The 288,358-nt window shown below is 46.6% G+C and overlaps 3 protein-coding genes and 1 long non-coding RNA gene across 10 annotated transcripts in view; 1 reads left to right on the forward strand and 3 right to left on the reverse strand.

Annotated features, from left to right (window-relative positions):
• Positions 1-1,419: 1,419 nt before the first annotated feature.
• LOC119977844 lies at positions 1,420-49,121 on the reverse strand. Of its 2 annotated transcripts, none has more exons than XR_005463294.1 (3): positions 49,049-49,121; positions 40,151-40,238; positions 1,420-1,849 (listed from the first exon to the last, which is right to left on the reverse strand). It is a non-coding gene; the product is annotated as an uncharacterized LOC119977844 (long non-coding RNA). The 2 variants fall into 2 exon arrangements; XR_005463293.1 differs by lacking the exon at positions 1,420-1,849 and adding an exon at positions 29,777-30,535.
• Positions 49,122-108,795: 59,674 nt separating this feature from the next.
• fam76b (family with sequence similarity 76 member B) lies at positions 108,796-156,181 on the reverse strand. Of its 3 annotated transcripts, none has more exons than XM_038818865.1 (10): positions 155,904-156,181; positions 149,713-149,777; positions 149,574-149,628; positions 144,496-144,651; positions 142,574-142,737; positions 141,490-141,537; positions 124,021-124,104; positions 119,142-119,277; positions 118,609-118,710; positions 108,796-112,215 (listed from the first exon to the last, which is right to left on the reverse strand). In XM_038818865.1, the coding sequence occupies exons 1-10, from the start codon at positions 155,982-155,984 to the stop codon at positions 112,126-112,128; spliced, it is 981 nt and encodes a 326-aa protein (XP_038674793.1). In that variant the 5' UTR covers positions 155,985-156,181; the 3' UTR covers positions 108,796-112,125. The 3 variants fall into 3 exon arrangements, with proteins under 3 accessions (XP_038674793.1, XP_038674792.1, XP_038674794.1); XM_038818864.1 differs by having other exon boundaries at positions 144,487-144,651; positions 155,904-156,180; XM_038818866.1 differs by having other exon boundaries at positions 119,142-119,274; positions 155,904-156,179.
• A 308-nt stretch (positions 156,182-156,489) lies between these two features.
• On the forward strand, positions 156,490-213,740 carry LOC119977684 (centrosomal protein of 57 kDa-like). 2 transcript variants are annotated; one of them, XM_038818861.1, is made up of 11 exons: positions 156,490-156,797; positions 163,304-163,466; positions 175,795-175,974; positions 177,011-177,132; positions 194,548-194,664; positions 196,309-196,386; positions 201,584-201,682; positions 206,475-206,552; positions 208,112-208,356; positions 211,077-211,221; positions 212,766-213,740. In XM_038818861.1, exons 1-11 carry the CDS (start codon positions 156,771-156,773, stop codon positions 213,003-213,005), a joined length of 1,494 nt encoding a protein of 497 aa, XP_038674789.1. In that variant the 5' UTR covers positions 156,490-156,770; the 3' UTR covers positions 213,006-213,740. The 2 variants fall into 2 exon arrangements, with proteins under 2 accessions (XP_038674789.1, XP_038674790.1); XM_038818862.1 differs by lacking the exon at positions 156,490-156,797 and adding an exon at positions 156,866-157,099.
• Positions 213,741-242,868: 29,128 nt separating this feature from the next.
• mtmr2 (myotubularin related protein 2) overlaps positions 242,869-288,358 on the reverse strand; it is a 95,305-nt gene continuing 49,815 nt past the window's right edge. For 2 of the 3 annotated variants that reach the window (XM_038817759.1, XM_038817760.1), the window contains exons 8-15: positions 287,804-287,953; positions 286,399-286,587; positions 279,629-279,814; positions 278,631-278,837; positions 271,813-271,905; positions 250,923-251,036; positions 248,251-248,427; positions 245,866-246,068 (exon numbers count right to left, since the gene is read on the reverse strand). In XM_038817759.1, coding sequence (XP_038673687.1) covers positions 245,907-246,068; positions 248,251-248,427; positions 250,923-251,036; positions 271,813-271,905; positions 278,631-278,837; positions 279,629-279,814; positions 286,399-286,587; positions 287,804-287,953 — 1,278 coding nt within the window. In that variant the 3' untranslated portion in view covers positions 245,866-245,906. Of the gene's footprint in view, positions 246,069-248,250; positions 248,428-250,922; positions 251,037-271,812; positions 271,906-278,630; positions 278,838-279,628; positions 279,815-286,398; positions 286,588-287,803; positions 287,954-288,358 lie in introns of all 3 variants that reach the window. The other variant, XM_038817761.1, reaches the window with a different exon arrangement.

Raw genomic sequence — 288,358 nt, forward strand, 5'->3', positions numbered from 1 at the left:
AGGGAAGTTTTCTATATTAAAAAGAGTTACAATTTATTAACAAGTGCTGTGTTATGCTGCTTCGGCCACCTCGCAGTGGCTGTCAAATTTGTCCAGGATGGCTTGGTACTTTGTTTTGTCTTGCCCTTCGGAAAAGTGAAAGGAGTTGAAGATCTCTATCGCATGGTCACCCGCAGTGATGAGTAGAAGAGCTATCTTCTGAGCATCGGTTGTGCCATTGAGTTTGGATGCTTCCACGTACAGTTGAAATTTCTGCTTGCATGATCGCCAGTTGGCACTAAGATTGCCGGTGGTCCTGAGCTGATGAAAGCCTGAATCTTGTCCATTGTGCCTGCATTCAGTAGCTGGTTGTCACGGATCTTGCTGAGTTGAACTGAATAGATTGAACAGTCACTCATGGTATCATGTTGTGTTATGCTGCTTCGGATAACACAGGCTGTTACTTGATGCAGTCTTAACTAAAGGATGCTCCAGACTCTGAAATGAGTTCAACGCGTTAATTGAACTATTGAGACAGTTCTCAAATGAGTTTGTCTCTCTGCTAATCTAACTGTAGTAACTCAGTCTAACTGTACCAGCTTGCTCTAAGCCACGTGCTGGGGTGTAATGCTGCTGATCAACCCTGTCTAACTCTCTAGATATCTGTCTGTGGAAAGAGGCAGGGTGTGAGTGGCTCATCCCTTTTATAGTGTTTATGTCATGCCTCCTTGTGGTGATGCCACATCTGAGTGTGCTGACTGCCCATTGGTTGTGTCCTATTCTGAGTGCTCATTGGTTGCATGCTTGCATATCATGACACTAGTCTCTTGGTTTCTTTAATTCTCTGGTTCCAAGTATCTAGGCTGAAAACCATTATGCTTCCATCTAAATCACATGGACCAAATCACTGTCCCCATCTCTCCCAAGACTGGCCCTCAGAAAGTCTCTTTGAGCACAAAGAACAGAATCCTGCCAGACAAATCCACATCACTGATCTTGGACTTAGGCTCATTGGACTTCACCTGATTGCAGTATTTTATCCTGCACTGGACTTTTTCTGGCACATTCTGTCATCGGTTGATTTTTTCCATCTCATTGCTCATTGGCCAGTGCCATATTTGCTCACCTCAAGGCATACAGGTCACAGTATTGACCATCTTTACTGTCATTCAGAGACAGGCAAGGCTTGGATTTCAATTCAGCCATTACAGGCGTGTCTTTATAGTTTCAAAAGTACTAAGGCTGTTAAGCAGTGAGTAATTTCTGTAGTTTCATGCCTTGCACCTTTGCATTCTGTGGGGTGAGGGCGGGAGGGTGTTATGCCACTGGGGGCAAGGTGTCACATCACTGGGGGGGGGGGGCAAGACATCATGGCAGGGGGCGCAGAAACAAAGGTGAGGGCGGGCTCCCCAAAGTGTAAGCCCACTTCTAACATATTGGGCTGGATTCTCCGCTGGCGCGTTTCTCCGTTTTGCCGTGCCCCGGGGGTTTCCCGATGGTGTGGGGCTGCCCCACAATGGAGAAACCCCATTGACCGGCCGGCGTAATGGATAATCCCGTCAGCGAGTCGAGGCATAAATGTGGCGTGGCGGGGTGGAGAATCCAGCCCATTGTTACAGACATCAGGGCATAGCTACAGTTCCTCTCATCTTCTCCCAGTGAATGACATTTCCATGATTTATCTCCTTATGCAAATATTCAGTAGTTATTGTTAGAGTTGACAATTTATTCCACAAAGGCGATTGGCAAAAGAGCAAAAGGCAACATAAGGAAAGACAATTTTCAGTGCAGCATGAGGTTTGGATCCAGAATGCCTTGCCTGAGAAGGTGGAGGAGGGAGATTCAATCACGGCTTTTAAAGGATAAGCACCTGAAGAGAAAAGAATTATTGGGTTACAGGAAACGAGCTGAGCAGTCGGACCAGCTGATTTGCTCTTGCAATGTGCTGGCAGAGACACAACAGGCCAAATGGCCATTCTATGCTATGATTTACTTCATCCTGGTCAAGGGAATGGGTAGAAAGCTATCTGTTCAAAGAGTCTCTCTGTGTAGCTCTGTTATTTACAGCAGGTAATGCATACAAACATGTGACCCAGGAGGTCTCACCATCCAACTCTGTCTCCATTCCTATGGTGAAAATGTTTTATCTCCGCCAACCTACTTTCCCAACTATAGCTTCTCATAAGTGAGATGCCAAACTTTGCAGATAATCCTATGGACAGCAACCCGACACCCACCCCTGGCTGTTCTCTCGGCACCCTGCCCATCGCACCCCTAGCCCCGTTCGCATCCATATGGACGGTGGCATTCTGTATGATCAGGCGATACAGAGGGTGGGTAGTGGGGTGTGCAGCAAGATGGTGGCCTTGAATGTCGCGGCAACGGTGGGCCATGGCTTGATGCCTGTTCCCAGGGCTGGGGGAAGGGGGGATGGGGTCAGCCAGACACTAGGGCTACCCCCTGGTCACACCCCCCACCCCCCCATCTCCCCCCACAGCCAGCCCTGACATGGTCGTGCCTCTGCATGTCTGACCTCCTCTCCTCTTATCTCTTCCTCATCAGTCACGGCGCCTGCTTCCCAATTTTTTAAACCAAATGTGAACCACGCTGTCGGGAATTCCCCTGGCTGAGGCGGGTCATCATGGAGGCCTCAGAGAATATTGGGTCAGGCCCGCTAATGGTATGCAAATAGTGTTTACTGTACGTGCAGAGTAGAATGCATTGATGCCGCTGTTCAGGCACCGGAGCATGGCAATCTGGCATCCACCCGGCACAAGCCACAATTTTGGCTTCGTGATTGATTGTCCGCCCAATCGCATTTCCCAATTTTGACATCGGCTAACGGAGAATCCCGTCCCACGGCTTTCCAAGCTCCAATAAAAATACACTAGCGCTGGTCATGTACTTTTATTTGGTCTTCCATTCTCCTTTACATGGAAGACGCAGAACAATGAGAATGTTTTTGACAGGGGTAAAACGCTTTGGAATGAGAATCACTGAAAAGTTTACCCACCTTCCTGGTTGATAAATGTGCAGGAGCAGAACATACATGTGGGGAAATAGGAACAAAAAATGGAGATCAAGGAACCTTCCAAAGAATGGAATAAAGCTTAGATGGAAGTTTTGCCTTTTGTTGAAAACTGCAGATGTACAAAACCATGTGAACATTGTTTGTGACTGTGTAGTATTTGTATCTTTATGCAAACAAGAATCTATAAATCTGCAGGTAATTATGACTATATCATAGTATGTATATCGCTAATTTTACACCTGCCATCATCCATTGTCTAACCTTGAAGTTGGATTCAGTACTGCCCGATATCAAGCTGTGCTTTATTGCTTCATTAGCTTATAAATAAACTGACACAATAAAGCAATCAATGAATGAATATCATACAGCGCATATTCCAATTGACCCAACAATTTCTGAAAAAGGCATTGATAAAAATGTGCATGTTTGCTCGTTTCGTTCCAAGGTCATGGCAGCACAGCTGAAGGCTTTGAGAGTTAAAGCATTGCGAGATGTATATTGATAAGGCAACTCTAGATCCATCATGTTCACCATGACTGAGAGGCTCCCAATCATGGTGACAATTGTAGCCATCTAAGATGGACACTGGGCTACAAAATGGAGAACTGCTAAGATTGCAGGGAAAAACAGTCTTAGTGAGGACAAACAGCTTGCAGAAGACTGTTTTGCATTCTGCACGTACAGAAACCAGTTTCTGGCCAGGTGCAGAGTTTCAGCCAAAGGTGCAAATGGGAAACAGATCTGCATAGTAATGAGGTGATCCAGATCCAGACCCCGGACAATAGAAACATTTAAGTATCAATGGATACTTTTCCATAGACGCCCAGACAGAATGGCGCCAAAGCAACCAACACAAAGAGCCGTAGGGACCGCCCCACCCATCGAGGAACGACCCTCAGATTGGGGAGTTTGAAAGATATCGATTGGGAAAGACCCAATCGATACCTAGCAGGTGAAAGAACCCGCCCCAAGGGGGCACGGACTTCTAGGACCTATAAGAGTAGGTCCCGCACATGGTTCGGTCTGTTTTGCTCCGGCCTAGATCTGTTTTGCTCCGGCCTAGATCTGTTTTGCTCCGGCCCAGATCTGCTGTTGCTTCCAGACTCCGGCCCAGATCTGTTACATCGCATCCTGACTCCAGTTTCATCACCGGCCATTGAGCATCAGCCATCGAACTGTAAGTGCCAACACAACGATCGCTACATGATCCAGACCTTGCTAGATCTTGACAACTTTGCCAATCAGAAAGTTACAGACCAAGAACGGGACGAAGGCCTTGCTCCCTGACCTTGCCTGTTCCTGTCTAGATAAGTATTTAGTTGTTTAGTATTAGAAGTAAGTTAGTCTCTTTAGCGTATGCATGTGTATTTATTATATTAAACACCAATCGTTTGGACTTACTAATCGGTGTACGGATTTATTACTTTGAACCTGACCTTGATATACTTGTGACGGTGTCTCAATACGGCACCTGGCGACTCCGAGCATAATTACACATACAGAGCCATAGTAGTGTTAAGCACACGGCCTTTAAACGGAGGCGTGTTAATCACACTCCAGTAAAACGAGCAACACAATAGTGGGATTTATTTTTTAAACTTAGAGAACCCAATTATTTTTTGACCTTTTAAGGGGTACTTTAGCGTGGCCAATCCAACTATCCTGCGCATCTTTCTGAGTTGTGGGGGTGAGGCCCACTTCGACACAGGGGGCGGGGGGTGGAATGTGCAAACTCCACACGGACAGTGACCCAGGGCCGGAATCAAACCCGTGTCCTCGGCGCTGTGAGGCATCAGTGCTAACCACCGTGCTGCCCATGAAAAGAATGTAAATGTCTGCAAATCGGAGCACCTGGTCCTAAACACGGTATTGCCTATTTTTGAGGGGGTGGGATGCATTTAACACATGAATGATTAATGGGGCCAGCTAACCATTTAAATTATCAACTCCTGCAGTTAAGCGAGATTTTGGTAGTCCAGGGGTTGGAAATCTGATTGGTACAGATTAAACAAGTTCTGAACTTAGTGAATTTGTGTGGATAGCTAGGGTATCCCTTTGGTTCCAGGATACCTTTCGGGGCACTCAGGTGCCCTTTGGAAGTATTAAATGTTGACATAAATGTGCATAAAAAGTGCATAAACACATTACTGTCAAGTTCTCTGGAACTGTCAATGGACTTGTCAAAAGCAATTGTCTAAATTGTCAGTAGCATCTGCCAAAAGGGCCCGTCAATGGGAGCTGTCATGGCTTTAAAAATCCAGCCCTTTAAATCTTTGAAAAATTGTCTGGTGTGTTTTTTTTTTAATGATTTCTTACATCATTTTCTCTGTTGACAGAAGCCTGAGGGCTTCCATAACTGGATTACCTTGCGTGACTAATTTCACAACCACCTATTGTCACAGTAGGATGTCTTCCATTTCTCAGTTTGATAGCGATAAATGATCATAGACTCTTGATGTGGGCTATGAATTGCAATGTTTTTTGTTGCAAGGGATTGTGCATTTAAGTGAAATGTTTCTTGTCATCAAGCTTGATTTAGTTGAAGGAATGCAAATGTAATAAATGTGTTTTTATGAATTAATTTTTTTAATATAAGGAAGTGTACAATAGACACTTAGAACATGTTTTTATAGAACTTTGTTTTAACTTGTCTTTGCTTGAGTCCTGAGGTTTGCCCATGATGTATACTAGGTGACTTAGCATGGTAGGTGTAAGGGAATAGTGGTGGATGCGGCTATGGGAAAGCATGAGTTGACACTAGGTTGGCAAAGGGTCATAGAGGACCATGGGTATAGGTGACATGGAGGGTATGACAAACCATGATGGTGAGTACGGGTATGAGGTGGCATGGGTTGGCATGGATGGGGCATGAAGAATGTGTAAGGAGGTGAGGGCTGAGGACTGGAGGGATGTTTTATGTTTTAATCTTCATTTTTGACACTGTGCCAGAGCCCCCGAGGTAGGCCTTCCACCTGCCACCCACTATTCCAGCCTGCAGCCTCCAGACCAAAAATCCAACAGCCAGGCAGCCATTTTTAAAAAAATATTTTTATTCTCCTCCTTTTTCACAATTTCTCTCCTGAATTTACACCCAACAACAATCAATAACCAACAACAAATATCTCAAAGCCCATAACAGTAACAATGATCCCATCCTCCCACCATGCCCAAACATCAGCCCCCATGTTAACATAAACAAATGACAAAGGAAAAAAGGAATGAGGGATTACCCATAGCCATCTTTAACAGACATAGCCCCCCTCCCACACCCCCCCCCCACCCATCCCCCCCACCCCACCCACCCATCCCCCCTAAACTAATGTTCGATGTTATCCAGATCTTGAAAGTGCATAATAAATAGTGCCCATGACTTGTAGAACCCCTCCAAGCTTCCCCTCAGTTTGAACTTAACCTTCTCAAAGGTCAAGTATTCCAACAGGTCCCCTTGCCACGCCAGGGCACAGGGTGGAGAGGCCGCTCTCCATCCCAGCAGGATGTGCCTTCGGGCGAAAAACGAGGCGAAGGTTCTGATATCTGCCTCCGCACCCGTTTCCAACCCTGGCAGGTCCTACACCCCGAATATGGCCTCCCGCGGTGACCCGGGTCCAGCTTCAAATGCACCACCTTGGAAATTACCTCCTTCCAGTACTCCCCTGGCTTTGGACATGACCAAAACAAATGAACCCCCCCCCCCCCCGCTACAAGCATCTTCTACTCCTTCAAAGAATCGGCTCATCCTCGCCCTCATGAGCTGTGCTCTGTATACCACCTTCAGCTTTCTCAGCCCCAACCTCGCACATGAGCTGGAGGCATTCACTCTCCGGAGCACCTCACACCAGACCCCCTCCTGTATAACCTATCCCAACTCTTCTTCCACTTCGCTTTGATCCCCTCCAGTGGCGTCATATCCTTTTCCAACATAGCTCCGTATACCGCTGACACTGTCCCCTTCTCCAGTCCCCTTGCTGCCAGCACCTCCTCCAACAACGTGGAGGCCGTTTCCTCCGGGAAGCTCTGTATCTCTTTCCTGGCAAAGTCCCGAACCTGCATATACCTAAACATTTCTCCCTGCTCCAGTCCATACTTCATACTCCAGCTCCTTCAATCCTGCAAATCGACCCCGTAGAAACAAATCTTTTAGAGTCTTAATCCCCTTCTCTTCCCATTTCCGAAAGCTTCCGTCCCACCTCCCTGGCTCAAATCTGTGGTTCTCCCGGATCGGCATTTTCCTCGACCCTGCCCCCAACCCGAAGTGTTGGCGAAACTGCCTCCAGATTTTCAATGAAGTTATTACTACAGGACTCCCTGAGTATTTCCCCGGAGCTATCGGGAGCGGGGATGTTGTTAGTGCCTTCAGCCCTGACCCCCTGCACAAACTCTCCTCCATTCTGACCCACTGGGAATCAACCCCTCTGACCCAGCTCCCCAGCTTCTCCACATTCGCCGCCCAGTAGTAGTACATCAGGTTCGGGAGACCCAAACCCCCTGCCTGCCTTCCCCTCTGTAGCAGCACCTTCCTCACTCTGGTCACCTTCCCTCCCCATATGAACGAGGTAATCCTTCCCTCAATCTCCCTGAAAAAAGACTTTGGCAGGAAAATTGGTAGGCATTGAAAAATAAACAGAAATCGCGGCAACACATTCATTTTAACCGCCTGCACCCGACCCGCCAGTGACAGAGGGAGACCATCCCACCTCACCAGGTCGGCTTTCACTCTCCCCACCAAACAAGTTCAGCTTGTACCCCGAGAAAGACCCAAATACCTGCAGCAACTCCAATATTCCTCCTATCGACGCACTCGGCTCTGACACATACAGCAGCAAGTCGTCGGCATACAAGGACACCCTATGCTCTACCCCCCCCCCCCCTCACTATTCCTTTCCATGCTCCTGAACTTCTTAATGCGATGGCCAACGGCTCAATCGCAAGCGCAAACAGCAGGGGGGACATAGGACATCCCTGCCTCATCCCACGGTGGAGAGAAAAGTCTCTCGAACCTGCTGACAATCTTAAACAATTGGCTCATAGGATTTCTGTACAAAAATTCCACTGGTGATTGACAACCTAAATTATGAAAAGCATTATTGTTCTTAATTAGAGAATAATCAACCTATGTTTATTCTTCGACTTATTCCAAAAGGATTCTTCTCATTTGTATTGACAGTTACCATCGGAATGTTCCCAGTGGATAAAGCAGGAAATTCTAAAATTAACAGCCACCAGTCTATGATTACAAGCGAGAAACCATTGCAACTAAAAATAGCACTTGTTTGGCTACCTTGAAGCAGATTCTAGAGGACAGAGAGGAGGCAATGTGGGAAAAGTCCAATATTAAAGTTCAAAGATCTATGGTGGGTTGAAATTGGTTTGTCCACATTTTGTAGCATCTGTGAGCCAGTGTCCAAGTTCAGAGGTAGTTGCGGAGAGGCTGTGGGCCCAGGAGTCATTTGAGGGACAGAGAATCAGTGCAATTGCTGCTCAGATTGTCAAGTAGATTCAGAGGCCTGAGGAGAAAATGATGAATCAACCATGAGTCAGCAGAGGTTATTCTCAGAGCCTCGGAAAGCTACCTAGTGAATAGAAGTGAAGTGTTAGCTGTGCAAGACATCAAAATTGGTGGACTCGTAAATTAAAGCAGAGGACCAAGAGCAATGAAGTCCAGGGAGTCGCATCCATGGGATCAGCGCAGATGAGGGAGGTAGTCTGAGGAACAGATGTAGGGAGGTGAAGGACACTCAAGATCAGAAGAAGCAAAGGAAATTGAGCAGCAAATCCAGCCCAACCCAGTGAAGGGTGATGGAAGAGTGCGTGTGGACAAATGAACAGAACTGAGACAAGAGCCATACTGTTACAATCTCAATGGAGGTCACGGGGTGTGGACCAGCCGGTTCCCCGTGACCTTCATGGAATATGAACTTCCCCTGTAATGGAGCGGAACTTCCCCTTTAACGAGGGGAGCCCTCATAGTATAAAAACCCTGATCTGTGTGCAGGTTGAGGACGGAGACCCTTCGGGGAGTGGAGGGTTACTGGGTACAGAGAATAAGAGTATTATTGAAACCAGCTGGCTTTCCATATATGTTCACTCTGCATGGATTGGACACACATGAAGCAAACTGCAGAAAAATAGAGATAGTTTAGCATCATGGTAGGGCAGCATGGTAGCACATTGGTTAGCACAGTTGCTCCACATCTCCAGGGTCCCAGGTTCAATTCCCGGCTTGGGTCACTGCCTATACATTCTCCCCGTTTCTGCGTGGGTTTCCTCCCACGGTCCAAAGATGTGCAGGTTTGGTGGATAGGCCATGCTAAATTGCCCTTAGAGTCCAAAAAGGATAGGTGGGGTTACTGGGTTACAGGGATAGCTTAGAAGTGTGGGCTTAAATGGAGTGCGCTTTCCAAGAGCCGGTGCAGACCCGATGGGTTGAATGGCCTCCTTCTGTACTGTAAATTCTATGATTATATGATCATGGGAGCAGAATCCAGAGCAGGGAAAGAACCAGCAGGAACAGATCAGAACTAGACAGTGTACCAGAAGAAAAGCCAAAAAATTGTATCCACAGCAGCAGACGAGGTAAAACATAAATTATTTTGCAAATTCCTTTGAATGATTACAAAACCCTGTGTATTTAAATGTTGCAGTGAAGGCTGAATTATCCTTTAATTAGCTGGGATGTTGATCATAATTTGTCTGAGTTGGCTGATATGCTGACCTGTAGCCATTGCCATTGAGAAAACATTCCTATCTACAAATAGTATGATGTTGTGAAGGTAATAGTGCACGAATGATATAAAGTCACTGTTACAAAAACAAAGTACTTCAGGTGCTGGAAATCTGAAATAAAATCAAAATATGCTGGAAATGTGATGCACTATCAATGACGAAGAGACGTGAGTAGAGAGTAATCGATGCTTTATTATGCAGAGTTGTGGAGACTCCCGCAGCTGCTGCCGAAATGGCTGCAGCTTGGAGAGCACACACATTTATACTCCGCCTACTGGGCGGAGCCAGCAGGCAGGATCTACCCCCGTACCTGTAGTACAGGGGCCTTACCGTAATACCCACGTATGCAGTATACACAATATAACAGTGGTGACTACGGTGTCTTGAGCAGTATGTGAGGTTGATGGAGCGGCGGGTGGGAGATTCCTCACTCTTCCATTGGGTGTGTTGTTGAAGTCCGAACAAATGGAAATCTTAGAAATCATTTAATTTAATGTGAATTTCCACATTTGCATATTAATCTCACCGTATGAACCCTTGAAAAAGTTATGCCTTGCTCAGCAAAGTGCGACTGAGTCTTTAACAGAGCAATAAGTTCATCATTATTGAAAACCAATTTCTCTGGCCTAACAAACAAATTTTATATTTGTGGAATGTTGCATTTTTTATTATTATAAATTAACAGATGTATTAAATAATAATTTCTTTCAAATTTGTTTGCGGTATCCAATCTGCTACTATAATTCTATATTTATGTCCCTGTCTTTGTTTTGCTGGCTGAAATAATGATTTAAAAAGTGAACAATGATCAGTTTTATTTTCCTTTTCTGTAGGTGAGAATTCTTTGATGTAGTCAGCTGTTCAGCCCACCTGATGACATCACTATTACTGGATGCCGGAGATTCCCTCCAACTGAGGTCGGAGTGGAATTAAGGTTGGGAAAGGTGAAACCCCCACCGTGGAATTGCGAGATCTTTGTGGAAGCTTTCGGCAAAATCAACAAACCACAAAATCCAGACCAATGTGTATCTGACACTGAAACTTAAACAGGTAAATCTCTAGAAAACAGAATGCCTTTAGTTATCAGAATCTCTGCCATCCAGTAATAGTGATATCATCAAGTGGGCTGAACAGCTGACTACATTAAAGAATTCTCACAGATAGCAAAGTAAAACACTCTGATCATTGTTCACTTTGCAATCATTTTTTCAGATAACAAGTCTCACTTTAGAGTAGAATCATAGAATAGTGGCATTACAGAAGGTGGCCTTACGCCTATCATGTCCAGTTGGCTCTCTGCTAGAGTAATTCAGCTGGTCCCACATTCCCACCCTTTCCCGATAGCAATGTCAAACTTTTCTCCAGATAAATATCCAATTCCTTTTTGAAGGCCATGAAGCCATTTACCTCCACCATACTCTCAGACAGTGCATCCTAACCACGTACTGTAAAAAACAGATATCCTCAACTTGCCCTTGTTTTTGCCATTTACCTCAAATTAGTGTCCTCTGGTTCTCAGCACTTCCACCAATAGCACCAATTAATCTCAACACGGTCCAGACCCTTCGTGATTTTAAAAAAGCTTTATCGAACCTCCTCTCCACCTTCTCTTCTCCAAGCCCTAACTTGCTCCCCATCCACCACCATTCAATCTCTGTACCACTGGCGCACAGTGGCGATAATGCATACCATCTACAAGGTGGATCATAGCAACCCACCAAGGCTCCTTCTGCGGTACCCTCCAAATCCATTAACCCTACAACCTAGAAGGACAAGGCGGGCTGATGCATGGAAACATCATCACCAGCAGGTTCTCCTCTAAGTCACACACCATCCTAAATAATAAAACTAGTAATAATAATCTTTATTGTCACAAGTCGGCTTACATTAACACTGCAATGAAGTTACTGTGAAAAGCCCCTAGTCGCCATACTGCAACGTCTGTTCGGGTACATGGAGGGCAAATTCAGAATGTCCAAATTACCTAACGGCACGTCTTTCGGGACTTGTAGGAGGAAACCCACGCAGACACAGGGAAAATGTGCAGACATCGCACAGACAGTGACCCAAGCCAGGAATCGAACCTGGGATCCTGGAGCTGTTAAGCAACTGGATCATTTGTAATGGGCGAGCGGCGATTCTCCGGCCCAGATGGGCCGAGCGACCTGCCCAATATGACGTGTTCACGCCGGTGCCGTCCACACCTGGTCGCTGCTGGCGTGAACAGCACGCGAACGCTGCGGGGGCGGCCGGTGGAGGGGGGATTGAGCATCGGGGAGGCGCTCAAAAGGGGTCTGGCCCACAATCAGTGCCCACCGATCGGCGGGTCGGCCTCTCTCCGCCGCCCTGCAAGATCATCCGACATTTCTTGCAAGGCGCCCGCGGGAGGACAGCAACCGCGCATGTGTGAGTTGGCTCCGGCCAACCTGCACATGTGCTGGTGACGTCATTTATGCCGCGCTGGCCGCGTAATTTAAGCGCCACCGCTTTTACGCGGTGCCAAGGCCCGTAAATGCCGCGGCGCCACTCCTAGCCCCCCGGGGTGGGAGAATAGGGGGCGAGGAGCGGCCTCCGACGCCGGAGTGAAACACTCCAGTTTTCACTCCGGCGTCTGCACTTTGTCTCCCGGCGGGAGAATCCCACACCATGTGTTTCTTAGGAATGGTATCGGCCTAAATAGGTATAGCTACATATTTGTTCACACTGACGTCGACTCACACAACTGCAACCCATTCCATTGGACAGTCTCCAGTTGACTGACCAATCAATCAAAATGAAATAAGTGTGTTGAAATATATATGACATGCAATAGAATCATAGTATGGAGGTCTTGTGATATAATGGCTGACACCCTTGCCTCTAAGCCAGGAGGCCTGGGTTTGAGTCCCACTCCAGGACTTGGTGGCCATAGAAAGTGTGTTTGTAACATGGACAAACAAGTTGATTATCAACCTGCCAATCCTTCCAACACACTTATGGTCGGTGGTAAAAGTGGGAGAATCTCCAATTTCTGCCATGCCTTGATGTCGAGTGGCACATCTCAAGCTATAGCCTCTGGCAACATGTTCCAGGAAAAATCAGTGATGGGAAACAGACAGTGATGGGAAACAGGCATGCTTTGTTTGCCTCATGCATCATTAAATGTAGGAAACCTCTAGGTCTAAGTAACTAATCAGGGAAGGATGCTGCTTTCTTCGAGTCCGAGGCGAGTGGATGAGAGAAACTACTTTTATTATGAAGTAATGACATGTACAATATTCTTCAGATCCCAGCCAGATCGGAGGCATCAGTTCCAAACCTGGCCGACCTTTATGTTACAGGTTATTAGAGCCTCATGAGCTCCCGCCCCTCAGCGGGGTAGCTTATACCCAATGAGACTCACAGAGAGGCTAATTGCTTCTACCCAGTTGGTCTTTGTGGGTTACAACAGCACAATGTATCCTTGGCTCAATACATAGAGTAAGAGCAAAAAACTTAAGCTGAAACTTTAAGAAGGAGTTAGGTCCCCACTAAAGTATAAGGCTGTACAATTCTAGGCACCATACTTTAGAAAGGATATCTCGGCCTCAGAAACGGTGCATGTGGAAATTTACTGGGATGGTACCAGGAATGGAAGGCTGATGTGAAATACTGGATAAACTGGATTGATCTCCTTCCAATAGAGAGGGATAAGGAAAAAAATGATAGGTGTGTTCAAAATTTTAAATGATTTTGATGGAGTAAATAAGCAAAAGGTGTTTCTCATGGCAGAAGAGCCAGTTGCCCGAGGACATAGATTTTAAGGAAATTGATAAAAGAACCAGAGATGAGATGGGTAAAATTTTTATAATTTAGAATACAATGCCTGAAAGGCTGGTTGCAGGAGATTCATTAATAACTTTCAGAAATCTATTGCTATTTGATGTGAAATATAGTGCAGGGTGGACCTCCAGTAATGGGGACATGCTGAGCGGATGCCCAAAAGGTGTCTCTCCTCCGTGAAACTCAAAATTAGGCAATTTTAACCCCAAATAGCCCACTAAACCCAGGGGAATAAACCCCACCCTCCTCCAACACCACCATAATGAAAGAAACATGCCAAGCAACAACAAACTGAGGAGCCGAAGAGATGGCCGAAGCAGTGAAAGCTGGGAAAGAAAGACTGAGGCAATGGCGAACACGCGGGGTGACGAGGTCCCGCCAAACCCGAACGGGATGGACGCCAGAACATATGCCGGGCTACCTCACAATGAATGAATGTAGGGAATTCCTAACACAGGAACTCCCAAGAGTTCAAAAACGGCATCAAATGTGAAATGATGGCGATGGTGAAAGTGGCGGTTATGGAGGTGTTGTTCCCACTTCAAGAAGCTAATGCGCGATCAATGAACACAGAAACGAAGGAGTAGTCCGAATCGAAGGCTTTAATCTACAAGAAGTGTGCCCAGCAGCAGGAGTACAGAAATGACCTGCCTGCTGGGAAACACGGGTTCTTATACTCCGCCTCGTAGGCGGAGCTACCTTCCTCTCGACCAATGAGAAGACAACACTTGGGCCAATGGGCAGCGAGCCTTCTACACCAATAGCAGCTTAAGCTCCCAGGTACCGTAATACCCCGAGTCATACTACCACATTTACCCTTTGTTGAGAAAGGAACCCGGGGGGGGGGGCCTTTGAGAAGCCAGGGAATGGGGGGGGGGGGGGGGGTGTCCCGTGCGAGTGGGATAAGAGCCTTGTAGTATGACTAGTGATGTGGGATCATACCTCTTCAACGGTGGCTGCCCACTGCCCGTAACTATATACAGGGGCGTGTTAGAACACAGTAACTATTTACAGAGTTGGAAAACGAGAACACAAACAAGAAAAAGTCCATTAACAGGTCATATTGACTCGATCAGCCGATCGGGGGCCTTGGACGTCCTCTGTGACCTGCGGAGCTTCACTGGAGATGTTGGAGAGGCGGGCGTCCGTGACTCCGGGAGCGATGATCCGGTCCTCGTGGCTGCGTCCGAACACCTATGCGGAGCTGGTGAGGGCCGGGCCATGTGGGGAGGCGTCTGGTCCTCTAGGTGGCGCGGGTGAGGGGGTTGGCGGGCCAGGGAGGGGAGCGCCTGCGGGAAGCAGTTGCGGCTGGAGGGGGGGGGGGGGGGGGCTGGCGCCGGGGGTGATGGCGGGGATCTGGCGGACGCCAGAGACCGTCTCCTGTCGGCCGTCGGGGTACTCAACATACACGTATTGCGGGTTCGCGTGGAGCAGTGGGACCCTCTCGGCCAATGGGTCCGACTTGTGCACCCGCACGTGTTTCCGGAGCAGGATGGGCCCAGGGGCAGCAAGCCGGGTCGGGAGCGGGGTCCCTGAGGAAGACTTCCTGGGGAAGACAAGAAGGCGTTCGTGAGGCGTTTGATTGGTAGATGTGCAAAGCAGTGACCGGATTGAGTGGAGGGCGTCAGGGAGGACCTCTTGCCAGCGGGAGACTGGGAGATTTATGGACCGTAGGGCCAGCAGGACGGTCTTCCAGACCGTCCCTGTATATAGTTACGGGCAGTGGGCAGCTCCATCAGGGGGCGCATGCGTTCCATGTCGGGGCCTATCACTCCATTTCGCACTACGTAGCCGAGGATGGCTAGACGGTCGGAGCTTTGCGGTTTGGAGGAATTTGCGGTGATTGGTGTTGTGGTCCTGCTGATCGTGGCCGCAGATGGTGACATTATCGAGATACAGGAAGGTTGCCCGTAAACCGTATTGGTCAACCATTCGGTCCATCTCCCTTTGGAATACCGAGACCCCGTTTGTGACACGGTAGAGCCGCCCGTCCGCTTCGAACGCAGTGTACATGCGATCGCTTGCGCGGATGGGGAGCTGGTGGTAGGTAGACCTGAGGTCCACCGTGGAGAAGACCTTGTACTGCGCGATCCTGTTGACCAGGTCGGATATACGGGGGAGAGGGTACGCATCCAGCTTCGTAAACCTGTTGATGGTCCGACTGTAGTCTATGACCATCCTATTCTTCTCTCTGGTCTTTACCACCAGAACGTGTGCTCGCCAGGGGCTGTTGCTAGCCTCGATGACCCCTTCCTTCAGAAGCCGTTGGACCTCGGACCTGATGAAAGTCTGGCCCTGGGCACTGTATCGTCGGCTCCTGGTGCCGACAGGTTTGCAATCTGGGGTGAGGTTTGCAAACAAGGATGGGGGATCGACCTTGAGGGACGTGAGGCTGCAGATAGTGAGGGGAGGCATAGGGCCGCCGAATTTAAATGTTAGGCTCTGGAGATTACATTGGAAGTCTAACCCCAGGATTGCGGCCGCGCAGAGGTGGGAGAGGACGTAGAGTCTGTAATTTTTAAACTCCCTTCCCTGGACCGTGAGGTCCGCTATACAACACCCCGTGATCTATACTGAATGGGAGCCAGAGGCCAGGGCGATATTTTGCTTGACCAGGTAGACAGGGAGAGCGCAGCGTCTTACCGTGGTGGGGTGGACAAAACTCTCCGTGCTCCCGGAGTCCAGCAGGCAGGTCGTCTCGTGCCCGTTGAGCAGTATCCTTGTTGTTGCCATAGAGAGGGTGCGGGGTCGAGACTGGTCCAGAGAGACTGAAGCGAGTCGTGGCAGATAGTCGGAGTCTTCATCGGGCAGTGAGTAGTCACCCGCGGGGTCCTCGGAGCCGATCCAAGATGGCGGCGCCCGTCAGTCGCACATGGTGGGGGTGGACAAAATGGCGGTGCCCATCCCCCGCACGTGGCGTCAGAGGCGTAAAATGGCGGCACCCGGAGGTAACACGTGGCGATGGGGGATGGGGGCTTCGAGGTCCGCGGGCCGCAGAGGGCCCCTGGAGAGAGAGAGATGGGGGAGTCCCGCGGTCGCTGCCCGGGACAGCAGGGACTGCCTTGGCCTGGAAGACAGCCACAAAGTGGCCTTTCTTCATGCAGCCCTTGCAGGTTGCAGAACATTCTGGGCAACATTGTTGGGGGTGCTTCGCCTGGCCGCAAAAATAGCAGCGGGGCCTTGCAGGTTTTGCAGGGCACCCTGCGGCACAAGCCCGGGGGGAGTCCGAGTCTGTGGGGGAGAGAGACACCGAGTTCCATGCTGCTCAGGGGGCCGCCCCGCAGTCGGGGGTGTATGAGCGTGCGTTTCTGTTCGCGACATCTGGGGAGGTAGCGAGGGATAATGCCTCTGTGAGGCTCAAGGTTTCTCTTTCGAATAGTCTCTGGCAGATCTGCGAGTACTGCATTCCTGCAACAAAGGCGTCTCGGATGAGGAGTTCCGTGTGCTCACTAGCCGACACTTGTGGGCAGCCGCAGTTCCTCCCCAGTACAAGGAGGGTGCGGTAAAAATCATCCAGTGACTCACCAGGGATCTGCTGCCTTGTGGCTATTAAGTGCCAAGCATAGACTTGATTTACCGACCATATGAAGTGTCCTTTGAGCAGGTCCATGGCCGCGTCGTAGTCGGTCATGTCCTCGATGAGCGTGTATATGGCGGTGCCAACGCACGAGTGGAGGACGTTCCTGCTCCTTCGTCTGGACGTTTTCCGCCGTACTAAGGTAGCTGTTGAAACAAGCCAGCCAGTGCTTAAATGTGGCTGCTGCATTCGCTGCGTGGGGGTTGAGTCGTAGACACTCCGGCTCGATGCGGAGCTTCATCCTTTAAAATTTTGTAGATTAAATTGATGCGATGCAATCAATGGACACAGAAACGAAAGAGTAGACCGAATCGAAGGCTTTAATCTACAAGAAGTGTACCCAGCAGCAGGAGTACAGAAATGACCTGGCTGCTGGGAAACACGGGTTTTTATACTCTGCCTCGTAGGCGGAGCTACCTTCATCTCAACCAATGAGAAGACAACACTTGGGCCAATGGGCAGCGAGCCTTCTACACCAGTAGCAGCTCACACTCCCAGGTACCGTAATACCCCTAGTCATACTACCACAGAAGCGTTGGAAAAGAAGGAACGGCGTCGAGAGGCGCAGGAGGCTGGTGGAGCTGATCCACTGCTTTCCCAGTGGAGAACAGGTCCAAGTCCATTTGTAGCTTCTACCTATCTGCCAGTAGCTCAATGGTGGGGGTCGAGGCGTATCGACAATCTACCTCCAGTATGGAGTCGACCAGCTCTTGCCTGGCCGCCCTCTCCTTCCTATCTTTGCGCGCCTTGTACGCAATAATTTCCCCCTTATCACTGCCCTTGGTGTTTCCCAGAACGTGAAGGATGAGACCTCCCCGCTCTAGTCCGTGACATACCCATCTATGGCCTGTGATAGCTGTTTACAGAATGCCTTCTCAGAAAGGAGGGCCATGTCCACCCTCCATGGGGGGTGTTGTGTCTGACCCGTCTCCAAACTCACATCCACGTAATGTAGACCATGGTCGGAAATTGCGATCGCAGAGTACTCCGCTCCTACTACCCTTGGAAGCACTGCTTTCCCCACTACAAAGAAGTTGATCCTAGTCCTGTGTATCAGCTCCACCAGACTCAGGGGAATGTTTACAAACATGGAGACAAAGTCAGCCGCCTGCTGGCCCACCAGCTCAGAAAGCAGGCAGCCACGAGAGAGAAAGCCCAGGTTAGGGACAGCAGCGATAGGCTGGTCGCTACGCCAGAAAGGGTCAACAAGGCCTTTGTGACATTTTACTGGGGGCTGTACACATCTGAGCCCCCCCCCCCCCCCCCAAGGGGAACACGGGGATGAAACAGTTCCTTGATGAACTGGACATGCCGGTTGTGGGGGAAGAGAACGGATGGGGCCTGGAAGCACCATTAGAACTGGGAGAAGTCATGGAGAATATCAACTCCATGCAGGCGGGGCCAGATGCATTCCCAACTGACCTCTGCAAAATATTCGTGCCAGGATTGGCCCTGAACCTGCAGGCGATGCTCACAGACTAATCAGTAAGGGGCACCCAGCCACCAACACTGGCACAAGCCTCAATATCGCTGATACCCAAAAAGGACAAAGAACCCAACTGAATGTGGGTCCTGCAGACCCACCTCACTGCTCAGCATAGATGCAAAGATCCTGACAAAGGCCCAGGCAAGGCGGCTGGAGAGCTGTGTGCCAGAGGTAGTCGCGGAACACCAGACGGGCTTTGTCATGGGCAGACAGTTGACAGAGAACATCAGGCGCCTGCTTGTGGTATTGTGTGAGGCAAATAATGGCATGATGGGAAAACTAGTCAAGTCTTCTTGGTACAATTGAATTTAAACTGATTTCATATAACCTAAGGCACAGATACAAAATACACAGATACAAACAGCCGAGGTCAACATGACCTGAGAACTGGGTGACTCTGAAATTCTAGATAAGGCGTGTTCGTCATGAGACTAGAAGCAGTCTCAATACATACCAAGCTGAAAAACTGTCTCTTCCTGTACGAAAACAAATTTGTCCATTTCTTAAAATAAAGACAAGATAATGATATGAGACTCCAGACCCCTAAAGGTCAGCAAGGTGACGCCATTGTAACGATTATTACTTATGTTTTACTTTCGATCAAATTCCTGACCAAGCTGTATTCATGTTATCTTGATCCTATAATGTATAAAAATCACCTTATTCTTCTGTAATATCGCAGACTTGGGACGGACTCAGCAGTTTGTACTTGACTGCTTTCCGACTTCTAGTCTCTGCCATTACTGCTAGCAGTTCTAATTTGTAAATAAAGTTCAGTTTTGCTTACCTAATGAATGCTGTTTGAATTTCTCTATCACAGACAGACGCGGGGAAAATATTGAATACGACATGCTGATCGTGATAATGATCGCATCCGGGGGGGGAGAACACTAGACGTGATCATCGCCCTGGAGGCCGAAAAGACCTTCAACAGAGTCAAGTGGAAGTACTTTGGGTTCGGCCCAGGGTTTACCTCCTGGGGTGAAACTAATGAACAGCGTTCCCATAGTGAGCATACAGACAAACACCACCAGCTCTGAATACTTCCAGCAGCACAGAGTCACGGGGCAGAAGTGTTCACTGTCCCCACTACTGTTTGCTCTGGCAATCGAGCCACTGGCGATTGCCCTCAGAGTGGCAAAGGGGTGGAGAGGTATCCAAAGTTGAGACAGAAAGCATAGAATCTCACTCTATGCAGATGATCTGCTCCTCTACATCTCGAACCCCGGGCCAGCATGGAAGGGATAATGAATTCCTAAAGGAACCTCCTCAGGTTACAAACATAACCTGAGCAAGAGTGAGTCTTCCCTGTGAACCCGCAGGAGGGGGGGACAGAGCTGGAGGGACTGTTGTTCAAACAAGCCCAGACCAAATTCCGCTACCTGGAGATCCAAATAGCCCACGACTGGACAAGGATCCACAAATGAAATCGGACAAGTCAGGCGGAGGAAGTCAAAAGGGATTTGCAGAGGTGGGACCCACTCCCACTCTACCTGGGAATGAACGTACTGCCCAGGTTCCTCTTCCTATTCAGATCCCTCCAATTCTACATCCCCAAGGCCTTTTTCAACACAGTAAGCAAACTAATCATGGTGTTTATATGTGTGTGGGGGCATTTGTGTGTGTGTGTGTGTTTGGGGGGGGGAGGATAACTCAAGGATCCAAAAGAAGGACCTACAAAATAAAAGACACATGGGAGGCCTGGCCCTCCCGAATCTACAGTTCTACCAGTGGCCGGTCACAGCAGAGTGAGGGGATTGGTGAAGGAACCGGGAGCAGAATGGGTGAAGATGGACGAGAGTTTCTGCATAGGGACGTGGTAACAACCGTAGTAACAACCGCTCTCCCATCCCCCCTGGCCAAGCACTTGAGAAGCCCAGTGGTAGTAGCCACGATCTGGATGTGGCAGCAAATGAGGCAACACTTTGGCCTAACCAGGATGTCCACCATGACCTCCATCTGCAACAACCACAGGATAACTCCCGCAATAATGGATGCCACCTTCAAAAGGTGGAGGTAGGTCGTGGATTCACTGACGGTTAGAGACATGTACACGGATGACAGAGTAGCGAACCTGGGGGTACTCACAGAGAGGTTCCAATTGCCAAAAGGAAACAAGCTAAGATAAATACAGGTCAAAAACTTCCTCCGCAAACAAACGGTGACGTACACTCAGATACCACGACATTTGTTAATCGAAAAACTGCTGGACATGGTGACCTAGGGAAGGGAAACTGTGGAGACTGTACAGGCAACTGTTGGAGGAGGTACGCTGCCCCCTAGACGAGAGAATGGAAAAATGGAAGGAGGAACTAGGCATAGAAATAAGTGGAGGACTCTGGACCGAAGCACTGCACAGGACAAACTTCACCTCCGCATGCACAGGGCTGAGCCTAACGCAGCTAAAGATGCACAGAGCGCACCTAACCAGAACCCAAATGAGTAGGTTCTTTCAGGAGGTGAAGACCAAATGGGAACGGTATAACTCAAAGATCCAAAAGAAGGACCTACAAAAAGGGGGGGGGGGGGGGGGGAGGGATGAGGTGGAGGAGAGAGAGAGAGAGAGAGAGAGAGAGAGAGACACAAGCGAGTCACGGGGTAAAGATGAAAAGGGAAGAATGGGAAGTGGGAGGGAGTAGGGAGATCGGTGGGGTGGGGGTTTTGGAGGACACACAAGGGAAGCAAGAGGGACAAGAGTCTAAAACTGTAGATAGACATCTGTAAATACTCACCCAGACCAAACTAGGAATTGCAGCAAAGGTACACCGACCAAATGGGGGATCACGGCACAGCAGGAGGGGAAGCAATTGTACGTAAATATCTGTAATGACCTCTGCCTGTCTTTTTATCTCCTTCTATTTCTTGCGCGTTTTTTTCTCTTCCTCATTTCGGCACATTTATGTAACATTATGTGACATATGAGTTGTGAAATATTGTGGTAGAATGACTAGGGGTAATACGGTACCTGGGAGTGTGACCTGCTATTGGTGCAGAAGGCTCGCTGCCCATTGGCCCAAGTGTTGTCTTCTCATTGTTCGAGAGGAAGGTTGCTCTGCCTACGACAACCTGTGTTTCCCAGCAGCCAGGTCATTTTTTCTGTACTCCTGCTGCTGGGCACACTTCTTGTAGATTAAAGCCTTCGATTCGGTCTACTCTTTCGTTTCTGTGTCCATTGATTGCATCGCATCAATTTAATCTACAAGATTTTAAAGGATGGAGCTCTGCATCAAGCTGGAGTGTCTACGACTCAGCCCCCACGCAGCGAATGCAGCAGCCACATTTAAGCACTGGCTGGCTTGTTTCAACAGCTACCTTAGTACAGCGTAAAACGTACCGACGAGGGAGCAGAAGCTTGTGCGTCAGCACTGCCATCTACGCGCTCATCGAGGACACGACCGACTATGACGCGGCCATGGACCTGCTCAAAGGACACTTCATACGGCCGGTAAATCAAGTCTACGCTCGGCACTTAATAGCCACAAGGCAGCAGATCCCTGGTGAGTAACTGGACGATTTTTACCGTGCCCTCCTTGTGCTGGTGAGGAACTGCGGCTTCCCACAAGTGTCGGCTAGTGAGCACACGGAACTCCTCATCCGAGATGCTTTTGTTGCAGGCATGCAGTCTCCACAGATTCGCCAGAGACTATTAGAAAGAGAAACCTTGAGCCTCACAGAGGCGGGGGTTCTCGCTACTTCCCTAGATGTCACAAACAGAAACACACGCTCATAAGCCCCCGTCCACGCGGCGCCCCCTGAGCAGCGTGGAACTCAGCGTCTCACTCACCCATGGACTCGGACTCCCCCTGGGCCTGCGCCGCAGGGCGCCCTGAAAAACCCGCGGGGCCCCGCTGCTATTTTTGCGGCCAGGCGAAGCACCCCCGACAACGTTGCCAGCCCATTCTGCAACCTGCAAGGGCTGCGGGAGGAAAGACCACTTTGTCGCCATCTGTCAGGCCAATGCGGTCGCTGCGTTCCCGGGCAGCGGCCGCGGGACACCCCCTTCTCTCTCTCCAAGGGTCCCATGCGGCCCACGAACCTCGCTGTCCCCAGCCCCTAACGCGATATGCGACCTCCGGGCGCCGCTGCCATTTTACGCCCCTGATGCCACATGTGACCCCTGGGCGCAGCCATTTTACGCCCCCGTGCGGAGGACGGGCACCGCCATTTTGTCCACCCCCACCATGTGCGACAGACGGGCGCCGCCATCTTGGATTGGCTCCGAGGACCCCGTGGGTGGCTACTCACTGCCCGATGAAGACTCCGACTATCTGCCACGACTCGCTTCAGTCACTCTTGACCAGTCTCGACCCCGCACCCTCTCTACGGCAACAACAAAGACACTGCTCAACGGGCACGAGACGACCTGCCTGCTGGACTCCGGGAGCACGGAGAGTTTCGTCCGCCCCACCACGGTAAGACACTGCGCTCTCCCCATCTACCCGGTCAAGCAAAAAATCACCCTGGCCTCTGACTCCCATTTAGTACAGATCACGGGGTGTTGTATAGCGGACCTCACGGTCCAGGGAAGGGAGTTTAAAAATTAGAGACTCTACGTCCTCCCCCACCTCTGCGCGGCCGCACTCCTGGGGTTAGACTTCCAGTGTAACCTCCAGAGTCTAACATTTAAATTCGGCGGCCCTATGCCCCCTCCTCACTGTCTGCAGCCTCACATCCCTCAAGGCCGATCCCCCGTCCTCGTTTGCAAATCTCACCACAGATTGCAAACCTGTCGCCACCAGGAGCCGACAGTAGAGTGCCTAGGACCGGGTCTTCAATAGGTCCGAGGTCCAGCGGCTTCTGAAGGAACGGGTCATCGAGGCTAGCAACAGCCCCTGGCGAGCACAAGTTCTGGTGGTAAAGACCGGGGAGAAGACTAGGATGGTCATAGACTACATTCAGACCATCAACAGGTTTACGCAGTTGAACACTTACCCTCTCCCCGGTATATCCAACCTGGTCAACAGGATCGCGCAGTACAAGGTCTTCTCCACGGTCGACCTCAAGTCTGTCTACCACCAGCTCCCCATCCGCGCAAGCGATCGCAAGCACACTGTATTCGAAGCGGATGGGCGGCTCTACCACTTTTTAAGGGTTCCCTTCGGTGTCACAAACGGGGTCTCGGTCTTCCTAAGGGAGATGGACCGAATGGTCGACCAATACGGTTTACGGGCAACCTTCCCGTATCTCAATAATGTCACCACCTGCGGCCACGATCAGCAGGACCACGACACCAATCTCCGCAAATTCCTCCAAACCGCAAAGCTCCTGAATCTGAATTACAACAAGGTCAAATGCATGTTCAGCACCGACCGCCTAGCCATCGTCGGCTATGTCGTGCGTAATGGAGTGATATGCGTTTCGGGTCGGGGCCTGCGCCCCCTGATGGAGCTCCCCCTCCCCCACTGCCCCAAAGCCCTCAAGCGCTGCCTCGGGTTTTTCCCATATTACGCCCAGTGAGTCCCCAATTACGCCGACAAAGCCCGTCCCCTCATTTAATCAGCCACGTTCCCACTGTCGATGGAGGCCTGCCAGGCAGTCAGCCGCATTAAAGCGGATATCGTAAAGGCCACGATGCGCGCTATCGATGAGTCCCTCTCCTTCCAGGTCGAGAGCGGCGTGTCCGATGTAGCTCTGGCAGCCATCCTCAACCAAGCAGGCAGACCCGTGGCCTTCTTCTCCCGTATCCTCCATGCTTCCAAAATCCGCCACTCCTCGGTCAAGAAGGAAGCACAGGCCATAGCAGAAGCTGTGCGACACTGGAGGCACTATCTGGCCGGCAGGAGGTTCACCCTCCTCACAGACCAACGGTCGGTGGCCTTCATGTTTGACAATGCACAAAGGGTTAGATAAAGAACGACAAGATCTTGCGGTGGAGGATCGAGCTGTCCACCTACAACTACGACATCTTGTATCATCCTGGGAAGCTGAACGAGCCTTCCGATGCCCTGTCCCGCGGCACCTGTGCCAATGCACAAGTGGGCCGCCTTCGATCCATCCAGGCGGAACTCTGCAATCCGGGGGTCACCCGCTTCTTTCACTTTATAAAGACCCGCAACCTGCCCTACTCCATCGAGGAGGTCAGGACAGTCACTAGGGACTGCCACATCTGCGCGGAGTGCAAGCCGCACTTCTACCGCCCCGAAAAAGCGCACCTGATAAAGGCTTCCCGCCCCTTTGAAGGCCTCAGCATGGATTTCAAAGGTCCCCTCCCCTCTACCAACCGCAACACGTACTTCCTCAACGTGATTGACGGGTACTCCGGCTTCCCGTTTGCCATCCCCTGCCTTGACATGACCACACCCACCATCATTAAAGCCCTTCACACCATTTTCTCCCTGTCTGGATTTCCCGTGTACATCCATAGCGATAGGGAGTCCTCCTTTATGAGTGACGAACTGCGTCAATTTCTGCTCAGCAAGGGCATTGCCTGAAGCAGGACGACCAGTTATAATCCCCGGGGTAACGGACAGGTCGAGAGGGAGAACGGTACGGTTTGGAAGACCGTCCTGCTGGCCCTACAGTCCAGAAATCTCCCAGTCTCCCACTGGCAAGAGGTCCTCCCAGACGCCCTCCACTCAATCCGGTCACTTCTTTGCACATCCACTAACCAAACGCCTCACGAACGCCTTCTTGTTTTCCCCAGGAAGCCTTCATCAGGGACCCCACTCCCGACCCGGCTGGCTGCCCCTGGGCCCATCCTGCTCCGGAAACACGTGCGGGTGCACAAGTCGGACCCGTTGGTCGAAAGGATCCAGCTGCTCCACGCGAACCCGCAGTAGGCGTATGTGGAGTATCCTGACGGCCGACAGGACACGATCTCCCTACGGGACCTGGCACCCGCCGGATCCCCGCCATCGCCCCCGACGCCAGCCCTCCCACCCCCCCTCCAGCCGCAACTGCTTCCGGCCGGCGCTCCCCTCCCTGGCCCGCCAACCCCCTCACCCGCGCCACCTAAAGGACCAGACGCACCCCCAAGGCCCGGCCCTCACCAGCTCCGCCTAGGTGTTCGGACGCAGGCACGAGGACCGGATCATCGCTCCCGGAGTCACGGACACCCGCATCTCCAACGTCTCCAGTTAAGCTCCGCAGGTCACAGAGGACATCCAAGGCCCCCGATCAGCTGATCGAGTCAATATGAACTGTTAATGGACATTTTTTTGTTTGTTCTCTTGTTTTCCAACTCTGTAAATAGTTACCGTGTTCTAACACGTCCCTGTACATAGTTTTTTTTAATAAATAATTTTCATTGAAGTTTTTACAAAATACAAAATATAAACATCATAACTCTATTAACGTACACCCGCGGTAACACCCCGTAAACAGTGCCCCCCAGCTGCAAGAGCAGCTTCAAACAAAAGGAAAAAAAAAACAAAAAAAACAAAAAAACAAAACAGAAACCAAAAGACAAAGAAAAGAGAAAAAATAAAGAAAACAAGGGAGAGAGATAGCACCCTCCACAAACCTATGTGTACAGTTCTCCCCCCCCCCCCCCCCCCCCCCCACGGGTTGCTGCTGCTGTCGGCCTATTTCCCTACCGTTCCACCAGGAAGTCCAGAAAGGGCTGCCACCGCCTGAAAAACCCTTGTACTGATCCCCTCAGGGCAAATTTCACGCTCTCCAATTTAATGAACCCCGCCATATCAGAGATCCAGGCCTCCACGCTTGGGGGCCTCGCATCTTTTCACTGGAGCAAGATCCTCCTCCAGGCTACTTGGGACGCAAAGGCCAGGACCCCGGCCTCTATCGCCTCCTGCACTCCCGGCTCCACTGCCACCCCAAAAATTGCGAGTCCCCAGCCTGGTTTGACCCTGGATCCCACCACCCTTGACACCGTCCTTGCTACCCCCTTCCAAAACTCCCCCAACGCTGGACACGCCCAAAACATATGGGCGTGGTTCGCTGGGCTCCCCGAGCACCTAGCACACCTGTCTTCGCCCCCGAAAAACCTACTCATCCTCGTCCCGGTCATGTGAGCCCTATGTAGCACCATGAACTGTATGAGGCTAAGCCTCGCACAGGAAGAGGAGGAATTCACTCTCTCCAGGGCATCCGCCCATGTCCCCTCCTCAATCTCCTCACCCAGCTCCTCTTCCCATTTACCCTTCAGTTCCTCCACCGAGGCCTCGTCTACCTCCTGCATCACCCGGTATATGTCCGAGATCCTCCCTCCTCCGACCCACACCCCCGAGAGCACCCTATCCCACACCCCCCGTGGAGGCAGCAAGGGGAACCCCTCCACCTGCTGCCTGGCAAACGCCCTCACCTGGATGTACCTAAACATGTTCCCCGGGGGGAGCCCGAACTTCCCCTCTAACTCCCCCAAGCTCGCGAACCTCCCCTCCACAAACAGGTCCCTCAACCTCCTAACCCCTGCCCTGTGCCAGCCCCGGAATCCGCCATCAATGCTCCCTGGGACGAACCGATGGTTCCCCCGTATCGGAGCCTCCATCGAGCCCCCCATTTCTCCTCTGTGCCATCTCCATTGCCCCCAGATTTTGAGGGTAGCCGCCACCACCAGGCTCGTGGTATACCTCGTTGGAGGGAGCGGCAACGGCGCCGTTACTAGCGCTTCCAGGCTCATGCCCACACAAGACGCCGCCTCCATCCTCTTCCATGCTGCCCCCTCCTCGCCCATTACCCACTTACGCACCATCGCTGCGTTGGCCGCCCAGTAGTACCCACAGAGGTTGGGCAACGCCAGCCCCCCCCCCTATCCCTGCCTCGTTCCAGGAACACTCTTCGAACCCTTGGAGTCCCATGCACCCACACAAATCCCGTGATACTGCTGTTGACCCTCCTGAAAAAGGCCTTTGGGATAAAGATGGGGAGGCACTGGAACAAGAACAAAAACCTCGGGAGCACCGTCATCTTGACGGACTGCACCCTCCCCGCCAGTGACAGCGGTAACATAGCCCACCTCTTAAACTCCTCCTCCATCTGCTCCACCAACCTTGTGAGGTTGAGCTTGTGCAGGGCCCCCCAACTCCCAGCCACCTGGACGCCTAGGTACCTGAAGCTCTTCCCTGCCTGCTTCAGTGGGAGCCTACCAATCCCCTCCTCTTGATCCCCCGGATGCACCACAAACACCTCGCTCTTGCCCAGGTTCAGCTTATACCCCGAGAAACCCCCAAATTCCCCAAGGATCCTCATCACCTCCGGCATCCCCCCCACCGGGTCCGCCACATACAACAACAGGTCGTCCGCATACAGTGACACTCGATGCTCCTCCCCCCCCCCCCCCCCGCACCATGCCCCTCCAGTTCCCTGACTCCCTCAATGCCATGGCCAGGGGCTCAATCGCCAACGCGAAGAGCAAGGGGGACAGGGGCACCCCTGTCTCGTCCCCCGATGCAGCCGAAAGTACTCCGACCTCCTCCTATTCGTGGCTACACTTGCCATCGGGGCCTCATAGAGCAGCCTCACCCACCGAATAAACCCCTCCCCAAACCCAAACCTCTCCAACACCTCCCACAAGTACTCCCACTCCACCCTATCGAAGGCCTTCTCCGCGTCCAACGCCACTACTATCTCCGCCTCCCCTTCCACCGCCGGCATCATAATGGCATTGAGGAGTCTTCGCACATTTGTGTTCAGTTGCCTTCCCTTCACAAACCCCGTCTGGTCCTCGTGTATGACCCCCGGCACACAATCCTCTATTCTAGTGGCCAGGATCTTTGCCAGCAGCTTAGCGTCGGCGTTCAGCAACGAAATCGGCCTATATGATCCATACTGCAGAGGGTCCTTGTCCCGCTTCAGGATCAAGGAAATCAGCGCCCGCGACATAGTTGGGGACAAAGCCCCCCCCTCCCATGCCTCGTTAAAGGTCAGGACCAACAGGGGGCCCAACAGGTCCAAATACTTTTTATAGAATTCTGCCGGAAACCCGTCCGGCCCCGGCGCCTTCCCCGACTGCATGCTCCCTATCCCTTTGACAACCTCCTCCAACTCGATCGGCGCCCCTAGTCCCTCCACCCGCTCCTCTTCCACCCTCGGGAAACGCAACCTGTCCAGGAAGCGCACCATTCCACCCTCCTCCACCGGGGGCTCAGACCGGTACAGTTCCCCATAAAAGTCCCTGAAGACCCCATTGACATCTACCCCCCTCCGCACCACCTTCCCGGCGCTATCCCTCACTCCCCCAATCTCCCTGGCCGCGTCTCGCTTCCGGAGCTGGTGCGCCAGCATCCTGCTCGCCTTCTCCCCGTGTTCATACACCGCCCCCTGTGCTTTCCTCCACTGGGCTTCCGCCTTTCTGGTCGTCAGTAGGTCAAATCTGGCCTGAAGGCTACGCCTCTCCCCCAGCAATCTCTCCTCTGGGGCCTCCACATATCTCCTATCCACCTGCACCATCTCCCCTATCAGTCTCTCCCTCTCCCTCTGCTCCCCCCTCTCCCTATGGGTTCGGATGGAGATCAATTCACACCTCATCACCGCCTTCAATGCCTCCCAGACCGTCCCCACCCGAACCTCCCCGTTATCATTGGCCTCGAGGTATCTCTCAATACACCCCCGGACCCTCCCGGCCACCTCCTCCTCTGCCAGCAGCCCCACCTCCATGCGCCAGAGCGGACGTTGGACCCTCTCTTCCCCCAGCCCGAGGTCCATCCAGTGCGGGGCATGATCCGAAATGGCAATGGCGGAGTATTCCACTTCCTCCACCCTCGACACCAGCCCCCTGCTCAGGACAAAAAAGTCAATCCTCGAGTAGGCCTTATGTACATGGGATCCCTGTACATAGTTACGGGCCAGTGGGCAGCCACAGTTGGAGTGGTATGATCCCACATCACTAGTCATACTACAAGTCTCTTATCCCACTCGCACGGGACAGCCCCCCTCCCCTCTCATTCCCCGGCTTCGCAAGAGGCACAGGCCCCCCCCCCCCCCCCCCCCCGGTTTCCTTTCTCAACAAGGGGTGAATGTGGTAGTATGACTAAGGGTATTACGGTACCTGGGAGTGTGAGCTGCTATTGGTGCAGAAGGCTCACTGCCCATTGGCCCTAGTGTTGTCTGCTCAAAGTCGAGAGGAAGGTAGCTCCACCTACGAGGCTGAGTATAAGAACCCGTGTTTCCCAGCAGCCAGGTCATTTCTGTACTTCTGCTGCTGGGTACACTTCTTGTCGATTAAAGCCTTTGATTCGGACTACTCCTTCGTTTCTGTGTCCATTGATCGCGCATCAAATATAAAATGTGAAAATCCAACAAAAACACTGATAAAATAATGCAGGGCTTTGGGAAAAGAGAACAGCAGTACTTAGCGTTTTCAAAGTATAGCACAAACAGGATGGGCTGCATTTCCTCCTTCTGTGCTTTATCATATGCAGGAGAGGGTGGCAGGGATGTCAAACTCCTTCCCTTAAGGACATAGCTTTTAATGTAAGATCCAGCTTTTAATGCAAGGTCCAGCAACTCCCGTGATATTTTCTTCTGCCATTGGCCCAGATGTACTAAATTCGATACGATTATATAATTTGCTGTGACAGGATTTTGCTTCATAACCACTGGATTACTAAACTGATGCCAAAATTATTACCCGACCATACTTCACATGCATAAAATTGAGGCACACCTATTTTCATCATAATTTGGCAGTGAGAAAATAAGGTTACATTTTAATGTTAAAGGATCATGCCATTTAAATAATCTGTCACCTTTTGAAATCAGCTCAATTCTTTTGATTATTTTAAATCGTGAACAAACATTACATTATTCTGGTGGATTAATAAATTACCACCAAGTTTACTGTGTTAAGAAGTTCGAAGAATCAGTCTAGAAAATGAAAGCTTGCTGTGGGTGGAGTCATACCAGTTTCATCCCAGACGGAATGGCAGCATAACTCTCCGGTTTGGAACTCGAATCCCTGCACATCAAATCTGACGGGTGCTCTATACTGGAACAAACTAATTATCATCCCACTTCTGGACACCTATCATTCATTTCCCTGCAATTAGAGAGGGAGGCCGGGTAACACATCCATTCTGTCAAAGGAACAGTTTCTAAAGTAACCAGAGAACATAGAACAGTACAGCAGTACAGGCCCTTTGGCCCACGATGTTGTGACGGCTATTTATCCTAATCTAAGATCAACCTTGTGTTGTTCCTCGTGTCTTAATAAAGCTCGCAGTCTCAAGTGTGGAGAAGATGCTTTATTGTGGGTTCGTTCAGTTTCCAGAGCTCGACCTAGAACTACCTTCCAGTGCTAACTACCAGCTTTGCTTGCTGTGTGTCCTGCTTGCCAGCCCCCCTGCTGTGAAGAGTGTGTCCTCACTTCCTGTCCTGATCTATTTATATGGCTCTCCCGTGCTCCCTCTAGTGGTCGCTCAGTTGTGTTGCATCTGGTTAACTTGTGATCACCACATCCCCCTTTTTCTCTTAACATATTTTCTGAACATCGTTAAAGAAAATTGTACATCCTGTCCCAGTGTATTTATAGCTCTCCCGCTCGTGTTTGCTCTGTTGTTTTTGTATCTGGTCAATCTACGATCACCACATCCCCCTCTTTCTCATTACATAGTTTCTGTACATCATTAAGGAAAATTATACAAAACAGTAACTTATGATATGCGTATCTATACAAGTGATGATGCTATTGCCTTGGTTAACAAAGCCAATGTATTTATATGTCCAAACTTAATAAACACATTTATGAGTCCAAACTTGATGAATTTGTTCAGAGCTTTTTTTTTTTTTTGTTGTTGATGACGTGGTGATATTGATATTGCAAGTCCGCTGTGAATGTTGTTGGTGTTCCTTGTTATCTTAAGTACCCAATGCGTCATCCCGAGGTGTTTGCATGGTCACATCACTGATGTTGACTGGCATGGACTTTTTTTTGTGCTTGTGGTGTTGATTTATTGTCTCATCCGCCTTGGATGCTGGTGTGCTTGCTTGTTCTGGAGCAGACGTGAGTTTGTGCGATTCGTTGTCATCCCATGACATGTTTGTAGTCTTGTTATCGTTTTGCAGTGTGCTGTGGCATCGTCCATCATGTGCCAAGTAGTGCCATTGTGTACAAGTCGTTGTTTCATTGCTGTTGTTTCTGTCGTTCCTGTTTTTGTTGTTTCCGTTGCCGTACTTGTCGCTGTTTTTGTCGTTTCCGTCTTTGTTGTTGTCGCTATCTTTGCTCCTGACTTTGTTGTGTTTGTTGCCATTCTTGTTGTTTCTGCCTCTGTCGTTGTCGCTATCTTTGTGCCTGACGTTGTTGTTTGTCTTGTTGCGCTTCATGTTGCTTTTATTCTTGCTGTTGTCGTTCTCGTTTCTGCTGTGCTTCTTGCTATTGTTGTTTGTCTTGTCACGCTTCATGTTGCTTTTCTTCTTGCTGTTGTCGTTCTCGTTTCTGCTGTGCTTCTTGCTATTGTTGTTGGTCTTGTCGCGCTTCATGTTGTTTTTGTTCTTGCTGTGTTTCTTTTGACTTTTGTTTTTCTTGTTATACTCTATGAGTGTCCCGAGTGGATAATTTGAGTCATTGAGCATTCCGTCTCGCGAGTGGTGCGAATGATCTGATGTTGCATCGGTGCAGGTGACATCAATCAGTTGTGGAGAATTGGATTCCGCATCTTTGCTTTCTTGGTGCTCGTCTTCCGGAGTCAAAGTCTTCTTGATTACATTTGACGCGGTGTCTGTGGACTCTCGGCGCTCCTCTTCTGGAGTCCAAATCTGCATGATTTCAGTTGACGTGGTTTCTCTAGACTCTTGGTGCTCCGCTTCTGGAGTTAAAATCTTCATGATTTCTGTTGATGTTATCTCACTGGACTCCAGGTGCTCCTCTTCTGGAGTCAAAATCTGCATGGTTTCTTTTTGTTTGATGTCTCTGGACTCCAGGTGCTCCTCTTCTGGAGTCAGAATCTGCACGGTTTCTTTTGGCGTTGTCTCTCTGGGCTCCAGGTGCTCCTCTTCTGGAGTCAAAATCTGCATGTTTTCTTTCGGCATCGTCTCTCTGGACTGTTGGGTGGCCCGACTCTGTGCTTCTGTACAGACAAGCTGAGAACTGTCAGTCTCACTGTGATCCTGTACGTCGAGTGTGAGCACCTTGTCACTGTTTTCGCTCTGTGCTTCGGTACAGACAAGCTGAGAACTGTCAGTCTCACTGTGATCCTGTACGTCGAGTGCGAGCACCTTGTCACTGTTTTCGCTCTGTGCTTCGGTACAGACAAGCTGAGAACTGTCAGTCTCACTGTGATCCTGTACGTTGAGTGTGATCACCTTGTCACTGTCTTCGCATGCAGTGGGCAGAGGTGCATTGTCTTCTTCTTGTTCCTGTGAGCGTGTTGGACTTTCATAGTCCGCTCTTTCTTCTTGTTCCTGTGAGCGTGTTGGACTTTCATAGTCTGCTCTTGCTTCTTGTTCCTGTGAGCGTGTTGGACTTTCATAGTCTGCTTTTTCTTCTTGTTCCTGTGAGCGTGTTGGACTTTCATAGTCCGCTCTTTCTTCTTGTTCCTGTGAGCTTGGTAGACTTTCATAGTCTGCTTGCGGTTGCTCAGGTACAGCGGGTTTACCTTCATGGTCTTGTTCATGCTTGGTGTCCGCCCGGGAGTGTTTGCTTGCATCCCTGTTGGCGTCTTTCATCACTCGCACTGTGGAGCCTGTCATCGCTCGCTCCGTGGAGTCTTCCTGTGCTCTCTGTGTGGCGTCGTCTTCGTCTTGGGTATTGCTGTCATCCAATGTATCGACGAGCTGCCATGGCACCATGGTGTTGGATTCATCCACCATGAGTAGAGTCGTGTTGAGCTTTGCAACGGTGTCGCTGATGCTGTGATCAGCATGTCCAAATAACTCCTCCATGTCTGAGTAGTATTCTTTGAAACCCATTTCATCTTCGTTGGCTTCTTCTACCACGAGTTGATTCGTGTTGAACTTTGCGACCGTGTCGCTGATGCTGTGATAAGCATATCCGACTGACTCAGCTGTGTCTGAGTAGTATTCTCCGAAAACCAAATCATCCTGGTTGGATTCTTCTACCACGAGTTGATTCGTGTTGAACTTTGCGACCGTGTCGCTGATGCTGTGATAAGCATATCCGACTGACTCAGCCATGTCTGAGTAGTATTCTTTGAAAACCAAATCATCTTGGTTGGATTCATCTACCACGAGTTGGTTCGTGTTGTGCTTTGCGACCGTGTCGCTGATGCTGTGATAAGCATATCCGACTGACCCAGTCAGGTCTGAGAGGTAATCGTCGAAAAACAAATCATCTTTTGTTGTTTCGGAATTCTTTTTGTTCGCTTCACTGTGTGTGGTGAAGGCAGCTTTTTCCAAGGTTTTGTGCAAGTTGTTTTTCACTGTTGGTTTAAGTTCAGGCGTTTTTCTGTGTTCTGAGGCAAGAAAATTTGGTTTTACCACTTTAAGTGTCTTGTTTTCAATTTTCGGGCATTTCCCTTTTAAGTGGGCGTGGTCAGGATTCTCAGACGTCATGACGTCACGCGTAGGAACGACTTGCACATGCGCAAATCGGCTTTCTTTCCTTGTGCGGTTCGGTGTCCATTGCGCATGCGCGGCTTGCGCATGCGCATGACGGTCCGCGACGAAGACTTTTTTTGACTGCGCATGCGCGCCTTGCGCATGCGCATAACGATCGGCGCCGCGATCTTTTGTAAACTGCGCATGCGCGACTTCCGGTTCCGGCGCATGTGCGACTTCCGGTTCCGGCGCATGCGCAACTTCCGGTTCCGGCGCATGCGCAGACGCGATTTGTAGTTCTTTGCTTACCAGAGACTGCAAAATGTGCCCCGACGCCATTTTATCGCGGATTTCAGCGTTTTTTTCTTTCTAAAAGTTGTAAGTTACCTTTTCTTTCCGATCTGGACTGGATTTCAGCGTTTTGGCTTTGTGAAAAATTCATGTTATTTCTTCTTTTTGATCTGTACTGTGCATTCGCGATTTCCTGATCTTTTTGTGATTTTTTAAGTCTTGCATCACTCAGTCTCTGTGCAGGTTGGACTGTGAGCATGCCTTGCTGTTCAAATTTCTCACAGTACTCTTCAAATTTGTTTAGTAACGTTTGTAAGCTGTTCCTGTCTTCACCTTTTGAGTGTTTAAATCCATTATACACTTTCCTATTGACAGGCCCTTCGATGAGAATTGCTATTTTAATTTTGTCTGAGGCGTCTGCTACATCATTAGCTATGAGATAAAAATCGAACATTTGTTTAAACCTTTTCCAGACATTTCTTACATTACCAGTCGTGTCCAGCTGAGGTGGGTATCCATGCCACATCCTCGAATTAGCGATGTCTTCCCCAGTCGAATGTCCAGTAGGAGATTTCCATGCCATTTTGTGCTTTCTGTATCTGCAGCTGAGTTGTCCTGTAGTAAGCGTCTGAAATCACTGCTGGTACCATGTGTTGTTCCTCGTGTCTTAATAAAGCTCGCAGTCTCAAGTGTGGAGAAGATGCTTTATTGTGGGTTCGTTCAGTTTCCAGAGCTCGACCTAGAACTACCTTCCAGTGCTAACTACCAGCTTTGCTTGCTGTGTGTCCTGCTTGCCAGCCCCCCTGCTGTGAAGAGTGTGTCCTCACTTCCTGTCCTGATCTATTTATATGGCTCTCCCGTGCTCCCTCTAGTGGTCGCTCAGTTGTGTTGCATCTGGTTAACTTGTGATCACCACAAACCTAACCTACACCCCTTAAATTTACTGCTGTCCATGAGTCACTTAAATGTCCCTAATGACTCTGACTCCACCAACCCCGGCTGGCAATGCATTCCACACACCCACCACTCTCTGTGTAAAGAACCTACCTCTGACATCTCCCCTATACCTTCCTCTAATCACTTTAAAATTATATCCCCTCGTGACAGCCATTTCCACCCTGGGGAAAAGTCTCTGGCAATCCACTCTATCCATGCCTCTCATCACCTTGTACATCTCTATCAAGTCACCTCTCTGCCTTCTTCGCTCCAGTGAGAAAAGCCCTAGCTCCCTCAACCTTTCTTCATAAGACATGCGCTCCAGTCCAGGCAGCATCCTGGTAAATCTTCTCTGTACCCTCTCCAAAGCATCCACATCCTCCCTATAATGAGGCGACCAGAACTGGACACAATACTCCAAGTGTGGTCTAACCAGGGTTTTATAAAGCTGCAGCAAAACCTGGTACCTCTTAAACTCAATCCCCCTGTTAATGAAAGCCAACTCACCACACGCCTTTTCAGAAGTTTCAGAAGAGCTCACTAGCCCTTGGAATTGCAGGCTGCAAGAACCAGACTGCAGATAACAGGTTGCAGATAACAGCAATGAACCTGAATGAGACACTGGGCCTCCTGAGGCAGTGGTGCTCGAACCTGCAAAGGAAGCTGATCCTGTGCCTGTAGGCCCTGCTTTGGCTGTTTCACCTCCTTCCAGTTGGACCACAGTGTCTACCCCCTCTGCCATGTGGAGGGGAAGAGGCTGGCTGATGAGAAGGCGGCTGGTGCTGCTGTTGGTGTTGTTCCTGCTATTGGTGGAGCTGTTGGTGGAGGTATCCCCTTTGCTCTTACCCCTCAGCGGTTCTGGGAAATGGAGCTGTATCATCTGTTCCCATGCCGTGGTGAAGGCTGGCAGCAGGGAAGTGCAGCTGAAGTGCTAGGCAGGTGAAGCACCTCCCAATAATCTGGCAATCACCTGTCAAGCTGTGAAAGCACTCTCTAAAAGAAGTACTTTGAACAGCAGTCTCTCAATGGCCATGGCTTAAACTCTTTAATTTCACTGATCAAAGCCTTCCCTGTTTTTCCTTCCCTGATCAGGTTCTTCCCAAGTTGCCATCACCTTGGTGACATGAGTCAGATGCTGGGAACGGCAAGGAAATCCAGGGTTAACATAACTCATCACTGGTTTCTTAACAACTTTACACACTCTTGATTACATACCTGACAGATCCAAGGGGGTGGCCCCAGGGAAAATTGGAAGAGGCAGGATCGTGCCCAGATCCCAACCCAACATCAATTTCCCATCTGTTTGCCTCAAATAAGCTGGGAAAAAGCTGCCCTCTATGTCCATTTTGGCCATTGAAATTGCTTGGTTGATGAACTATGCTAGTGTCAACACTGATTCTGAATATTATGTCTGAGATTGAATAGATCAGGTATTGCTGACTGTTCCACTCAAAATTCACCTCATTTCCCCTGCAATTGCAACTGTTGTTTCACTGTGACAGGCTTTGATTAAATGAATTTCTGCTCTATTTGTTTCTGTCAAAAGACTGGAGATTGATATTACACATATTTTCAGGGTCATTTACCTCACAGATGCCGTTACTAGGCAGAGTATAAGAAGAAGAATATCAATGATTAAGGCAACTGTGTTCCTTTGTGTTCTGTCTGAACTGCACAACCTGGTTAGCAAGTTACGTCATAATTTCCAGACAGCGTTTGATAAAGTTCCACATCAAAAGTAACTGTGGAAAATAAAAACTCGTGATTCTGTTATATTTGAGCATTGTCACTATTATGGTCTGAGACCAAGTCAAGCAGAAAGCAACTCTAGGGCTGAGTCGTACCTGATGACGTCCATCCAGAGGCCACTGATTGACGTGCAGACCTGCTACATCGACACTCATGCGCAACCTGGGGTGTGATCGAGCGGTGCCTCGGCATCCTGAAGGTGCAGATCATTGCCTGGACCGCTCTGCAGGGGCCCTACAGTATAGCACTGGGAGGGTTGTCCACATCGTGGTGGCCTGCCGCGTCCTCCGCAACATCGCGCAGCAGAAGGGTGACATGCTGGAGGAGGAGGATGAATGCCAATCTTCGTCTGACAAGGAGGATGCAGAGGGTGGCGAGGATGGGGTGTCCGGACAGGCACAGGGTTGGGGGTGGGGGGGGCACAATGTGTGTTCCTGGGCCAATGCATGCGGGACACGTTGTTCGACTAGGGGCTTTTCACAGTAAGTCCATTGCAGTGTTAATGTAAGCCTACTTGTTACAATAAACATTATTATTATTAGTGGTAGTATTATTATTAACTGGGGGGGGGGTGGGACTGGCCATGGGCACGAACTCCACATCCCACCTCCACACCCCCCCACCTGCAACCCCCTCTCCCCCACCCCGCTTGCAACCCCCTCCGTGCTTCCTACCTGCCTCACTATGAGGTGATGGCACTGGGTTGGCAGTAACAGCTGGTCTGCCCAATGGGATGGAGGATGATGGTAACCTGCTCTCCAATGAGCTCTTGCTCCGCATCATTTGACAACGTCTGACTCCTGCCACAGGAGCACTTTCCACCGTCCACCTGGGTAATCCCTGCATACGGGCTGACCATTTCATCACAAGGTCCCAACGAACCCATGGCGTGGCGGTGGTGGGGAGTGTGTATGAGGCGGGGGCAGGGGATGGGGCAGTGGGGCTGGGACACTGGAGGGGCGAGTGCTGGCAGGACCACGGTCCCCAGGCCCATCACATGCATAACATATGTCCATTTCCCCTTGCGTCCCTGCATCCCCTCTGCAGCCAGCCCAGACCCAGACAAATAAATAGAATAGTCTCACAACAAAGTTATGTTCCATCTGCTTCATCTGTAATGAAAGGATGTCACTTCATTGCAGTGTGCTATCTCCAACTGAATGATTTGTATCAAATGATATTGTTACAAAGAAAATATCAAAGTTGTCTCAAAAGCAAAATCTGTTCTCGCTTTACCCTGACTGGTATGTGGTATTGAAAATTAGATTCCAAAGTTTATAAGAAAACTAACTGTAAAAGTGGATCTTTACAACAGTCATAGTTTTTATTTACTCATTTCCCATCAAATTGCAAAATTAGCTCTAGAAATCTAAATTACAAAAAGACATGCTAGCAATACATAGTAAATTGATCAGCATCGAAGACTGAGAGCTAGAATAACATGTTACGAGCAAGCCTTATTTGATGAAGAGCCGCACATGAAACATCAGCTTATTTTTAGCTTTTTACTGCGCATTTTCAGTTTTCATTCCAGGAATACTTTAAATTGTATTCAAATAAACAAAACAGATGAGAATTAAGTCATTTCTGGTGAAAAAATGCACCTTGAATTGAAGGCAGTTAAACATGTTAGACTTATCTGCCTTACATTGTTGACTAGTCTGTTTATCTCTGGTATTCTGGGCCGACACGGTGGCACAGTGGTTAGCACTGCCAGGAACCAGGTTCAATTCCAGCCTCGGGTGGCTGTCTGTGCGGAATTTGCATGTTCTCCACATGTCTGCATGGGTGCTCCGGTTTCCTCCCACAGTCAAAAGATGTGTAGGTTAGGTGGATTGGCCATATTAAATTACCCCTTAATGTCCAACGGTTAGGTGCAGTTCCAAGATTGCAAGGGAGTGGTCCTAGGTGGCTCTTTCAGAGGGTCGGTGCAGACGCGATGGGCCGGATGGCCTCCTTCTGCACTGTAGGAATTCTTTAATTCTATGACTTCAACAGCCCCTAAGTCACTCGGGAGGAAGTCCTGCCTTGGAGAGCTGTTGGTCGATGCTCTCCAGTGCTTCAGGTTCAGCACTGGGGTGGCTGGAAGAGGCACTACAAGACGCTGCCTGGCTCTAAATACCAGAAACCTGAGGACAAGGTAAGTGACAAGGGTCCCAGGGCAGGGAGGGAGGAAACACCTGGGGGGGGGATGAGCTGGCATCAGATGGAGATGCCCGCCAACCTTCCTGCCCAAGATCCATTAATCTTTATTTCCGTGATTCCACCCCAGAGCTGTCATCAGCCAAAAAGTAAAGGCTGGGTTGGAAATGGTTCTTAAGTGGCCAGTAATTGGTCACTTTAGGCCCTTAATTGGGAAAAGGGTGGAATTGCTGTCTGAGCCCCTGCCCATCTCAGCATAAAATCACTACCAGGCTGGGATGGGTGCGAATCTGAAAGGAATCCTCTCCAAACAATTTCATGCAGCACGGTAGCACAAGTGGATCACACTGTGGCTTCACGGCGTCAGGGTCCCAGGTTCGATTCCCCGCTGGGTTGCTGTCTGTGCAGAGTCTGCACGTTCTCCCCGTGTCTGCGTGGGTTTCCTCTGAGTGCTCTAGTTTCCTCCCACAGTCCAAAGACGTGCAGGTTAGTTGGATTGGCCATGCTAAATTGCCCTCAGTGACCAAAAAGGTTAGGAGGGGTTATTGGGTTACGGGGATAGGGTGGAATGGAGGGTTTAAGTGGGTCGGTGCAGACTCGATGAGCCGAATGCCTTCCTTCTGCACTGTATGTTCTATGCTCCCCTCCACCATCTCAGAACTTGTGGGGAAGAGTGTAAATTATTGGCCCTGGGAGTTTGACTGCAGCATCCTAACATGCAAGACTGAGATTGCAAAACAGAATCATGTAATAATGCTGGACTGACTTGAAAGTTCATCTGTTTCGGATATTTTGTTCCTGACATCCAACAAAAATATGGTTAATCCATCCAGCTAGTTGCATTGTAACATTGATATGAGTAAATCTAATTTATACATTACCATGATCCCAATTGTACTGCTCAGTAAAAAGGAATTTGTCACCAATGACATAACTAACATTGCAATCGTTTTCAGTGGAAATATTTTCACCAGCCCTTCTGTCAAATTTAAATTTGGGCCTATTTATTTTATCAGTGCTTTATTTAAATAATTATTAATACCTTTAGAAATACAGACTTGCAGGTAGTGCCACCTCCAGGAGACTCCAGAAATTGAAGATCTATCTGCAGAACACTACTGTGCGCAATCCTGGAGAAAAATCATGGGGTCATTAAAAAGATTATTTTTAAAATTTGCTTTGAACATTTCACTTTACCAGATATAAAACTTGTTGGGCCCAGACAGAGCGACCACACGGAAGTGATGATGGAGGCAGAATAAAAATGTTTGCTCACACAATACAATTTACAGAGTCCACTCCCCGAAGGGTTCTCCAGGGCTGGCCCCATCGGGATGGGGTTTTCATATCCGACAGGCCTTCCTTGTTAAGGGGAAGCCCCGCTCGCTTAATGGAGAAACTTGTATTCCAATTAAGTCATGGGGTCTTAATACTCCACACCACGTGACCTCCGTGAGGGTTATAACACTCCTCCGCCCAATTCTTGAACAGCCTCAGCCGTGACGGATTGATGAGCAGGACCTCTAGCCCTTTTCGCCCTGACACCCGAGGGGGGGGTCGCTTTCTATCTGAGTGCCGGAGCGGCGCCACCACAGTTAGACCTGTTGCTGTGCCCAGGTGCTCGGCCACGGCAGACGGTTCTATCTCCGTCTCGGATTTGGAATCCGAGGTCGCTGCATCCAGCATCCTAGGGGTCCGGAAACTGGAGACGGCAATGGCGGTAGTGACGACAACAACAATGCCGGATCATCTAAATAAGGGTCGGCCAGGTCGGGTATGGCTGTGGATGTGATCCAAAAACCTATTTGATTCCCAGCCCAATGCCGTATCATATAGGACACCGGTCCCATCTATTTAGGTATGACTCCCGGGATCCACATGGCACCGTGACGACAGTTCCAGACGTGAACCATGTCCCTGGGCAAAAATCACCGTGTGTCTGATGGAGTCCAATTCAGACCACTTCTGCCTGCTGTGGACCTTCCCATCAATATCCGGCAACACAAGACTCAGGCACGTGTGAAGGAGCCAACCCATGAGCATTTCTGATGGTGCCACCCCTGTGGGTGTGCGGTGTCATTCTGTAGGAAAAGAGAAAATAGACCAGACCCATTTTGATAGAGCTTGTGGTCTTCTTCCATATCCTTGTATAAACGTTTGGACCGTTTGCTCAGCCAAACCGTTCAACACCAGGTGGTACGGTGCGGACGTGGAGAATTCAATTTGTTCACAAAAAGGCCTCCAAATTCCTTGCTAGTGAACGCCATCCCATTGTCAGGCGAGAACTTCCGGTATGCCTTGTATGCTGAGGTTTGGCGTAGCCGCTCGAGCGAGGACTTGGAGGTGGGCACTGAGCAGGATCAAGAACATCAAACCCTTCAATGGCCCATCGTAACTGACATGAAGGCATGACCAGGGTCATCCCGGCCACTCCCAAGGGTGGAGGGGCACTGCTAACGGAAGTTTCCGGTGCTCCTGGCACTCACAGCACTGCTGGGTGAGCTTTATAATGTTGGTGTTGATACCAGGTCACCACATGAAGCTGCGGGCCAGCATCTTAATTTTCGAGACCCTGGGATGGCCATTGTGGAGATCGCACAAAATGGGGCCATGACCTTTTGTCGGGACCACGCCGCATGTCCCCCATAGGGGGACCCCATCCTCTATGCTGAGTTCTGCAGCCTTCCTCGTGAAAGCTCTCCGGTCATCGGGAAAAGCATGATGTTGAGTCCTGTACAAAATGATGTGCCGGACATGGGCTGAGGATCCGTCTGGGTCCAGGCCTTGATTTAGGATGTGGTAATGGACAATGTATCCATAAAATGCAAAGCCACTATGACCGGTGCAAGCTGGCGCCAGTGGCCTGGTCGGTAGAGGAAGCCGGCTGAGAGCGTCTGGATGAGGGATCTTTGTCCCTGTGCGATGTTCCAATACATATTCAAATGCTGCCAACAGCAAAGCCCATTGCTGAATTTTTGGGGATGTGATGGGAAGGATTGCCATGTCCTCCTTGAACAACCCTAGTAAAGGCTGTGATCCGTCAGCTCCTTGAAAGTGTGGCCATAGACATATTGATGGAATTTCTTTACTGCAAACATGATGGCCAAACCCTCTATCTCAATCTGGGCGTAACTGCACTCAGCTGCTGCAAGAGTCTGAGAAGCAAAAGCAATGGGTCGCTCTGTGCCGTCATTCATCTGGTGGGCCAGGACCACTCCAATGCCATAAGGCAAGTCATTGTAGGTGAGTATCAGTGGCTTGGCGGGCCGAAGTGGGTGAGGAGCCCTGAGGACGAGTTATGTTTTCACCTCGGCAAAGGCTGCCTGTTGTGGTGGACCCCATGTCCATGCCTGCCCCATTTCAACAACCAGGTAAGGGGGCCAGCAGGGTCGCAAGTCCCATTATAGTTTATAAGGCCTAGAAACTCTCGGAGTTCCATGAGGCCCTCCGGAACGGAGGCCTGCTGGATTGCCCACCTTATCCTCGACCGGGTGAAGGCCGCTGCGTCCTCGCGGTAACTAAATACATAACTTCCCTGGGGTGGAACACACACTTCTCCTTGTGGAACCAAACACCAGCAGCTGAAAACGGTCACAGTACCTTATCAAGGTTCCTTAATTGTTCCTGGTCCAATGTCCCACTGATTAGGACAGAATCAAAGTAAACCGCGACGCACGGTAACCCCAGCTGAATATTTTTCATGACTCTCTGGAATATTGTGTATGCCGATATCCCAAAGGCTAGTCTGGTATACTCATACAGACCACGGTGCATATTTACCATCACAAACTTACTTGACCCCAGGTCCAAGATTAGCTGGAGATAAGCGTGGCTGATATCAAGTTTTGTGAAGGCGAGGCCTCTGCTGAGCCATGCATAAAGATCTTCTATCTCTGATGCAAGCTAACAGTCCAAATGGAAAACACGATTGACCGTCATTTTGTAGTCCCCACCAAGGCGCATGGTGCAATCGAGCCTCAGTGCAGCCACAACTGGCACCGCCCCATCCGTGAACTGCATGGGGCGGATGATGCACAAACTTTCCAAACAGTCAAGTTCAGTGTCTACCCTTCTGGAAAACCATGGGGAATTTTGCCAGCATGGCGTCCGGTCTATCTGGGCACATTTGGCAAATCCGCTGCCAGTCAAAGAAGGGAGGCGCTTCAACCAGTCGCATCGCAGCAAACTAGGGCCACCGCTCGTACCACGACCATGACAAACGGATGGATTGCAGCCCTTATTCAGCAGGACCACCAAGATACTAACAATTCTGGTTTAGCTCAGTGGGGTAGACAGCTGGTTTGTGATGCAGAACAAGGCCAGCAGCACGGTTTCAATTCCCATACCAGCTGAGAATCCTGAATTCTCCCTCTGTGTATCCGAACAGATGCCGGAATATGGCGACTAGTGGCTTTTCACAGTAACTTCATTGCAGTTTTAATGTCAGCTGATGCACTATCAATTACGATGAGACAAGAATAGAATGTAATCAAGGCTTTATTACACAGAGATGTGTGGTCTCCTACAGCAGCTGACGAAATGGCTGCTGTACAGAGAACACACATATTTATACTCCGCCTACTGGGGAGAGCCAGCAGGCAGGGATCTACCCCTGTACCTGTAGTACAGGGGCCTTACCGTAAAACCCATATGTACAATATAATACATCAGTGGTGACTACCACATAAGCCTACTTGTGATAGTAAAAAAAACAAAATTGCCAACGGCTCCCCAGTATATGTGGCCAAAAGAGCATCCATATCCTGCAAACCCAAAACCTTGATCCCGGAACTTATACGGTCGAATGTCTGTCGGTATCCCCGGTATCCAACTCCATCAAAATCGGATAGCCATTGATGCGGAGCGTGAGGTGCATCAGTGCTACCTTCAGCGCTGTGATGAAATGTAGTTGCTGGCAGTCATCAACCGTTTAGCCCAGAAAATGCGTCTGGCCCCGGGTGGAGTAGTCATGCCTGTGGGATGGTGGGAGGGTGGGCTTCCTCCCTGGCATCTCTCAGCCTGGTCCCGGTGGCCATGTGAATACCGGTCCCTCACATCCAGTTCTTCTGGGTTGGGAGAAAACACCCATTGGGAATCCTGACCCCGCCGACGCTGGCGTGGCTCTCGGTGGTTGCAATCATTGGTTCTAGAAGAGGGTACACTGCGGGAAGTTAGATGCCTCAAACGGAGGACCGCCATGCCCGGTAGCTCCTGTACTCTTTGTTCCACACTTTCGTGGGATAGAGCTATTTTGACAGCCTTTTTCAGGTCCAATTGTGGTTTGGTTGATAGTCTGGTTTGGTTCGCTGCATCGCGGATGCCGAAACAGGCCTGTGCCGAAAGGCTTCGGATAGTGGTGCCTCGAACTCGCAGAACTCCGTGAGCCTCCGATAATGGGCGGCTTGGGTTGAAGTGTTCACCCACCAGTGCTCCCAAGGCTGCGAAAACCGTGTATCCATCACTTTGGGGTACATTCGACTTTTGATTACGCTGTATGTGACGGCCCCACAAGCCATGTGGAGGATGGCCGTCTGGCGCTCATCACTGATAATGACATTGGTGCAAAAAAAGGTACTGCATTCGTTCCACATATTGGGCCCAGTCATGTGTACGTACATCAAAGGTTTCCAATTTCCCTCTGTGCATCATTTCTGCTGTTGGTAAAGCCTCCTCCTGAAGCCTTTGAAAAGTGGGCCGAGTCCTGTGAAGTTGGCGCTGTCGGCAGCTCCATTTTATCCTCATAAATCCAGTGTTGGATTCAGACAGAGCGTCCACACGGAAGTGATAATAGAAAAGATTTAATCACACAATACAATGTACAAACTTCACTCCCTAAAGGCTTCTCCCGGGGCAACCCCATCCAGGTCAGGAGATTTAAATCAGCCAAACCTCTCCTGTTAATGGGAAGCCCCGCCTCCTTAATGGGGAAGCTTGTACTCTGATGAGGTCATGGGATTCTAATCGTCCACACTCCACGACCTCCATGAGGGTTACAACAAAAATATTGAAAATGGGGGAGTGTAAAAGGCTGCTTGGCTGATAGCCAAGCATCGTTCAATTGGGAATGATTCTTTTTGCTTTCCAATTAGCTTAGACGGCCATGTGCCACAAGGAACAAGGGAGCAAGTAATGTGATGATACCTCCAGGAACACATTTAATCACAGTTGGCAACCCTGCTTGGAGGCCACAAATCAGGTCTCATTGCACCTGATTTATGAACGCAAAACAGATGGATCAAGTGATCATTCCTGGACTCAATATCCTGTGTGTAAGGATTCCTGTAAAGACATCCAACCTACTATTGGGCCAGGAGTTTTTCAGACATATGCGGCGGAATTCTCCCAAAGGGAGACAAACAGCCGACGCCGGAGTGAAACCCGGATTGTTTCACTCCGGCGTCGGGGGTCGAGGAGCGGCGGCGCGTGAATCTCGGGCTTGACCTTGATGCTTGCGTCGATGCGGCGCGCCAGGAATGACGCGGCCGGCAGCGCCTAAGTGATGTCAGCCGCGCATGCGCAGGTTGGCCGGCGCCAACCCGCGCGTGCGTGGTTGCCGTCTTCCCCTCCACTGCTCCGCAAGACATGGCAGCTTGATCTTGCGGGGCGGCGGAGGGAAAAGCGTGCGTCTTTTAGAGACGCCGGCCCGACGATCGGTGGGCATTGATCGCGGGCCAGACATCTCCTGAGCACGCCCGTGGTGTTCAATCCTCCCTCCGCCCCCCACAGGCCCCAAACACAGAGGTCGCGCGTTGTTCACGCCGGCAGCGACCAGGTGTGGTTGGCATGGCATGAACCGGTCGGGTTCGGCAGGCCACTCGGCCCAACCGGGCCGGAGAATCGGCAGTTGCCATGCTAAACGGCGAGCGGCGATTATCCGAGCGGCCTGTCGAAAAACGCGACACACCATTTTGGGGGGGTGGGAGAATCGCGGGGGTGCCAGGGCGGCGTGTCGTGATTTGCCCGGCCCTCCCGCGATTCTCCCCCCTCCCCCCCCCCCCCCCCCCCCCCCCAGCGTGGGGTGCGGAGAATCGCAACCATGGAGTTTAGTTCCCTTGGATAGGCCTGCTCCACTCAAGTGGCTACCAAAAATAATTTTGATGTGGAACCAGGAGACGCTGAACTTCTCCTAAGTGCCCGTGCCAGAGCCAGTGCCCTGCAAACAGGCGAGTGCTGACGGGGAGAGCAATCCGGACACCAGCCCTCCGTCCGAGACTCAGGACACCCCGGAGCTCGGATCGTAGGATGACACTGATTTTCCATCACAGATGTCTCCAACACCCTCCTTGTTTGTCTCCAACACTATCACCTTGGTTGGGCACTTTAATGAAGAGACTCCTGGGACACTATCTGGTGCGCACCATATAGCTGATCTGGTACAGCAGGTGGATGTAGGAGCCCCCAAGGAGGCAGACAGTTGGAGAGCAGGCCGACCCCAGGAACCAGCTGCCATCGAGAAGGGTCCCGGGCGTCTGGAACATCCTGTCCCAACCACGATGCAGTCAGAGAGCCAGGGATCACAAGAGGGGATGTCAGCAAGCATCCAGCACCAGCGGGTGCAGGAGGAGGAGCCCAACCGCATGCAGGAGCAGGGGTGGTGCTGACCATGCATGCCACCAAGGCCAACACTGTATGGGCGCCATCTGCGGTGGAGGCCTTGGGGACAATGGATTCTGCTATGGATCAGCGTCTCCAAGGCCTGGGGCATTCTGTGCAGACGGTAGCTGAGGCCCAGGACAGGCAGCCATGTGCCAGAACGACCTGGACATTGCAGCGGCACTGCTCAGCGTGGCCCAGACACAGCAGGCGATGGCTGGGAACATCGGAGGCATTGCCCAGCCACTGACCGGCGTGGCACAGTCACTGTGGAAGGTGGCCCAGTCCCAAAGGGAGGTAACCCAGTCCCAGAGGGAGATGGCTCAGTCACTGGCTGATGTGGTACAGACCCACAGGGTGGTGTCACAGTCGCAGCGTGATGTGGTGCAGTCCCAGACGGAGATGGTCCACTCCCTGTGCTCCATGGCTGCGAGCATGCAGATCCTGGTCAAGATCAGAGCGGGCCTCCAGGACTGGCAGCACTAGGTGCCGGGGGGCCCTCAGGGGGCTGGTGCACCCCAGGGATTCAGTGCGACCTTAAGATGGAATGGCCAGCCCGCATGCAGGGATCACCCAGGTGGACGGTGCAACCGTGGGCATGAGTCAGACATTGTCGTACGATGTGGAGTACCAGAGTTCATCACCGTGCGAGTTGTCACCATCTTCCATCCCATGGACCAGACCCACTGTTACTGCCAACCCAGGGCCCCCGCTTCATAACGCTGCAGGTATGTATAACGGAGGGGATGCAAGTGGAGGGTTTGGCGGGGTGGGAAGTGAGAGGGTGTTTGGGATGTGGTGTCCGTGCCCTGGCCAGACCCCTCCCCCCACCCTCTCCATCCTAGTCGGTGAACCTGGAGGAGACCAGGGTGTCCCGTGCGTGTTGGCCCTGGCACATATGTTTTGCGACCTCCCATGTCTCCCAGTTCCCATGTCCTGTCCATCCTCCCCCTACCCCACATCCTCCTCATCGGATGAGGGTTGCCCTTCCTCCTCCTCCAGCACATCACCCCTTTGCTGTGCAATGTTGTGGAGAATGCAGCAGACCGCCATGTTGTGGGCGACCCTCTCAGCCTCATACTGGAGGTCCCCTCCAGAGCAATCCAGGTACCTGAACCGCAACTTCAGGACCCCGAAGCACCACTCGATCACACCCCTGGTCGCTGAATGGCCATTATTGTAGCGGGTCTCCGCATCGGTCTGTGGCTTCTGGATAGGTGTCATCAGTCACAGCCGCAGCGGGTAACCCCTGTCACCCAGGAGCCAACCCCTCAGCCGGGGGAGTGCCCCCCAAACATGTCAGGAATCGCCAGGTGTGCCAGGATGAAGGAATCGTACACACTGTCCGGTATCGGGCACAGAGATGAATGATGCACAGCTGATGGTCACAGACCAGCTGGATGTTCATTGAATGGCACCCTTTCGGTTTGTGTAGAGCGGCCTGTTATCTGCAGATGCCCGTAGGGGGACGTGCATCCCGTTGATCACCCCCTGGACCCGGGGCATCCTGGCGATTGCGGTAAACCCCACTGCCCGGGCATCCTGGTCGGTTCAGTCCACATCCGGGGGTGGCGGCCTGGCTGGGGGACTTAAATGATTTTGTTCGGTTGGAAAAGATCAAGTATGAATTAAGGGGTTCAGCGGAGGGCTCCGAGTCAAGGCGGGGGAATGTTTGTGGCCGTGTTTGAGGAACTGTTTGTCGCCGAGGTGGGGGGAGGGTGGGAAAAGGGGAAAATTTGTACAAACTATAATTGTGTGTTGAGGAATTTGTTCCCCGAATTGTTTACGTTTTGTAACCTTTTACATACGTTTGGAATAAAGTACAATTTTTAAAAAAGGAACACCAAACACATTTAAGAAGTCTGACAACACCAGGTTAAAGTCCAACAGGTTTGTTTCAAATCACTAGCTTTCGGAACGCAGCTCTTCCCTCAGGTGAATGACAGGAAATAAATAGGTTTTTAATTAGTAGTAGGATGAATAGCTTCAGAGAGCGGACAGGAAGGTGGAGATGGGGTTGAGATGAGATCAGCCATGATCTCCTTGAATGGCGGAGCAGACCAAGAACTCCTAGTTCTTACATTCTTCTATGCCAGATGGTCCATCCAGTTCCTTTCCTTTGACATATTTTAGCGGTTTGATATAGCTGAGTGGCTTGCTGGGCCATTTTAGAGTCAACAGTGTTGTGGATCTGGAGACACGTGTAGGCCAGACCACTTACTTAATATCAAATTTCCCTTCTCCTTCCCTGACGGGGAAGAGAGACTTCCAGGCAGGCCTGAACAAGTTTCAAGAACTCTGCGAGGAAAACACAAGAGAGAATGGCAAAAGAGGCGCCAACACTCACCACTAGGCGAAGGTAGGCCCCTGCAAATGCAGAAAACGGCAGTTTTGATTTGCAGCCATCTTGGGAAAGGAGCTGCACATGCGCATTTGCGAAAACGGCGCCAAGTAAAGGACCAGCGATCTGCGCATGCGCACTCCATTCCAACACTCTACGTCACAAGCGTCATGACACCAGATGCCCCGGACCACGCCCACTTAAAGGGGCAATGTACCAAAACAGTGAAAAAAAATTTAAAGCCGTAAAACACCATTCCTTCACCTGGAACAACAGCACAATGCCTGAACTTCGACCAGTCGCTGAAAGTAACCTCCGCAGAACCCTGCAACATGCAGTTAGCACCAGCCAAAGCAATGATTTAGTCCTTGACAACTACAACTCAGACGAAGATTTCATCATTGCATGTGGCGACCTCAGTACCAAATCTGAACTGCAACTAGAGATGTTGTACATCCGACGACGAGTTCTTCAGATTGGGGAATCTTCAGCCCAGCACTTATGACATCCCGACTCGCGAGTGCAGGATTATGTTGCAGTCTGACACCAAGAGACAGAGAGCGGTAAAAGCCCACAGAGAGCGGCCCGACTCCACACAGAGAGTGGCCCACGCACCACGAAGAGTCCCCGACTCCACTCAGAGACTGGTCCATGCACCACGAAGGGTCCCAGCCTCCGTACAAGAAGTGATGACAGTCTCCACAGTGACACCAATGCATGATTCTACAGAGAACGCTGCAAGACTCCACAGAGGGAGTGACACAAGCCTCCACAGCGAGCTTGTGGACAGACACCACGATAGAAGCAACGCAAGACTTTAGAGCGCAGTCCTTGCATGAACAAGACCATGAAGGTCTAGCAACCTCATCTGAGCAACCAGCAGCAGACGACGCAAGTCTGCCACACTCAAGTGAATAGCAAGAAGACTATGACAGTCTACCACGCTCAAGTTTACAGCAACAAGACTATGACAGTCTACCATGCTCACGTGACAACAAAGTGACTATGACAGTCCACTCAGATTATTTGAGCCACGAGAAGAAGACTCTGACAGTCTACCCAGCCCAAGTGAACGACAAGAAGACACTGAGGCTCTACCCACTGTATGTGTGACAAGTGACGACGGCATCCCACTTCCCAGCTAGTGTGTACAGAGGCACTCGACAATCACAGTGAGACTACTGGTAACTCCGGTGACTCCACGTTAATTCAAACCTCATCCGCTCGAGCCTCTCCACAAGCAAATGCATTCCTGAACGTTTTGACTCCAGACGGGGAGCGTCACGAAACCTCAGAAGATTCCAGTGAACCTGAAATGACTCCGGACGGGAAACATCAAGAAATCTCAACTGACTCAAATGAATCTGAAATGATTCCGGACGGGGAGCATCAAGAAACCTCAGCTGACACAGGTGAACCAGAAAGGGCTCCAGACGGGGAGCATCGACAAGCCAAAGCTGATTCAAGTAAGCCGAATATAACTCCAGACGGGGAGCGCCGCGGACTCAGTGACGGAACGCTCAAGGAAACAGCAAATGCCACAAAGGACGCTGACATGGGTAACTGTGTGAAGGACTCGTATTATCCACAGAGGGTGGTCGCTGAGCGCAACAAACACAACAACAAAACCTACAAATCCAACAACAAAGCCAACATCACGAAGTGTACCAGAGGCAACAACGTCGACAACAAGCACGACAAAAACAACAACAATGGAACTACTTTTGGTACGACATGGTACAACTCTGCAAATGCGGAACACTGTTACTGCTCAGCTCAGTACAATGACATACCATGGCAGGACGACACAGATTACATACATCGCTACCACAAGCATCGAAAGAAAAAAAAAAGAGTCCAAATCAGACAACAAATTGATTTGACCACTTCTTGGTTCCTTAAGTACAGGGACACTGGCGTTCACAAGGACTTGCCACCATCAACATCACCACCTTACCAACAAAACAAGAAAGCCACTCGACTATATTAATTAATGAACTTTGGACTTACACATATGATTTGGACTTATTGTGTAATCATCATTCATCATGATTTGTACATGTCATCACTTATCTACCTATTTTGTTCAATTTTCTTTAACACTACAGAAAATATGTAACACGAAAAAAGGGGGGATGTGGTGATATGCATCACTGTAAATACACAAGGGGTTAATGTAAATACACTAGAACTAAATAAACACTAGAGGGAGCACCAGAGACATCATGACACACCGACATTCAACCAATAGGTCAGTGAGATAGGACACAACCAATGGGCAGTCAAGACACACACAGAGGTGACACTACCACAAGGGGGCTACCCATATAAAAGGACAGGGCACACATGCTCTTTCTCTTTCCATAGGCAACACTCAGAGACACAGGGGCAGATCAGGAAGCATCACACCCACCGCATGGATTAAAGCAGACTGGTTAGTTAGATCGAGTTGCTGTAGTTAGATTAGCAGGAGAGTCGAACCCAAGTAGGAGAATTGTTAACAGTTTAATAAATGTGTTAAACCTATCTCCAAGTCTGAACCTTCCTTTGTCAGAGTGCAAATCAAGGAAGCAGCTTATGCTACGTGAAGAAGCAAAACACATCAGGCAGAAAACCTGAGCTCCTTCAGGACAATGGCAAGGGTTTCCACACTCACACAGACAGGGTCCATGCTGATCTGGTGTGAGAATTCCACACCACCATCTTCCAACCTGCAGCAATGGCGCAGTACACAATTATACTGAGGAGAAGTAGTGCTCGGAGACCTCTGCAAGCAGATTGGAGGGAAGCTGCATGCACTGGGTTGGGGATTAAAGGGGCAGCTAACTGAACTCTGCTTTCCCAAATGAGGAGAGAGGCACAGCTAAGACATGTTGGGAGACTTTCAATGACAGTGCAGGGAATGAGAAAAGTGAAGCAATGATGCCCATTATTGTCAGACTAATCCCACAGAGTGACATTAATCGATAGATTTGTTTGAACCCTTTGTTCACAGTGTGGAAATTGCCCAGAGTAATAATGAACTCCAGAGCATTCCACACTGTCCATTGTTTCAAGGGGGGAGTACTCTCCGACACAGGAACAAAGCCCTTGAACCCACGGTCACTGTCGAGTCATTGAGGTTCATTGAGAGAAAGGGGGGGCTGGATTCTCTGATTTGGAGACTATGTCCCCATGCCGGCGTGGGAACGGCAGGAAAACTGGCACAGAACAGCCACTGATTCCCCATTTTGCTGGGTGTTAGCAGGAAGGCTTCATGGCGGATACCGCTCGTGGACCCGGCCCGCGAAATAGTCCCCCCCCCCGCCCCAATCCGCCAGCTCGCACGCTCCGGACCGCCCACCACAGTGCCCCCAGCCCCGAATATGTCCACCACTGCCCTGCCCCGACTGTGACGGTGCTGGACTGAGTCCGTAGCCACCATGCTGAGTTCCCGACGGGTGAGACCACACTTGGCCCGCATCGTCCGGAACTCCGATGGTCGGGGGCTGGGCATTAGGGGCGGGTCTCAAGCAATGGCCTGAGGCCGCGGATGAGTACTCTGTGAGTACTCTGCATTGGAGTGGGCAGAGCATCGTGGTAGCAGCGCCACCCCTGATTCAGTCGGGAATTTGGATTCTCCAGCCCGTTGCCGAATGCGATTTCGGCATCGGCGACCAGAGAATCCAGCCCAGGATCTTTGGAAGCTAATGCTGATTCTTGTCTCTTTCTCATTGATGCCACAGAGAGGAGGAAATTAGGAAGATGGAGGTTGGATTTATCGCTGCCTGCATTATAAGATAACGGCAGGAAAGAAGAAGAAGATTGAGACAGATACACCTGCATCATCAAAGGGAGGTGTGTGGGGGGTGTATAGTTTAGCACAGCTGCAGCTTGTCAGCCCTGCGAGTGTCCATCACAGACCTGGCCATTCCAGTTTTTCGTGTGTTCCATGTGGCGCCGGTGCTAGCCCCTCACCAGTAGCGGAATCGGTGCGGGTTTGGCGCCAATTTTTCTGAACTCCACGGATCCTCCGTTGGGGTCAGCATTTAGACTCAGGAAAGGAGAATCCAGCCCGTGTTGCTGATGCCTGGGCAGATGTGCTGATGTCTGGGCAGATGTGGTGATGCCTGGGCAGATGTGTTGATGCCTGGGCAGATGTGGTGGAGCTCTCCATTACAGTCTCTAAAGTGTCCCATCAATCATTGCAGTTTGCTGACTGCCACACAACCTGGTAAGGGGGGAGGACTTACCAGATGATGAGATGGAGGATCTGCATGTCTCCTCCGATGAGGAGGACCTTGAAGGGTATAACGGTGATGAGTTCAAGGAAGACGAGGTGGCAGGTGAAGAGGCTATAACACGGGTCAGATTTGGTTTGTGTGTGTGTGGCCCTCATTCCACCAGGAGGATGAGGAGTTTAGTGAGTACCCTCTCGGACAACAGGCCTCCAGCATGGGCCAACATGAGCACCAGTGTTATTATTCCTCTCATTTTGTCCATGGTCTTCAATATGAGAGTCAATAGTTACACATCAGGCTCACATTGTCATGACCCTTTGAAGGATGATGAACACTCAGTGCTAACTGGACGAGGACATCCCAACATCAGACATCAAGAGGTGTTGCAGACATTGTAGATGGGATTCCCTATTTCAGAAACAAAAGTGTTGATGCCGGGATTGAACCGTTAATAGACTAGCACCGGCGCCACGTTGAACACAATCGAGTCCAATGAAAAACGGTGTCAGATTCGTCAGGATTGACACTCGAGAGACTGATGAGTTGCAGCCCCATATCAGCACTCCGCTCCCCCACGCTCAGTCATCCCAGAAGGTGGCAGCACAGAGAGTGACACCCCGGTTCGCAGCTGCTGAGCTCGAGACCCGGCTAGACACCATAGAGGAGAGGCGGGCTACCCTGGGGGGGAAGGAGGTTGCTACCCACCGCCATACCCCGGGCCTAAGCGCAGGTGGCAGAGGTTGTGAGCGCCATGGGCTCCACTGCCAAGACCAGACAGCAGTGCCGGGGAAAACTGCACTATCTCCTCAGGGCAGCCAAAGAGAGTAGGCAGCACTGTTCCCCTGGCACTAACCCCCATCCCAGACACCCAGAACCCCTCACCCAGAGGGCAACCGAACACCCACCCTTCACCACGTGCCAGCACCCATACTGCCCACCATGTCCGGGTGTCAAGGGCACGAAGACCACTATCTACCCACCCCTTGTGCTGCATGTACCCGACTGTCTAACACTGTCTGGAATGTGGCATTCCAGAAGAAGCCGGCCCACAACTGCCGGGAGAGGGAAAAGACTGGATAGGGACTGCTGGACCTGAGGCCCCGTCATTACAGCAGAGCAGCGGACACAGGCCCTGGTTGATAGGCCCGGAGAGAGGGCAGTCACCAGGGCGGAGGTCGACATCGGGCAAGCAAGGGAGACCCCGCTGAGTTGCGGTTCCCATGACACGTGTGTCAGTACCCCACAACCCACCACACACCCCCTCCACCACCACCACTCACACAACACCTCCCCACACCCCCCTCAAACACCACCCCCACACCACCCCCACCACTCCACCTACCCCTCCTTCACCCCCTCCCCCCACCCACAACAATCCAGTGCCTGTAGGTGCGAAGGTACCTTTGGGAGCTAAGGTATCGGCCATGGGTCAAGATGTCCAAGGCCTGGTGCACTCTGTGAGGGTGGTGGCCGAGGCCCAAGACAGGGTTGCCCTGTCAGAGGCGCCCATGTGCGAGAGACACCTGGACATTTCAGCGGTGCTCCAGACCATGGCCCAGCCACAGCGGGCCATGGCTGAGGGTGTCGGCAGCATTGCCCGGGCACTGGCTGATGTGACACAGACCCGGAGGGAGATGGCGCAGCCACTGGCTGATGTGACACAGGCCCGGAGGGAGATGGCGCAGCCACTGGCTGATGTGACACAGGCCCGGAGGGAGATGGCGCAGCCACTGGCTGATGTGACACAGGCCCGGAAGGAGATGGCACAGTCACTGGCTGATGTTACACAGACCCAGAAGGTGGTACAGTTGCAAGGTAATGTGGCACTGTCTCAAAGGGAGGTGGTCCACTCCCTGTGCTCCATGGCCACAGCATTGAGACCCTGGTCGAGACAGGAGCGGATCTCCAGGATTGGCATCGCCAGGTGGCGGGAGAAATCAGGAGTTAGCTCCCCTCGCATCCCCGTCCCATTCAGTCGCCTAGGTGCCATCAGGCACTCTGAGGGAGGAGGAGGCGATGGGGGCCGTTCCGGTGACTCCCACAAGGAGCTGCCTGAACACCACATCACCTCGGACAACCCCTTGCTGCCCTTGTGCAACTGATGGGTGTCGGGCAGAACAGAGCAGCACTACGTCACCTGGGACACCCGAGCAGTAGTAGGGCCCATGTAGGCCCAGTTGCTCCGAACACGGCTGCCAAAGTGGACCAGGTTACAAGGCGGGAATCACAGCAGGCCGCCTCCAGTCCTGATGTACCACCTGGGGATCCACGTAGATGTAATGTTAGGACCTGGAAGCCCAGAAAGGTAGACACCAGTTAAGTTGGCACGGGTGCAGCACACAGTATACCATTAAGCGCCAGGGCACAAACCTGTATAGGTGTTTTAATTGCTGCACAATAAACACCTGTTCACGGTGTCAGACGGGTGTGAGGGATGGACTTGGCTGACTGCAGAGCGAACCCTGGGGGCGGGGGAAATGGCCTGTTAGTGAGGCTGGGGCTTGGGCAAGGGACCCCGGTTCAGCCAGCGCTCACCGCTCACTAAGACTAAAAATTGCAGTTGCTAATAATAACTGCTGAACATTTGACATGTTTCTATGACATTCCTTTATTAGCTCCCTTAGAGGCAGCAGCTCTGACTTATTTTAGCATTTGCCTTAAAAAAAGCAAATAAAGGAATGTCATGTAAACATGGATTAACAAAGGATTTATCAACTTTATTAAAATGAACAGTAATTTATAATGTATGGTTGCTTTGAAAAACTTTGCGTTTGAGATGCTCCCTCTCTATTGCTTCATACAATATGGTGACTCAACATTGGAACATTTATTTGCATATCACAGAAATCTGTAATAAAAACATGAAATGATGGAAATATATGTATCTCCCCCCTTCGCCCCCCCCCCTCCCTGTTACACTGTCATCCAACTATTCCCTCTCTACCACCCCCCTCCCCCCCCCCCCCACCACCCCCTCTACCACACACATAAGGGAAAGTCACCCCCAATACAGGGTCACCCCCTTGAAAGTGCCACCTTAGCACAGCCCATTTCAGTGTCCCCTTGACACTGTCTCCTGGCATTCCCCACTTGACGCTTCCAGGGGCCTCTGTCAGGCTGCGAGGTGGCAATGCTCAGCCTTCACCCTCAATCCCTGGGGCCTCCAGGCACCTCCTCACCCACCAAATGGTTATCACGATTGCTTTTCGCTTTTGGAAATCAGTAGTGATTCACGCCGGCGTAACGTCATGCCGCCGGGGTGGGGGGCACCCTCACCTTACCCACAGGGTGGCGGGCAGATCTTAAACCAAGACCCTGCCGCCACAAATCCCGCTTTGGCCCTCTCACGAGGTTTAGCGACCATAACGGGATTTGTCCCATGGCGATCGGGGCCGTTCAATCTCGTTAATGCTTTCTGAGCTCAACATCTGGTTCAACGATTTCAGACCATCATTTTTGCTCACCCATTTTGTTTCCTTGCAGAATCCGTGCGCTTTTACGACAGATAAAGTGACGCCGCACCTGCGCTGATTCCGCTACCGTTGAGGGGCTAGCAGTGGGCGCATGGAACACAATCGATTCCAATTAAAAGCGGTGCAGGATTCACTTGGGAAACTGACAAGCTGCAGCCCACATACACATTACACTCCCCACACACACTCATCCCAGCCAAAAAGATGGCACTGGTTATGCTGAATCACACCCATACAGCTGATGGATCGTCTGGGGCCAGAGGGCACCCAGGGGGGTGCCCTGGGGGGACACCTATATGACCCGTGGCACCCGTTTCAAAGTGGGCTGTTAGTGGTGTGCGCAGCTACACGGCTGCCTTGCCAGCTGTTGCAATGGTGTTCCATGCCCGTCCATCCCGACCCTAAAGCCCACCTCCTGGCCACCTCCCATTACTCTCCCCAGCCCTGGCAGAAGCCACCGGCCAGTGGCACAACTGTCAGCAAACGTTGGTGATGTTGGACACCTTCCAAACACTCTCTCTCTCCCTCAGCAGCCGCCATGCCGGTTTCATGATTTTTAAAAGCACAAGTAAACCATGCCATCGGGAATTTGGCCCATCGGAGGTGGAGAATTACAGAGGCCCTGGAGAGCACCGGGCACAATTTAATGCACAAGTCCTGTTTTGGATGTGTATAGCTCAGCTCATCAGTGAATGCCACCCTAATCTCTCGACCCACCTCGGGCACCACTCCTCCAGACTCCCCCACTGCCCCAACGTACCTCTTAGAGGATCCTTGTGCACCCCCCCCCCCCCCCCCCCACCCCATCTCTTAGGATGAGTAATCTGGCATCCCAGCATCCTGGCAGTGTCAGGGAGGCCAAGGTGCCAGGCTGGCAGTGCCAATGTGCCCAGGTGGTACTAGGAGAGCCAGAGTACCACCCTGCCCAGAGCCCAACTACCTGGGGTTCTCCAATGGCTTGGGAGATCCCCCCAACCCCCCCAGTGTCACTATGCTGGTCCATGTTTGTGTGGACCAGAGCTTAAACGTGCCGCCGTTTAAATGAGTATATGACTTAAATATGTAAATCCAGATCTTGCCCAGCAAGGATGAGATCCAGATCGTGACGTCTTGCGAGACCTCGTTAGACCTAACAAGGCATCTTCCAAGTGTTGCAAATCTTGTGAGAGTCTCTTGCATGTTTTAACGACCTCGTTGCATCACCGATTCGAGCACAATGAAGCCGTTCGATCATGGCCTCTCTTTTTATTGCCTTTTACTTCTTTGATCTAAGATCAAAGATTTCAGGGTAGTCCCCAGCTTTAAAGAGTTTCGATAGGAATATTATTCATGGGCTTGTATATTTGCAGCTGGAAGTTTTGAATTTGCACTCTTGATGTGAAGTTTCAGACGAGCGCATATTGATAAATTTGAGTTTAGAGGTTAGTGAGCACCATAGGATGTTCAGTCTGTAATTCAGTGTGGGGATTTAATATCTGCTGTTCACAGTACTCTTGTGTATTACATAGCAGTGCCATCTAGAGACAGAATCTTAACAAGAGTCCCACAGATCACAGGACTACTGTGCGAAGAAATTACAAAAATTTTAAACCACTAATTAAGTAGAATTTAAAATCATATTTGTGCTTTGACACAATGAACTCTCGCTCCCTACCACCACAGTTAATGTACAAGAACTTCCATTCCAGTCTCGAGATAATTGTGAAATATCCAGCTGGTTGTGAGCAATCTTCCAATACATTGTGCCATTGATCATCCGTAATGTTTAAAAAATGATGCACAGTGTAAAAGTGTTTAAAATTTATTTTTATCTTATAAACTACAATTTCTATTTTCAACTATTACAATAGCTTGCATTTATAAAGTGACTTTAACAATAAAATACCCCAATGTACTTTCCAGGAGTGTAATCAGGCAAAATAATTACCATTCTTTCTTTATATTATACTCTGTTCTAGTTGTCGTTATAACTGCAGGGGAAGATGGAATCCTGGCTCAAAAGACCCTAATGTTTATTTTGTTTTTATAAATCGTGGAGGAACTGTGTCACAGGACTGTTTATTACTTTGAACAACAAGAAACAAACAATTAAGCATGGAAGGATGGATTATTATACCATACTCCTTTATTCCTCTTATTTTAACAAATACTCACAGCTTTTAAGATTAACACGGATTACAAAGTACATTTTAATCAACAACGGTCCCTTTAACACAAAGTCCCTTTGAGCACACAAAAATTGGCTGTGGTCAAATATACACACCACTCTGAACCCAAGTTAGTGTCCATGGATTTGTCCTCAGAATCCCCCCAGATGATTGTCAAATGAAAGTTTCCAAACTACACATCCAAAAAAACACTTTAAAATCTTCTCTCAGAATAATGGCTGGAATTGTCCGCTGTTCGCTGACGGCGGGATTCTCTGATCCTGCCAGCAGTGGGCACTATCCCTGCCTATGGGTTTCCCATCAGCATGGGGCGGCTTCAATGGGAATTCACATTTACAGCACTGGGAGTGCAGAATCCAGCCACCAACAAGCGGCGTGCCACCTCTGGCTGGGAAATACATGGCTGGAAGGCAGGAGGATCCCGCCCAATAATGCTTTTCCTTATTGGTGTGCATTCCAAAATCCAGACCAGATTTTCCAAATAACACCTTTAAACAAAGCTTCCTGTCCACTTTTAACAGCAAATCCAGTACAATATTTTAAACCAATCTCTTTAGGATTCCTTTGTCGTGACTGCTGTGCAAACGGCTCACAATTACCTTAACTCTCAATTCCCAGACTGTAATAAACTGGCATCAGACATTTCATCGACCTCTGGAGTCTGCCATCTCACTTTCAATCTACTTACTGCAATTTTTTTCTTTAACTCAGGACACTTTGTTTACTCTTCCTTGAATTCTTCTGAACAATACCTTTGTCAATCTTCTCTTAACTTTGGGTGTCTTAAATGTTCTTTCTGTCCCAATTCCCTGGTTATCTGGATTGTAACTCATACTTTAGGATACGCGCCTCTTTGCAACTCCTACCATGCCCCACCTTCTGGCAGAGTTGAGAGATGTTCCATCCCCGAGGTCCTGTTTCCAACTGCCCACAAATTCAGCTTAAACTAAAACTTTAAATACTTTCTACTTGACAAGGCCCCAGTTACTAAGCTACACCCACATGTTTATGCCTTTTATTTAATCTTCACATCATAGCCCTCTCTAAATGCAATAGAAACACAGTTGGAACTTAAACAACCCCCACACATACAAACACCATGGCCGGGATTCTCCCCCAACCGGCGGGCGGGCCTTACCGGTGCCAAAGGGTGGCGTGAACCACTCCGACGCGGGCAGCCCGGAAGTTGCTGAATCCTCCGCACTTCCGGTGGCTAGGCTGGCGCTGGAGTGGTTGATGCCATGCCAATCGGTGCTGAAGGGCCTCCGCTGGCCGATGCATGTTGGCACATGAACGGGAGCACCAGCGTGTTCTGGCGCATGTGCAGAACCACTGCCCTGATCCCTGCACATGCGCAGGGGATTTCTTCTCCGCGCCAACCATGGCGGAGCTTTACTGAGGCCGGTGCGGAGGGAATGAGTGCCCCCGCGGCACATGCCCGCCCACAGATCAGTGGGCCCCGATCGCGGGCGAGGCCACTGTGGGCCCCTCCCACCAACCGGGCCTGATCCCCCTGATCCCCGCCCCCTCCCCCCCCCTCCCAAGGACTCCGCAGGCCGCCCTCAGAGCCAGGTCCCACCGGTATAGACCATGTCTATTTCACGCTGGCGGGGCCGGCCGAAAATGGGCGGCCGCTTGGCTCATCTGGGCCCGAAGAATCGCCGGGGGGGCTGCTGCTGACACCCGACCGGCGCGACGCGATCCACGCCCCTGCCAAAACACCGGCAACGGAGAATTCGGCAGCTGCCGTCGGAGCGGCAGGGCAGGATTCACGCCGCCCCCCGGCAATTCTCCGACCCATGAATCTATGTTTTACCCTTCCAAGGCACAGAAACATTAAATTAAAGACACATAAAATTATACTTTATTTCTAATGTTTACAAATACAAATGTGAATCCCTTAAAACCACCTTTGCCTTCCTAACAACTTCAGAATACATTCATCACAGTGTTATATAGGATTTAATACTTACATTTGAGAAATTTTAGACTGAATACAGATATAGAGCTTTCCTCTCCAATAATGAAGCACTGATTCTTCCGGCACTCCATTAGTCACAACCTGTCAACTTTAAAATGTGCCATTTAACCCTACTCTCTGCTTCCTGTCCATCATCCAATCTTCCAAGCTTGCAAATACATTAGCCACAGCTCAATAAGTTGGCAACAAACAGCGACTTGTCCCAAGAATAACTAGCAATGCAAACAGACAAAGGTGTTTAAGAGAAAGAAGAAGAGAACTCCACGAGTCCTTATCTTGTGCACTCATCATTTGTGTGGCACCTTGTTGAGTGCCGTTCGGAAATCCCAGTATACTGCATCTACTATGTCCCCTTTATTCACATTACTAACTACACCCTCAAATAATTCAAATCATTGTGTCAAAAAGGAACCAAAGGCCTGACATCAGTCACCTGGAAAGTTGTAGAATCTACCATAAAGCCGGTCTTAATAATGCACTTAAGAAAAGTATGTTTAGAACAAGTCAACATGGATTTAGGAAAGGGTACAACTCCCTCTTTTTTCAGTATTAGTGCCGGTGCCCATGAATTGAAACCCATTTCTCTCAAATCAATTTTTGAACCAATCATTCAATTCTGATCTTATTACCCTGTGCCCATGGCTCAGGTAGTAAAGCAAAGATTATTATCTTTGTGTTTCTGCTTTTTAATTTAGTCCCTGGATGTTAATACTCCCTCAGCACAATCTCTTTCTTAGTCCTATCTAAGTCAGTGTTCTTCAAGCTTTTTTTCCGGGGACCCATTTTTACCAACTGGCCAACCTTCCGGACCCAACCCGGCCGACCTTCGCGACCCACGCCAGCCGACCTTCGCGACCCATGCCGGCCGACCTGCGCAACCCACTATTTTCTCTTACCTTGTTTGCTACTGCTAAAAATGGAGGAAATGGTTTTGGGTCCCTTTGGCCCTCGTACACGCTCCTCCAATGGAACCTGTTGGATGAAGGTGAAGCCTTCCTGGGTCGGAAGTATGGAGTCTCCATCTGTCCAAAGTTCCGAATTTTTTTCCTGTAAAGTTTTATCAAATAAAGCCCCGACCCGAACTCATTCCCTCCGCACCGGCATTGAACCGAAAATAAAATGAATAAAATAAATGAAAGAAATGAATAAACCCCCCCCCCTGAACTTGTAAAAAAATAAAATTAATAAAATAAATGAATAAATGAGTAAAAACCACTACAGAACTTGTGAAACAAAAAGCTGCAACCGTTTTAAGAAAATAGCGGCCGCACTGCGCATGCGTGCCGATCATCATGCGCGCACGCGCAATGCGGCCAAAGTTTTTTTTTAACATGGTCGAGGCCGCTTGCAGCCGGCGTTATGGGGGCGCGACCCACCCGCGGGTTTGAAGAACACTGATCTAAGTTGTTGGTACCCCAAGTGGAATACAACAACTGGATCCTTCTCCAGCCTGGAGGAGTTGTCCTTAACCCTGGTACCAGGTGGGCTACACAGCTTTCAGGATTCATGGATTGGTTGCAGATAACAGATACTGTCCCCTATTAACCTTATATTCATTTTTACTGTGCCCCCCTTCAATTGTTCCCGGCACCACAGGCCACGGTCAGTTCGCTCATCATTCCTGTTCTTGTTCACAAAAGTGACAAGAACCTCAAACCTGTGAGTAATTTAAAAGGCTGAGTCACTGCCATTGATACCTTCTGGATCTTCAAACTTGCCTCATTCACAGTAACACCCACCTGTCCCTGACCATGGAGCATATCAGAAATACTTAGCTGAAGGGGTGTGACAGCCTCATGGGAAAAAAAACATCCAGATAACTTTGCCCCTCTTGACACATCACAGTGTCTGAAGCTCGGACTTCAGCTCATCAACTCAGAGCCAAGGTTCCTTGGGTTGTGTACACTTACTGCAGATATGGTTGCTGTGGATCATACTGGTGTCGTTCAGCTCTCACGTGCTACATGTTCATCACCCGACCTGCTATATTTGTGGGGCGGGATTCTCCCTTAACCGGCGGGCCGGGCCATAGGAGTGGTGTAAACCACTCCGGCGTCGGGCCACACGGTATGTGAGAAATCCTCCGCACCTTCAGGGGCCAGGCCGACAGCAGCGGGGTTGGCACCACGCCAACTGGCAGCAAAGGGCTTGGCGCTGCACCCACCAGTGCCGAAGGGCCTTCACCGACTGGCGCGAGTTGGCCCATGTGCAGGAGAGCCAGCGTGTACTGGCGTGATCCCAGCGCATGTGCAGGGGGGTTCTTCTCCGTGCCGGCCATGGTGGACTTTTACAGCAGCCGGTGTGGAGGGAAAGAGTGCCCCCACGGCACAGGCCAGCCCGTGGACCGGTGGGCCCTGATCGCCGGCCAGGACACCGTGCCCCCCCCCCGGGTCAATCCCCTCCGCGTTTCCCCAAGGACTCCGCAAGCCGCACGCAGAGCCAGGTCCCGCCGGTACGGACGATGTGTAATATACGCTGGCGGGACAGGCCAAAAACGGCCGGCCACTCGGCCCATCGCGGGGCAGAGAATTGCTGGGGGTCGCTGCCAACAGCCCCCGGCTGGCACGACGCGATTCCCGCCCCCGCCAATAAAACGGTGCCGGGACGGCAGGGCAGGATTCACCCCCCCCCCCCCCCCGCCGATTCTCCAGCCCGCCGAGGGGTCGGAGGATCCCGCCCCTGGTGTTTATTTAACACTTTAGGAAGTTTAGGAATATCGCTGAACTGTTATCTGTAGTTATTTTAAGCAGTTTAACTCAAGATGATATAAGTTCAATGCAATCCCCAGCTCTGATTTAAGCTACTGTCTCCATTTAGAGGAATAAAATCTTAAAACTCACACAATCTTCTAATTATGCCTTTTGTTGTAGAGTGTTATAGAAGCAGCTTCCTGTTTGGTTATCTGTATTGGTGTCTTTAACAAGTGTGAGCATGTATGTGCACCGTCACTGGTAGCACAGGCTTGTGCAGGTTTTCAGAATTGCCTCGAGGAGCTTATGTACAATTAACTGCAGCTGGTGTCTGAAGTCAAGCTGTACTATTTTTATTTCAATATTTTCGTAAGTAAAGAAGATTGAATATTTAAAACGTGTTTGACTACCTTTTTGTGGTCAAGTTACCACATTTCGGGCAGCACAGTGGCGCAGTGGTTAGCACTGCTGCCTCACGGCGCTGAGGTCCCGGGTTCGATCCCAGCTCTGGGTCACTGTCCGTGTGGAATTTACACATTCTCCCCGTGTTTGCGTAGGTTTTTCCCCCACGACCCAAAGATGTGCAGCGTAAGTGGATTGGCCTCGATAATTTGCCCCTTAATTGGAAAAATGAATTGATACTGTAAATGTTTTAAAAATGTTACCACATGTTTTGGCGACGAGAATTAAACAGGAAAGAAAGATTTGAGGAGCAGCACGGCAACATTAGGTTTTGTACAGTGAGTAGCTAGTTTGCCGAAAGAGTAGATATAGGCCGGGGGAGTTTTCATGAGTTTACCGACGAAAAGAAAAATTGAGTCGACGGCTCCATAGCTATGTTCAGACTATCAGTGAGTTCATGGTGGCCCCGATCGCGGGCCTGGCCATTGTGGAGGCCCCCCCGGGAGTCTGATTCCCCCTGCACCTCCCCCCCAACCAGGATGGCCACTGCGGCCGCGGGTCAGTGCTCCCACCAGGTGGAACCATGTTAGAACCATGCCGGCGGGAAGTCGGCCAGTCGACCGCGGAGAATCGCCGCGGGGGCCTTGTTCATCGGCCCCCGACTGGAGCCGCGTCGACTGTGCACGTGCGGCTGGCAGCGATTCTCCAGTTGTCGGAGAATCGCGTCCCAGCGTCGGACCGGCGTCGTGGGCTGTCTCGCCGTCATCTCTGATTCTCCAAGCTGACACGGGCTTGGAGAATCCCAGCCTATGTGTTCAATAATAAATACTTGTTCTAGCTGAGCATACATGTTCGATGCGTGTCTTCATGATCAGCAGAGCTATAGAAGACATCATGGTACTAGGAGTGCTGAATAACTGAAGGTAATAACAGACAAGACAATCGATGCTGAAGACTAGGCGAATCTGAACAAACAACTTCTCTGCCAACCTGGTGAACTACGGATTTGTGACTCAACGCAACACAAGAAGTGTGAGATGGATGGTTTGAAGGCACCCCACCAACTTCAAGTCTCGTAACGTGGACAAAAGCTGCTTCATTTTTAAATGCAGTCTGTACTGTATCTTCTGGCCTGTGGCCTCCAGGCACTGCCTAATGCAAGGCGCGTTGCTATTGATAGCAGGCCTTCAAGCACTTGACCTATATAATTCCTTTGTTTTTGATAACGAGGATGGAAGCAGGAGTTATGATGAGATGATTAAGTGATTAAGATCTTCATTGTTCTCCTCGAAAGAATGAAACTTTTGAAAGATACTTGTTCCGTTCCCGTGTCAAAAAAGATAAGGAATTGTTTGATAACTTTGTGAAGGATTTAATATTAAAAGCCCAGTTGTGCAATTTTGGACAGTTGCAGCCTTCAATGATCCATGACCAAATTGCTTTGGGGATTTCCGAAGTTAGGCTACGAGAACGATTGTTGAGGGAAGACAACCTCACGTTGGACACCGCCATCAGAATATACTAGGCAAGTAGGGCAGCACGGTGGCCTAGTGGTTAGCACAACCGCCTCACGGCGCTGAGGTCCCAGGTTCGATCCCGGCTCTGGGTCACTGTCCGTGTGGAGTTTGCACATTCTCCCAGTGTCTGCGTGGGTTTCGCCCCCACAACCCAAAAATGTGCAGAGTAGGTGGATTGGCCACGCTAAATTACCCCTTAATAGAAAAAATAATTGGGTAATCTAAATTTATTTTTAAAAAAAATATACTAGGCAAGTGAGCTATCTGCGCAGCAGATCAGCAACTTCAGTTCAGAAAATGTTGCTGCCAATCTTGGAGACGCTGCTGGCACCGTAAGTGCTGTGATGCATTTTGGAAAGAAACATGGTCTTTGTGCGGGTGGCCATTTTGAGCGCACCGCTACGCAGCCTCACAAAAAACATAGTCTCAGTGCGAGTAGCCATTTGAGTACACCGCTACGACGCATCACAAGAAACATGGTCTCGATGCGGGCAGCCATTTTGGACAACAAGCCCCATCTGTCATTTTCTGCCAATATGGCAACAGACACTTGCCACGGAGATGCCCTGCATTTAAAAAACATTGTCACAAGTGTGGCAGAACCAGTCACTTTGCCCATCGATGCACCATTTGTCAAAAATTGTCCAGACAGAAAAGAAGAGTCCGGACAAGGAAAAAAACAATAACAACTGTGCCGATGTGAATGTGGTTTTGAATAGTGACTCAAACAGCTCGACCGGCCAAAATATAGAAGTGCCTTTTCCAGTCTGTACAGTGAGGCGACTGCAGGAACTATTGAGGATAGATGGACAATCCCAATAATGATCAATGGAGTGCCCATCAGCTCCAAACTCGATACGGGAGCGAGGGCCAACCTGATCCTGTTCTCCATGGCGCAGCGGCTAAATGTCAGACCTCACATCACTCCAGGAAGACATGTATCTCACTTTACTCAGCTACCATTTAGCCTCACTGGTAAATGGCCTGTCACCAGCACAGCTGCCTATGAACAGGCAGCTGCGAACAACCCTGCCCTCCATGGTGGCACCCACGGTATTCAACGGCGCAAGAGGAAGATGATTCTTCTGAAACAAAACCAGAAAGAGATCTACGATAGGACTGCAAGGGCACTCCAGAAAGAATCGAGGACCCCAATGGCAAAGGATGGGTGAAGCTAGCAATGGTTGTTCAAAAAGCGGGTCCACACTCATATATGGTGTGTACCGAGGATGGCTCACTTCTGCACCGGAACCAACGAGCGTTCCTCAAAATACAATGACCTTTTGAGCTTAACCCTGTAGACGAGTCTGGGTGTAATCCCAAGCTGGAGGAAGACACAGACTGCCCAGCACAGCCTGGGTTTAATGATGCATCCACTGTGATGATGTGGGAAAGAAAGGCCAACAATTGATGAAGGTAGCTCACGCTCACCAACTCAGCCACTGCTCAGAAGGTTGACCAGAATAAGGTGCAAGCCTGATAGACTGAACATGTAATGGAATGTGCAGAAAATGTGTTTATAAATATTTTTATCACCAAAGGAAGGGGGTGTGGTAATATGCATATATGCATATTTGTATATAACTGTAGAAATGTATAACACTGGTCATCAGTACATGTATTGACAGTTATGACCTCCTGCCAGTAGGTGGAGCCAGATATACATCAGATACATGATGAGACTCAGCATTTGGTAGCAGGACAAATAGTAGGACGGCATTTTACAGTAGCTCTCAAGGACCTTAAATATCTTTGTCTGTACATAGGTCTGTTGGTTACCTGCCCATGTGTTTAATAATAAATACTTGTTCTAGTTGAACATACATGTTCTATGCGTGTCCTCATGAACAGGCGAGCCATGGAACACAACACAAGAGACACACATTGGAGGCCCAGAATTGTGGAGCGACACAAGCTACAGGTGTGTTGGTTACCTGCCCATGTGTTTAATAATAAATACTTTTTCTAGTTGAACATACATGTTCTATGCGTGTCCTCATGAACAGGCGAGCCATGGAACACAACACAAGAGACACACATTGGAGGCCCAGAATTGTGGAGCGACACAAGCTACAGGTAACTAATGATGGGAGCGGTTTTGCGGAAAGAGTGTCATGAGATGGGGATGTAGGGGTTTGGCAGCAAGGCAAGGTAGTGGCTGTCAGTCTAATTCCCCCTGCTCCACCCATTCCTGATGTCAGGACTTTTCATCATGCACTGATTACCTTTGATGAGATGACAAGCAGCCTGCAGAGATTTACTGGCTGACACACCACATGACCCACCTGCAGCCGGGTTAATCCAGAGCCCATTGTTTGGGATCCTTAAGTGGTCACCAATTGTCTGTTTAAGGGTCTCAATTGGGGATGGGTGGAAAGTCGCCCACCAACCTTCCTGCCTTGGAGTTTATGGGTGTGGAGGTGCGAAGGCAGCGGGGTGCTCACCCGCCATCCTTAAATATCCTTCCTGCTGCCAAACACACTATCAGTGAGGGTATGAGACGCCACCCATTAACTCTATTTCTTCCCTGTCTGCCCTACTGAGTGTTTTCAGCACTTTTTGTTTTTATGTCATATTTACAGCAATATTTTGCTTTTGCATTATTGTAACCAATAATCAACTGCAGGAAGAAATAATGTGATAAAATGGGGGTAATATATCAGATGAAGGAGGGAGGAAAACATATATATTACTTCTAGAATCACTCCTCAATAGAATTTGCAGGGAAATCCTAATTGGAATATGAATAATGCAAAGTGAGGTATAATTTAAACACTGGCCAATCAAAAATACTGCATATCACAGGCCTGGTTTACACTGAACGCATGCTAAACTTAGTTTATTTGCTCAAAATAATTTAATTACATCTTGGAGCAGAATTTCTTTTACATTTCATAATATAATCACTGTAAATTCAACCACATGAACCATTGAAGTAAAATGGACAACAGGAAGTGGTGATTCCCCCACCTGGTAATAAGTGGTAAGCATGATTTCAGGAAGAAAATATGTTTTTATCCTCCTCAGCAATAACAGCACAGGATGACCTGACATCAAGCTCCAGATAGAGTCGGCAGCTCTAACCCAGCACTAAGATTACACTCAAACTGACAAGTGAAATATCGGATAAATCCCATTTACAAGAGCAGTGAAATCGCAAAGTGGATACATTCATTTAGTGAAAATATATACATGTAAATATGAATCATAGTGCAAAGTTAGTATTGGACGCTGTATAGCAAAACTAAATAATGTGAAGGTTATATTCCAATGTTGTTTTTGCCTTACGCTGCCAGAATATCAAATCTATTTTTGCTCTTTACTATTGTTGTGGGAAAATCAACCACTTCGGGAGTCAGACTTGCTGTGTTCAATCAGTGCAGTTTATTGTTACACGAAGCTTTGGGAGAAAGCGTACGTACCCCGCGGTACGGTAGCCAACTGTTCTCGTGGTTTTAATGGCAGTCATTCATTTTATACTTTGAGTTCACAATGAACCCAGATACAAAACAATTATCACCTTGTTATCTTTAAACATTTTATGGATTGTACATCGCTATTTGTAAGCGTTTTGCCATTTACACATGGTTATAGTTAAAGAGGTCAAACAGGTTACAGGTAGCAGCAGGAAAGCAATATCGATTGTCCCTTTGTTTTAGGAAATGGCCCAAGAGATTCGTATTAGCATATCATTGTGTACACCTTGGCTGAAGTCAGCTTTATTCAAGTGGTGTCCTGCATTTATGTATTTCTTAATCTTCCTGTCTGGCTCCCTTTGTCCTGGATCTGTTCCTATCTGTCCCACTGGCACCCCGCTGGGCTCCAGGTATCAGTTATGTCTGCTTTATTCTCTGTGTCTCCATCTTGTGTGTCAGGCAACCATCTTCTGTGCCAGGTGCCCTTCTGAACCATTTCCCACTTCACTATCAAGTAGATTTATTTTAGATAATAGAACTGAATTAAAAAGCGTATTCCTGCCTACCTTTGCTATGAATGGTAGAAATCACCAATTCAGCAGCTCTATCGCCAACATTGAAGAAAATCACAGTGCAATTGCTGGGACTTGACAATTTATCTTTTTTGATGCAAAATAAAGTGCAAGCTAAAAATAAAATGCTCCTGTTCATTAGCCAAAACCAACATAGACTGTGCTTGGAAGTGGCAGTAGAATTACTCACTTGCACTTTACCCAGCTTTAACAGCCATCAGGGCAAGAAAGATTAAATGCATTGTGACAGGTCCAACAGCCAGCAAATAATTATTGGCTTTAAAGGCATATTATCAATCAGAAGTAGTTGTCAAATTAGTTTTTGATCATACAGTAAATAATGATATACTACTGTAAATTATATTAAACCACATTGTTCTATAAGACCAGTGTTCTTGTTACTTGAGAACAGTATCAATATTACCTTCAATTCTTCTGATTCTTTCAGTTTCTCTTTAAAAATTGTTACTTTCAAGATATGATATGCAGAATTCACATGATGACAAACAATAGCATAACCAGATTATTCCATACACAAACTGCACTTAATGTCTCATTTTTTCTTTAACTTCTGGTCATGGTTTACATTTATGTACACTTCACAGGGCAATTTGTATTTGTGTTGTTTATATATGTGTAACACTGATATTCACCATCACCAACAGTCTGTCCTGGTCCACTCACGTTGATATAATAGTCAAGAAAGCCCAACAACGTCTCTACTTCCTACAGAAGCTAAAGAAATTTGGGATGTCTGCATCAACTCTCACAAACTTCTACAGATAGAGATAGAGAGCATCCTATCCGTCTGCTTCACAGCCTGGTATGGCAACTGCTTGATTCAAGATCGTAAGAAACTGCAGAATGTGGTGAACTCAGCCCAATGCATCACACAAGCTTGCCACCCCCACATTGATCCCGCTGCCTCAGGAAGGCAGACAGCATTATCAGAGATCTGTCCAACCCAGGCATTGTCCTCTTCCAGACCCTTCCATCAGGCAGAAGGTACAGAAGTCTGAAGACCCGCACATACAGACATAGGAACATCTCCAGCATTGATGGGACCAGGGCCGGCCCAAGGCACCGGCAACTCGGGCAGTCGCCCGGGGCGCCATGTGCTAGGGGGCGCCAGAGACTCGGGTCCCGCGCATGCGCAGTTGGGCCGGTGCCAACCAGCGCATGCGCGGTGGCCGCCCTCCCCCAGGGCGGCCCCCTCCGCCCCCCTCCGTCCGCCCCCCCCTCCGTCCGCCCTCGGGCCCGCCCCCGCGCCTCGGGCCCCCCCCCTCCGCCTCGGCCCCCTTCGCCTCGGGCCCGCCGCCCCCCCCGCCTCGGCCCCCCCCCGCCTCAGGCTCGCCCCCCCCCCGCCTCGGGCTCGGCCCCCCGCCTCGGCCCCGCCTCCCCCCCCGGCCCCCCCCCGCTCCCGGCCCCCCGCCCCCGCCCGCGGCCCCCCCCCCCCGCCCCCGGCCCCGCCCCCCGGCCCCGCCCCCGAAGGGCGCCGAAGTTCAGCTTGCCCGGGGCGCCAGCAACCCTAGGGCCGGCGCTGGATGGGACCACCCATTCCAGAAGTCTGGACAGCAGCTCGACCCTGGGATCGGGCCACCAACTGACCATCCACCCCCTTGGGGGTTCCTATCTCCACCTGATGTACAACAGCATGTGTGTGGTGCACACCAGATAGTGCCCCAGGAGCTTCTTCACTAACATGCCTAACCGAGGTGAATGTGTCCGGGATGTGGAGAGTGTTGGTGACAGTAATGGCGTGAAGTCGGTGTAGTCCCTGGACATGTGCTGGTGTCACGAGGTTTGCGACTGGGGGCGTGGGTCACCAGCAGGTCCTGGAGAGAGCGGCGGATCCCAGATGTACCCACTGATCCTGCAGGACAAAAGACAGGATGCATGGTCAGATCACGGATAGGTGTGGTATGGGGGGAGGGAAGAGACATGTGCCACTGGGACATCGCAATGCATTGGGGGCTCACTTGGTTCTCCAATGCCAATCTCCGCCTTGGTGACTGCCCACTCTCCAGCCCCACCAACCAGGTCCAATGCCCTCTGCTCTGTGACGGTCTTTTCTTTCACCCTGCGGTTCTCAACCGCCTTCTCCTGGGGGGACAGATGTAGTGGCAACGTGAGACACTCGGACGCAGGAAACACAGGAGGTCTGCAACTAGTGGCCTGTGTACGCAGGGCACCTGGCTATGGCAGGTGGTATGGGTGTTAGCATGTGGTGCAGAGTGGGGTGCGCACAGACTGCCAACGGTGGGGTTCGATTACCCTTTAGTGAGGGGAGGGAGCAGGTGTGTCGGAGTTGGTGCCAGGGGCACCGTGGTGACTCACCCTGGGCTGGTCTGGGGGATTGCTAATCCTCACCAAGTATCGCCTATTATTATTATTATTATTATTACTGGTCTGCCTGGTGGGGGCCGGGTGGGGGAGCGGTGATGGGTGTGGGAAATGTGGGACATAGATGGTGCCAGGTGCACAGCAGTGGTGCCTCACCCTGGCTGTCTTGTGGGTTTGGCCTTCCTCATCCCGCACTGCCTACCATTCCGTTTGGTGGGGGCCGCATTGGTGTGGGGTGGGGGCTGATGGGTGTGGGGCAGGGGTGGTGCACAGGGCACGGTGGTGGTGGCGGTGTCACCCTGGCTGCTGTGAGGAGTTTGTACAACTTCTTTCTGCACTGCTTCCCGGTCCTGACAGTGGGGCCCACGCCACTCACTGCCTCAGCCGCCGATTGACATCAGCAGGTGGCAGCCTCCTTCCTACCCCAGGAAACAGGGTGTCCCGCCTCTCCTCCATGGCACCCGGCAGTGTCCCCAGCTCTGCTTCTGCGAATCGCAGGGCCGCTCTTCAGGGTAGCATCTTTGATGAACCATCAATCGAACGTGAGACGAGTTGCTGTACAAGAGTTAGGCTTTAATAAGCTAGAAGTTAGCCCTGCGGTCGACTACAGTAAATGGACGGCCGCCGGGCGTTCTGACTATTTATACCTTGGTATGGAGGCGTGGTTAACTCAGCCTCTCGCCCAATCGGACAGCCGTCACATGACTGGTCTCAACCAATTGGTCGAGAGGCACATGACCGACCAGGGCCAATGGCAAGCCGGTGTTCTGCACCAATGGCAGACAGCTATGCAAATCATACCACCACAATCTTCTTGGTTGGAATGAGAGTGTGTGGGAAGTGAAGTGCTTCTGTGCAGCTGCAGCTTGTCAGGCTCTTGGGTTCCAATCCCGACCCTGGTGAAATACACGCTGGCATGCATTGGAATCACACTAGTTCCAGATGGTGCCGGTGCTGGCCCATTAGCATATCCTGAATTTCTCCGGGACTAACACTGCTAACTGGGCCATAGAACTCCGGTGATACAGTCCCGGTGTCAGCACATAGTCTCTGAAACGCTGAATCCCACCCTTTGATTTTAGCACACCCTACTGGCAATTTCTATACAGCACTTTTGATAACTAAAATGTTCTTTTGCACAAGCATAAACTTTAGACACAAACATCACGATTCTCCCTCAGCGTGATCCCCTGCTTCACCAGTATCCCATTCACACCCATGGATTTCCCAAAAGCATGGGGGTTCTAATAGGAAACCCCATTGGCCGGCAGGCGGGAAGGAGGATCCCGCTGCCGGCGGAGGCGCGCCGCACCAGGCAAGGCGGAGAATCCCATCCCACATCTCCTGCCCATTGAGCTGGAAACTGTGGTGATATGCATCACTGTAAATACACAAGGGGTAAGTACACGTAGACTAGCTAGACACTAGAGGGAGCATCAGAGACATGACACACAGACATTCAACCAATAGGTCAGTAAGATAGGACATGACCAATGGGCATTCACAATACACAGAGGTGACACTACCACAGGAGGGCATTACACCAACCCACATATAACAACACAGCACACATGATCTTCCTCTTTCCAGTGGAGACTCTCAGTGAGTACACAGGGTTGATTTGAAACACATCACACCCACCACGTGGATTGTAGCAGACTGGTTTGTCAGTCTGAGTAGCTGTAGGAGGATTAACAGGAGAGTCGAATCCAAGTAGGAGAATTGTTAACAGTTTAATAAATGTGTTAAAGCTATCTCCAAGTCTGAACCTTCCTTTGTCAGAGTACACATCAAGGAAGCAGCTTATGCTACGTCAGGAGCATAACAAAACAGGAACAAATTGGTCAGATGGTTTGAAAATTCACTTTGATGTATTGGTTGAGGTATCTCAGTTTGTTTGCTTGGAAATGGAAGGTTCTACTGTTCCATTTGTTTCTGTTCAGATTCAACAGTTACAGGTGCTACAGGTTCATCAGTTGAATCAAGTCAGTTTACCAACTGGAGCAGCTGTTTCCCAGAAATCTTCCACTGTGACTGAAGAAGCCTGGAAATTTGTGTTTCTGGATTTGATTTCTCTAATCTGATGAAATGAAATGAAATGAAAATGAAATTAAATTAAATGAAATGAAAAATAAATGAAAATCGCTTATTGTCACGAGTAGGCTTCAATGAAGTTACTGTGAAAAGCCCCTAGTCGCCACATCCCGGCGCCTGTCCGGGGAGGCTGGTACGGAGATGAAGGTGTCCATTCCAGATTGGACTTGAAGTTTCAGCATCATAGGTCAGAGGTCCTCGACACTTGATATTTCTTCCCATGTGCCACTTTTGTGTTCCACAGTAATTTCTGACCCAAACAATCTAGATCAAACTCATCAGCTGGTTTACTTCTGTCATGTGACCTTTTTTGATCAGGGAAAACCAACAGGAATGACAAGAGTCCATTTTGTGTGAGTACATAAATCATGAAAATATGTCTGAGAAGTGGTCCGGCAAAGTCCACATGAAGTCTCTACCAAGGGCAGTCAGGCCACGTCCACGGGTGCAATGGGGTGCACACAAACCTTTCTGTATGTATACAGAATAGAATCTTTGTGTCTTTCAAGTCAAATTTGATCCGCTTTAACTGTTAACAGGCACGACCAATTGCCATGTTGCCCCTAAATGTCAGCTCACCACGGCACAGTGTGGTCGATAAAAGCTGGGGGATCCCGCTCCCGGGATCTACCCGGCTCATGGCGTCTCGCAAGATCGCATTACATCTGGCAAGGCGTTGCAATGTGAATCCTGCCCATTGTGGGCAGGGTCACCTTTTTTGGCAAATCTGCATATTAAAGCAAGACAGCTAGTCTCACTTTAATGTGCAGGTACCCGAGGCTTTGGGACCTACCTCCTTCGTCTTGAACCCTTGGGCGAGTGCCGTTTGGTACTGGTCTCCACAAATGATGACCAGATGGACTGGCAATCGTGGGGGTCTCACAGGAGATTGAAGGCCCCCAGCTGCATGCACTTTGGGAAAGGTGGTGCCCTGGCACTGCTGGTGCCACTTGAGCACCCTGGCAGTGCTACCTAGGTGCCAGCCTGTCACTGCCATGGTGGCATGGCCAGCTGGCATGGATGGTGCCAGGTTGGAACTGCCAAGGTGACAAGCTGGCATTTTGTGTGATCGGGCCAGGGTGCCCTGCGTGGGTTTTCAGGGTGTGCGGCCGGGGACCCTCCCATAGCGCGAGGAGGTATGACTGGGGATGCTGCCATAGTGCTTTCAATCTGGGGAGTTTGGGGTTGCTTCGGGGGCCTCGAAGATCAGGATCAGTCTGTTTGAGGAGTTCAAGTGAGCGGAGCTCCTCGGTGTACAAAACGTGGCTATGTGCCACCTCGGCCAGGTGTTCCTAGCTGAGGCCCCTTATGCATTGCAAGTCGCGTTGTATAGCCGTGTGGTTCCCAGCGCTCCGAGCGCTAGGAAACACACAGCTAAACACACTTGCTTTGGGATTTTGTTCCCAATTAGTTGAATCGCGCCCAACATGTCTATCTGGTTCACATTGAAAGCAGTGACTTCACTTTGGTTTGTGGAGCTGTGGTGTAACGAACATCTGGAAAGAGCATCTCCATTTCCATAGTTCTCAGTAGAATGAAATGTATTTTTTTACTGGTAAGTTGATAAGATCAGTACCCACCTTTGTAGGCATACAGCAGCAAGTGTCAGGGTTTGTGACTTGGGCTAAGCAACCTGGTCAAAGTGTGATGCACTATCAATTACGACGAGACGAGAGTTGAGTGTAATCGAGGCTTTATTAATCAGAGATGTGGAGCCTCCCGCAGCTGCTGCCAAATAGGCTGCAGCTCGGAGAGCCCACAGCAGGCAGGGATCTACCCCGTACCTGTAGTACAGGAGCCTTACCGTAATACACCTCATATGCGATATATATACAACAGTGGTGACTACCACAAAGTGGTGTTTAATTAATGTGAACTTGCCCCCATACAAATATTAGAACAAAGAACAAAGAAAAGTACAGCACTGGAACAGGCCCTTCGGCCCTCCAAGCCCATGCCGACCATGTTGCCCGACTAAAGTACAATCTTCTACACTTCCTGGGTCCGTATCCCACTATTCCCATCCTATTCATGTATTTGTCAAGATGCCCCTTAAATGTCACTATCGTCCATGCTTCCACCACCTCCTCCTGTAGCGAGTTCCAGGCACCCACTACCCTCTGTGTAAAAACCTTGCCTCATACATCTACTCTAAACCTTGCCCCTTGCACCTTAAACCTATGCCCCCTAGTAATTGACCCCTCTACGCTGGGGAAAAAGCCTCTTACTATCCACTCTGTCTATGCCCCTCATAATTTTGTAGACCTCTATCAGGTCGCCCCTCAACCTCCGCCGTTCCATTGAGAACAAACCGAGCTTATTCAACCATTCCTCATAGCTAATGCCATCCATACCAGGCAACATCCTGGTAAATCTCTTCTGTACCCTCTCTAAAGCCTCCACTTCCTTCTGGTAGTGTGGCGACCAGAATTGAACACTATGCTCCAAGTGTGGCCTAACTAAGGTTCTATACAGCTGCAACATGACTTGCCAATTCTTATACTCAATGCCCCGGCCAATGAAGGCAAGCATGCCGTATGCCTTCTTGACTACCTTCTCCACCTGTGTTGCCCCTTTCAGTGACCTGTGGACCTGTACACCTAGATCTCTCTGACTTTCAATACTCTTGAGGGTTCTACCATTCACTGTATATTCCCTACCTGCATTAGACCTTCCAAAATGCATTACCTCACATTTATCCAGATTAAACTCCATCTGCCATCTCTCCGCTCAAGTCTCCATATGATCTAAATCCTGCTGTATCCTCTGACAGTCCTCATCGCTATCCGCAATTCCACCAACCTGGTGGAACCTCTTAACTCCATAGATTGGTCCAAAAGCTTCCTTCTGAATTTGATAAGAATTATGATCTGCCTTGGACAATGTCTATGAAGCGTATGCAACGGAAGATGACAGCTCATATCCAGATCCACCACAAGCCAGGCTGACTGGCAACTTACTATTGAAATGTGTCAGGACCTTAGCAGAAATGAGCTCGAGGTTGGGTTTCATGAAAGTGTCCTGACAGGCCTACGACCAATCCCATTTTGCATTGTTCTTCAGATTATTCAGTGATGCTGCCTTGGTAGCCAAACTGGAAATGAACTTGCCGTAGTAATTTGCAAGTCCCAAAAACAAAGAAAGTTTTAAAAACATTTTTGGGCTGTGGTGCATTCACTAATTCCTCCATCTTTCTGGGTGAGGTTGAGGGGCCAGTTTCATCAATCACATGTCCCAGGTACTATACAGAGGGCTTCAGGAATGAACATTTGGATTTCTTACAATGGATGCCATATTTTTCAAGTCTACGCATGACCTTGTCCAGGTTCTCTAAATGAGTTTGGTGTTTTCTTCCAGTGATGAGCAGGTACTCTTGGAAGAAGATTACACCAGGGAGATCATAGAATCATAGAATTTACAGTGCAGAAGGAGGCCATTCGGCCCATCGAATCTGCACTGGCTCTTGGAAAGAGCACCCTACCCAAGCTCACACCCCCACCCTGTCCCCATAACCCAGTAACTCCATCCAACACTAAGGGCAATTTTGGACACTAAGGGGCAATTTATCATGGCCAATCCACCTAACTTGCACATCTTTGGACTGTGGGAGGAAACCGGAGCACCCGGAGGAAACCCACACACACGGGGGGAGGATGTGCAGACTCCGCACAGACAGTGACCCAAGCCAGGAAGCGAACCAAGGACCCTGGAGCTGTGAAGCAATTGTGCTAACCACTATGCTACCGTACTGCCCGCAAATCCTGCAGTATTTTTCTCATGGTTTGCTGGAATATGGCTGATGGTGCCTTGATTCCAAAAGGTAGTCATTTGTATTGATACAGACCTATGTGTGATAAAGGCAAATTACTGCGAATGCTGGAATCTGAAACCAAAGAGAAATTGCTGGAAAATCTCAGCAGGTCTGGCAGCATCTGTAGAGAGAGAAATCAGCAGGTCTGGCAGCATCTATAGGGAGAGGAAAGAGCTAACATTTTGAGTCCTGATGAACCTTTGCCAAAGCTTTGCCAAAGGGCCAATTGGACTTGAAACGTTAGCTCTTTTCTCTCTCTACAGATGCTGCCAGACCGGCTGAGATTTTCCAGACCTACGTGTGTGTTGATGATTGTATACTTCCTGGAATATTCACTCAGCTGCATTTGCAAAAATGCCTGCGATAGATCGAGTTTTGTGAATAGTTCACCTCCATTTAGAGCAGTAGTCCATATTGATGTAGTTCCAGGGAAGGATTAATGCAGATTTTATAGTCCCCACATATTCTGATAGACCAAATAGCCTTTAGTACTGGAACTATAGGAGCTGTCCACTCTGTTTAATTTCTCAATTATCTCAAAGTTTCAAATCATTGTAGTTCCTGCTTTATTTTTTTATTGCATTGAATAGGGAACTGAACATGATTTGAAGAACATTGGAGAATCATAGAATTGCTACAGTGCAGAAGGAGGCCATTCAGCCCATCGAGTCTGCACGGACCCTCTGAAAGAGTTTCCTACCTAGAATCACTCCCCGCCTTATTCCTGTAACCCCAAATCTTCGGCCTACACGTCTTCTCCACTCAGCACTCCCCACTTTTTGATACACTGAATTAAACAAAGTGGATCACCAAAAACTTTAGCCAGTTCTTTCCATCAGGCAGTCATTAAAGTTCAAGTTGCGTTTCAACTCATCATAACTACGGAGACTTCCGGTGATGTCATGTAAGAGCAAGACACACAAAAAGTGGCTCCCGGCTATGTCGTTGTTTTTGATCCCTTTTCCCTGATTATTTTTGGGGGGGGGGTGATGCAACAATCAATTCACACGAGACGGAGAGTTGAAGTGAACAGTGGTTTTAATGAGCTAGAACTGTGCCTGCCTGCGATTGCTCTGTACTGAGTGCCGACTACAGGCTGCAGATCTATATACCTCCCCCAAGGGGGCGGAGCCATAGGCGGAGCCCACAAGGGCATCAACATAATACAATACAATGTAATGTAATGTAATGGTGAATGGTCACAGTAATACATTCCCAACATTCACCCCCTGTTAAAAATTGAAGTCCAGCAGGGGTGAAGTGGGCTCATAGATCGAGTCTGTCCGGCGCCTTGATCGTTCGCTGCGATCGCCTGAGCTCTGGTTTCGCTGCTGGCACGGGTGTTGAACTCGTCACTGCAGGCACGGGTGTTGAGCTCGTTGACTCCGGGACCGTGTCTTCTGGAGCTTCACCCCTGTAGGTCGGCGATGGGGGGAGGGGGTGTGTAGGACATGTAGGGGCGGGGGCAGTGTTCGGTGGAGGGTGGGGGGTGTTAGGTGATGGTCGCAGGGGAACTGGCAGGTGCCAGGTCCCGGAGGGAGACTGTATCTTGTCGGCCGTCGTGGTGCACCATGTAGGCATACTGGAGGTTGGCGTGAAGAAGCAGGACCCTCTCGACCAGGGGGTTGGACGTATGGCTCCTCACATGCTTCATGAGGAGGACAGGCCCCGGTGTCGTCAGCCAGGCTAGAAGCGAGAACCCGGAGGTGGATTTCCTGGGGAAAACAAATAGACGGTCTCATTCGTGGCTGTGCAAAGGAGTGACCTAATGGGGTGGAGCGCGTCGGGGAGGACCTCCTGCCAGCGCGAAACTGGGAGACTCGTGGACCGTAGGGCCAGAAGGACGGCCTTCCATACTGTTGCGTTCTCCCTCTCCACCTGTCTGTTTCCCCTGGGGTTGTAACTGGTAGTCCTGCTCGAAGCAATGCCCTTAACGAGCATGTACTAACGCAGTTCGTCGCTCATAAACGAGGAGCCCGGTCACTGTGGACATAAGTGGGGAAACCGAACAGGGTGATGATACTATGCAGGGCCTTAATGACAATGGCTGCGATCATGTCGGGGCATAGTATGGCAAAGGGGAAACGGGAATACTCATCAACGACGTTAAGAAAATACGCGTTGCGGTCAGTGGAGGGGAGGGGACCTTTGAAGTCGATGCTGAGGCACTCAAAGGGCCAGGATGCCTTCACCAGGTGGGCCTTGTCTGGTCGATAGAAATGCAGCTTACACTCCGTGCCGACTTGGCAGTCCCTGGTCATAGCCCTGATCTCCTCGGTGGAGTAGGGCAGGTTGCGGGCCTTGATGAAGTGGAGAAGACGGGTGACCCCCGGGTGACAGAGGTCATTGTGGATGGCCCGGAGTCAGTCATCTTGCGCGCTGGCACATGTGCCGTGGGATAGGGCATCAGGGGGCTCGTTGAGCTTCCCGGGACGATACACAATATCGTAATTACAGGTTGAGAGTTCGATCCTCCACCTAAAGATTTTATCATTCTTGGTCTTGGCCCGCTGTGTATTGTTGAACATAAAGGCTACCGACTGTTGGTCGGTGATGACGGTGAACCTCCTACCAGCCAGGTAGTGCCTCCAATGCCTCACAGCTTCCACAATGGCTTCTTTTTCGACTGAGGAGTGTCGAATCTTGGAGGCGTTGAGGGTATGGGAAAAAAAGGCTACGGGCCTGCCAGGTTAAGGGTAGCGGCCAGGGCGACATCTGATGTGTCGCTCTCCACCTAGAAGGGGATGGACTCGTCCACCGCGTGCATCACGGCTTTGGTAATATCTGCCTTGAAGAGGTTGACAGCGCCGAGCTGCGGGTAGCCGGCATGGTCGGAAGTGGTGGGGTGTTCCCAAGATGGCGGCCCCTGTCGGTCGCACGTGTCGGGCGGCGTTGAAGATGGCATCCAAGATGGCGGCCCCCGTCAGTCGCACGTGTCAGGCGGCGTTGAAGATGGCTGCCCCTACAGACAGCACAAGGCTGATGACATGTCCGAAGGGGGTGGTACCGGCAGGCACACAGCCACGATGCGGGGTCTGTAGGCCTGTGAGTCTGAAAGTCGGGCCTGTGATTTAGGAGCTTTGGATCTGACCAGGCAGACTTTGGCAAAGTGTCCTTTCTTGCCGCAGTCGCTACAGGTCACGTTCCGAGTCGGGCAACGCTGCCTGGGGTTCTGGTTCTGGCCGCAGAAATAGCAGGACAGCCCCCCGGGTTGGGCGGGCAGCCGCACGGCACAGGCCTGGGACACCCTCTGGTCAGATGTCCACGAGGGGATCGCGTGGTCGGAGGGGAAAGCATTGAGGCTCTGAAAAGCTACTTATAAGGAGGTGGATAGTTTTACCGCCTCTTCTAGGTCGAGGGTGCCCTTTTCGAGCAAGCGCTGAATGACGTAGTTGGGCCGGACTCCAGCCACATAGGTGTCCCGGATGGCGAGTTCCATACGCTGTGAGGCCATGATTGCCTTGTAGTTGCAGTTTGAGCTAGTACCCTCAGGTCACATAGGTATTCCTCCAGCGATTCCCCGGGGCGTTGACGACAAGTGGTGAGGAGATGCTGCGTGAACACTTCATTGACCGGCCTCACGTACTGCATTTTCAGAATCGCAACCACGTCTGCGTACGTGGTCACTTCCTCGATCTGCACGGAGGTTCTATGGCTCACCCAGGCATGGAGGAGACTCAGTATCTGTTCCTCAGTGACGGTAGGCGAGGAGGAGTTGGCGAGGTAGGGCTCAAAACAGCAGAGCCAGTGCAAAAAAATTCCTTTGGCTTCAGCTGCCTGTGGGTCGAGTTCCAGTCGATCAGATTTGAGGGCTGCTTCCATAGCGATATTGTAGCTGATTAAATTGATGCCGACCATCAATTCACACGAGACGGAAAGTTGAAGTGAACAGTGGTTTTAATGAGCTAGAACTGTGCCTGCCTGCAATTACTCTGTACTGAGTGCCGCCTACAGGCTGCAGATCTATATACCTCCCCCGAGGGGGCGGAGCCATAGGCGGAGCCCACAAGGGCATCAACATAATACAATACAATGTAATGTAATACAATGGTGGATGGTAGCAGTAATACATTCACCACTGAATTAAACAAAGTGGATCACCAAACACTTTAGCCAGTTCTTTCTATCAGGCAGTCATTAAAGTTCAAGTTGCGTTTCAACTAATCATAACTACGGAGACTTCCAGTGATGTCGTGTAAGAGCAAGACACACAAAAAGTGGCTCCCGGCTAGGTCGTTGATTTTGATCCTTTTACCTGATTTTTCGGAGGGGGGTTTTGATGACCACACAGCATCTGTGGGTTTAGAGAACTATTCTTTGATCAGTCATATCGAAAGCATTGACAAAGAACCCCAACACAGAAAGTTCAGGAGGATAGCCCGATGAAGGAAGGTGAAGGAGGGGAAATGGCCACCGTGCCCATTACTTTAGACACGTTGGCTGTTGTGATGGCGCAGGAGCTGGAGAGATTTGGCAAACAAATGGATTGGCAGTTTGAACAGCAGGGCAAGGAGATAAAAGAATCCTTAAAAGCCATAGCCGAGGAGGCTCTGGGGCTGAATCGGGAGCAGTTGGTGAAGACTTCAAACATGGTCAAAGCTCAGGGATATTGAAAGGTGTGGAGGAGGCCCTGCTGTAGCATGAGGGTCAGCTTGCCTCACTGGAGGCTGAGATACTGATGGTGGCGGATAACAACAACGGCCTGAGGCTGGAAGATTTGGAGAACAGGTCAAGACAGTAAAATCTCAGTTTGATGGGGCTGCCGGAGGGATTGGAGGCCTCAAAACCCAGTATTTTTCGGAGATGTTTTCTAGATTGGTGGACAGGATGTTCCCCCTGCGGAATTGGACAGACCTCACCGGGATGCTCCGGCAAACGCCGAGGCCACATGAGCTGCTGCCGAAGAAGATTATCACTTTCATAATTACCAATGGAAGAAGAGGCTCTTGGAGTGGACGAAGACGATTCAGAATATCGACTGGGATAGGCACACAGTGAGGATATATCAGGACATTGGACCTGAGCTGACCAAGAGGCATGCGGCTTTAACAGTAGATAAATGATGTTTTCTGCAGTAAGGATATGCAATTTAGGGTGGTGTACCCGGCGACATAGATTCGAATGATCATTTTTTCGATACGCAGGAGCAGGCTTCATGATGGAGAAGAAGTTGGGGTTGCTGTGAGGAGGACTGTTTGGGAATCTGTGTATGAAGGGGGGATATTTGTGTACTGTTCTTATGCCTTTGTGCATTTGTGTTGGGTGTTTTTAGCTTTGTTTGGAGGGGGTGTTTTAATAAAAACAAAGGGATAGGTGTGTGGATTTTGGAGGGATCGAGGCTTGTGAATGATGGTGGAGGGGCGGATGTGTTGATGGGGGTGGGTATGAGATTGACGGGGTGGGGTGGATGTTGGGTTTGAGGGGATATTGGTGGAGGGTCCTGACTGGAGCCACTTTGTTAGCAATGGGCAGAGGGGAGGTTAGCAACCGGGAGTGAAATGCAGTCTGTTGGGCTTGATGGTGTGGGTTACAATGGGCATAGCTGATTGTCTGTTTGTGTAGTTTTGTTAGGGGGGGTGGTTGATGTGGCATCAGGTAGTTTGCGGGACTGGAGAGGGTGGGGAGATTATGGGTGGGGGGTGGGGAAGGGGAATTCTAGCAGAGTCTAATTTTTTTTATCAGGCCCACCTCAGAGGTGGGGCTGAGGGCCAACTTGGGTGGACTTGGGATCCGGGAATTTGGGAGGAACTTAAATCACAGGGCTGACCCGAGGAAGAGGGACCCCCTACAAGTTTGATCACGTGGAACGTGCGGGACATGGGGGGAGGCCGGGGGGGGGGGGGGGGGGGGGGGGGGGGGGGGGGGCATGAAGAAGGCAAGGTTTTTCCCATTTGAAAGATTTGGGCCGATGTGGTGTTCCTGCAGGAGACTCGCCTGTGGGTGCGAAACCAAATCAGGTTGCGGAAGGATAGGGTGAGCCCGGTCTTTCACCCAGGGTTCGACAATAGATCACGGGGGCTGGCAATTTTGGTTAACAAGAGGGTCCATTTCCAAGTGGGAATGGTGGTGGCCAATCATGATGGTCGTTATTTGATGGTTACAGGTACACTGGAGGGGAAAGCAGTGGTGTTGAAGAATGTATATGCCCCAAATTGGGACAATGTTAAGTTCATGGAACGACTGTGAGCTGCCATTCCGGAGTTGGATATGCACCAGCTGATTTGGGGGGGGGGGGGATTTTAACTGTGTTTGGGATCCAAGGTTAGATTGCTCGAGGCCAAGGTCACTGTCTCTTTCGGGTATGGCGAAGGTATTGGCTGCATTTATGGCCAAAATGGGAGGGGTGGTTCCATGGTGGTTTGTGAACCTGGGGGGGTAAGGAGTTTTCGTTTATTTCCACAGGTGCACAAAGTATCCTCAAGGATTGACTTGTTTGTTATGGGTAAGAATTTGCTCCCTGGGGTAAAAAGTGGAGAGTATTCAGCGGTGGTCATCTTGGACTGTGCCCTGCATTGGGTGGATTTGAAGCTGGAGGCGGGTCGTGCACAGCATACAGGGTGAAGGATGGACGTTGGTCTGCTGGCTGACCTTGGGTTTTCTGTTAAGATTTCTTGGACTATAAGCAACTGTGTAACATGGAATGCAAATGGGGCAGTGTCGCCCTCCATGGTGTGGGAGGCATTAAAGGCAGTGATCAGTGGGGAGGACATCTCCCATTAGGCTCATACGGATAGAGAAGCAAGGCAGGATTGCCAGGAGCTGGTGGATGAGATTTTGGTTGTGGATAGGGAGTATGCGAGTGGCCCCACGCTCGAGCTTTGGGTACACAGGAAGAAGCTGAAAATGCAGTTTGACCTGTTGCCCATGGGCCAGGTGGTGCGTCAGCTGCGGCAGCTCAAGGGAGTGGTGTACGAGTATGGGGAGAAGGCCAGTTGCCTTTTTGTCCTTCTGTTGAGGTAGCAAGAAGCTGCTAGAGAGATTGTGTAGGTGCGGGAGCCCAGAGGGGGGATTGTAGTCTGTCCCAGAAAAGATCAATGGGTGTTCTGGTCCTTCTATGAGGGGCTTTATGAGTCAGAGGCGCCAGAGGACGAGCAGGGGATGCTGAGGTTTTTAGAGGGGTTTGAGTTTCCTCAGGTGGAGGAGGAGTTGCGTGAGGAATTGCAGGCACTGTTGGGGTTGGAGGAGGTGCACGCGGCTCTGGGAAAGGTGCAAGTCGGAAAGGCGTTGGGGCTAGATGGGTTCCCGGTAGAATTTTATAGGAGGTTTGCGATCAATTGGCCCCATTGGTGATGGGATGTTTAATGATCAGTGGCACGAGGTTTCCTTCCAGAAATGTTGAAGCAAGCGTCTATTTCCCTCCTCCTAAAGAAAGATAAGGACCCCACGGAGTGTGGGTCGTACCAACCATTTCTCTGCTTAATGTGGATGTAAAATTCTAGGGAAGGTTTTAGTGTTAAGGTTGGAACCGTGTCTCCTGAGGGTTGTGGGGGAGGATCAGATGGGCCTTGTGAAGACAGGAAGCTGTAGTCTATCGTTAGGCGGTTACTTAATTTGGTTGTTGCACCGGTGGTGGGCCAAAGCCAGAGATCATTGTGTCTTTGGACACAGAAAAGGCCTTATTACAATAAAATAATAAGCATGACAAGGCTCAGCCTTATGCAGTTCAAAGTGGTGCACAGAACACACCGAATCAGAAGCTGAATAAACAGCTTCTTCCTGGAGGTGGAGGATAAATATGAGCGGTGCCAGAGGGGCCCAGCCAACCACTCACACCTTTTGGGCTTATCCCAAACTTGCACGTTTCTGGACAGTCTACTCCGAGGCATGGACAGCCTTCTCCGAGGCAATGTCTGAGGTTGTGGGGGTGAGAGTGAAGCCATGCCCAAATGTGGCAATCTTCAGGGTATCCGAACAGCCAGAGCTACACATGGGGAAGAGGGCCGACGCCCTAGCTTTCGCTTCACTTATCGCACGCCGGAGAATCCTGCTCGGCTGCCAATCGGCAGCACCACCCAAAGCTGCAGATTGGCTGGCAGACCTGGTGGAATTTCTCAACCTGGAGAAGATACACCATCCGAGGGTCTCAGGAAGGCTTCCTCGAAGCATGGGGACAATTCGTCGGCCTGTTCCAAGACGTGTTCAAAGCCAACAATGACTGGAGGAAAAAGTGAGAGATGGGAGGGGACAGACAGGAATACACAACTCTAGGGGAGAGAAAGAGAGGAAGAAACTCGGGGGAAATGAGGGGAGCAGCACAGAGGGAGGGGGCAGAAGACCCCCCTCCCCCAAACCCGCAAGGCAGACTCAACAGAAAGCACAAAGGAGAGAAGGAGCGTAAGGGGATATTAGAAGCCAGAGGACAGTACACCCTGAGTGATAAGGATACTGAGTGGGGTGGGGGGAGGCACACCAAGACAGACGATGCCAAGGTGTATATAAGAACCACACGCACTGTAAATATTAAACATAAAGTGTAACTGTGTAAAAATTTAAAATACCAGTAAGGATATTTTTTTAAATAATAAGCATGGCTATTATTACTAAATGCAATATAATTCATTCCCACAGGTAAAGCTGTACATTTGTTCCCCAGTTCCAAATATTATCACAATTAGTTTCTTTCATTTAATTTATGTTGGTTTTGATTACTTACTACTTGTGATATTTTCGGATATGTCATATGAGTATACTTAAGGCACTTTTTAATATTTCTTCAAATTTCTGACAACAGTTATATATTTGCCACATATTTTTCCCAATAATCCTTAAATTCAGATTTAATTTCTTCCATGACATTAATTCACTCTTGTTTTTGTTTATGAATATCAACTAATTCCATTTTACCAATTCTAGCCGACACCTGGGGTTTCCTGACATTTGTCCACCATAGTTCCCACTAATGTTCAGATCCTTATCTAGGGGGATGTGACAAACATATTATAATTTTCACACATTCCAAATTCCTCTGGATTATGCTTAAAATGTCACTTTTAACTGATCTTGTTGAATTCTCTCAAATTTGCAATTAAACCTTACACAAATTACATACACATAATCATAGATACAAAATTTGCCGGGCGATGTAGAACAAATCAGTTTTCTGCTGAATGTCTAATTTTCTTACAGAACCTAAATGGGCGGGGAGTGGACGGAGAAATTTGGCACCCCATTGCTTCCCTTTGTGTAATTAAAAATCTTATTTTGTGCTATTCCTTTAATTTTGCTTGAATTTCATCTCTTTTAGAACATAGAACAGTACAGCACAGAACAGGCCCTTCGGCCCTCGATGTTGTGCCGAGCAATGATCACCCTACTCAAACCCACGTATACACCCTATACCCATAACCCTACCCCCCCCCACCTTAACCTTACTTTTTTTTAGGACACTACGGGCAATTTAGCATGGCCAATCCACCTAACCCGCACATCTTTGGACTGTGGGAGGAAACCGGAGCACCCGGAGGAAACCCACGCACACACGGGGAGGACGTGCAGACTCCGCACAGACAGTGACCCAGCCGGGAACCGAACCTGGGACCCTGGAGCTGTGAAGCATTTATGCTAACCACCATGCTACCATGCTGCCCAAAAGTTTGTTTGAAAGTTACAAGAGATGGCAGTGATTCGGAGGGAGCTGATATCCATCCGGGCCCACAGGGATAGGACGGAGAGGAGGGAGAGGGAGAGACTGGTGGGGGAGCTCCTGGAGGTGGATAGGAGGTACGCGGAGGCACCAGAGGAGGGATTGCTGGGGGAGAGGCGTAGCCTAAAAGCTAGGTTTGATTTGTTAACCACCAGAAAGGCGGAGGCACAGTGGAGGAAGGCCCAGGGGGCGGTGTATGAGTATGGCGAAAAGGTGAGTAGGAAGCTGGCGCATCAGCTCCGCAAGCTGGATGCGGCTAGGGAAATTGCTGGAGTGAGAGATAAGAGTGGGAATGTGGTGCGGAAGGGGGCAGAGGTGAATGAGGTCTTCAAGGACTTTTATGGGGAACTGTACCGGTTGGAGCCACCGGTGGAGAGGAGGGGAATGGAGAGTTTTCTCGACGGGCTATCTTTCCCGAAGGTGCAGGAGGAGCAGGTGGAAGGGCTGGGGCGCCGATTGAGCTGGAGGAGCTGGTTAAGGGGATTGGGCAGATGCAGTCTGGGAAGGCGCCAGGGCCGGACGGGTTCCCGGTGGAGTTCTATAAAAAGTATGTGGACCTGGTGGGCCCCCTGTTGGTGCGGACGTTTAATAAGGCATGGGAGGGGGGGGCTTTGCCCCCGACGATGTCGCGGGTACTGATTTCCTTAATCCTAAAGAGGGATAAGGACCCCCAGCAGTTTGGTTCGTACAGTCCCATATCTCTCCTTAATGTAGACGCCAAGTTGCTGGCAAAGATCCTGGCCACCAGGATTGAGGACTGTGTGCCAGGGGTGATACACGAGGACCAGACAGGTTTTGTTAAGGGAAGGCAGCTGAACACGAATGTACGGAGGTTGCTAAATGTCATTATGATGCCGGCGATTGAGGGGGAGGTGGAGATAGTGGTGGCGCTGGATGCGGAGAAGGCATTCGATAGAGTGGAATGGGGGTACCTATGGGAGGTGCTGGAAAGGTTTGGATTTGGAGAAGGGTTTATTAAGTGGGTGAGGCTACTGTATGAGGCCCCGATGGCGAGTGTAGTTACTAATGGGAGGAGGTCGGATTACTTCCGGCTCTACCAAGGAACCAGGCAGGGGTGCCCCCTGTCCCCCTTGTTGTTTGCACTGGCAATCGAACCTTTGGCGATGGCGTTGAGGGAGTCAGGAAGGTGGAGGGGTTTGATGCGGGGTGGGGAGGAACATCGGGTGTCGTTGTATGCAGATGACCTGTTAATGTATGTGGTGGACCCAGTGGGAGGGATGCCGAGGGTGATGGAGCTGTTGGGTGTTGGAGCTGTTCGAGGCCTTTTCAGGCTATAAACTGAATCTGGGTAAGAGTGAGGTGTTTGTGGTGCACCTGGGGGACCAAGAGGAGGGAATTGGAGGCTCCCGTTTAAGAGGGCAGGGAAGAGTTTCAGGTACCTGGGGATGCAGGTGGCCAGGAGCTGGGGGACTCTTCACAAGCTCAATTTCACCAGGCTTGTGGAGCAGATGGAGGAGGAATTTAAAAGATGGCATATGCTGCCACTGTCGTTGGCGGGGAGGGTGCAGTCCGTCAAAATGACGGTGCTCCCGAGGTTCTTGTTCCTGTTTCAGTGCCTGCCCATCTTCATCCCCAGGGCCTTTTTCAGGAGGGTGACTAGTAGCATTTTGAGCTTTGTGTGGGCGCGTGGGACTCCGAGAGTGAAGAGGGTCTTTCTGGAGCGAGGTAGAGATGGGGGTGTGGCTGGCGCTGCCCAACCTTTCGAGTTATTATTGGGCGGCCAATGTGTCAATGGTGCGTAAATGGGTGATGATGGGGGGGGCGGCATGGAAAAGGATGGAGATGGCGTCCTGTGAAGGCACGAGCCTGGGGGCCCTGGTAACGGCGCCGTTGCCGCTCCCTCCCACGAGGTATACCACTAGCCCAGTGGTGGGGGCGACTCTAAAAATATGGGGGCAGTGGAGGCGGCACAGGGGGGAAGTGAAGGGCTCAGTGGAGGCTCCATTAAGGGGGAATCATCGGTTCGTCCCGGGGAACATCGACGGGGGATTTAGGGGGTGGTATAGGGTGGGCATTAGGAAGTTGGGGGACCTGTTTATGGGCGGGAGGTTTGCAAGCCTGGGGGAATTGGAAGAGAAATTTGGGCTCCCCCCAGGGAACACGTTCAGGTACTTGCAGGTAAAGGCGTTTGCTAGGCGGCAGGTGGAGGGATTTCCTTTGCTGCCCTCGCGGGGGGCAAGGGACAAGGTGCTTTCGGGGGTGTGGGTCGGGGATAGGAAGGTGTCTGACATTTATAAGGTAATGCAGGAGGGGGAGGAGGCGTCAGTGGAGGAGCTGAAGGCTAAGTGGGATGGGGAATTAGGGGAGCAGATAGAGGACGGGACTTGAGCGGATGCCTTGGAGAGGGTTAACTCTTCCTCTTCATGTGCGAGGCGTAGTCTCATTCAATTTAAGGTGCTGCATCGGGCTCACATGTCCGGGACTCGGATGAGTAGGTTCTTTGGGGGCGAAGATAGGTGTGTCAGGTGTTTGAGGATGTCCTGCGAACCATGCCCATATGTTCTGGGCATGCCCGGCACTGGAGGAATTTTGGAAGGGGGTGGCGAGGACGGTGTCGAGGGTGGTTGGATCCAGGGTCAAACTGGGCTGGGGACTCACGATCTTTGGGGTTGTGGCGGAGCTGGGAGTGCAGGAGGCGAAAGAGGCCGGTGTTTTGGCCTTTGCGTCCCTAGTAGCCCGACGGCGGATCTTGCTGCAGTGGAAGGATGCGAGGCCCCCAAGTGTGGAGACCTGGATCAGTACAAGGGTTCTACAAATGGTGGCAGCCTTTCTTGGACTTTCTGGCTCAGAGATAGGGAAATGGGTCAATAGCAGCAGCAACCCGGGGGTGGGGGGGGGGGGGGGGGGGGGGAGAGAGAGAGGGGGGGGGGGGAGAGAGAGAGGGGGGGGGGAGAGGGGGGTGGGTGTTATCTATTTGTTCTACGGTTATTCAATTTAATATGTTGTTAATTTAATTTGTTGTTAATTTATTTTGTTGGTCATTGGGGTTGGGGGGGTGGGGAGGGTTCGGTGTACAAGCTGTTACGGTTCTGGGGTGTTATGACTGTTATTGTTAGAGACCATTGCTATTTTCATTACTGTTTGTTGTTGTATAAATACAAAATTTTTCAATAAAAATTATTTTAAAAAAAAAGAAAGTTACAAGAGATATTTGATGAAACAGGTTATTAATTGACTCTAGACATTTTTTATACTTCAAATGTTTTGGAAGACTCAAATTGGATTGCCGCCAAATTCGTCTTATCTGTGTTTTGGAACAGGCTGCAACAATTTCCTTAAACATGGATTACATGTATTTGGTTTAAGGTTTGAAAAAATGCTTTCTTCCACAGACAAAATTTCTTTTGCGACACAAGCCAGTACTTGATTCCAGCCAAATTGTTTCATTTTGTCGATCAGTTTCCCTTGCAAACTAATTCTTTATTTATTTCTTCCAAATTTTCAAACTAATTCTTTATTAATTTCTTCCAAATTTTCCCTCAATTAATCTAGCATCCGATTTCCATAATTACTGCAAAGAATTTGATTATAATTCTGGTCTGAATCATTAGACTTTTGGCTTATTAACTGGTTAATAATTTTTGCATGTCCTTTCAATATTTGCACAATATCTAACCCTAATTTGTTTCATTTCCTTGGATACTTTAACGTTTTTGTTTAATTTCATACTTTTAAAAAACATAGTTTTAGAACTTGTCTTGTTAAAACTCCCAATTTTTCATCCAGATTTTGCAAATCTAAAGTGTTAACAGTAGTCATTCCTGCACTGTACCTGGTTGCTGCATCATATACCACTCCCCTCATTCTTCCCATCATTCCCTACTTCTTGGCCTAACAATATTTTAGTCTGTCGGTTATATATCTTGATAAGGACACCGATGGGAGTCCTATTTTTGCAATATTCAAAACCACGGGTACTAATTTATGGTGTACATTATCAGTATTTTTCCAATATTCCTCAAGACAATACAATTTTCCAATCTTGTTGCAGTTCTGTCTATTAATTTTTGTTGAAACTTCACCATTGGAAATTGTTCTGTGCTTTCATGGTTATCGCTTTGTGAGCCCCGGATATCATGGTGTAATTTTCTTAGATGTTTTTAAGGCATCACATAGATAATTTTAAGGCATCACAGAGACATGGCTGCAGGGGGTTCAGGACTGGCAGTTAAACATCCAAGGATATACAACCTATCGAAAAGATAGGAAGGTGGGCCGAGGGGGTGGGGTTGCCTTGTTAGTTAAGAACAAAATTAAATCTATGGCACTAAACGACATAGGGTCGGATGATGTGGAGTCTGTGTGGGTAGAATTGAGGAACCGCAAAGGCAAAAAAACCATAATGGGAGTTATGTACAGACCTCCTAACAGTGGTCAGGACCAGGGGCGCAACATATACCGGGAAATAGAAAAGGCATGTCAGAAAGGCAAGGTCACGGTGATCATGGGGGACTTCAATATGGATTGGGTAAATAACGTAGCCAGTGGATCCAAAGAAAAGGAATTAATGGAATGCTTACAAGATGGCTTTTTGGAACAGCTTGTCATGGAGCCCACAAGGGAGCAGGCTATTCAGGACCTAGTGCTATGTAATGAACCAGACTTTATAAAAGATCTTAAAGTAAGGGAACACTTAGGAAGCAGCGATCATAATATGGTTGAGTTCAGTCTGCAGTTTGAAAGAGAGAAGGCAAAATCGGATGTAATAGTGTTACAGTTAAATAAAGGTAATTACGAGGGCATGAGAGAGGAACTGGCGAAAATCGACTGGAAGCAGACCCTAGTGGGGAAGACAGCAGAGCAAAAATGGCAGGAGTTTGTATGCATAATTGAGGACACTGTACAGAGGTTCATCCCCAAGAAAAGAAAGATTATCCGGGGAGGGATTAGACAGCCATGGCTGACAAAGGAGGTCAGGAAATGTATCAAAGAAAAAGAGAGATCCTATAAAGTGGCCAAAAGCACTGGGAAATCAGAAGATTGGGAAGGCTACAAAAACAAACAGAGGTTAACAAAGAGACAAATAAGGAAGGAGAGGATCAAATATGAAGGCAGGCTAGCCAGTAATATAAGAAATGATAGTAAAAGTTTCTTTCAATACATAAGAAACAAACGACAGGCCAAAGTAGACATTGGGCCAATTCAAACTTATTCCGGAAGGCTAGTGATGGGAGACGAGGAAATGGCTGGAGAACTTAATAAGTACTTTGCATCTGTCTTCCCAGTGGAAGACGTGAGTAATATCCCAAAAATTATAGAGGGTCAGGGGGCTGAGTTGAGTATGGTTGCCATTACAAAAGAGATGGTGCTAAAAAAGCTAAAAGGTCTTAAAATTGACAAATCTCCTGGCCCCGATGGGCTACACCCTAGAGTTCTGAGAGAGGTGGCTGAAGAAATAGCGGAAGCGTTGGTTGAGATCTTTCAAAAATCACTGGAGTCAGGGAAAGTCCCGGACGATTGGAAGATTGCTGTTGTAACCCCCTTGTTCAAGAAAGGATCAAGACAAAACATGGAAAATTATAGGCCAATTAGCCTAACCTCGGTTGTTGGTAAAATTCTAGAATCGATCGTTAAGGATGAGATTTCTAAATTCTTGGAAGAGCAGGGTCGGATTAGAACAAGTCAACATGGATTTAGTAAGGGGAGGTCGTGCTTGACGAACCTGTTAGAATTCTTTGAGGAGGTGACAAGTAGGTTAGACCAGGGCAACCCAGTGGACGTGGTCTATCTGGATTTCCAAAAGGCCTTTGATAAGGTGCCACACAGGAGGCTGCTGAGTAAGGTGAGGGCCCATGGTGTTCGAGGTGAGCTACTGGCATGGGTTGAGGATTGGCTGTCTGACAGAAGGCAGAGAGTTGGGATAAAAGGTTCTTTTTCGGAATGGCAGCCGGTGACCAGCGGTGTCCCACAGGGTTCAGTGTTGGGGCCGCAGCTGTTCACCATATATATTAATGATCTAGATGAAGGGACTGGGGGCATTCTAGCGAAGTTTGCCGATGATACGAAGTTAGGTGGTCAGGCAGGTAGTGCTGAGGAAGTGGGGAGGCTGCAGAAGGATCTAGACAGTTTGGGAGAGTGGTGCAGGAAATGGCTGATGCAATTCAACGTGAGAAAATGTGAGGTCTTGCACTTTGGAAAAAAGAATCCAAGCATAGACTACTTTCTAAACGGTGAGAAAATTCATAATGCCAAAGTACAAAGGGATCTGGGAGTGCTAGTCGAGGATTCCCTAAAGGTAAACATGCAGGTTGAATCTGTGATTAAGAAAGCGAATGCAATGTTGTCATTTATCTCAAGAGGGCTGGAATATAAAAGCAGCGATGTGCTACTGAGCCTTTATAAGGCTCTGGTTAGGCCCCATTTGGAGTACTGTGTCCAGTTTTGGGCCCCACATCTCAGGAAGGACATACTGGCACTGGAGCGTGTCCAGCGTAGATTCACACGGATGATCCCTGGAATGGCGGGTCTAACATATGATGAACGGCTGAGGATCCTGGGATTGTATTCATTGGAGTTTAGAAGGTTAAGGGGAGATCTAATAGAAACTTACAAGATAATACATGGCTTAGAAAGGGTGGACGCAAATAAACTGTTTCCGTTAGGCGAGGAGACGAGGACCCGTGGGCACAGCCTTAGAATTAGAGGGGGTAAATTCAGAACAGAAATGCGGAGACATTTCTTCAGCCAGAGAGTGGTGGGCCTGTGGAATTCATTGCCGCGGAGTGCAGTGGAGGCCGGGACGCTAAATGGCTTCAAGGCAGAGATAGATAAATTCTTGATGTCGCGAGGAATTAAGGGCTACGGGGAGAATGCTGGTAGGTGGAGTTGAAATGCCCATCAGCCATGATTGAATGGCGGAGTGGACCCGATGGGCCGAATGGCCTTACTTCCACTCCTATGTCTTATGGTCTTATGGTCTTATGTTTATCTCTGTTAATGCTATGATTCCACCAATCCCGAGAGTCACCATACTCATAATCACCAAGTATGTTTCCCAGTCCATCTTTTCGTATCTATTATTGAGATCAAGTTACTGTACCCACCCTGTCATCATCAACGGGGCCAAGGTGGAGATGGTTAGCAGCTTCAAATTCCTAGGGGTACACATCTCCAAAAATCTGTCCTGGTCCACCCACACCGACGCTACCATTAAGAAAGCACAACAATGCCTACACTTCCTCAGGAAACGAAGGAAATCTGGCATGCCCTAATTAACTCTTACCAACTTTTACAGATGGACCATAGAAAGCATCCTATCTGGCTGCATCACCGCCTGGTATGGCAACTGCTCAGACCAAGACTGTAAGAAACTTCAGAGAGTCGTGGACACTGTCCAGTCCATCACACAAACCTACACCTCCCACTGCCTGGGGAAAGCGGGCAGCATAATCAAAGACCCCTCTCACCCGGCTTACTCACTCTTCCAACTTCTTCCATTGGGCAGAAGGTACAAAAGTCTGAGAACACTCATTAACAGACTCAAAAACAGCTTCTTCCCTGCTGCTACCAGACTCCTAAACGACCCTCTTATGGACTGACCTGATTAACACTACACCCCTGTATGCTTCATCCGATGCCGGTGTTTATGTAGTTACCTTGTGTTGCCCTATTATGTATTTTCTTTTCTTTTCATGTGCTTAATAATCTGTTGAGCTGCTCGCAGAAAAACACTTTTCACTGTAAATCAGTACACGAGACAATAAACAATTCCAAATATGCACTTATTTACAATTTTGATCTTGCCAGCCAATTGGCCAAAATTTCTTCTTCACTAGGATCTTATTGGATAAATCCTCTCCCATTTTCCTTTTTTCTCTCTCTCTCAACCTGGGGGAATCTCCTCCAGGCCTGATTAGATCTCGCGGCAGCACCTGCAGACATTCCATTCTCTACTAGTGGAGGAGCTGAAGGTGGAACTGTGTCTTCCTCACCCCCATCCAGTAACACATGGGGTTGATGATTGTCCTGAGGGTTGAATAGTTTTAATTGGCTTACATGGTACCAGCCGCTTTTACCAGTCTAAGAAGACTTTGTACACCGAGGGACTTGTTTTGTCTACTATAGAACATTGTCCACTATATTTATGGGGGGGAAAAAACTTTGCAGGTTGGTGAATTTGAAGCCTGACTTTTTTCTCAATCTCATACTGCACAGTCTTGACCTTCTCATTAAAATTTGTGTCAGTACCCTGTGGTAGTCGGTATTAGGGGTATTACGGTACCCAGGTTGATTCTGAAGACCATTGGTGTGGGAGGTACCTGAGACAGCAAGTTAATTGGTGAAGAATGCCTGCTGGTTCCACCCAGTAAGGCGGAGTATAAGAGCCTGTGTCTCCCTAGCAGCTGCATTCTGTACCTGCGCTGCTGGGGGAAACATCTAGTCCAATAAAGCCTTCAATTGTCATCCAATCTCGCTTCTGGAGTCATTGATCGAGCATCATATCCTTTTTTTTCTGTCCCACTTTAACTGAAGCTGCCAGGTGCACAACTTGGATATTATCCATCAATTGTTGTACAGCCTTTTCATGGCTCATAGGTTTTAATTCTGGCTCTGATATATACGATGCCAACATGGGTCCACTTCTCCCATGCAGCATCCTGTCATCAGGACATGGGGAATAAAACCTGCTGAATTGTATACGGTATTTCGTATTATCTTCAGGCCAAAATCATATTTTTCAAGATTAGTTTCATCCTTTCCACTATACCGCTAGACTGTGGAGAATAAGCTATGTGTAATTTTGGTTTATTCTGAATAGGGTCATTACATTCTGCATCACCTCAGCGGTGAAATGAGCTCCTTGGTCAGATTCAATGTTATGGCGGATTAACTATCTAGCGAACACCTGCTGTATCAGCACATTGGCTGCAACGCTTGTTGTGTTTGTCCTGGTAGGGAATGTTTCAATCCATTTACTGAAGGTATCGATGATGACCAGAATGTATTTGTAACCTCCCCCTCCTCTACATGGCAGTAAGGGGTGTACGTAGACCAGGGGTGGGCAAACTACGGCCCGCGGGCCGCATGCTGCCCGACAAAGGTTTTGATGCGGCCCACCAATGAGGTGCCCGGAATCATAACCGGCATTTTTGAAAAGCCGCCGGGGAAAAGCCTCTGAAGTAAATGCGCTTATTGAATAAGCGCATTTACTTCAGCGGCTTTTCCCCGGCGGCTTTTCAAAAATGCCGGTTATGATTCCGGGCACCTCATTGGTGGGCCGCATAAAAACGCGCGTAGTGGGGTGGATGAGTGGGGCTGTCTCATTGGTCGGTTTAGTTGGGTGTGCGACCAATAGGAGTCCAGGTTACAAACAATAAACCGACCAATAAGGCAGCCCCACTCATCCACCCCACTACGCGCGTTTTTATCGTTGACTCGGCTAGGCTGTGCTTCTGTCAGTGTTAAGGATCAGCACAAGCAACTTGACACCTGATTTCAACAAACTGGTAAATGACTGCAGTCAGATGCATCATTCTCATTGACATTGTTCTGTTACTTACTGAGTTACTTTGTTTTTCAAATAAATGTGCTTTTTTTTCTTTAAAGACCTTTTATTTTGGCTATTTAAAATATTAATTATTTTACTTAATATACTATGCGGCCCTTTAAAATTGTGAATTTCTGAATGTGGCCCTTGCAAGGAAAAGTTTGCCCACCCCTGATGTAGACTATTTGTAAATCTGTCCATAGCTCATTTACCAGTCTGGTGGGTCTAAGCTCTCCTTTCTTAACATAGCGATCTGGATTATTTTGGACACAAACTAGACAATTCTCCACACAATGCTTCACATCTCCATCTACTTTGATTGATGGACGCAATTAAAGAACTTGTGAGGATCTGCAGATGGTTTGTATACCAGGATCCTTTTTTGCTATTTCTGCTAACTGGGCCACTATATGTGGGATATCATACTCCATGCCCTCAGTCTGCGCTGTTATGATGGGGTTCCTGGGAATTGGTTGCAGAGCGATGGGGCTAGGATGTCAGACCAGGGAGGAGGGTCAGGCCTCTCGCTTTCCTCCTGATCACTGTATTTTTGTGTGGCTTCGCCCAGTTCACCCAATTTATCTCACCTTCCACCGTATTCTAATTTTACAGCTCCAAAACGTACACATCAGGGCCGGGATTCTACCCTACCCGGCGGGGCGGGGGGTCCCGGCGCAGCGGAGTGGCGCCAACCACTCCGGCGTCGGGCCTCCCCAAAGGTGCAGAATTCTCCGCACCTTTAGGGGGCTAGGCCCCCGCCGGAGTGGTTGGCGCCAACGGCCTTTAACGCCCGCCGCCCGATCGCGCATTGGTTCGCCGGTTCGCGCATGGGCCGGTGCGTCAGCGGCTGCTGACGTGACCACCGGCGCATGCGCGGTAGGGGAGTTCTCTTCCTACTCCGCCATGGTGGAGGCTGTGGCGGCGGCGGAAGAAAAAGAGTGACCCCACGGCACTGGCCCTCCGATTGGTGGGCCAGGCCCCGGTGTCCGATCGCCCCGCACCCCCCCCCCCCCCAGGACCCCGGGGGCCTGCTCGCGCCACCAATCCCGCCGCCACCAGGGGTCGTTGAAACCACGTCGGCGGGATTGGCCTCTCAGCGGCGGGACTTCAGCCCATCGCGGGCCGGAAAATCGCCGCGGGGGGCACGCCAATCGGCGTGCGGGGGGTCGGAGAATTCCGCCCATCAGATCCCAGATCTGGAGTTGTGACTTAAACTTACCTATCTCATGCTGACAACTTTGAATAGTGGTTTGATGTTGAAAGGTTTTACTTGTTTTATATAACACTTTTTTTAACAGTTGCTTGTAAATTAGCACACCTCTTATTCAACCTGCTAATTTCTTTCTGGGCTGAGCTTTGTTCACTAACCACTCGCTCCTTTTCTCGATAAGCTTTCACAGTTTTCATTTGGTGGCTCATACGCACCAAATTCATCTCATTCTTTTGCACCTGTGATTAAATCTAATTTTGCAGCTTTAAATTTTCTATCTCCATTTCTTTCAGCTCTCGCATGCAATTAGATATCGCTGTTTCATATTTAGACGCAGGTTTTCCTAACTCTGAGTTGGCTTCTTCCCACTGTCTTTACCTGACAGGTACCAGACCATTTAATTTTCTCCCAAAACTGTCTATCGACTTGGGTGATTTAGTTTATGTACTCCCTGGATACCGTTTTCCATTCTGGCTGAGCACACAATAATTGACCGTTTTGGGGGGGTGGGTGGGGGGGGGGGGGGGGGGGGGGGGGGGGTGGCGCCGATGATGAAGAGAAGTGTCTCTCCTTGATGCTTTTAAACCCCTTCACAGATGCCTTATCGCTAACCTCCTGTCCAGTCTTTCATCATCTACGCACTTGAGTTTGCGGAGCTCCTCAAGGCTGACTATTGGAACTTACTTTTGCTTTTAACCATTCGTCACTCTAGGTTTTTATGCAAACAGTTTCGTATGCAACATCAGAATTTAAGCACACCCTCCGAACAATCGACTACCCAGTACTTGGTTTATGCTCTCTCACCCATTTAATACTGCCCATCAAGTGGGGCCAATGCCCTCTTAATTCAAGTTCAGTCTGGCTGGTTGAGATAGTGATGTGACCATCAATTCACAAGACACATGGTTGGAAGTGAACAGTGGTTTTAATAATCTCACAACAGAGCCTGCCTGCGACGAGATGAACTGGCAGGCAGGCTCAGACTGCCAAGCTTTATACAACCAGTTGGTGGGAGGAGCCATGGGCAGAGCCAAGGCTCCGTACAAACTCCCATACACTCCCAGTACATCTCCCCCTAAGGGCAGAGCCGCGCAACTGCTCGTGTGCCGAGCTTACACAGACATAGTACATCATATGTAATAACAGTGTGAATTACACTACTGTGATTCACCACATTCACCCCTGTAAAATATTGAGTCCAGCGGGGGTGATGTGTCTACAATTTTACCGATTGCGGGTTACAGTTACAAGTTACAATTTACAGGTTAAGTCGATCTGGAGGCCGAGTCGTCCTCTGGGATCGAAGAAGCACCCGGGTTGCAGCCTCTTCTGGTGGCTGGGCGGTGGTGGTCGGCGAGGCAACCATGGCAGGCTCCGGGGGTGATTTGTCCAGAGCTTCGTATCCGACTGGTTCGGCTGGTGACGGGGAGCGCCGGAAACCCAATGGCGCGGGGGCGCAGAGCACGGGCAGCGGAACTGCAGGCGTGGGGGCGCCGGGCGCAGGGGGTATGGAGGGGTATAGTGCGAGAGGTATCTCAGTGGAGGTAGTGTCGGAGTTGTATCCTGCAGGGACCAGGTCCCGGAGAGAAAGTGTCCTGACGGCCGCCAGGGTACTCTATAAATGCGTAGTGTGGGTTCGAATGGAGCAGGAGCACTCTCTCTACGAGTGGATCAGTCTTGTGAGTCCGGACGTGCTTCCGGAGGAGAACTGGGCCCGGTGTCTTTAACCATGTTAGGAGCGAAACCCCCGTGGTAGTGCCCCTGGAGAAAACGAATAGCCGCTCGTGAGGGGTCTGGTTGGTGGCCGTACATAGGAGGGACCTATAGCATGGAGGACTTCCTGCCCATGGGACGTCGGGAGCTTCCTGGACTGGAGGGTCAGTAGGACAGTCTTCCAGACTGTCACGTTCACCCGCTCCACCTGCCCGTTCCCCTGGGGTTGTAGCTGGTAGTCCTGCTCTAGGCAATGCCCTTTTCGAGCAGGTACTGACGCAGCTCGTCGATCATAAAGGACGAATCCCTATCACTGTGTACGTAGCTGGGGAACCCGAACAGAGTCAAGATACTATGCAGGGCCCTAATGACTGTGTGGGAGGTCATGTCGGGGCACGGGCTAGCAAAGGAGAAGCGAGAAAACTCGTCGATGACATTCAGGAAGTACACATTCCTATTGGTCGAGGGGAGTGGCCCTTTGAAATCGATAGCGAGGCGTTCAAAGGGCCGGGAGGCCTTGACCAGGTGGGCCCTGTCTGGTCTATAGAAGTGTGGTTTGCACTCCACGCAGATCAGGCAATCCCTGGTGATGGCCTTTACCTCCTCGGTGGAGAAAGGCAGATTTCAGGCTTTGACATAGTGGGCAAGCCGGGTGACCCCCGGGTGGCAGAGGTCATCGTGGATAGCTTTCAGGTGGTCGTCTTGCGCGCGTGCTGCGGGATAGGGCATCTGGGGGCTCATTGAGCTTCCCCGGTCGGTACATAATATCGTACTTGTAGGTGGAGAGTTCGATCCTCTACCGTAGGATCTTATCATTTTTGATTTTGCCCCTTTGGGAGTTGTCGAACATAAAGGCTACCGATCTTTGGTCGGTGATGAGGGTGAACCTCCTACCTGTGAGGTAGTGCCTCCAGTGACGTTTTGCTTCCACAATGCCTTGTGCTTCCTTTTAGACCGAGGAGTGTCGAAGTTCCGAAGCAGATAGGGTTCGGGAGAAAAAGGCGACTGGTCTCCCTGCCTGATTAAATGTGGCTGAGAGAGCGACCTCTGAGGCATCGCTCTCTACCTGAAAGGGGACGGATTCATCCACCGCCCGCATGGCCGCTTTGGCGATGTCCTCCTTGATCCGAGTGAAGGCCTGATGAGCCTCATCTGATAGGGGGAAGAGTGTGGCCTTAAATAGTGGGCGGGCTTTGTCCGCATATTGAGGGACCCACTGGGCATAATACGAGAAGAATCTGTGTTGTTCCTCGTGTCTTAATAAAGCTCGTAGTCTCAAATGTGGAGAAGATGCTTTATTGTGAATTCGTTCTCTCTTCAGAGCTTAACATACGGCTACCTCAAGTGCTGCCTGCCTGCCTGCTTGTGTGTCTGTGTCCTGCTACAAGTTCTGCCTTCCATGAAGTGTGTCCTCACTTCCTGTCCCGGTCTATTTATATGGCTCTCCCGTGCTCCCTCTAGTGTTTGCTCAGTTGTATTGCATCTAGTTAACTTGTGATCACCACAGAATCCCAGGCACCTTTTGAGGGCCCTGGAACAATGAGGAAGAGGGAGTTCTAAGAGAGGGCGCATACGGTCCGGGTCGGGGCCCAGGACTCCGTTCTCCATGACATAGCCGAGGATGGCTAGCCTGGTCGTGCGGAAAACGCATTTCTCCGTGTTATATGTAAGGTTGAGTTTCTGGGCAATCCGGAGAAATCGATCGAGGTTAGCGTCGTGGTCCTGCTGGTCATGGCCGCAGATGGTGACGTTATCCAGGTACGGAAACGTGGCCCACAGCCTGTACTGGTCCACCATTCGGTCCATTGCTCGTTGGAACACCGAGACCCCATTAGTGACGCCAAAGGGAGCCCGGAGGAAGTGGAAGAGGTGGCCGACGGCCTCAAACGCCGTGAAGTGGCGATCCTCCGGGCGGATTGGGAGCTGATGGTATGCAGACTTCAGATCCACCGTGGAGTAGACTTTATAATGGGCGATCTGATTCACCATGTCTACAATTCTGGGGAGAGGATACGCATCGAGGAGCGTGAACCGATTAATGGTCTGGCTATAGTCCACTACCATTCGGAATTTTTCCCCGGTCTTGGCGACCACCACCTGAGCTCTCCAGGGACTGTTACTGGCCTCTATGATCCCCTCACGTAGGAGCCTATGGACCTCGGTTCTGATAAACACCCTGTCCTGCAGGCTGTATCGCCTGCTGCGAGTGGCTACGGGTTTGCAGTCCGGCTTGAGATTGGCAAAGAGTGGAGGGGGGTCGATTTTTAGAGTGGCAAGGCTGCAAATAGTGAGTGGGGGAAAGGGCCCGCCGAAGCTAAGTGTGAGGCTTTTCAGGTTGCACTGGAAATCGAGTCCCAGTAGGAGTGGGGCGCAGAGTTCAAGGAGCACGTACAGCTGGAAGTTTGAGTAGCTGGTGCCCTGGATCATTAGGGTCGCGACGGTGCGCCCTTGGAGGTGAACAGAGTGGGAGTCCGAAGCGAGGGAGATAGTTTACCGTTCAGGGAAAATAGGGAGCGAACAGCGTCTTACCAGTTCTGGGTGTATGAAGCTCTCGGTGCTCCCGGAGTCGAAGAGGCACGGTGTACTGTAGCCGTTGATCTGAACGGTCATCATAGAATTTCGGAGGTGCTTTGGACGCGATTGGTCCAGTGTCACTGCGCTTAGTTGCAGGTAGTCGGCGGCTCGATCAGCTGTACTGGAGTGGCCCCGTGATGACAGCCCTCTGAGTTTGGAATCTTCTAGTCGAATTTCTGAGTTGGAAGAGGATGGAGCCCAAGATGGCCGCCCCCATGAGTCGCACATGGCCAGCCGCATGGAGGAGGATTGCCAAGATGGCCGCCCCCATGGGTCGCACATGGCCGGCCGCATGGAGGAAGATTGCCAAGATGGCCGCCCCCATGAGTCGCACATGTCGGGTGGGGGCAGAGTCGGCATACAGGCTGCAGCATTTCGGGGCCTGCGGATTCTGGAAACGAGTGCTCTGGGCTGCGGGGGAGTTAGGAGAGGAGGCCTGGTTTGCCAGGCAGACTCAGGCATAGTGTCCCTTGCGACCCCAACTGCTGCAGGTTGCATTACGGGCCGGGCAGTACTGCCGTGGGTACTGGGGCTGCCCATAAAAGTGGCACACTGGAGCTGCGTGATGGCTGGGTGGCCGCGTGGCGCACGCCTGGGGCAGTCGCTGGTCGGGGGCTCAGGATGGGGTCGCTTGGTCCGCGTTGAACGAGGTGAGGCTGCGGAATGAGACCTCCATAGTGGTAGCTAGTTCTACCGTGTCCTCTAAGTTCTGGGCCCCTTTTTCTAACAACCACTGGCGCACATAGTTCGATCTGAGGCCTGCCACGTACACATCTCTAACGGCAAGTTTCATGTGCTGTTCGGCTGATACAGCCTGGTAATTACAGTCCCAAGCTAAAATCTTTAACTCCCGCAGGAATTCTTCTAACGACTCCGCGGGGCGTTGGGTCGTAAAAATATGGCACGCATAGACCTCGTTGATGGGCCTCACATACATTCGATCTAGCATGGCGAGGGCCCCCATATACGAGTTGGTACCATTTAGTTGAGAAGATATACGGTGGCTCACCCTTGCGTGCAGTAGACTGAGTTTCTGCTCCTCGGTAGTTTCAGCAGTACTTGATTCAGCCAGGTAGGCCTTGAAACATCTGAGCCAGTGTAGAAAGATTTCTCTTGCCTCTGCAGCCAGTGGGTCGAGTTCTAGTCGGTCAGGTTTGAGGGCTGATTCCATAGTTGTTTCTTCTATTTCTTCTTATAGATTTCTTCTTGTTTCCTGAGATTATTAAATTGATGTGACCATCAATTCACAAGACACATGGTTGGAAGTGAACAGTGGTTTTAATAATCTCACAACGGAGCCTGCCTGCGACGAGATGAACTCTAGATGAACTGGCAGGCAGGCTCAGACTGCCAAGCTTTATACAACCAGTTGACGGGAGGAGCCATGGGCGGAGCCAAGGGTGGAGCCCAGTACAAACTCCCGTACACTCCCAGTACATCTCCTCCTAGGAGCAGAGCCGTGCAACTGCTCGTGTGCCGAGATTACACAGACATAGTACATCATATGTAATAAGTGTGAATTACGCTACTGTAATTCACCACAGATGGTTGGGAATCAGTACTGACAGCTCCAAAATTCTAGATGTGCCCCATCTGGGGTGCAAAAATATTGGTGCCTCTGCATCAACCGATGAAAGCAAAAGCAGACAAATTGAATACTCACCACCAGTTTGACCTTTTTATTATTTCTCAAACTGTTAATTTACAGAAAACTTGAACGATATACTACCTGTATGGCGAGAACTTGGCCAGGCCCACTCTGGAAGGGAGTGCATTTAAACTCTGGATCGTGCGAATGTTGTTCCCGGGGTTATTGTTGATGAATCTCTGAAGTGCTTACTATTTTATAAGGTTTAAGATAAACGATCCGCTTCTAGGCATCATTTGACCTTGAGAGACAGAGAGCTTTGTTCGCGATGTTACAAAACAAGTGTCATCAGTGAAATATCCAGTTGCAAGTGGTTGGTCTCTGGTTCCCACGAAAGTCATTTTGCAGAGAGCTAGTCTTCTGTTTGCCTCTTTAACGTTTGCCATTGACCTCTTTTCCCATCATGCTTCATGGCACAATGTTAGCCACCTTTCCCACTCAGCACTTTGAAAGATCCCACCTGACACTAACCAATTGTTGTTGATTGCTGGGCAGAATTGGCCTATCATTGGCCACGAGTCAACAATCAAAATAAAGTCCTCCAATCTCTTGTGCCATAAAGTCTGGGTTCTTCTGCTCAAAATACAAAACTTTATAACAGTGCACTATTTTAAAAAATAATTTGAGTAACCAATTATTTTCTTTACCAATTAAGGGGCAATTTAGTGTGGCCAATCCAACTAGCCTGCTTACCTTTGGGCTGCGAGGGGTGAAACCCATGCAGATCCGGGGAGAACGTTCGAACTCCACATGGACAGCGACCCGGGGCCGGGATCAAATCCAGGTCCTCACATAGTGCACTATTTTGACACTTACTTTCTCAGCTTGTCTGAAAGGTACGTCTCCATTAAGATCCATGGTTCAAAAACAAGTGTCAAAATAAAAGAAATAGTAACTAAAGGAATCAACAGGAAGGGCCCTGAAAGTTGCCATATGCTTCACCTTATTCCAGTCCAGCCAAATATCTTTTAGTCAGCCCATAAGCAATGGGCAATTCCTTTCCACAATGATAAGTGATAATTTTGCTGTCTGATTTTCATATTTACCTTGAACTGGCATTTTCCAAGTATATATTCAAGCTGACCAATGACATAATCTGGCAGAGGTGTTTTCTCCAATGGGCATTTCTTTAAAATGTTCTCCCCATGTTTTCTCTGAATCAACAGAATCAGATGCTGCAGTATCAACCTTCATTTTAGGCAATTCAACTTTTAGCCCTTCAACTAGTTTCACATCAGACAGAATACAATACCGCTGCTCTTCTGCAGTGTCAGTTGCCTTCACTTTGTCTCATCTGGATTCACACTTTGTTTCCAACTGATGCACCATTTTAAACTGTTAATTTTCATGCACAACTTGTCTGTGTCGTCTTCATGATGCCTTTGGCCTGGTAATCCGGCATCGCTATGATCAATCTTTGATTTATATGCTGGAGGTGTCCTTTTTTCCAGTTTTGACAATCAGCAGTTTTCCACTTGCAGGCTACTGCATTATGCCCTTTTCTGTTACAGCAATAACATGTTTTGAAGCAAGTATTCCCTGACCTTACTACTTCAGCACCGTCAGAATGCGATTTGAAATCTCCAGTTTGTTTATCTGCCATTTGCTTTGTGCAATTTCAAGCGCTTTCTTCAGCGTCAGCTCTTGCTCTGCTAACAATCTAAGCGGAATAATTTCATTTAATTTTAGTCCACAAACCAAGCGATCTCAAAGCTTATTTCTGGTAAATGTTAAAAGTCACAATGTTAATTTTCTCAACTCAGCCGAAAACTGGGAAACTGACTGCGCCCTCATGCTGTTCCCTTTGATAGAACTCTCAGCCATAACTGCTGGTCTCAGATCAAAGCTTTATCAAAATGTCCAGAAGTTCTTTAAAGCTGTTATCTGTTGGCTAGTAAGGGGCAATGAGAGTTCTCAGTATGGTGAGGTTCTTCATTCCGATGACAAAGAAACACGGAGACCAGCAACGAAAATCTGTTCCATTGGAAGAACATAAACTACAAAGTTCATAGAAACAGGATCAAAAGCCTCTAAAGCAGTTAATAGCGATCCCATTCTCATTTGAAGTGTTTTGTCACTTATAAACAATTAAGAATACAAACACACACACACAACTGAATCTGTTTCCGAACTGAGCTTCCCATCAAAACCAGAAACTTCTTTTATTCTTTTCCTTATAAAAAAAAGGTACATGTGGAACTCTGTTTTTAGCACATCCTACTGGCAGTTTTTAAAATTATATAGCACTTCTTTTAAACTAACAAAGAACAATACAGCATAGGAACAGGCCCATCGTCCCTCCAAGCTTGTACCGGTCATGAGATCCACCTTGGCCAAAGCTCTCAGCACTTCCTTGTGCCGTATCCCTCTATACTCATCCTATCCATGTATTTGTTGAGTTGCCTTTTGAACACCGTTAATGTACCTGCTTCCACAACCTCCCCTGGCAACACATTCCAGGAATTCACCACCCCGTGTAAAAAAAAAAAACTGCCTTGCACATCTCCCCTAAGCTTTGCCCCACGGACTTAAACCTATGCCCCCTGGTGACTGACCCCTTCATCCTGGGAGAGAGTTTTCTCTGTTAGATTTACCAAAATGCATTACCTCACATTTGTCTGGATTAAACTCCATTTGCCATTTATCTGCCCAATTCTCCATCATTTGTCCTGCTGTACCCTCTGACAATCCTCAACACTATCTGCCACTCCATCAAATTTGGTGTCATCCGCAAACTTGCTATCAGATCAGCTACATTTTCCTCCAAATTGTTTAGGTATACTACAAACAAGAGGCCCGAGCATAGATCCCAATGGAACACTAGTCACACCCTTCCATTCAGAAAAACACCCTTCTACTGCTACCCTTGCCTTCTGTGACCGAACCAGTTCTGTATCCATCTTACCACCTCACCTCTGATCCTGTGTGACTTCACCTTTTCTACCAGTCTGCCATGAGGTACCTCGTCAAAGGCTTTACTGAAGTTCATTTAAACAAGTTCATCTTATCACCTCCTTGAAAACTCGATCAAGATAGTGAGGCAAGGCCCCAGCAATTTCCTCCTAAAATGTTCTTTTACAAAAGCATAAACTTCAAACACAAACATCACATTTGCCATTAAGAAACACCTTGCACATATCTCTTACGAAAGTAAATAATCTCACATTTCCACATTATATTCCATCTGCCATGTTCTTCCCAGTCATTAGGTCTGTCCAAATCCCCTTGGGGTAGTTAAGAGTCAACCACATTGCTGTGGGTCTGTAGTCACATGTAGGCCAGACCACGCAAGGACTGCAGATTTCCTTCCCCAAAAAGGATATTAGTGAACCAGATGGGTTTTTACGACAATCAACAATGGTTTCATGGTCATCATTAGACTTTTAATTTCACATTTTTATGGAACTCAATTACCATCTGCCGTGGGGGGATTTGAACCTGGATCCCACAGCAGTACTCTGGGCCTCTGGTTTACTAGTCCAGTGACAATACCACTATGCCACCGGCTCCCACAAGTGGCTGAGGGTTTGAAAAATGCTGTCAAAGGAGCCTTGTTGAATACCTGCAGTGCATCTTGTAGATGGTACATAGAGTTCCTACAGTGCAGGAGACCATTCGGCCCATCGAGTCTGCACCAACCCTCTGAAAGAGCACCATACTTAGGCCCACTTCCCCACCCTATTCTTGTAACCCCAACATATTTGGACACTAAGGGGCAATTTAGCATGCCCAATCCACCCAACCTGCACCTCTTTGGACTGTGGGAGGAAACTGGAGCATTTGGAGGAAGTTCAAACTCCAGTTACCCAAGGTCGGAATCGAACCCAGGTCCCTGGTGCTGAGAGGCAGCAGTGCTAACCACTGTGCCGCCCTTTCATTTTGGCAGGAGTATGTTTCCGTTTCATTTTCTCCAGGTATTTTCCCACAATGTTCACACTTCTAATAAATCAAAATCTATAGAAACCAAATAATTAATAAAAAAGGCACTTCCAAACAATTTTCACTTACTCTTCAGGCATTGACATAAATTGCACCACACCGGAGCACACTATTTTTGTAACTAGTCTGGCATGCTAATAGCCCAGTCCCCATTTGATCTATTGCTTTCCAATATTAGAATTTAAACTTGTGTAAGCTTAAGAAATGAATTTAACATTTTAACTAGCATTTTGGTATAAAAATTATATTCTATAAAGTTCAACTAAAAAGGATAGTTTGTGTGCCTATACACCAAATTCTTTTTTCTTGAAGGACTTTTATACAAGTCAAGTATCTTTTATCTGAAACCCTCAGGGCCTATGCATTTCAAATAATTTTGGATGCTACAGATAATCTTAGCTAGTCTAAAGTAAATAAAATAGCTGGAATTGTAAGATGCATCACTGAATAATACAGGGGACAAGTAATAGAATTTTTTTTTGACATGCTCATCACTAAAATGTCATGTTGTTGCAATTTACCCTCCAAAATCCAGGCTGTTACAGCCACCACTCATGTCGATACTAAAATCAGCTAATTCAGTAGACTTGGGATCAGACGTGGGACATTCCTAGTCTGTGAGATCCAGTTTCCTATTGGCTAAACTCATTTAGTCATCAGGATGTCTAATCATTCATTACAAACACAATTCAGAGCTCACAAGAACAATTTATCAAATTCATCTCAATTATCAGATTTAATTATGTTAAAAGTGACAGGCTCTGTCCACCACCCCAAATAGGGAAGGAAATTAAATAAAGCCTTAAAACAGCATTTGACATTAAAGGAGAATATTTTTAAACAAGATTTATTTCAAACTGTCAAGATTTAGAAAACAAGTATAAAATTTCAGTTGTTGACCAATGTCTGATTATAGAATTCAGTTTGTTCCTGTGTACAGTTACAAATTCTAAGGAACACATTCCAAGCATTTATGTATACAATTCCTCAAGGAGGAAACAGAGGAAATACAAGGTGAGTTGAGATTTTAAAATATACAACTGGCAGCTTTGACTTAAATCCTATTTCATTAGAAAGAACACAAGTTTAATGAACTTATGTCTATGGTTACATAAAAATGAAATACAGTACAATTTTACCTTGCAGTTTCACCACTTATACAGGAGACTTCTTTCCAAAATAAAATAAAAAGCATAAGTCTATGTCTATTGTTGCAAGGAAACATCCCAGACTATTTTACAACTTACAATTTTCAAGTAATAAATGGAGGTAAAAACAAATATAAACAATATTAAAATTTTAAAATTCAGTACATGATTAAAATCCACCATCCTGGTTTAAATACTGTGAAGTCTTTGAATTCTATGCACCCTGATTTACAAATTACATTGTATACATAGCTGATAAAAAGATTTATAGTCAGGAAGGATAATAATCCTCCATACACATAATGTAACTAGAATTAGTCTTGTTGAAAAAACATGGAATTACATGATTTAAATGTAGTTTAAAAGCTTAGAATCACCCTATAGCAAAGTAAATTACAGCATTTATAGATAAGCAAACTGGTACATTAGCAAAACACTATAATCAAATGGTAAATGCAATACCATCACTACAGAATGTATGCCAAATTTTAAAACTTGCAGAATGACAAGGCACTGTTACTGGCAGAGGTCAATGGCAATTTAAACGTGGTTATATCACATTCTGCTTTTGTGATGTGTAAGTATTCCTGTTTACACATAAAATACTGCAATCTGTTCTCACCAACTGGTTAGAAAATTAGTTTAATCAAGTATGCATCACTCTAGAGGAGGCCATTCATAGGCCCTAGGGTTACCCATGCTTGTCTTGGAGTAACAACATGCTTTCAAATATTTTCAGATTGCTATGAAACTAAGAAACTTTAAACAAAAACTTACTCTTGTATTTTTTATTATTCTGCAATAATTTTATAATGCCCCTTAAGAAGAGTTATCTGCTAAGAAATTTCAAACGCTTGTTCATAAAATTGAATGGTGAGAATATCAAGTATTAACTAAATCAGCCTGAGATTGGATAAGTATAACTTTTCTTTCTTTTTAGCTATCAAAAAATGACTGTTGATATTTTTCTCGTTTTTAAATGCATAGCTTTATATGGCCTATTAACTTCATGCTGGTAGAGAATAGTGGTCAAGAAAAGATGGACTGTACTGGAATTTCCAGAATACAAGGCTCAGGTAGATTTAAAAAAAAAAAAATGACAAGTTAATCAAAAACGTAGAGAAAGACTGTACATAAATGTTTTCTACATCCAGAGCTTAAAGGATTATTTATGCCAGTCTATTAACTGCCAAGTTGTTAGACGTACAATGGTATACATCTAATCGAACGCTATGAACATTTTTTCTGCGTTGGTTTATTTCTAGTTTGTTTTTTTAAACAAAGTTTTTATTGGGACCAATTTAACATTTATGGTACAAATCAATTTAGAAAACTGGAATTTTCTCAAAGAAATGTAATTAAAGCATGCCATAAGTCCAATAATTAAATGTTGACCATTTCCTGTAATTTAATAGCACCTTTATATGAAAAAATGAAATGAAATGAAAATCGCTTATTGTCACGAGTAGGCTTCAATGAAGTTACTGTGAAAAGCCCCTAGTCGCCACATTCCGGCGCCTGTCCGGGGAGGCTGGTACGGTATGATTCTAACTTTATCAAAAGGCTAAGTATTTAAAAATTGTACAAATTTATTTTGTATACACAATTTGCGTTTTGCTCTTTACAGTTTAGATAAACAAAGAATGGTTTTAAAGGAACAGCTTGCTCTACACTATAATAATTTTATGAAATGGATTCATGAACTGTGTATTTATAGCTTCATTGCTATAGAATTGTGCCAACAAGAGTTTTTTGGAGACACCCAAATAATTTAAACCATAGTTCATTTACAGCAATTTGTCTCTGCATTACTGTAAATGTGAACACTCTCCTTCAATGAGATTAGGCTAATTTCTCTAAGGCACAACTCCAACTATACCACATATGCCAATCAAGAGTCCCATCCATTTTCTAAACTTCATGGAACAGAAAAGAATTGATAACACACCAAAATTGAAAAGAACATATACATTTTACAACAGAATATTTATTCAGGAATCATTAGTTTGTATTTTGGTGCACATAAAAAAAAAAAGGAAGAAAGAAGGAAGTGATATGGTTTGAAACAGTAAGAATTGTGCAGTAGCTGGAGTTGTTCTTTCAAATGAAAAAGTAAACTAAATAGTTTGTGTATCCCCAAGCGCTCACTTGTCATCTTGAATCGAATGCTGCTTTTTTCCTCACATTAGTTTGCAATTGTATATCGTCATTCAATCAATTTAACAATGTTCATGCACATATATAGAAACACACATTCATTAATTAAGGTGAAACCAACATGAAACATTGCTGAAGAGGGAGCTTTCCACTCTAACCTTTCTAATGTTAGTTAATTCATCAGGAACATCAACTGTTCAAAATGTAAAAGAAAGACAGCTTGGGCCAATGACACTGTTTCCAGTATTCAAGTTTTACACATTTCTACAGATTTTAATTTGCATAAAACATATATACTAGTCATGTTATATTTTTCTACAGTTCAACTGGATAAAGGCATTCACAACACTAAATAAAAAATGCAATTTATATTTTACATTCAAACCTCCAATGATAGACAAATTCTTTTCCTGGTTCCCACTAAAACTCAGAGGAACTAGATTGACAGGAATATTTTGTCAGACCTCAGGTTTTTTTGTTTAAAAAAAATCTCTGTAAAACTAGCAATTGCCGTGTCAAAAATGACTCTTTATAATTTTATTACAAGGTAACTCCAAGCAATTTTCTGCAGAGTAACAAAAGATTGAAGCTCCATTATTACTTTTCACTCACTGAACCTTTTTAAAATTCTAACTTCAAATTGATAATAAAAGGATTCAATATCTTGTGACAGACAGGGTTTGTCTTTTGTGAACAGCCTACTGTTTCTTATTGCTAGTTAAAATAATATAAAAAAGATAAATCTATCCACTTTGAAACAATCAGGGTGCAAACATGTTTAAAGACTTCACAGTAGCCTTCTCTAACCACGGCAGTATTTGCTTTCATTTTCATGATGCACCTGTCAAATAACTCTTCAAGGAGACAGCAGAACATTTCCAGTCTTCTCCATCTTTTTACCCTTGGACAATGATGCAACTTGTTTCAGCAATTCTCGATTTTTGGCCTATGGAAAAATTGTAATATACAATAAACAAATTTAAAACACAGATACTGTACTACTAAATTATAAGAAATGTGTATCACAAAAAAATCAAAGTTGTTTTGAGACAAATTCAACGGCCATCGCCAGCTCAGAATTACTTCACGACACAAAGGTTGGTGGAGCTTGCGGATAGTGATGAGGATTGTCAGAGGATTGAGCATGATATAGATCGACTGGAGACTTGGGCGGAGAAATGGCAGATGGAGGTTAATCTGGACAAATGGGAGGTAATGCATTTTGAAAAGTCTAATACAGTTGGGAAGTATACAGTAAATGGCAGAACCCTTAGGAGTATTGACAGGCAGAGAGATCTGGGCGTACAGGTCCACAAATCACTGAAAGTGGCAACGTAGGTGGATAAGGTAGTCAAGAAGGCATACAGCATGCTTGCCTTCATTGGACGGGGCACTGAGTATAAAAATTGGCAGGTCATGCTCAGCTGTATAGAACTTTAGTTAGGCCATAATTGGAATATTGCGTACAATTCTGTTCGCCACACTACCAGAAGGATATGGAGGCTTTGGAGAGTACAGAAGAGGTTTACCAGGATGTTGGGTGAGGGTATTAGCTATGAGAGGTTGGATAAACTCTGTTTGTTTTCACTGAAATGACAGAGGTTGAGGGGTGACCTGACAGACGTTTACAAAATTATGAGTGGCATGGACAGAGTGGATAGTCAGAAGCTTTTGACCCAGGGTAGAAAAGCCAATTACTAGAGGACATCAGTTTAAGGTGCAACGGGCAAAGTTTAGAGAAGATGTGCGAGGCAACACAGAGGGTGGCAAGTGCCTGGACCCGGCTGCCGGGGAAGTTGGTGGAAGCATGTACAATAGCAACGTTTAAGAGACATCTTGACAAACACATGAATAGGATGGGATAGAGGGATATGGACCCCGGAAGTGCAGAAGGTTTTAGTTTAGACAGGCATCATGATCGGCGCAGGCTTGTAGGGCCGAAGGGCCTGTTCCTATGCCGCACTGTTTCTTGTTCTTTGTATTAGCCATAACAGATTTAAAAAGTTATCATCCACATTAGTCTATTTGAAACTTCATGTAATTACATTGGAGCTGTAATGTTGATAAATAATAATGCAGACATGAAGTAACACATTTAAGTTTGATATTTAAAAAGGGAAAGAAAAAAAAGCAGGAATAGTGATCATTGTCCAAGTACCAATAATAAAAGGGTAACATTTTCCATTTCCCACTGACACTGTTCACATCAGGTTTCTTTATTGCCACTAGGGTCCTCTCTGTAGTCTTTTAGGTATGCAATGGGAGCATTTAACTAACGGAGAAAATAATGTTTGCAGCAGCTAAAATGATCAAGCAGCTAATAAAACTAATGGCAATATTTTTTAAGTGCTCATGTGAAAAAAAGTAGCTTCCCACTTAGAACATACAGTGCAGAAGGAGGCCATTCAGCCCATCGAGTCTGCACCAACCCACTTAAGCCCTCACTTCCACCCTATCCCCATAACCCCATCTAACCTTTTTTTGGATACTAAGGGCAATTTAGTGGCCAATCCACCTAACCTGCACGTCTTTGGACTGTGGGAGGAAACCCATGCAGACATGGAGAGAACGTGCAGTAACCCAGCAGGGAATCGAACATGGGACCCTGGAGCTGTGAAGCCACAGTGCTAACCACTATGCTACCGCGCTGCCCTCAAACACTTGTTTGTTAATCACTGGATTTTCAAAGCTTTCCCATATATTTTCAGCATTTCATTGTTTATGCACATCTATCTGCATATCTTATGAATCTTGAGGAATACCCTATGCCTACAGCAACCTATGTAAAAGTTTCTCATTGTAATTCTCACTTGAAAATATAAACCGCTAATAGGTCTTCAACTTTACGATGCTCAAATTACGACGAACGGCACTTATACCGTCATGCCAGTCCATTTTCTATACCAAAAGAGAAAATGCTGGAAAATCTCAGCAGGTCTGGCAGCATCTGTAAGGAGGGAAAAGAGCTAACACTTTGAGTCCAGGTGACGCTTTGTCAAGCCTATTTTCTGCAGTTTTCTAAATAATATTTATAAATGTGATATGTTTTGCATAAGCTCATGGAAGTAGTGAAGCTTCCCTGCCAAAACATTCAAAGAATGCATGGGTGAACTGCAACAATTGTTCATTCCTGTCTGGGGCAAAGCCAAAAGTGGCTAAACCATGACGTACAAAATCAAATTAGAGATTGTATTAGATCCAAAGAAGATGCATACAAATTTGGCAGGACAAACAGCAGACCTGAGGATTGGGAGCAGTTTAGAATCCCAACTAAAAATTTCACCTGCCGTCACTCTTGACGTTAATTTTATTAGGATTCCTTCACTAGGACAAAGGGATTGATTAATGATTAAGATGGGGAAGATAGAGTAAGAGAGTCAGCTTGCAAGGAACATAAAATCTTCTATCGGTATGTGAAGAGAAAAAGATTAGTGAAGACAAATATAGGTCCTTTACTGTCAGAAACAGGGGAATTTATAAAGGGGGACAAAGAAATGGCTGAGCAACTAAATACATACTTTGGGTCTGTTTTCACAAATCAGGACACAAATAATATACCAGAAATGTTTGGGAACGTAGGGTTTAGAGAGAGGGAGGAACTGAAGGAGATCAATATTAGTATGGAAATGATGTTGGGGAAATTGATGGGATTGAAATCCTCATGGCCTGATAATCTACATCCCAGAGTACTTAAGTGTCTCTAGAAAGAGTGACTTCATCGGTAGTCAACATCCAAGCTTCTATAGACTGTGGAACAGATCCTACAGATTGGAGGATAGCTAATGTAACCCCACTATTTAAAAAAGGAGGTAGAGAAAACAGTGAATTATAGACCAGTCAGCTTGACTTTGGTAGTGTTGAAAATTCAAGAATCCATTATAAAAGAATAGCAGAGCACTTGGGAAACAGTGGCAGAATCGGACAGATTCGGCATGGATTTACCAAAGGGAAATCATGCTCGACAAATCTACTGGAATTCTTAGAGGATGTAACTAGCAGAGTTGATGAGGGGGGAAGCCAGTGGATGTGGTTTATTTGGACTTTCAGAAGGCTTTCAACGAGGTCTCACACAAGAATATGTAAAATCGCAGTGCATGGGAATGAGGGTAGAATATTGAGATGGACAGAATAAACGTGTATTTTTCCAAGTGACAGGCAGTAAATAGTGGGGTACCGCAAGGATTAGTGCTATGACTCCAGCTATTCATCTTTTTTTTAAAATTTAGAGTGCCCAATTATTTTTTTCCAATTAAGGGACAATTTAGCATGGCGAATCCACATAACCTGCACATCTTTGGGTTGTGGGAGTGAAACACATGCAGACATGGGGAGAATGTGCAAATTCCACACAGACAGTGACCCAGGGCCGGGATTCGAACCCGGGTCCTCAGCGCCACAGTCCCAGTGCTGAACACTGTGCCACATGCTATTCATAATGTATATAAATGATTAAGATGGGGGAACTAAAAGTAATATCTCCAAAGCTGCAGATGACACAAAACTTTTGGGGGTTGAACAGTGAGGACGATGTAAAGCTGTGAAGAGGATGTAGAGTATGATTTGGACAGGGTCAATGAGTGGGCAAATGCATGGATGTCTTGCTGCAGGGATGTCATACTGCAGTTATACAGGGACCTTGGTGAGACGACACCTGCAATATGGTGAGCAGTTATCAGAGGAAGGATGTTCTTGGTACAGAGGGAGTGCAACAAAGACTTGCCAGGCCGATACCTGGGGTGGAGGGAACTGGTTAGGATTATATTTGCTGGAGTTTAGAAGAATGAGGTGGGGAATTCTCATAGAAACCTACAAAATTCTAACAAGACAGAGTGGATGCAGGAAGATGTTCCCTATGGCAGGCAGGTCCAGGAGTCAGTCGGAGGATAGAGTGTAGACCATTTGTGACTGAGAGGAGATGACATTTCTTTACTAAGAGTGGGAAACCTGTGGAATTCTCTACCACAGAACGCAGTTGAGGGCAAAACATTATATGCTTTCAAGGTGTTACGATACAACTCTTGGGGCTAACTTCCGGTGGCGGCGATGGTGTGTGCACACAGGGCAGCTACTGCTTGAAAGGGTAGAAAAGAGCTCTTTTACTGGAAATCGGGTGTAACTTTGAAGTGAAAAGTGTAACTGAAGGTCGGAGAAGTTTCCTCCCCCCCCCCCCCCCCCCCCCCCCCCTCCCCGCCAGGAGTGGTATGTCTGCTGGTTATCAAACCCGGCAGAAGGACTTGGCCAAGGAGTTGGAAGGCAGCTGGCCAAAGAGTTGGCAAAGAAGCCAGTGGAAAGATGGCAGAGGGGGAAGGGTCAGTGCAAGTAGCAAAGCCCCAGATGGAACAGTTGATGGCCTTCATCAAGGAACAGTTCCGCCAGCAGAGAAAGGAGATGCAGGAGGATCGCTTGAAGGCCATCGAAGGGGCTGTGGCACTCCTGATAGGATCGATGGAGAGGTTGGAGAGATGCTTGGAGGCACAGGGGTCACAGCATCTGAGAGATTATTGCTGTGTTCCAACATCACCTCAGAGTGGTGGCACTGGAGGTAGATTCCTGAGGAGATCGTTGCAAGACATTGAGAGCAACGGGGGAGGAGCAGGAAAATAGATCAAGACGGCAGAATCTGCGAATAGTGGGCCTGCCTGAATGATTGGACGGTATGAGTGCCACAAGGTACATTTTGAGGATGCTGGCAGATGGGGTGCTGGTCAAGGCCCCTGAGGTGCATAGAGCGCACAGGTGTAAGGTAGAAACTTAGAGCAGGGGAATCGCCGCGGGTGATGATAGTGAGGCTCCACTAGTTCGTGGAGAAAGAGAAGGTTCTGCAGTGGGCCAGGGAGAAGTGCAACTGCGAATGGGAGGGGAACAAGGTCCGAATATATCTGGACACTGGAGCTGAGCTGGCAAAACGGTGTGCGGGGTTCAGCAGAGCCAAGGTGGTGCTGTATCGACAGCAGATCAGGTTCGAGGTACTCTACTGGGCAAAACTATGGGTGACTTTGAAGTAATTGAGAATAGGGATAGAGTGGGAGTTGGAGGGAGGGTTTTTCTTCTTCCGACGTGGAGGGTTTTTTCTTCTGGGTAGCAGGGGTGAAAAGATTTTAAGGGACGTCTGTCTCCCCCTCCTGCTGCCTGGGACTGTTTTTTCTTTTTGTTTGCCTTTGGGGGAGGTGATCTGTGTTTGGGGGGGGGGGGGTGATGCGACGTGGCAAAGTTGGAGAAGACACATGGTGAGGGGTGGAGAAAGTGGCCATCTTGGATGGGCCAGGTACAGGGTGAAATTAACGCAGGTAGGCTGAAAGATGAGAATGGTAGAGGGGAATGGGGGCATAAGCCCCCGGTAAGGCTGATAACATGGAACGCGTGAGGGCTCAATGTACCCGTGAAAAGATCTAGGGTCTTTGCATACCCAAGGAGTTTAAAAGTGGAGGTGGTCTTTCTGCAGGAGCTGCACCTCGTGTGAAGGACCAGGTTAGGCTAAGGAAGGGATGGGTGGGTCAGGTTTTCCACTCGGGGCTTGATTCAAAGTCACAGGGGGTGGCAATTTTGATGAGTAAGAAAACGGGGTTTGTGAGCGTGAAGGAAGCGAGGGACCCAGGTGGGAGATACGCGATGGTGTGTGGGGTATTAGAAGGGATGCCGACTGGGCGGCACAGTGGCAGTGATTAGCACTGCTGCCTACGGCGCTGAGGACCTAGGTCCGATCCCGGCCCCAGTTCTCCCCCTGTCTGCGTGGGCTTCACCCCCACAACCCTGAGATGTGCAGGTTAAGGTGGATTGACCATACTAAATTGCACCTTTATTGGAAAAAAAATCATTGGGTACTCTAAATTTATGAAAAAGTATATGTTGGAGTGACTGCTGCGTCCGGATGTTGAAGTGGAAGGGGAGGGCAGGATCGGAGACATATACAGGTGGCTGGGAGAGCAGAGTTGAGCAGATGGTGAAGATTGAGGAGAGGTGGGAAGGGGAAGCTGGGACGGGAGATAAACAGGAGAGTATGGAGTGAGGCGCTACAAAGGGTAAATGCAACCTCCTCGTGCGCAAGGATGAGCCCTATACAGTTCAAGGTGGTACACAGAATACACAAGACTAGAGTAAGAACTAGTGGGTTCTTCCAGGGGGTGCTTTAAGGCAGGAATACACAATAGAATTCAACTGACATGGGAACAATGCAGAGCGGGAGGGGTGCGTTGACCGGCTGGGCAATTCGATGAAGTTAGGTTCAAGTTATGTTAAATAAATATTGATGTATCAGTGTCTACAAATGGATACTATACTATTTAACTAAAATGTATTAGTGCAGGCAAGAGAAAAAAAAATATTGAAATTTGGTAAATACCTGTAGCTGTTCCACCACATCCTTGTGAGCTCTCTCCATGTTGTTCATTTTTGTTCTAAGGTTAGACTCCTGGTATTGAAAATCTGCCTTCAACTCAGTCAACTTTGATGAACAAAAGAAAAGCACTTTTAAAGTACAGAACACCAGTCTGTCCAAAAAATGTTTAATTGATATATTAAAAACTTTTATTTTTCCTAATTTCACTCCTTGAAGGATTCAACTGGTACCTTATTCAAGTAGGTATTCTTCACCAGTCAGCATTAGTAAGTAATTGATTATATCATATAGTATTACAAACCCAGTTATATGTCACCAGAGATTACACACATGCTTTCCAGCAAGAGGCACTATACAGCTATCAGAACATGAATCAGGGCTGGCTTTGGCTCCCCTTAGTCAGAGAACAAGGGCCAAACAATACATCCCAACTGCTGTCCCATCAATGATCAGTTACCTTAACATGGATTATGAACTGAACACAAGCCTTCTGGTTTATATCTCTTGCAGCAATAATGGCCATTACTGTTATCTACCTTTTTATCTCTTTCCAAGATAGTCTGTTCTTTCTGCTGCAGAAGTCTTTTCAGAGACATCACTTCTTCCTTTAATTGGTTGATTATAACAAAGTTGTCTGTCCCACCAGAGTCCATTGACTGGGTTAATGAGCTGCTAGTAAAAAAAATATAGTTTAACATAAAATCAAATCGCAAATTTTCAATATGTAATTTTGTTAAGATGCTAGCTTGGCTTAATTTGCAGCATGCTCAACTGAGTCAACGAGCTGTGGGCTAAAGCCTGTCTCTGAACACTTAAGCACTTTTGGGCGGCAGGGTAGCATAGTTGTTAGCACTGTTGCTTCACAGTGTGAGGGACCCAGGTTCCATACCCAGCTTGGGTCACTGTCTGTGCAGAGTCTGTACGTCCTCCCCATGTCTACACGGGTTTCCTCCCTCAAGTCCCAAAAGACGTGCTTGTTAGGTGAACTGGACATTCTGAATTCTCCCTCAGTGTACCTAAACACACTCCGTTGTGTGGCGACTAGGATAAGTTCACAGTAACTCCATTGCAGTGTTAACGTAAGCCTACTTGTGACAATAAAGATTATTATTAATAGAGGCCAATGATTCAATACGACAGTGAAATTTAATGTCTTAGAATACAGGCTTCAATCAAAACATTAAACAGAGCCTCAATCTGTCTGTACTGGTGCATGTTAATATATTTATAACAATACTCAAAAGTACGAGGTTCTCCTGGAGCTCTGTCCAACATTCCTCCTTCAGCTAACACTATAGAGTTTCATTCTTTTTGCTGCTTGCAGTTATCAAAATGGTTACATTTGGTGCATATAAGGACTGCATTTCAATGTAATTCATGTAAATGAAGTATTTCAACATTTGAAATGCCACAATGCATTTTCTTAACACGTTTTAATTTCCCGAAACAAATGCTAGAAACAAAAAAATGAGATAAGGACTCAATTTCTCTCTTTTTAAAATTAATTTATAGTACCCAATTATTGTTTTCCAATTAAGGGGCAATTTAGTGGCCAATCCACCTAACCTGCACATCTTTTGGTTGTGGGGGTGAAACCCACGCAGTCAATGACCCACAGGATTGAACCCGGGTCCTCAGCGCCATAGGCAGCAGTGCTAACCATTGCGCCACAGTGCCGCTCAACTCAATTTATCTCAATTAAATCTCATCTGTATTTAAATCTAAATTGAAAGTTTTGGTGGATTTTGAACACTTGGAAAGGGCGAGATAAAGGGAAGTGTGCCATTCTGCCACAAGACACGAGAACCCTGCAGGTGGAAAAATAAAGACAACCAAGCAGAGTTCAGATATATTTGATTATGCCAGTTTTAACTGTAGAAAATAAGCCATGTGTAAAAAATCAGTTTCTGTACCATAGACACTAAGTAACATGATATATAATCAAACAAGTACTTTTACCTAAATGTTTCCATTTCATTTGTGTGTTTTCAGAACCCGATTTCAAGGTAAGCAGCACAACAGTTGGCAAAATTTTAAGCACACTCTGCATTCGGTGCAACTGTGCTAGATTTAGAAACATTGAGCTAGAAGAGGGCCTATACAGAAAACTGATCACGTCCTCAAGGTGAAGTAATCACAACAGTGATCTCTACGAATTGTGCTCATTGGCAGATAATCAAGAAGTTTCCAAATATTAAGCAAGAACTTTATACACACGGACAAACCTTAATAAGTGTCGAAAAGACTTTTTTTCTTAATTTAAAGGAAGTTAACACTATATCCGCAAATGCCCATTTTTTCTTATTTTCAAGAAAGTAATTTAAATTTGCACGATTCATAGATGGTGGGTGGATTGACACTGACTTAAAATGCTTACTTAGTGTGACAAACCCACTTTGGCTTGATTAATGATCACATTTTACTAAGTTACCACAACATAAATATTTTTAAAGCACTGCCCAGGGCAGCACGGCGGCACAGTGGTTAGCACTGCTGCCTCACGGCACCGAGGCCCCCCATTCGATCCTGGCCCTGGGTCACAGTCCATGTGGAGTTTGCACATTCTCCCCGTGTCGGCATGGGTCTCACCCCAATCCAAAAAGATGCGCAGGGTAGGTGGATTGGCCATGCTAAATTGCTCCTTAATTCGGAAAAAAAAGAGAATAGCATACTCTAAATTTATTTTTAAAATAAACAAATAAAAACCACTGCCCAGTTGCACTGGTTCATGGTAGATTTTGAGTTTGGGGATAAGCAAATAGCTTTCAATGAGAACTCCAGGGAGGTTTTGGGATCTGGTGAGTTGTTCACTTCTCAATTATTGAAAATCTACCCCCTTTTGTTTGCCTGTTGTATGGAAATTCCAATATTGCAACTCAGCAAAACCATACTGTGTATTTTTTTCTGCAAAAGTACCTACAATTCAGGGATGTTTACTCAAATATTATTGAAATAATAGAAATGACATGCAACTTAAACTTCTCCAAGGCTAATAATTTTCAGCAAAAACTCTGCAACACAATCATGATCTATTCAAGGAGAAAACTAACAAGACCAGACAATGGATGATTATAAAGATTATTATAGAAGATGGGATGTTTTGTCTCTTCTATGTCTACTGATTCTGTCAAGTAATATATCATTTTAGAAAATGTTTTAGTGGATGATTTGCACTATGTAAACCATATAGTTTATACTGCAAACTATAGTGACATCATTATAAACTGGATAAATTAATAACAATTGACAATCCTTAACATAAACAAATATTAACTCATCTGAATTTAAATGATAGATTAGATTTTCATTGAGCAATGCTGCAGCAATGAGTGAAACAAAGTTTCCACATTACTGAAGAAAAAATACATTTTTATCAAAGCTGTTTAGCTCGCACTCATCAGGGCATTCTGCAAGAATACAAATCCAAGACATTTATACTGTACGAGAAGAGAGCGCTGATTGGTTAGCAGGTGGTCTCTGATTGGTAGAGATGTTGCCATGGAGAATGCTCCAGTTGGTGAGTTACCATCCAAGGCTTTTTAAAACTTTAAACCAGGCAGCTTGATCTTGATTCTTCAGCGCAATACCTTGACCAATGAACCAGCAAATGGCTACCACTTACTTTGTTTAGCTGAAACAGGTGGAATGTTTATGCATGTTCTTTCTGTCTGCAAAGAACAGGATCTTTTGTATACATATATGTGGCACAGGATGAATTGGCCAAATGGTTGGATGGATTGTTAAAAAGTTTTAAATAAGTTTCTAACATATACGGTGAAGGATTCCTTCATATTTACAAAGATAAAAAGACTTGCATGTTGATAACAATGTCATGTCCATGTACTCATTTGACATTGCTAACCTATTCACCTACGCTCCACTTGAGGAATCCATGGATATTTCTGCTGCAGCACGATATCGTGGTGATATATGGCTCAAGCCCTTTTAACGAGGTTGTCAAAGAGGCTAATCCTATATCACGTGAAACCTAAGAATCCAAATGCATATATTGACCAGACAGCCCCCCAATGTGAGAATCAATCGTCATGAGCTTATGAACTCTGCAAATCATGCAGATGAGTTCAGTTTTAACAACATTGTGTGTGACAAATAGATGCAGTTGCTATGAGATCCCTTCTAGGTCCAGCTTGCGTAAACATCTTTGTTGGATTCCATGATAAACATGCCTCAATGGAATGCATGCACATTTCTGATATGTGGACGATATATTTGTTATATTTAAATCTGCAGCTGCACGTCACAATTTCCTCAAGTTTTAATGGGCTCCATCCAAAATTCAAACTCACCGTTGAAATTGTCCTGTCAATTTAGCTCCCTTTCCTTGACAAACCAGTTGAGAAATCTGCCAGGTTTCGCTACTATGGTTAACCATGAGCCTACCTTCAATGGTCAATATATGCATTGGGATTATTCTTACAGTCCCACGTGAAATAGGATTAGCGTTTTTACTAGCCTCGTAGATAGGGTTTGAGCCATTTGATCACCATGCAAGCTTAATGCTGGAACAGAGCACACCAGAGGCATCTTGTGGGATACTGGCTATCCTGATCAGTTCATTTCACAATGCATACCATGCAAACTTATCAATGGGCCCAAGGTCAACACTTACGATCCTGAAAAACACCCAGTCTACCTCAGATTACTCTAGAAGGGCAAGGTATCTCAAAAATTTGAGCAACGGGCAAAGATAACTATTTCATGCTGCTACTATGCAGGAGCAACACAAATGGCACTCGCCAAAAACAGGATGCTGCTGTCAAGCCAAAAAGATGTTCTGCCTATCACACAAATGAGGAATATGTTATATGCTACTAGGGGCTTTTCACGGTAACTTCATTGCAGTGTTAATGTAAGCCTACTTGTGACAATAAAGATTATTATGATTTCAGTGCCAGTGTGATGTTGTCTGAACGACCCAAAGACTGGCAGATCGTATCAAACATGTCCCTTCCGCTGTCCGCAATGGGAAAGGTATAGGCCGTGCCCAACCAGACCTTGCTTGCAAAACTCAAAACAGTGTCCAACATTAAATGTGATTCCACGATTGGATAGTATTTGATAAATAATCTTCAATGTGCTAATAATTATGCTGACAACCAATTTAAGATGGTCAGTCGGGCTCGCAGTGTGGCGCATGTGCGTGCACTGTAAGCTACATATGTGATATACAAGGCTCTGTGCTTTGCAGATAAAAACAAAATGTACACACATTATGCCTGTTTCAGTTAAACAAAGTAAGTGACAGCCATTTGCTGGTTCACTCTTCAGGGCCATGTCGTACCAATCAGACTCAAGTTCCTATGGTTAAATTTCAACAATGCTTGGTAGTTAACTAATATAAAAACTCCCCCAATCCAAACAAAATAAGAGAAGTTTAATTCCTAATTGGTTTACCTGTCTCCATTGGAGGGCTTTGTTTCAAGTTTTGGCTTTTTCTTTGGAGCTTCATTTTGAATACTGGATGACGACGATTTATGGCTGTAAACAATAGCATATGTAGAATTTATTGACAACTTTTATATGGCTGACCTAAACAATAAAAAAAAGCAAAGTCAATAAAAACAATTGAGCTATCAATTCAACATGCTACAGCATACTGAATTCAAAATAAACCAATAAATCTTCATCAAAGTCCAATGACAATTAGAAGGGGCAAGAGGCCCCTAAGCAAGGAATCGTAATTAATTGAAGAATTGATTCAGCATTTCCACTTTATATCCCATTCACAGTGTAGCTGTAAATCTGTTTGAGTTGTTAAACATGGAGTTATCAATTCAGATTCTAATTGAGAGCAAAAAATCTCACTGATTGATGCCCATTTAAAGCAGATTATGAATCATGATCAGAGATTCAAGTCCTAGGTCAGTGTGTTCTGGGAAGAAAAAGTTAATTTACACACCTGTTAACCAATAGAGATAAGACCTCAAACAGCATGCTCATGCTGTGCAGCTAGGAAAAGGAGGATTTCCTACTAGCACATTGTAAGCTAAGATCTCCCCCTCCTCATGATGCCTCAAGCATAAAGATAAAGGTGAATAGGAGACTTTACTTTAGCTGCCTGAGGATTAAAATGTCATAGGTGTTGCCAACATCACAACAACCAAATGTATTTTATCATCTGTACCATGCGACAAATCAAGAGCATGAGCTCATTTACAGCCACTATCAAATTATAACTAAACTACGCATACATCATTTAACAAATAAGGATGCCAAGCACCTTTATTTTAAGGCTGCCAATATTTAGATGTCATTGTGTCCTTTAGTTTTAGCAGTACACAATGCTTGCTTAAGTTAATATTAAATGAATTAAATGAAGGGTCGTATTCCCTTCGTCAGCCAGTGATAAATCCTAGTATCACTTCTAGCCTATTTATATTCTAGACAAGTGGGAAAGGGAAAAGAACATTGTTGGTGTCCACTGCAACACTTTTCTCAAAGCAAATTTATTTTATTTCAACATGTATTAAAGCAAACAATATTTCTATACATTTATTACATTCCAGATAGTAACTCATCAATGTTGAGCTCGTAGTTGTAAACTACAGTACCAGTCAGAATGGTCAAATAAGTCATTCACTTCTATTGTTATTTAGTGACCAACGTCAGTCTACATGACCTATGCTAATGGATCTGAAGCGATATTCAGTGAGTCAGAGGATATTCCGTGTAGCAGAATAAATTGGGAAAAATTTGTTTGTGAAGCAACAACACACAAACCATACAGATTCCCTGGGAGCCTTCAATAATATTAATGGAGAACATAAAAGTGGACAAGCAGGAAGTGAGTGGAATTGATACAAATCTACTGGCACTGCTACTTAAACTAATTTCTCCCTCATGAAGCGCTGGTTGAAAAATGAGATTGAGTCATTACAAAGTATTTTCAGGCTCAGATTCATGATTATGGTGAAATCTATACCTATTTTGGTCATGAGGAAACTTTGGAAAAGCTGGGTTTATTTTCTTTGAAACAGAGGAGGCTGTGACGTGACTTGATGAGATGTAGGTGTAAAATTAAGAGGGTTTAGTTAAGGAGGATGATGTATTTACCCGAGCAGAGGGAGGAATAAATTTACAGCATTTGGTAGAGGGGGTATGAGGAAACAGTTGACGCAGAAAGTTGGTATGAACCCAGAACTCGGCATGAAGGGCAGGTAAAGGCAATAACTCAACATATTTAAAAAGTACTTAACTGTCTACTTGAAGAGCCGTGATATGCAAGGCTACAGACTAAATTCAGGAAGGTAGCATTAAGCTGGGTAGCTCCTTAGTTTTCTCTGATTTCAATATTCTGTTTTGCTAAAAATTGTGCATTGCAATTGATAATATATTATTGTGTTGGTATATTTTAAAATGTTGGCAATAAAGCAGTGGTCGTTAAACAAAAAGAAAAACAATAGAAACTCAAATAGAACATAATGAAATGCCAGATTGGAATCAACATAATAGAGGTTGTTGACAAATGTAAGCTAAAGAATCATGAAAATATTTACAGTATATGTTTGCGACTAACAATATATAGTGTGTGACTAACAACGGGAAAGGTAGGTAGTTGGAGTACAGGGGCATATTTCAAAATGTTGCACATGTGGCACAGAGAGGACTTCATTTAGAACAGCAAACATAGAATTTCACTTGGCCATTTTGTGACATGCCTGATTTTCCAACCTTCTATTTCAGTTGGTGAAAAAATGAACAAACCGTATAAGTTTTAAATTGCACCACAAAACCCAGTGCCACAAAATCCAGTGCAAGAACAGCACATCATTACATTTTTACAAGGCTACCTAAGGGGGAAGACTATTCGCATACAAGTTGAGTCTTGGGATGTGTTATGAGAGCATACAATTTTAAATGCTATTGTCAGTGAGGAAGTTGCATTGGATGGCGTGGAAATGCAAAACATTTGCAAAGAGCAAAAATGGATGCAGGTGTTGATATTGAACGGCAGAGATTTCTGGTATGACAGTGAAAAAAGGCAACATTGGGACGCATGATGCAGAGTACTGAAAAGCTGGAAAACTACAGTAGGAATTGCAGAGTTTGCTGCTGAGCAAGAAAGATTGGTGGGATATGGTGCAAATAATGGGATGGCAATGGTGAGAGAGGATTCCATGATCTGGAAGCAACAGTTGATGATAAGCTGCAATGTTGCAGATTTAGGTAAGAGGTCTTAGAAAATCATAGCTTAAAATGACTAATGTGATGGTATGGAAGAATCAGGTGGTGTGTCAAATTCTGGTACGAATTGGATAATTGATTAATTAGAAATTCCCAACAATGAAAATTACTTCAGCATCTCTCACAATAATCATATTAATCTTTTTCAGTCTTTTAAAAATTAATTGCTAATATATTAAAACCAAAGTATATTTACAGGTTTGTCACATTCATTCCAAATGTTAAATACTTAAGTTAATAAACCACTTGAAATAGACAGTTAGTTACTCAAAGGAAAAGAGGACGATCATTGCAGAAAGCATGTTTCCTTACAATACAGCAAGAGAAATAATGTGCTAGCAAGTTAACAAATTCTTAAAAACTGAATACTGCCAAATCTGCCTCTCCACCACCAATATCAGCCGCCCACCCTCCAAATGGGACTCCAGATTGAATACCTACCCTATACAAGTATTTCTGTTGCCCTTGTTATTGTGCTCCATGCTTTGGGAATATGAAGAAATTCCGGTATTTGGGCACTATGCTGACCGGAACCTACTCTTCTTATTGTCATGGTTGCGCCCAAGCCGTCTCTAACCAGCAGTTCTAAAGCATAAAACATTGAAACAAGGACCAACTCAGATATCAACACATGTACAGATATCTTCCTTTAGTCTGTAGAGATTATAGAGCAATTCTGTACATAATATTTAGTCTTACGTAGTTTTAATTCTTCCTGTTTTATTATTATACCAAACATCTTTAGTGCTGCTGTTTCATTTGGTGGAGTCAATTTTGCTACTTCACCCTTAGAGCTTCACAGCAATAGCTGTAAAAACAAACACATGTAACTTGTTGTCACAAATGCGCAAAGCTGAGGCAGTCATTAAGGATGTCAGAAATGAGCCCTACACTGGAAGAAGCTTGTACAAGCCACCCGATCAGATGTGAAACACAAGTGACTATTCTAAAGAATCAATTAAGAAAAATCTAAAACAAACATGTTCACAAAAATGATAAACAGAATTTTTTCAGAATTAAGGTGCTATCCTGTACATGGAAATCAAAACTTTACACAAGGAATCAAAAGGATCACCTCTTCAAAAAGTTAATCTTTGCTTGCCTCCCTTGTGAATTAAAACACGTCTAATGAACTAAGGGACAGTCAATTTTTGCTCAGTTCCATTCAAATGAAATACACTACACAAATAACTAGAAAAAAAGATGGATCCCACAGGAGTTAAGACTATAGTTCAAAAGGTTTTGATAACTGAATAATTTACAGAGTTTGGCAGAACCTTGCCAATACACACCATCTACAAAATCTGAAAATTTCCAGTAAAATCTGAGGTCCAAACACAGAACAGAGTTGAAAATCTGCAGTTCGTCATTTTAGTATATGAAGTAATGAGCCCATGATTCCTATTTTCAGCGATCAACTACACTGAAAATTAAAACAACAGGAATTTTACACAATCATGCTCAGCAATACTCAGCAAGATCTGAAGTTCAATAACTTATACTGCAACTGATTTCATTTATCAGCTTCCAGTCACAGCTCAATTGAGATTTTTTTTAAAAAAACATCCTCAGCTCAGCTTCCACATCTTCTCCATTAAATCACCCTTTTCTGTAGGTTTCGAATAATCTCTGCTGAAACCCCCAGTCAAACTTTGTTACCTCTCATCTCACTATTCCAAGCTCTCTTACTATTCCAATGCTCTCTTGATCAGCATCCCATCTAAGCTCATCCGAAGTTCTGTTGCTCATATCGAGAGTGTGAACCAAGGGTTAATAGCTAGAACAATCCAGAATTAATGGGACACATTAGTGGAAAGTTACTAATAAGGGAGTTATTATTGAATTTGTGAGCCGACTCATGACAGTAAGCCAAACAGCCTTGAGAAACAAGGAAGATGGCTGGATGACGGAATATGAAATGTGGGAGCCATTGATACTGTGGCTAACACCTGTTGTTTTGCTAAAATTGCTATATACTTATGTGCCAATAGATAACCTCAATGTCTGTAAATCATGTGTTGAAAATATGGCAATAACAAGTTAATCATGTATTAGATCTTTGGTAAAAACAAGCTATATTTTGTAATGGGGGCAAGCTCAAGTGAATGTAAGGGACAGCCCCTTAAAAAAAACATATAAAGACAGGATGTTTTGAGCAAAACTTTGGCACACTCAGAGGTGTTTCTTTGGAATACCTAGAGGGCTGCCCCGATCGCAATAAAGAATATTCTGAAGTACGATCGTGTTCGAGACTGTTTCTTCCGGACTGAGAGACAAGTGAATTAGAGACACATTCACATTTTGGTGGCAGCGGTGGGATTTCTAAGAGTCTCCGCTGGGACTGGCGGCATAAGCGACTGATCGAGTTCGGGAGCGAAGGAGGAATTGGGCCACCACTGTGAGTAAAACTTTTGCCACTTTGGTATTCCCCTCCGCTGTACCGTCCACGATTCAGCCCCGCTGTCAGCGCTCAGGGACGCTCCTACGAAATCCAGGTCAGTCCGGCGAACCCGTTTAAGGGAGGGAGTGTGACCCCTACAGTCAGCGCCGGCCCTAGGGTTACTGGCGCCCCGGGCAAGCTGAACTTCGGTGCCCTTCGGGGGGGGGGGGGGGGGGGGGGGGGCAGGGAGGTAGGGGGGGCGGGGCCGGGGGGGGGGGGTGGGCGGGGTCGAGGGGGGGGCAGGGTCGAGGGGCCGAGCCCAAGGGGGGGTGAGCCGAGCCCAGGGGGGGGGGGGGGGCGACGAGCCCAGAGGGGGGGGCGAGCCCGAGGCGGGGGGGGGGGGGGCGGCGGGCCCGAGGCGGGGCTGAGGCGGAGGGCCCAAGGCGAGGGGGGCGGGCCCGAGGCGCGGAGGGGGCCGCCCTGGGGGAGGGCGGCCACCGCGCATGCGCATTTGGCACCGGCCCAACTGCGCATGCGCGGGACCCGAGTCTCTGGTGCCCCCTAGCACATGGCGCCCCGGGCGACTGCCCGAGTTGCCGGTGCCTTGGGCCGGCCCTGCCTACAGTAATTGTCACTAGGCATAGTCAGGGACTAGTGCTTTAAGGGAGGGAGTGTAGCCCCTACAGTAATAGCTACAGGCACAGTCAGGGACTAGTGCTTTAAAGGGAGGGAGTGTAGCCCCTACAGTAATAGCTACAGGCACAGTCAGGGACTAGTGCTTTAAAGGGAGGGAGTGTAGCCCCTACAGTAATAGCTACAGAAGAGGTTTCGGCATCATCATGATCCTTGCTTTTGATTAAAAGTGCCCCCGTGATAAGAGGCTTTAGAAGGGTGCGTGATCAACCCTAAGTTAAAAATATAACAAGGACGTTATAACCTTGTAGTTAGATAGGCTTGCAGGCACGGATGAGCCTGCCTGAATTGGTCCAGGACCATTTCGCTAAATAAACAATAATCGCAAGGATCATTAACTGCCAATAGTGTTAGAGATGGGTAACACGTTAAATACAACCTCTGATAGTGGAAGCGCGCTTCAAACCTTGTGTGAACAATATCCGGAATATTCCAAGCAACTGAGACAATTGTCAGGAGAATTGCATAAAATTTAGAAGAAAAATGGCCACTGGGGGAAAACTAATGCATTAAAATTGGGTATAAAATTGACAGAGAAAGAAATAGTTAAAACAGCCACGGTCTTAAAAAAAAGGAAGGCACATATGGGAAAAGAACCAAGTCATTAGGCTATCCGCCTTGAATCTGTATATTAATCCATGTGAGTTTAAGCTTAAGTGGGATAAGGTGCTGTCAGGGACTGCGGAGTTCCCAAATCTTATCTCCCAGAATTCTGACATAATAAACTGCTTTGTTACTGATACTCAGGCCTTCGTGTGAATATTTTCACCCCTAACATTTAGTGCAAGTCTGGAAGGATTTGCTGAGCTGGACACCGCTCGAGCCGGTGGACAAGGCGAGTAGTCAAACCGTTGACCGCCAAAAATTAGAATCACTTGGCAAGGCGGACAGACGGTGAGGTAACATCAAATAAGTCTGGTATCAAGGCCAAATGAGTAAAAAAATCAGTTAAAAATTTTTTTTTGGTTTTTGAAGAGCAAAATACTCTGGTAAAAAAAACAATGATCAAAGATGGGTGTGATTTCTGTGGAACAGAGAAAAATGGTGAGATACACAGAAGTAAAGATAAGACAAATAAAGTTAGAAGCATAAATGACATAAATTCAACCTTCACACCATTTGGAAGATAGACTGGTTTAAAGGAATTGAGCTCTAACTCCTTTAAGCATGTCAATAAAGCGAGTAAACATAGCAGCAGTAGATTCTGCAAACTAGCAAAAGACATCACAAAACTGCCAACAATTACGGCTAACGACTGTCCCAGAATGTCTCAAGGAGAGAAAAAAAAATCAAATTAAGTGAAGTCCAAAAGATCAGAAATGGGCTAAAACACTCAATTAGTTTTGTTCAGGAATATCTGAGGATGACTAACCCCCCCCTCCAAAAATGAAAAAAATGGGGAGGAAAATCAATACAAGGTTACGGTTAGAAACTTAAGAATGGATACATGTCGAGAATAACTTCAGATAGATTCAAGCCGTCCAGATAAATTCAGCAGTAATTCAACTCATTTGAAATAAAAGAAAAATAAACATCCAGTAATGTCTCTTTCCAAAAACCGGTTAAATAACGAACATTGAAAATTGAAAGAAAGGATGGGTAATATCTAAGGTCGCATAGCGGACGGAGATGGCATCATGCCAAGTTCTCCACCACTTTTGATTTTGTACAAAAATTTAACCATTTCAGCAAGCAGGTCATCTGCACAAAGAAATATACATCTCTAAGAATAGCTAATGCCTCTAAAATTAATCAGTGGAAATTGACTTAAATGGAATAACACAGATAAAGTTTTCAAAGGAGAATGAAAAATTTTGTTCAGTATTTTAATTGAGCTCCATTTTAGAGAAAGAGTGAGAGGGTTAGAGAGAGAGAGAGACAGAGAAAGGGACTGATAGAGACAGCAAAAGTTGAGAGAGCAAAAGAGAGCGAGTCAGGGAGAGACAGAGAAGGGGAGGGGTAGTTAGATAAAGAGAAAGAGCGACAAGAGTTCCAGAGACAGACAGAGTTACGTAGAGAGACAGACAGAGAGAGTGAGTTTTAGGCATTTAAACTTTGTTCTGAACTATTCACTGTCTCTGTATGCAGACTTTGACTTCAGACCGTGACTTTTTACGAGCTGTGATTATTTGAAAGCTTCAAATTGTCTACGCATTGTCTTTAAAGATTATAGTTTGAGTGCAGTTAACAATTTTTCTTTTTCCAAAGGCTATCATTGGCATTTCCAGGGTAATTTTGATACACAAGGAATTTTAATCAGGGTGCAAAATCACGTATGTAAGAATAAGAAAATATTAGTTTTATGGTGTTCAGTGGAGGTTAGGATAGTTGAAATACATATGACAAATATGATCAAGCCGGTGTTTCATTAGTTCAGAGTTAAAACTTCCCTGACACAAATAATCATCAGTAGGGTGAAACTAACCTGTCTCACAATGCAGATGTTTTAATTATGAGATTGCAAAATTACTTATAAACAACAGATGGGTAAATGAAATATGTCCATGAGTTTCAATAACATATTGTGTTCCCTGAAAGACTTGATAACGGGAATTTGGCAGCACTCCAACTTTTACTCCCAGTCCATTTGAGTGAAAAATTTAAAAACAAGTTTCGAGATGCGAATGGCATCATTCCAATTTATCCACCCACTATACGCCCCTTTTTGTCTCTGCAAGACAATTAACCCTTTCAACAAGCTTTTGTGTGTAATCCAGAAGATGTCTTGACACTCCCATGCTGGTTTGCCTGAGCTCTGGTCCTTTTAATTCTGATAAAGTAATGAACAGTCCACACAGCTGAAGATGCATTTTAATTGGAATTTACAAATCTTAAGTTTTGAATTTTCACCCTCTTAACGACCCAGACCTGACCATGTTCACAGATGGAAGTGCTTCCATCGGTGAAAGGGGGGAGCAGTTATCAGGATATGCTATAATCAACCAGGGTGGGGAAGACAGTAGAATCAGCAGCATTTGAAACTCCGTTTTCAGCACAGCAAGCAGAATTGTTCGCACTAATACGCGCATGCACACTAGGAGCAGGCAAAAAGTAAATATTTATACAGACTCCAGATATGCCTTTGGAGTCGTACATGATTTTGGACAATTATGGAAGAACAGAGGATTCTTGTTCAGCTGCCTTCCCTTCACAAAACCTGTCTGGTCCTCATGCACAACCCCTGGCACACAGTCCTCTATCCTGGTGGCCAGGATTTTTGCCAGCACCTTAGCATCCACGTTGAGGAGAGATATGGGCCTGTATGACCCACACTGCTGGGGGTCCTTGTCCTTCTTTAAAATTAACGAGATCAGCGCCCGTGACATCGTCGGGGGCAAAGTCCCCCCTTCCCACGCTTCGTTGAGTGTCCGCACCAGCAAGGGGCCCACTAGGTCCACAAACTTTTTATAAAATTCCACCGGGAACCCATCCGGCCCCGGTGCCTTCCCTGACTGCATCTGCCCGATCCCCTTAACTAGCTCCTCCAGCTCAATCGGCGCACCCAGCCCCTCCACCTTCTCCTCCTGCACCTTCGGGAAAGAAAGCCTGTCAAGGAACCTCTCCATTCCCCTCCTCTCCCCCGTTGGCTCCGACTGGTACAGTTCCCCGTAAAAGTCCTTGAAGACCTCATTCACCTCTACCCCCCTTCCGCACCACATTCCCACTCTTGTCTCTCACTCCAGCATCTCTCACTAGCCGCATCCCGCTTACGGAGCTGATGAGCCAGCATCCTACTCGCCTTTTCACCATGTTTGTACACTGCCCCATGTGCCTTCCTCCACTGTGCCTCAGCCTTTCTAGTGGTCAGCAAATCAAATTTAGCCTGCAGGCTGCGCCTCTCCCCCAACAGTCCCTACTCTGGTGCCTCTGCATACCTCCTGTCCACCTCCAGCATCTTTCCCACCAGTCTATCTCTCTCACTCCTCTCCCTGTGTGCCCGGATGGATATCAGCTCCCCACGAATTACTGCCTTCAGGGCTTCCCAGACCATCCCCACCTGAACCTCCCCCGTATCATTCACCTCAAGGGACCCCTCAATACTTGCCCGGACCCTCCTACACACCTCCTCCTCCGCCAACAACCCCACATCCAACCGCCACAATGGACGTTGGTCTCGCACCTCCCCCATCTCCAACTCTATCCAATGCGGAGCGTGGTCAGAGATTGCAATGGCCGAATACTCGGCCTCCTCCACTCTCAGAATCAGTCCCCTACTCACCACGAAGAAATCTATCCGAGAGTAGACCCTATGTACGTGGGAGAAGAAAGAGTACTCACGTGCCCTCGGCCTCACAAACCTCCATGGATCCACTCCACCCATCTGATCCATAAACCCTCTCAGTACCTTGGCCGCCGCCGGCCTCCTACCCGTCCTAGAGCTGGACCGATCCAGTGAAGGATCCAACACCGTATTAAAGTCCCCCCCTATGATCAGACCTCCCGCCTCCAGATCCGGGATCCGTCCCAACATACGCCTCATAAAGCCCGCATCGTCCCAATTTGGGGCATACACACTAGCCAGTACCACCTTCTCTCCTTGTAGCCTGCCCCTAACCATCACATACCTACCCCCCTTATCCGCCACCACCTCCGATGCCTCAAACAACACATTTTTCCCCACCAGAATCGCCACTCCCCGGTTCCTCACATCCAACCCCGAGTGGAAAACCTGCCCCACCCATCCCTTCCTCAGGCGGACCTGGTCCGCCACCCTCAGGTGGGTCTCCTGAAGCATTGCCACATCCGCCTTTAGCCCCTTCAGGTGAGCCAATACCCTTGACCGCTTCACCGGCCCATTCAACCCTCTCACATTCCAGGTGACCAACCGGATCAGAGGGCGTCCCGCCCCCCTCCCCCGTCGGCTAGCCATAGCCGGTCGACTGCCCGCCCCAGGCCAGCATCCCCTGCTCGACCCCGTCCCCATAGCGACAACCCCTCACCTCTGTCCCCCCAGCCCCTTCTTGACCCTACCAGCAGCAACCCGGTATTCCCCTTTCCCCCCCTCCCTTCCCCCCCAGGCTAGGAACCCTCCCAGCCGCAAACCGTCCTCCATTGTACTTCTGTGGGTCAGCTAACTTCTGCTGACCCCGGAAACTCCCGCCAATAGCCCGACCCCTCCCGAAGTGGGATCATCCCCCAATCTATCCCTCCTCCTGGCACCGCTCCAGCGCGGGGAAGAACCAGTTAAGGCCCCACCTCCCCCGTCACCATCTCCGCCCCCCAGCCCCGCAGCGCGGGAAACCAGAGGAAAGCCTGCGCTTTCGCCCTGCCCCACCACACCCTTCTGACGCAGCTCCCAAATATCAGCCCCCCTCCATTCCCCTACTCCGACATAGAATACAACATACCCCCCCGACCCTCCCCGCAAGATACACAGCCCAAACAATGCCCCCCGACCCTCCCCGCAAGATACACAGCCCAAACAATGCCCCAAGCACAAAAACAAAAACATAGCAGAACAACCCCCCGTAAATAACCATATCAAAATTGCAAAAGTACTAAAACAAGAAGAAAAAAACAGAAGAAAAAGAGAACACAGCAACAGCCGAATCCAGCACTAATATCTTACAGCCGACCTCGCAACCCCCAACCCCTAGTTCAAGTCCAGTTTCTCCGTCCGCCCGAAGGCCCACGCCTCCTCCGGGGAATCGAAATAATGGTGCCGGTCCAAATAAGTTACCCACAGGCACGCGGGCTGCAACATTCCGAACTTTATCTTTTTTCTATAAAGCACCTCTTTCGTCCGATTAAATCCGGACCGCCGCTTAGCCACCTCCGCACTCCAGTCCTGGTAGATCCGCACTACCCCATTCTCCCAATTGCTGCTCTTCACCTTCTTGGCCCAGCGCAGCACGCAGTCCCGATCACTGAACCGGTGGAACCTCACCAGCACCGCACGCTGGGGTTCATTCTCCTTAGACCTCCTGGCCAGTACTCTGTGTGCTCCCTCCAGCTCCAGGGGCAGATGGAGAGACCCGGCCCCCACTAGCGAACCCAGCATTACAGCCACATAGGCTGTCAGGTCCGATCCCTCCAGCCCCTCCGCAAGGCCCAAGATCCGCAGGTTTTTCAGCCTCATGCGGTGATCCAGCTCCTCGAAGCGTTCCTGCCACTTCTTGTGGAGTGCTTCGTGCCCCTCCACCTTACTCACGAGGACCACGGCCTCCTCCTCTCGTTCAATGGCCTGCGTCTGCAACTTCTTGATGGCAGCACCCTGGGTGGACTGAATCTCTGACAGCCTTCTGTTTGTTTCCTGCAGAGAGCTCAGTACTTCATCCTTGAATTCTTTAAAGCAGCGCAGATCAGTTTGTTGTTTCTGGGCCCAGAGTCTCCACTCCTCTGGAGCTCTGTCGGTGGCCATCTTGGATCCCTTCCCCCGTTTTTTCTGAGGAGCTGCTGCTGTTTTTTCCACCTTTCCACTCCGAGTTCGAGGCATGGACTGCAGGGAAAGTCGTTCAGCACACCTTCCCCCACCGGGAGACGTCGAAAAATTTCCGTTTTGGGCTCTCAAAAGAGCCGAAAAATCTCTTTAAAACGGGAGCTCCCACATGTGTGGCTTATTGCTGCATCACTGCCACCGGAAGTCCCGAACAGAGGATTCTTAACATCTGCTGGCACCCCAATTTCCCATCAGCAGCTAGTAACCCAATTACTCCAAGCTCTTATGCTCCCAGAAAAGGTAGCAGTGATAAAGTGTACTGCCCATACGAAAGGAAAAACTCCAGTAGATGAAGGAAATAGGCAGGCCGACTACCAAGCTAAAGAAGCCTCTAAGTCAAAAGCCATGGTAGTGCCCAAAATGATGAGCCAGACTAAAAGCTCAAAGAGTAAGTCTCCCTCTGAAAAACCTATGCCGACCATTACTGACATAATCCAGCTACAGGAGGACGCTCCTGCTAGCGATAAAAAGTTATGGGAAGAATTGGGATGTACATATGATAAAGAAAGTAAGCTGTGGGTCACCCCAGCAGGGCAGACATGTATGCCCGATGCTTTGGCAGCCTGGGTGACCGAATGTGTACACTTTGCATCTCACTGTGGTGCTCGCGCTACAGGTGATATATTGTTAAAAACCTGGTGGCATCCCAGACTGCAGGAGATAGCCCAACGAATTAGCAGTCACTGCTTGATATGCCAGCAGTATAACCCTGGTAAGGCAGTGCCCTGTGAGCAGGGGAAAACACCATTGCTTGAGGGTCCCTTTGAGACCCTGCAACTGGACTACATTGAGTTGGAAAGATGCCAGTGTTATAAGCATGTATTAGTGATTGTTGATGTGTTTAGTAAATGGATAGAGGCCTATCCTACTGTAGATAATAAGGCTTCAACTGTAGTAAAAGTTCTTATGCATGAAATTGTACCAAGATTTGGAATTCCATATTGTTTAAGCTCTGATAATGGACCTCACTTTGTGGGACAGATTAATAAAGAATTCTGCACTCAACTGGGAATTAAACAGCAGTTACACTGCGCCTACAGACCCCAGGCAGCTGGGATAGTGGAAAGAGCTTACCAGACTTTAAAGACTAAGCTTTTTAAATTACAAGCAGAGACCGGAGCCACCTGGCTCAAACTATTACCTACAGCACTCCGCACTCCATGGGATTGTGAGATTCCCCAAGAGGTCCAGTTCCACCATTTGACTACAGAAATGGCTAATTACATAATAGCCTTGACTAAAGTATTAAAGAGTCTCCACTTACGAGTACGTGCCACGCAAGAGGAAGTGCCACCCTTAGCTAGCTCCGATATTGTACAACCACGAGATCATGTGATGATCCGCAATTGGACACGGAAGGGGTTGGAACCACGTTGGGAAGGACCGTTCCAAGTTCTCCTAATCACCCCCACGGCAGTCAAAGTTGAAGGACGCAATGCGTGGATTCACACCCACCACTGTAAGCTAGTGAAGTTTTCGTGATTATTAACTCTCGTTTTAAGTACATACGACCTTACTCGGACTAGGAGCAGGACCCCACGATGAAGCTGCTCTTTTTACTAGTGATCCTCGCCAGCGCCATCCAGTTTACATTTACTAGCGACCGGCGATGTAGACCGGCGGACGAATTCTGCACCTTTGTCGTGAGGACACCTTTAGCTGTGCCAACAGCACCACAGATGAGACCTTATGGACGGCAACTCCGGTGGATACCTGTACCACCATCATTCATCAAGACGAGCAGAAGCCTCGGTTCCTGACTATCCACAGATCCCTGACCTGCGATCGCTACGCTTGCCGGTGGGACTACCGGTGTACGAGGGAAAGGCATGCCACGAGTTCCTGAATGTAAGACTATCCATACTCACCCGCCTACCAGGAGGAAGCGGGCAACGCACCATGTGACTGTGAATTCATTCCTGTTTATGTCTTATACTTATGCAAAGAAATTGAATGTCTCCTATTGTTGGGCATGTACGCATGTTCCTAGCCATGCCCATGGGGGTATTCCTTTGGTCCCTCTTTCCTATTTGATCGAGGAGGTCGCAGAATGGGCTCTGCGACGTAATCGCACCGATCCTGATAATGATACACAAGATATGATAGATTGGCGATCGGCCGGGTTCAATATGAACAGGTTTAAAAGATGGCGGTGGCCGAAATTTACTGTAACCCGCCCTACCTGATCCTCCCCAAGTATGCTAAATTTCCAAAAGGTAGTATATGTTTTAAAAAGAATCATGCCAATGGGACCCACCCGGTAGATACCAGCCAATGTAACCAGACCTTGATTTGGCAACCACCCATAACTAATCTTACACAAAAAGGCTTGTTCACCTTCAATTGGTCAGCAATAGAAAACCATACAAGTGGCGGCCCCTGGAGGGGGGAGCCGACTAGAATCATGATGACGGATGCCAAGGGGAACTTGACCTCATACAATGATACCTATTTTATATGCGGACATAAAGCATATCCCTGGTTGCCGGAAAATTGGTCAGGTTCTTGCTATATGGGCTTTGTAGTCCTTGGCATCACCCATTATACAGATCTATCCAAACATCCCCATGCCCAAACCACTAGGTCCCTTGTACCTTGGGAGGTAATAGCTACTGTCCTTTGGCCACAGTTCGGCAGTATTAGATCTCTCCAAAAAGTCACCAAGCTCCGGGATATATTGGAGCAGGTGGCTAATGATACCGCGGAAGGACTCAGTGAGCTCAACACAGAGTTAGTAGCTGTTCGGACGGTTGCCTTACAGAACCGCATGGCTCTAGACTACCTCCTCGCCAGCGAGGGAGGTACATGTGCTGTAGTGGGTTCTGAGTGCTGTATATCCCTGATAGCTCGGAAAACATTACTCACCTAGTGGACCACATTAGGGATGGGGTAAAGAGACTCCGCCAGTTCTCCTCGGACGACTGGTGGGGAGGACTGTGGTCTAGTTCCTGGACCACCTATCTGTTTCATGGATTTATTATCTTTATCGTTATTTGCCTTTTGCTATGTATTATTGTAACCCGTGTTAAATGCTTTTGTAATCGTTTAGGCGCCTCTGTGATGCCACAGATGCTGCAGCGGCTTTCCCAGTTAGACAAGCAGGATTTAGTAGATGCCGGAAATGTGTATGAGGACATTGGACCAAAGGATGATTTCCTGGAGGAATTCCTCAGACTCTCAAGGATAAGTCCCTGAGGGCTGTGTGATCATGGAATGATCACAGGGGGGAATGAGAATGTGAACAAGGGTTAATAGCTAGAACAATCCAGAATTAATGGGACACATTAGTGGAAAGTTACTAATAAGGGAGTTATTATTGAATTCGTGAGCCGACTCATGACAGTAAGCCAAACAGCCTTGAGAAACAAGGAAGATGGCTGGATGACGGAATATGAAATGTGGGAGCCATTGATACTGTGGCTAACACCTGTTGTTTTGCTAAAATTGCTATATACTTATGTGCCAATAGATAACCTCAATGTCTGTAAAATCATGTATTGAAAATATGGCAATAACAAGTTAATCATGTATTAGATCTTTGGTAAAAACAAGCTATATTTTGTAATGGGGGCAAGCTCAAGTGAATGTAAGGGACAGCCCCTTAAAAAAACATATAAAGACAGGATGTTTTGAGCAAAACTTTGGCACACTCAGAGGTGTTTCTTTGGAATACCTAGAGGGCTGCCCCGATCGCAATAAAGAATATTCTAAAGTACGAACGTGTTCGAGACCGTTTCTTCCGGACTGAGAGACAAGTGAATTAGAGACACATTCACAATATCGAAATTAGCACCAAAACTGGTTCACCCATCACTACTGTACTTGCTTACTTGCTGACCTAATTTGGCTCTAAATCTAGAAATTCCTTTATTTAAAAGTTCTCTACTACTACTAATAATAATAATCTTTATTAGTGTCACAAGTAGGCTTACATTAACATTGCAATGAAGTTACTGTGAAAATCCCCTAGTTGCCACACTCCGACGCCTGTTTGGGTACACTGAGGGAGAATTCAGAATGTTCCCAACAAGCACATCTTTCGGGACTTGCAGGAGGAAACCGGAGCACTCGGAGGAAACCCACACAGACACAGGGAGAAAGTGCAGACGCCGCACAGACAGTGACCCAAGCTGGGAAACTAGCTCAGCTCCCTGATGCTGTGAAGCAATAGTGCTACCGTGCCACCCACCAAATCCCTCAATGGCTTCACCATCCTACCTCTAACCTTTTCCAGGCCTTCAATCCTACAAGATTTCTGCACATTCCCAATTCTGGTCTATTGCGCACTCTCAATTTTAGTCGCTCCATTACCTGCAACACTGCCTTTAGCTGTCCAAGCTCTGGCGCTCTCTCCCTAAATGTTCTAGATTCTAAACCTTTCTCCTCTCCTTGTCATGTGAACAAACATCTCCATATGCAGTTATATGTTAGATATTGTTTGGTAACACCACACCTTGCGACCACCTTCTACGTTAAAGATGCTACATAAATGAAAGTTAATAATTTTAATGTTGATTTCATCATGAGGAGGAACATAAACATTCCAAGTTGGATAGAGCACAAAGCTATCTCCTGAAGCACTTTTCTAATAAGGTATCTTAATTCCAATATCAGAAGAGCATCTAATACTTTAGGACAGCATCTTTCAAGTTCCTCATTGTAAGAGCAGATGTATGCAACAGTAGAACACTCGCTAAAATCAGTTAAGATCCTTAGATCTAGTAGAAAGGATAATTTGATCCCATTTATCTTAATCCCCACAATGTGCGACATCTCAAAGGTGGAAACACCATTTTTTAATGCTCGATGTTATCCCGTTTCCTAAATGGTCCAATCTAAGCAAATAGATTAATTCAATACCACCAGGAAGGTGCAATGTATTGGGAATAAAACAATTATCAGAATGAGAAAGTATGAAATAAAGTTTCTCTTTCTAGTACATTACTGGAAATCCAACATAATATTCTTTCATCAAGTTCTACAGTATGTAGATGGATAAAAATAACAATAGATGGATGAAGACACCAAAGCCAGTAGAACAATTAGTTCCATCATAAGGGAGGAAAGGATGTTAGGTAGAAGAAAATATGAAAATTAAACACGAAAATGAAGCTAACAAACACGATGGTAAAGAGAATTTTACATAATACAACAGCTAAACATTTACCTCATTTTCCACACGCCATGCTGCTGCTCTGGGCTTAGGCTGCCAATTCTGAAACATATATGATAGGTGGTCTTAAATTTTTCAAAAAGATTCTTCATTCAGAAAAAAAAAGTACAGATTCTGTTGGGGAGACTAGCCTACTGCAATATTTGGTATGCATCAGAGATAAGTGTGTCAAATTGTTGCAGATTATTTTTTGGGGTGGTTCTGCGATGAAGCAGAACATTAGTTTACCCCAGATATAGGTTGTTGGCCTCATCCCAAATTCTGGAGTCACGGCATTTATTTGCCCTACTGACACACTGGCACTACAAGCTGGGTGCTCAATTTTGAGGTCAGGAAGCAGGGACAGAGATGGGATGGAGGCGATGCAATAAATAGGAAAAAATAATTGAAAGGAAGTTTTAGTCTTAGGGCAAGTGGGATAACACTGGCAATCACAGATGTTGCAATAATCAAATATCTGAATGATTTCACTTAGGCCAATTTCCAGAAATTAATCAGCTCCTTTCAAAACAGACATTTCAACTTGCAATCTCCCTCCCCAATAGTCCCTGGCAATACCAGAAACAGGGATAATTAGAATCCAAAACTGCTAAGAGCTCAAATGACAGAAAATCATCAGATGACACATTTGCCTCATTTGAATGGCTAACTCAAACTGAAATTTTGACAAGTGGAATCCAAGCTGAATTGTGTTTCATCTCAATTGCAAAGATTTTCTTCCAATATGTCAGAAAGATAGGGCACCAAGAAATCTTTCACTTCACTAAGGATAATCATTTTAATATACCATTAAATGCCTGCAAAAGAAGGAATTGTCTGAAGTTTAACATTTCAATAGTACACTAAGAGTTCCATCAAAAAAATATAACTGCATACATAAGTGCAACTACACTTTAAAATGCAGATTGGGTTTTTGGTTAGGTATTTATATCAATCAAGTTGACAGTTGACGATTTAAAATCTCAAAACATCTTAAAAAGCAGAAATGTCTACAAAGACAATAACTGAAGGAAATAAATTACAACAAAGTCCATAATGTCCGTGCATTCATTACTTTAAAAATCACAACAACACTCACTTGTGACGACTGGTGCTATGGTGGTGTTTTGAGAGTTCTTTCTCCGGCAGTGAAGTTGAAGATGAGGAGGAGTGTGAGCCCAAGTTCTTTCTCTGTTCCTTTGTTTTCTGCAGAACGCGTTTATACGAAAGTGTACAGAGCCAACAGAGCAGTTTTCCATCAACCTACAAAACAAAAGCAAACAGAAGTTAAAACCTTGGCAAAAGGACTGAGAGAACTGTCTGTTTAATATGTTTATTCTGTTTCAGAATGCTGCTTACCTGCCCCTAAAGTCAAATCTTACCAGCACAATACATTGCTCCATAATTTCCTATACTTAAAATACATTTTTTCAAGCAGTTTTTAGATGACATGCAGATTTTTCTGTAATTTCCTACAGATGCTGGCTCTTTATCTGAATTTATAGATTTTTTTTGTTACCAAATTATCTCACCTTTGTAATTCTCCCACCCCAAAGAGAGGATGCCAATTTTTCCAGAGAGAAAAATAAAGGGAAAAAAAACAAATTTATTCTCGAGAATGAACAGATGCGTTAGGGGTTATTCACTGATTTTAAGATTCCATGTGTATGTAATGACCCTAAAGAAACCAATGGTCATACATATCTTAGTAATTAATTCAATTGTCCATTAAAATACTATAAGTAGCAGATACTAAACAGCTGGAAAAAAAAACATGAATTATGATAGTACCTGTCACAGGATGCGGTGTACTTTCAGGTTAATTGTCACAACCAGCTGCAATACCCTTCCTCAACCATCCTCCTAAGACATTTGGCAAAGATTTCAAACTTCAAGGTGAACCCAAATGGTGATGGTATTGGAAGGTAGGAACATGAATGAATGGCTAAACCAAAAATAAAAATCTATATTATGCAATATAAATATGTGGGGTGGAGAGGGGTATTAAAGGTAATCCAATCTTTGGATATAGCAAATTTACAAACTATCATTTTGATGGCATCAAATTCCCAGTGATTAAATTACAACTGTGCAATTTCCTCCCAGGCATGTGTCATGCTACAGATTTCTCAATTAAACCCGAATATTCTAATGACAATCAAGAAACAACAACTGCTGGATATTACTATCATTACCAGATGGAATATGAAATGATCTAAATTCACAAGCGATAATTGACATGAAAAGTGATTAACTGCAGTAATAATGCATTGTACAATGTGACAGCCTAGCTGCAATAACTTCAAAAACGTAAGAGCTACCGGATATAAAATTTAAACTGTACACCATTTACAATGGGGTTATTGGGATATTTCTTGAATAATGAAGTCATATATCCAACATGTATGTGAATATTTAGTACTGCTTGATCCACCATACTGTTATGTACATTTCTATGCAGCAGCCAACTAAAAGTAGAAATCACATTTTAATTATAGCTAACATTATGTGATCGTTCAGTCTCATCTTTGAATCATTTTGCTTATCCTGTTAAATGGCACGTTTAACTTAAATACAATAGAAGTCAGAAACTACCAAAATAACTGAATGTAACAGAGTAAAAACAGAATTACTTAGGGGCGGCATGTGTAACAGTGGTTAACACCTCTGCCTATGGCCGGTGTTCGAATCCCAGCCCTGGGTCACTGTCTGTGTGGAGTTTGCACATTCTCCCTGTGTCTGCGTGGGTTTCACCCCCACAACCCAAAGATGTGCAGGTTAGGTGGATCGGCCATGCTAAATTGCCCCTTAATTGGAAAAAAATAACTGGGTATTCTTAATTTAGAAAAAAAACCAGAATCACTTATTAATGAAGCAATGTACTGTATATCATTTGTGGTTTAACATTGTACGCCCCAATCATTTTCAAATACGAGATTGCAATTACAAAAAATACGTCAAAATTCTAAAACAGAAGTTGACTTCAATGCTGAATAAAGAATGTTTGCTCACTTCCGTTACCTTTCGCCGACTCTCGTCTTTTCGATCAAAGGCACACTGTTGTTTGCACTGCTCACATGTCTGAGGAGGTCCATACTTCTTTTCTGAATTTGTACAACGTTGACATTTGGTGCCAATGAAGGCTGCTATAATGTTGCAATATTGACAGGGTTTTGGCTGTAAGCATTAAAAAAATGAAACATTTACTCAAAATTGTATAACAGAGCACTGATCAATCCACCAAATGCCATACATTTATTTTAATGATGGGAATGCAATACTACATAGTAGTTCCAAAAGGTATTGATTTGACCCTTATAACCACAGCACAGCAAATGAAAGAAACCAATTTACCACCCTTATTTCACAAATGTGTTTTACCCTGAAGTGTTTTGTCAGATTCATAGTCACAGAAGAGACTAACTTTCCTATCAGATGATTTAAGATTTTCTTAATTATCCAATGTTGTTAGCGTCAAATAATTATCTACAATTACATATTTAATATATCAAGAATTAAAATTAATTTGTAAAATAATGCAAAGATTGTGCCTCTGTATATTTATTTTTTCAAATGTAAAATTGTGCATTAATTTTGAAGGTTGCTGAATTTAAAACATGTTCTTTTTAAGTTAATTAGAAAGATTAACAAAGGAACTGTAATGGTACAGGAAGTAAATTCAGTTCCTGCTGAACTAGTTAAACAAAATGAGACGGAGAAGTTCCATGTTGGATTCCCTGATTTATCCAGGCAACTGGTGGCCCCATAACAGGCCTTTCCATCACAGAAGGAAAACTCGGTCAAGATCGTAAATTATATGTGGGATCAATAGAGACAGGAAAGGAAACAAAAAGGCCCGTTTGTAAATACAAACTCCAAAACAGAATAGCCCAATAACTCTTGGGGCCTGGCAAGTTCTTAAATTTAGAACATGCAACTTAAACAAGGAGATAGCCCTCAAAAGTAGAAAAGTCACCCAATCAGGATGGGATGCATCCATGGAAGGGTGAAAATTGAGGGGCCTTGGCCACTATCTTCTAATCCTCCTTGGATATGAGGCAGTGCCACAGTACACAAAGGGGCAAGATTAAATCTGACAATCACAGGCTGGTATAATGTTAGTGCGGGGAAAATATTTTAAATACCATGATTTGGACAAAATTAATTGGCATTTGGAAAAGTATGAGCTAATAAATGAAAATCAGCATGAATTTGTTAAAGGCAAATAGTGTTTGACTAACTTGATTGAGTTCTTTGATGAAATAATGGAGGGTAACATGGCTGATGTAATTATAGACCAAGTTCTGAAACGCCTTCCCTAAACCTCAAAGCTTTGACAAAGAGTCATTGGACTCGAAATGTTAGCTCTTTTCTCACTCTGGAGTGATTCAATTATTGTCAAAAACGTTTGCAAATTAGATTGAATTTAGCAAGTTTCAGGATTTCACTATTAAGCTACAAAAATTTTCTTTTGTTCAATCACAAAATATTGACTTTGCAGACACATTGGTCCAGATTTTAAAGTCAGCAGCTAGCAAACAGCGCTTCCTATTCATTATACTTACAGCTGCCCAGGCTTAAGATGGGCAACTTTGTGTGAACAGTTGTCTGACATTAGGGGTAAGCATAGCGTTCTCTCTGGGAAATCTGAAACTGGTGTAACAAATCTTGGAGGGCAACTTCTGGTGGCGTTTGCGAACAGAGCATTCGCGTTGGAGAGGGGCTGTTTTCAGGGGTTTCCCTGTTGTTTCGCCGATCGGGATTTCTTCCGCCGTTGGGGCCTGAGGGACGGGCGCCAGGTCGGGCCGGTTTGGAGTCGTTGGGGAGCCCCGTGGCCGGAGATGCAGGGGGCATCGAGCCTGAAGTGAGCGGCGGGGAAGGAGCTTGGCACGAGGCGAGGCCCGAATCCAGGACGGATGTAGAGGGGGAGCAGCACACATTGGGTGGCCCCCGCTGAAAATGAATGTTTGGCATGTTTGAAGTCTGGTCCCAGAGGAAGCGATTTTTTTGAATTATGATTTCTTTTTTCTTTTTTTATTATTTATTTATTTTAAGATTGAAGAAGAGGAAGAATACCAAGTGGTTAAGGTATGCCAAAAAGAGCTGTGACAAAGTGAGGAAACGCGGGTTCGCCGTCGAATGAGAGAACCAGTAAAAGCGCTGACAAGATGGCGAATGCCGGACCACGTGGTGGGACCACAGCAAACCACAATGAAGACACAAGCCGGAGAATATTGAAGCCGCTTGCACTGGTCAATGATGGCCTTGGTAGATGCAAGGTTTTCATTTCACCACATCTCAACTGTTGCCGCAGATTTCTCACAAAATCCTGAGCCATCTCTTCAGTGGGTATCCAGTCTCCAGAAACCAACCCATCAATGACTCGGGTGGACAGGATATCTATAGCATTAAGTGCCCAGAGATGTAACAGTCATGGATATTGTCAGGATGGTGGGCACACACCTGCATACTCTTTTGAAAATGGTCACACACAGGTTGCACACTAATGGAATAAAAACCTTTCTGACTGAAGGGCGGATGGTGGTATAAAGCACTGCTGCCCCACAGCTCCAGGGACCCAGGTTTAATTCCAGCCTCGGGTGACTGCCTGTGTGGAGTTTGCACTTTCTCCCTGAGTCTGCATGGGGTTCCGTTGGGTGCTCCAGTTTCCTCCCACAGTCCAAAGATGTGCAGGTTAGGTTGATTGGCCATGCCAAATTGCCACTTAGTGTCAAAAAGCTTAGGTGGGGTTACTCGTTCATGGGGATAGGATGGAGGTGTGGGCTTAAGTAGGGTGATCTTTCCACGGGTCAGTGCAGACTCGATTGGCCTCCTTCTGCACTATGATGACCGGCAAATGCTTGGCTTATCCAACAGTTTTGATGGCACATGCATGAAATCTATCACACCTTGAACTTTGGGAAATCCAGCAATATATGCAAAGCCTCTGGCTCTCTCGGCCTGACAAAAGTTATCTGCAGTGAATGAAATTAAATTGTTTGCTCACTTAAACATTGCATCTATGACTACCTTTATGCAAGAGTAAGCTTAGATATGCCACAAAGGTCCCCAGCTGGTGCCTAGAGTGACTCAGACACAAAGGTTCAAGGCCACTGTCATTTTGGTGTAGTGGTATTGTCACTGGACCAGTAATCCAGAGTACTGCTCTGGGGGCCTGTGGTCCCAGGTTCGAACTCTGCCATCCTTACCTGGTCTGGCCTATATGTGACTCCAGACCCTTAGCCATGTGGTTGACTCCTAACTGCCTTGCAAGGACAATTAGGAATGGGCAGCAAATGCTGGTACAGCCTGCAATGCCCACATCCCATGAACAAATAAAACAAATGCAATCTGAACCGATTGCTCCGTCCTGTAATTCAACAGGAAGGTCATCGTCTCCCTGGAGAGATGTAGTTCGTCTGCACTTTAAAAGCAAAGTCAATTAATCTTTTGCCTCTAGATTGTCTGTGCAGGATAGTGTCTTGACTGACTGACTGGTGTTGTCTATTTTATGCTGCTCCTTGTGTTAGCAGGTCCTTCACTTTCCTGGCTGCAGGATGCACCTGTCCCAGGACAGGTGGCCTCCTCTCCTCATTTCCTGCTTACTGGAGAAGGCTTCTCCGGAGTGCACATTCCCCTTGGGGACAGCAAGTTCCGGTTCCTCTACTGGAGTCCTCACCCTCCATGATATCCCCAACTTTAGGCTCCCTTCCCTCTCACTCGTTCTCGATTTGTAAAGCCAGCTGATAAAAAACAAAGAAACAAACTCTACTAACAGCCAAATGCTACAACCTTCAGCAACAGATATTGCTGCTACATGTAGCCATGGTGCCATTTGCAGTCCTTTTTAATCTAACCATGTGCCATCTTCCCATATCTGGATAAACCATTCCCATGTTCCCCATGCGACTACTGAAAAATGAAGCCGACATCGTAAAATTTCAGCCAATTGCCTCTTTAACAAGGTCAATAACTTGCCATTGTCCTCCCCCTCCAAAAAAATGAAGCAGCGGTTTCAGGCTTTGGTGCCCACTCACCTTGCATAATTGAGAATTGTTGACCTGATGACATCAGGCTGTATTTTACATAAGCATTTAAGGGAATAGAGGAACAGGAGTAGGCCATTCAGCCCCTCAAACCTGTCCCACAATTCAATTAGATCATGGCTGATCTGTAACCTAACTCCATATACCTGCCATTGGCCCATATCCTTTAATATTTTTGCTTAACAGACATCTATTTCAGATTTAAAATTAACTGATCTAGCTTCAACTGCTGTTCGTGGGAAAGAGTTCCAAACTTCTACCACCCTGAGTGAAGATGTTCTTACTAATGTCTATCCTGAATGGTCTAGCCCTAATTTTTAAGAGGGGGGCAGTCTGCCCAATTTTCAGCAGTAAAATCCAGTCCATTGATTGTAATTGGGAGCTAATCCATCAATTAAATTTTAAAGAAATATTCTATACATGTTACCTGTACTTGGTTCTTGTTTCCTGGGGTTTACTTTGAAAAAGAAAACAAGCGGCAGTATAGAGGAAATCTATTTTGCAGTATCACCAGGCACACTCAACAATCCAACCATTAATTTAGTTTGCTTAAAAGATGTAGAAACATTATTCTGTAGAATATTTCCATCCCTCACTCCACTTTATCAAGGGAAGACAAAAGTAGCCTTCCAATACCCCCCCATTAGCTTTATGCTAACAGAGGTGAAATTTATCTAAATTCTCTAACTGGTAAAATTGTTCTATGATTATCACAGGCTCCTCGTGCTGGCCAGTATAATTAACTCTTTCATTTTATGCTAGCAGGTTGTGTACATGAAAGGGCGAGATAATTAAAGAAAAACAAAAATAAGAAAATGTGAAACAGAAGCTGGGCAAAAACAAGTAGCCACAGCCTGTTTAACCTGCTCAAACTCAAAAATTGGATTTTGGAATAGCAGCAGTACTGCACTATATCATCTACAAGGAAAGATTTCACTGATACTGAAATATTAACGAGTGTAATAGTAACATAATTTACTAGTGTACTAATTTACTAATATAACATTATTTAGTACCTATTAAAATATCACACAAAAGGCTGTATCAACTTACTGTTCCAAACTGCTTCACATTCTGTGCACATTTCTTGCATATTGTGTTGGTTTTGCTGCACAAAATAAGAAACCCATAATTCAGAGATAGTCAAGGCTTCAAAATAACATAGAACTAAATGAAAGCATTATGACTGTACCTTTCTTGTTGGAATTCAGTTCTGCAGTAGGTACACTTGACTACCGGATGTGCTATCCGACACTCCTGCTTGTAAGAAAACAAGACAGACAAATATAGTAGCGTAACATGTTTAAAAGCTCATTTCCCAAACACTTCTTGGCCACAGATGAACATACTATTTCATAAAGAAAACTGCCCCAAAATATCATTGTCAAAATTCAACGGCACTTAACATCAGAAAACAAAAAGTTTGTTACTAAGACACAAAGGAGATAGGAGGTTAGATGACCAAAAGCTTGGTTAAAGATATAGAAGACTGTTCCCAGGGAGAGGGATGGAGTCAGTAAGTAAAACAAAAGCATCAAGTGTTATTGCTTATAAAAGTGGACAAATGAATCCTAAATCAACTGGGCTATCCCTCACTGCCAGGTGTAGAGAGAAAAAAAGTTCCTGTCAAGTACCTTACTTCCAATTTGCCACATCAATATCGAAGAGTTTGAAAAAAAGTAACCTTGAGACAAACAGACTACCCAACAATAGGCTGAATGATAAGATACTATACTTCTGAATAATTCTAAGTTATTTTTGTGCTAAATAACATATGAATTATCTAGTAATTTTACTTAAGTACATAGGAAAGTAGCAATTTAAAAGAAAAAACAATTTAAAGTAACTTAGAATTGCAAATGGTCTACATTGAAAATACATGTTTTAATAGACCAACATTGTAATATAATTAAGTGGACAAACTAGTAGCACACTCAAGATATACAATAATCAAATAGACCAAAATATAGCTTGTCACCTTTCATAAAAGAACCGTACTTCAGTGAGCTATTACACTATTTCCTCTCCAAGCAAGAGCAATTAAACTGAGTCAATAAAATCATTTATCAATAGTCACTAAAACAGGGGTTTCCAAACTGCAGGTCACAACCCTCAATCATGAGCCCCCCATAAAGTACTACAAAACTCCAGATTTGCAGAGTTATGTGATATAGTATTAAATGTTGACCTGCAATATGCAACCTTTAAACTGAGTGTTACTATGCTGCTTTATTTCTATTATGTTTTAGTTGCACTGGAGGTCATGTTCATTTTCAAATGTTAAAATGCAATCACATTTGAAAATAGCTTGCCCCCCGCCTGCCCCCACTACATTCAAAACAAGGGAAGAAACATAAACCTGGGAACTACTGGACAATCTAACAGTGATGAGGAAACTACCAAACATTACTGTCAAGCACAAAATCAATTCTCACTTGAAAAACCATGGCTAATAACAGTATGGATAGGTTCAGGGTGGCACGGGGAGCGGAATCATGCCGGCCAATCTGATTTAAGTTCTTGGCTGAAATGACCTTGCTGAAGGTAGTGTTGGTATTGTGCATATGTACTTTTTAACGGCACTTGAGAAACTATCGAATTGGAAAATAGAAGCACAAGTGGTTACAGGCATAGTAACATCTTATGACGGTAATTGGTTAAGGGACAGGGGGCACAGAGTAATGAAGAGCTGTTTTCCTAACTAGACAGAAAAATGCGGTGGTGGCCCAAGAAATCAGCATTAGGGCTGCTGCTTTTCTTGTTTATAGATTACTTGGACTTGGGTATAATTAGTATAATTTCAAAATTTACAGATTATGCAAAATTTGGCAATTTTGTACAACAGCGAGGATAGTAGCAGACTTTACAAACACATGCTGACAGCCCAAGTTCAAAGCAATGATCTTTGGGAGGAACAATTTTCAGAGGCAGTGTAATCAAAATGATATTATTTTGAGTGGGATGCAATACAAGAGCACAGCACGCAAGTGCATATGTGCAATTTTTTGAAGACGGCAGGGAAGTTCGTATGGTGGCTAAGGAGATGCTCTGGCTGATTTTTCAATCCAGCTCTTGGTCTGTAGCATTGTAGTTTGTTATAAATTTTAGAGTAACCAATTATTTTTTTCCAATTAAGGGGCAATTTAGTGTGGCCAATCTACCTACCTGCACATCTTTGGGTTGTGGGGGGTGAAACACACGTGGACATGGGGAGAACGTGCAAACTCCACACGGCCAGTGACCCAGGGCCGGGATCCGAACCCGGGTCCTCAGTGCCGCAGTCCTAGTGCTAACCACTGCGCCACATGCCGCCCTAGCATTGTAGTTAACAGACAAGTAACATATCAGTCATGGTGCAATGGCGGAGCAGACTCGTTGGGCCAAATGGCCTAATTCTGCTCCTCTATTGTATGAGGTTGCTTTGTAAAAAGGGGCATTAAATACAAAAAACATGAAATTCATGCTAAACGCTCACAAATTACTATTAGACCGGGGCTCGAGAACGGTCAACAATTCCAGGATGTCAAGGCCATGGATAAGGTACAGAGGTGGTTTGCCTGGCTAATACGAGGGATGGGGGAAACTTTCTTATGTGCACAGTGGAGAAGCTGGGACTGTTCTCATTGGAGCAAAGAAGGTTATTGTAAGATGTAATAAAGGTATCCTGTATTCAAAATTATAAAGGGTTTTCACAGAGCAATTAAGAAGAAACGTTTCCTCTGTCAGACAAGACAGAGGTCACAAACATAAAATAATTAGCAAAAGAATTAGAGGTGCAATGAGGAGACATCCCCACCACTACACAATCCCCCCTCCAAATATAGTTAAGATCCGAAATACACTACCTGAAAGGTAGTCAAATTAAAACCATAGAAACTTGTAAAAGTTCACAGGGAAAAGGTTGCATGTGGGACTTTCAAATGCTGGCACAGGGAAGACAGCCAAATAGCTTCCTTATGTGTTGCAAGATGAGTCAATGGGCTGGATTTTATAGACAGCCGCGAACCAATGTAGCTTGCCAGTGATCTCAAAGAAAGCTCCCCACAAAGATCTAGCAGGCGATTTCAGAGGCACAGATTCTTTCCTGCCAAACAATAGTTAGATTATTGACGAGTATACTCTGCTTTGGCTTCCATTTACTCGGTTCGTATATACTCTCTTACTCACATTCATGAATACGCCTTAAACCTCACAAGTGGCTCCTCTGCTCCCATAGATCAATTAGTACCAACCATTTCCTTAAAATCTCCTCCCCTGCATGCTCCAAAGAATGTTACTGTCATCAGTTCATTAGTGCTATTGTAACCCACCTTTCCCACCAAGCCAACCTAACTACCACCACCCTGTCATAGCCCTGAATCCATATTTCTCTATTGTTGCTGTGTTTATCGACAAAATGAGTGACTAAACTTAGTGATTCAGTAGCTGGGATGTCTTGAGTATGCAAAAGAAATGGAACTCAAGTATTTTCTCACCTTTGTTTTCCTTTATTTCCATAACATCCTAACACATTTAGTGCGGAGACCTTTTTTGGTGAAGACAATTTTTATGTAAGAACTTTATGAATTATAAAGTGAAATTTTCTATTTGATCAAAGATATTGACTGCAATGACTCACTGTAACAGCATATTTGATTGCCAGTCAGAATGAAAATATAATGCTGTCAATGAAGGAAGTTACACCTAATTTAATTAATACAATTAGAAAATGTGTTTAAATATGACTACACATCTCAAATAAGATAGGTGTACTTAAATATCTCTGCTCTCTTTGGCTTTGATTTATGATGAAATCTGATCAGACACAACTGCACCTGAAGAATGCACCTATGCAAGACAAAAGTGCACCTGAGGAATAAATATCTTCATTAAAGCCACCAAGAGATTTTTTTGAGGGATTTTCAACCTAATATACAAAAGTAGAAATCAGTTTTGAGATATTATGAACTGGCATCCTGGAGGTTGAGATGTTTTACTCCAGTCACAATACTGGAGCTTGTATTGAATGTGAAATTCTCAATTTTTTGCAGGATGAATAAAAAATAAGTTTATTATTTAAATGGTGAGAGATTAGAGGTCTGAGATTCAGAGGGATCTGGGTGTACAAGTGCTTGAATCACAAAAAGCCAGTGTATGGGTACAGAAATTAATTAGGGAAGCTAACAGAATGTTATAATTTATTGTGAGCGAAATTGATTACAAAAGTAGGGGAGCTATTCTTCAGTTATACAAGGCAATGGTGAGACCACATCGGGTGTACTGTGAACAGTATTCATAGAATTTACAATGCAGGAGGTTATACGGTCCATTGAGTCTGCATCAGCCCTTAGAAAGAGCACCCCACTTAAGCTCACATCTCCACCCTATCCCCGTACCCCAATAACACCACCTAACTTTAACTAAAGGACAATTTAGCATGGCCAATCCACCTAACCTGCACATCGTTGGACTGTGGGAGGAAACAGCAGCACCTGACGAAACCCCACGCAGACACGGGGAGAAAGTGCAAACTCCTCACAGACAACGACCCAAGGCAGGAATTGAAGCCAGGTTGTTGGCATTGATGCAGTAGTGCTAACCACTGTGCCACCTCAGGGTGGATGTGGAGAGGATGATGTCTCTTGGGGGAGAATCTAAAACTGGGTGTCTCTGTTTAAAAATAAAGGCTAGCTCATTTAAGACAGAAATTAGAATTTTAGTCTCCGAGGGTTGACTGTCTTTGGAACTTTCTCAAAAAGCAGTGGAAGCAGTCTTTAAATATTCTTGAGGCAGAGTTAGATAGATTCTTGATTAACGAGGGATGAAAGGTTAGCAGGCAAGAATGTGGGGTTGAGCTTACAATTAAATCAGCCATGATCTAATTGAATGGCAGAGCAGACTTGAGGGGTCGAGTGGCCTACTCCTGTTCCTAATTCATTTGTTTGTATTCAGGACAAATACAAAGGGGCAGTGATAGGCAAATAATCATTTTCTGGTTTTGAGCCTTATGCTGTTAAAATATCTTGATAAAGCATTATATTTATTTGGAAAAGAATATGGAAGTTAGGGTATTATCTACCGTAGATCTACAAATCAGAACCATTTATCACACTCTCACAAACAATGTATCACGTGGTCTAATACAATGAAATTCAAAATTAAGAGCGACAAACACCAAGGATCAAAATATGTTGGAAGGTGGCAGCAAACATTGGTAAAGCTGTTAATTAAAATTTAAGATCTTTGAAGACTACAAAAGCCATGTTTTCTAAATCATTAGTTAGGCCTCAGTTGGGTACCACATTTTAGGAAAGGTGTAAGATTTTAAAGGGGATGCAGAGGAGGTTTACCAGAATTATGTCTGGGATGAGGGTCTTCAGTTAACCGAGAGAAATTAGAGATGCTGGGATTGTTTGCCTCAGAACAGAGAAAGTTAAGGGAAGTTTTAATAGAGACGTTCAAAATCACGAGGAACATGCTCTAGTAATGCTTCCACCAGCAGATGAGTTGGTAACTGGAGGACACAGATTAAAAAATAAATGACGAGAGGGCATTTGATTTTTTAAAAATATGGCACGTTATGATCTGAACACCTGCCTACCCACACTAAACACACAGCATAAACAAATGGGATATTGAATGTATGCTTGAAAAGGAAACATTTCCAGAGCTTTTTGAAAGAGCAGGAAAGTGAGATGAATTTAAGAGCCTACACCGGCACAATAGCCCAAATGGTTTCATCAGGATTCTGAACAGAGAGAATAGGAATGATTATTTAGATGTGATCTAGATATTTTAATTTGGACAAAATAAATAATTTTTTCTAATCTCATAATATTCTAGATTTTTCATAAGAAACTTGACTAATTTAGAATTAAAATTCAACGCCATTATTCTTTCGATCATTTGAAGAGTAATGCGAATCTTATTTCGGTCTGAGCAATTAGTTATATACAGTTCTGTTTTTAAAATGGGAGTTTTTCGCTGGAGGGAAGCAGCAAAATAGATATTCGGTTGGTTGGCTTGTCCATGTTTAATGTCAACGGGCGAAGTGACAACAGAACACGGGAGGGGAAAGAGAGCACCATTAAAACTTTTGAAGCCGGGTCGAACCACCTCCATATGCGGTTGCAGATGGACCTGTATTCACGGGAAATAAAAGTCAGCCGGAGGTGTCACAAGTCCAAAACACAACATCTCGCCGCTTGGTTGTTTCGCCAGCAGTTTATTATCCATCGGTCTTCCGTGTTGAGCAACGCCTGTTGGGTGAGAAACACCGAGCGGATTGGCGGCACCCAGCGCCCTCCTTGTCCTTTGCCGGATTGTTGGAGCTTATTAACCTGGGCACAAATCACAAAGAGTGTAACTGATTTCCGTCGGGAGGAGTTGATGTTTATTACGAACCTTACACAGCTGCTGGCCCTGAGAAAGGTCCTCGAACGGATATCGCTGGTGGCATTTCGTGCAAGCGTAAAGCGCGGCCATTATTTCAAATACCAATCACTAGCCGTCCGCCGTCAACACCTCGACTGACTTCTTCACACAGATGGGAAAGAAAATCCGAGGACTTTCGAGGGACAGAAGATTTGTGTGTTTTTTAAAAAACGATAGTCAAAAAGGATAATGTAAAGGATCTGACCTCCCGGCATCAAACCGCACGGACAGACGACATCAGAACCAGACGCAACCCGACCGCCCGGCCAATAGGAACACTCCATAGGGCGATGTGCCACAAGCCTCGCACTAATTCAGCCAATCTGAAGGCGGCTTCATCCGCGCGCGGCCGCCAATGGAAAGTGACGGTTAGAGGCGGTGGCGCGCGGACAAACCCGGATTTGAAAAGCCAGGCCGAGACCACGTGATGTTTGTATTTCCCGGCGCCGGGAATGCTGTTCAGCTCTCAACGTTGTAATCCCACTGGGTTGACAAGGGCACCTGAGCCAACCGGCATCTCTCTAAACTGACAAGAGCCAGAGGAAATTGAGGAACACGAGTAGCCTTCGTCTGTTCCGATTGGACAACTAACCGTTCCTTTGAGGTGACAGCTGTCAATCGGCCGGCTCCGCCAATGAGGTGACCCGGGTGCCGGCTGGCCGCCCCTCCCGTGGCCCCGCCCCGCCTGTTGTTGTGTCCGGCCCGCTCGAGCCGCCTCAAATGGGGCTGCTGTGGGTGCGGCCTTGGCTCTGATGGTTTTACTGCTCCCTCCGCTCTGTTCTTCAACCTGGCTCTGGCTGCTGCTCCCCAGATTGAATCGTATTCAGGCGTCCGGACATGGAAGCTGTTTCCAAGAATGGAAGGGTGAGGCTTTCGTTCATTGTACCAATGTGTGTGGGATGTGCCTGTCTCCAGAGCACGGAGGAAAGGGCTGGGATGAGGCACCTCACTGAGTGCGCGCCCAGTTTCTGGCAACGTGTAGTCATATTTTAATATTGCACATCTAAGGAACCTGACCGTGTAGGACTCCAATTCTGTTATAACTTTAATGGGTCACTCGGTCTGCTTTACAATTTCTGCAATGCTCCCTAAAGGCTGCACTTCCTACTTGAAGTCTGGACGACTTGAGATATTTCAATATACCAAAAACCTTGTACGATGCCCTTGTAAGTGTGAGATTCACCTTGATTTCAGTGCGAATGGAATGTTTTTGTTTTGATTTGCAATTTTAATGTTGGCTATGGTGTATATTCTTTATAATAATTCATACTCCCAAGTGCTGTAATGAAGTTCTTTGAGAGGTTGGTCATGAAGCATATCAATTCCATACTCCCAGAATGCCTGATCCACTGCAGTTTGCATACTGCCACAACCGGTCCACAGCTTATGCCATCTCCCTGGCCCCACACTCATTCCTGGAGCATCTTGACAACAAGGACTCCTACATCAGACTCCTAGTTATTGACTACAGCCCCGCCGCCTTCAACATCATAATCCCAGCCAAGCTCCTATCAAAGCTCCAAACCCTAGGACTTGGCTCCTCACTTGGCAACTGGATCTTCGACTTCCTGACCCATAGACCACAATCGGTAAGAATAAGCCACAACACCTTCTCCATGATAGTCCTCAATACCGGGACCCTGCAAGGCTGTGTACTTAGCCCCCCACTATACTCACTACACACACACACACAACAGTGTAGCAAAATTAAACTTCAACTCTATCTCCAAGTTTGCTGATGACATGACCGTAGTAGATCGGATCTCGAACAATGATGAATCAGAATACAATAGGGAGATAGAGAACCTAGTGGAGTGGTGTAATGACAACAATCTCTCCCTCAATGTCAGCAAAACTAAAGAGCTGGTCATTGACTTCAGGAAGTAAAGGATTGTACACATCCCTGTCTGCATCAACGGGGTCGAGGTTGAGATGGTTGACAGCTTCAAATTCCTATGTGTGCACATTACCAAAACTCTGTCCTGGTCCACGCACGTCGGTGCTATGAGCAACAAAACACAACATTGCCTATATTTCCTCTGTTTAAAAAAAATCAGCATGTTCACATTGACTCTCTTACCAACTTTTAAAGATGTACCATAGAAAGCATCCTATCTGGCTGCGTCACAGTCTGGTACGGCAACTGCTCGGCCCAAGACTGGAAGAAACTACAGAGTTGTGAACACCATCCAGTCCATCACACGACCCCCCCCCCCCCCCCCCCCCCCCCTTGAACCGATTCAAAAACAGCTTCTCTGCTGTTACCAGGCAGATGACCCTCCTATGGACTGATAGACTTATGAACTGATGTGATCTCTTCACCCAGCTTCTCTACTGAGTAGTACTGCATGCCTGGATGCCTGTGTCTATGTATTTACATTGTGTATTTTATGTTTGCCTTATTATGTATTTTCTTTTCATGTATGGAATGATCTGTTTGAGCTGTACGCAGAATAATACTTTTCACTACCTCTATACATAGAACAGTACAGCACAGAACAGGCCCTTCGGCCCTCGATGTTGTGCCGAGCAATGATCACCCTACTTAAACCCATATACCCGTAACCCAACAATCCCCCCATTAACCTTACACTACGGGCAATTTAGCATGGCCAATCCACCTAACCCGCACATCTTTGGACTGTGGGAGGAAACCGGAGCACCCGGAGAAAACCCACGCACACACGGGGAGAACGTGCAGACTCCACACAGACAGTGACCCAGCCGGGAACCGAACCTGGGACCCTGGAGCTGTGAAGCATTGATGCTAACCACCATGCTACCGTGAGGCCCACATGTGACAGTAATCCAATTCAACTATTGGAAAATGAGGGCATATGCACCTTGCGTGGTGCGAAGATTTTGGAAATAGTTCGGTTTTCCAGAGGGACAAGGCAGGGGTGCCCCTTGTCTCCCCTGCTCTTCGCGTTAGCAATTGAGCCCCTGGCCATGGCGCTGAGGGACTTTGAGAGTTGGAGGGGGATTGTGTTGGGTGGGGGGGGGGGGGGAGCACCGGTTGTCGCTGTATGCAGATGATCTGCTGTTGTATGTCGCGGACCTGCTGAGGGGATGCCAGAGGTGCTGAGGATACTTGAGGAGTTTGGGGACTTTTCGGGATATAAGCTCAATGTGGGGAAAAGCGAGCTGTTTGTCCTGCATCCGGGTGGGGGTGGGGCGGGGGGGGGGGGGGGGGGGGGGGTCAGGAGAGGGCTGAGAGGAGCTTTAGGTATCTTGGGGTCCACATGGCTAGGATCTGGGGGGCTATGCATAGGCTTAACCTCGCGGCTGGTGGGGCAGATGGAGGAGGAGTTCAGGAGGTGGGATGCGCTGCGGCTCTCGTTGGCGGGCAGGGTCCAGTCGGTTAAAATGACGGTGTTCCCGAGGTTTTTGTTTCTTTTCCAGTGCCTCCCCATATTGATCCCGAAGGCTTTTTTCAGAAGGGTGAATAAGTCGATTCTGGGGTTTGTGTGGGCGCGGAAGGCCCCGAGAGTAAGGAGGGTATTTTTGGAGCGAAGAAGGGACGTAGGGGGCCTGCCACTGCCCAACCTGTATGGGTATTATTGGGCGCTGAACGTGGCGATGATTCGCAGGTGGGTGACTGAAGGGGAGGGTGATGCATGGAAGAGATTGGAGGTAGCGTCCTGTGGGGGTACGAGCCTGGAGGCTTTGCTGACAGCCCCGCTTCCACTCCCCCCGGCAAAGTACTCCACGTGTCCGGTGGTGGTTGCGTCCCTTAAAATCTGGGGACAGTGGAGGCGGTATAGGGGGGAAGTGAAGGCCTCAGTTTGGGCCCCGATACGGGGTAATCACCGTTTTGCGCCGGGGAGAACGGGTGGGGGATTTGGGAGTTGGCACAGGGCAGGCATTAGACAGTTTGGGGACCTCTTCCTAGATGGGAAGTTCGCGACTCTGGAGGAGCTGGTGGGGAAGTGGAACCTACCCCCTGGGAACGCTTTTAGGTATCTGCAGGTCAGGGTCTTTGTTAAGAGGCAGGTGGCGGAGTTTCTGCGGCTGCCGCCAAGGGGGGTGCAGGAGAGGGTGCTTTCGGGGACGTGGGTCGGGGAAGGGAAGATCTCGGCTATCTACCAGCTGATGCAGGAGGAGGAGGCCTCGTTAGATGAGCTCAAAGCAAAATGGGAGGAAGAGCTTGGGGAAGATTGAGGATGGGACATGGTTGGACGCCCTGGAGAGGGTGAATTCTTCCTCCTCTTGCGCACGGCTCAGCCTAATTCAGCTGAAGGTGCTGCACAGGGCGCACATGACGGGAGCAAGGATGAGCCAGTTTTTCGGAGGGGAAGACAGCTGTGGGAGGTGTTCGGGTGGCCCGGCAAACCACACCCATATGTTTTGGGCATGTCCGGCCTTGGAGGGGTTTTGCAAGGGGGTGCGGGGATTTTGTCGGAAGTGGTTGGGTCTAGGGTCAGGCCGGGCTGGGGGCTCGCGATCTTTGGGGTAGCTTCGGAGCCGGGAGTGCAGGAGGCGAGAGAGGCCAGCATTCTGGCCTTTGCGTCTCTAGTAGCCCGGCGCAGGATTCTGTTACAGTGGAGGGATACGCGGCCCCCGAGTTCGGAGACCTGGGTCAACGACATGGCTGGGTTCCTCAAGTTGGAAAGGATGAAATTTGCCCTGAGTGGGTCGGTACAGGGGTTCTTTCGGCGGTGGCAGCCCTTTCTCGATTACCTGGCGAAGGGGTAGAGAGTGGTCGGTCTCTGCAGCAACCCGGGGGGGGGGGGGGGGGGGGGGTGGATGGTTTGTTTTTGCGGCGGTGGGTTTGTTATGTTATTTTCTTCTTTCTTGTATTGCTATTTGTTATTTATTTGGGGGGGAAAGAGTTCTTTTCTTGTTTTGGTGTAGAAACATGCCTTGTTTGTTTTAAATTGCGGGGAGAAAAATTTGTTATTGCTATTGTTATTAAAAAACTTGAATAAAAATGATTTAAAAAAAAAAAGATTTTGGAAATGGAATACTATAACTATGCCAATATGATTTAGTGGTAGTCCTCTTGAGAGCCATTGGTTTATGGGTTTAGGGCCCATTTCGTGACTTGAGCACATAATGTGGGATTGTATTCCAGTGCAGTTGTGAGGAAATTGCTACATTGTTTCCAGAAAACATTTTCAGTGTATTCGCCTGTTAAAGTGGATGTTTTCTGACAATTAATTGATCTTTGGACATGAATACGCTTTGTATGCTTTATCCAACGGGGCACATATCAAAATCGTTATATTTATTGTGTTGTGATTCCTGTGGAGCAGTTATGAATTATAATCAAAGCAGAGTACTGCAAATGCTCAAAATCTTAAATAACGGATGTTAGAATATTCAGAAGGTGTGGCAGCATTTGAGAATCCAAGGAGAAAAACAAATCTACCGTTTCAGTTCAATGACCTGGGAGACTTAAATGTTTTAAGCCAGTGCAGAATCGGTGAAAGAGGGGAAAGTGGAGAATAAAAGGCAAGTTCTGATAAGAGTGGCAGAAAGGAGAGATTAAAGACAGTGGTACAAGTTCACTCATTTGTTCATGCGTGCTCTACCCAAAGGCAAGAGGGGTGGCACGGTAGCACAGTGTTAGCACTGTTGCTTCACAGCACCAGGGTCCCAGGTTCGATTCCTGTCTTGGGTCACTGTGTGTGCGGAGTCGGCACGTTTTCCCCATGTCTGCGTGGGTTTCCTCTGGGTGCTCAGGTCTCCTCCCACAAGTCCCGAAAGACGTGCTGTTAGGTGAATTGGACATTCTGAATACTCCCTCTGTGTACCCGAACAGGTGCTGTGGTAACTCCGGGCTATTCACAGTAACTTGGTTTCAGAGTTAATGTAAGCCTACTTGTGACAATAAAAATTATTATTTATAACTTATTGTCTGCTGGTGCTTCATCCTGAACCCTTTTTCTTGGATGTTATCTTTGGTCACTGGTTATTCGCTATTGTCTTCCGCTCTCTGGGCAAGAAGGTAGATCTCCAGCCTTCCTCTACTGGAAGAATCAAACCTGTTCTGGTAATGTTCGGAACCATATGCTAGCCATCTGGCCAATTGAACTAAATCTGTCCCTTCCTGGCCCATGAGATTAGTACTGTAAAGAAACAACAGATGTCTGGAAGAGGTATAAATGGTAGAATTGTTCAAAAACAAAAAGAAAATGGAGGCAGAAGTTACAATCTGAAATCGAATGAATGCAAATGTTGAGTCAGCAAGTGTATGAAGCGCCTAATCAAAAGATGAGGTGCTCGGCTTCAAGTTTATGTTGTACTTTATTAGAATATTGTAGGAGGTTTAAGGACAGAAGTCAGTGGGAACAAGGTGAAGAATTTTAAATGACTGGTAATTGGAAGCATGGGCTCACGCTTGCGGACTGAACATGGGTATTCCACAAAGCAGTCACTCACTAAATCGTTGTGAGGAGCTAAAACAGTATGCTAAATTGGATGGTTTAAAATTAACTAGGAGTATTTGAGGCCTTGGGCAGCGAGTGGGAAGGAGGCAAAAAAAGGCTGGTCTAAGAAATCTCCTGTGCTTACAAGAAAGAGTAGGGTGCTATTGGGTGTGTGTGCTGAATGTGTTATGTCAATTCGCAGTGGCTTAAATTTTTCATTGATCTTTTCATTTCATCTGGACATTTTAGAAGGCTTGGGGGAGGGGAAGAGGTTTGGTGGTGGCATCAGGCTGAGGATAATGGAATGGCAGAGAATCGCTTATTGACTGACTGTAGAGGGTGAGAAGGGGGATGTCGTTTCGGGGAGGAAGAGTGATGGGTGAGGGCAGAAATATGTGAGGTAGAGCAGGCGTGTCTGAGGGCCTGCTAACTATGTTGGGGAGAATCATTGGCTGAGGAAAAGGGTGGACACATTGGAAGCGCTGGTGTAGAAGGCTGTGTCATCATGAAGGATGTGGCAGTGTAATCTATATTTTGCCTGTGGCTTTTTAATTGGTTGCATCAGCATCGTGTTACATAACTTCCATAATCCAGAAGGTAGATAGCAGCTAAAGCCTGTTGGATAAAGGTAAACAATGTAAGGTAATGTACAGGAGTTTTACATAGAAGGTAAAATATTAGTTTCTGCATTGCTATGAATTGAGTTTATGGTATTTCTAAAGTTACTTGCTGTGCACAACCGACAAGGGAGAATGATGGGTGTCTGTCACAGTGGAAGAATTAAGAAACTTCTTCGTTTACTGAAGATATTATGCATAAATTATCAAGTCACATAGTTCTGATTAACTGTCTGTACTGTACAGGGATATAGGATTACTCTACATAAAACACCCTCATGCTTTTGTATATAACTTGACTCCAGACATTTAAGCCACTGCCAGTTAATATTAAATTATTTCTGGGAAATGAGTATGTTTCAATCATGTTTTCATTCTACAGCTACAACCCTGTTTGGATGGAGGTTTTCAAGTATTACCAACATCAGACAGTCTGTCTGTGCCATCATTTACTGCATATCCAATGGACAAGCCCTTCATCAATGCTGATTTGCACAGGTCCCCAGATAAGCCTATTGTCGCATATCCAGAGAGCAACAGCAGAGGTATGTAATCAAAAGAACGTAAAAAAATTAATTTAAGCTGCAACCCATTTATCCTGTTATAATTTGCATCCTGTATATAATGTAACAATCTTAACTGTCTGCCTGCAGACGAACCATTTTAATTTTATCATCAGTTTGTGTAGATGAATTCTGATTAAATTATTCAAATGCTCTTGTTTTACACTAACCTGTATTGTACAAAGAAAAATCAAATTGTACCTTCATTGGTGGTTTGACTGGGTGTAGTTTCAAGCACCATTTCAGAATGTAAATACACTGTTTAGGCTCCAAGGTGGTGTTATTCTTGGAAGTGAAGTGTCATGGTTACAAATCTGGCGGTGGACTTCCGGTGGCGGCCATGGAGGAGTTGGTCGCACATTTGATAGCTCCCGCTTGTGATGGACTTTTGGACCGTTTTTCTCTCGTTTTTTTTTTTTTTTCGGATTTTATTGGATGAGATGGTGAGGAGAAATGCCCCTCCAGTGTATGGAGAATTGGGCCAGAAGTGGCCGTGTAAGAAGACTGAAGTTCTACAATAAAGACGCAAGCAGAGCTGGCAACGTGGGAAAGCGTGGTGGAGAAGCAGGGCCGTGGGGAGACGACACAGTGATCGATGGAGCAGCTGGTGAAGTTTGCTTCGCCAAGCTTAAGAAGGACACGCTGGACCCGATAAGGCTTCGATTGATCAGGTGGTGCAGAATCAGGAAATCCACAGACGTGCGTTCCAGGAGGTGGAGAAAAAGGTGTCTGAGCACGAGGAATACCTATCCATGCTGGAGACCAAGGTGGAGATGGTGAATGACCGCCAGGAAAGAATGCAGGAGAAACCGGTGGACTTGGAGAACAGGTCCAGGAGGCAGAATCTGAGAATTGTCAGCCTCCCTGAGGGCAGTGAGGGATCAGATGCGAGGGCCTATGTGACAAACATGTTGGAGACGTTGATGGGGGCTGAGGTGTTCCTTTGGCCCCTGGAAGTGGATAGAGCGCACAGAGCCCTTGCGAAGAAGCCCCGAGCCGCCGAGGACAATGGTGGTACATATGCTCCGATTCCTGGACAAGGAAAATGTTCTGCAGTGGGCCAAGAAAGAATGGAGCAGCAGGTGGGAGAATTGTGAGCTGCGCATTTATCAAGGCCTGGGCGGGGATTTGGCCAAGAGGCGAGCCAGGTTTAATTGTGCAAAATCTGCCCTCTTAAGAAGGGGGTGAAGTTCGGGATGTTGTACTCAGCGTGTCTGTGAGTCACGTATGAGGACCGGGAATTTTACTTCAAAACACCGGACGATGCATTGACTTTCATAAGGGGAGAAAAGACTGGATGTGAACTAAAGACACTGAATCCTTGGAGGGTACTGCAATGGTGATTTTTTTTTTGACAATCACTTTTGTGCAGGTTTGAATAAGTAGTGTTATGTGCAATAAGAGGCTGTTTCGATGGCTAAGTTAACTTTGCCTTACTGGGAGCTGGGGGGATGAGTTTCTGTGGTGGTTTTTTTTTGTGGTTTTTCCACTTTTTTCTGCTGTTTCTTTACTGGGGAAAGTGATGCTTTGAATATGTAGGTTCAAGTGGTGGGAGGGGTGAGAGAATAATGGGGAGATGGTCCGTTTAGTGCCATGGGTGTGAGCTATCAAGTCAGCTGACTCACGGAAGCACAGTGGGGGGGGGCAAGCAGGTGATAAACGAGCTTGATATGGGGGTGGGTTTCTGGTGCTGTTACGGGGTGGGGTGGAGGAGGAAGTCCCCTGACCGCGCTGATTACGTGGAACGTTGGAGGGCTGAACAGGCCGAAGGGTTCGTGTGTTTGTGCATTTGAGGGGACTGAAGGTGAACGTGGCAACGTTACAAGACACACCTAAAGGTTACAAACCGGCCTGGATTGAGAAAGGGGAGGGTTGCCCAAGTATTCCACTCGGGGCTGCACTCTTAAGACCAGGGGGCTAGCGATTTTGATTAATAAACGGGTGGCATTCGAGGCAGGTAGAATCTTGCCAGACACGGGAGGCAGGTACGTAATGGTGAGTGGGAAGTTGGAGGGGCTGTGGGACTCGTGAACGTATATGCTCCGAATTGGGACGATGTGGAATTTATGAGGTGGGTGTTGGGTAAGATCCCAGACTTAGAGTCACATAAATTTGATCATGGGGGGGGCGGGGGGGAAGATTTTAACAGTCATTGATCCGGAATTGGACCGGTCAAAATCCAGGACCGGGAGGGTGCCAGCCACGGCAAAGGAATTGAAGGGGTTTAAGGAACAAATGGGGGGAGTAGACCCATGGAGGTTTGCATGGCGAAGGGCAAAGGAGTTTTCTTTTTCTCACGTGTCCACAAGGTATACTCTCGGATCAACTTTTTTGTTCTGAGCAGGGCTCTAATACCGGGGGTAGTGGATACTGAGTACTCAGCAATCGCAGTGTCGGATCATGCCCCACATTGGGTGGATCTATGGGTTAGCTTGGAGAGAGGACAACGCCCGCTATGGAGGCTGGATGTGGGGTTGTTAGCAGACGAAGCGGTCTGTGGGCAGGTGAACACGCCCATCCAGAACTACCTGGAAACAAATGATACGGGGGAGATCTCTGCAGCAACGGTCTGAAGCTTTTGAAGGCAGTGGTCAGAGGGGAAATCATCTCATTACGGGCCCACCGAGAAAAGGTGGAACGAGCTGAGAGGGATAGGTTAGTTGAGGAGATACTCCAGGTGGAGTTGGGCTGTTGACAGGGAAGGTGGTGGAACAGCTGAGGAAGACAAGAGGGGTGATCCATGCATATGGGGAAAAGGCAAGCAGAATGTTAGTGCTCACAACCAGCTCAGAAAAAGGGAGGCGGTCAGGGAGATAGGGAGAGTAAAGGGTAGAGGTGGGATCACGGTCCTGGACCCAGTGGAGGTGAATGAGGTTTTTAAGGACTTTTACAGCAAATTATGGAGGGGATGAGGCAGGTTTTTGGGTCAGTTGAGGTTCCCGAGGATGGATGAGGAGCTGGTGGAAGAGCTGGGAACCCCAATCAAAATTGTGGAAATAACGGAGGGGCTGGAGGTCATGCAGTCTGGCAAGGCCTCGGGGCCAGAAGGCTACCCGGTGGAAGTTTTCGGAGATATTGAGCCCATTGCTTGGGAGAAGGATCCGGAGCAATGCAGGTTGTATAGGCCAGTTTCTCTAATGAATGTGGACGCCCAACTGTTGGCTAAGATATTGGCCACAAGGATAGAGGATTGTGTCCTGGGGGTGATGGGGGAAGACAAGACAGGATTTGTAAGGGCAGGCAACTCACCGGCTAATGTTCAAAGGCTTTTAAATATCATTATGATGCTCTCCAAAGGAGAGGAAATGGAAGAGGTGGTCGTGATGGATGCGGAGAAGGCTTTTGATCGGATGGAATGGGATTACCTGTGGGAGATGCTGGGAAGGTTTGGGTTTGGTGAGGGCTTCATTGACAGTGTGCGGTTGCTCTTATCAGGCACCAGTAGCTTGGTTGAGGTCGGGGTATTTTAAACTACACCGAGTGACGAGACAAGGGTGTCCCCTCTCCCCGCTGCAGTTTGCTCTGGCCATAGAGCCACAGGCCATGGTGTTAAGAGCCTGTAAAACTAGAAAGGGCTGGTGTAGGGGGGGGGTGGAGCACTGTGTCTTGCTTCATGCAGATGACCTACTCTTGTACATTCAGACCCATTGGAGGGGGTGGGGGAAGTTATGAGGATCCATGGGGAATTTGGTTATTTTTCGGGGTGTAAATTGAACATGGGGGGGGGGGAGAAAGCGTGATGTTCGGATACAGGCGAGAGGGCAGGAGAAGAGACTGGGAGAGCTGCCGTTTAGAATGGTAGGAAGAAGCTTTCAATATCTGGGAATCCAGGTGGCTCGGAAATGGGAGGCACCGCACAAGTTAACCTATCCTGGTTGGTAGAACAAATGGAAGGGGACTTTAAGCGATGGGACATGCTCCCGCTATCATGCTGGGGAGGGTACAGACCATGAAAATGACGGTTCTCCCCAGAGTTCTGTTTCTTTCAGTGCCTCCCCATCTTCATCCCGAGGGCCTTTTTTAAACGGGTAAATAAAGTTATTTCGGGCTTTGTGTGGTGGGTTCTGGAGATGGCCAAGGGCAGGAATTGGGATGATGGGGGATCTATTTATAGACTGGAGCTTCCCGAGCTTGAAAGCCTTGGAGGATAAATTTGAATTGCCAGCAGAGAATGGGTTTAGGTATCTGCAGGTACGAGACTTCTTAATAAGGCAGGTTCCTGCCTTCCCGCTGCTGCCGCCACGGGGAATACAGGACAGTGTGGTCTCCAGTACATGGGAGGGAGAGGGGAAAGGAGAGGGAAAGGTATCAGATATCTACCAAGAACTTTTGGAATTAGATGAAACTCCGGTGGAAGAATTCAAGGGAAAGTGGGAAGATGGGCTAGGGGGAGAGAGAGGCGGGTCTCTGGGCGGATGCTCTAAGCAGGGTTAATACATCCGCATCATGTGCCAGGCTTAGCCTGATACAGTTCAAGGTAGCCCACGGGGCACACATGACGGTGGCCCGGATGAGCAAGTTTTTGGGGCAGAGGACAGGCGTGTGGGAAGCCCAGCAAATTATGTCCACATGTTTTGTTCATGCCTGAAGCTTGAGGGTTTTGGCAGGGTTTCGCTAGGGTGATGTCCACGGTACTCAAAACACAGGTGGTGCCGAATCCAGCGGTAGTGACCTTTGGAGTGTTGGAAGAGCCGGGAGTCCAGGGGGCGAAAGATGCCGATGTCTTGGCCTTTGTCTCCCTGGTACTCCGGAGACAGATCTTATTAATGTGGAGGGACTCAAAGCCCCCGAGTGCAGAGACCTGGGTTAGTGACATTGCTGGGTTTCTCAGTCTCGAAAATAAAGTTTGCCTTAAGAGGGTCAATGTTAGGGTTCACCCGGAGGTGGCAGCATTTTTCGACTTTCTCGGGGAAAATTTTAAATGTCAGCAGAAGCAGAATGCCAAAGAAGGGGGGACAGATTGTTGTTTTATGGTTGGGGTGTGTGGAGATTGTGATAGGGGTGGAAATGTTTATTGTACCATGTTTATGTTGCTGTTATTATAAAAATTGCAAATACCCGAATAAAAATATATATTTTTTAAATATGGCAGTGAGCTAGAAGTCTGCCTGTCTCAGACAGATGTAAAAGGCATTATTTGTTTGTAGAAGAGCAACAAATTACATAGAATGTCCAGCAGAAATTAGGCTATTCAGCCTTGCCTAACTGGCCCTAGACATCTCATCTAACACTGTAAAACTTGTGTTGTGTTTATCTAGCTTTCTTTCAAATACATCTTTGTTTTGTATTGTCAATCTCCACATCCTAATGTTCTTTAAGTAAGAAACTCCTGCTTTCTTTGGGTCTCTAGTGGTTATTTTTATGGCTCCTTTGGTGTCTCCTACAAGTGGAAACACCGCTGCGCCTATGCTAACACCCCTTGTCAAAATTGAAGACTTTATCAAGTGACCCCTTTCTAGAGGAGAGCTCTAGTCTATTGAATCTTCCCCAAGTTGCAATGCTATCTGAACTGAGATGTTCTGCTAACCTTGCCCCTTTTTCCAGTACTTTTGATAGGGAGACCCAAGGCTGTCAGCAGTGCTCTAAATATGGTTTGACCAAGGTTCTATATGCATTTAGCCCAACGTGTACTTTTCTTTGTTTTTTATTTCTGCCTTTCAGTTCTATCCGTCCAGAAATGAACTCCCATGTCCTTTTTTTTTATAGGCCTTTAACTTGGGCTGATCATTTCTGATTTATGTATCTATGCCTCTTGCCTTTGCTCTTCTACCTTTATTTATGCACATCAATGCACAGTGGTTAGCACTGCTGCCTCTCAGACCTGGGTTTAATTCTGACCTCTGGTGACTGTCGTGTGTAGTTTTCACATTCTTCCCTTGTCTGCGTGGGTTTCCTCCAGTGCTTGGATTTCTTCCTACAATCCAAAGATGTGCAGGTTACGTGGATTGGCTGCTCTAAATTGCCTCTGGATGGGTCTATGGGGATAGGGTGGGGAGAGGGTCTGTATGGACTTGATGGGTCGAAAGGCCTCCTCCTGCACTGTAGGAATTCTATGATTTTGTTTTTCCCAGAAGATTGTGGCTCCTTTAGCCTTTTGACCAAAATGCATCATCTCTCTCCTACTTTGAAATTAATTTGCAAATTCCATACCCATTCCACAGGTATATCAATGTTGCCTTATATTTTATCACCTTCTCAGTATTAATTATATCCTAACTTTTGTATCCTCCACAAATTGTTATACTTAGTTCAGAGTTTAAATCGTTAAATAATGATAAACAATAGTGGTCCCAGCACTGGTCCTTTTTATCATAACACTTCCTACTTTTTGCTACCCCAGGTCCCTAGTTAGTAGCAAGAACAAAGAAAATTACAGCACAGGAACAGTCCCTTCGGCTCTCCCAGCCTTCGCCGATCCAGATCCTTTATCTAAACCTGTTGCCTATTTTCCAAGGATCTACTTCTCTCTGTTCCCCACCCGTTCATATATCTGTCCAGATGCATCTTAAATGATGCTATCGTGCCCGCCTCTACCACCTCTGCTGGCAAACCGTTCCAGGCACCCAACACCCTCTGCGTAAAAAAATTTTGACGCACATCTCCCTTAAACTTTCCCCCTCTCACCTTGAAATCGTGACCCCTTGTAATTGACACCCCCACTCTTGGAAAAAGCTTGTTGCTATCCACCCTGTCCATACCCCTCATAATTTTGTAGACCTCAATCAAGTCCCCCCTCAACCTCCGTCTTTCCAACGAAAACAATCCTAATCTACTCCACCTTTCTTCATAGCTAGCACCCTCCATACCAGGCAACATCATGGTGAACCTCCTCTGCACCCTCTCTAAAGCATCCACATCCTTCTGCTAATGTGGCGACCAGAACTGCATGCAGTATTCCAAATGTGGCCTAACCAAAGTCCTATACAACTGTAACATGACCTGCCGACTCTTGTACTCAATACCCCGTCCGACTGTTCTATAATTTGTCTACATATTTGTACCTCTACTTCACGCTCTCTTTTGGGAGGCCTGTAGTAAAGTCCCAACAATGTTACTGCACCCTTCCTATTTCTTAGCTCTATCCATATTGCCTCAGTGCTCGAATCCTCCGTTGTGACCTCCTTAATCAGCTGTGATATCAATCTCTGACCAGTAATGCAACTCCTCCACCCCTTTTACCTCCCTCTCTATCCCTCCTGGGATATTTAGTTGTCAGTCTTGCCCATCCCTCAACCAAGTTTCAATAATACCAATAACATCATATTCCCAGGTACTAATCCAAGCCCTAAATTCATCTGCCTTACCTGCTACACTTCTCGAATTAAAATAAATGCACCTCAGACCACCAGTCTCTTTGCGATCATCATCTCTACCCTGTCTACTCTTCCCCTTAGTCACATTGAGTTTATCATCTAGTACCTTACTGGCTTTAGTTGCTGCCTCTTTACTGACCTCTAATTCTTAATCTGGTTCCCAACCCCCTGCCACATTAGTTTAAAATCTCCCCAACAGTGTTAGCAAAAGCACCCCCTAGGACATTGGTTCCAGTCCTGCCCAGGTGTAGACCATCCGATTTGTAATGGTCCCACCGCCCCCAGAACCGGTTCCAAAGTCCCAAAAATCTGAACCCTTCCCTCCTGCACCATCTCTCAAGCCACGTATTCATTCTGACTATTTTCCTACTCTGACTGTCTCGTGGCACTGGTAGCAATCCTGAGATTACTACCTTTTGAGGTCCTACTTTTTAACTTATCGCCTAACTCCCTAAATTCTGATTGTAGGACCTCATCCCATTTTTTACCTATATCGTTGGTGCCTATATGCACCACAACAACTGGCTGTTCACCCTCCCCCCTCAGTATGTCTGGCAGCCAATCTGAGACATCCCTGACCCGTGCACCCGGGAGGCAACATACCATTCGGGAGTCTCGTTTTCGACCACAGAAACACCTGTCTACTCTCCTTACAATTGAATCCCCTATGACTTTAGCCCTGCCAGTCTTTTTCCCGCCCTTCTGGCAGCAGAAGGTGCCTTTTGGTCACCCATTCCCTGTCTCCTTCACCAATCCTAATATGCGGTGTGACCAACTCTCTGAACGTGCTATCCAAGACCTCCTCAGCATCGCGGATGCTCCAAAGTGAGTCCATCCGCAGCTCCAGAGCCGTCATGCGGTCTAACAGGAGCTGCAGCTGGGCACACTTCCTGCACACAAAGGAGTCAGGGGCATCGGCCGCGTCCCCGAACTCCCACATTGAGCACGAGGAGCATAACACGGGTCTGGGATCTCCTGCCATTTTCACACTTTACCTTACTTTATTTGTAATTAGTTTTGTAATTAATTATCAAATAATGAATAAATGAAAGGAATAAGGATTTTACTTACAATCACAATACTTACCAACACAGAGTTAAATTTCTCCCAGCTACTGCTAATTGGAGCACTTTCCTTACCAGCCAATCAGGTCACTGCTTTGCTGTGATGTCACTCTTCAAGGTAAGTTTTTAAAGAGGTAAACTTACCTTCCTGAGAACCGCGGTTGTTTTTTTTTGGTTAGAGGTGGTGGGCGGGAAATACTGAGGAAGTGTTTCGGGTCTAACTGTCACTTGACAATAGCCCTTCCACAAACCACCTTCAAATTACGTTGACCACACTGCACGTATGCAAATTTCCCTGGAACAGCCAATCAGTAACTCCGCTCTACTGCCCTCTGCTGGATGCTTGCCTTCAGTTGAACACCTGGGGTCTCTTGCACAAGTACACCTTCAAATTACGTTGACTGCTTTGCACGTATGCAAATTTCCCCGGAACAGCCAATCAGTAGCTCCGCACTTACTGCCCTCTGCTAGATTGCTGTCTATTCTATTCTGGCACAACTGCTTTTTCCTGTAAATATTAATGACTTGAATGAAGAAGAGTGTATTGTATACCTTAAGTTTGTAGGTAATCCTAATATAACACACCAAACTGTGCAGCTGGGATCAAGAAGTTACAAAGGGGCATCAACTAAGTCAGTAGGCAAAACTGACAGTTCAGTGTAGGGAAGTGAGAGTTTGTCCACTTTGAATTCAAAAATACAAATTTGAGTACTTCCAGTGGTGACAAACTAGGTATTGTGGAGCAAGTGATTTTAGCTGTCCGTGTACACAACTCCCAACTCTAGTGAAATGGTACAAGAATAATCTCACTGGCTAATGGCTTTATTGCAGGGGGTTTGGAATACTGTGAAGAAGTGGCCAGACTCACCACTCCAGTACTAGAGTTCAGTTTTTAAAAACCAAACCCCAGGAAGGAAATACTGGCCTGGGAGGAGGTAGAGTGCAGATTCATCACAACTATGATGAGGTTTAAGAGTTGCATTATCAGGATTGGTTGCATAAACATAGTGTTGAGGTTAGATGGGTAGGAGTGATCCATCCAATCAAAAAGTTTAAAATGACCGGGTTCAGTAGCATCAATACAGAAAGCCCCTGGCAGAGAGGTACAGTCTTTTTTTTTTAAAATTTAGATTACCCAATTATTTTTTCTATTAAGGGGCAATTTAGCGTGGCCAATCCACCTACTCTGCACATTTTTGGGTTGTGGGGGCGAAACCCACGCAGACACAGGGAGAATGTGCAAACTCCACACGGACAGTGACCCAGAGCCGGGATCGAACCTGGGACCTCAGCGCCGTGAGGCGGTTGTGCTAACCACTAGGCCACCGTGCTGCCCTTAGAGAGGTACAGTCTTAACGCTAGGCCATTCAGGAGTGAAATCAGAAAGCGCTTTATCACAGTCATGGAAATATGGAACTCTGTCCCTGAAGATTGTAGGTGCTGGATCGAGTGCGGTTTTCAAGACAAGCAATTAGGTAAGGATTATAGAGAAAAGATAGAAAATAATAATTGTAACTAAATGCAGGAATAGATTCAAGGGGTTAAATTGTCTCCTAAGTTTGTCTAATAATTAGTTAATCCAATTTAAAACCTATTCGATTCTAAAGTTCTTTGGAGCAAATATCTCTAACATTGAGAAATTGTTCCTTTCCTTACTTGCTGCCACTTTTCCCAGAAAGGGGTCTGTGGCATTGTGATCTTGAGGGAGACCGTTAATGTTTCTTTAAAACAAATGAACTCTGGTTCTTTAAAAGAGAATTGGATTTCATATTTCAAATAAACCTTTACTGTACAATAGTTAAACCAAGTACTAATAACCTAACACTATTTTTCATATACACTTATTCTTTTAAGCCTGGAATCTTAACAAGAAAATCCCTCTTCTACTTGATTTCCCAAGAGTTCCTCTACACTTTTACAGCATCCTGAGAGTTCCTTCACTTCCCCAGGGAGCCACAACTCTCAGGAATTCACTGATTTTCCTTTATGTTCCTGCTATGAAATGTCTATGGGTCTTTCCACTAGCATTTAGCTGGGTGACCCTCCATTCTCTTCAGGCACCTTGTGGATTGTGGACAAAAATAGCTGACCCCTTTGAGTTTCTTGGTGGAAAAGAGATAGTTGACAGTTGGATTCATTAGGGATTCGCTGCACTTGGGCCTCACTGCACTTTGCTTAGTGACTCCAGCTCAAAAGCACCTCCGATATCTGGTTGTCCATGGTTCCGTTACAATTTCTGGCAGACTACCCAGCCTGTTTCCAATTATTCAAGGTCCAGGCATAAAATGCCTGTTGCAAAGCTGCTTTCAAGCTGACTGACTCTTGAGAACTCACCTGGATAAACCTAAAATGAAAGGATAGCCCCTGCATAATCTATTTCCACAGCAGGATGGCGGCACCGCACCCAAGATCCAAGCTAATTAATTTTATCTTAACATTTCCATTCGATTATGGGGAGCACATGAATAATTTAAATCCCTAATGAAGCCAACTGTTGACATCTCTTTTCCACCAGGAAATTCGGGGGTCAGCTATTTTTAATGTTTTCCTCGGTGAAAAGGAAAGGAGACCTTGCTTTCCTTCTATGAGTTCTTTGCAGCGGGCTTTCCTCCGAGTACGCTGTTTGATTCAAGCCACTGGTGTACAGTTGATGATGGTGGTCTTGCAAAAACATTCAGTACTCACAGGCAGTAGGATTCCTTCTGAAGAGACACTTTAGTTATTAAACTGAGCCTTCGACTCAAAAGTCCACCTTTGAGTCTATGTCTCGCATCAAACCCAATTTCCAGTTTCCTGTCAGTTTCGAGAGAAGGAAGAGTTCTATACTGGATTTTTAGAGAGATTTCATCATATCTGAGAGAGAAAATCAGAGCTGCTCCTTCCAGCTTCAGAACCAAAGTTTTAAAAAAAACTAAACTAGAAACAAAACAACACAGCTTTATGACACTGAGAAGCATTCCAAAGAAAACACAACCAATCACCACTGGTTACCAGCAAAGTCCAGCATTTTGAGCCAGTTCATTGGCTGCCAGCCAAGTCAGTCAAACTGAGTCATCACTGATCCCACCTGCTTGAATTAACGGCAATGCCTGCATTAAAGTTACAGACCCATTCATCATCCGTGGATCAAAATTGTGAAAGTAAAAAATAAAAAAGGGGAAAACGGGGTTTAAAGCAGGTGGATCCTTTTAAATGTATGAGTTCACTGTAATTTTTCCTCAAGTCTATTGCTTGCCATCCTAGGAGCCTGGAATTTCATCACTGAGTGTAAGACAAAGTATAGCGTCAATTAAATGCAGAAGCCTGGCTTGTATTTCACATATAGGTCTTGCTATTAGTTTACACTTCCTGATATCATTTGCAATATTTAACTACATTATTTTAATAATAGATGTGAATTTTGTATGTTTAATTTTAACTGAAAGTATATGCTAAATGAAGTCTAATGAAACATCCCTGTGTAAGCAGCCCGGTAAAATTAGGAATGAGCAACCTGTGCAATTCATTGATTTTGGACAGTAGGGTGTAGCTCTCAGCAGGCCACAATGCACAAATATGCTTTGTGACCCAGAGCATGCAACCATGCACCATCCTAAGGGGGAATACAGTTACATACTTCACTCAGTCTCACCCATGCTGCACCCTACACACAGTCATGCAAGGTTGAGCCCTACTGTTTTTGTTTGTGCAACATGGGCATCAGGTGAAATGTTAGGAGCTTGGAGCAAGACAAATGATTTGACGTGCCCTTTTTTCCTTTTTTAAAAGTAAACCTATAAAATTGAACAAATATCATAATTTATAATGCAAAAGCTGATTTGCAGCTAGTTTTTTGTAGGCTTTTGTGCCTAGACATATTTCAATTACTGATGTGTTGTGGAATATTTCTATCAAGATTGACTTCCAGTGTTTTTGCTTCTGATTTTAATTTAGCGGTACTTTCAGCATTAAGAAATCTTCAAGACAAGATACGCAGGTTGGAGCTAGAGCGAGCACAGGCAGAGGAAAACTTGAAAAGAATCTCCAAGGGTGCAGTGAAGACCAAAAACCTTTTAGATAACAGCCATCAACGAATGGGAAATGCAGAGATTGAAATGGCACAACATAGTCAAGGTGTGTTGAAATGGTTTGGAACTTTAAAAAAAATGCCAACTTTTAACGATTGTCTAGAAATTGAGACATTTCGAGCCTTTCAATTTCTGCCGACATGGTTGAACTGTTGCGTACTGCTGATGAAGGACTGAGATGTTGAACCTCCCTATATCAATAGAGTTCTTGGGAAGTAAATAAAACAAATTTTACTTGTGTCAGAAACATCAGTAATCCTTGAGAATATTGACTTTTTTTTCCAAACTATTGGGTGGCAAGTCCTTCAGTATTTGATCCAAGTGGGCAGCACCATAGCACAGCGGTTAGCATAGTTGCTTCACAGCTCCAGGATCCCAGGTTTGATTCCCGGCTTGGGTCTGTCTGCGGAGTCTGCACGTTCTCCCCGTGTCTACGTGGGCTTCCTCCCACAGTCCAAAGATGTGCGGTTTAGGTGGACTAGCCATGCTAAATTGCCCTTCGTGTCCAAAAAGGTTAAGTTGGGTTACGGGGGTAGGGCGGAGGTGTGGGCTTGGGTAGGGTGCTCTTTCCAAGGGCAGGTGCAGACTCAATGGGCCGAATGGCCTCCTTCAGCACTGTAAATTCTCTGATAAATTCTGGAAAAATCCTGACCTGGTAATTTAACTTCCCATGCCAGTGATCTTTCTCTAAGAATGACAAGAGAAGTTACAAAGCCATTTCAGAATCAAAAATCTTGCAAATTATAGCAATGCATCTTTTATCAACTAAGTTGTATTTTCAATTGTTGTGTGGTTGTGGTGAGAGCGTTGAATATAGCACACGGACTTAATGTAATCTGATGGGGCAAGTATTTTACTACCTTTTTATTTAAATAGCATTTTATGCTTTAAAGCTGATTGTTGGAAGCTGCCTGGAAGCAGACGCATGCAGATTTGCTCTCTTTCAGTATATAGAAATTATGTTTTGGTTATGTGAATGGGAAATTGTGAAATTCTAAAATGGGTTTGCAATGGCGACCTACCAATTAAGGCTATTTTGTATTGGAGATATTTATAACTAATAATTTTTGTTTAATCTCCAGCATTGGCAACACAATTGTCAGCAGCAGAGTCTCGCTGCAACATTCTGGAAAAACAGCTGGAATACATGCGAAAAATGGTGCAGAATGCTGAAATGGGAAGAGAAATGGCATTGCAGAGACCGGTAATGGCAAGGTTATTGAGCAAATCTGAAATGCAAATAAATTTTTTACCGATCATGGAGCATGTAATTTCTAGGAACTGGTCATTGATTTATATATTGAACTGAAGAATTGTCCCCCCCCCCCACCCTGTCAAAAGTATTACGAGGCAGACATGGGAGCACTCTTTGATCAATCTTTATTGACATGTGTACATGGAGAGCAATGCAGTGAAGTTCACTGCATTACTCAATCCAGTAAAGCAGAAACATTTATAGCTTGATTAAACAATAGAATTACAGCTGCAGTCCAATCCTTCATTTGCGTGATGTGGAGATGCTGGTGTTGGACTGGGGTGAGCGCAGTAAGAAGTCTTATAACACCAGGTTCAAGTCCAGCAGGTTTGTTTCAAATCATTGCTCCTTCCTCGGGTGAATGAAGAGGTAGGTTCCAGAAACATATATTTAGACACAAAGTCAAGAAGATGCAAGACGATACTTTTAAATGCTAGCGTTTGCAGGTAATTAAGTCTTTAATGCCCTTGACTGCTAAAAGTGTTCCCCAACTGGAATGGAACATTCCTGCCTGGCGATTGTCACGCGATGTCCGTTCATCCGTTATCTCAGCATCTGCATGGTCTCTCCAATGTACCACGCTTCAGGAGATCCATTCCTGCAGCGTATGAACATAGAACATTACAGTGCCAGACAGGCCCTTCGGCCCACGATGTTGCACCGTCCTGTGAAACCCTTCTAAAGTCCCTCTACACTATTCCCTTTTTGTCCATATGCCTATCCAATGACCATTTGAATGCGTTTAGTGTTGGCGACTCCACTACTGTTGCAGGCAGGGCATTCCACGCCCTTACTACTTACTATGAGGTAGACAGCGTTGGCCGAGTCGCATGAATTTATACCACATACGTGGTGGGTGGTGTTCTCTCGTGTAATGGTGGTACCCATGTTGATGATCTGGCACGTCTTGCAGAAATTGCCATGGCAGGTTTGTGTGGTGTCATGGTCGCTGTTCTGAAGGCTGGGTAGTGTGCTGCAAACAATGATTTGTTTGAGGTTGCGTGGTGGTTTGTTTGAGGGTAAGTAGTGGGGATGACCTTGGCAAGATGTTTGCCTTCATCAATGACGTGTTGTAGACTGCGAAGAAGATGTTGTAGTTTCTCCGCTCTGGGGAAGTACTGGACTACGAAGGGTACTCTGTCAGTTGTGTCCTGTGTTTGTTTTCTGAGGAGGTCGGTGCATTATTTCTTTTTTTTTTGCTGCAATGCATTGGAACTGTCTAACGATGAGTCGAGCGCCATATCCCGTTCGTACGAGGGTATCTTTCAGCGTCTGTAGATGTCTGTTAAGCTCCTCCTTGTCTGAGCAGATCCTGTGTATACAGAGGGCTTGTCCATAGGAGATCAGTGTGTCCAAGAATGCAACTGATTTTGGAGAGTAGTCCATGGTGAGTCTGATGGTGGGATGGAACTTATTGATGTCATTGTGTAATCGTTTTCAGTGATTCTTCGCCATGGGTCCAAAGGAAAAAATTATCATCGATGTACCTGGTGCATAATGTCGGTTGAAGGTCCTGTGCGGTGAGGAGGTCTTGTTCAAACTTGTGCATGAAGATGTTGGCATATTGAGGTGCGAATTTGGTCCCCATGGCTGTTCCGTGTGTCTGGATAAAGAACATTTTCACAAAAAAGAAAACAATGACAGAAAATTCTAAGAACAAAAAAATAGAACCCCCCCCCACCGTAAATACAAAAGAGAAACAATAAATTAACGCCCATCATTGGCAGAACACAGATATTCAACACAAAACAAAGAGACCCCTCCCGGGGTTGCTGCTGCTGCTGACCTTTTGTTTTTACCGTTCTGCCAGAAGATCTAGGAATGCTTGCCATCTCCTGAAAAGCCCCTGCACTGACCCCCTTAGGGCAAATTTCACCCCCTCCCATTTAATAAACCCCACCATATCGTTGACCCAGGCCTCCACGCTTGGGGGCCTCGCATCCTTCCATTGAAGAAGAATCCTCCGCCGGGCTACTAGGGACGCAAAGGCCAGAACACCAGCCTCTTTCGCCTCCTGCAATCCCGGCTCCACTGCAACCCCAAATATTGCGAGTCCCCAGCCTGGATTAACCCTGGATCCTACCACCCTCGATACCGTCCTTGCTACACCCTTACAAAATTCCCCCAGCGCTGGGCATGCCCAGAACATGTGGACATGGTTTGAAGAAGAACATGTTATCTAAGGTGAAGACGTGATCCTGAATGAAGCAGATGAGTTGCAGAATTGCGGCTGGAGATTGGCAGTTGTCGGTATTGAGTACTGAGGCTGTTGCAGCAATGTCATCGTCATGAGGGATGTTGGTGTAGGATGCCAAGACGTCCATTGTGACGAGGAATGTTCCTGGTTCAACTGGTCCATGGGTTCTGAGTTTGTGTAAGAAGTCCATCGTATCACGACAGAAGCTGGGCGTTCCTTGTACAATGGGTTTCAAGATGCCCTCGATGTAGCCAGAGAGGTTCTCACACAGGGTCCCATTGCCTGATACGATAGGATGGGCTGGTGTATTGGCCTTGTGTATTTTCAGGAAGCATTAGATATCTCCTATGTGGAATGAGAGCACGTAGGGTGCTCACAAGGTCTGGATCCAAGGTCTTGATCAGTCTGCTGAGTTGGCGAGTGTGTTCCTTGGTCGGATCTGCGGGTAACTGTACAGTTATTGAGTTGTCGGTACACTTCTTTGCAGTAATCCGTTCTGTTCAGCATAACTGATGCCTTTGTTGGTTTGATGAAGATGTTGCGGTTGGTTTTGAGAGTGCGGGTTGCGTTGTGGTTGGGTGATGTTCGGGGCTGTCTTGTGAATGCGACTGATGAATCTGGCATTGACGTGATTCCTGACGGCTTGAGCATACACGTCGACTCTTTCCTCTTCGGTTGCTGCACCGCAGATCTCTCGGTCTGTTGTTCCGGTTCATTGGTTGTCTCATTAGGTTCGCTGTCGGCGTCTAGTGGTCTGTGGAAGAACTCCCGGAGCCTCCGGTTCGCTGTCGGCCTCTAGTGGTCTGTGGAAGAACTCCCGGAGCCTCATTCGCTTGATGAATTCCTCCGTGTCTGCCGCAAGACTGACCGGGTCCATTTTGGTGGTGGTGCCGTAATTGAGCCCTCTGCTCAATTTCGTCTGGTTGAAGGGTGTAGTCTGACTTGTTGGGTTTTTTTAAAAACTTGTTTTTATTCAAAATTTTACAGAATTTTTACAAACTTGGACACCCAGCCATGTCACTGACCCAAGTCTCCACACTTGGGCGTTTTGCATTCCTCCACATTAACAAGATCCATCTCCTGGCTACCAAGGAGGCAAAGGCCAGGATCCCGGCCTCTTTCGGCTCCTGTACTTCCAGATCTTCTGACACCCCAAATATCACTATCCTCAGACTCTGGCTTTACCCGAATGTCTAAGACCTTGGACATAGCTTTTGCAAAGCCTCGCCAGAATTCTTTAAGTGCCGGGCACGCCCAAAACATATGGACATGGTTTGCTGGGCTCCCTGAACACCTCACACACCTGTCCTCCACCCCAAAGAACTTGCTTATTCTTGCCGCTGTCATGTGGGCCCGGTGGACCACCTTAAACTGAATCAAGTAAGCCTGGCACAAGGTGAGGAGGACTTGACCCTGCCCAGGGTGTCCGCCCACAAGCCCTCATCCAGCTCCTCCTCCCACTTGCCCTTCAGCTCCTCTGCTGAGGCCTCCTCCGCGTCCTGCAGCTCCTAGTATATGTCTGATACCTTTCCGTCTCCTACCCACATTCCTGAGACCACCCTGTCCTGTATCCTGCGGGAAGGTAGCAGCGGAAATTCCACCACCTGCTTATTCAAGAAAGCGCGGACTTGCAGGTACCTAAAGGTATTCCCCGGGGGCAACCTGAATTTCTCCTCTAGTGCCTTCAGGCTAGCAAAAGTCCGATCTATAAACAAGTCCCCTGTGCCTTCTCCACTGACCCCGGATCTTCAGTGCCGCCATCACCACCGGGTTTGTGGTGTACCATGCCGGCAAGAGCGGCAGCAGTGCCGTTATCAGTGCCCCCAAGCTAGTATCCCTGCAAGATGCTGCTTCCGCGCACCCCCCCCCCCCCCCCCCCCCCCCCAACCTACTACCCATTTCCGTATCATGGATATGTTCACTGCCCAATAATAGCTGCAGAAGGTCGCCGTCCGCCCCCCCCCCCCCCCCCCTCCGACTGTGCTGTTTGCCCACACAAATCCCATGATAATCCTGTTCACCTGCTTGAAGAAGGACTTGGGGATGAGAATGGGAAGGCACTGGAAGACTAACAAGACCTGGGGAGGACCATCATCTTCACGGACTGCACCCTGCCCGCCAAGGAAAGCGGGAGCATGTCCCACCTCTTAAAGTCCCCCTCCATCTGATCCACAAGCCTTGTTAGGTTGAGCTTGTGCAGGGCATCCCAACTCTTAGCCACACGTATGCCCAAGTAACTAAAGCTCCTCTCCACCATCTTGAGCGGGAGCTCTCCCAATCTCTTTCCTGGCCACTCGCATGGATCACAAAAAGCTCGCTTTTCCCGACATTCAACTTATACCCCGAGAAATCCCCCAAATATATTAGGATCTGCATGGCCTCCCCCATCCCCTCCACCGGATCGGAAATATACAGGAGCAGGTCATCTGCGTACAGTGAAACACTATGCTCCTCCCGTCCCCGAACCAGCCCCCTCCAGTTTCTAGACATCCTCGGCGCCATGGCCAACGGCTCGATTGCCAGGGCAAACAGCAGCGAGGACTGGGAGTACCCCTGCCTCGTTCCTCGATGCAGCCTCAAGTACTCTGACCGCAGTCGCTTCGTGGACACACTCGCTACGGGGGCCTGATACAGTAATTTGACCCACCCTATGAATTACTCGCCAAATCCAAATCTGCCTAACACTTCCCACAGATGCTCCCACTCCACCCGATCGAAGGCTTTTTCCGCATCCACTGCAGCCACCACTTCTGCATCCCCTCCTTCCGAGGGCATCATTATCACGTTCATGAGCCTCCACACATTTGTGTTCAGCTGCCTGCCCTTGAAAAACCCTGTCTGGTCCTCATTAATCATCCCCGGGACACAGTCCTCAATTCTAGTGGTCGGGATCTTGGCCAACGGTTTGGGGTCTACATTGAGGAGCGATATCAACCTGGAGGAGCCACATTGCAACGGGTCCTTATCTCGTTTAAGGATGAGTGAAATCAAGGCCTGCGACATAGTCGGGGGAAGGGTCTCTAACCTCTCCTCCTCCTCCCCCCCCCCCCCCCCCCCCCCCCCCCTATTCCCGTGTGTCAAGAAAGAAATGCTCAAACAAACAAACTTCGGGTGCTATCCCCAACGATGAGCAACTTCCCCACCCTGCAAACTGTTCTCGCTGTCCGGCCCGTCCCCACTGCCTGTGACGCAGATCTATACAAACAGCAAACAGACCCAGAACCTCGAGGGCCCAGAACAAAGGGACAAAAAAATAGAAAACACGGGGGGGAAACCAACATAACACCGCCCCCACCGGGGTGCCCCAACAACATACAGCAGTCCATTAATTCAAGTCCAGCTTCTCGTTCTTTTTTTAAAAAATAATTTTTATTGAAAAATGTTGTATTTATATTAACAACAACGAACTGCAATACAATAACAATAATGATAACAGTCCTAAACATTCACCCATCCTCGATGAACAACAAAACATATTAACAACAACTTAAATTAACACAATATTAAGTTAAATAACCATAGAAAAAAAGAAGATAGAAACAATAAAGAACACCCCCACCCCCCCGGGTTGCTGCTGCTATTGACCACGATACCTATCTTTGAGCCAGAAAGTCCAGAAAGGGCTGCCACCGTTTATAGAACCCTTGTATTGATCCTCTCAGGGCAAATTTGACCCTCTCCAACTTTATAAATCTCGCCATGTCACTGATCTAGGTCTCCACACTTGGGGGCCTCGCATCTTTCCACTGCATCAAGATCCTCCGTCGGGCTACTAGGGACGCAAAGGCCAGAACACCGGCCTCTTTCGCCTCCTGCACTCCCGGCTCCGCCGCAACTCCAAAAATCGCGAGTCTCCAACCTGGTTTGACCCTGGATCCAACCACCCTCGACACCATCCCCGCCACCCCCTTCCAGAATTCTTCCAGTGCCGGGCATGCCCAGAACATATGGGCATGATTCGCTGGACTCCCCGAACACCTGGTGCACCTGTCCTTGCGCCCAAAGAGCCTACTCATCCGAGTCACAGGCATATGGGCCCGATGCAGCACCTTAAATTGGATGAGACTAAGCCTCGCACAGGAAGAGGAAGAGTTAACTCTCTCCGAGGCATCCGCCCAAGTCCCATCCTCTATCTGCTCCCCTAGTTCCCCCTCCCATTTAGCCTTAAGCTCCTCCACTGACGACTCCTCCACCTCCTGCATTACCTTATAAATGTCAGACACCTTCCCTTCTCCGACCCACACCCCTGAAAACACTCTGTCCATCGCCCCCCACGAGGGCAACAAAGGAAATTCCTCCACCTGTCGCCGAGCAAACGCCTTTACCTGCAAGTATCTGAACATGTTCCCTTGGGGGAGCCCAAATTTATCTTTCAGTTCCCCGAGGCTCGCAAACCTCCCGCCAATAAACAGGTCCCTCAATTTACTGATGCCCACCCTATACCACCCCCTAAATCCCCCCTCCGTGTTCCCCGGGATGAACTGATGGTTTCCACCTAATGGAGCCTCCATCGAGCCCCCTGTTTCCCTCCTGTGCCGTCTCCACTGTCCCCAGATTCTTAGGGTCGCCGCCACCACCAGGCTCGTGGTATACCTCTTAGGAGAGAGCGGCAACGGCACCGTTAACAAGGCACCCAGGCTCGTACCTCTACAAGACGCCATCTCCATTCTTTTCTGCGCCCCCCCCCCAAATCACCCATTTACGCACCATTGACACATTGGCCGCCCAATAGTACCCCAAAAGGTTGGGCAGCGCCAGCCCGCCTCTATCCCTCCCTCACTCCAGGAAAACCCTCTCACTCTCTGAGTCCAATGTGCCCACACAAAGCTCAAAATACTGCTGGTCACCCTCCTAAAGAAGGCCCTGGGGATGAAGATGGGCAGGCACTGAAAGAGGAACAAGAACCTCGGAAGCACCGTCATTTTGACGGACTGCACCCTCCCCACCAACGACAATGGCAGCATGTCCCACCTCTTGAACTCCTCCATCTGATCCACAAGCCTGGTGAAATTATGCTTGTGAAGAGTCTCCCTGGCCACCTGCACCCCCAGGTACCTAAAACTCTCCCCTGCCTACCAATTCCCTCCTCCTGGTCCCCAGGGTGCACCACAAACACCTCAATCTTGCCTAGATTTAGTTTATAGCCTGAAAAGGTCCCAAACTCAGATAGCAGCTCCATCACCCCCGGCGTTCCTCCCACCGGGTCCGCCACATACAGCAGCAGATCATCGCATACAACGACATCCTATGTTCCTCCCCACCCCGCACCAAACCCCTCCACCTTCCCGAATCCTTCAATGCCATCGCCAACGGTTCGATTGCCAATGCAAACAACAAGGGGGACAGGAGGCAACCCTGCCTGGTCCCTCGGTAAAGCCGGAAGTACTCCGACCTCCTCCCATTCGTGGCCACACACGCCATCGGGGCCTCATATAGCAGCCTCACCCATCTAATAAACCCTTCACCAAATCCAAACCTCCCCAACACCTCCCATAAGTACCCCCACTCCACTCCATCGAAGGCCTTCTCCGCATCCAGCGCCACCACTATCTCAGCCTCCCCCTCAATCGCCGGCATCATGATTACATTCAACAACCTCAGCACATTCGTGTTCAGGTGCCTTCCCTTCACAAAACCTGTCTGGTCCTCGTGTACAACCTCTGGCACACAGTCCTCTATCGTGGTGGCCAGGATCTTTGCCAGCACCTTGGCATCCACATTAAGGAGAGATATGGGCCTGCATGAACCACACTGCTGGGGGTCCTTGTCCCTCTTTAAGATTAGAGAAATCAGCGCCCGCGACATCGTCGGCGGCAAAGTCCCCCCTTCCCACGCCTCATTAAGTGTCCGCACCAGCAGGGGGCCCCCTAGGTCCACAAACTTTTTATAAAACTCCACCGGGACCCATCCGGCCCCGGCGCCTTCCCTGACTGCATCTGCCCAATCCCCTTAACCAGCTCCTCCAGCTCAATCGGCGCCCCCAACCCTTCCACCTGCTCCTCCTGCACCGTCAGGAAAGATAGCCTGTCGAGAAAACTCTCCATTCCCCTCCTCTCCACTGTTGGCTCCGACCGGTACAGTTCCCCGTAAAAGTCCTTGAAGACCTCATTCACCTCTACTGCCTTCCGCACCACATTCCCACTCTAATCTCTCACTCCAGCAATTTCCCTAGCCGCATCCTGCTTGCGGAACTGATGACCCAGCATCCTACTCGCCTTTTCACCATGTTCATACACTGCCCCTTGCGCCTTCCTCCACTGTGCCTCCGCCTTCCTAGTGGTCAACAAATCAAATTTTGCCTGTAGGCTGTGCCTCTCTCCCAACAATCTCTCTTCTGGTGCCTCCGCGTACCTCCTATCTACCTCCAGGATCTTCCCCACCAGTCTATCCCTCTCACTCCTCTCCCTGTGTGCCCGGGTGGATATCAGCTCCCCACGAATCACTGCCTTCAGGGTTTCCCAAACCATCCCCACCCGGACCTCCCCCGTATCATTCACCTCGAGGTACCCCTCAGTACTTGCCCAGACCCTCCTGCACACCTCCTCCTCCGCCAACAACCCCACATCCAACCGCCACAACGGGCGCTGGTCCCGCACCTCCCCCATCTCCAACTCCATCCAATGCGGAGCGTGGTCGGACATTGCAATGGCCGAATATTCGGCCGCCTCCACTCTCTGGATCAGTCCCCTACTCACCACGAAGAAGTCTATCCAAGAATAAACCCTATGTACATGGGAGAAGAAAGAGTACTCCCGTGCCCTCGGCTTCACAAACCTCCATGGGTCCACCCCTCCCATCTGGTCCATAAACTCCCTCAGCACCTTGGCCGCCGCCGGCCTCCTACCCGTCTTGAACTGGACCGATCCAGTGAAGGATCCAACACCGTATTGAAGTCCCCCGCCATAATCAGACCTCCCGCCTCTAGATCCGGGACATGTCCCAGCATACGCCTCAAAGCCCGCATCATCCCAATTTGGGGCATACACACTAACAAGTACCACCTTCTCTCCCTGTAGCCTGCCCCTTACCTTAACAAACCTACCCCCCCTTATCCGCCACCACCTCAGATGCCTCAAACGACACATTTTTCCCCACCAGTATCGCCACTCCCCGGTTCTTCACATCCAACCCGGAGTGGAAAACCTGCCCCACCCACCCTTTCCTCAGACAGACCTGGTCCGCCACCTTCAGGTGGGTCTCCTGAAGCATTGCCACATCTGCCTTTAGCCCCCTCAGATGAGCAAGTACCCGAGATCGCTTCACCGGCCCATTCGGTCCTCTCGCATTCCAGGAGACCAACCGGATCAGAGGGCGTCCCGCCCCTCTCCCCCGTCGACTAGCCATAGCCCGTCGACTGCCCGCCCCAGGCCAGCACCCCCCACCCGACCCAGTCCCCACGGCGACAACACCTCACCTCTGTCCCCCCGGCCCACACTAGCTCCTTCCTGACCCTGCCAGCAGCAACCCGGTATTCCCCTCTCTCGCGAATCGTCCTCCGTTGTACTTCCGTGGGTCAGCTAACGTCTGCTGACCCCGGAAACACCCGCCAAAAACCCGACCCCTCCCAAAGTGGGATCATCCCCCATCCTGTCACTCCTCAAGGCACCGCTCCAGCGCGGGGAGGAACCAGTTAAGGCCCCTCCGTCATCATCTCCACCCCCCAGCCCTGCAACGTGGGAAACCAGAGGAAAGCCCACGCTTTCGCACTGCCCCACCACACCCTTCTGACGTAGCTCCCAAATACCAGCCCTACTCCATACCCCCAACCCTATACAGATTACAACAAACCCCCCAACCCCCCCCCCCCCGCAAAATACAAAACTCAAACAATGCCCCCCAACAAAAAAGACACAACACCACCCCAATAAATAACCATATCAAAATTACAAATGTACAGAAAAAACACAGCAACAGCAGAAACCAGCAATAAAGCATTATAACCGACTCCGCAACCCCCAACCCCTAGTTCGAGTCCAGCTTCTCCGCCCGCACAAAGGCCCACGCCTCCTCCGGGGAATCAAAATAATAATGCCGCTCCATATAAGTTACCCACAGGCGCGCAGGCTGCAACATTCCAAACTTTATTTTCTTCTTATAGAGCACCTCCTTCGTCCGATTAAATCCGGACCGCCGCTTAGCCACCTCCGCACTCCAATCCTGGTAGATCCGTACTACCCCATTCTCCCAATTGCTGCTCTTCACCCTCTTGGCCCAGCGCAACACACACTCCCGATCACTGAACCGGTGGAACCTCACCAGCACCGCACGCGGGGGTTCATTCTCCTTAGGCCTCCTGGACAGTACTCTGTGGGCTCCCTCCAGCTCCAGGGGCAGATGGAATGACCCGGCCCCCACTAGCGAGTTCAGCATCGTGGCCACGCAGGTTGTCAGATCTGACCCCTCCAGCCCCTCCGCAAGGCCCACGATCCTCAGATTTTTCTGCCTCGTGCGGAGATCAAGCTCTTCGAAGAGGTCTTGCCACTTCTTATGGAGTGCCTCGTGCCCCTCCACCTTGCTCACGAGGACCACGGCCACCTCCTCTCATTCAGCGGCCTGCGCCTGCAAAGCCTGGATGGCAGCACCCTGGGTCGTCTGAATCTCCGAAAGCTTTTTATTCGTTTCCTGCAGAGAGCTCAGCACCTCAGCCTTAAAATCTGCAAAACAGCACAGGAGAGCAGCTTGCTGCTCCTGCGCCCACAGCCTCCACTCCTCTGGTGCTCCGCCGGATGCCATTTTGGAATCCTTCCCCGTTTTTTTCTGGGGAGCTGCTGCCGTTTTTTCCCGCTTTGCACTCCGAGTTCGAGGCATGAAATGTGGAGAAAGTTGACCACCACACCTTCTCTCACCGGGAGACGTCGAAAAAATTCCGTTTTGGGCTCTTAAAAAGAGCTGAAAAGTTGGTTTGAATCGGGAGCTTCCTACGTCATCGCTGCCACCGGAAGTCCAGCTTCTCGTTCTTAATAAAAGTCCACGCCTCATCCGGTGTGTCCACGCCTCATCCGGTGTATCAAAATAATGGTGCCGGTCTTGGTACGTGACCCACAGTCTTGCCGGTTGTAGCAGCCCGAACTTCACCCCTTTGCTGTGGAGGACTGCCTTGGCCCGGTTGAATCCCACACGTCTCTTAGCCAGCTCTGCAACCCAGTCCTGGTAGATGCAGATCTCGCAGTTTTCCCACTTACTGCTTTGCTCCTTCTTTGCCCATCGCAGGACACACTCTTTGTCGGTGAAGCGGTGGAACCTTACCACCATAGCTCTTGGCGGCTCGTTCGCCTTAGGCTTCCTTGCCAGGACTCTGTGCGCCGCGGGAAGGCCCCTGCACCTATCAGCGTTCCCAGCATCGTGGTCACAAACGCACTTGCATCCGACCCCTCCGCACCTTCAAAATTCGCAGGTTCTGCCTCCTCGACCTATTTTCAAGGTCTTCCAGCTTCTCCTGCCATCTTTTGTGCAGGGCCTCGTGTGCCTCCACTCTAACCGCCAGACCCAAAATTGCGTCCTCGTTGTCAGAGGCACCTCCTGAATCGCTGTCCCCTGCACCCTCTGGGCCTCCACGACCTTTCAACAGAAGCCTTTATAGGGGCCAGCATCTCCACTTTAACTCAAGTGAAGCAGCTCCTAAGAAACTCCTGCTTCTCCCGTGACCACTGGGCCCACGCTGCCTGATCCGCGCCGACGCCATCTTGCCTTTTCGCGCCTGTTCTCCTCTTCTCCAAAGCCGCTTTTTTGATCACTCCACTCCCTACAGCGCTGGAGGATCCTCACTGTTTCCTTCCCATGCCGGGAATCGTCGTCCAAGTGCCGCTGGAGCTCCGTACAAGGGCCCAAAAGTCTGTTGTCAGCGGGAGCTGCCGACTGTGCAACCTACCCGGGCATAGCCGCAACCCGAAGTTGACAATAAATTTCCCTGTATTGTTTTCTACTGTGGTACCGAGGGTGGCTTGGTTGCTGCTGGTGGTGATGCCGATTGCATGTGTCACACACCAGCAATATCATCGTTAAACTTCATTTTAGGCCAATGAAAGGACAGTAATTCTAGCCAATAGTAGACAGGGCAACTGACCAATAGAAGGGCAAGTCTTTCCACCTTCCTTTTACGTAATCCTCTCCCCTCCGCACTTGGAGGCTATGGGTGCAATCAGAAAAATGCATTCCTGAGAATGCGACCCCATGACCTGTCTCCACAGATTTGCGTCATTCACAAGCAGGATATTATGGATTTCATACTAACTCGTGTCTCTTGCTAAGGAACAGTATAACATGGATTCCACACCCCTGATTTTTAATTTTTATTGAGTACCAAAGTTTGTAAACATAGTAATTGGCTGCAGTACCAAACCACAGTTTGAATGTTAGCAGGCATTGATCTTGCTTTCATATTAAGTTTGATGTTGCAAGAAAGAAAGGTGGCTGCCAGTATTGCTGTCTGACAGTTACGAAAACTGCCTGAAATGGATATGCAACTTGCTAAAGCAGTGAATGGAATTAGTTTGGGAAAAATATTTGAAGCATATTGAATTGCTGCCAAGTACCACATAATGGAATAGAATTTAGATGTAGCTAATTTTTTTGTTTGGAAATTTCGTGATGTACCACAAAACTAGTAAATAATTAGTCTTCAAATTTTGTTTGAGTATGCATTTCTTTCCTACCTTTCTCAAAAGTTGTCATTGGCTCTTTTTAACTTATGAATAATTATAACTTCTTTTGAAAGAACAAAGAATTTGGATAATGAAAGGCAGTATTGACTTGTTAGCATGTGCAGTACCAAGCCAGGCACTAGCTTCCGCAGTGGCTAAATGGAGCTCTCTGAGGGAGCAGTCTTCAATGATATGAGACATTGATCGGAGTGTACCACCACTGCAATCTGGGTTCTTTGCTAAGGCCCCATTTGTGCCAATTTTCTGCACAAAGACCTTGGCCAGTGCTGAAACAGTTGGAGAGTGTACAGTGAAACTGTGGCAGGCTAAAGCTGGGTGGTTGGGCTGTGGGATCAGCGTTCAGGAAGTGATTTTTAATAGTCGTGTGCTGGTTATATTGATGCTGCCATTGGGCCTCTGCTGTTATTCCATTTGCATGGTGGTCTTGGCCATACAGGCTGGCGAGCAGCAGATGGAGTCTTTAGGTCCTTGTAATTGCAGGCTTTGGTTGATGAAAACGTTCTCCAGGAGCTTTTTTGTTGCAACTTCTCTCCTTTTATGGGAGGGGGTAGGATGTTGCTCTGGTCTGTGAGCCAGGGGAGTTGAATTGATTGGAGGGTACCTGCGGTGATGCACATTGTTGTGTTGAGCTGGGTATCTACAAGACTGAGAAGAGTTTTATTATACTTGTGCACAGGATAATTGGAGCGCATTCTGGGGAAGTTGGGACCTGTACAAGCAAGACCGGTTGCATCTGAACCAGAGGGGCACCAATATCCTGGGAGGGAGGTTTTCTAGTACTCTTCGGGAGGGTTTAAACTAATTTGGCAGGGGATTGGGAACCGGACTGGTAGTCCAGCAACTAAGGTAGCCGATGTTCAGGACGTCAAAGTGTGTAGTGAGGCAGGGGGGAAGGTAACACTGACAAAGGAGAGTACTTGCAGGCACGGAGATGGAAGTGCGTATACTTCAACGCAAGAAGCATCAGGAATAAGGTGGGTGAACTTAAAGGCATGGATCGGTACTTGGGACTACGATGTGGTGGCCATCACGGAAACTTGGATAGAAGAGGGGCAGAAATGGCTGTTGGAGGTTCCTGGTTATAGATGTTTCAATAAGATTAGGGCGGGTGGTAAAAGAGGTGGGGGGGGGTTGCATTATTAATTAGAGATAGTATAACAGCTGCAGAAAGGCAGTTCGAGGAGGATCTGTCTACTGGGGTAGTATAGGTTGAAGTCAGAAATAAGAAAGGAGCAGTCACCTTGTTGGGAGTTTTCTATAGGCCCCCCCAATAGCAGCAGAGATGTGGAGGAACAGATTGGGAAACAGATTTTAAAGAGGTGCAGAAGTCACAGGATGGTAGTCATGGGTGATTTCAACTTCCCAAATATTGAGTGGAAACTCTTTAGATCAAATAGTTTGGATGGGGTGGTGTTTGTGCAATGTGACCAGGAAGCTTTTCTGACACAGTATGTAGATTGTCCGACCAGAGGGGAGGCCATATTGGATTTGGTACTTGGTAATGAACCAGGGCAAGTGATAGATTTGTTAGTGGGGGAGCATTTTGGAGATGGTGACCACAATTCTATGACTTTCACTTTAGTAATGGAGAGGGATAGGTGCGTGCAATAGGGCAAGGTTTACAATTGGGAAGGGTAAATACGATGCTGTCAGACAAGAACTAAAGTGCATAAGTTGGGAACATAGGCTGTCAGGGAAGGACACAATTGAAATGTGGAACTTGTTCAAGGAAATTATACTACATGTCCTTGATATGTATGTCCCTGTCAGGCAGGGAAGGGATGGTCGAGTGACTGAACCGTAGTTGACAAGAGAGGAAGAAGGATACTTATGTAAGGCTGAGGAAACCAGGTTCAGACAGGGCACTTGAGGGATACAAGATAGCCAGGAGGGAACTGAAGAAAGGGATTAGGAGAGCTAAGAGAGGGCATGAAAAATCTTTGGCGGGTAGAATCAAGGAAAACCCCAAGGCCTTTTACACATATGTGAGAAATATGAGAATGACTAGAGCGAGGGTGGGTCCGATCAAGGACAGTAGCGGGAGATTGTGTATTGAGTCAGAAGAGATAGGAGAGGTCTTGAACGTGTACTTTTCTTCAGTATTCACGAATGAGAGGGGCCATATTATTGGAGAGGACAGTGTGAAACAGACTGGTAAGCTCAAAGAGATACTTGTTGGGAAGGAAGATGTGTTAGCCATTTTGAAAAACTTGAGGATAGACAAGTCCCCCGGGCCTGACCGGATATATCCAAAGATTCTATGGGAAGCAAGAGATGAAATTGCAGAGCCGTTGGCAATGATCTCTTAGTCCTCACTGTCAACAGGGGTGGTACCAGGGGATTGGAAAGTGGTGAATGTCGTGCCCCTGTTCAAAAAAGGGAATAGGGATAACCCTGGGAATTACAGGCCAGTTAGTCTTACTTCGGTGGTAGGCAAAGTAATGGAAAGGGTACTGAGGGATAGGATTTCTGAACATCTGGAAAGATACTGCTTGATTAGGGATAGTCGGCACGGATTTGTGAGGGGTAGATCTTGCCTCACAAGTCTTATTGAATTCTTTGAGGAGGTGACCAAGCACGTGGATGAAGGTAAAGCAGTGGATGTGGTGGAGTTGTAGATAGTGAGGAGGGCTGTTGTCGGCTGCAAAGAAACATAGATAGGATGCAGAGCTGGGCTGAGAAGTGGCAGATGGAGTTTAACCCTGAAAAGTATGAGGTTGTCCATTTTGGAAGGACAAATATGAATGCGGAATACAGGGTTAACGGTAGGGTTCTTGGCAATGTGGAGGAGCGGAGAAATTTTGGGGTCTATGTTCATAGATCTTTGAAAGTTGCCACTCGAGTGGATAGAGCTGTGAAGAAGGCCTATGGTGTGCTAGCGTTCATTAGCAGAGGGATTGAATTTAAGAACAGTGAGGTGATGATACAGCTGTACAAAACCTTGGTCACATTTGGAGTACTGTGTGCAGTTCTGGTCGCCTCATTTTAGCAAGGATGTGGAAGCTTTGGAAAAGGTGCAAAGGAGATTTACCAGGATGTTGCCTGGAATGGAGAGTAGGTCTTACGAGGAAAGGTTGAGGGTGCTAGGCCTTTTCTCATTAGAACGGAGAAGGGTGAGGGGCGACGTGATAGAGGTTTATAAGATGATCAGGGGAATAGATAGAGTAGACAGTCAGAGACTTTTTCCCTGGGTGGAACAAACCATTACAAGGGGACATAAATTTAAGGTGAATGGTGGAAGATATAGGGGGATGTCAGAGGTAGGTTCTTTACCCAGAGAGTAGTGGGGGCATGGAATGCACTGCCTGTGGAAGTAGTTGAGTCGGAAACATTAGGGACCTTCAAGAGGCTATTGGATAGGTACATGGATTACGGTAGAATGATGGGGTGTAGATTAATTTGTTCTTAATCTGGAACAAAAGTTCGGGACAACATTGTGGGCCGAAGCGCCTGTTCTGTGCTGTATTTTTCTATGTACTCTACAGTAGAGTAGACGGTGGCAAAAGCTGAGGATCGTTTTAAGGTTTGAGCATCTGTACCCCACGCCATTAAGTATGCTGATGTTGTTTTACATTTTGATTTTTGCTGTCTTGCTTTGACCTTTTTTTGTCAGTGTTCAGTCAAGCATAACACCAAGATAAATGGGGATGTTGGTTGTGATTCAGTCTCTTGGTACTTAACACGTTGAATTCCTTCTTAGCAACTGGCATTGTGAAGGTGGAATAAATATATTGGAGACTATTTTATTGCTGCTGGCTGAAGGAGCTAGGTTTGCAACATTGTTATTTAGTTGCCTTTAGTTTATAAAATGTTCAAGCCTGAGCGCCACAACATATAGTGTAGAATGATGAACGTCCAAGACTGGGTTAGAGGCAGATCATTGATTTAAAGATTTTAAAAGGGTTGGGGCTAGATCAGGTCCCTGGGGAAGTCTGTTGGACTGAAATGTTTCCTCCAGGTACTTGTCTCCTCGCCCAGATGTACCCTGAATCTGCTATTTCATTGTTTGATGGCATGAGTAACCTACAGAGGGAGGACTCTAGACATGAAACACTGTTCTAGTATTAGAAATACAGAATAGTAGTATGAACAGTGGAAATGCTATAGTTAGAATTGAACAGAAGAGTTTAAGTCTTTGGGAGTTATTTATAGACCTCTTCAAATCTAGTGGACAAGAATAAAAACTATTACATCGACTAATAAAACGTTGCCTTTTATCTGGGAAGATGGGATACAATAGATGAAAGTTGTATTGTATCCCAACTGGAATGCTACGTTCAGTTCTGGATATTATAAGTCAGAAGGATTTATTAGTATCACTATTGAGGGTTACAGAACCAAAGATGGTAGATCAGCCATGTTCTAATTAAATGGAGGAACAGGTTTAACCAGCTGAATGGCCTACTCCTATTCCTACATTCCTAGGGAATAATATACAAAATTGCACTTGTTCTGTAAATGCAAACATCAATTTAACATTTTCCCATTGAATTTTTGCTAATACAGGCACCTTTGGAAAATAAAAAATTAGTGGACCAATCAGATCTACAATCAAAGCTTGAAAAACTTGACCTGATCGAGCGGGAATATCATAGACTTACAGCAACGCAGACGTCAGCAGAGGTTTGTGAGTTCTCGAGCCTGCTCCACTGTATAAAATCATGGCCGATTGAGGCCTCGACTGATGTTCTGCAAATCCCTGATCAGCTTTGACTTTTTGTCAAGAATTCTATCTATCTCTGCCTTAGAAATATTCATTAACCCTGTCTCCACTGCTCTCTGGGGAAGGGAATTCCAAACTTTCATGATCCTCAAAAAATGTCTTCTCATCTCCATCTTAAATGGATGATCCCTTATTTTCAAACTGAATATCTCCCACCAGGGAAAGTATCCTATTCAGCGTCCAACCTGCCAAGTCCCCTCAGGATCTGAATTCAGAATGTCCAATTCACCCAACAAGCACATCTTTCGGGATTTGTGGTAGGAAACTGGAGCACCCGGAGGAAGCCCATGCAGACACGGGGAGACCATGCAGACTCCGCACAGACAGTGACTTAAGCCAGGAATCTAACCTGGGTCCCTTGTTACTGTGAAGCAATAGTGCTAGCAACTACTACGGTGGCATTTCGACCTGGATATCAGCTGTGCGGAATCTGCACGTTCTCCCCGTGTCTGCGTGGGTTTCCTCCCACAAGTCCAGTAAGACACGCGTGTTAGGTAAATTGGACATTCTGAGTTCTCCCTCGGTGTACGCGAACAGGTGCCAGAATGTGGTGACTCGGAGTAGGAGATTTTCACAGTCACTACCTTGCAGTGTTAAGGTAAGCCTACTTGTGACGCTATTAGTAAGATCCCCCTCTGTCTTCTAAATTCCAATGTTATAACAGACTCAACCTGTGTAACATTTCCTCAACCCCCCCCCCCAAATCCCAGGTAACAGTTGTGTAGATGGTTGTTTAAAAACCAAAATGGGACCACCAGTATGAAGGGGGCCTAGATTTTCCGTGTTTGCCATGTTGACCGCTGCCTTCAGACATTTTTGCAGGCTTCTGACTGGCAATGTGCTGTCATCAAACATTTGATCCAGTGCAGCGCCCTCAACCGGCAATCTGTGGTGTTGGTGTATGGGAGCAAAATGAGCAATGAAAGATTCTAAACCAGGAAGTATAAGGATACTTAATTTGATGTATAATCTTGTGTAGAAAGAAACAAAGATGGGATCAAGAGAGACAAATAAGAGACAGTGGAAAACATTTCAATTATTAAATCTCCAATATTAACTTCAGAAGAAATCCGACTCCATTTCTGTAAAATTAATTTTCAGTGTCTGATAAATTGTAACTAAACCACTACAAATGCACACAGACCTGAATGCACAAGCCCTTATTTTTCTGGTGTGCTTAGTGGGTATTGAACAGGTAAGTACAGCAACCTCTTGCTGTTCGTATGAATTTCAATGCAGAATCTCTTGACAAGGTACTGTTAAAACACAACCTGTGAAGGAGTACGGTAACTTGTTTCAACAGCTTCCGGTTTCTGCTTTTTAACTGAATATGTGTGTACATCAGTAAATACTGTCCAATTTTTTTTTCTTGTAGCGAGTGCTGATAATTACATCTTTTTATTCTTAATCCAAAATCCTGACCAATGACATTCTGAATCACTGCAATTGATTTTCTTGTTGCTGAGATAAAGTGGTAATAAACGTGATTTTGTTCTGTCAATTCTTATGCTTGCAAGAATCTGACTGCTATCTTTATCATATAGAAGAAAATTTGTGAATTGGAACAGAAGTTGCGAGAGGAAGAACATCAACGAAAACTGGTACAGGATAAAGCTGCACAGGTTTGAGCAAGCATTGTAACACTGCTCTTAAATTAGTTGGGCATTTTAAATTGGATTTAAAAAAAAAAAAAATTTAGAGTACCCAATTATTTTTTCCAATTAAGGGGCAATTTAACGTGGCCAATCCACCTAACGTGCGCATCTTTTTGGGTTGTGGGGGCGAATCCCACGCAGACACTGGGAGAATGTGCAAACTCCACACGGACAGTGACCCAGGGCCGGGATTCGAACCCAGGTCCTCAGCGCCGTAGGCAGCAATGCTAACCACTGTGCCACCGTGCTGCCATTAAATTGGATTTTGATGATTCTTGATAAATTTGTTTTTTTTAAAAATCACCTTTTATCTAATGCAATGATTGTGGATAATAGTTTCAAATTGCTGCTGCTAACATGACCAACAACGGTGGCTGATCTACAAGCACCAGTACTTCACCCTAATGTTGTGCAGCTCAAAATGTTCTTGCAGATGCAAACCAAATTTAAAGGAGCAACATGTACAATTATGGTGCTCAAATGTTTTTTTGAATATACTGTGAACATTTCATAATTCCAGCATTAAACATGACTGAAGTCCTGATGGTAACAGTGTTCTATAATTTTAAGTCGTGTCTTCGCAGTTTTTAGTAAAGAATCACGTTTCCAGAATACATGGAAGAAACACACAAACAAATCTAAAGTGATAAGGAAATGAATAGAGGAACAAGAAATTTAGCAATTCAGTTGAGATTTAATTAGAACATAGAACATAGAACGATACAGCGCAGTACAGGCCCTTCGGCCCTCAATGTTGCCCCGACATGGGAAGTCAAAAACTAAAGGCCATCTAACCTACACTATGCCCTTATCATCCATATGCTTATCCAATAAACTTTTAAATGCCCTCAATGTTGGCGAGTTCACTACTGTTGCAGGTAGGGCATTCCACGGCCTCACCACTCTTTGCGTAAAAAACCTACCTCTGACCTCTGTCCTATATCTATTACCCCTCAATTTAAGGCTATGTCCCCTCGTGCTAGCCACCTCCATCCGCGGGAGAAGGCTCTCGCTGTCCACCCTATCTAACCCTCTGATCATTTTGTATGCCTCTATTAAGTCACCTCTTAACCTTCTTCTCTCTAACGAAAACGACCTCAAGTCCATCAGCCTTTCCTCATAAGATTTTCCCTCCATACCAGGCAACATCCTGGTAAATCTCCTCTGCACCCGTTCCAAAGCTTCCACGTCCTTCCTATAATGAGGCGACCAGAACTGTACGCAATACTCCAAATGCGGCCGTACCAGAGTTTTGTACAGCTGCAACATGACCTCATGGCTCCGGAACTCAATCCCTCTACCAATAAAGGCCAACACACCATAGGCCTTCTTCACAACCCTATCAACCTGGATGGCAACTTTCAGGGATCTATGTACATGGACACCGAGATCCCTCTGCTCATCCACACTACCAAGAATTTTACCATTAGCCAAATATTCCGCATTCCTGTTATTCTTTCCAAAGTGAGTCACCTCACACTTCTCTACATTAAACTCCATTTGCCACCTCTCAGCCCAGCTCTGCAGCTTATCTATGTCCCTCTGTAACCTGCAACATCCTTCCACACTGTCTACAACTCCACCGACTTTAGTGTCGTCTGCAAATTTACTCACCCAACCTTCTGTGCCCTCTAGGTCATTTATAAAAATGACAAACAGCAACGGCCTCAGAACAGATCCTTGTGGTATGCCACTCGTAACTGAACTCCATTCTGAACATTTGCCATCAACCACCACCCTCTGTCTTCTTTCAACTAGCCAATTTCTGATCCACATCTCTAAATCACCCTCAATCCCCATCCTCCGTATTTTCTGCAATAGCCGACCGTGGGGAACCTTATCAAACGCTTTACTGAAATCCATATACACCACATCAACTGCTCTACCCTCGTCAACCTGTTCAGTCACCTTCTCAAAGAACTCGATAAGGTTTGTGAGGCATGACCTACCCTTCACAAAACCATGCTGACTATCCCTAATCATATTATTCCTATCTAGATGATTATAAATCGTATCTCTTCTAATCCTCTCCAAGACTTTACCCACAACAGACTTGAGGCTCACCGGCCTATAGTTGCCGGGGTTATCTCTACTCTCCTTGAACAAAGGGACCACATTTGCTATCCTCCAGTCCTCTGGCACTATTCCTGTAGCCAATGATGACATAAAAATCAAAGCCAAAGGCTCAGCAATCTCTTCCCTGGCTTCCCAGAGAATCCTAGGATAAATCCCATCAGGCCCCGGGGACTTATCTATTTTCACCTTGTCCAGAATTGCCAACACTTCTTCCCTACGCACCTCAATGCCATCTATTCTGATAGCCTGGGTCTCAGCATTCTCCTCCACAACATTATCTTTTTCCTGAGTGAATACTGACGAAAAGTATTCATTTAGTATCTCACTTATCTCCTCAGCCTCCACACACAACTTCCCACCACTGTCCTTGACTGGCCCTACCAATACTGGAATAACCCTAGTTCTTTTATTCCTGACATACCTATAGAAAGCTTTTGGGTTTTCCTTGATCCTACCTGCCAAAGACTTCTCATGTCCCCTCCTTGCTCGTCTTAGCTCTCTCTTTAGATCCTTCCTCGCTTCCTTGTAACTATCAAGCGCCCCAACTGAAACTTCACGCCTCATCTTCGCATAGTCGTCCTTCTTCTTCTTAACAAGAGATTCCACTCCTTTGGTAAACCACGGTTCCCTTGCTCTACCCCTTCCTCCCTGCCTGACTGGTACGTACTTATCAAGAACACGCAATAGCTGTTCCTTGAACAAGCTCCACATATCCAGTGTGCCCAACCCTTGCAGCCTACTTCTCCAACCTACACATCCTAAGTCCTGTCTAATGGCATCATAATTGCCTTTCCCCCAGCTATAACTCTTGTCCTGCGGGGTATACTTATCCCTTTCCATCACTAATGTAAAGGTCACCAAATTGTGGTCACTGTCTCCAAAGTGCTCACCTACCTCCAGAACTAACACCTGGCCTGGTTCATTACCCAAAACCAAATCCAATGTGGCCTCGCCTCTTGTTGGCCTGTCAACATATTGTGTCAGGAAACCCTCCTGCACACATTGTACAAAGAACGACCCATCTAATGTACTCGAACTATATCTTTTCCAGTCGATATTTGGAAAGTTAAAGTCTCCCATAGCAGCTACCCTGTTACTTTTGCGCTTTTCCAGAATCATCTTCGCCATCCTTTCCTCTACATCCCTAGAACTATTAGGTGGCCTATAGAAAACTCCCAACAGGGTGACCTCTCCTTTCCTGTTTCTAACCTCAGCCCATACTACCTCGGAAGAAGAGTCCCCATCTAGCATCCTTTCTGCCACCGTAATACTGTCCTTGACTAGCAGCGCCACACCTCCCCCTCTTTTGCCCCCTTCTCTGAGCTTACTAAAACACCTAAACCCTGGAACCTGCAACAACCATTCCTGTCCCTGCTCTATCCATGTCTCTGAAATGGCCACAACATCGAAGTCCCAGGTACCAACCCATGCTGCCAGTTCCCCTACCTTATTTTGTATACTCCTGGCATTGAAGTAGACACACTTCAAACCACCTACCTGAACACTGGTACCCTCCTGCGAAGTCAAATCTGTGCTCCTGATCTCTATACTCTCAATCTCCCGTACCCCAAAACTACAATCCAGGTTCCCATGCCCCTGCTGAATTAGTTTAAACCCCCCCAAAGAGCACTAACAAATCTCCCCCCCAGGATATTGGTGCCCCTCGGGTTCAGATGTAGACCATCCTGTCTATAGAGGTCCCACCTTCCCCAGAAAGAGCCCCAGTTATCCAGAAATCTGAATCCCTCCCGCCTGCACCATCCCTGTAGCCACGTGTTTAATTGCTCTCTCTCCCTATTCCTCGTCTCACTATCACGTGGCACGGGCAACAACCCAGAGATAACAACTCTGCTTGTTCTCGCTCTGAGCTTCCATCCTAGCTCCCTAAAGGCCTGCCTGACATCCTTGTCCCCTTTCCTACCTATGTCGTTAGTGCCAATGTGGACTACGACTTGGGGCTGCTCCCCCTCCCCCTTAAGGACCCGGAAAACACGATCCGAGACATCACGTACCCTTGCACCTGGGAGGCAACATACCAAACGTGAGTCTCTCTCGCTCCCACAAAATCTCCTATCTGTGCCCCTGACTATTGAGTCCCCAATTACTAATGTTCTACTCCTTTCCTCCCTTCCCTTCTGAGCAACAGGGACAGACTCCGTGCCAGAGGCCCGTACCCCATGGCTTACCCCTGGTAAGTCGTCCCCCCCCACAAGTTTCCAAAACGGTATACTTGTTACTCAGGGGAACGACCGCAGGGGGTCCCTGCACTGACTGCTTCTTCCCAGTCCCTCTTACAGTTACCCATCTATCTCCAGTCTTTGGTGTAACTACCTCCCTGAAGCTTCTATCTATGACCCCCTCTGCCTCCCAAATGATCCAAAGTTCATCCAGCTCAAGCTCCAGGTCCCTAACACGGTTTTTGAGGAGCTGGAGTTGGGTGCACTTCCCACAGATGAAATCAGCAGGGACACCAACGGTGTCCCTCACCTTAAACATTCTGCAGGAGGAGCATTGTACTGCCTTCCCTGACATCACCTCTAGATTTAAAAAAAAAACAAATAGAAAAAGAAAGGAAGAGCTTACCTGATATTCCCTCAAGCCCTGCTCAGAATGTTTTGTGGGAACACTTCTGAACTGGTTGCCTACCATCCACATGATACCAATTTGATTGTTTAAAAATTGTTAAATATTTCAAAGAATGTATTTAGTAATGTTTGAGGTATGTATATTGAGGTAGCACAGTGGTTCCTACTATTGCTTCACAGCACCAGGGACCCGGGTTTGATTCCCGGCCGGCCACTGTCTGTGCAGAGTCTGCACGTTCTCCCAGTGTCTGCGTGGGTTTTGTCCAGGTTTTGTTCCTCCCACAAGTCCCGAAAGACGTGCTTGTTGAGTGAATTGGACATTCTGAATTCTCCCTCTGGGTAGCCGAACAGACGCCGGAATGTGGCGACTGGGGATTTTCACAGTAACTTCACTGCAGTCTTAATGTAAGCCTACTTTGGACACTAATAAAAATTATTATTATTAAATTGGAATCCTTTGTTGTTCGTTGTGTTTGCATATTTGAAGACTTTTTTTTATATAGTTGCAGACTGGCCTGGAAAGAAATAGAATTCTGTTACAAGCTGTGTCGCCACCATCACCAAAGATGAGAGTAAGGAACAAGCGGAAGCAGCCAGTCAAGGTAGATTTAACAGTTGCTATTATAGATACAGAGAAGATTTATCTCCCCATAGCCTTTGATCTCATTCTCCCCAAGTGCTATATCCAGCTGCCTCTTGAATATATTCAATGTTTTCGCATCAACTACTTCCTGTGGTAATGAATTCCACAGGCTCACAACTCTTTGGGTGAAGAAATGTCTCCTTTTATATCTGTCTGAAACGGTTTACCTTGAACCCTCAAACTGTGACCCTGGTTCTGGACACACCCATCATTGGTAGCATCTACTCTGTCTAGTCCCATTAACATTTTGTAAGTCTCTGAGATTCTCTTCCCCCCCCCCCCCCCCTCTTTCATTTGAACTCCAGCGAGAACCATCCTAACCTAGTCAATCTCTCCTCGTATGACAGTCCCGTCATTCCTGGAATCAGCCTGGTAAACCTTTGCTGCACTCCCTCGAGAGCAAAATCATCCTTCCTCGGAGAAGGAGACCAAAACTGCACACAATACTCCAGGTGTGGCCTCACCAAGGCCCTGTGTAATTTCATCAACACATCCCTGCTTCTATACTCAAAACCCCTCGTAATGAAAGCCAGCATTCAATTAACCTTCTTCACTGCCTGCTGCACCTGCACCCTTACTTTCAGCGACTGATGGACAAGGAAATCGAGGTCCCGCTGCACAATCCCCTCTCCCAATTTACAACCAGTCAGGTAGTAATCTGCCTTCCTGTTTTTGCTTCCAAAGTGCATAACCTCACACTTATCCAAATTATACTGCATCTGCCATTGATTTGCCCACTCAGCCAACCTGTCCAGATCATGCTGTAGGATCCCTGCATTCTCGTCACAGTTCACCCTCCCACCTAACTTGTATCACCTGCAAACTTTGAGATGTTACATTTTGTTCCCTCATCCAAATGATTAATATATATATTGTGAATAGCTGGGGTCCCAGCACCGATCCCTTTAGTACCCCACTAGTTACTGCCTGCCAATGTGAAAAGGACCCATTAATCCCTTCTCTTTGTTTCCTCTCTGCCAACCAGTTTTCTATCCACCTCAGTACATTTCCCCCAATCCCATGTGCTTTAACTTTGCACAATAATCTCTTATGCGGGTCTTTGTCAAACGCTTTCTGAAAGTTCAAATATACCACATCGACTGGCTCCCCCTTGTCAACTGTACTGGTTAAATCTTCAAAGAATTCCAACAGATTTGTCAAGCATGTTTTTTCCCTTCATAAATCCACACTGACTCTGACTGATCCTGCCACTGCCTTCTAAATGTTCCATTTTAAAGTCCTTTATAATGGATTCAAGCATTTTCCCCACTACCGATGTTAGGCTTACTGGTCTATAATTCCCTGCTTTCTCTCTACCTCCCTTTTTGAATATTGGAGTGACGTGAGCCATCCTCCAATCTGCAGGGACAGTTCCAGAGTTTATATAGAATCCCGGAAGATGACCACCAATGCATCCACTATTTTCAGAGCCACCTCCTTGAGCACTCCGGGATGCAGATTCTCAGGCCCTGTGGATTTATCCACCTTCGATCCCATCAATTTTCCCAGCACCATTTCTCTACTAATGTTGATCTCCCTCAGTTCTTCCCCCTCACTAAACCTTTCATTCTCCAACATTTCTGGTATCTAATTTGTGTCCTCTTTTGTGACGACAGAACCAAAGTATGTATTCAATTGCTCAGCCATTTGTTTGTCCCTTATTATGCATTCCCCTGTTTCTGTCTGTAGTTGGCCTACATTTCTCTTTACCAATCTCTTTCTCTTCACATATCTAGAGAAACTCTTAGTCAGTCCTTATGTTTCCTGCAAGCTTTCTTTTATACTGTACTTTCCCCTTCCCCTTTGTCCTTTGCTGAATTCTAAACCGCTCCCAATCCTCAGACTATTATTTTTCTTGGCCTATCTGTATGTTTCTTCCTTGGATCGGGTACTATTTCTAATTTCCTTTCTAAGTCATTGATTGGCCCCCTTACCCATTTGTTTTTGTGCCAGACAGGAACGAACCATTGCTGTAGTTCCCTCTCATGCGATCCTTGAATGTTTGCCATTGCCTATCCACTGTCATCCCTAACTCCACTGTCATCCCTAACTCTCCCCAATCTATCAAGCGCCTCATATCTTCATAGTTCCCTTTATTAAGATTCAGCACCCTAGTCTCCGAATCAATTACTTCACACTCTATCTTGATTTTAAAAAATTCCATCATGTTATGGTCGTTCATCCCCAAGGGGTCTCGTACATCCAGATTGGCAATGATTTCCTCCTTATTACCCAGTCTAAGATGGCCTGCTCTCTAGTTGGTTTCTCCACATATTGGTGAAGAAAACCATCCCATACCCACTCCAGGTGTTCCTCCTCCTATGGCATTGTGGCTAATTTGATTTGCCCAATCTATGTGAACATTAAAATCACCCGTGATCACTGATATTGCCTAATTACATGCATCTCTAATTTTGTGTTTAATGCCATTCCCAGCCATTCCAAACCTCGTCACTGCAGCTTGGGGGGTCTATATATGACACCCAATAATGTTTTTTGCCCCATGGTATTTCTCACCTCTACCCATCCAGATTCCACATTGTCAGAGCTAATATCCTTTCTCACTACTGTGTTAATTTCCTCTTGAACCAGCAGTACCACGCCACCACCTTGTCCTTTATGCCTGTCCTTTCTAAATACTGAAAACCCTGGGACATTCCGTTTCCATCCCTGGTCACCCTGCAGCCATGTCTCCGCAATCCCAATTATATCAGACCCATTTGTATCTACCTGCACGATTAGTTCATTCCCTTTATTGCAAATGCTTTCTGCATTAAGGCACAGAGCCTTTAAGTTTGTCTTTTTCACATGGTTTGTTTTGCTGCCAATACTTTTCTCTATTGTCCTGTTTGAATTTTGCCCTTGGTTTCTCCACCTATCACTTTTCTTCACTTTTCAACCTTTTTTTGTTTTTGTCCTTGCTCCCACTTTCTTTGACTCCTTCCATAGGTTCCATCCCCCTGGATATTAGTTTAAACCCTCCCCAACTGCTCTAGCAAATAGCCCCCCACCCACCTCCCAGGACATCAGTTCCATTTCTGCCCTGGTGTAGCCCTTCCATTTTGTACAGGCCCCACCTGCCCCAGAACCGGTCCCAATGCCCCAGGAATCTGAAACCCTCCCCATGACACCGTCTCTTCAGCCACCTATTCATCCTATATATATATCCTGTCATTTCTACTCTGACTAGCACGTGGCACCGGTAGTAATCTTGAGATCACTACCATTGATGTCTGAATTCTTAACTTCCTTCCTAGCTGCCTGTATTCTGCTTTTAGGACCTCATCCCTTTTTTTACCTCATCCCTTTTTTTTATTTTAACCTATTTCGTTTTTACTGATGCGTACCACAACCACTGGCTGTTCACCGCCCTCCCCCCCCCCCCCCCCCCCCCCCCCCCACCCCCAGAATGTCATGTACCCACTCCGAGACATCCTTGACCCTAGCACAGGGAAGCAACATACCATCCTGGAGTCTCGTTTACGGCCACAGAAATGCCTGTCTATTCCCCTTACAATTGAATCCCTTATAACTATTACACAGGCACACTTATTACCCCTCCCCTCTGCAGCAGAACCAACCATGGTGCCACGAATTTGGCTGTTGCTGTTTTCCCCTGAGAGGCCATTCCCCTCAACAGTATCCAAAATGGTATATCTGTTCTGCAGGGGAATGGCCACAGGAGATTTCTGCCCTACCTTCCTAGCTCTCTTGCTCTGTCTGGTGGTCACCCATTCCCTTCATGCTTGCGGAGTCTGAGCCTGCGGTGTACCCACCTCTCTATACGTGCTATCCACGATGCTCTCCGACTCGCAGATGCTCCACAGTTTCTCCAGCTGCTGCTCCAGATCTGAAACCAAGCTTCCACTAGCTGTAACTGGAGACATGTCCTGCACACGTGCTGACCCCGGGGACTGGAACTGTCCCCAGTCTGCCACATGGAGTAAGAGGAGCAAACCATGGCTTGGAGCTGTCCTGCCATGATTTATTCCTTTAAATTAAACTTTTGAAAGATGTTTTTGTGTCAGATTGAATCCAACGTCTCCTACACTATTTAATTAGCTTTTTTTTAAAGAAAAACCTGGTAATTAGTAGTGTCTTGATTTTTAAAGTGCTCACAGCGTAGTGTTCTGAAATACTATTGGTTTAGAGCTACAGTTGGTAAATGTGTCGGATACTTGACACTTGGGAAAATCAGCAAGAAATACCGTTGATTTGGTAACTTTCTAATGATTCGAGCACTGGCTGCAAAATATTCACTCATGATCTGGCATCAGGAATGTCAAATTTTCAAAGGTCCATACATGTACCAACTGCACTGCCCTCCTCAACCCTCTCTATTACTTCATTAAAGAATGTTATAGATGCAGCAATATGATCGGGTTTCGTGATGTTGGTTTAGGGAAATATTGACCAGGGAACAGAGGCAAACTCTCCGATTTCTTAAATAGTTCCATGAATCTTTCACCCTCTTGAGCAGACAGCCTGGACCTTTTGTTTAACAACTGACCTGAATGATAGCATCTCCACCTCAAATAATGCTCCCTTAGTAATGTGCTGAAGTGTCCACCTTGATTTTGTGGTCCAGACCCTGGAAAGTGTCTTTAACCTGCTACCAACTGACCCATGGATGACACCAGACAGATTTCGACTTTAAAACTTGAGCATGCTTTGGTAGTCTAGGAGAATACTGATGAATGATTTGCAATTGAGAGTATATCTAACATGTCTGCCTAAACCTTTGTTTTCAGAAACCTTGTACAAACCATTTACATGCACAACCTCATTATCGCTTCAACCTGGGCGATATACCATTTGTTGCAGGAAAAGTGAGTAACAGTTACATCTATGTCCAATGCTACCATACCGGCATGTCTTTATTACCTTTGCTTGTCCAAATCCTCTACATGTTTTCCAATGTGGCTGGTACTGTTGTCTACTTAACTGAGATGTCTTGGGTTAATTTCTGGCCAAAGGAGTACAATGAACATTTACAGCCTTCAACAAAATGTAATGGTTAAAGATTTTCAATTTATTAAAAATGGGAGTCATTTTTACCAGTGATCATTTCGGAAATAAATGGCGATAAACACTATCTAAAGGATGTAGAGGGGAGAGTGCATTCATATTGTGTGGATTCTGTGATAGTACTGGCCTGGAGGTTAAAATTAAATGCCACACGCCATGAAAGCCAGATTATAAAGAATAATTGACTGATTTATTAGTGTCCTTGGGGAAGGAAACCTGCTACCGCTACCCTCTGACCTAAAAAACTACTGTCTCACACTGTTCCCTCGAGGGCCTAGCAGGCTTACTGAAGGTAGGCAATAAATTAGGCCTTGCCAACATCACCCACACCTGAGAATTTTTGAATTCAGATATGATTGGCACCTCATCCACCACCTTAAATTTATTTTCTGTCACCAACAAACAATGATACCAGTATGCACCATTCAAAAGATGCTCTACGGCAACTCACCAAGACTCCTCTATAGAACCTTCTAAACCCATGACCTCTGCCACCTAGAAAAATAAAGGCAACTGATGCATGAGAATGCCACCGGGAAGTTCCCCTCTTAAGCCACACGCCATCCTGACTTTATTGCCATTTCTTTAGTGTTGCCGGCAGTATGGTAGCATTGTGGATAGCACAATTGCTTCACAGCTCCAGGGTCCCAGGTTAGATTCCAGCTTGAGTCACTGTCTGTGCGGAGTCTGCACATCCTCCCCGTGTGTGTGTGGGTTTCCTCCGGGTGCTCCGGTTTCCTCCCACAGTCCAAAGATGTGCAGGTTAGATGGATTGGCCATGCTAAATTGCCCTTAGTGTCCAAAATTGCCATTAGTGTTGGGTGGGGTTACTGGGTTATGGGGATACGGTGGAGGTGTGGACCTTGGGTAGGGTGCTCTTTCCAAGAGCCAGTGCAGACTCGATGGGCCAAATGGCCTCCTGCACTGTAAATTCTATTACTTCTATGAAAGGCTGGAGCTCTATTCCTAAACAACACTGGTGTACCTACACCACATCGACTACAGCAACTAAATAAGGTAGTTCACTTTGCCTTGCATACACCTAGGCTTCTGGTTTGCTCACTTAACACTTTCAAATAGCTTGTTTAAGATTCTGCACAATAAACAGACGTCTATGGGGAATAATCCTTGCCAGTTACTCGTTCCAAAAAAAATTCATGAAATCATTCTGACAAGACATGAAAAAGGAGAAAGGCCAATGTCAATTGAATTTTGAATTGAAATGTCAAAATATTTTGAAGATCTGGTATTGCCGTGCAACGATGCTTGCATCAAGAACATTTAGTTTAAAATTTTGCTTCTTATTTTTACTCGGAACATTCTGTCAAATGCAATTTCTTAATGGCCTTTGGTTTTTCAGTCTGCTAGTCCAAGTCATTCAGTCCGTGCTAATGTTCAACACGTATTGCATCTGTTGAAGCAACACAACAAGATCTTGTGCAATGACAGAGTTGTCAGTGACCAGCCAATAGTCAGGAAGAAAACCTCAAAAGCTTGTAATATAATGCCTGAAAGTTCTTCTGGATCTACCATTTCCTCCACTTCCCAAGAGGTGCTATGTGAACTACTGTTGACGTTACAAGATGAGTTTGGACAAATGAGCTTGTAAGTATACTGTTCCTCTTAATATCTTCTGCATATTAATTGTCTACTGGGATTTTTAGAGTAGAACTTGAAGATGAGTCCAAAGATGTGCGGGTTAGGTGGATTGGCCATGCTAAATTGCCCGTAGTGTCCTAAAAAGTAAGGTTAAGGGGGGGGTTGTTGGGTTACGGGAATAGGGTGGATACGTGGGTTTGAGTAGGGTGATCATGGCTCGGCACAACATTGAGGGCCGAAGGGCCTGTTCTGTGCTGTACTGTTCTATGTTCTATGAGGGATATACTTATTAATGTTGTTCAGTTAGACTTTACAAAGGCAAGTTATAATCTCAATACCCCATAACACAAGACTTGTTAAAAGGGAGAGCAGGAGCTCCCAACACCGACAAGGAAGCTATCTGTCTTGGAATACTAGGGAGAGGGACCAGTATGGCATAATGTTGTGGAAGTCCCAAAAGACCTGCTTGTTGGGTGAATTGGACATTCTGAATTCTCCCTCAGTGTACCCGAACAGCACCATAGTGTGGTGACTAGCGGATTTTGCACAGTAACTTAATTGCGGTGTTAATGTAAGCCTACTTGTGACACTAATAAAGATTATTAAAAGATAGTGATTCAGGATCCATGCAACACTTCATAAACCCACAGTAAACATCTTAACAACTATCACCACTAATAAATCCCCCAAAGAATACAGTACGCTATAAGTAACTCTTAATTTTTCCTTGCAACATCCATAAGACAAAAAGAACCCTTTGTATAGAAAGACATCAGGTTTAACTTCACTACTGAACTTTACCACGTTGAAATCACCAAATAAACATTCATAAGCTTGTAGAGATTCATACTCATCCTGCTGTGACTGCAGCATCTCCAAAAACTAAAATGAAACTAAACACAGCCTGTAGCTGCAAGCCCAAAGCGAGTAAAAGCTGACACAGCCCAGCTCAACCCACACTCTGCCATCACTGCAGTAATAAACACCCCTTTCTTAAAGGTACTCTCCCATGACAACAGACATATGAGAAGGCGAGTACCTTAACCTGCCTCCAGTCTCTACCAGCCACCAGTTGGAATCCCTGTCTAAAACTGCAAAATTCACTGAATTATACTCCCATAGCATTCAATTAATCAGCATTTTTAAAGTGTTTTTCATATTTTAAAAACTTTTCGCTGAGGATTCTTGGATGGAATTCTCTGATAATGGGGCTCTGACCCCACGCCTGCAAGAAAACGGGCGCGAATCACTCTGGACATTTCTAGACTTTTTTCTAGAAAGTCCAGAGTGATTCTCTATTTTGAAAGGGTCGAGCAGAGTAGTCCATGCAGCTCCGGCTGGCGATACAGGGCCCTGCCGGCCTAGAGTCCGCGCCCACCCCCACCGGTGAAGGATTCCCCCCTACCATGGTGGTCATGCACTGTGTCCGCAGCCACCACTCCCAAGTGCCTGCCAGGTGGAACCATTAGTGAACCACACCGGCAGGAACCTCTGCCAGTTGCCGGCAGGGAGTCGCTGTGGGGGCCTCTTTCAATGGCCCCTGACTGGCGCCACGTCGATCGCGCACTCACGATTATCGGCGATTCTCCAGTCCCCGGAGAATCGTGGGAAGGCGGCGGACCCGATCACCTGTCTGGCGCCCCATTCTCTGCCCCCACGCCGAGCGTGATTTCGGCTTGGAGAATCCCGGCCCAGATGTCTGGATGTGGCTTCACATGAGGGCTGACAGGCAGCTCAGTGAAATGGTGTGGAATGAGGTGACTAAAAGCCATTCACTATTCAATGACTTGATAAGGACCAAACTGCAAGTACACCTTGAGGATCCCCCTATTGCTGCTGGTTTTGTCATATGAACATACGAATTAAGAGCCGGAGTAGACCACTCAGCCCCTCAAGCCTGCTCCGCCATTCAATAAGCTCCTGCCTGATCTGCTTGTAACTTCAACCCCACATGACTGCCTACTCCTGATAATATTTAAAGACTGCTTCTACTGCCTTTTTGAGGAGCGTTCCAGAGACTCGTGACCCTCTGAGAGAAAATACGCCTCGTCTGTCTTAAATGCGCGAAACCCCTTTTTAAAAAGAAAAAAAATTAGCCCCAGCTCTTGATCCTATTACAAGAAGAAACATCCTCTCTGCATCAACCCTGTCAATATCCCTCCAAATGATATTCACTGTTCTTTCATTCCTCTCTCCTATATTCTGTTTGCCAATACATGGAGGCGACTAATGGTGTCTCTTCTTCCCACCCCTGCCCAACCACCATTTCCTCTGAATTGTGTCTGGTGCCCAAGGAAAGGAACAGTACCAATCCTTCCACATTAGAGAAGGTGGTGACATAGTGGTATTGTCACAGGGCTAGTAATCCAGAGGTCCAGGATAATCTGGGCAATTTGCATCAAATCCCGTAATGTGGGATATAAATCTGGCATTAAAATTCTATTGATGATCGTGAATCTATTGTTGTAAAAACCCATCTAGTTCACTAATGTCCTTTCGGGAAGGAAATTTGCTCTGGCCAATGTGTGACTCCAGACCCACAACAATGTGGTGACTCTTAAATGTGATGTGAAATCGACTAACAAGCCACTCCTTTGAAGGGCAGTTACCAATGGGTAATAAATATTAGCCTAGCTGGTAACACCCATATTGCACGAATGAATAAAAATAAAGTTCTTGCTTACCTTGCAGATAATTCATTCTGTTATATATTTTGTTTAATCTAGTGAACATCAAGAGTTGGTCAAACAAATTCATGAAACAAATAGAAATTCAATGAGAGAGGACTTGGAACGAGAGTTAGAATCACTGGTGAAGAGAATGGAAGCAAAAGGAGACCAAATTGCTAAAGTCCGCAAGCATCAGGCATCGGTACGGTTTTAAAAACAATTCTATATAGTCGCTTGGGTGCAAAACTTGAATATTGTTGAAAAGAGAGACTTGTTGCCAAAGTTTTTTGTCTTGCACTCATCAGGACAAATACAAGAATGCCAAATTTCAAACATTACCAGTTTATCCCAGAGGAGAAACTGGTGCTGATTGGTTAGCAGAATGCAAAGTTTTTGACAATACTCTATAAAGTAGTTCTAATTCCCCAGGTGGCCCAGTGGATAAAGGGTAAACACCCCGCAGACCTGTCTAATCCCAACTGCTTTGCTCACCACAGCAAAGGTACTGATCAGAATTTAATGAAAGAATGACTTGCTGACACTCCATGTGGTTCCGAGCTGGAAATTCATTTTCATGTCAAGCTCCACCTTCAACCGTTTCCCTCTTGTTTCGGCATCACAATGTTAAAAATCCAATCTTACAGTTGTATGTTGTATCAGTAACACAAATCTTGCTTCTAAATCCACATTGCTATTATTCACACTTATGACACCTCATGCTGTGCGCATGGAAGCCAGTCTGGTTGTGTGACATAGGGTGAGTGATGGGGGCCTAAAGATAGTACTTGGCTAACCTGGAATAGTTAAATAAAGGACGCTAGCATCTTAACATGCAAAATTACTCATTGTTATTCCGAACTTCCAGGTTTTGTCTTTTTCTTCTAACATCCAAAATATATTAATTGCTACACTCCCCATATACTTTCCAGGATTGAATTGCCTTGATTGTGTTAACTGCAGAACATAAGATGTATCCATTAATAAAAGCATGTCATCATATGGTATGTTCCTTGAACTGTTGTTGTATTGGATCAATAAATGAGAACTGATGGTATTGGAGCAATTAATTCCACAGTAATTTTGTTTAATCATTTGTATTGGACTGGCTTCCACTTCAGGTTGTCTCTTGTACATTCTCTGCTTATACCATGTTATAAGAAATGTAATGCCATTATTATCTCACTTAAATGTGAGAAGAGGAGGTGGTGGCATAGTGGTATTGTCACTAGACCAGTAGTCCAGAGACTTCTGGATAATGCAATGGGGTGCCAAGTTTGAATCTCACCAGATAGTGAAATTTTAATTCAGTAAAAATCTGTAAATAAATTATGGATTGTCATTTAAAAAAAAAAAAATCTACCATCCTACACGTGGTTTACTCTTAAATGTCCTCTGAAATGGCAAACCACTCTGCTCAAAAGCAATTAGGGATGGGCAATAAATGCTGGCCTTGCATCCCATGGATGAATAAAAACAAATGTATAGAGCATTATGAATTAGTTGGTCAACCCAACCATGATTTGGAATATTATCTACTTGCTCTATGGATTTTTGTCATATTATATGTTTTGCATATGCTAGAACTTTTTCCTATAGATATTATATAGATGTGCCAGGAAATCTACTGTGCAAAATAAGTTAACCAATATGGTTCCAGATATCATTCCTCTACAAGATCAGAAATGAACAGTGCCGCCATTTTTTTCTCCAGTTAACACAGATCTTGCATATTAATTTTCTTTCAAGCTTAAAAAATACCAAGAAACGATAAGGAGAAGGCATCCTGTCAGTGGAGGAGCAAGCCAGAAAAAGACTCTTAAGAGTGCAAAAGAAGTGCAAGAGAGGACTGCAACGGCCAGAGGAAAGGATATTTCTTCTATTAAAGTACGACCAGGAGATAACAGCAAAAAAAATCTTTGTTTATTAAGAGACATGCAGACTCTACAAACCACTCTACGAAAAGACGATGTTAGTTGGAGCTACTGAAGTAATTTATTTTTTTAAACTTTGTGGTGTGAATTTCAGTCCCCAGCTGATTATTTATGCCTCCTTTTTATTTTTCATTATCTTTTCAAAGAAAGCATTGTGTATGGTTGTGAAGGTCAAATACCAGATTTCACAATGTTTTTGGAAACTCCTTCAAGCCGCAATGTTTTTGGAAACTCCTTCAAGCCTGACTTGTGGACTCTGCACAGCTTCTCAATTACAGGTGCTAAGCTTCACCCACATCCTTTGACTGGATAAATGAAAAAGACTTTGAATTTCACTTGTTCTGTGCTTGGAAAGTCTAGTCTCCTACAAATTTGCTCTTCTGATTCCGCTTTGTTTGATGCTGTAGTCATGGTGGCAATTAATGTGGCCTCAAATTCAGAAATGCTTTATTAATGAATCTATAAATGGATCTGAAGGCTTCATTGATGAATGACCTCCAGATTGCTAGAGTTACTCAGGGAAAATTATCCAACAATGTATTCAAAAGATAGAATCTCATTTAATATTTTACGGTGGCAATCCCATGTGTAAATATTTTTTATTTGTCAGCTCTGCAACTACAAATTATGGTTCTTGCACATTTTATACAGAACTGTTGGTCTAATTTTTAAATTAAATAGACCATGATGAGATTTTTATGGTTTGATCCTGGCATTCATGTCTGTCAAGAAAAAGAGAAATACTTAAATATTAATCTATTTTAAATAAATAAAGATTTTGCTTTTTTCATGTTGGGTGACTGGCAATCTGTTGCACCAGGACTTGAATGCTTAACCTTGCACTTTATTACAAGAATTTAAATAACCTTCATTTCAAATATTAGTGTTCATCATGAATAGTGCTGATTTCAATTCATGACATTTTTGGAAGGACTAATTTAACACTTCTAAAAGCCGCAGTGCATTTTGTAGATGCAGACACTGCTGACTTATAAGTGAGACAGGCTTTGTGGAGTCGGAAGACGAGTTCCGTGTCTCTGGGCTACCATGGAAGCAAAGGCCAGAACATCGGTCTCTTTCCCCCCCCCCCCCCCCCCCCGGCCTCCCGGATCCTCCGACACACCAAAGATCGCCACCTCTGACTCAGTACCACCCTCTTCTTTAATACTTCTGACATGCCTATCCTTCATCCCCTCAAGAACTTGCTCATCTGGGTCACTGTCATGTGTGCCCTGAGGACCACTTGTTAGGCTGAGCCTGGCACACCATGAGGATGCATTGATTCGCCTCGGGGCCTCCTCCTATAATCCAGCCTCCAACTCCCTACCCAGCTCTTTTTCCCACTTTCGCTTCACCTACCGTATCGGGGCTCCCTCCCACTCCATCAGTTTCTTGTAAATCTCTGAAACTTTCCCTTCCCCTACTCCTACTCTCGACATCACCTTATCCTGGGGCTGCAGGTGCTTGAAGGTCGAAACCTGCCTCTTCACAAAGTCCCTCGACTGCAGAAACCGGAATCCATTCCCACCTTGCAGCTCTAACTCCTCCAAGCTCGGGAATCCCTCATTGATTAAAAAGATGTCCAAATCTCTCGATTCCTGCCTGCTGCCACCTCCAGAGCTCCCGCCCCCCGGAGCGAACCGGTGGTTATCACGTATTGGTGCCCACAACACCCCCTCCAGCCCCATGTGCTGTTGCCACTGCCCCCATACCCTCTGGGCTGCCACCACCGGGCTTGTGGAGTACCTGGCCGGTGAGAATGACAGAGGTGCCGTTAACAGTGCCCCGACATGAGGCCGCCTCCACCTGCTCCCAAACTGACCCCTCTCCCACTACCCACTTCTTGACCATCACTGTTTGCCACCCAATAATTTATAGGAAGGGCCAGCGCCCTACACTCCTCAACCCCCCCCCCCCCCCCCCCCCCCTGCTCCAGCAACATCTTTACCTGCCCACACAAACTTGAAGATCACCATATTCTCTTTTTTAAAGAGCGCCTTGGGGATAAATATTGGGAGGATCTGAAAGACTAACAGGAACCTCCCAGAGCACCATCATCTTCAGTGCCCGCACCCTCCCTGCCAGTGACAGCAGGGGCACATCCCACCTCCAAAAGTCCCCCTCATCTATTCTACCAACTAACTCAGATTCAGCTTGTGCAGCTGCTCCCACACCTGTGCCACCTGGATGCCCAAATACCAAAAGCAGTGGGGAAAGTGGGCATCCTTCACTCCACTGCCTTTCCCGTAGATAGTAGCCCAAACTCCATCTGCAGCCTCTGCTGCTCCTTTAGCAGCCCCACTCTCCAGGCATCTACATACGTCCTATCTACCTGCAGGATTTCCACCACTAGCCTTTCTATCTCTACCCGCTCCGCCTTCTCCCTGTATGCCGGAATCGATATAAACTCCCCCCTGACCCACTGCCTTCAGTGCCTCCCAAACTACCCGCCGAGAACTCCCTTGTATCATTAATCGCCACATAACCCTGGATGGCCTTCCTCACCTGCTCGCACACCTCTTCCTCCGCCAGCAACCCCACATCCAACCTCCATTGCGGGTGCTGCCACCCCCTCCCCCTTTGCTCACCCACAGGTCCACCCACTGCGGGGCATGGTCCGACACCACTATTGTCGAATAGAACATATTCAACATCCATCACCCCCGCCAGCAACATCTTATTGAACACAAAAAAAATCTATTTGGGAGTACACTCTTGTGCACATGGGAGAAGAATGAAAATTCCTTCGCCCTCGGTCTCCCAAACTGTACTTCCCACTTCAAACACCACCCGCTTGTTGATCAAAATCGCCACCCTCTTCATTTTATAATTCAATCCCAAGTGAAATACATGCCCTACCCATCCCTTCCTCAGTCCAGTCTGGTCCGCCACCGAGTCTCCTGTAGCATAGCCACATCCGCCTTCAATCTTTTAAATATGCGAACACACGGCCCTTTGGAGGGCCCATTCAAGCCTCCCATGTTCCACGTGATCAGCCTGCTGATCAACTATAGCCCCTCTTAGGCCAGCCTCCAGCCTGTGACCCGCACCACCTCAGGCCCACCTTTGGGTGCCCACAGTCATCGATCCTCCTCCTACCACTTTTTTTTAGAAGCCTGTCAGTTCATCCAGCCATTAAGGCCCCATAACAACAATCCCGCCCCCATCTCCCCCTGCATCCCCCCCCCCCACTAATCACCTACTCACCCCTCCACTGATGCCCCTCTTCCCCCCCCCCCGGCCCAACCATCCTGTTGGTGCAAACAAAACAACCACACCCCAAGCCCGATCAAAGAGAACAGCCCCATCAGAGAACAGGAACAAACCCAGAGCAAAACCATGCGCCCAAACACAGTATAACAATGTCCCAACCCAACCCTAGAAACACAGTGCAAAAACATCTCCCCCAAAGTTCAATGTCCTCCTTCTGCCAGTCCATTGTCTCTGACAAACTCCATCGCCTCTTCCGGCGTCCCAAAGTACAGTTCCCGGTCTTCATAGGTCACCCACATGGGCGCCGCATACAGCATCCCAAACTTCACCCCCTTCTTGAAGAGGGCAGCCTTGATCTTATTGAAGCTCACTCTCCTCTTGGCCAGGCTGCACCCAGGTCCTGATACACGGGGATTTCACTGCCCTCCCAAGTGCAGCGCTGTTAACTGTTCAATAAATGTGTTCAATAAATGTGTTAAACCTATCTCCAAGTCTGAACCTTCCTTTGTCAGAGCATTCATCAAGGAAGCAGCTTATGCTACATGAAGAAGCATAACACAACATGGTACCAGTGAGTGCCTGTTGAATCTATATAGTTCAACTCAACATATCCGTGACTGCCAGCAACAGCATCCAGGCAAGATGATCGAGATTCCGGTTCCTCAGCAGCTCGGGTACCACGGCAATCTCGGTGCCAACTGGCGTGCATTCAAACAGATTTGAGATTTACATGGTAGCATCTGATGTAGATGGCGTGGCTGATGCTGAGAAGATAAAGCTCTTGCTCACCATTGCGGGTGAAAGTGCAACAGAAACCTTCAACTCCTTCAAGTACTCCAAAGGGCAAGACAAGAGAGACTTCCAGATAGTCCTGGACAGGTTTGAAAACTACTGCAAGGTGAACAAAACAGAAATCGGTAAAACTGGCACCAATACTCACTACGAGGCAAAGGTAGGCTTGCAACAGAGGCAAACGACAGTTTTGATTGGCAGCCATCTTGGAAAAGGAGCTGCACATGCGCAGTTCCTCAGAAGACTGGAACTGACAAAGAGCGCACAGTAAAGGACGGTCCGTTTGCGCATGCGCAGTTGCGCAAAGAGTGCACAGTGAAGGAAAAGTGATCTGCGTATGGGCAATCCATTCCTTCGCTCCATGTCACAAGCGACATGATGTCAGAGGCCTGGACCACACCCACCTAAAGGGGAAATGTCTGAAAATGGTGGAAAAAAATTTTAAAGCCAGAAAACACAATTCTTCCACCTGGAACGACAGCACAATGCCTGAACTTCGACCAGTAGCTGAAAGTAACCTCAACAGAACCCGCCAAGAAGCAGTTAGCACCGCTCTGAGAGATGATTTAATCCTTGAAGACTACGACTCAGACGTTGATTTCTTCCTTGGACAAGGCGAGCACAATGACCGCTCCGACACAAAAGGTGATGATATGGTCCTTGAAGTCTACGACTCGGAAGATGATTTCATCATTGGACGTGGCGACCTCAGTACCAAATCTGAACGGCAACGAGATGCGTTGTACAGTGAAGCCGACACAGTCATGGACGGGTTCTTCGGATTTGAGGAACCTCAGCCCAGCACAGACGACATCCCGACCCATGAGTACAGGATTCTGCTGCGGCCTGAAGCCAAGAGACCGAGAGCGATACAAGCCCACAGAGAGCGGCCTGACGCCACACCAGTGGTCCACGCACCACAAAGAGTCCCCGACTCCACGTAGAGAGGGGTCCACGTACCACGAAGAGTCCCCGACTCCGCACAGAAAGCGATGACAGACTCCACAGCAAGACCGCTGCACGTCTCCTCACAGAGAACACAGAAAGACTCCACAGCGAGACCACTGCACGACTCCGTTGAGAGCGCACAGATCGCCTCCACAGCGAGACCACTGCATGACTCCACGGAAGGCGATGGGCCCGGACGGGATCCCTGGTCGTGCACTCAGAGCCTGCGCATACCAGCTGGCAGAGGTATTCACAGACATCTTTAACCTATCCCTACTCCACTCCGAGGTTCCCACCTGCTTCAAGAAGACCACCATCATACCGGTACCAAAGAAGAACCAGGCAACATGCCTCAATGACTACCGCCTGGTGGCCCTGACGTCAGTTGTAATGAAGTGCTTCGAGAGGCTGATCATGAAGCACATCACCTCCATACTCCCGGAACGCCTTGACCCACTTCAATTCGCATACCGTTGCAACCGGTCCACATCAGACGCCACTTCCCTGGCCCTACACTCATCCCTAGAGCATCTCGAAAACAAGGACTCCTGCATCAGACTCCTATTTATTGACTACAGCTCCGCCTTCAACACCATAATCCCAGCCAAGCTCATATCAAAGCTCCAAAACCTAGGACTTGGCTCTCCACTCTGCAACTGGATCCTTGACTTTCTGACCAACAGACCACAGTCAGTAAAAATGAACACCAACACCTCCTCCACAATAGTCCTCAATACCGGTGCCCCGCAAGGCTGCGTACTTAGCCCCCTACTCTACTCCCTGTACACACACGACTGCGTTGCAAAACTTGGTTCCAACTCCATCTACAAGTTTGCTGACGATACGACCATAGTGGGCCGGATCTTGAATAACGATGATGAGTCCGAATACAGGAGGGAGATAGAGAACCTAGTGGAGTGGTGTAACGACAACAATCTCTCCCTCAATGCCAGCAAAACTAAAGAGCTGGTCATCGACTTCAGGAAGCAAAGTACTGTACACACCCCTGTCAGCATCAACGGAGCTGAGGTGGAGATGGTTAGCAGTTTCAAATTCCTAGGGGTGCACATCACCAAAAATCTATCCTGGTCCACTCGCGTCTACACTATCGCCAAGAAAGCACAACAGCGCCTATACTTCTTCAGGAAACTAAGGAAATTTGGCATGTCCACATTAACTCTTACCAACTTTTACAGATGCACTATAGAAAGCATCCTATTGGGCTGCATCACAGCCTGGTATGGCAACTGCTCGGCCCAGGACCGCAAGGAACTTCAGAGAGTCGTGAATACCGCCCAATCCATCACACGAACCTGCCTCCCATCCATTGATTCCATCTACACCTCCCGCTGCTGGGGGAAAGCGGGCAACATAATCAAGGATCCCTCCCACCCGGCTTACTCACTTTTCCAACTTCTTCCATCGGGCAGGAGATTCAGAAGTCTGAGAACACGCACGAACAGACTCAAAAACAGCTTCTTCCCCACTGTCACCAGACTCCTAAATGACCCTCTTATTGACAGACCTCATTAACACTACACCCTGTATGCTTCAACCGATGCCGATGCTTATGTAGTTACATGGTATATCTTGTGTTGCCCTATTATGTATTCTCATGTATTTTCTTGAATTTTGTTTAATTCCCTTTTCTTCCATGTACTGAATGATCTATTGAGCTGCTTGCAGAAAAATACTTTTCACTGTACCTCGGTACATGTGACAATAAACAAATCCAATCCAGGGAACAATGCCAGACTCCACAGAGAGAGCGAAACAAGCCTCCACAGCGAGCTCGTTGACATACTCCACGATGGAAGCAACGCAAGAGTACAGTCCTTGCATGAACAAGATCATGAAGGTCTAGCAACCTCATCTGAGCAACCAGCAGCAGACGATGCAAGCCTGCCACACTCGAGTGCACATCAGGCCCATAGTCTACCATGCTCACGTGAACAACAGAACGACTATGACAGTCTACCCAGATTATTTGAGCAACCAGAAGACTCTGACAGTCTACCCAGCTCATCTAACCGACAAGAAGACACTGAAGGTCTACCCACTGTATGTGAGACAAGTGACAAAAGTTTCACAATTCCCATACAAGATGTGCAACATGATAGCGAGACTAACCGTTCTCTGCTAGTATGTACAAAGGAACTCAACAATCAAAGTGAGACTACTAGTGACTTCAGTGACACCACGTTAATTCACACCTCATCCACTCGAGCCTCTCCACAAGAAAATGCATTCCTGAACGTTTTGGCTCCGGAGGGGGAGCATCAGGACACCTCAGATGATTCAAGTGAACCTGAAATGATTCCGGATGGGGAGTGTCAAGAAACCAAAGCTGATTCAGGTGAACCAGGCAGGACTCCAGACAAGGAGCATCGACAAGCCAAAGATGATTTAAGTGAACCGGACATGACTCCAGACGGGGAGCACTGAGGAATCAGAGACGGCACGCTCAATGAAACAGCAGATGCCACAAAGGACACTGACATGAGTAACTTTGTGACGGACTCGACTTATCCACTCGGTGTGGTCATTGAACGCAACAAACACAACAAAACCTACAAAGACAACAACAAGAAGCGTACCAGAGGCAACAAACACAACAAGCATATCTATAACAACAATGACAACAACAATAGAACAACAACTGGTACGACATGGTACAACTCTGCCCATGAAGCTCTATGTTACTGTTCAGCTCAGTACAATGACACCATGGCATGACAACGCATCTTGCCAATTCACGTTTGCTACACTATGGACAAGCAAACCTGCTTTCAGGAAAGATGTCATCAAGCATTGCTACCACAAGCATAAAGAAAAAGAGTCCACCTCAGACAACGAACTGATTTGACCATTTGAACACCTCCTGATGACTTCTTGGTTCCTTAAGCACAGGAACACTGACGGCGTTCACAAGGAAATGACAACATCAACATCGACACTTCCATAACAAAACAAGAAAGCCACTCGACCGTGTAAATTCATGAACTTTGGACTCATAACTATTATTTGGTATTGTATAATCCTCACCGTCATCATAACTATTATTTGGTATTGTATAATCATCACTGTCATCATGATTTATACATGTCATCACTTATCTATCTATTTTGTTCAATTTTCTTTAACATATTTTCTGTACAATGTAACATGTAAATAGGGGGGATGTGGTGATATGCATCACTGTAAATACACAAGGAGTTAATGTAAATACACTACAACTAAGTAAACACTAGAGGAAGGACCAGGGACATCATAACATGCAGACATACAGCTAATGAACACACACAATAGGACACAACAATGGGCAGTCAAGACACCCAGAGGTGACACTACCACAAGGGGGCATTACACAACCCATATATAAAAGGTTAGGGCACACATGCTCTCTCTCTCCACAGGCGACACGTAGAGAGAAGGACAGGGGCAGATCAGAAGCATCACACCCACCACATGGCTTCAAGCAGACTGGTTAGTTAGACTGAGTTACTATAGCAAGATTAGCAGGAGAGTTGAACCCAAGTAGGAGAATTGCTAATTGTTCAATAAATGTGTTAAACCTATCTCCAAGTCTGAACCTTCCTTTGTCAGAGCATACATCAAGGAAGCAGCTTATGCTACATGAATAAGCATAACACAACAAGTGCCTCGTCTGCCTGATCCTCAAGATCCGCTCCTTGTTCAGAAATAGGTGGAATCGTACCACCATTGCCCATGGCGGCTTGTTCCCCTGCAGCTTCCTCATTAGTGCCCTGTGCATGCGATCCACTTTCAGTGGTCGTGCGTATGCTCACTCTCCCAGCAGCTTCTCCAATATCCTCCTCATGCCGGCGTCTGCTCCCTCGTTTCCCTCCGGCAGGCCATTGAACCTTAGATTCTGTCTGTGTGACCAGTTCTCCGGTTCCTCAACTTTCTCTTGCAGCTGTCTCTGCTGATCCTGCATCAACCTCATCTCCACTGCCATCTGAGCGAGCTGCTCCTTGTGTTCCCCTGCCACTTCCCCCATCTTCTGCATTGTCTGTCCCTGGGCCCCCAGCCTCTTCTCCACACTGGCCAGGTCCTCCAGATGATTCTTTCGTTGCTGGGTGAACGTCCCTTTCAGGAAGCCCACCAGCTGCTCTGTTGACCACTGAGCTGGCAGGGCTGCTCCATGCCGCTCCACCATCTCCACGTGTGTCGCAGGCACCGCACCAGCTTTTGCAGTCTGTTCCCCTCTTTTGCGACCGCTCTCTCCTACCTTTTTCCTCCACCCGTTAACCGGGGAAAAGGTCCCAAAAAAACGCCACGAGCGGGAGCCACCAAATGTGCGACCACTCACACCATGGCCGCCACCGGAAGTCTGAATGTTGCTTTCTATTTATCAGTCCAATGTTGTCCTGGTCTTGCTGCACACAGGCACTGACTCTTTCAGTATACGCAGAGTCTCGGGTGGTACTGAACACTGAAATCATTAGCAAACCCCTGCACTTCTGATATTATCTTGGGAGGAAAGGTCATTGAGGTAGCTGAAGATGACTGGGCTGAGGATACTACGCTGATGTCCTGGGGCTGAGATGATTGCCTCCGACAACCACAACCATCTTCCAGTGGAACGTTTTCGCCCTGATGCTTCGTTGACTTCAATTTTGTATCACTGGTTCAAATGCTGCCTTGAAATCAAGGACAGTCATGTCTCTCTGGAATTTTGCTCTTTGTCCATGTCTGGACCAAGGCTGTAGTGAGGTTTGGAACTGAATGGCACCGGTAAAACAAACCAAGTGTTACTGAGCAGTTTATTGCAGCGTTAGTGGTGCTAAATATCACTATCAACCACACATTGTCTCTCTTTTCTGATGATTGGGAGTAAACTGATGAGCAGCAATTGGCAAGATTGGATTTGACTTGCTTTTTGTCGACGGGACATGCATGTCAATTTTCTACAAGCAGGTAGATGCCAATGTTGCACCTGATTTTAAAGCTGCTTGGTTAGGGATATGTCTTGTTGTGGAGTGGAAACTTTGTATATAATAATAATCTTTATTGTCACAAGTAGGCTTACATTAACACTGCAATGAAGTTGCTGTGAAAAGCTCCCAATCACCACATTCCGGCACCTGTTCAGGTACACAGAGGGAAAATTCAGAATGTCCAAATTATGTAACAGCATAATAGTCTTTCGGGACTTATGGGAGGAAACCAAAGCACCCGGAGGAAACCCACGCAGACACGGGGAGATCGTGCAGACTCCACGTAGACAGTGACCAAGCCGGGATTTGAACCTGGGACCCTGGAGCTGTGAAGCAACAGTGCTACCCACTGCACGCCGTCTGTTTCTTCGTATATGTAGTGAATAAAATTAGTTGAGGACTGGCACCTATGGTACCAGGCATCTCTGTAAGAGGCAGAGTTGAGTCAGAAAGTGCCTTGGCCTTGTCTTTTGCACTGATGTGCTGGCTGGAGGACTAACCCTGGTTCTTGGGTCAGGGTTATGTAAAGGAGATGCTGGCCATGAGGTTACAGATTGTTGTGCGATACGATTCTGCTGCGTGGCTTGCTAGCGCATTTATGGTCAACCACATTGATCTGGAGTCACATCAGATGGAGGCCAGACCTTTTAGGGACAGATTTTGATTTCCTTCCCTGAACTACATGACTGAGCAACTGAGTTTAATGACAATCCAGTAGTTGAATTATCAGCATTACTGAGGCGTGCTTTTTTTCTAGATTTACTAAATAACTGAATGTAAACTCCACAGCTGTCAAAATAGGATTTGAACTCGTGACCCAGAGCCCAGTAATCTAGGTCTATGGACTACGCCACTATGTTACATCCACCTCAAAATTTACATGAAAATATTAGTTAAGGCAATCATCATTTGGCTATAAATGCTATGGCTATTTAACTTCTAATATCTCCTCCATTGGTATGGACTTAAAATATTACATTTTCTGCATGTCATTTGGGATGGTAGCTGAATTCATAGGAAGTTTGAGCAAACTATCTGGGTTAGTTAACCTATTCCTTGATTAAACCAGATCTATTAAGTTGACATTTCAGATTTCTTTCCTCTATTTTGCCCTTTTGTAATGAGGATACATTCTTCACGTTTAAGATCCTGTATTAGTTTTTTCTTGATCTCACATCTAATTGGCTGAAGATTGGCAATGCCGCCATGGTGCTGGGGACCTCGGGAGGAGGCTGAGGTGGATTATCCACTTTGTACTACTGGCAGAAGATTGTAGTATATGCATCAGCCTTGTCTTTTGCATTGATGTGTTGGGCTTCCCCCATCATTGAGGGTGGGGATGTTTGTGGTTCTTCCATGGCTACCCTATCATTGAGGGTGGGATGTGTGTGAAACTTCCTCCTTCTGTTAGTTGTTTAATTGTCCACCACCATTCATGACTAGATGTGACAGGACTGCACAGCCTAGATCTGATCCGCTGGTTGTGGGGTCGTTTAGATCGGACTATTGCTGGTTGCTTATGCTGTTTGGCATGCAAGTAGTCCTGTGTTGTAGCTTCACTAGGTTGGCATCTTTATTTTTATGTATGCTTGATGCTGCTCCTGGCATAAGCTCCTGCATTCTTCTTTGATTCCTCGGACTTGATAATAGTAGAGTGGAGGAATGAGGTGATTACAGATTTTGGTTGCATGTAATTCTGATGACCCGTAGTGCATGGATGTTGCTAGATATATTTGAACATCGCATTTAACATGGTGGTAGTGCCACACAAGATGAATGGCTCCCTCAATGTGAAGATGGGGCTTTGTCTGCAAAAGTACTGTGTAGTGGTCACTCTTATCATTAATGTTATGGGACAGATGCATTTGTGACAGATCGGTGCAGATGATGTCAAGTAGTGTTTTCCTTGTTAGTTCCCTCACTACCTGCTGCAGACCCAGTATAAGAGTTATATCCTTTAGGGCTTGATCAGTAGTATTACTGAGCCACTCTTGGTGCCAGACATTGCAGTCCCACACACACCACTTTCTGTGCCCTTAATACTCTCTGTGCTCCCTCCAAGAGATGCTCAACATAGATGAGTACTGATTCACCAAGTGAGGTGGGCAGTACAGGGTAACCAGCAGGATGTTTCCTTGCCCATGTTTCTCCTGATACCTTGAGACTTCATGGGCTCTGGAGTCGATATTTGTGACTCCAAGGGCAACTCCCTTCTGACTGCATATCGCTGAGCTGTGATACCGAGGGAGGAGATGTCTGTGACATAGTACATACATATCTTTTAAATGGGAGCAGGAGGAGGCCCTTTGGCCTTCCTGCCCTGCCATTCAATAAGATCATAGCTGATCTGTTTGTGGTAACAGCTCCACATACCTGTCTGCTGAACATAACTCTTGGCTCCTTTGCCTAATAATCTGTCTAACTTTGCTTTGTCTAACTTTGCCTTGTCTTGAATACATTCAATGACCCAGCAGCCATTACTTTCTGGAGAAGATTATTCAACACACCCATGATCCTTGGGAATGGAAAAAATACTTCTCATCTGTCTTAAAGACCAGGGGCAAAATTCTCCGCTCCCGTGATAAATCGGGAAGGCCGTCGTGAACTCGGCCGAGTTTCACGACGGCCTCGGAGGCCGCTCCTCGCACCTAATTCACCCCCACCCGGGGGGCTAGGAGCGGCGCTCCGTAAATCTCGGCCGCCGGGCCTTGATGCTTGCGTCAAGGCGGCACGCCGAGAATGACGCGACGGCGGCACCTATGTGACGTCAGCCGCGCATGCGCAGGTTGGCCGGCTCCAACCCGCGCATGCACGTCTGGCGTCACGACGGCTGACGGCTCCAACCCGCGCATGCGCTGTTGCCGTCTTCCCCTCAGCTGCCCTGCAAGACGTGGCGGCTTGATCTTGCAGGGCGGCGGAGGGGAAAGAGTGCGTCGCTTTGAGACGCCGGCCCCATGATCGGTGGGCACCGATCGCGGGCCAGTCCCCTCCCGAGCACGGCCGTGGTGCTCACTCCCCTCTCCGCCCCTCAGAAGCTTCAAACCAGCATTTGGCGCCCATGTTCACGACAGCAGTGACCAGGTGTGGTTGCTGCCGTCATGAACCGGTCGGGAACGGCAGGCCACTCGGCCCATCCCGGCCGGTAGCACTGTGGTTAGCACTGTTGCTTCACAGCACCCAGGTTAATCTCCGGCTTGGGACGTTGTCTGCACGGAGTCTGCACGTTCTCCCGTGTCTGTGTGTGTTCCCTCCCACAAGACCCGAAAGACGTGCTTGTTAGGTGCCTTGGACATTTTGAATTCTCCCTCTGTGTACCTGAACAGGCGTCAGAGTGCGGCAACTAGGGGCTTTTCACAGTAACTTCATTGCAGTGTTAATGTAAGCCTACTTGTGACAATAAAGATTAAAATATTATTATTATTAGATACAACTGAGTAGCTTGCTAGGCTAGCATTGTAGAGTTAATCATGTAGCTGTGGAGCTGGGTTCACAGGTAGGCAGGACTAGTTAAGGGTGACAAATTTCCTTCCCCGAATGGCAATAGTGGGTTTTTAAACAACACTGGTTTTGTGGTCACCATTACCATGCCTCGCTTTTTAGTTCCAGATTTATGAATTAGTTTAAAATCTTCCATCTGGCCTGGTGGGATTTGAACACATGTCCCCAGACCATGAGCCTGGTCCTCTGAATTACATACGAACATTCAAATTAGGAGCACGAGTAGGCTAATCTGATTGTAACCTCAACTCCCCGTGCCAACCTACCCCCAGCAACCTTTCACCGCCTTGCTTATCAAAAATCTAGCTCTTCCCTTACAAATATTCAGATTCTGGAACTCTCACTAAAAAAGGTGGTGGAGGCAAAAGACTATAAAGATCCTTGTAGCAAAACAAATTCTCATCTGTCTTAAATGGGTAGCTCCTAATTAAACAGTGACCCCAGTTTTGGAAAAAGAGCAAAATACTGCAGATGTTGGAAATCTGAAATAAAACACAAAGTCCAGGATAAAGTCAGCAGGTCTGGCAGAATCTGTGGAGGGAAACAGGTAATATTTTGAGGCTACATGACTCTTCAAAGCTAAAGAGAGGGAGGAAAGTGATGGATACTGATTAGAAGGGGATGGTGCAGAGTAGAAGATCAGGAATAGGTGGGGACTAGTAGAGATTGGACAAAGATGGTTGTGCACAAGACAAAGTGAGTGTTAAGGACTAAAGAAGGTGCTGATACAGGCATAAAGGTAAGATAGCAGAATGTGTTACTAGCAAAGGTCAGCAATCTGTGGTTGTCCTTGAGGATCTATCTTTGGTCCCCTTCACTTTTACTCATTTACATGCTGTCCCTATGTGACGTCATCCAAAACACAATAGTTTTCACATTTGCACTAGCAATTCCTAACTCCATCTCATCATTATCTCTTCTAGCCCTAGGTAAAACCTTTGAATAAGTAAACTGGTCGAAAGTACCTGAGGTTTTACAGGTACAACACCATGCTTGGACTTGTAATGAATTTCTGATTTTCTATTTATGCAATCACTCAGAGTGCCTAATTCCACTGCCATAGATTTGTCCAGCTTCATATATCTGCCTCTCTGTTCATCAGCTGCTGAAACTCTTACTCACATCTTTGTTACCACTTGACAATTCAAATGCAGTCCTGGCTAGGTCATTTTTTCTGTTTTATAAAGCTCCTGTGAAGAGCCTTGGGACATATGTCAAAGGCAGTATACAAGTTGTTAGAATATAACTAATTAATCTCCCATATTGTGTATATGGTCAAAGAATATAATTGTCTTGTGTATCATGGAATTTACAGCGCAGAAGGAGGCTACTCGGCCACCGGGTCTGCACCAGCCCTTGGAAAAAGCACCCTACCTAAGTCCACACCTCCACCCCAACCCAGTAACCCCAGCTAACTATTTTGGACATTAAGGGCAATTTAGAATGGACAATCCACCCAACCTGCACATCTTTGGACTGTGGGAGGAAACCGGAGCACCTGGAGGAAACCCACACAGACACGGGGAGAACGTACAGACTCCGCACAGACAGTGGCCCAAGCCGGGAATCGAACCTGGGATCTTGGCGCTGTGAATTTACAGTGTAGAACGAAGCCATATGTAACATATATAGCAAAACTATTTATTAAGAAACTGGCAATGCATACACCAATGAAACTATTGAATTGTTCACCATAGTTTTTGTTGGTCAGTTTCCATATTTTGAAATTAGGTTAATCAAACTACGAGAGGATTAAATACTTACTAAAAATACTTATTTTACCAGGCTTGAGTATATTAGGAATACTTTTTTACTAGAAAGAGAACACTGCCCAACTAGATTTGTGATTATACTATGAATTTTGATGAAATATTGGAGCAAATTTGCAATTTCCAGCATAATTTCCCTATTTTACCCAAATCAGAAACTCCCTCTTAAACAACTATTGCATTACAGAGACTGCAGCTGTTTTTAATGTCCAAATGTTTAAGACATATTTAAATTATTTTAATTTTCATTGGTTATGATTTTACTATATTCTATAGCTTACTGCAGGTACTGCTGTGGAAAAATTCCAAGTATATATGTTGTAAGGGTCCTTCCTATTTATTCCCTTATTTCTCCTTTCATTCATTTTTGCCACTGTATTTTTGATCTATGGATGATTTGTGGACATAGAATCATAAAATTTACAGTGTAGAAGGAGGCCATTTGGCCATTGAGTCTATACCAGTCCTTGGAAAGAGCACCCTACTTAATCCCGCACCTTCACCCTATCCCAGTGACCCCCTAACATTTTGGACATTAAGGGGCTGGTTTAGCACACTGGGCTAAATTGCTGGCTTTTAAAGCAGACCAAGGCAGGCCAGCAGCTCGATTCAATTCCTGTACCAGCCTCCCCATACAGGCGCCGGAATGTGGCAATTAGGGGCTTTTCACAGTAACTTCATTGAAGCCTACTCGTGACAATAAGCGATTTTTCATTTCATTTTCATTTTACTATGGCCAATCCACCCAATCTGCACACCTTTAGACTGTGGGAGGAAACTGGAGCACCCGGAGGAAACCCACACAGATACAGGGAGAAAGTGCAAACTCTACGCAGAGAGTCATCCGAGGCCGGAATTGAACGCGGGTCCCTGGCACTGAGGCAGCAGTGCTAACCACTGTGCCGCCATACCACCCATGTCTTTAAGGCAGTCTGTAACTTTAATCCAAACAGAAGGGTACTGAAGTCTATGCTATTTTAGGCTGATGATTGCAGACTGAATTACATCAGTGATGACTCGGTTGATTTATTTGGCTGTTGGCCAATGAATTGGCCCAAAGGGCTGTACTCTGTCCAGTAACAGGTGATGATTGGAACTGATACCACTGGAATGTTTTCAAGAGTCATGAGGTTCCAGTTTGGCTTCACTTCTGATTCTACAACGTGGATGGAGGGTTCCAACTAACTCTCCCAAAAGATCCAGCTAAACTCTTTTCAGAAGGCCACTGTGATGACTGACTGTCTCTTCAGCAAGCCTGGGTGACATTCTCTTGAGACTGCAGAGGCTTGGAGTCAAACCACAAGCTGAAAGCAAGGTTTGATGTGAAATAATCTATGCAGAATGATTATTGGCCAGGATGTGAACCTCAAGCTTAAGGCCCAGTTTGTAAGTCTCCAGCAAGCCTGCTGCCAGTGAATACTAATTAACCTGAATGACTGACTTTGCAAAGATGACCATTACCAGCTGTAAACCAGAGAATTTAATCAGCAAGTGTGCTGCAAGGAAAGCATGCTAAGGGACCACCATTAGAAGCAAAGACTCTTATCTTTTGACCTACATCCTCATTAATTTCACTCCTCCACCCCCCCCCCCCTCTATGTTTGTCTGTCATGGGGGTAGAGGGTGGGATAGTTTTTTAAAAATAAATGTAGAGTGTCCAATTAATTTTTTCCACTTAAGGGGAAATTTAGCATGGCTAATCAACCTCCCCTGCACATCTTTGGGTTGTGGGGGTGAAACCTATGCAAACACGGGGACAATCTGCAAACTCCGCACAGACAGTGACCCAGAGCCGGGATCGAACCTGGGACCTTGGCACCGCGAGACAGCAGTGCTAACCACATCGCCGCCATGCTGGCTGAGAGGGTGGGATAGTTAAAGGGGGTAGTAGAATAGCTTGCTATCCTGTTGTATTTACTGCATGTTTTATTATCCCTATTATCCCATTGTCCTTCCTGTATATTTCATCATTATTCCTGTTGTAAATAAACAGTAATTGTGTTTCAACTTACAAACCTGGTGACTGTAATTATTGGGCAGCTAAGGGCCAAAGGCTTCGGGAACTTTCATACGAATTATTGGTTAATTCACTTGTCTGTCTCTGGGATGAGCGAGGATAGAATTGACCATGCACTTGCCCAGTGTGTCGTTCACAAGATATAGGAGCAGACTAGGCAGACTGGCCCATCCAGTCTCCTCCGTCATTCGATCATGGCTGATCTCAGCCTGGCCTTAACTCCACCATCCTGCCCGTTCTCCGTAACCCTTCACCAATTAAAAATCTGTCAAAATCCTCCTTAAATTTACTCATTGTCCCAGCATCTATCTCACTGGGGTGTCGTAATAATATTAAAAACAGCAATAAGTCACACACTTACTCCCTGCAAAAGCTTTAGGCCAATCATATGTTTGAAAGATACGAGGAATCCTATACATTTTAATTCATTTTCTTTTGAGGTCTTTTCATATTCAGACTTCACAGATAAACCTATTTGCTTTCAACACATTGATGTCTTGTTTTTATTCAACTAGTCTGCCAAAAATTGCACTTTTTCAAGTGACACAACCCATTGAAAGTCCTTTTTAAAAGGAAGTAAAACCTCCTTTGTTCACCAGTTGTTTATAACATCTGTATATACAATTAGTGCAAAGGCTGACAAAACATCAGTTTTTCTGTACTGTTAAAATTGGCCTCAAAAATAACAGTTGATGATTATACTGATGCTCAAAAAGATTACTTGGGGCATCTGAGTGTTTAGCAAACATAAGCAATTGGGAACAAAGGGGTAACTTCATGTAATATTGTGTTGTGTAGCCAACAGTGTTATTAAGTGTACTGTAATCCTTAAATTCCTCTTTTAAATTAATAAATATTCTTTATTAATTGATCACACAATGACTGGACTATTCCTCCCTTGTTTGCATATCTTTTCTCACAGTATATCACATTGAAAATGTACACCACTAAGAATTGGTGTTCAAAGTTACCCTCTGGGTTTTGAGATACTCTCGCTTTTAACTTAACTTCAACGGGGTTCTTAACAACACTTCATGAGAAGAGTGTTGTTTGGCTGGCAAGTGAGCACTGATTTGTAACAGCATTGCCATGGAGAGATGCGGCAGGTATTAATTACTATCAAACCTTCTATTAAATATTACAAATGTGGATTCATGTTCCTTTAGGAATTGATCGTTGAGGTTTTAAAAATGTACAATTTGAAATTACATTTTTGAAGTGTTTCCTTTGTGTTCTTTCAAAAAAAATTGCTTATGGGATGTGGGTGGCCCTGGCTAGGCCAGCATTTATTGCCCATCCCCTATTGCCCTTGAGGTGGTGTTTGTGAACCACCTGCTTCAAGCACTGCAGTCCCAATGTGCATCTTTGACTTTGTCTGTATATATGTTTCTGGAACCTACCTTTTCATTCACCTGAGGAAGGAGCAGTGCTCCGAAAGCTAGTGATTTGAAACAAACCTGTTGGACTTTAACCTAGTGTTGTGAGACTTCTTACTGTGCTCACCCCAGTCCAATGCCGGCATCTCCACATCATTTTCTCCTGTTGACTCAGACTCCAGATCCTATTTCCCTCATTGTGAAAAATGTTTTGGGCAGGGACAAGTCTTGTTGACATCCTGAACTGAAACAAAATGAGGACATTTTGCTTTTTGTTTGCATCAGGTTTCTGTTAACTAAAAACATAAAATCTAAAGAGAACTTAAGTGGTCACTGGGAAGGATCAATATCACTTAATATATAAATCAATGACCTCAAATGGAATCAATCAAAATCAAAAACAAAAGAAATTTATTATAGTCAGGTGCTTTGAATTACAATTTATACTAATGCAAGCCATATCAGCCACAAGAAAATAGAAGCAATCGAAGGGAAGAGTGCCTGCATTTGAAACTGAGATCTATGCACCAGTTCAGTGAAGAAAAAACAAAACTGGAAAGATGATAGGAGGGCTGCTGTTATCAGGATGAAATGTTCAGAGGAAGACCTTTATATACAACAAGAAAAACTACTTACCAGTCACTTACCAGGGTTAAAAAGAACCTCTGAAAAAGCACCTCCTCACACTCTGCACCGAATTACCTCACTGCACCAAATTATATAGGGACAGGAATATGAACTTTGTATCTATAAGATGAACTAATGAGAAAAGTTGTGTGTTATCCTTACATGGGATGTGGGTGCCACTGGCAAGGCCAGCATTTATTGTCCATTCCCAATTTCCCATAAGGATGTGGTGGTGAGCCACCTTCTTGATTCGCTGTGGTCCAAGAGGGGTATGTACATCCACAGTGTTGTTATGGAGTTCCAGAATCTTGATCTAGTGATACTGAAGGAATGGTGATATGGTTCTAAAGGGTGTATGGTTTGGAGGGGAACTTGCAGGTGATGGTATAGCCATGCATGTTGCCCTGGTCTTCATAAGTAAGAGAGGTCATGAATTTGGAAGGAGCTGTTGAACATGCCTTGGTGAGTTACTGCAGTGCGTTGTGTACATGGTGCACACTGCTGACACTGTGCATCAGCAGTACAGAGATTAAATGTTTATGGTTTGGATAGGGTACCAATCCAGGAGGTTGCTTTGTCCTGGATGATATTGAGCTTCTTGAGTGTTTTTGGAGCTGCACTCATCCAGGCATGTGGATAATATTCCATCAAACTTTGCACTTGTGCTTTACAGACAGTGGACCAACTTTCAGGACACAGGAGGGGAGTTACTCAGCATATAATTCCCACCTCTGAACCGGAGAAAGGCACTTGATGGTACTGCTGATGACATCTCCCATTATTTTTTGATGACTGAGAGTAGGCTGATGGAGCCGTAATTGGTCAGATTGGATTTGCTCTGCTTTCTGTGGATGGGAAATCCCTGGACATTTTCCCACATTATCCTTTGGTACTATCTTTTTTAGTCTTTGAATATAGTTCATCATTCATTTTGACTGCATTCCCACTGCTAATTTTTAGTTGTAAAATTCACAATGAGAGGACACTGAAGTGGAACTGACTATCCTCTGGGGGCTGATCAGGATTGCTACTGACTGCATGTCACATGACTAGATCTCTACAACCAAATCCATCACCCTGATTAACAAAGTTAAGGGGGGAGGGGCATGAAACCACAAATCATTACTTACTGCATTCACACTAAATAGGATATTTTGACCACGAAATCAAAACTTGCTTTATTATATCTATAAATATATTTATAAAAACACTTTCACAAGTACAAATGGCTTTTGTGTGTTACTAGGTGGAATTGTCAACTTGATCATAGATTTAGTTTATGATAGGACAGAACCTTTTAGTAGGTTTCAATTGGGGGTCAGATGGTTCAAAAGGGAAAGACACTGCAGATTGTCTACCACCTGCAAGTCTTCATTAGAATACCCAAGATGAGAAAATATTGTTTAAAAATACACAGTGCACATTTTAAAGTATCACCTGCTCAGATAACTCACTGACATCTTAAATAATCTTCAATAATGGTGTTTCACTTTATTGTCCTTACAGCTCTTGATTCAGGGAACATATGAAAGAAAGACTTGCATTTACATAGCACTTTTTGTGGCCAACACACACCTCAAAGTGCTTTAAAGTTAATGAAGTACTTTTGAGAGTAATTTCATCTGCACCCAGTGGAATTCCAATGCTATATACTCAAGAGTTAAGAAAGATGAGCAAACTAGAAAACTACACAGAAAAGGTGCTTTTTCCCTGCTGGAACAGTCATAAACAAGTGTGACCCAAGCTAAAAACATATGTTGCATACTCAATGGGATAAAAGAAAAGTTAATCCTGAGGTTTACTTCATTAAGCCATAACTAAACAACTAGGGAATATAAGGTACAAATTGAAAAAAAGATAAGTTTGAGACTGATGAGAAAAAAACCCATGTACATGTGAGATTAATACTGGATTAGATGTCCACTTACGACAATGGAGGATTTATTCAATAGACAGTTGGGCAGGATGATCATAGATTGCTATGGCAGGTTGAGCTAGATGGGTCAAGTGGCAACTTTCAAGAATACTTAAAATTATGATACTCAAGTAAACCCCATTTATATTTAGTTACAATACAATCAAAGGATTTTGGTTTTATCTTCACCTACAATAAATAATCTGTACACATCATGGCCTCAGCATAAAAATATTTTGGCACAAAGCATTTGGTTAGGATTCAATTGTACAACTAAAGACAAAATGAGTAAGCTTTACTATATGTCAGTACAAAAAATTAAGATAGAATTCAGATTTAATTCTTCAGCTTAATTTAGGCAATTAAGAGGCCAGCACAGTGAGTGAGTGATGAATCTGAACTTCAGTCTATACCAATGAAGGATTATTGTGGACAAATGTCTGGGCTAAGATCATCTCTTAAATGAGGCAACTTTTTCGCTCTTAATAAACCTGTATATTCAAGGAAAATTCAACAACAAATAGTTAAAAGAAAAACATTGCTCTACATTAATTTTAATTTGCTGACAATATTTTATATATAAACATTTGCATAGATGCTTATATTTCTTATTTAAATGCATAATTATCCAGGGCATTACTATGAATCACAGAAATCTTACACTACATTACAATGCAAGCAAAATCCAAGATTCCAGATTATGTTTATTTACCAGTTAATGGTAGATAGTGGTTTACAAATGAGATTTTCAAACCCCTTTCTTATGCAGCATTATTATTTTGACAGGGAGACTGGACGTGTTCTAAAATTATTTCTATAATTTACCAATATTCTTTGATATTTTGTTGATAAATAAACATGGATTTTATTGTTCTTGTTCAAAATTCAGCTTCTAAATTTTCTTCCATTCTCTACAACTTCCATGCCCCTGCGGAAGCTGTATAACCACCAGAAAACTTTCAACTGTGCTCTTCAAAAATAAATCCATGGAATGGGTACTATTTTATATACTAGCATATTGCAAACTCCAGAGATAGCTGCCGCATCCCCAACAATTATCTTGCCTCCATTGACAGATCCATAGGTCGAAATGACCCTTGGTCAGGAAGTCAGTATTCATCAGTGTTGGCAATTAGCGGGGCATCGCAGTCAAATGCAGGTTCTTACTCCGTTCTAGTATGGATCATTAGGTAGTGATTAGATGATCCTGGCTGATTTAACCATGTCCAAAGATAATTGCAATTACTTCAATGCTGAGTCAAATTAGCCAACTCGCCAAACAATAAGAGCAACGCCTGAGATAATTTTGGGTTATGTGGCTTAGCTACTCAAGAGTGAGCTTGCAGAGTGATCAGAGGATTTTTTTTTCATATAGCTAATGAATTAGAATTAACCAGTAATAAACAAGTACACTAAGATGACTTACTGCAGATTTCTTTCAGGATATAGTAGAATATTAGCAAATCTGCAGTAGTGCACTGTCCATTTATTTGAATCAAATCAGTAACTTATGAGTGTTTATATACATTTGTAATGGATACAAGTTTAGGAATATAAAATTAGATAGGTCTTGATACTTGTCATAGGTATTATATTATGTCACTATAGTGAGTAAGTATCAATTAAAATTAACCTTAAACTTGTACAACAGTAAAGCAAGGAAATTTGATTTCTTTAGTACTATTAGCAATGTTCAAGTTGATCCTTAATTAATACATCCAATGACAAAAACCACTAACAAATAGCAACTGTAAATTGAAATATGCCAATAAAAATACACAATATTCCTGCAGTCAGTGAGCTTCATTAATGTTTGTAACCACATAGAATCATAGGTGTAGTTTTAACCACCCCCCCAAAAAAATATCCTCAGCTTGCGTCAGCTGGAGTGTTAAAATGTAAAATAAAATCTCAAAACCTGAACCCAGGTCTCAAACTTTGCTCCTAGAAGGTAGGCTGCATCTTCCAATGTTTTAATGGGGTTCCATGTCTACTGACTACTTACGTTTCTTGGGTCTTAAGAAACATGGCAGCTGAAGGGTGGTGAAAGGTTGCTGCAGGCAGGAGGCAAGTGATTTTCTAGCACTGCCTGTGGGTCAAGATGATCAGGAGTGTTTCTTCCCGGCCCACCAAACAAACCTGTTCAATTGCAACACTTTGCGAGCTCATTCTTCTCCCCCATTTGCTCACTGCTCTTTTTCTGAACTCCCCATCATTACCGCAACTCTGACCTTCCAAACCACAATGTTCCCTACCTCTCCTCGTAATTGCCACCTAAACAGCAGGAAAGCTAGCTGTTCCTTGACTACAGTTACAGCCTCTTCTGGCCCAATACCTGCCCACCAGGGAGCCCAGCCTGTCATCAGGCTGGCTCTCAGCTGGGGAACCTATTTTAAAAAAAAACACCAGAATGTTATAGAATTAAACGTCTCCCGATCTCTTGGGAAACCTGTCCTTGTAAATATTGGGGTTGTACTCTCCAACACCAACTCAAACTTGTTGCCAGGATTCAAGTTTAATTTTGGTCTTTTCTCCCTCCATTCTCCTTCTTCCCATTATCTATGTAGAAACATGGTTTTCACTGGATAGAAATTTTGAAACATATTGACAAGAATGAATCTAAATAATAAAGTCTAACTTATTGGGAGTTGTGAATCTTGCAATATTTTGATCACACACTTAAATGCACAACACAGTGTATCTTTTAAAAAAAAGATATTTTATTCCAAATGAACAACCCCACATTCCAACAGAGTTAACAGGGTGCACTTCCAATTTAAATACCACCCTCCCCCGGCGAAGACCAGCTCCTCAAATAGCGTCATGAATGGCCTCCGCCATACCTCAAAGCCCTCTCACGATCCCCTCGAGGCAAACATAATCTTTTCCAACTGGAGAAACTCATACAGGTCCCCCAGCCAGGCTGCAACCCCCGGTGGCGTATCTGACCTCCAATTCAAAAGAATCCATCTCCAGCCAATTAGAGAGGCGAAGGCCATGACATCGGCCCCTTCCCCTCCAGCAACGCTGGCACCTCCAAAACCCAAAAGATTGCTACTATAGCATCCTGCTTCACTTTGGCCCCCACTATCCTCGATTGTGTCTCAAATACCACCTCCCAGAAACTCTCCAACTTCTCGCAACCCCAACATGTGAACATAATTCGCCAGTCCCCCTGTCCACACTTCTCACATCCATCCATTACTCTCTGGAAGAACTCACTCATCCAAGCTCGAACCATGTGCACCACAATTAACTGAATCAAACTCATTCTTGCACAGGAGGTTGAGTTCACTTGCCGCATCGCCTTACTTGCCCCCATCCAATTTCCCTCCCAAAAACCACCTCCCGCTTATTCCTTTCCACCAGCACCTTACCCTGCTCTCCCAACTACTTGGACATGTCCCTGATGCTGCCCTTTCACCATCTCATCTGGGGGCAGCAACTTCTCCAGCATCATGTACTCCGGCAGTTGGGGAACGTCGGTAACTCCTTTCGCACAAAGTCCCATATCTGCCAGTACCTAACCTCTCCCACAGCTCATCTAACCCATCAAATTTCCCCTCCGGGATCATACTCTTGACCCTCTTCAACCCTTCCTCTTTCCACTGCCTGTAGTGATCTCTGCATATCAAAATACATGATCAATTTATGTAATGCTAGTACAGTCAATTGACCACTAGATGTCTCACTGTCAGGACCTCTAAGAATAGCTTTCCCGCTCTTTCTTACAGGAGTGCAGAGAGAACATAGGAAAGCTAGAGAGAGATTATTAGTTATCAAAGTATTGTATTGCATAATTTATTTAGTTATATTTGATTGTTCATTTGTTTTACTAATTGAGTATTAAGTAAAAAGAACTCAATATTATTTATATTCCTCAACAAGTTAATCTTTACAAGAAGACTACGGCTCATTTCAACAACTCGGCTGGTTCAAAAGAGTAATATATATATTACACAAAGTAATATAACACTGCCTATATAACACTGCCTATGCATTTTCCCCACCCCAGCTTAAACCTGTGGTTCCCATAGTGGTGTCAGCACCGATATGTGGCCCAGTTTAAAGTGCCTCCTCAAGTGGCTCCACCACAGGACTCCCCCGTATACTTCCTCGGAGCCAGCAGCATCAGGGCCGTCCCCAGAACTCTCAAACCCAAGCCCATATTGAACTCCTCCTCAAACCTGATCCACTCGGCCCTCTCTCCCCCCATCAGGTTCGGGAGCACAAACTGACTTCCATGCTTCTGCCATTGCAGCAGGGCAATCCTCACCCTCAGCACCTTCCCTGCCCACACAAATTCGGAGACCAGTGCCTCCACCTTCTGAAAAAAGACCTATGGGAGAAAAATTGGGAGGGACTGAAAGACAACAGGAACCGCGGCAGCACATTCATCTTTCCCACCTGCACCCTTCCTGCCAATGTCAAGTGCAACATATCCCACCTTTTAAAGTCCCCCTTAACCTTTGTATAGTTCTACCTATGCATTGCGGCCCACTCATGCATTACCTGAATCCCCAGATACCTAAACTGCTCCCTTGTCATCTTAAATGGTAGCATGCCGAGGTTTGCTTCCACCCCAGTGTTCACTGGGAACACCTCACTCTTCCCTGCATTCAACATAGCTGGAAAATGCCCCGAATCTCTCCAAAAAGCCCATGACTTTGTTCATACTTTCCAGCAGTCTGACACAAACAACAGATCGCCCGCATACAAGGATACCCTGTGCTCCCTTACCCCCCTCCCCCACACAGCCGACATCCATCGCCAAGGGTTCTATCGCCAATGCAAACAACAGCGGGCACCTCTGCCTTGTCCCCCTATGCAACCCAAAATACCCCCCTATACGCGTCTCGTTGATTCGAACACTAGCCATAGGGCCACATATAACAATCAAACCCACGTCATGAATTTCAGTCCAAACACAAACCTTCCCAAAACCTCATATCTCCTCTCCACCCAGTCAAATGCCTTCTCTGTGGGTTCATGGACATGACCAGCTCTAGTTCCTGTCCCCCTGACTGAGTCATAATTACATTCAGCAACCTTTTAGTGTTACCGGAGAGCTGTCTCACCCTCACAAAAGCCATTTAGTCGTCAGAAACCACCTCCTGGACCACCCTCCAACCTATATGGCAACATCTTTGCCAGGACTTTCACATCAGTGTTTAGCAGCAAAATGGGCCTGTAGGACCCACACTCCACTGGTTCCTTCCCCCTTTTTGGGATCAAAAAGCCAGCAACGCAAGATAACGCAGCCAGCAACTCCCCGTTTTCCACTGCCTCACTAAACCAGTTGAGGAGCCAACTCCATCACAAACTGTAAAACTCCACCGGAAAGCCATCCGACCGTGGGGCCTTACCCGACTGCGCCCTACTATTGCACTCCATCACCTCCCTTAACCCCAATGCCTGCCTCTTCTCATCCTCCAACTCTGGGAGCTCCAACTGATCCAGAAACCACACCAAATCCTCCGCCTACCCCACCAGCTCAGCTCTATATAACCCCTCTTAGAAAGCCTTAAACACCTCATTTATCCTTTCCATGTCCGACACCATCTCCCCCTTCTCCATCTTCACCAGCAAAACCTCCCTGGACACGGCCTGCTGCTGCTATTGGTTGGCCAACGTACAATTCACCTTCTCCCCATACTCATACTACGCCCCCCTCATCCTTCATAGGTGCCCCACTGCCTTACCCACTGTCAACTGGTCAAACTACCTCTGCAACTTCTTCCTCTCTACCAACGGCTCCCTCGTGGGGGCTGAGTATCTCCTGTACACCTCAGCTATCTCGTCCAATAACCGCCGGTGCTCCTCCCTCCTCATCCTATTCCTGAGGACAATGAACAAAATAATTTCGCCTCAGACCACCGCTTTCAAGGCCTCCCAAAACATAGCTGCTGACACCTCAGCATTCTGGTTGAGCTCCACATAGTTCTTCCACACTCACCCTCCCACAGATCTAACCAGTGCGGTGCAAGATCTGAGATCACAATCCCTGCAGATTCTGCTCCTACCATCCCCATCAGCACCACCCAGCTCACCACGAAAAAAAAAATAAATCCTAGAATACACCCATATACATGCGAGAAAAAGGAGTACTCCCTTCTTCCCGGGCAAACTCCACGGATCCACCCATCCATTCCATGAACCTCCCAAGCTCTTTTGCCATCCTTGACTTTCCCATCGAATTAAGGATCGACTAATCCAACCTCGGCTCCATTACACAATTACAATCTCCCCCACCTCCCCAATGATCGCCTGGTGAGAGTCCAGGTCTGGAATCGCTGCCAGTAACCTCTTTATGAAACCAACATCTTCCTAATTAGGCACATATATGTTTACCAACACCACCGGTGACCCCTCTAACATCTCACCCACTATTACTTACCCCTCCCCCCACCCCGGCCCCACACCTCCCTGGCCCCCGTAAAACCCATTCTCTTGCTCAACCGAATGGCCACCCCTCTTGACTTTGAATCAAATTCCCATGAGGAAATAATTGTTCTACTCATGCGTTACTCAGCCTCATGTGATCTTTCACCTAGAGATGTGCTCCTGCAAGAAAATCACCTCCGCCCTCAACCACTTCAGGTCCGTGAACACCCGTGAACTCTTGACTGGCCCATTCAGCCCACGGATATTTCATGGCACAATTCTCACCAGGCTTATGCTTCCATCCCCCCTCCCTCTAGTGTCCACCATCACCACCCTTAGGCTCCGCCTCACCCATTCCCACTAAATCGGGCTCATCCAAGATGGCCCCCCACCCCGCCCATGACCACACATCCTCCATACCTGCCACATCTCATCTCCTTCCCCCCTCCTCCCATCCCCACTTACCCTCCCCTTACTGGCCAACCATCACAGCCTCCCCTCCTCCCCACTGCAGTGCCGTTCACTAGCATTGCGACACCTGCCCGAAGGGTCCGTCCCTCCAACACTTTCCCATCCCTCCTCCCACATGACCCCAAAAAAGTCCCAATACAACTCATACAAAAACAAAATGTCAAAATGCGAAACACCTCCCAAAAAGAGTAGTGGGAGGGGGGGGGGGGGGGGGGGGGGAGGGGAGGAATCGTGCCCCCCACCCCAGTACAAATTTACAACTTGCCTTCCCATCACATCCACAAACAAGAATAACAAAACCCAACTTTCACAGATATAACTCCTCCATCCCAAGTCACCATTCAGCTCTCTCCCACTTATGATGCCTGATAAAGTTATTTGCCTCCTCCGGCGTCCCAAAGTAATATTCCTGGCTATCATAGTTACCCAAAGTCTGACCGGGGACAACACCCCTAATCAAATCCGCCGCCAGTACAGCACTGCCTTGACCCAACTGAATTCCACTCTCAACCCGGCCAACTCCGCTCCAATATCCTGATAAATCCGGACTGGATTTCCCTCCCATTCACAGACCCGTTTTGCAATGGCCCAGCTCAGGGTCTTCCCTTTGTCCATAAACCTGTGCATCCACACAATCACTGCCTGTGGCAGCTCACCCGCCCTCGGCTTCTGCCTCTAGGAGCTATGGGCCCGGTCCGCTGCTGGGGCCTTGTTCAACAGCTTCTGCTCCACCACCCTCACAACGTAGTTCCCTCCACTCCTTCTGGCAGACCCACAATCCGCAGATTTTGCCGCCTGGACCTATTCTCCTGGTTCTCCTACTTGCACAGATCTCCCAGGATAATCACCTCCGCCTCCAAGAACACAATAAGGTCCATTGTGGTTGACACCACCTTCTCCACCTCCGGGATCATCGCCCCCTGTATTTGGAGGTACTTTTCCACCCGCTCCAGGGTGCCACTGCCCCTCAATCACCTTCGACCAGTTGCTCTGCACCTTCTTCCTTTGCTGCCAAAACCCCTCTTTAACGAAGTCCATCAATTGCTCCATCTTTTCCACCAACAACGACCCTTCCTCCACCTTCATTTCCACAAGTGGAACTGAGCCACGAGTCTCCTCCAACTTCTTTGCTAGGTCTTTCACGGTCTTCAGCCAGGTCTGATAGCTCGTAAACATGCCCATTCAGGGGAGGCACAACACGCTTTCCAGCACAGTAGCATAGTGGTTAGCATAGTTGCTGCACAGCTCCAGGGTCCCAGGTTCGATTCCCAGCTGAGTCCACTGACTGTGCGGCGTCTGCACATTCTCCCAGTGTCTGCGTGGGTTTCCTCCGGGTGCTCCGGTTTCCTCCCACCGTCCAAAGATGTGCAGGTTAGGTGGATTGGCCATGCTAAATCGCCCTCAGTGTCCAAAAAATGTTAAGTGGGGGTTACGGGGATAGGGTAGGAATGTGGGCTTCAGTAGGGTGATCTTTGTAAGGGAAGGTGCAGACTCAATGGGCCGAATGGCCTCCTTCTGCACTGTAAATTCTATGATTTCCGCTCCACTTTTCTGCCGAATCTACCTAATTTTCACAGGTGAAAAGGGCCAAAACCAACACCATCAAGCAGGAGCCGCCCTGTGTGCGACCACTCAGTCCATGGACACCATCAGAAGTCAAGACACAGTATATCTATGAGCATTAAGCTTGCTTAACTTTTTTTAAAAGTGTAAGAAATTAAGTTGAGGTGTTTCACATTTTTCAAATATGTAAGTGAACTACAATAATAATAAAAATATTTATAGGGTGGATGGGAAAAGGCAGCGGTGTGGGTCAACGAGTTGCTCTAGCAGAGAGCCAGCACAGATATGTGACATGCTATACAGCTTCCTTCCTTGCAGGAGCCATTCTATGCTTCTATATATTCTATAAGTAGTTTAGAACAAAACACAATTGAACTAAATTAGCACACTTCAGTTTTTTTTATATTCACAAAACATTCTCATTACAGTGTTTGAACCCGAGGCAGCCAAATAAGTCATTTGAAACGATAAGTGTAACACCTTAACAAAAAACCATAGAAAACTTTGATAATGTTTGGAAAAAGATAAATTATAAATGGAACAGATAAATTATGACTGTAAGCGTTTGTTAGTGCTTGCTCCTACGAAGTATAAATACAAAAGAACTCCAGCTTGGACAGTCTGTATTTTATGACAGTTTCTGACACCACAGGACACAATAGTAAATGTTGTGACATTTACCTGGAAGGATACTTACTCAAACACACCAATTGCCCAGAAATTAGTTTTTAATCTGAAAATGTTCAACACATTTCCCCATCACCAAGCAATTATCATGCATGTTGCATAGCCCGATCTTTATTGCACCTCACAAATTATACCTTGAATATTTCATTCTTTGAAAATAAAAGGTTGACCAAGCCAAATTAAGGAATATCAATTTTGTTTTCCCATTTTAAATATGCTTTAGCATCAATAAAAGGCAAAATAAAGGAAGTTTGAACTTGATCTATCTTACGTTATTTCTTTGCCACTAACAGGCACACTACTAAAGTTTTTATTAATCACTGAAATAACGACATTGAATTACATTATTTTTAACCATTTGGAATTTATTAGAAAACCATGTATCCCTAAATCATTAAGATCTCAAAGGAATGGATATTTAAAAGTTTTTCCGATCTAATTTAGATGAACAGCAATTATGATCCTTGCATCCACATTAATGAAGTAGAATTAATTTGGCTAAAATTTTGGATTGAATATTCAGTGAATTTAAACATTGTTATAGCAATTAAAATTATCCTAAAATGTAATTATTGGCTCTTTAGAGAGGGTGCAGATGGATATTAACATATATATTTATCTTGTGCCTTTGACCGAATAAAACATCCCCAGGTACTTCACAATGCCATTATAAAACAAAATTTAACATAGAGGCACATAAGCAGATATTATGGCAGGTGACCAAAAGCTTGGTCAAAGAGGTAGGTTTTAAGTAGCGTCTTAGAGGAAGAAAGGGGTGGAGAGACGGCAAGGTTTAAGGAGAGAACTCTAAAGCTTCCAGCTGCTGAACAACCTTCACTATACTGCTGATGTAGCAATAATTATTAACCTATAACATTGGCAACAAGTTGCACAACAGGCTCATACCAACAGACTTAAATGTGGATGGCAAAAAGTTGTTAATCAATCTTGCACTTAAAAAGTGAAATTAATGCTTTTCATAAAGTCAGCATCCAAAACTTGGTATCAATTTAACCTGGAACCTAAACATTTGGAGAAGGGATAGTCACTTAGTGAAGTTTTCAATTCTAACATAGACTGGTTTGATTTGAATAGTTCCAAAAACATTTGGATCACTCAACTATTCACCAGTGCCCTACTTTTTAGAAGGAACAGATGCAGACAAATTATAAAATATTGCATTGGATAGGTTACTAAACTTTGTTAATAATCCCTGAAAGTATGATTTCTATGTATGGTATTAATCTGCATAGAAGCTGCACTATGTTATGTTTGCTGTACCTGAAGAATGTTGTTCCTGAATTTCCGGTTTAACGTTATAATTTTGCAGGCAAATGATGAACCAGTTAGATAAAAAAGATGCAAGCAGTTTGCCTTCTCCAATGCAAGCTTTGTTTTTTTTTATAAATTTTACTTCACCATTTTCCAGTTTATTCAGGAAATACCAAATATTTTAACAACACGCAGCTGAACAATTTTCTAACTTCAATATGTATATATGCAAAACTACAATTTAAGAAAAAAGCACAAGTCCTCTTTTAAGTCTTGCTTTAAAAAACACTTCTGTTCAAGTATGTTAAAATGCTCAATGTTAGATTAAATAGAGGATTCAAGGAGACTGGCAGCTAATAGAAGTAAATTATGACACTAGCTGCACACATTGAGAATTGCAACCATGACAAGTAGTTTACTCTGAAAATCCAATCTGCATAATTTATATTTTATAATACATAAACACATACTATTGATTTGAAAAGTACTGTACTTGGGGCGATATCTTCCGGCTGTTCGCCGCGGCAGGATCTCCCGGTCCCGTCAATGGCGCACCTCCAGCCACGGGTTTCTCGGCGGCATGAGGTGGATTCAATGGGAAATACCAGTGACAGTGGCAGAACTGGAAGATCTCGCCGCCGGCCAACGGTGCGCCACCTCCAGCTGCCAGGAAACACGCTGCATGGAGGCCAGAGAACATCGTCCTTGGTCTTTCACCATTTTAGCTGGATTACCCTACCAGTGCAGATTTGTAGCAGTGCAAAATCGATGGCAACATTTTGAGAATACCAAATTGATTTAGGCAAGTATAAATTTGATAAGTATGGTCATATTAAAACAAGTTCCAGTGAAGTAGTAAACAATTCTATATAGCACACATTGGGTAAATCACCCATCTCCAACCTCAATTAACTTCCCCATTTAATAGTCCTTTCTGTCCTTTTTAATGGCTTTTTATTTCTGTTTTATTGAATATAGCATCAATATTTTTTTTCCAGCAAATACTTTGCTATCTTCCAGGTTAAGGGGATGGTGTAGGATGGAAGCAAGGAAATGCAGCTGACTGTTTGAAACTGCAGAGTCAAAGTAAATAAAGTTAAACAGTTTAAAACATACACGCATACTGGTTATTTCCCTGTAAAGTTTAGCATTAATCCTAGAGTTAAGGTTAAGAATAGTTAGAACGTATCAGTGCAATAAATAATATCCATTTGCAAATGGACAAACTACGTCAAAGTCTATTCACTTGGAACAGTTGAATTACTTGCCGACAATTACTTGCTGACAATTGGCAAATAAGTGTTATAACTGGTCATATAAAAATGTTATAAATACAAGTTACAGAAACCTGTTTATATATGATTGCCAGTGTATACGAATGAATGTTTCTTCAAGCATGAGAAAACCTTTGCTTAAAATTGTCTTTAACAACTATGAAATCTTCCACAGAATGAATTTGATTTTCAGATGACAGTCTGTACAGGTGTAACTGAACGTGAAGGTGAGCCAGCTTTCTCTGATGAGGAAGCTGATCTGTTAGAAACTTCTCGCTGTAATTCTTCCACCTTTTTCTGAAGCTCTGCTCGTTTCCCTAAAAGTTCCTTGTAACGCTGATGAATAGGCTCCTGTATTCAGGGGAAAAAAGCAATTAAAATGGAATAGAATTTGGTTTTATAGTCATCTTTTGACAATATACCTGTGTTAATCAATAATCAGAATGACCCTTCTTATCCTTCCAAAAATAAGTGTGTGATATATTGTTTATATGAGAGAAATATGAAGAACTGTTTTTTTTATTAAAGGTATTCCACCATTGCAATCATAGCATCTTTTTTGGCTGGAAACCATTCAAGCCCAAGAAACTTGTGCTCATCCTTTGAAAAGGTTGTCCAGTTTCCCTTCCCCATAGCCCTACAAATTCTTCCCTTTCAATTCACTTTTGAACGTTACTAATCTGAGTCTGTTATCTTTCCAGGCAGTGCATTCAGTGTACTCTCCTACAATATGCAAGCATGAATGTGAAAATTGCTGGCTAATATTTTGGGCTACAAGACATCCTGAATTTTTAAAAGTTTCAAGAATATAATTATGCTCCAACAGGAAGTTCTTACATTTAATATTAAATGAAGAGAGCAAATCCTTGATCAAACTATATAGGTTTTTCTTAAACTTAATAGCAGGCTAACTTGTTAATTTAACCAAGTCTGATTAACTTAATTAATTTGTAGTTCATATTATTTCCAGTTTCCATTCAAAATAATTAGTGTTCAATCTTACTGGAATGAATATATTGAGTTACAATGTTCTATTTTGGCCTCAAACCAATGGCAGCCTACTAAATACGTAGATTGGAGTACAAAATCGATTTTTAAATTTTTTTTTGCCAGTATGTACAAGTTGCAATATGAATTTAAGTACCACATTTAAAGAAGGAAACCACCTCAGGAGTGCAATCTGACTAAAACAGATGCCATCAGGAAGGAACTTTGGAAGAGAAGGAGGAACGGGAAATAGAGAGATGTAGAGGTCTTGCGAAAAAATTCCAGAGCATGGGGCTCAGATGACTGAAAGTTATACTATCGATGATGGGTGAGATGAGTAGGGGATTGACTTAAGGCCTGGAGGATAATAGAGATAGGGAATGACAAGGTCATGATGAAATATAAACTTGCGGATGAGCATTTTCAATTTGAGGTGTTGGGGCATCAGGCGCCAATGATCAGAGGTGATGGATAAAAGGAACTTGGTGTGGGAAAGGGTTAAAGCAATAGACCTTAGGATTATCTAAAATTCATGGAGAATAGGAATCCACGCAGCAGTGTGTTGGAATAATTGAGTCATGTGGTGAAAAAGGCATGCTTGACAATTATGGCAGATGGACTGAGGTAGGCCGATGAATGATTTAAAAGAAGTGGAAGTAGGTGATCTTTGTATGAGATGGAAACTCAGTTCAGGGTCAAATTAGATACCAAGGTGGTGAACAGTCTGAGATGATAGCTGAGGAGGAACAGAATGGAATAAGCAGTGTGGAATTTATAGCATAGATGAAAATGATGGTGTTAGTAAGTTTTATACAGCGATTCAGCCAGTGTTTTAGAATTTTAGAATTGTTTTAGAATTGCGGACTCAACCGGGATCTGGGATTCATGTCGCATTACATTCGGCCCCCACCAACAAGCCTGGACTTGCAGAGGCCTACCGACTGAACTGGCTTGGGACAATTCACACCTCTTTAACCTGGAGTTACCTCTCTCTCTGCATCTTTGATGATTTGATTGCCTGCAGGTGCTCGCATTCCGGGGCATCTCTGACTGTGTCTATATAAACATTTCTGGAACAAGCCTTTCCATTCACCTGAAGAAGGAGCCGTGCTCCGAAAGCTCGTGTTTGAAACAAACCTGTTGGACTTTAACCTGGTGTTGTAAGACTTCTTACTGTGCTCACCCCAGTCCAACGCCGGCATCTCCACATCTTAGAATTTTAGGCAACTTTTAAAAATTATTTATAATACTTAGCTTTAAATGAATAAAATGCAAAACACCTTAATTTGATGATATCCCGTTAAAAATGAAAGCTAGATCAATAACTAAGACAGTTTTTAAAAAATGGTTTTGAATATAAACTTTCAATTTTCAAACCTTATGCATCTGCTTTTATACAACACAAAGTTTTGATAAGCACTCTAGATAGAAAATGGTTCAAAATAATTCAGAATAACCTCCACAAGAAGAATTTAAGCATTTTTGACTTACATTATTGATCAGTTCAATATTCACACAATTAAACCAATACAGGCAAAATGATTACCTGTGGTCTCATCCTTGGATTCCAGCGAATGTAATAGCCAATCCAGAGCTCTAGGTGGCGCATGCTTGCCACAGGGTATAACACATGGTTATAGCAATTCACATAGAGGGGATTGATAAACTCCTCCAGCTGGCTATTTATGTAAGCCCATAATGAAACAGTACTTTTTTGCAGTCCCTGTAAAATAAATTCAGGGTTAGATACTGATTTTGCAGGAAATAGATTTCATCTTGCATTCTTTCCAAGAAACTAATTTACATCACATATTCCCTGTTTCTTTATAAACTATTGCTATCTCAAACGAGAACATTGAAACATTGCTGTGTACATCTGTCATCAACAGAAATTTTCCCTGTGCTAATTGGCTGCTCTATTCCTTCTTCCAAGTATTTTGAGATGCACATTTCCTCCCCCCACCACACACAATAGTCAGCTCAGTATCCAAAAATTAGCTTGCTATTTTCTTCCCAAGTGGTTGTACCTCAAAACAGCATGGAAACGAGTTGAACCCAATCATACATACACCTGCCATCCAGGGACAAGCAATCTCCAACAGAGATCAATGGATGGGGATCAGCAGGGTTATATGCAATGGCAAAAGGAACATGAGATAGTGAAGTGAAGTGAAGATACATCTAACCAGACATTATCTAGTCCACAGCTAATCTGCATATAACTTAGTTTAATTTACTGCATCCATTATAGACTGGGCAATAAAGCCATATAGAGGGCATGCAGCATAGCTGCACAGGGGCAATGCCAGAGATCAGAAACTATAGTTCTAAGAAGCCTGTTGAGATACTAGAACTATTTTCTTCGCAGCAGAGATGATGATGGCAGCATTAAAAATTCTGCCGGTTTTGGTAAAAGTGAATAGGGACCTATTTGCTGTATTTGGGGAATCAACAGCAAGGATTAATTTAAAACCATCACTTTAAAGAGGAATGAGAAGTAAATTCTTTAGGCTGGGATATTCTGAAGCATGGAATGCTTTTTCACAGGGAGTGATTGTAACAGACACTATTGCATCTTCCAAAGTTAACTTGGAAGTAGAGGAAGATACAAGACTTTGGCGGGAGAAGGATTAGTTTTAGATTGTTCTTTCAAAGAGACGCCTCCCTCGGTCAAATAACCACATTCTGTGTTGTAAATTTCTATGATTCTAATAACATTGACTAATTTATAAACCAAGGTCAGCAGGAATCAAAACTAAGATATGGATCTGCAGAGGTAATTGGCTAAAGGAAAGGAAGCATGGCGGTTTTAAGGAAGTTAATGAGTGGGACCCCCCCCCCCCCCCCCCCCCTTAATGGGCCCTGCTGAGATCCCTCCTTTTATTAGCATTTATGAATAACAGATTTACAGACTGCATTGCAAGCTCATTAAATTCATAGGAACAAACCCTCCCAGCTGGTTGGGGGGGTGGTTGAGTGAGAGAAGGCTGCAAGGTCGGCATGGAAGACATTGACACTGCGGCTACTTGTATCACTTTGTTGGTTCCCATTTAATATATGATTATAAGCCAACTGTCTCTGCTATTCTGGTTCATTTGGAGTAAAATAATCTTTTTAATGCTGTAATCAATTCAGGTGGACTGGAAGGAAGGCTGCTTGATTTATCATGACTTCTCTGCTACTCTCACATTAGGACTGAATGCTTGAATAGGTGGAGAGTGCCAGATTTCAGTCACAGAAAAATTACTTGCAGCTGAGAAGATGTTGGTTAATCACATCTAGTACAAGGTAATTGGAAATCTATTGAATGGACTTCCTCAGGGACATGCACCACTTTGGGTCTACGCATCAGAATCCAACAAATTATTTAATGGATCTGACCATGGTTCTATTATTATAAATTTTAAAAAACATTTTGGAGCATTGTATGATTATGAGATAGTGGACTATCTGTGATGAATGTTACATAGAGGAATCTAGTTTAGGACAAAGCTGTGCTTATAGTATGGAATTCCTTCGATGAGAAAAGCCGCTCTGTTGGTTGAAAAAATCTTTCAGTCGAGATTTTCCACTGGGTGAGAGTAAAATAGTCATGATTTCTTGAGAGCAGCCAATTCCTATTCTTGGCTTGATGTATTTTCCTTCAAATTTATGGGTGGCACAGTCAGAAAATCCAAGGAATTGGAGACATGGGATGTTGGTTCTTGTCTGAACCAGTAAGGTGATTTTCAACTGTTTCTGTTCTATTTATGCTGGAAACCAAAGCCAGCAGAAAATTCAACAAAACTTGGCTACATATTGGCCACACAAGGCCAACCTACCCACCTGATGTAGGTAGTAACCTGATAGGATCCAATCTGTGTCTCCTGTCAAATCAAAGGGAAACTGGGATGGGTCCTTAAGGGAAATACATTTTCAGGGGAATGGGACGGACTAGATTGCTCTCCAAAGAGCCAGCATGCCTGAATGGGCTGAATAGCTTCCTTCTGTGCTACAATAAGTCTAAGAAAAAAGACCAAATTAGTTATAGTTTATGCATGGTGAACTTGTATCCAGTAGATATTGAAAAAATATCAAAACCCCATTACCTGTAATTTTGATTTGTATTATTGTATCTGCTTCAACAATTACATAGTATCACACTATTACAAAGATCAACATATATTATATAACAAAAAAGTCTAACACCAGGAACTGGATTATAGGAGTCAGACTCACCTCTTTTACTCTTTGTTGTTCACTGTTTAAAAGGAATGTTCCAAACAAACAGCTGTACAGATGGTCAAGAATGGTTACAAGGAAAAACTCATTAAATTCAAAGGCAGTTGGGAACTGAAATAAAAATGATCAGAAATATAATTAAAATTGGCTATTGTAATGCACAGCAAAACAAATCTGTGTCACACTATTATTGCACTATCCTATTGCTGTTCATGTCAGAAGAAGCACACAAACTATTTCAGGCTAAGAAATCTAATAATCATCTCTTCTTTAAAAAAATATTTTCATTCTCCTCCTTTTTCACATTTTTTCCCGGGGAATCGAACCCGGGACCCTGGCGCTGTGAAGCCACAGTGCTATTCACTTGCGCTACCCTGCTGGCCCGAATCACCCACAGTCACCATTAACACACACAGTACCAGCCCCCAGCTCTCCCAACTCCCCCCTCCCCCCCCCAATCCCCCAAATGTTCGATATGATCCAATTGTCGAAAGTGCATAATGAATAACCCCCAACGAACTGTAGAACCCCTCCATCCTTCCCCTCCGTTCAAATTTGGCTCTCGCAAGAGTCAAGAATTCTAGCAGGTCCCCCCACCACGCCAGGGCACAGGGCGGAGAGGTTGATCTCCATCCCAACAGGTCCGCCTTCGAGCGATCAACAAGGCGAAGGCTACAACATCTGCCTCAGCGCCCGTTTCCAACCCCGGCTGGTCCGACACACCAAATATAGCCTCCCAAGGGCCCGGGTCCAGTTTCACGTGCACCACTTTAGAGATTACCCTAAAAACCTGCTTCCAGTTATCCTCCGGCTTTGGACAGGACCAAAACATATGAACGTTTAATAACCATCTTTAATGTTCCTGTGCATGTTCTATGCTTTTAATATTTTGTTCCATTTAGTTGTTTAGTTGGGACATTGCAAGGATTACAACCTCACCAGGCTTTAAAGGAATATTTTGAGAATATAAATGAGTTTCTTCCATCTTTTACGATTACATTGTGGGCTGTAACCTCAGAGCTTCCCAATGTCCGATGCGACGGTGGCACTGCTGACTTACGGGGCTTTCTCTATGCCAAGCCACCAGACCTAACTGCATGCCAACATCTTCATAACTCTTGAAGGAGAGGCGGAACAACGACCCCTGATCCCCACAGAAACACACCCGTCTTCACATGCCAACTCGTCCTGACGAGTGAAGTAGGGTCTCAGCTGTTCAGATGGGGGGGGGGGGGGGGGGGGGTAAATGTGCAGATCTGGGGGCAGCGGGGCAGCTGCAGAGCTGGGGGCAGCGGGACAGGGGCAGAGCTGGGGACAGCGGGGCAGCTGCAGAGCTGGGGGCAGCGGGACAGGGGCAGAGCTGAGGGCAGCGGAACAGGGGCAGAGCTGGGGGCAGCGGGACAGGGGCAGAGCTGAGGGCAGCGGAACAGGGGCAGAGCTGGGGGCAGCGGGACAGGGGCAGAGCTGAGGGCAGCGGGACAGGGGCAGAGCTGAGGGCAGCGGGACAGGGGCAGAGCTGAGGGCAGCGGGACAGGGGCAGAGCTGGGGGCAGCGGGCAGGGGCAGAGCTGGGGGCAGTGGGGTATGTGCAGAGCTGGGGGCATTGGAACAGGTGCAGAGCTGGGGGCAGCGGGACAGGTGCAGAGCTGGGGGCAGCGGGACAGGTGCAGAGCTGGGGGCAGCGGGACAGGTGCAGAGCTGGGGGCAGCGGGACAGGGGCAGAGCTGAGGGCAGCGGGACAGGGGCAGAGCTGAGGGCAGCGGGACAGGGGCAGAGCTGGGGGCAGTGGGGTATGTGCAGAGCTAGGGGCAGCGGGACAGGGGCAGAGCTGAGGGCAGCGGGACAGGGGCAGAGCTGGGGGCAGTGGGATAGGTGCAGAGCTGGGGGCAGTGGGATAGGTGCAGAGCTGGGGGCAGTGGGATAGGTGCAGAGCTGGGGGCAGTGGGATAGGTGCAGAGCTGGGGGCAGTGGGATAGGTGCAGAGCTGGGGGCAGTGGGATAGGTGCAGAGCTGGGGGCAGTGGGGTATGTGCAGAGCTGGGGGCAGTGGGGTAGGTGCAGAGCTGGGGGCAATGGGGTATGTGCAGAGCTGGGGGCAGCGGGACAGGTGCAGAGCTGGGGGCAGCGGGACAGGTGCAGAGCTGGGGGCAGCGGGACAGGGGCAGACCTGGGGGCAGCGGGACAGGGGCAGAGCTGGGACAGTGTGATAGGTGCAGAGCTGGGAGCAGTGGGATAGGTGCAGAGCTGGGGGCAGTGGGGTCGGTGCAGAACTGGGGACAGGGGGATAGGTGCAGAGCTGGGGGCAGCGGGACAGGTGCAGAGCTGGGGGCAGCGGGACAGGTGCAGAGCTGGGGACAGCGGGACAGGTGCAGAGCTGGGGGCAGCGGGACAGGTGCAGAGCTGGGGGCAGCGGGACAGGTGCAGAGCTGGGGGCAGCGGGACAGGTGCAGAGCTGGGGGCAGCGGGACAGGTGCAGAGCTGGGGGCAGCGGGACAGGTGCAGAGCTGGGGGCAGCGGGACAGGTGCAGAGCTGGGGGCAGCGGGACAGGTGCAGAGCTGGGGGCAGCGGGACAGGTGCAGAGCTGGGGGCAGCGGGACAGGTGCAGAGCTGGGGGCAGCGGGACAGGTGCAGAGCTGGGGGCAGCGGGACAGGTGCAGAGCTGGGGGCAGCGGGACAGGTGCAGAGCTGGGGGCAGCGGGACAGGTGCAGAGCTGGGGGCAGCGGGACAGGTGCAGAGCTGGGGGCAGCGGGACAGGTGCAGAGCTGGGGGCAGCGGGACAGGTGCAGAGCTGGGGGCAGCGGGACAGGTGCAGAGCTGGGGGCAGCGGGACAGGTGCAGAGCTGGGGGCAGCGGGACAGGTGCAGAGCTGGGGGCAGCGGGACAGGTGCAGAGCTGGGGGCAGCGGGACAGGTGCAGAGCTGGGGGCAGCGGGACAGGTGCAGAGCTGGGGGCAGCGGGACAGGTGCAGAGCTGGGGGCAGCGGGACAGGTGCAGAGCTGGGGGCAGCGGGACAGGTGCAGAGCTGGGGGCAGCGGGACAGGTGCAGAGCTGGGGGCAGCGGGACAGGTGCAGAGCTGGGGGCAGCGGGACAGGTGCAGAGCTGGGGGCAGCGGGACAGGTGCAGAGCGGGGGGCAAGCGGGACAGGTGCAGAGCTGGGGGCAGCGGGACAGGTGCAGAGCTGGGGGCAGCGGGGACAGGTGCAGAGCTGGGGGCAGCGGGACAGGTGCAGAGCTGGGGGGCAGCGGGGACAGGTGCAGAGCTGGGGGCAGCGGGACAGGTGCAGAGCTGGGGGCAGCGGGACAGGTGCAGAGCTGGGGGCAGCGGGACAGGTGCAGAGCTGGGGGCAGCGGGACAGGTGCAGAGCTGGGGGCAGCGGGACAGGTGCAGAGCTGGGGGCAGCGGGACAGGTGCAGAACTGGGGGCAGCGGGACAGGTGCAGAGCTGGGGGCAGCGGGACAGGTGCAGAGCTGGGGGCAGCGGGACAGGTGCAGAGCTGGGGGCAGCGGGACAGGTGCAGAGCTGGGGCAGCGGGACAGGTGCAGAGCTGGGGGCAGCAGGACAGGTGCAGAGCTGGGGGCAGCGGGACAGGTGCAGAGCTGGGACAGTGGGATAGGTGCAGAGCTGGGGACAGTGGGGTATGTGCAGACCTGGGGGCAGTGGGGTAAGTGCAGAGCTGGGGGCAGTCGGGTAGGGCAGAGCTATCATTTGTTTGACTGTTTAATGCTCCACGATGCTACACTTCTCCAGCTTCCACCCTAAACACATTAAAGAAGCCATCTCCCATGGACAAGCCCTCCGTTACACAGGATCTGCTCAGACGAGGAGGAGCATAACAGACACCTACAGGCACTGAAAGATGCCCTCGTACGAATGGGATATGGCGCTCGACTATGGGCAGCACAGTAGCATTGTGGATAGCACAATTGCTTCACAGCTCCAGGGTCCCAGGTTCGATTCCGGCTTGGGTCACTGTCTGTGCGGTGCCTGCCCATCCTCCCCGTGTGTGCGTGGGTTTCCTCCGGGTGCTCCGGTTTCCTCCCACAGTCCAAAGATGTGCAGGTTAGGTGGATTGGCCATGATAAATTGCCGAGTGTACAAAATTGCTCTTAGTGTTGGGTAGGGTTACTGGGTTATGGGATAGGGTGGAGGTGTTGACCTTGGGTAGGGTGCTCATTCCAAGAGCCGGTGCAGACTCGATGGGCCGAATGGCCTCCTTCGGCACTGTAAATTCTATGAAATTCTATGACTCATCGATCGACAGTTTCAACGTGCCACAGCAAAAAAAAAACGCACCTCAGAAGACAAAAACAGGATACAATCAACAGAGTACCCTTCGTCGTCCAGTACGTCCCTGGAGCAAAGAAACAATGACATCTTCCTTGCAGCCTTTAATACACCATCGATGAAGTCGAACATCTTGCCATGGTCATCCCCACACCCCCACTATTGCCTTCAAACAACCGCGCAACCTCAAACAAACCATTGTTTGCAGCACACTACCCAGCCTTCAGAACAGCGACCACGACACCACATAACCCTGCCATGGCAATCTCTGCAAGACGTGCCAGATCATCGACATGGGTACCACCATTACACGCGAGAACACCCCCCACCAATTACGTGGTACATACTCGTGCGACTCGGCCGACATTGTCCACCTCATACGCTGCAGGAAAGGATGGCACATTGGCAAGACCATGCAGACGCTACGACAACGGATGAACGGACATCGTGCGACAATCGCCAGGAATGTTCCCTTCCAGTCGGGGAATACTTCAGCAGTCAAGGGCATTCTGCCTCTGATCTTCGGGTAAGCTCCAAGGTGGCCTTCAGGACACGCAACAATGCAGAATCGCCGAGCAGAAACTAATAGCCAAGTTCCGCACACATGAGTACGTCCTCAACCGGGACCTTAGATTCATGTCGCATTACATTCACCCCCCCACCATCTGGCCTGGGCTTGTGAAATCCTACCAACTGTCCTGGCTTGAGACAATACACACCTCTTTAACCTGTGATTATCCCTCTCTCCAGTTGCTCCATTTGGACCTATAAACTTAATTATCTGCAAAGACTCGTGTTCAAAGTATCGTCTTACATCTTTGACTTTGTCTATATATGTGTTTGTGGAACCTACCTCTTCATTCACCTGAGGAAGTGGCAGTGCTCCGAAAGCTAGTGATTCGAAACAAACCTATTGGACTTTAACCTGGTGTTGCAAGACTTCTTACTGACCTTTTAAAGAATAGGGTTCTCTTGGGTCCAGCTGCCGATGTTCTCCCCAGCACTGGCAGAGTGTCAATGACTTCTAAGGCTAGAATGATCTCTTGGGATACCAGTGGTGATGGAATGCTCTTGGGCAGGCGCAGGAGACTTAACGCATCAACAGGAGTAATTTGCATCCCGGCCAATGCTGAAAAACATAGTTGTAAGTCGCCAACAGCAGGGCCCAATGCTGCACCCTCACCAAGGCTATGGCATTATAGATGCAATCCATGCTTCCATCAGTGGTTTAGATAGGAAAGGTGGTGAAATGTGTAACCAGGTTAGAGAGGCTTCTGTAAGAGGAAGTAGTCACCATCTGTAAACCATGTTTTTCTTGGCACTAAGATGTCAAAATATACACATTGAGGCTATGGCTGCCAAGGATCTTGTTGGGTACCAGTGGTGATGGAATGCTCTTGGGCAGGCGCAGGAGACTTAACGCATCAACAGGAGTAATTTGCATCCCGGCCAATGCTGAAAAACATAGTTGTAAGTCGCCAACAGCAGGTGCTGCACCCTCACCAAGGCTATGGCAGTATGGGTGATCTTCCCTTAACAGGCACAGTAGTAGCTTGCAGCCAGTCACTATATCGAATCATCGACTGTACACATACTGGTGGAATTTCTTCACATCGAATATGACCGCTAGGTCCTCCTTCTCAATCTGGGCATAATTTTCTTCTGTTTCAGAAAGCACACGAGCCAAAAGCGATAGTGAGTGCCAAATCATTTACCGTTTTGTGGGATAAAACGGCATTTTAGGTGGACCCCTGCATCACAAAACCACTAATATTTCCTCTAAGCTGGCCACGTGTTCTTCTGGTATAGTGTTGATGACTAGCATGTCATCAAAGTAAACCATCACCGTGGGAATTACCTGGAGATTTTCCATCATGCACTGGAAGATAGCGCAGGCTGAAGCAATGCTTAATGGCAGTCCGGCATACTGGAAGAGGCCTTTATGGGTATTGATTGTAGCAAACCTCTGAGACTCTTCATCCAACTCTAGTTGCGGCTAGGTGTGGCTGAGATCCAATTTTGAATCGGTGTGGCCCTCCACCTGCTTGGTGTAAGTCTTCAATTTGGGAATTGGATACTGATTGACCTGGGCAGCTTGATTTATTAGTTTAGAATCCTCACAAATCCTTATGGACCGATCAGGTTTAAGGACAGGGATCATCAGCGACTACTCTGAAAACTGCACTGGCTTGATTATATCCAGCTCTTCCAATCTCTTTAGCTCTGCTTCAATCTTCTGATGCAATGCGTATGCCACTAGTCTGGCTCTGAAGAACTTGGGTGTCGATTCCGACCTGACATACATCTTGGTTTTTATGCTGTTAATCCAGTCCAATTCTTTATGGAAAATGTCTTCATACCTCAAGACATCTTGGAGGAGGCAGTCAGATATTTTGAAGATTTCCACCAGTTGAATCTAAACTTCTGTAACCAGTCTCTTCCCAACAGACTGTAGATCGATGTCATAGAATCATAGAATTTACAGTGCAGAAAAAGGCCATTCAGCCTATCGAGTCTACACCGGCCCTTGGAAAGAGGACTCTACCCAAGCCTGCATCCTATCCCCATAACCCAAGTAACCCCAGCCAACCTTCTTGGACACTAAGGGCAATTTAGCATGGCCAATCCACCTAACCCATATATCTTTGGACTGTGAGAGGAAACTGGAGCACACGGAGGAAACCCATGCAGACACGGGGAGAACGTGCAGACTCCACACAGACAGTGACCCAAGCTGGAATCGAACATGGGACCCTGGAGCTGTGAAGCAACTGTGCTAACTACTGAGGCTACCGTGCTGCCCTACTATATCCTTCTATGACAACCAATGGCAGATTGGCCTTCTACCCGTGTATGTCACTGTGGTTTTGGCAGTTCAGAGGATCTTCAAAATCTCCCCAGTGTATGCCGAACGTTTGGCTGGAGTACTCTTCAAGCTTAAAGGTTATGTTCTTGCACGCAGATATTGGAAGGTCGGCTCACGAACTACAGTTACCGAAGGCCTGGTGTCGACTTTCATTTTAAGGCGTCCTCCATTTACCCTTAAAAATTAATTCAATTGGAGACATTTTATTCAATTGGATTGCATTCAACCGATACATTGCATGCTCTTCCTCAGAGCTCTTCTCCACTCAATGGTGCTAATGATAATTGCTGCTGCTGTTTTGAATTCCATTAACATGTGCCTCACATGTGCCCTCTTCAGCTGCAATGGAAGGGCACAAGCCCCCGAAAGTGGAAGATCTCCTGGGGATGGTCCCGCCCTGCAGCGATATTAGTCCACCTTGGATCCAGTTTAATGGCTCGATTCCCTCCACTCCTTCGGTTCCACACCTGTTCCGAGGACAGTGTTTGGCTTGGAGCTGTGCCTGTTGATTCTACCGCAGACCTCGCAGCCATAAAACCCCTTACTTGGTCACGCTTTGAAGTTCAGTGGCACTTTTTCTGGTGCACTCTGTTGCTTGAGCTATATCAATCGCTTTCTCCAACATTATTGTGGTCCCCGACAGAAGCTTCCTCTAGATATTAAGGTTATTGATCCCACAAACCAGCCAGTCACAGAACACGTCGCTAAACGTGATCCCAAACTCTCAGTGCTCAGCAAGCAGGCGAAGCTGGCTATGAAGGCTAACACAGACTCTTCATGGTCCCTCACTGCAGAGTTAACTTGTAATGTTAGAGGATAATCGAGGGCTTGAGTTGAAATGCTCTTTAACCAATTTCACTTTTGATCAAAGGTCTTTGAGTTGAGTCCCTCCAGGGACATGAGGTTCTGAATGAAATTACACGTTTGGGGCCCACAAACTGTCAGGAGTATCACATTCTGCTTGTCCTCACTTGTGATCTCATTCACGGTAAGGAAGAACTGGAGCTGCTCAACATACTGACTTCATGACTCAAATCTTCGGTCAAATGGGTCTATTTTTCCAATGATGGGCATTTCCACTCATAGGTCAAATGATTCCAACTCTTGGAGATTCTCCTCTTACTCAACTGTTACTTCCTTCCCCCCCTTGATTTATGACGACTGTCGGCTGCGCTCAAAAGGTCTTACCTCGTCGCCAATGTGGCAGCATACAATGGAGGCTTTCGCAGACTACCAGTAACAAACAAAGGAATTTATTGATGAAACACAATGGCAATTATATAACAGGCAGAAAACACTATACAACAGATCTTTACACTTGTCCACACTGATTGGGATCCTGCTCCCAGAATCCCATGCAAACTCCCCATTGGTTGGGGTGCGCGCGCTCCCGTGCAATTGGCCCAGGCCAGTCACGTGATCGTAGAGCCCGCCTTTAAAGGGACCACACTAGCACAAGACTAAAGCGTAATTCAGAGATGTAATCCATGCTTCCATCAGTGGTTTAGATAGGAAAGGTGGTGAAATGTGCAACCAGGTTAGAGAGGCTTCTGTAAGAGGAAGTAGTCACCATCTGTAAACCATGTTTTTCTTGGCACTAAGATGTCAAAATATACACATTGAGGCTATGGCTGCCAAGGATCTTGTTAGCAGATGAATGAAGAGTCTGGAGAGGAACACAGTGCATATGGCTTGCTGATCTCATAATGGCATCTAAAGTTGGTGGGAAAGGATAAGCAGGATGGTGAGGAAGTTGGAGAGGTTAACTCTGAAACGGTGCACAGAGATGGTTGGCAGAACAAAAACAGAATATACTGGATAATCTCAGTACTCCTCCATCACCCTAACACCTCACCCTCTTCTCACGGCACCTTCACATGCAATCGCAGAAGGTGTAGTACCTGCCCCGTTACCAGCTCCCTACCCCAGGGCTAAACACTCTTTTCAGGTGAGGCAGCGCTTCACGTGCACCTCCTTCAATCTGGTTTACTGGATTGTCTGCTCCCAATGTGATTTACTCTACACTGGAGGACTGCGGACTGGGTGACCACTTTGCAGAACATCTTTGGTCCATCTGCAAGCAGGACCCAGATCTTCTTGTTGCTTGCCACTTCAACTCACCGTCCTGTCCACATGTCCACCCTTGGCCAGCTGCAATGTTCCAGTGAAGCCCAGCGTAAACTGGAGGAACAACAACTGGTCTTCAGATGAGGCACGTGACTGCCTTCTGGGCTTAACATAGAGCTCAAGAACTTCCGACTGTGAACTCTCCCCTCCACCCTCACCCAATTTTTATTCCTATCAATCTATTTTCATCTCTTCCATTGATCTGTTTTTCCCTCATTATTATCCCCTCCACCCCACCCCATTTGGGCCATCTGTTCCCTGTTCCTCTTTGACAGACTGCTCACCTTTGTTCTGCTCCTTCGGATCTCAATGTGCCACCATCAACACCCTTCTTAGTTATTATCATTTACATTCCCTTTGTCTTTCTGTCCATGGCATCTTTGTCGGTCCTCCATCCAGCCCCACGGCTCCAAGCTGCCACCCCCCCCCCCCCCCCCCCCCCCCCCCCCCCCGGCCCCACAACAGTATAAATCTGATCCTATTTACAGCTCTCTCTAGATTTGACAAACATTCATCTAGACTCAAAACCTTCGCTCCCTCCTCCCTCCACAGATTCAGTCAGACCTGCCAACTTTGCCCAGTATTTTCTGTTTTTGTTTCAGATTCCAACATCCGCAGTAATTTGCTTTTATCTATGACAGTTATAAAAAAAGGAGTGACTTGAACTTCCGGCGGTGGCCATGGAGTGAGGTGTTGCACATTTGGTGGCTCCTGAATGAGGCGGAATTGTTTGGTCCTTGCTATCCCTTCACGGGGGTGTTTGCCGGCACAAAGTACATGAACAGACAGAGCTAAGAATTCTTTGGGGGGGGGGGGGGGGGGGGAGACATGTTTCAGCCCTACTAAACAAGGAGTGCAACTGTGAAGGGGCAACAGTCAGACCAGAAGATTTTGAGGAGTGTGATAGAAGGAAAGATGGCAGAGAGCTCTGTGGCGTCATTGCCCGCTCAGTTGGTGGAGTTTATGATGGTCAAATTCCAGCAGCAAAGGCAGGAGGCCCCAAAAGGCCTGGCTATGGTGGCTGACCTGATTCAGGCAGCCATTGAGAGAACAGAGCAGAGGTTGGAGACACATGTGCATCGGTTCAAAAATTGGAATAGTTAGTGACAGACCATGAGGGTTTGTTGGCCTCACTGGAGGTAGAGATTACAGACTGGTGGCAAAAGCCAAAGGAGAAAGTGGACAATTTGGAGAATCGGTGGAGGAGGCAGAGTCTCCAAATTGTGGGATTGTCCGAAGACATTGAGGGGACAAAGGACATGAAGTATGTAGCAAACATGCTTGGGAAGCTGGTGGGGGAGGGGGTCTTCGACCAACCGACTGACACCCCCCCACCCCCCAAGCAAGACCGAGCGCACAGATTGCTGAGGTGGAGGCTGAAGGCGGGTGAGCAGCCGAGGGTGATGGTGGTACGACTGCACAGATATCTAGACAAGGAGAAGATTCTGTGGTGGACGAAGGAGACGTCGAAGTGCACCTGGGAAGGGAATATGATTCAGATCTACCAGGTTCTGGATGTGGACTTGGCGAAGCAAGAGACCAATTTGAAAATATTGGATCAAATAAGGTTGAGGAAAGGATGGGTGGGACATTCGGGGCTGGATATGAAGGCAAGGGGTTGGTGGCATTGGCTGATCATTCATGGGGGGGGTGGATTTTAACGCGGTGTTGGATCCGAGGCTGGACAGGTCGAGCCCCAGGTTTATGAGGGTGCCAGAAATGGCGAAGGAGTTGCTGGGATTTATGGAGGGAGTTGGGGGGGGGGGGGTTGAGAGGCAGAGGGCGAATACATTTTTGCTCTTTTCACATGTCCACAGCAAGTACTCCCGGATTGATTTTTGTGGTCCTGGACAAAGCACTGCTGATGGGGGTGGTTGGGACGGAGTATTCAGTGATTGCGGTGTCTGACCACGTGACACACTGGGTGGATTTGCATTAGAGGGGGAAAGCCCCAAGAGGCATTATTGGAAGTTAGATGTGGGCTTATTGGCCGATAAGGTGGTCTGTAAGAAGATAGGGGTGGCTATCCGGAACTATGTGGAACATAAGACGATGGGGGAGATCTCGGCGGCTACGTTGTGGGCGGTGTTGAAGGCAGTGGTTAGAGGGGAGTTTTTTCAATTAGGGCACATGAAGTGAGGGTGGAGGGGCTGCGGCTGGTGGAGGCCATTCCCGGAGCTTCTTGGTGGCACCCGAGGAGGCGGTGCTGAAGGAGAGGCAGAAGCTCCAAATAGTATTTGGGCTAGTGTTAATGAGGGAGGCGGTGGAACAGCAGCGTGGGTCCAGAGGAGTGGGCCCAGAGGCCAGTGTACGAGTATGAGGAGAAGGCAAGCTGGATGCTTGCGCATCAGTTGCCAAGGTAGGCGGCAACGAGGGAGATTGGGTGGATGAGGGACAGGGAGGTGGGGCAGACTGGTAACAGGGCCAGAGGAGATAAATGGGGCGTTTGAGGCATTGTATCAGAAGTTGTACAATTCGGAGCCCCTCTCAGGGGATGAGGGCATGAGGCGGAGTTTGGATGGGCTGGGGGTCTCAAGGTGGATTGAGGTAAGGGTACAGGAGCTGGGGCCCCGATTGGTCTGGGGGAGGTGATGGAGTGTATAGGGATGATGCAGTCGGGGAAGGTCATGGGTCCAGATGGGTTGCCTGCGGAGTTTCAGAAGGTGTTTGGGTCGGAGCTGGGGTCCCTGCCCGTAGAGGTGTACAATGTGTCAGTGGGGAAGGGTGAGCTTCCCCTCACACTGTGTTAGGCGTCTATCTTGCTAATTTTGAAGAAAGATAAAGAGCGGAGCAGTTGTGGGTCGTGCCGCCCGATATCGTTGTTAAATGTGAACGCAAAGCTATTGCTGAAAGTGCTGGCGATGCAGATTGAAAACGGTGTGCCGGGGGAGACAGGGTAGAACCAGACAGCGTTCGTGACGGGGTGGCAGCTATCGGCAAACGTTCGGAAGTTATTGAATGTGATAACAATGCTCTCGACTGGCTGGGGGTGGAGTGGGTCGTGTCTATGGATCTGGAGAAGGCGTTTGACCGTGTGGATGGTCGTACTTATTGGAGGTGCTGCCGCGGTTCGGGTTTCGGTAGAGGTTTGTTGACTGGGTGAGGTTGCTGTATAGGGCTCCTAAGGCAAGCGTGCGGACCAATAACGTCAATTCAGAGTATTTTGGGTTGCATCAGGGACGAGGCAGGGATGTCGCTCTCCCCTTTGCTCGTTGCCCTAGCAATTGAACCACTGGCAATTGCACTTGGGGCTTTGAGGGTGGGGTGCAGCACAGGGTCTCTTTCTACACCGATGACCTCTTGTTATATGTTGCAAACCCTGTTGAGAGTTTTGACAGGATTATGGAGATCTTGCGGGAGTTCCGTCTTTTTTCGGGATATAATCTCAATTTGGGGGAAAAGTGAGCTATTCCCGATCAATGTCCAAGGACGAGGCGGGGCGGGGGGAGGTTCAAGGAGGTTGTCGTTTCGGTTGGTAGGGGTGGGCTTTCAGTATCTGGGGACATGTGGCTGGGCCCATGTGCACACATTGAATCTGGCAAAACTGGTGGAGGAAATAAGGAGGACCTATGAGGTGGGGTATGCTGCCTATGCCGTTGACTGGAAAGGTATAGATGATAAAGATGACGGTGCTCCCGAAGTTTTTGTTTGTGTTTTCAAAATCTCCTGATTTTTGTACCAAAGTCTTTTTTTAGTAAGGTGAATAAGGTGATATTGGGGTCCGTGTGGGCAGGTAAGGTTCCTCGGAACAGGAGGGTGTTTCTGGAAAGGGATAGGAGGGCTAGCACTGCCCAATCTGCAGAATTATTATTCATGGCAAACATAGCTATGGTGTGGAAGTGGGCGGTGGAGGAGAGGGCGATGGGGATGGGGATTTGTGTAAAGAGACCAGGCTGAGGGTGCCATTGTTGGCACGCCAGCCAGCTACTCCATGTATGGCTGTATCAGCATTGAGGGTGTGGAATCAATGCCGGTAGCACTGTAGTATGTAAGGCCTGTCCCTGTGGGTGTCTTTGTGGCAACCACAGGTTTGTTCCAGTGGGGTTGGATGTGAGGTTTTGGTGGTGGGGATAGAGTATTTTCAGGACCTGTTTTTTGGGGGCAAGATTGCAGAATTGGAGGAGCTTGAGGAGGCGTATTTGCTGCCAAAGGGGAATGGGTTCAGGTCCCTGCAGGTGAGGGACTTCTTGAGCCATGTTGGATTCATTCCCATGGCTGCCACCTCCAGTGCTGCAAGATAAGCTTCTGTCCGAAGATGAGATAGGCAAGGACAAGATGTCAGATATATATGGGGGGGCTGATGGAGGGGAGGGCGCTCCTATGGAGGAGGTTTGGTGCAAGTGGGAGGAGCGATGCAAGCTCGGGTGTGGAGTGAGGCACTGCGGAGGATAAACTCATGTGCAAGACTGAGCCTCATACAGTTTAAGGTGCTGCATAAGGCTCACCTGATGGGGTCTAGGAGGAGCTGTTTTTTCCAGGAGTGGAAGATAGGCACGGGCGGTGTACAGGGAATCCGGTGAATCATGTCCATATACTTTGAGCATGTCTGAAGTTGGAGTGGCTTTGAAAAGAGTTTGCAAACATAATATCAAAGATCTTAGGAGTGGAGGTGGTGCCAAGTCCATGCATGGTGATATCTGGGGTGTCGGAGGATCTGGCAGTGCAGGTGAGGAGAGGGGCTTATGTGGTAGCCTATGATTGATAGCCCGGAAACAGCGGGCCCGGTTGAGCGACTTAGAACATAGAACATTACAGCTTAGTACAGGCCCTTCAGCCTTCGATGTTGCGCCAACCTGTGAACCCACTCTAAAGCCCATCTACACTATTCCCTTTTCATCCATACGTTTATCCAATGACCATTTAAATGCCCTTAATGTTGGCGAGTCCACTACTGTTGCAGGCAGGGCATTCCACGCCCTTACTACTCTGAGTAAAGAACCTACATCTGACATCTGTCCTATATCTATCTCCCCTCAATTTAAAGCCATGTCCCCTTGTGCTAGCCATCACCATCCGAGGAAAAAGGCTCTCACTGTCCACCCCATCTAATTCTCTGATCATCTTGTATGCCTCAATTAAGTCACCTCTTAACCTTCTTCTCTCTAACGAAAACAGCCTCAAGTCCCTCAGCCTTTCTTCATAAGATCTTCCCTCCATACCAGGCAACATTCTGGTAAATCTCCCATGTACCCTTTCCAATGCTTCCACATCCTTCCTATAATGCGGTGACCAGAATTGCACGCAATACTCCAAATGCGGCCGCACCAGAGTTTTGTACAGCTGCAACATGACCTTATGGCTCCGAAACTCAATCCCCTTACCAATAAAAGCTAACGCACCGTACGCCTTAACAACCCTATCAACTTGGGTGGCATGGTTAACTATTGCTGTTTGCTAGTTTCTTTTCTGTAGATATTTGAAAATACTTTCAATAAAATATTTTTCATAAAAAAAGAAAACGGGATGATTTTAATAGCAGCTGTTAAAGAAGTAGTGATGGGTGCCTTAATGGGTCTGACAGAAACATAAAGGGAGCCCATGGGCTTGTTAGTGACATTTTCAAACCTGGGGCTGTGATAAGAGAGAAGGCAGAGTAAAAGGTGAGAAAGGGTGGAAGTAAAGATTAAGGGGAACTTAATAATTATAAAACAGAGATGGTAGGTGAGAGAAAGAGGTTGACAGCAAAACTTTGAGAAAGATTTTTAAAAACTTTGGCACGAAAAGTGTGCAGAAAAAGAGAATCATACAATAGTGCAACATCCAGAGGAAGGTAATTCAGCTCATCAAGTGAACTGGCCCTTTCAATGAGCAATCCAGTTAGTTTCAAGCTCCTTCTCTTTTCCTATTTCACTCAGTTTTCTTTCCTTCAAGTTCTTATACAATTCTCTTTTGAAAACTACTATAGATGTGTAGAGTAAGTGAATCCGTATCCACCACCCTATTTGGTAAGGCATTCCAAATTCTAAGCGCTCATTGTAGATTAAACCTTTTCCTCCCGTTGCCTCTGGTCCTTTGCAAAGCATCTTAAATCTTCTGGCTATTAAACGTTCTACCACTGCAAACAATTTTTCCTTATTTACTCTAACAAAACCTTTCTATCAAATCTCCCCTTCATTTCTATGGCCCAAAGAGAACAAACCCAACGTCTGTAACTGTAATCCCTTATCCATTCAGAGACCATAGTATCATAGAATTTACAGTGCAGAAGGAGGCCATTCAGCCCATCAAGTCTGCATCGGCCCTTGGAACGAGCACCTCACTCAAGCACACACCTCCTCCACCCCAACCCCAATTAACCATTTTGGACCCTAAGGGCAATTTAGCATAGCCAATCCACCTAACCTGCACATCTTTGGACTGTGGGAGGAAACCGGAGCACCTGGGAGGAAATCCATGCACACACGGGGCGAACGTGCAGTGACTGACAGTGACCCAAGCCGGGAATCGAACCTGGGACCCTGGAGCTGTGAAGCAACTGTGCTAACCACTATGCTACTGTGCTGCCTTGAACCATTCCTTCTTAAAAGCTTCATGTCCTTTTAAAGTGTGGTAATCAGAATTGACAATACTTCAGCTGGGGCCAAACTTGTGTTTTATGTAGGTTTAGTGCAAATTTCCAAGCCTCCGTAACAAAGCCAGGATTCCATGCACTTTATTTTTTTATAAATATTTTTATTCTCCATTTTCACATTTTCTTCAGAATTTACACCCCACCAGCAAACAGTAAACGGTAACAAATACAATGTCAATCCCCCTACCAACAACGATCCCATCCTCCCACCAACCCCCAAACAATGACCCACCTGACAACATAAGCATCAAATAAAACAAAACATCCCAAGGTGAAAAAAAAGAATCAGGAATCGCCTATGGTCAGCATTGACAGTCCACGCCCCCAACAGCACTCCCCCCCCCCCCCCCCCCCCCCCCCCCCTAATATTCAACGCCATCCAATCTCCAAAAGAGTACCGTGAATGACACCCATGAATTGTAGACACCCCCCCCCCCCCTTCCACTCCAGACTCCTCCCCTCCACTTCCCCTTGTAAACTCCTCTCTCCAATCTCGGTTCCTTATCCCAACTTTTCACCCCGGCTAGACTCACCGAAACCTGTTCTACCAGGTTCCGATGGCCGCAGCCCCACCCCCAACTTCACTCCCATTCACTGGCCGGCTTAAACCGGCCAGTGCGGAGGCCCCCGCCCGGGTCTCCTTCCCCCTGGCCCAGTCCCAGGAAAACCAAGAAATCCCCTTCAGCACACAACCCCTGCATTCACACCCAAGCCCCAAAGAACCATCATTGCAAATGAAAGTCCCATCTCTTCCCTTGTCCAAATATATACAGCGTCAACTCATTTAGTACATACACCAACACGCAGTGACAAAATAAAGTTACATGAGGCTACATCGGTACACGACCATTTCTCAATTCTGCCAAAGTCCTTCTGCCTTTGCAAACTCCTCCGCTGCTTCCGCCGTCCCAAAATAAAAGTCCTTGGATTTGTAGGTCACCCTCAACTTAGCTGGTTTATACTATGCCGCACTGCACCTTGCTGATGTACAGTGCCTTCTTCACCCAGCTGAAGGCACCCAGCTGAAGGCAGCCCGCCTCCTCGCCAGCTCCACTGTAGAGTCCTGGTATATTCATATACCAACTCCAGCTCACTGCACCACCCGCTTCTGCTTTGCCCAGCACAGGACTTTCTCCTTCACGCTATAACTACGGAAATGCAGAGTTACTACTCTTGGCGGCTCACTCGCCTTTGGTATAGGCCTCCACGACCGATGAGCCCGATCGAGTTCATATCAGGTGGGATTGTCCCCCTCCCCCAGTAGCTTCCCAACATCGTGGCAAAATACTCCGTCGGCCTCGGTCCTTCCACCCCTTCGGGCAGACCCACAATCCTCAGATTCTGCACCTGGATCTGTTTTCCAGGTCTTCCATTTTGGCTTGCAGACCCTTGTTGGTCTCTATCACGCCACAACTCCTTCCCATCGAGGCGAGTAGATCACTGTGCTGCGATAATGCCTCTTCCATGTCCTGAGTGTTTCACCTTGCTCCTGCACCTCCACCGCCCGATACCGCTTCCCTCACCGGGGCAATCGCCTCCTCCACCAGCACTTTCGATACTGCCCCCATCTCCATCAGTTCCATGTGTTTTGTGAACTGTTTTCTCAAGTTTCAGAGCCATCACCTTAGTAATTTCTTCTGCTGTGAGTGATGCGGCCTCCACTGGTGCTCCAGCCTCCGCTTTCCTTACAGTTCCTGCGCTGACTTTTTCACTCCCCGGCAGACTTCCGTTAACCCCCTTTTTCACGGCCGTTTTACTCCCAAACCTGGACATTTCTCCTCTCTGTGCCTTCTTACAGCCTTTTCAGCCTCCGTTGCCCCCGGGACCGGGCGTTAAAACTCCGAAATTCCTATTCCCGAGCAGGAGCCCTCCAGTGTGCGGCTGCCTCCCGCCCGCTGTCACCGGAAGTCCCATGCACTTTCTTAACCTGGCTTGTCACCTCAAAGATTTGTGCACAGACACTCAAGTCTCTCTGTTCTTGACCCAAGCAAAAATACTAGGTATTGGAATTTTGAATAAAAACACAAAATGCTGGAAATACTCGGCAGGCTGGGCAGCATTTGTGGAAAGACAAAGAGAGGGTCTGTGACCCTTTGATGACCTGCAAAGTCTCTCGGCTCTTGAACTCTCATTAAAAGTGTTCCATGTTGCGCATTCTCCCCTTGTCTGGTGGGTCTCGCCTCCACAACCCAAAAAGATGTGTTGAGTAAGTGAATTGGTCATGCTAAATTGCCTCGTAATTGGAAAAAAAATTAAAATAAAAAATATATATAATTGAGTACTCTAGATTTATTTTTAAAAGTGTTCCATATAGCTAGCATGGTCTACCCTCACTCTTTCTATCATAACCTACCATCTCGCTCTTCTGCGTTGAATTTCACCTGCCAAGTGTCTTCCCATATTCCACCAGTTCCACAACCTCATGAAGTTTTGTACAATTCCTTCAATGTTTACTAAACTTCCAAGTTTCATGTCATCTGCAAATTTTGATAGTGCGCCCTGTACTCCCAAGTTCCACAACAGCAGCACTTCAAGTACTGAATGAACCCTGGGAAATTGTATACCATCTCGCGTCTCAAGAAGAGCTATTCACCACAATTCTTTCGATTCCTTAGCCAATTTTGGATCCAGGCTACTATTGGCCATTTTATTTAATGGATTTCAATTTTGTTAACAAGCCTAATTGATAGAAATTTGCTTTCTAGTTAGCTATAGATGATATAGGTAAATGGTTTAATTGAGAACTCATTAAGAGTAATTAACTAAATCATATTAAGCATGTGAGTGAGGAAAGCCATATAGCTGGGAACATTTTGCAAATTGCTTGAGACTTGCTAGAGACTGAAGGAACAGTGACATCAGCTGGCTGAAAGGCCCCATTGTGTGAAAGAACTGGCAGTTCCATTTCTATGGAAACAGCCAGTCTAGACAGATGCTTTATCAGGAAAAACTGTGTTTCTCCAATAATGTCTAGATGCATTTGTGGATAAGTTGGAAAATTGGCAGGCGATGGTATGGGAAAATTTATACCAATATACTTAAATACATATCTCTCTTAAATTGACGGACAGAGAGTTTGGCCGAATTGAGTGAATCATAAATTAGTTAAAGACAATCGCAGCTGTAAAGAAGGCACGACCTTAAGATAATAAATTCCTGTTCTTTACCCCGGAAGTACAGAAGATTTTAGTTTAGACGGGCAGCATGGTCGGTGCAGACTTGGAGGGCCGAAGGGCCTGTTCTTGTACTGTACTTTTCTTTGTTTGTTCTTTGTTCCTTAAGAATCACTTGTCGGGATGGAAAAATCCATTCCGGAATCAATCTATCTCTTACTGAAGCCTATTTTCTTTGCTTGCTTTTGCTAAATCACCATTTTTCTTTTGTTTAAATCACTGTGTATTATGATTTGAAGAATTGAATGAAAACTCAACTACTGTATTTGCTAAAGACAATCAATCTGACCTAATTTTGTATTGACAAATAAAGTTTACCAGTGGCACAAGCTGCCAAATAAAGTTCCTCTGAACTTTGCCAAAAAGCACATTCCTGACCTCTGTTATTTAGGAACTAAGAAGGGATAACGGATATCCAGGGTTCCGAATAGACATAGATCCATCACTAATGTGGGATAGTTTATCAGACGCCTTTTGAAAATCCATGCAACTATCAGCTGAACTGACCTCATCCACCTGCTCTGTTCCATCACAGAAAAACTCTAGTTAAACTCAATTTTTCCTTAATAAATTCATGTTGGTTTTCCTTTATCAGTCTAAACATATCCAAATGGTTATTAATTTTCTCACTGATTATTGCTTCTAAAACCTTTCCACATCTCTAAGGTCTGTAATTGCCACATTTACCCATCACCATTCTTTAGAACAAACAACATTTACAATCTGAAGATAAATTACTGAGGTTGCTGGAATCTGAAACGAAAACAGAAAATACTGGACAATCTCAGCAGGCCTGACAGCATCTGTGGAGAGAGAAGGGGGCTAACATTTCGAATCTGGATGATTCTTTGTCAAAACATTTACAATCCTTCAGTCCTCTGTGACCACTCCTAAATCAAAGATAGATTGGAAGATTGCGACCAACCACTTCACAATTTCTACCCTTACTTCCCTCAGCAACCTAGGTTAAATACCATTCAGATCGGATAGCTTATCCACTTTAATATTGCCACACTTTCTAATACCTACCTTTTATCTATTTTTACCTCATCGACTATAGGTTTGGCAAAGGCTAAATTAACCCTTTACTCCATAAGCAATAAAGACATTTGGAGACTGGACATAATCAGAGATCAGAGAGAAGATAGAATACCATCAGTCCAACATTAGAGCCTGAGAAATATGAAAAAGTAGTAGAATGATGTGTGCTCATAAACAAAATAGGGAGAAGGAAAGTTTAGGACAGGCACCAACCATTCAACTTTAACTATTTTAAAATTCGGCAGACAAGTCTTGGCAAAAATAGAAACAAAATTCTGAACACAATGAGATCTTCATGGGTATGGTTTCCATTATGTTTTTCAGTGTTCATTTAAACGTGCATGCTATTTGACTAAATAATGATGAATAATCTATTCACTGCAGCATAGTAGAAATATCACTGGACTAGTAATCCCCAGGCCCAGGTTAATGCTCTGGGGGCATGGGTTAAAATTCCACCACGGTAGCTGGTGGAATTTAAATTCAGTTAATAAAATATGGAGTTAAAAGCTAGTCTCAGTAACAGTGACCATGAAATCAGTTGTTGATTGCCGTAAAATAACCTATCTGGTTGGCTAATGTCCTTTAGGGAAGGAAGTCTACTATCCTTACCTAGTCTGGCCTACATGTAACTCCAGGTCCAGATTGAGTTGGACTCTTAACTGCCCTTTCAAATGGCCTTGCAAGACACCAGGCAACAACTGCTGGCCTTGGCAATAACACCCACAAATTAAAAATAATTTTTAAAAATGCACAGTTGAGGAAATAAATGATCTAATTGTTGAATTATGAAATAAAAATTGAAAGTTTTAAAAAGGTAGTACCTGTCTTATCATCTGCCACACAGAGTCAATGAACTGCAAGAAGACTGGCGACCTGTCAGCATCTGTATGGTTCTTATCTCCATGTCCAACTCTCTGTAAAAATATTTCTGCACTAAGCAATCATTCATTATTGTAGAAAAATAATGGAATACATGCTGTAACACATAGTGTACAAGTCTACCTGGCATATACAACAACCCCATTTTCCAAGGCTCAAGGATAATGTTTTTGCATATTATATTATTACAGATCATTAATGTTTAAAGAAGAAATCAGATCACCCAGCAACTAACCAACAGAACTACGCATATAATTCAGTTTATCTTTCACAAAACCAAGTTTTGTGTATGTAAAGAAAAATTAAGAAAGCACTATTAACTTAACATTATAGCTTAAAGAGACTTGTGCTATAAACATGTTTACATTGCATTTACTTCAGGGTTTATTTTATCAGTTTCTCAACTAGACATCCCTGTTTTTCCACAGTTAAACTTTAACTCACAAAACTAATAGTTACATTCTAAGACAAAATACGAACTAGATGTTCGCAACAATATTCTTGACACATATATGTTAACCCCCTTTTCAGCTACAACTCACATTTGTAGTCAGCCTCAATTTTCACCCCACAAGTGCACGTTTTACTGGACTTTATAACCAGGCGGGAGCGGGCGCGAGGGGTCGAGTGGGTGCGAGCCTGCGTTGTGAAGATGTGCAGGAGTTTAAGGCACGCCTACTCTTAGCTGCAGATGTCAATACCAGTTCAAAATTGTGGCCACTCAAACCCACGCCAACCGTTCACTTTATACTCGGCCAATAAGTCGACCCCTGTTTTTGGAGGGATTGAGAAACTTCAAAGGCCAACTTATACGTTCCCATCTATGGAAAATCTAGGTCACGATTTCGAACAAGAAAACAAGAGGACACAGATCAAAGTCGTGAAAATAAGTACAAGACAGATGCCAAGAAGTATTTCAAATGAAGAAAATATTTAACAGTTAGAACAATTGCAGGGAGGTTTGGTTCGAGATGCAACGTGGCATTTATTTAAGAAACAGCCAAATTACCTAATACGGAAACAAATATTGAAACAGAACTTCTATCATTATAAAATATCTCAAGGCTCCTTGCAAAAGCATTGTCAAACAAAATTTGATAGCAAGCTCTTAACCGGAATATCAAGGCAAATGACAAAATGCTTTGTCAAATAGGCAGGTTTAAGGAGTATTATCAAAGAGAAAAGAGGCAGAGGGGTTTAGGAAGGGAATTCCAGTGCTTATGGCCTCTGATTGAGTTATTAAAATTGGGGGTGTTCAAGTGGATCAAAATGGATGGTCACTGGTATCTTGGAGGGTTGGAAGGTTGGAGGAGATTACAGAGATAGGGGGAGGCAAAGCCATGTAGGATTTGCAAGACAGAATGAGAATTTAAAAATCAAAGCTTTGAATATTGCTGAAGAGACATGTTGCCAAAGCTTTTTATCTGGCACTCAATCACGACCAAATGCAAAAAATCACAACAATTCATATCAAAGGAGAAGGGTGCCAATTCGTTGGCAAGTCAACTCTGACTGGTCAAGACGCTGCCATGGAGAAAAGAGTGGTGAACTATATGCCTCACAAGCTCCCAGAACAGTCAAAATCAAGGCTTTGTTAACCAGGAGCCTGAGCCTGTACAGATTAGCAAGCACAGGGTGACTTAATGCAAGTTAGGACATGGGCAGCAGAGTTTTGGATGACCATAATTTTATGAAGAGAAGAATGTGGGAGACCAGCTAGGAAATTATTGGAAAAATCAAGTCCGTAGTTAGCAACGGCAACGATGAGAGGTACAGCAACAAAAAACTGAGGTGGGGAGGAGTTGGGCAATGTTATGGAGGTAGAAGTAGCCAATCTTGGTGATGCCATGGATAGGTGGTTAGGTCTTGGCATCAACCAAGACACCATGATTACAAATAGTCTGGTTTAGCCTCCAACAGTTATCAAGGAGTACAATGTAGTCAGTGGCCAGGGATCTGAATTTGTGGTGGGGACCGAAGACAATGGCTTTGGTTTCCCCAGTATTTGTTGGGATGGCATTTCTGCTCATCTTAGTTATTGATGTCAAACAAGGAGTGTGATACCTTATAGACAGTGGGGGTAGATCAACAGAGATGAAGTTGAACTGTGTGTCTTCAGCATATATATTTAAAAAAAAAAAAATTTAGATTGCCCAATTATTTTTTCCAATTAAGGGGGCAATTTAGTGTGGCCAATCCACCTACTCTGCACATCTTTGGGTTGTGGGGGTGAAACCCACGCAGACACGGGGAGAATGTGCAAATTCCACACGGACAGTGACCCAGAGCCGGGATCGAACCTGGGACCTCAGCGCCGTGAGGCAGCTGTGCTAACCACTAGGCCACCGTGCTGCCCTATATATATGGAAACTTGCACTATGTTTTCAGATGGTGTTGCCAAAGGGCAACATGTATGAGCTAGCGAAGGGATACAAGAATAGATTCTTGGGGAACACCTGAGATTATGGTGCGCAAGTAGAAGAGGGACAATTCCAGGTATTCATGGATTAAGATTGGGTACATAGGAATGGAAGCAGGTGAGTAACAGAAACTAAAGAAAATAGAACACAAGTTAAAACAGTAATTAAGCCACTAATAAATGCTCCCAAGATAGTGGGCTGGATTCTCCGCCTTATGCTGCCAGCAGTGGAGCTCCCAATGTGCAGAGAATCCAGCGACTGGAAGAAAATGGGATCGCTGCCCGTTTCCAAAGTTCCAGCCCCCCGCTGGCATTGGGATCGAGGTTCGGGCTCCGCGGTCAGGCACCATATTCTCTGGGCCCATGTGATTCTCCAGTCCTCTGAGCTGGGAATCACGTGGCCGAGCATTGGTGTTGGTCCTGACAAGTGTGTATTTGACGTGGTGGACCTCACGGTGGGTGCCAAGTTGGTAACTCTTTAAGGGAGTTGCCCTGAAAGTCCATCGGAGCCCCTCCCCCTCCCCCCACAATTCAAGGACTATATTCCCCATCCCCACAAGATTCCCCTTCCTAGCAGAGACCCCCTAATTAAAGAGATCCCGCCCACAGACCCTCTAAATAGCCCTCTCCCCACAGTCCCCCTAAATAGGGTGACTTTGACCTTCAGTTCCGACTATCTTCCTGTTTTATCATGAAACTGCAAGGATGGGGGAAGGCCAACTAGATTTTTTTTTTCTCCTTTTCCCCCCTCATATTTTGATTCTCTCTTGATCTACCTCTTTCCCACTCCTCTATTTGCATGTGATTTAGAACTCTTGTATGTGTTTTAAATGTTTTTTCCCTCACCTTGCACTTGATAACGTTGTTGGGAATCTGAGCTTTTTTATAATCTTGGACTTATTCAAAGTATACAATCAACCTCAATTAAGATTTACATAGAATTTACAGTGCAGAAGGAGGCCATTCGACCCATCCAGTCTGCACCGGCTCCTGGAAAGAGCACCCTACCCAAAGTTAACACCTCCACCCTATCCCCATAACCCAGTAACCCCACCCAACACTAAGGGCAATTTTGGACACTAAGGGCAATTTATCATGGCCAATCCACCTAACCTGCACATCTTTGGACTGTGGGAGGAAACCGGAGCACCCGGAGGAAATCCACGCACACACGGGGAGGATGTGCAGACTCCGCACAGACAGTGACCCAAGCCGGAATCGAACCTGGGACCCTGGAGCTGTGAAGCGATTGTGCTATCCACAATGCTACAATGGTCTCTATTTATCTTTTTGTATTCATTTGATTTTAATTTACAGCATTTCTTTCCCTCCATCCTTCACTCTTTCTTGCTCCAACCATTTTTCATTGCTTAAGGAGATGATCATTGAGATTCCAGGTGCAACATTAACACTGCTGTTCCATTGTCTTTTCATGACCCAAGAGAAACATGCGGCACAAATATGGTGCAATGTGAATAAATGCTGACCAAAAAGCTAATTAATATTGTTAATTGCAAACATGTCTTTGCAGCAATTTCTCAATTACAATAAAAGTGTCCAGACGTCGTTAAGAGAAGATTCTACTTTGTACACAGTGGAAGCAAGAAGACACCAGCTTAACTGAGGTTGATTGTACATGGTGACGTAAGACCAGGGTCAAATGTTTAGTTTCCCAAAAATGTTATCAAGTGCAAGGTGGCAAAAAATCATTTGAAACACATATAATTATCAAATTTACATAGTTTACTTGAGATCATTTAAAAATTATAAGAGTTCCTCTAAATGGTGGTATGCATAACTTCGTTCTAAAAAATTGTATTTATGTAACACCTTTCATGACCTCAGCACATCCCAAACTGCTTCATAGTCAGTGAAGAATATTTGAACTGCAGACACTGCTGTAGTGTAGGAAACGAGACAGCCAATTTGCATACATTAAGGTCCCACAAACGGCAAGGTGATAATGACCAGTCTTTTTTCATGATGCTGATTGAGGGATAACTATTGGCCTGGACACCAGAACCACCGTTACTCATCAAAACAATGCCATGGAGGACATCCGGTGGCAACCATGGAGTGAGTGGTCGCACATTTGGTGGCTCCCGCTCAAGATGGCCCTTCCCTATCCGAATGGGATTTTTCGTTGAGGGCAAACGATATGAGTGTGCCCAGGGAAGGGCACCTCTGGTGAGTCTGGTGGATGGATCAGAGGATGAGAAATGCCATGAGAAAGACTGAGCAGCTGGAGTAGGACAGTTTTTGTGGTGTGCCACAGGTTAAGATGGCGTAGGGCACCCAGTGGTCGACGGAGCAGCTGGTGGAGTTTTTCCAATAATAAATTCCAGCAGCAGAGGAAGGAGGCCTCAGACGACCTGGCTAAGGTGCTGGAGCCGCTCAGAGCAGCGATTGAGAAAGTGGAGCAGAGGCTGGATGCTCAGGGTCTGGCGATACAGAAGGTGGAGGCGGCGGTGGGGGAGCACGAGGAGCAGATGGCTTCGCTGGCAGTGTAGCTGGGGATGCTGGTGGGCAGTCAGAAGAGGCTGAGAGAGAAGTTGAAGGACCTGGAGACATTGCTCCAGGCGACAGTATTTGAGGATAGTTGGGATGCCCAAGGGCATGGAGGGAGCGCAGGCCGCCAAGTATGTGGCAAGGATGCTGAAGCAGTTGTTTGGGTAGGAGGCCTTTGATCAGCCCCTCAAAGTGAATCGGACACACAGGGTACTGAGGAGGAGGCCACAAGTGGGGGAGCCGCTGAGGGCGATGGTGCTGCGGTTGCAGCGTTCTTGGACAAGGAATAGATTTTGAAATTGATGAGGCAGACCAAGAGGTGTACCTGGGAAGGGAGTGAGCTTTGGGTCTACCAAGACCTGGGAGCGGAGTTGCGAAGAGGAGAACTGGGTTCAACTGGGTAAAGGCTGCCCTCTTCAAGAAGGGGGTGAATTTGGGTGTTGTACCCTGCCCGCTTGTGGGTGACTCATCAGAAGGAGGAGTTTTATTTGGACTCTATGGGCTTTTACTTAAATGGGCTTTATGAGAGACCATGGACTGGGATGAGTGTGAGGACACTGCACTTTGGAGAGGAGCTTTGCGTTTATGGTAGAATGTTTGGGGTGGGTTTCAATGGAGCAGCGGCGATGTTGAGTATGCCTTTTGTTCTTTGTTTGTTGGTAGTTGCGAGGTAGGGGAGGGGCGAAGTGATGGACTGGAGGGGGGTGGAGAGGTGAGAAGCTTTGGGCGGGGGTGGAGAGGTGAGAAGCTTTGGGCGGGGGTGGAGAGGTGAGAAGCTTTGGGCGGGGGTGGAGAGGTGAGAAGCTTTGGGCGGGGGTGGAGAGGTGAGAAGCTTTGGGCGGGGGTGGAGAGGTGAGAAGCTTTGGGCGGGGGTGGAGAGGTGAGAAGCTTTGGGCGGGGGTGGAGAGGTGAGAAGCTTTGGGCGGGGGGGGGAGGGGTGAGAAGCTTTGGGCGGGGGGTGGAGAGGTGAGAAGCTTTGGGCGGGGGTGGAGAGGTGAGAAGCTTTGGGCGGGGGTGGAGAGGTGAGAAGCTTTGGGCGGGGGTGGAGAGGTGAGAAGCTTTGGGCGGGGGTGGAGAGGTGAGAAGCTTTGGGCGGGGGTGGAGAGGTGAGAAGCTTTGGGCGGGGGTGGAGAGGTGAGAAGCTTTGGGCGGGGGTGGAGAGGTGAGAAGCTTTGGGCGGGGGTGGAGAGGTGAGAAGCTTTGGGCGGGGGTGGAGAGGTGAGAAGCTTTGGGCGGGGGTGGAGAGGTGAGAAGCTTTGGGCGGGGGGTGGAGAGGTGAGAAGCTTTGGGCGGGGGTGGAGAGGTGAGAAGCTTTGGGCGGGGGTGGAGAGGTGAGAAGCTTTGGGCGGGGGTGGAGAGGTGAGAAGCTTTGGGCGGGGGTGGAGAGGTGAGAAGCTTTGGGCGGGGGCCACCGAGAGCCCCGGATTCTTGAGGTTGGAGAAGATCAAGTTCGCTCTGCGGGGATCAGTAGAAGGGTTCACCCGGAGGTGGAAACCATTTACTGATTTCTTCAAGGAGGATTGAGGGGTCAGCAAGTGGGGGAGGGGGAAAGGGGGTTAAAATGGGGAAGGCAGAGCGTGGAGGTGGGTTGGTGTCAGGGGGCTGGAAGGTTCGGTTGTTTGTTGGATTGATGCAATGTTCTTTTGTTGTTCTTTTAATATTCTGTATATTTATATTTTTCTTGAAAAGCCTTGAATAAAAATATTTTTAAAAAATCAATGCCATGGATCCTTAACAGAATAAGTGGATAATATTGTGCATGTCCTTCTCTTATTTCTAGTGGGGCTAAAATTAATGCTGTTTTGAGCGAATGTAGAATGTTTCTATACTTACAAGTTGAAATCTATGGCCAAAGCTAAGCCATTCCTTTTCAACAAGTACTTCAAAGCCTCTAATTGTACGGTAATAGCTGTCCAACATAAGCATTGCCAGAGATGTCAACTGTGCCGTTCGGTCCCAACCATCACTGCAGTGCACCACAACTGAAGTCTTTCCAGATTCAACTTTGTCAGCAATCCTCAAAGCACCAGCAAGAATTAGCTATGAAGCACAAGTATATTCGTTTATGGAACAATTGTAAATCTAGTGACAGAAAGTTACTTGAGCAATTTGGTAACAAAAATTAATTTGACATTTTGGATTAGAGATCATGCAAGAATGAACTTAATTCAATCTGTACGCTAAAAATTATATCTGAAAGCATTCCATTCTATTTAATAAGCTAATCCTTTGAAAGAATTAATAACAAGGACCAGTTCGCTTCAATATTGAAGATAACATTTGGCGTTATGTCCTTCTGAAAGCTTTTAGGGAAATTTCATGTAGTTTAAAAAAACAGGAAATATTGTGCTAATTCTTCATTACACTACTGCGCAGAGCTGCTCTGCAATTTGCTTTTTACAAAGTGTCAATGCACGGAATTAGACTACTTTTAATCGATTTCCAGCACTTAGCTTTAGCACTTTTGAGTTCAATGATTTTTGAATAGCAAAAGTAATGAAATAGCACTACGGTTAATATCTTAATTAGACTAATTTATGTCGATTCTGTAAGCTACTAAATAAAACTGACAAAGATAAAATAACATTGCTGTGTATATATATGAAAAAAATATTGCCTAAATGCCCATTTTCTTTTAAGAACAAAAAAGCTCTTCCACTGCGTAACCTGAAGATGGCACATTTGAGTGGATTAAGCCCAGAAGTGAATGAGCCAGAACTTTCTCCAGCTCAATATTGTTAGAAACTCTGTAATCCTCAAAGGATCTCTCACCCTGGTTGCTAGTTCACGTTGAACTGATAATGCACAAGCATAGTGAAGACTCAACTTACTTTTATGTGTTCCAGCCAGTGCGTTGATTCTAAGTTCGACAACCAACGGGATTCTTCGATGTCAGGGTAAACTATCTCTTTCAATTTTCGTAAGGATTCCCTCATTACATGGATATTGTGGATATCAAGGAAGACCAGCTCTGCATTCTGATATGCATCTTCACTTTCATAGCCACCTCCCTTTGCCTGAGCAAATGCAAATATAATAAAGCAAAATGGTCTCACATTTATAAATTACAGTACTTCAAAATTTTAACTGACAACAGGAGCTTAACATGAATGCACTGGCATCTGGAAATTCGGCATGACCACACTGACTCTTACCAACTTTTACAGGTGCATATAGAAAGCATCCTATCTGGCTGTACCACAGCCTGGTATGGCAACTGATTGGCCCAAGACTGCAAGAAACTTCAGAGAGTCGTGAACACCACTCAGCCCATCGCAAAAACCTGCCTCCCATCCAGTGACTCTATCTACACCTCCCGCTGCCTGGGGAAAGTGTGCAGCATAATCAAAGACCCCTCCCATCCGCTTACTCACCTTCCAACTTCTTCCATTGGGCAGGAGGTACAAAAGTTTGAGAACACGCACAAACAGATTCAAAAACAGCTTCTTACCCCACTGTTAACAGACTCCGAGCTGACCCTATTATGGACTGACCTGATTAATACTACATTCCTGTATGCTTCACTCAATGCCGGTGCCTATGTATTTACATTATGTACCTTGTGTGGCCCTACTATGTATTTTCTTTTTATTTTATTTTCATATACTAAATGATCCGTTTGAGCTGCTCGCAGAAAAATACTTTTCACTGTACCTCGGTACACGTGACAAGAAACAAATCCAATCCAACAAATCCAATATGAATGCATTGGCAAGAACCATTCTCATGATGATGCAGATGCCACCTTCTAACATTAGCTATGTCATAAAAGAATGTAAACAAATTGCCTGGGAATGCTGTATACAATTTGAAGGACAACCGCCGCCCTTGTGAACCATTACAACAGTCCGCAGTGGTATCCAACTCCATCGAGCCTGCACGACCCTTGGAAAGAGCAACCTGCTTAGGCCCACACGCCCCATAACCCAGTAACCCCAACTAACCTCGTGAACACAAAGGGGCAATTTAGCATGGCAAATCCACCTAAACTCTTCATCTTTGGACTGTGGGAGGAAACCGGAGCACCCGGAGGAAACCCACGCAGACATGGGAAGAAAGTGCAAACTCCACACAGACAGTCACCCGAGGCTGGAATTGAACCCGGGTCCCTGAAGCTGTGAGACAGCAGTGCTAACTACTGTGTTACCCATTACTGTTGGTTTGAGGAGAGTAGAAGTGACGAAGACATTGGTTATATTTAATATTTCCTGTCAATGTCAAAAGGTACAGATCACTCAGGGCTCGATTTTATGTTTTTCCAGAGGGTGGGAAAGCAGAATGGAAATTGAGAGGTCTGCTCCTTCCTGCTCCCGCCTTCTCAACTCATCAAATCAAGTGTCGGATGGTCAATTAGGAGTCGTCCAGTAGAAAAGAGACCAACTAAGATTGCCAAACTCTACAAGTTTAAAGACGCTTGCTCTCGATCTTTATTTTTTATTGGAGGGCTCAAAATGCTTTAAAGAAGGTTTTTCTTTTAAAGCAGACACAGCAATATCAACAAACAGAATCTGGTGTTACATTCCGCCATGGTCCCGGTGGCAGGCCTTTTCATCCACCATTGAGGCATCTTGTCCCATAAAATACTCCCAAATTTTTTCACATCCAACAAATGCAGCAGGAAATGAAAAATTGCAGAAATCTGGGACATTAACAAACTAAATAGCTATAATTAATTATTTTAAATCGGTGGGAGAGCTGCCAATTTCTATACTCACTCGCCTTGTGTAATTTCAAAGACTGGCATGTTGACACGGTATTGGTGACTAATGTCATCCTGGCCTACTTTACATTCACACATTGCGGTGCTGGAGACGACCATCTGGAGGCAGCCTCCTAGATTTGCCGCCACACAATCCAGCCTAAGGAAATGCACCAACACATCATAATAATCAAACTGTTGGGCGGCACGGCAGCACAGTGGGTAGCACTATTGCTTCGCAGCGCTAGGGTCTCAGGTACGAACCCCAGCTTCGGTCACTGTCTGTGCGGAGTACGCACGCTCTCCGTGTGTGTGTGGGTTTCCTCTGGATGCTCCGGTTTCCTTCCACAAGTCCCGAAAGATGTGCTGTTAGGTAATTTCTGAATTCTCCCTCATGTAACTGAACAGGCGCCAGAATGTGATAGGTAAGAATCGACATGCTCTCGATAGAGACTAGTAACGTTATTTTTTGTTTGCAAATACTAAAAGATTGAAACCACAGGGTTTACTGTTTAAAATAAAATAATTTTACTGCACAAAATTAAACGAACATGAATATTACTAATTAAACAGATATCAGAAGTCCAATGAACACTGTTGCTTATACTGGAAACAGAACATCTTAATTCAAACCTCAATCTACACTCATTTGACGTACATCCTGCCAAAAAAGCTCACGTCACATACGTAACAAAAATTGGAAGGTTACCCACTTATTTCAAAGATTCATATAAGGGTTAATATTTCTTGGGCCAACTACGGCAGCAATTTGGCCTGACCAAAATGTCGGGTAAAGCTCCCATCTGCAACAACCATAGGTTCACGCCAGCGCTGACTGACTCCAGCGCTGACTGACGCCACCTTCAAAGGTGGGGACAGGACAGAGTGACACTGACAGTCATGGACCTATACACGGACGGCAGGATCGCAACACTGGGCGAACTGACAGAGAAATTCCAGCTAGCCAGGGGGAACGAGCTACGGTACCTGCAACTAAAAAACTTCCTACGAAAGGAGACAAGGACATACCCACAACCACCATGACAGACACTACTGGAAGAGTTATTAGACGCAAGCATATTAGATAAAGGAAACTGTAGCGACACGTACGACCGACTGGTAGAAGGGGCTGACACCATACTGGATGCAACAAGAATGAAGTGGGAAGACGACCTGGGGTTAGAAATAGGGTGGGGACTCTGGAGCGAAGCACTGCATAGGGTCAACTCCACCTCCACGTGCGCAAGGCTCAGCCTGACGCAACTAAAAGTGGTACATAGAGCCCACTTAACAAGAACCCGTATGAGTAGGTTCTTCCTGGAGGTGGAGGACAGATGTGAACGGTGCCAAGGAGGCCCGGCCACCACGCCCACATGTTCTGGTCTTGCCCCAGACTTGTGGAGTACTGGACAGCCTTCTTCGAGGCCATGTCCAAAGTGGTGGGGGTTAAGGTGGAGCCATGCCCGAAAGTGGCAGTCTTTGGGGTTTCAGACCAGCCAGATCTATTCCTGGGGAGGAGGGTGGACGCCCTTGCCTTTGCCTCCCTGATTACCCGCCGTAGAATTCTGTTCAGCTGGCAGTCAGCAGCACCACCCAAAGCTGCAGACTGGCTATCCGACCTCTCGGAATCTCTCCAAATGGAGAAAATCAAATTCGCCATCCGAAGGTCAGACGACGGCTTCCACAGAACGTGGGAGCCGTTCACCCAATTGTTCTGGGACCTGTTCGTGGCCAACAAACAAGCAGAAGAAGGAAACGTTAACAAACTTGGCATCCACAGGAACAGAGAAAATGGGGAAGACGGGAGGGCCGCAGAGGCAGAAGTGCGCACGAGACAACGTCAGCGAACTCCGGGAGGAGCAAGGGACAACACCACGAACGGATGCCTACATGTGTGTATAAACAACTTTGCCAAATGTACAGAGCTGCTGCTGTTGAGCGGGGGCACAATACCGTCCGCTGACTTCGCGGTGGAAATTAAAACGGCAGCAGCAGCGATCCGGGGAGGGGGGGGGGGGGGGTGTGAGGACTGAGACGTGTGGGGTAACGTCTAGTGAATTGCTGATGTATATTCTCTTTCTGCACAAGGGGCGCATGCTTTATCCTGTTTTGAATTGGGTGTTAATTTGCTAAACTGTTTATCGTTTAGAGGGTTAAGTGGTTCTGTTTTGTTGGCATGTTGCCCTTCTTTCTTTGTATTATTTTCCTTTTGGGAGTGTTTTGTTAAACTTATTGAAAAACTTTGAATAAATACATTTAAAAAAATATTTCTTGGGCCTTCTGCACACCTGAGGGAAGCTGTCCCTTCAAATCTCCTCTAACCATCCCATGGTTGTAAAGTCCCAGTAACACAGACATCACTGGTGGGGCAGATCTCTCTTGGGTCTAATGTTTTATAACTCTGGGATCTTGTATATAAGAACTCTTTCTCTCTTTCCTCAGCTTGCAGTCCAACTCCCAGTTAGTAAATCCTTCAATTATCAAGGGTTTTAGACCTTTTTAGTCAGCACACAGATTTCAATTGAATTCTACTCTAAAAAGATGATTCCTGCAGCCAATGTGTTCAAAAGCTAAACTGCTGAAAAACAGAACCACACACAGAATCTAGTTCTTCTTGTAACTGACTTCTTGTTTACCCCTTTACTTTACTATTGCTCATCTCCCTGGCAGCTTGGTTACACGATCTGTATCTGGAAGCAAGTTGCTTTTTACAAGAAATCTTTCGTGGAAAACTAGTTTTTAAAGGGACCACCACCCCAACATAAAATATAGGTGTCCCCCACACCAAAAGTAGGTAGGCATTGCAATATCACAAACGTAATACTGAAAATAAAATCTAACCACATTTCCCTCAGGGAATCTGAATGCAGCCATTGGAAAAAAACTACATTCCAACCAAAATTCAGTTTTACTCTGAGCAATCAGCTTTAAAAAGAAAAAGTTTTCGATCATTTGAGGTCTAAAAGGAGTTTTTAACCCTAATCCTAATGTAGTATCCATAGAATTAGTTATAATATGGTTTAAATGCTACTTCTCAAATGGCATCATCCTTGAGCACAACGTCAGCTTCTGTATGGATGCTGACAATACCAAAACTTAGTACACTAGCCTTGCTGACATTGGACTGTTTGAAAGTTAAGTCACTGATAAAACAGATAGATTGTTATCTAGTTTAACATAGGTAAAATCAATACCAGCCAAAATTAACTCCAGCCAAAATATTATTCCATATCCCACTTCTTTTTGTTTAAATACTTTTATTGAAGTATTTGTAACATTTTACAACAAAAACAGAAAAAGAACAACGTTAAACATTAACATAGTTGGGGCAGCACGGTAGCATGGTGGTTAGCATAAATGCTTCACAGCTCCAGGGTCCCAGGTTCGATTCCCGGCTGGGTCACTGTCTGTGCGGAGTCTGCACGTCCTCCCAGTGTGTGCGTGGGTTTCCTCCGGGTGCTCCGGTTTCCTCCCACAGTCCAAAGATGTGCGGGTTAGGTGGATTGGCCATGCTAAATTGCCCGTAGTGTCCTAAAAAGTAAGGTTAGGGGGGGGTTGTTGGGTTACGGGAATAGGGTGGATACGTGGGTTTGAGTAGGGTGATCATTGCTCGGCACAACATCGAGGGCCGAAGGGCCTGTTCTGTGCTGTACTGTTCTATGTTCTATAGTGCAAAAATAGATATTTCCCCGTACGGCTGTCTTCACAGACCACCAAAAATAACAAAAAACACACAAACACGACACTCTCCGCCCCCCTCCAACCCCTCGGAAAGCTGCTACTGCCGACATTTTAAATTAAATTTCCCCAAGAAAGTCAATGAACGACTGCCACCTCCGGGAGAACCCTAACACTGATCCTCTTAAAGCAAACTTAATTTTCTCAAGGCTGAGAAACCCAGCCATGTCACTAACCCAGGTCTCCACACCTGGGGCCTTTGAGTCCCTCCACAATAACAGGATCCATCTCCGGGTTACCAGGGAGGCAAAGGCCAGACGTCAGCCTCTTTCACTCCCTGAATTCCCGGGTCTTCTGACACCCCAAAGATCGCCACCTCTGGACTCGGCACTATCCGTGTCCCTAACACCTTGGACAGTGCCCTGGCAAACCCCTGCCAAAACGCCTCGAGCTTCGGGCATTCCCAAAACATATGGACATGGTTTGCTGGGCTCCCCGCACACGTCGCACATCTGTCTTCTACCACGAAAAACTTGCTCATCCTCGCCGCCGTCATGTGTGCCCGGTGCACCACCTTAAACTGTATTAGACTGAGCCTGGCACATGATGAGGAGCAATTGACCCGACTTAGGGCTTCCGCCCATAGACCCGGCTCTATCTCCTCTCCTAACTCCTTCTTCCACTTGCCTTTAAGCTCCACCACCGGGGTTTCCTCCGCCTCCAATAGCTCCTGGTAAATATCCGACACCTTCCCCTCCCCCACTCAGGTACCGGACACTACTCTATCTTGTATCCCCCGTGGCGGCAGCAGCGGGAAGGCCACCACCTGCTTCCTCAGGAAGGTTCGCACTTGTAAATACCTAAAGTCGTTGCCTGGTGGCAATTTAAACTTGTCCTCCAGCGCCTGCAGGCTGGGAAAGCACCCATCTATAAACAGGTCACCCATCCTTCTAATACCTGCCCTCTGCCAGCTCTGGAACCCGCCATCCATCCTACCCGGCAGGAACCTGTGGTTGTTACATAACGGGGTCCAGACCGACGCTCATATCTCACTTCTAACGCTACCATGGCTATTTGCTCAGGTGAACCTGATGGAGTGTAGCAAAGTCCTGTTTGACCCAAGTTAATTTTCAGAGCCTACACCCTCACATCAACACAAAGAAACAATGCAAAAAACAATTTTCAATTAGGACCGGCTCATTAAAATTAAAGTTTAAACATTACCTTGTTTGCCACTGCATTAACACTGGGCCTAGCATCAAAGATAAAGATTTTGTGAGATTGTGCATTGGAATCCATAATAATTTGTAGATATTTTTCATCATCTTTGCTGCGCTTGCCACTCATACCAACCAGAGGTTGGCTGCAGCGAGTGATTGTTGCCTGGCTCTCTGGATGTATCCATGATATTACCTGTGGGGAAGATGAAGTGATTACAATCCTAATATTTTATAGGTTCAAATCTGAATTTTTTTTTTATTGAAGGGTCAGTTAGTCACTAGACAGATCATCTTTAGAATGCAATTTTATGGAAAGGGTTCAATTTAAATATCTCCAAAAGCAATTGCCTCAACTATCACAACCACCTTCATTCACAAATCAATGTATTTCTCCGAGTAGTAGTATAACTTATAACATGAATTCTACTGCATATTCGAAATATAGCATTTGCTAATAAGTCCAACCAACTCATCTTTTCATAGGGAGAATTACCACGCTATCTGATGATTCAATTAATTATGAAAAATGCATAATGGCCATGGAGTATGCCTCGTAATCCAAATTGCTATTGTATTAGATCTCAAAAGAACATTTAGCTTGTGATTAGTGCATAGATTCGTGCAAACTTTTTAAATAGACAGAAAAATATTTAGACAGAACAAAAAACTTTAGCAGTCACAGAGAGTAAATCCAGTTGATTTGAGATTATTTGCAAAAGAATGGGGGTACTGAAGTAGAGAATTATGTCCCCCCCAGAGCACAAATATGAAAGCAGAAATCATGAGGGGAAACAATTATTGGGAATCTGAAAATCTCAAACGTGTGGCAACTTCATGTTCAATATCAGAACTTTAACAGTCTAATCTCATCAGCTTTGATCCACAGGTGAAAACCTTTTAAAGCCTCAGTTAATAAAGATATTGTAAAATAGAATTTTGCTACATAATTTTCTTTCTTCAACATTTCCAACTCAACTTTTTTTTGAGGCAAATACTAATCAATTATTGAAATGAATCAGTAGTTTACTTAGTGATCTAATTTTGCTATCCTAACCAGCCCATCGGGACATTAGTTACTTCCAGTTAAGTTACTTCCTTCCATTTTTCTGTAGAAGACTCTCATTTTAGTTCAGCTATTCCTCATAGCTTAACTGATCTAGGACTTAGCACACATAATTGCTCACCTCACACTCAGATTTAGTGTAGTTGTACAGCTCAACCTGGTTACCAATACCCTGGCTACATTTCACACATACTTTAAGCATGCAAAGCAAACCAAACAGCTGTCCTTATTTAAAAATAAAGTACTGAGGACACTAGGAAGATGCCATTCCACAGAAATATAAAATCTATTCCAGGGATTTGTATCCAAAATCAAACATTTTCATCAGTAGAATTTTTCTACTTACTGGTATGCGGTTTCTGGATCTGAATGCTGCTACCTTCTTCAACTCATCTTCTGGGACATTCACTGGCACCACCAATATAGCAGGATAAGTATCACAAAGTTCATAATTATCATTTATCTTACTTAGTTTCCAGCTTTCATTTGGTAGACCCTGAAATAAAAAATAATCTTTTTGGGTGAAGACAACATAAAATGCATTACTACATAGTTAGAAAATAGTCAAGCTGCATTTATAGAATTCTATTAACATAAAAAATATCTCAAGTTGTTCTTAGCCGCTCCCAGGTGCGTCCTGTGCAAAAAGCAGGACAAATCCAACACGGCCAATTATCACCCGATCAGTCTCAATCATCAGTAAAGTGATGGAAGGGGTCGGCAACAGTGCTACAAGCAGCACTTGGCAATAACCTGTTCACTGCTCAGTTTGCGTTACGCCAGGGTCACTCAGCTCCTGATCTCAGTACAGCCCTGGTTCAGGGCAGCACGGTGGTGCAGTGGTTAGCACTGAGACTACGGCATTGAGAGCCCGGGTCACTGTCCGTGTGGAGTTTGCACG

Source organism: Scyliorhinus canicula, chromosome 14 (assembly GCF_902713615.1).
Source record: "Scyliorhinus canicula chromosome 14, sScyCan1.1, whole genome shotgun sequence".
Classification (NCBI taxonomy): domain Eukaryota; kingdom Metazoa; phylum Chordata; class Chondrichthyes; order Carcharhiniformes; family Scyliorhinidae; genus Scyliorhinus; species Scyliorhinus canicula.

Bases quoted from the DNA above. Each gene is read 5' to 3' on its own strand.
- fam76b (XM_038818864.1), bottom strand. From the start codon at position 155,984: ATGGCCGCGCTTTACGCTTGCACGAAATGCCACCAGCGATATCCGTTC. The intron at 149,778-155,903 runs GTTCGTAATAAA...TCTTACAAGCAG, and splicing joins AGGGCCAGCAGCTGTGTAAG to GAGTGTCGGATAGCACATCC. The intron at 144,652-149,573 runs GTAAGTTGATAC...TAATGCTTACAG, and splicing joins ATGTGAAGCAGTTTGGAACA to CCAAAACCCTGTCAATATTG.
- LOC119977684 (XM_038818861.1), top strand. From the start codon at position 156,771: ATGGAAGCTGTTTCCAAGAATGGAAGG. The intron at 206,553-208,111 runs GTGAGTAACAGT...TTGGTTTTTCAG, and splicing joins TACCATTTGTTGCAGGAAAA to TCTGCTAGTCCAAGTCATTC. The intron at 211,222-212,765 runs GTACGGTTTTAA...TTTTCTTTCAAG, and splicing joins TCCGCAAGCATCAGGCATCG to CTTAAAAAATACCAAGAAAC.